The 288,358-nt window shown below is 40.5% G+C and overlaps 5 protein-coding genes across 11 annotated transcripts in view; 1 reads left to right on the top strand and 4 right to left on the bottom strand.

The window, feature by feature from the left end:
* Window positions 1–1,405, bottom strand: part of mier3b (mesoderm induction early response 1, family member 3 b) — an 8,614-nt gene extending 7,209 nt beyond the window's left edge. Inside the window, exons 1-3 of the mRNA XM_020648337.2 lie at window positions 1,382–1,405; window positions 529–553; window positions 101–246 (exon numbers count right to left, since the gene is read on the bottom strand). Coding sequence (XP_020503993.1) covers window positions 101–246; window positions 529–553; window positions 1,382–1,390 — 180 coding nt within the window. The 5' untranslated portion in view covers window positions 1,391–1,405. The remainder of the gene's footprint in view (window positions 1–100; window positions 247–528; window positions 554–1,381) is intronic.
* A 47,087-nt stretch (window positions 1,406–48,492) lies between these two features.
* On the bottom strand, window positions 48,493–54,303 carry plk2b (polo-like kinase 2b (Drosophila)). Its single transcript, XM_020648353.3, has 14 exons — window positions 54,082–54,303; window positions 53,876–53,983; window positions 53,630–53,746; window positions 53,219–53,348; window positions 52,835–53,018; window positions 52,493–52,691; window positions 52,185–52,332; window positions 51,840–51,934; window positions 51,405–51,537; window positions 51,176–51,256; window positions 50,651–50,810; window positions 50,142–50,271; window positions 49,911–50,021; window positions 48,493–49,520 (listed from the first exon to the last, which is right to left on the bottom strand). The coding sequence occupies exons 1-14, from the start codon at window positions 54,265–54,267 to the stop codon at window positions 49,329–49,331; spliced, it is 1,974 nt and encodes a 657-aa protein (XP_020504009.2). The 5' UTR covers window positions 54,268–54,303; the 3' UTR covers window positions 48,493–49,328.
* A 716-nt stretch (window positions 54,304–55,019) lies between these two features.
* Window positions 55,020–59,294, bottom strand: si:dkey-190g11.3 (uncharacterized protein LOC567059 homolog). The gene is made up of 6 exons (XM_020648350.3): window positions 59,148–59,294; window positions 57,790–57,970; window positions 56,773–56,877; window positions 56,483–56,623; window positions 56,344–56,394; window positions 55,020–55,795 (listed from the first exon to the last, which is right to left on the bottom strand). Exons 2-6 carry the CDS (start codon window positions 57,955–57,957, stop codon window positions 55,604–55,606), a joined length of 657 nt encoding a protein of 218 aa, XP_020504006.1. The 5' UTR covers window positions 57,958–57,970; window positions 59,148–59,294; the 3' UTR covers window positions 55,020–55,603.
* A 471-nt stretch (window positions 59,295–59,765) lies between these two features.
* Window positions 59,766–73,088, top strand: rab3c (RAB3C, member RAS oncogene family). Of its 2 annotated transcripts, none has more exons than XM_020648345.3 (5): window positions 59,766–59,892; window positions 61,734–61,958; window positions 65,789–65,907; window positions 70,083–70,207; window positions 70,623–73,088. In XM_020648345.3, exons 1-5 carry the CDS (start codon window positions 59,875–59,877, stop codon window positions 70,811–70,813), a joined length of 678 nt encoding a protein of 225 aa, XP_020504001.1. In that variant the 5' UTR covers window positions 59,766–59,874; the 3' UTR covers window positions 70,814–73,088. The 2 variants fall into 2 exon arrangements, with proteins under 2 accessions (XP_020504001.1, XP_020504002.1); XM_020648346.3 differs by lacking the exon at window positions 59,766–59,892 and adding an exon at window positions 60,264–60,483.
* A 2,253-nt stretch (window positions 73,089–75,341) lies between these two features.
* pde4d (phosphodiesterase 4D, cAMP-specific) lies at window positions 75,342–280,964 on the bottom strand. Of its 6 annotated transcripts, XM_065950136.1 has the most exons (17): window positions 280,834–280,964; window positions 257,407–257,465; window positions 242,896–243,134; window positions 102,438–102,629; window positions 99,974–100,010; window positions 99,791–99,867; window positions 99,387–99,436; window positions 93,667–93,779; window positions 85,464–85,557; window positions 83,891–84,069; window positions 83,656–83,754; window positions 83,390–83,554; window positions 83,021–83,120; window positions 80,610–80,764; window positions 80,361–80,483; window positions 79,435–79,617; window positions 75,342–79,344 (listed from the first exon to the last, which is right to left on the bottom strand). In XM_065950136.1, exons 2-17 carry the CDS (start codon window positions 257,449–257,451, stop codon window positions 78,823–78,825), a joined length of 2,373 nt encoding a protein of 790 aa, XP_065806208.1. In that variant the 5' UTR covers window positions 257,452–257,465; window positions 280,834–280,964; the 3' UTR covers window positions 75,342–78,822. The 6 variants fall into 6 exon arrangements, with proteins under 6 accessions (XP_065806208.1, XP_065806206.1, XP_020503990.2 ...); XM_065950134.1 differs by lacking the exons at window positions 242,896–243,134; window positions 257,407–257,465; window positions 280,834–280,964 and adding an exon at window positions 236,120–236,993; XM_020648334.3 differs by lacking the exons at window positions 242,896–243,134; window positions 257,407–257,465; window positions 280,834–280,964 and adding an exon at window positions 189,495–190,166.
* Window positions 280,965–288,358: the final 7,394 nt, after the last annotated feature.

Below are 288,358 nucleotides of genomic sequence, written 5' to 3'. Positions count from 1 at the left end.
AAACACTGCAAATTTCGCTTACAACATCAACGATGCATGTAAACTTTTCTTTGCATGAATGCAGATTTTTTTTTTTTTAAATCTCTGCATATTAGTTCACCTTTTCCAGATCTGCAATCTCAGAGCGGAAATTCCCCCCTCCCTCCAGAGACTCTTCCTCCTCCAGAGTCCTCTCGTCATCGTACTCATGAACTAACATTTCTGCCGTTGGGTCGAAGTCATGGTCCTCTGACGATAAAGAGCCAACTGAGTGAAGGAAAGAAACACAAACAGACGTTTATGAGCACAAGAATTGACTAGTGATGCTCTGAAAACTAATAATTCACAACCATCAAGAAACATTTTTTTAAATGACAACTTTTTCAAAATGAAATGTAAGATCTCTAAAATAAGACTATAATAAAACATTTATCATAATTGTGTTACTTGTTTTAAAAAATAAAAAACATGCATGTTCTTATTCGTTTCACATATTGTACAACTACATAATATCTTGTCATTATAATACTAAAGTTTACAGTTTCTTACCTGGACTTGAACTCCCTAGGGAAGCCTGCAAAAGACAAAAATCAGAACATAAACGACTGCAATGGTTGAAACTCGGGCTTAACAACATCAGCTATCGGCTTAACATTAAAGAGACAGTATAGCTCAGTGATGTAAAATGCATTTAATAATCTGAATTGTGACCAACTCTTGGGCTGTGGAGCTGCAGACACCGCTAACGTTACCTGGAATAGGTGGCTAAAACAATCTTTGCAGAGAATAAATGCTACACACTTGGATTTTTCGTAAAAAAAAAAATTAAAAAAAAATCCTGGTAGTAAGATGAATCCTTTCCTAAAAGACCATCATATAGACACGATTATATGTCAGGGGGATAGTGCGATTAACGCAGTGTCGGCTCTTGTAAGTGTTAGCTCGCCAGCAGGCTAACCTACAGTTCAGGCTCGGCAGCGACAAAATGTAAACACTTAATTTATTTTGCGCGGCACCGCAATCGACAGACTCTCACACAATCAACAGAATACGTGCCACTTATTTTAGACTCAACAGAGAAAAAAATGATTTTCATTCACATAACACACGGAATAAAGTGTTATTTCCTTTTTACCAGCGAGCTAACGTTAAATTTACGTTTCAATTTACACCGGAGCAGCTGAGAGAGTCGACGGCGCAGCGGCCTCGCAGTGAAGGATCAGTCCGGGCGTTCAAGCTTTTTTTTAGGCATTAAAACGCACAACCGTGACACAAAACACGCCGTACACAAGGCAAAAACTATTACGTCTCCAATCGATAACACAAAAATTAAAACTACAACACAAATTGTCTAAAAATGTCGACTTAAGATCGATTGCTTCTCCCCTGTTTTCCCTCTTACCTCCGCCATATTGGTACCTTTAGCTAATGGGCTCTTTCTCGCGCAGTACCCGGATCAGCTGGCTGAGCCAATCAGAGCTCCAGGTGACCGTCGTAGTCGTGACGCCGGTTTAAACCAACCACTGATCAGACTCACTGGAATCGTTTTTCACTCGGTTAATCTAGAGGATAAAAAAAAATAGGCTACTCGTTTTTTTAAAATTCGAGATTAAATGAAATCCCAAACATATAGACTACATGGTTTAACATGGGATTGAGTATGTTTAAATCTAAAGAGTGACATTTAACTGGAAGCTTCCCAGAACATCCCCAGCTGATTTCCTCTTTCTACCAGCAGCGGAGACTGTTCACTGCTGCGAAGGGAATTTAAAAGAAATGTTTGTTTAACAGTGTTGACAATCAATTTTCTTAACTAAATTATTATTATTATTATTGTGGATCCATACCTTCAATTAAAACGGGAGGTCCCATTCCATAGGATGTTCTTATAAAGCTATTACTCTCACATAATGACATAAGCTTCATTAGATTAATTTTAATTATACCAATGTACGAATTGGAGTCTGTCAACATAATTAACAATTGAGCATTTATTACCTAGATATATGGTAAACAATTTCACCAGGAAGTAGCCTCCAATCTCTCTTTAGCATGTTTTTGTTCACTTGTGTTTTTTTAATGAATTACAGCAGTTTTGTTAGCCTATTAAATCATTAAGACTGGCCTCAAAGCAAAATTCAGGACTGTTCCCAGTTTTCTTATTTTATTCAAAAGTCAACACATTTATTTGCCTGGTAGGCAGAGGTTCGTTTGAAGATATAGCCTAGTTAATTGTTTTTGTTATTTTTTTTGCATTCAGAAGAAAATTATTCCAGTTTTCTAAACGTTCAACTGACTGATGCTTATAATCTCTGTCTTTGGTTAATTAATTTCAGTAAATCCATCAGTATCATTAATAAGTACTCTAAACACTGTGAATAAAAATATGAATTATACCTTTAAGGCACAGTTGAATAATTCAGAAATCATCATCAGAAATGAACATTATTTGAAACAAGTTTTTGAGTGTGAGCTTACTGGCCAGCAGAGGGCAAAAGTACTCTTTAGAAGAATCCACTACAGAGCCTTTCCGTGTTACCCTCCTCCTCCTTTCTGAGAGGATCTGGAAATATTGATACTTTCAAACGGAAACTAAAGACTATTCAGTCTGGCTTTTATGTAGGTATTTAATCTTCTTCACTCTTTTATTATCTTAAATATTTAAATTGTTGTAAATCTTTAACAATTTGTTCAACTCTTTACCTTTAATTGTTTTAATTTCATTTTTATTGCTTTTTTATTGCTATTTGTGTGCATTAGTGTCTACGTCTAAATCCATTTTTGTTCGTATCATCTTTTGGTGCTGCTTTTGTTGAGAATGTCATACTGAATTATGTTGTAGACTACTACAATGACAAATAAACTTCCTCAATCCTTGTTTAATAACGTATATTTTACTGCTATTGGTGTGCATTAGTCTCTACTTCTAAATCCATTTGTATTGTTACCATGATTTGTCTTTTTTTTTGTCTATTTTATGGTTTTTCACCTGTTTTTCAGTCGCTGTAAAGCACTTTGAAATGCATTTCATTTGTATGAACAGTGGTATATAAATAAAGCTTAACTGATTGATTCTACTTGCTGTGGTGGATCACTGAAACCTCAGTATGTTTGATCATACAGAAACATGTAAAACAGGCTGTCTGTGCAAGCAGCTTGACTTTCCTTGTGTACGCTTCACTACCAACAGATGTCCATCTAAGTAGTTTGTTTTTGTTGTGTGTTTTAGTTGTTTTTTTTTAAGTCTTCAGTGTTATAGTTCCACAGAGTTTTATAGTGAACAGCAGTAGCTGGAGTACAGGTTCAAGGTGAGTCCTGTACACCAGCTGCTATGATTGGGGGATGTGCAGATGTTTGTGCACAGGGGCTTAGTGACAAACTGCTTCCTGTCTCATTATGATCTAGGACAGGAGGTGGGTGTCCACCCTGCAGCAAAACAGGAAGTTGTTCATGTGTTTTGAAATTGTTGAATTACTTTTTGTTTCCATTTTGTGCTCACAATTTTAAATAAACGAGTGAGTGTTGGGATCATCATGCTGCTTTCTTTTTCTAACAGAAGTGTACCTGCAGAGTCTAATTGCTTGATTGTGCTGTTGTGTTTTTTTTTATTTATAACTACAGTCCTTTATTTATAAATGTACAATAACCACACAGGTGCATTCATCAGATGGTGGGTGTTTGTGATGATTACATGTTTGTCACTGGAATCATACATGTGGTTTTTTTCACTTGTCACTGTAAGTATACACTACTATCCTTGGAAAACAGAATCCCCCATCAGGTGTAGGATGGCAGCGTGGGCTTTGTTTGGAGGACTCTGCAAACACATGAGTCACAGTGTTCAGACTGTTCAGAGGCACATCCCTCTACAGACCACCTCTGTTTAGGTCTTACTTCAGCTAATGTGGACAAACATTAAAGACCCTTAGTTGTATCAGATACAGTTAAACAGCAATTAATGCATGTAGTGTTTAGACTTTTAATAGCTAAGTTGAACAGCTGCCCAAGATTTCTTCCTCTCCTTTGAGTTGAAGCCGTTTACTGTTCGTGTGCAGACGTCCTTGTTTCTATATGGTGCAAAATAAGAGCAGCCACTACTTTCTGTCTCTCTCTAGCATTTGAAAGCTTATTTGAAGCCTACTTTACAGAACAATGTAGCCAGGAAGAAGTGGGCCCTCACCTAATGAGTGAATTTGTCAGGTCAACAAGTTATCCTGTGACGTACATGATGGCGAGATGGGTGACAGAGGGTCACACTCCATTGTTACAGCGTAAAACGGATGTGGCTGATTAACACCGGCCAACACCTACACTGCTTGTGTGATTTTCCAGCAACTGCCCACTCAGCTGATGTGCTGTGAGAGGGACTGAGCATCAGGAAACCCATTGTAAAACTAATAACCTCCTCATGATTATCAATTATGTTACGGTTGGAAATGGACATCAGCTGTTTTTATTAATTATTGTTTGTATGACAAATTACTGAAGGGTATTGCACTTAATGAACTGCATGTTTTAAAAACTCTTGGGGTATTTCATGTTGTAAATGGTGAAAACATAAAGTGTTATTTAACAATGAATCGCTACATATACGTAATAAGGAAGCAACCAAGTCACACTGTTAGAATACAATAGTTGAAAAACCTTTTCTCCTCTTCATGAGGTACTTAATTTAAGAGATGTACGACACTATATGAACTTGTTCTGATGAGCTCATGTCTCGATCAGCACACACAGTGCGGGGGTGAACTTTTTCATTACTCATCACTTTTGATTTTATGAAGGATGAGCATTATTCACAATAAGGCGTGTAGCTGACCTGACTGACAGGCGGGTTGGGTGTAACAGTATGTAAAGAGGCTTAAGACCTACCTCAGCTCCAGCTTTAAGCCTTTCGTTACGCTGACTGAAAGTAAGCTTGAGACAGCATTTCCAGCATGGTGACAGCTATCGATGGGACACCAAGGCCCCCTGCCGTAACAGATGGGTGACATCACTCAGGCTTCCTCCAGTAATATTTACGGTCTATAGATGGGTTAGACAATACTCTCTGTTCCAAAATAGTTTGTTCCTTCCTGATGTGATACAACAACTTTGAGTATTTGCCAATACCGACTAAACCGGCAATATCCTGTTTTTAAAAAGCATACATATAGTTATTGAACAAGTACTTATGGCTGACATTTTTTGGGATTGCATGGTGTCAGATCACTACACTCACCTATACCTGATACTGCATTATATTGCCCTCTCTTAAACTTCTTTATGCATGTGAAGACTGGATGTTTTAGCTAATACTTAAAGGTTTACATCCACTATGAACATTTATTGTCAATGTAAATATTTCAGTCATACTGATCATAGAAATCTATTTTCCTTTTTGGGAATTTACAGAAGAAGAGGTACTTCATTCATTACTTAACATAAGTAAAAAGATTTCTATAGGGGAGGATAAAGTAGACCCACGTCTCCTGCCGTGCCACTGATTTTCTAGGCCAGTCGCTCATATTTTTAATTTATCTCTTTTAAGTGGAACTATTCCCAAAGTCTGGAAAGCTGCAAATGTCTTGCCACTACATAAAGGGGAAGACCAAAGTGAGAACACCAGGGGTCTATCCTGGGACCACTTCTATTTTCATTGTATATTAATGACGGTACAGATAAAATAAAACACTGTAAAACTAATTTGCTGATTGTACCATTTTATATATTTCTGCGCCTTTATATAGTCAAGTTCTCTCGCAGTTGCAGACTGATCTTAACTCATTCCAACAAGCTCTGGGTTGGTCTAAAACCAATCTAAAACCCACAAACATCAAATACATTGTTTTCTCAATGAAGAACATTGAACCCATTGATGTTAACTTGTCCACTCTAAACAATGTAATCATTGAAAGTGTTTAACATCTCAAGGATTGTCTTTTAAGTCACACATTTTAAAAATAAGGCCTAAATTAAGGTTTATTTAAATTAATAAGTCTTGCATAACAGCAAGAAATACAAAAAAGCCATTGGATGAATCTTTGTTTTATCACAGGTCATTTTTCATGCTCACCATGGTGACCTAAAGTATATCAGTCTAGGCGTTGACCCTTGTTGGGTCAACGTAGTAGAAAAGCTGCACAGTATTCTGTTTGTTTATAGGGCACTCATTAGTTAAATCCATCCTTCTCTGACTTCTCTTCCGTCTACAAATTTCTCAATCCAAACAACCAGATCTGAAAATGGGGTCACTTTAAAAATACCAAGGATTAGGACTGAATGGAGAAAGACTGCGATTAGTGTTGCTGCACCTGTTATGGGGAACAGTTTTCAGATGATGGTTAAATTGCATCCTCTTGTATCATATACCATTTTTTAAAGAGCTAGAACTCTTTTATTGTATTGCTGCACTGCAACCCTCAAAAAGAGACCTCGGTCTCAATTGGTTCTCTCTGTTAAAATAAAGGATAATAAATAAATAAAAAGGCCAAGTAACAGGTGCATAAAAAACTAGTGGACTTGATGTCAGCACAAAATGTATTTCAATAGAAAGGATGTTTTATCACAGAACTTTATCAGATTTAAAGATAAAAACAACTGAGCAACAACAAGCACCACATATTTTTATTCTTTCCTTTGTTATTATCAAATAAAGGCAGCACAGCTAAACTAATTCACTCACCTGAAATCTTAGTAAGACTTTCTTCTTCTTTTTTTATAGAGCATGCCCGCCACCAGGTGGCAATGTGTGACAGCTTTGTCTTCTTCATGACTCAGCTTTAACATTTAAAGTTTCCTCTGAGCTCCAAACACCGCCCTCAGTCAGCTTGCAGCAATGACTGTCTTGACTTGTTATTGGGTGACTTTTATGAAAGTCCATCATGTGCAGCGTGTTTACTAGTGCAGTGTTTATCCCCTAAAGTGGATCTCTAAACAGTAGGCAGCTGTGGAGCTATTCCTGCAGAGTCAACAAACCTCTTCAATGTTTATATTGTTGATGAGTAACATACACAAGCTGCTGAATTCAGTATAATTTAATTTGAAAAAATCATGGGGAAAACGGGCTCATATGCACACAGTATATATATCTATATACATAGAGATATATATACTGTATATGTATATGTACGTTATGCTATGTCAATCCATGACTAGAGTTAGTAACACATTTGTAGGCAAAAAGAAAATTCAGCTTTCCTAACAATTTGTGTCTGTGAGAATAAATCTTGTTTTCAGTCTGCAGTGTTGATGAGCAACAAATACAAGCTGTTATGGTGAACGGGAATTTCCATAAGAGCTTGTGCAATGCAACTATAAATTGTAATTAAAGGTGGAATAAATAATTGGATTTCCCAGTGAAATAATCAATCATTTCATTAAATCATTAGTAGATGTTTGTTAATTCAAGCTACAACACACAACAACAACAACACATATGAAATTACAGTCAAAGTGTTTAAAAGGAAGGTCAAATTAAGGTCATAGTTTTACCTAACCCTAGGCTTACTCCTAACCATACTGTATTAAGATAGACAGACCAAGAGCTGCCTGGGAGTGAAGCCAAATATTTAGCACTCCAGTATATCCAGGCTGCAGCATATAGGCAATGACAGGCTCTATGTATATAAAATCCAAATGCACATCATAAAATATTTTCAAACCTGGTTTTCATGATAGTTATGTGTTCAATTAATCTTTTCTTCTGAGAAGTTCCTTTGTAACTAGTTGTTTTATGCTTTAAAATGATTTAAAATGTCATGATTGACAGCTCTGTTGACCAATGAACACCAACATAAGATACATTGAATTATCTGTAACCATGAGTGTATGCTTCAAACCCACAAAGGAATCTGTTCCGCTGTGGACATCCCCCACATGTCTACTGTTCACAATTTTTTTCCTTACGTTGTGATGTGTTACATGTGTTACTATTATTGGAAACAGTGTGACATCAACCCAGAGACTCTCCAACTGATGCTGCGCAGACTCTGGAATATTCTCAATATTTCAGCGCCCCTCAAAGGGATATTCTGGCTTCATTCTGTTCAACAGGAGAAGGCTGAGGCATGCTGTCCATGTGTATAGTCAGTCTATGCTCCTAACACATTAATTGGACATTAGAACATTACCTGATGGATACTTTTAGCAGAAATAGAACACAATAAACCTGTCTGGGTCAGACTGAAAACCTGTATCCTTTGGAAGATAAACTTTATAGCACATAAAAACTCATTCTGGCTGTTATGCAAAGCTGACTACATCACACAAAGCATCTATACGAGTGAAACAGTCTGAGAAACAGGTATTGACTGTAAAGCCCAGATGCAAAAACAATTTTTTGATGAAAAAAAAATGTCTTGCTCCTTTCTGCACTTAAAGGATTCATCTCCAGGCCTAACATTGACTAAATTCTGTTATACTATTGGTGTCTCTCACATGTGCTCCTACTAGTTTCCTCCTTCTCAACTTTTTGTCAAAGTGCAATTTAACATCAGATGACTGTGAATATAAACAACTTTAAAAGCATCCATTTAGTTCCTGAAGAGATTATTTTGCAGCATTAGGGCACATGAACCACAGCGTATATAGAGGCTATAATTCTGTGAAGTGTAATTCTACATGAAGAGAGTTATCTGTCAGAGAGGCTACAATTTTCCCCAGCACAGCTCCTTTTTATATGTGAGTGATGTAATCATAACTGCTGTTTTTATCACTGAGGGGAAATGCTGGATTGTAAAGTGAAACATTAAAGGTGCACTATGTAGTTTTATTAGTGACATTTGAAAGTTAGAGAAGTGAAACAATTATATGCAAAATGTTCTTGAACTGAAAACACAAAGTTTATTCAAAGAAAAAATTGGTCCCTGGAACACTGTTTGTGGGACACCATTCCGTATTATTAAATGATTATCATCAACTTGGATGCATTGCATTCTACCATTCAAACACATTTTAAAAATATTTATCAATTATTTGGAGACAAACAATGTTAATCAACCTCTTGAAAACAAAATGAAAGGCCTTATAAATCATAAAATGCAACCGTATTCTTTGAGTCAGTGGTATTTATAATATCTTCAAGACCCTCATTGTAATAGTGACTGTTCTGTCATTCAGAATACCATATTGTAACAAAAAGTCGGAATTACTTATAAAACTTGGGCAGAAATTGACTTCAGTGTTGCTTCAGTTGAATATGCACATAAACTAGTTGGTCCTGTAGCTGCACTGAAGTATCAGAGTTGTCAGAAAAGTACAGATTGGATTCACCTTTTAATAACATCCCTTAAATTAAAATACACTTCTATACTTTTTCTGAATAAGGGTAGATTTCATATATTGTTAGGCAGACTTACTCTGAATGAAGCATGATTGAGAGGTTCTTCATTCACTCAGCCCTTCATTCCCCATCTCTTTAACTTTAATGCATTCAATTTGAGCATTTATACGAATCCCTCGGTCTGTTGGGGATATGTGGTGTCTTTTCAGGTTATGCTGTTGCTGCTGAGCTTAAGCGCGTGCAATAACCAAGAGCCTTAGTGTTAGCAGTGCTCCATCTCTACTCGACCTCAAACTGAGTCAAACTACACTGTGATTAGATTTTATCACCCTTTTAGTTATACAGACAGACAGACACATGGATATATAGATAGATACATACTACAGTGTTTATCTGTACACAGCTTGTGTCGGAAATGTCATTTAAATCCTGTAGTACAAACTTGGCAATTCAGCAGGTGCTCCGCTCATTTTTCTCTAAATGTTTGGAACACCAAGCAGCGAGAGCTCACTTCAAGGCGGAGAAACAGTGAGTGGGCACATCAATTTCCTCTCTTTCTGTAGTCAGACGCAGCGTGGACTTGTGTAGGTGTTTGTATATATCCGTAACTTGCGTCATTCTTGTGAACTCACATGTTTTATGTGAGATCGGCCCTTTTTTGACTTGTTTTTTAAACAGCTGCTGTGGAAATGCCCATATCTGTGAGGATGACGCGAACTTCAAACTTGTTTCCCATCATTACTCTGTACATAAGAATACAAAGTCAGACTTAGAGTTTCAGTGGCTATAGTACTACATTTTCATTTATCAAAAGCAGATTTTAGATGGTTTTTTTTAAGGTGCATTTCTTTCAAAACTCACCAATACGTGATGCTATAATTAAAGCCTCTGAGGTGTAGTTGTACGAATAAAACATGACTGAACTTCATGAGATTCTCAGATCCACTTCAGTGAGGCGAGAGTGAACGTCTTGAACACTCTAGGCAGGAAGTTCTGCTCTTAAGCTTCCATTCAAGTATAGTGCACAGTGTGCAAAGTGATGAACAACACGCCAAATGTGAAGGATGGAGGAAACAGCTGTGTTGTCATGGATAAGAGGCTCCTCGTGACGAGACATGTGGGTGATTCTGTCTCCATGGTAACCGAAGATTCTACCATAGGAACAGTTTGTGAAAGAGGAGAGAGACAGAAGATGTAGAGGCTGAAAACTTGGGAAATTCTCCCGTCTTTTTTTTTACACATGAATTCAGATGTCACACATCTAACTCCCTTTCCTACAGACACATTCTTCCAGTTTTCAAATCACAAAGGAGTCCTCTCTGCCTCCTACACACCAGCTCCCAAAATGATTGAAGAAAAAGTGTGTGGGTTTTCTTAAACAAGTTCATTCAATAGTTAGGCCATCAAAAACAAGACAATCATGTCCTGTTTAATGGTTTAAGTTTTTTTTATTTTTTTTATTATTATTATCTGTCATAGCTCCATAGAGTATCCAATCAACAAGATGTGTACTGCTAGCCTGATTATCTTTACGTTTTTCCAATAATTTCACTCTTTTCAGAATCAAGTTCAAGATTCAAGCTTTTGATCGTCATTGTGCAAAACAACTACACAGGGAAACGTCTCCCCGAGCAGCATAGTGCACAAAGCGGTATTAGAAATAGTATGAATAAGACAAAAACTGACAATTAGAATAAAATAGGTATCATAAAACAAGTCTAAAGAGATATACAATAGTCACCACTTATTTATGTATAGTCTTAATTGGATAGATTTGTTAATAATCAAACTTCCTGACCAGTGACAGGGATCTGTAACTGATCCTGCTCTTTTTTTTTTGTGACGACATAAATAGAATACATTTTACAGCCAATGGCCTTGTCGAAGGAATGTTTCAGGTGGCTGAAGTGAAGTGTTTGGGATGATACTGAAGACTTCCCCCCGTGTCTATGTGGTGTGTCATCACACTTTGAGTTGTTTACACACACACACACGCACTCACACATGCACACACGTTATCGTAGTATCCAGAGCCATCAGATGATTTCATCATTTGCTGACTCTTCAGTTAATTTGTATCTTTGCACAGATTGTTCTCACTACAGATTGTGATCTTAATATCCATTTGTTACACACTCTGTCGTCGAATAAATAAACATATCACAACAATTCTCCAATCTCCATGACCAGGACAAACTTGATGAATAACTGTGAATGATATTAGATTCTTCCCACGTATATTTTTGTATGCTTAATTTTATAATCAAAGGCAGAAGATCCACACACAGAGGAATGAGATAAGGACATAAAACACTGCCATACTTCTGGCAAAAGCACCATAAAATGGATTTAGGATGGAGCCTGCACGTTGAAGAGCAGAGGAGAACATTAGGATCTAATTTTAGTCCAATAATTAGTGCTGCCTGACGGTAACTTTTGATGTTTGGCCATCTGGCTGCGGTTCTCTGTGTAAGTTAAGTAACGATTAAAGGATGAAAGCCAAGCTGTTGGAGGACCTTTACTTAAAAACACCCATCAATGATTGTCGTTATAGTTCACTAAAACTATAATGTCTCGTATTTATTGCAGTTGAACAGATACAACTTTATATTTTCTTGATGAAGTTTACTTTAAAGGAACAAGAAATAATTTCTCCTATCTTCACACTGACACACTCCATTACATTTTGAATTCAAATCACACTTATTTATAACGAGAGGGCTGCCTTTCATCATTATCTCCTCTGTGCTGAATAGGAGGATGCTTATGTAAAGAGAAAGTTCAGATGTATTCACAGGTGTGTGTGTGTGTGTGTGTGTGTGTGGAAGTAAAAGCCGTCTGTGGAGTGTGATAAGGGAGCCTAAAAAAATAATAATGAAAAAAACCTGTAACTATTTCCTACGCTGGAAAGTTTTATCCCCTCGCCTGAAACAGCAAAGCTCTGATTTGTGCTGTACTCTGACTTCGCCCACATCAGACGTCTGATGGGGGACGATGCTGCAGAGCTGATATCAGATTGTTCCCTGACAAAATATCTCTGCATCTCTGTCTATCTGTAGAGGAGTTTGAGAGAGTGTTCTGAATTTAATGAAATTGGAAAGAGGGTGAAAAAGGAAAGAAATGACAAGGGAAGGATTTTACAGCAAGGGTTCTCGAAAAAATGGCTCCAAATTTGTGGTGGTGGCAACCAAGAGAAACTATCACAAAATATATCCTGAATTTCTCTTCTATTTTTACATGTGTGACTCACTGATAACCCTAAACAATGCAGTGTTTAAAGTTCCACACTATAATGAAAATGTGGGACCTCCCCGCGTTTTTCTAATCTTGCTTTTATCACTTCTCTATTTTGGAGGGCATTATCAGGGGACCGTAGGTGGTTCACTTTCGGAAAAGAAATGAAGTGTGTGTGGAAATCTCTGGTGGAGTAGTGTTTAGTGTTACATTACGTAATGGCATTGGTTTTCTAAGCGGTGCTGCAACCTGGCATACATATTTTCATTGTCTTAAATCCCTCTCTGCCTCCATCTCCTCCTCTCCTCCCTTTTCTTATGCACCACTGAAAATAAAGAGGTTTAATAGTGCTTAGAATTCGGCACTCAAATGTTGTTTTCTTTTTCCCAGTTACTATTAAAGTCAATTATTTGAGGGACAGGCTCCAGTCACAGAAAAGAAGCAGATTGTAAAGACAGCTCCTTATCCACAGAGGACTCAAAACAAACACAAAGTAGATTAATATATCTCAGAGAAACTAAATATAGAGCCTGTGTAATACCCTGAAAACAAAGACGAGGCTGTAAACTTCCATCCGCCTCGCTATTCTGATCGGTTTGAGACGTGAGAATGCACACGACAAAGGTCTGCTTGGCAGAGAGCCTGAACTCTCTGTGACAGGAAAGTGCTAGCAAATGTTGTGTGATTGTTTGCTGCAATATTTTGTAGGCTGCTTTTTATGCAATGTTTTACTTTAATTTAATCCTGCAGTGATGCAAACTGTTCATTAGATATTATGCCAGAATGCATACACATATAACTACATGATTTTCACTGTTGCAGAGAGAGCAGCTGTTTCAGCATGAGCAATGGCAGATGGGGATCTCAGTTACATATAAATGATTCAATGATTTATTTCAAAATAAAATACCAGAATTTAAACTTCAATATGATAATAGCTCAAACAGTGTCCTTTTTATTCACCAGCATGCACTCAGTTCTGGTCCAGACAAAAATCTTTAAAGCCAAATCATTTGAAATACTTGTTAACATTCACAAGAAGCACACTGAGGAGGATTTTCACTAAATTGGGTATAGACCTATTTTAAAATATTCCCCCTCCATTATCCTTCATAACACACAGTTGAAGTGTGTGCTGGTGTCTGTATGTGCACTGACTCTGGCCTCTGGCTGCGTTGCTGTTGGGAGATTCCTGCGTGTCAGTCATTGAGCAGCACTGTAGAGCTCACAGCTAACACTCGGCAGGTCAGGACTGAATGAAAACATATTGATCAGACATCGCCCTCTCTCTACTGTGTCGGTCTGGAACAGACATTAACATAACTCGTGCATATCAACGAGACGTCAAAAGAGTTAAACAAACATCTGTATTTGCCAACCTGTGGTCTGTCTGTGTCCCGGCAGTGAGAGAGCAGCAGGACTAAGGGAGGGCGTTTGTATGCAGCACTAAGCACGAGGCGTGCTGCCACAGACTAAATCTGGAGAGCAAATACTGTAACACAATCATAAAATAACATCTTAGTTCTTTGTTTCAAACTTTACTTTCTCAACTGGTAGTTCTTCTCTTTCTTGTATCTCTGAGTCACTCGATCAACGCTGCTCTCCCTCTTGCTCGCGGCAGCTTTAGACCGAAGGAGGCAGCCTATTAGACGACTATTGACGTCTAAAGGTGCTGGGGACGTTACGATTAGAGGAATCAAACAATAATAACAGGATACATTTGAATCCTTTTAATGTGTCAATGTGAGGTGCAGGGAAATGAATCCAATCTAAACCAATTATCCGCATAGTTTGCTGTGTCAGTTCTTTTGCTGAGCCCTATAAGGTTATAAAGTGAACATGTAATTAGATGGGTTTTAATTAAATAATTAAATATCTTGAATAGTGAAGAAGAAGCTTTATGTCATGCCTAAACATGTTACAGGTTGTTTAACAGACACACCTGCCAAATGAGACTTCTTTGATTCCTACACAAAGGCCTTGGGAATGAAGGTGTTCCAACACGAGGTTCCCGCAGCTCTAACGGGACACCCTCTGCCCTCTGATTCACAAGCGAGGTGCTCCCTAACCTGGGTGGTGGCTGACTTTCACAGTATTGTTTCAGGCCTCCCATACTCCGCCATTTTGTTTCCTGTGGAAGAAAAGGAAGTCCTGCCTGCAGCTGTTCCCAGCCTTGTACACTAAAGAGCTTTTGCAGGCACTTGTGCACACACTAAAAGACACACACACACACACACACACACACACACACACACACACACACACACACACACAGCCTTATAAACACATCCCTTTCCTTCGTGTTTCCCCTCGACATAAACTCAGGATGCCTAGCTGTGATGTGAAGATGACCCCAAGGGATGATAGGATGAAGCCAAAAGCACGTCTGCTTTCCTTTTCAAGACAAAAAAAAAATCTTTCCTGTATGTGAGATTCACGTGTGCAAAAGTTTTCCTCAAAGGATGTCGCAGAACACAGATCGTTTCTTACAGGCTCAAACAAGAGGAACAGTTGTGGTTATTGTAATAACGCACAATTAAGTGTCGCACAATAACGTAGTTACGCTGAGTAATTCAATTAAATTCATGTCTGGATTTGAATGTTATATAATAAAGATTAGACGGTTATATAAAAGGCACCAACCTCAAATTATCCAGCGCCTTGTTCTAAAAATCCCCACGTATTGTGTTGTTTTTCAGCTGTTGATTATGTACATGCTCACCTTGTGGGCAAGTGAACCTGTTCGTCTCGCCCATATCAGCAGGTCCTCATAGAGTATGAAGGTGATTCAGAAGCCGTGGGAAAAAACACCCATGATGACCCGCACTTACTGATGAGACCGATGCCCTCTAGTCTGCTTTAGAAAAGGGCCTCCATAATGGATCTTTACAATTTCTGGGCATCAACAATTACATCAGAGATAATACAATCGGTGAGATATATCTTATCAGCTCCGGTTATTGTTTCTGTGCACTCAGCCTGATAATCCCGGGGCCTTTTAGCAGATTTGAAGTCTACTTTAAAGGCACTAACGGGAGATTGAGAAAACATATAACAGAAGCAGAGGGTGTGTATATTATGTGATGTAGATAAACTTATTAAACTATATCTAAAGGGATATTTTTGGTTTGCTTGCTTCATTATTTTTGTTGGGGCAGGTGGAATTGACACCTAAGCAGACTGTTTAACCCTGTTGCCTATCAGCTGCCTATTTCACCCTTGTAACAAATAATTTGCAATTACTCATAGTTTGCTGAAGTCTGCCGGAACTAATTTCAATGATGGAATGTCATATTAATAATTGCGATATAATTGGTTCTCACTTGGCCCCCCTATTTGCACACGGTCACTAAGTACAGGCGTGTAACCCTGAATGCACTAGGTTGGATGCAGGAATCCGTCCGGGACATTGTGTTAGTCCATCAGTCTGAACATAAATCTTCTCATTTACCCATGAGCAGTTTGGACTGTGTGTGGGAGGAAGCTGAGAGATTTGGAGGAAACCCATGAAAACACGAAAAGAAGCATGAGCCATCTTACTTTTGATTATTACATAATGTTAATAATCCACTTTGGAAATTTCCAGTAGGAGTTTTAATGCTAATTAACTCAGGCATTATTCATGCTTCGGAGACCATTACATTACTCATAGACTAAGAGAAAACTGTAGAAAATAAAATGTTCTGTGTTGGGAATAAATGATGGTGATGTTGGTCGTATTTTAAGAACATTACAGTGTTACTATATGTAGAAACATTAGTTTGTTGCTTTGATCACAAAATTTTACTCTCACTTCCTGTTCCCTCCTGCCTACCAGTTATAGAATGACTGATGCAATTTACTTAATCCAAGCGGCAACCTTGGCTGTTGAACGATTAAGCCGACACAAAAGTACAAAAACCTGCAGTTCCTAGAGTGTCCACCAGAGGCCGGCTCCACAAGCCAAGGATACCCTTTATGTCGCATAATAAAAGGCACATTTATACAGAAAAAAGTAGTTTTTTTTTATTGTGTACATAGTTCAATTCTCTCTTAATTAATTTGTAGAAGGTTGATTTTATTTTTTTACTTCACCATTTTGACCATATTAAGGATGAGGGCAATGCATTAATTTGCATAATCAGGGGCGTGGCTTAGTTGACTAACTGATGCTTACGTTGTAGCTGTTGTATCCAAAGTAAGGTGAAGATAACATTTCAAATATGGGGCTTTGTCACTAAATACGTTCACATGCACTGCTGAGTCGAGCCAGTGTCGTTTTATTGTACCACTGTCCTTATCCAAGTACAAGCACGGGAGGAGAATCAATTCACTGACGGGAGTATTTCTGACTACACTACAGGAGGTGGTGATTAGCTCCCTTTCAGGTAATTAATACTGGACCTTCTTCCTGTTGATCCATCACATCACGTACCAACTAAGTTAGCAAGTGGCAAAATAGTTGTATGTTGTGTGGTGAAAACATGGACAGCTCTGTACATTTCGGCTGACAGGACAAGAACTGTGTCTCCTCGTCGGTCCAAAAATATGTGATTCTCACCATGTAGATACCTTCATCTTGTTTTTGTATCGGCTTTCTTCTACGCATTTATGCCATTCGACTTCCAGGTCAAAACCTGGCGCAGGAACTGTGGAGCATGCGCAGAACTCGGCCAGTTTGGAGTCCATCGAGGTTCATACATACGAGTGTAAATCGACTCCGACTCCTTTAACGCATGTTAGTCCGACTTTGAGTGATTCGACTTGTGATTTCAGTTGAAGCTGTTTTAACATCATGTTAAAATACTGACTCAGTCTACATCCAAGTTGTGTAGCCCATGACTCAATCAACACTGCAGAAAAGCCCCTTCTCCAGTGAATACTCTTCAACAGCAATAATGACGCTTTGAGTGTAAAAGTACATTTCAGCCTTCTCTAACTGGCAGCAGTACATGATTAGCAATCCATGTGACTAGTGTAATCAAATGACTCCTCCAGTGTTCTTGACTTGTCTATCTAAGAGAGACAATTTTCCTCTAGGTACGGTACTTAATATTCTCAAAAAGAACACAGTACTAAAGTGTGCATAAAGCATAACTAAACCCCTCACATTCCTGTCATTAATTAAACTTCCTCTCCGTATCCTTTACTCTACCCTCTGGAGGAGCTGGCTTCCTCTGTTCCACCATATGCTTCCTTTAAGGAAGGATGCCTGACACCTCCTCCACTCTGAAGGGTCCACCCTTTCCTCACACTAAAGCCCCCTGCCCAGTTATGTCCAACAATGAAGCCTATTGGCTGTGCAGTATAAAAGCACTTTTCCATCACGTCTCAGTGTGGAGTACAATAAGGCATTTATGTTGCATTGTAGGTGTGCACATTTACATTCTTTGTGTGCTTGTGTCACGTATTCGTTGTGTATGTGTGTTTGGGGGGGGGGGGGGGGGGGGGGGGGGGGGGGGGGCTGTGACTGAAGAGTCCTCAGAATTATTAAAAGAAAATTACTCTGAGGCAATGTGGTGTTTCAATATAGCCACCAGCGATGTCAAAGTCTCATGTAATCTTATGTTATGCAACATAGCCAGAATTTTACACCATGTCACTAGGACGTCATACTCCATGGACCGGAGCATGATGTTCGAGAGATTAAATCTGTGCAATGGTGCGGCGCTTGCATCTGTGAAACAATATCTTATTATTGCCAAATGGAATTCATAGTTGAGTTAAAATGAGGACAACGTGAAGAAATCTGTCTTCTTCATTATCCCTAAGGAAGCTGGATGAACCGCATAGTTGTAATAACAGCAGTTGAGCATTGGGGGCACCATCCACCCACACAGAGCAGCTATATCTGTGGATTCGTTTGTGACTCACGAAGAATAAAGCAGTTGCTCTCTGACTAAAGGGGGGGGGGGAGGGGGGTGGTAGAGGAGGAGGAATGTAAAATGTTGGTCGGCGGCACAAGCACAGAGAGGAGAGAGGATTAACTTGCCAGAGAGCGAGCAAGTTGGGTGAGTCACTGCTGGGATCCCGTGAACACACAAGGTACTGGAGCCTCATTCTTAACACGTCCAGAGGAAGCCTCTCCCACAAGGGTGAAGAGGTGAGAGGCAGGGAACTTCCTCCTGCAGGGGAAGACAACCAGGGCAGCTGGATTAGAAAAAGGTGTGGAGGTAGTTGGGGTTAGTCATGTCATGCCAGCATCACTAATTATTGTTAATTAACTGAAGGCTGTGGACATTACATGTTTAGTTATTAAAAATGAATTAAGTGCCAATGACTCACTCACAAAAAAATGATTTAACATGCTCTTAGAAACACAGCCGGTCTGGTCCTACCTTCGAGCTCTTGTAACTCTTAGCAATGAAACCCACTGCATAGACACATTTCCTCCATTTTTTAAATAGCTACAGTTATTACATTTCTGGCATATTTTAAACATTGGCTTATTTCCTCTGCAAGGCTTGCACTGGTTTTTCACACCTGTGTGGGAATGTCCCTGTGAATGTGCCTTGGCTTGCACAGCCACCATCTGAATGAATGCGTAGTTTTCACACACACCTGTGACAATCTGATTTAAATAGGGAGCCAGAAATTGTAAAGGCCTTATATGTCACTTCCAGATTTAGCTATACGGCAGAGCATACGAGTGGGAGAGTGATGACATCTTACATTTGAAGGTCTTTCTTGAGAATAGATTGTTGAACAGGGAAACAAAAAAAAATACTTTTATGTGCTAAGAAAATACAGAAAAGTCAGTTTAAATGCAAGTAGGCCAGTGCAAACTATACAAACCTTTAACTAAATAAATGCCATTAGTTTTTTAGAGAAACTTATTAACCAGACTAGATTCCACGATTGTACTATGATTATGTCACCCTATAGGCATGTATAACAGCAATGGTGTCATATTCATAAGGCTGCAGAATGAAATAGGAAGCATGCAACCTCCTCTGATTCATAGGCTTTGTACAAAAGGACTCCTTGCTCCCACACATGAGTACACAAGCAGCCTTACAGTTTATACCAGAGCTTACAAATGGATTTTAAGAAGACAAGTTGAAAAACAAAATGTTCTCATATTCATGTCATGGACCAGTCCTCAAAGTCTGGTTTCTCACTGCTTTTGCCAAACAACAGAGACTGTTTTACTAAAGGTCAGGATTTGCAGGAGGGGTAAGAAGATATCAACCAGTTAAAGCTCATATGATCTAACCTTTATAAGATCTGATTAGGGAAGTTAAAAATACTGAGTACTTTGTATGTTTTTCGGAAATGCACTATTTAGACACAGTAAGTAAACACACGATCGAGATAAGATATCAGATTCATCTCGCAGCACAGGGATTGGTCCAGGCTATCTCAAAGCAACAATTATCCTCCTTCAAAACTAAATAAATATTATTTTAACAACTCCAAAGCTGTTTACATCATGTTGAGAAAGTAAAACTTTTCCAGTTCTACTGTAGCCTAAGAGACATTTTGTGCTTTGCATACAATTTGATTACATGACTACACATGTGATCTTAAAGTTCCGTTTCTAATTGTAGACAAAAAATTGTGTGAAACTGAATAAGGGAATGTCTAAAGTGTGTTGGTATATATTCTTATCCCAGATAACGTCATCTGTCTTTACACTGCACGTTTTTTTGACATGCTAAAAATTCCTGAAAATGTCCCAGGAGCTGCATGCGTGAATGCAAATGGCCAAATATTTCACTCTTACCTGTCTGCCCGCTAAAATGTCCATGTAAAGTCAGAGAGATCTTACGTATGAACATAAGAGGTAGTATTCAGGAAAACCCACCATAAGCGAGCAGGAAGGGGTGATTCTGTTACTGGTGCATGATTGATTGATTGATTAATTTATTTTCGTGTCATGCACACCAAGTGCCCAACCCTCATGGGCTTATAAGACGCCAAAGAATTCAGTTGCAGAGGTTCACATTTAAAAATCATAACATTACAAAGTTGCCAGCTCCTGTCAAAGTTCAGTCTTAAACAATGTGTTCTGTCTTTTTCCCCAGGCTTTACAAACAAAATCTGCTATAACAAAGGTTCCTTTTTTAAAACACAACTCAAACACAAAGTTTTTCATAATCGTCTAACCAAAAGAAATCAACATAATTTGAAGACATTCTTTTAAAAAGAACATCCCTGATGTCATCATACATCGGGCAGTAAAACAAAAAGTGAATCTCGTTTTCAATTTCTCCTAGCTTGATCTTCCTCTGGAATGGAATTAAACCTGCCGGTCTCTACAGCTAAAGACAATGTTCCTGAACGTAGTTGAGCGCAGAGGGATCTCTGTCTTTTAGTTAAATTCAACTTAGCATAGGCTTCTACGCTGTAGCGATCCTTTATGAGACAGTATGTTCTTAGTTTTGGTTTGCACCATATATCTACAGACCTTTTCTCTTTATATTCTAATTATTTTTTAGTGCATGACTGATGTGAGCTCCGCAAGTTTTTTCTTGTTTGCTGATACTATGAGCCCAATTCCAATTGTTGCTTTGATATAAAGGCAAAACAGCTGTCTTCATAGTGTCGGATTCCCTTTTTATGCGATTTAGAATTTTTTTCAGCAACCTTTTCACAGCATGTCTTGTCCGAGACCCCGGCCCCACTCCCCCATTAGAAAGGGAAAACTTCCAGCCATGAGGCACATACATGAAGCAACTCAGGAAGATTTCTTGGGCAGGTTGTCTCCCCCCCCCTCCCCCAGGGTCTCTTCAAAGTTTGCAACATGAGAGCAAATTCTGCACAAGGACCAGTCTGCAAACCCAGTAGTGACAACATCGGGACAATGTGATGCATTACATCACAAACCTTTTGTGACACTCACCTCCCTCAGGTCCTGCAGGGTCATATTTACAAATCTGTGCAACAGCTGAGGTCAAAAACTCCTGAAGCAAAACAGGAAAAGGCTTTGTTGAATAGGCTTTCTGTTGGGAAGTAGTTATTCTCATGAAAGCTATTCTGGAAAATAAAACTGCACACAGATGCTGACCTATTTACACTTTCTGTAAATGGACTCAAGCACCAAAGGTTATCAGTGTTACTGATTTCATGTTCACCTGCACGTGTGAAACGTTGCTGGATGTATTGTTTGACCTTTTTAATGTTTTTTGGGTGTGCATAATTGTTTTTTTTTAAATTGTAAGTTGTGTTCTGTAGATATACATTGTACTCTGTGTACTTGTCGTTCTATAGCACCTCAGTTAAAGTGGAAGTAATTCACAAGTGGAGGGTATACTGTGATTCCCTGTGGTGTTTTCTATCGACAAACACTGTGACTGTTTACAAGCCACACTCTAAAGTAGACGTCATCCAGTGTGTCAGTGTTTAACGGTGTTTCTGCTCTAACCCTGTGAAACAATGAATGAGGTAACTCCAAGAGGCTAAAATGGCCTTTCTTCTAGGGATGTTTTGAAAACACAGAGGAAGGGGGCTGGGGGGTGATGAAGAGAGGAGAGGAAGGGGAGGAGCTTACAGGCCTTGGTTCCCACTGACTGTGTGCAGCTGCAAGAGCAAAACAATGATGTGAAACAAGCAGAGAAAGGAATAAACACGGCCACTCCCTTCTGGCAGGCCCCTGTGTTATCTTCATGACATTATGACAGCTGGTGTTTGGGCAGAACCATCACCTGAACCTGTCGTGACATCAGAAATCATGAACTTTAAAGTCCTCATTTCTCCTCTAGCATGGGTTACTAGACCCCTGAAGGGTTTGTTTACGAGCAGATGACAGCCATAGAATTTCATAGACATGTTAACGATGTTCACATGTGCAATACTTCATTCTTCTTTCAGTCTAGACCTGTGAAGGCTGTTTCGTCATGAGCCGGGGATCCGGCCGAAGATTTCTGCCTTTTAATAAGGCAGTTTTCTTCTTACCACTGTAACTTTTTCTGCTTTGCTAAAGTGCTCATGATGGATAGGCCGGGTCTTTGTAACATAACAATGAGTAAGGTCTTTTTACCTGCTTTTTGTAACATAACAATGAGTAAGGTCTTTTTACCTGCTCTTTTGTAAAGTGTCTCGAGATAACACTTGTTATGAGTTGACGCTATACAAATAAATTGAATTGAATTGAATTCTCCTCCTTTCTTGGGTCTATGACTTTGAATGTCTGTATTTCATCATGGTTTGGTGGATTTGAGCTTTGTTCAACTTTCCATAAACTTCTTTGAACAACTCTTTGTGTCTAGCGTTTCAAACCATTGAGATGTTAATAAATCATGAGTCTCTGGAGAACAAAAATGGTGTCTGCTGCAGACCAGCTTTGCTTTTCTCCAACCAAGTTTCCCTCAATTTCCGGCTACTGCAAAATGAGTAACTCATCACATCAAGTGGGACGGACATGCATCAACCAGGAAGAAACAATCAGAACAAGTGTTTATAAGACCGAAATAACCAATAACAAGGGGCATACACTGACCCTCGTGACAGGCATGAAATCCTGTTCTAGTCTTGAGGACTTTTGTTCTGATTGAGGACAAAATTTTCCTTTGCTCGAGCTGCAATTGCCTGTGTCCTGCATTGTTCTGTTAGAAGGCCAGTGTTAGCACACTTTGGTTAACTCATAGCTTCATAATGCACATAAACTGACAAGGAATGACCGTGATCTAGATCTAAATCCAAATATAGAGTGAGAAGGCTGTGTTATTCTTCTTTTCTCTAGTCCTTGACACAAACAGCTTCATATGCAAGTCCGTCCCGAACATTTAAACATGATGTAAACACGGCGCTGGCCGTGGGGACGGCCTGCTACTTTTATTAGTTAGTTATGTGAATTCATATTCTAACCACAAGGTGTTCACAGAGATCTTCTTATTTGATGTACTTTAACTAATATCACCAACAGAGGTAGAGAATATTAACAGTCATTGTTCTTGTTAATATCCCTCAGTGTCCAGTTGAGCTTCCTGTGTGCTCTGAGTCATCAAAGAGAAAGAGAGAGAGAGGGAGGGAGAGCGAGAGAGAGAGCAGAGTACCATGTCCTCACTCAGCCTAAAACACCAAAGTGTGATTATTTTCACTTTGTCACAACCTGTTATTGTTTCAGTCTTTACAGTCTATCCACCAAGCTTACTCATGTGCTTTAACTGGATCAAGCTGTCTTCTTCTGTCTTTTGAAAGGCTTCTTTGACGCTGCAGGTTGTATAATTTACATCAGTCAAACTAAAATTGAATCACATTTGTGATTAACAAACCAGTGTGAGAGGATACAAGTAGAGTTTGGGTATGCAGAGGAGATATATAGACCTTGCTATATCAAGATACTGATTGCAAAAACCCAACATATGTTGCATCATCTATTCAGATGTCTCTGATTTGCATGTTGAACACAACACTTAGAGATAGCCGTATGCCAGCGTCTGAACATCTGTCGATGTAATGCATCATAGTCCAAACACAGTAGTTCTTTAGATATTCTCTTAATTAATTGCACATAGCAATAACTAATTTCACTCTTACATTGCAAGTTAATATATTTGAAAAATTAGCCAGTTTAGGTTTCGTCAATATTTGTCTTCTTTTACGTCGGATGTAGCCAGTGTTCTCCCCATAGTGTTTACCCACGCACTACGGAGAAAGAGTCGCCTCTGTACCCACAACCCATCATCTGGCTCCCACCTCTGTTTACCCAGCTACATGTGTCCTCATTAAAATGTGGAGTGCAGCTGGTGAGACAACACGTCGGAGATTGCTGTCCTGAAGCTTGTGGTTTCTGGAGGAAAGTTCACCACATCAAAAGGCTAACAGTTAAGCTGAGGACTGCTCATTGTACTGCACAACATGTTGTAAAAAATGAAGGAAGTTGTCTTTTCTCAGGAGGAATCAAGAGGCTGCAGCAAGCCCACCTGGAAGTATTTAGCAAAACATTATTCTGTAGTATATTGTAAAAAAGGTAAGTGTCCATAAAGTGTATTGTCTTACGTTGCACAGAGAATTCTGCAGAATGGATTCCAGACAGAAGAAAAAAAGGAAAATATGGAGGATAGGAAGAGGGGAAAAAAAAAAGGGTGGGTGACCTTTAGAGGACAGACTGTAGATTGGAAAGAGCAGCACCATCCTTTCAAGCTCTCTGCCGAGTCAGAGAGGATTCTGGGCGGCTTAACTGGTAGTAATTAGATGTTACCCGATCTGGATAAGAGGACAGAGCAGTCAGCAAGGGCAGAGTGTGAGAGCAACTGGCCCTGTATTTGTCTGTCTGCTCAGTGTAGCTGAAAAAAATCAAGGCTGCGGTCACACGTTTCAGACAAAATACATACTTACAGTCAGTAGTAAAAAAAATGTCACCACATTTCAGAGAATGTTTTGGCTGTTTTCACCTTCAGCATCTTTTGTAGTTCTCAATAATTCATTCCGTTGATCTACTAAACTGGACATATTATGAAAAATCCACTTTGACAGTGTTTTTGAACATATATTTGGGTAGCCTGAGTGTCCACCGACCCACAAAATCTGAAATAAACCCACCCAGTCCTTTGTTTGTGGTCTGCATAAGTCTGCTAGAAAAAGGAGTGATGTCTACCGGGGGGGGGGGGGGGGCTTACTGCATTTAAAGAGACACACACGTTGTCACACGCTTGTTTATACAGGGTCACAGACCTCCTCTGGTGCTTGATTCATGTTATATTTTGACCAAAGCACAGCACAGATGTTTTAAAAGGTGGAAAAGGGGTATAATATGTCCTCTTAAATTTTATTTATTTGCCATGAATCAGATTCCCTCCACGATGAGATTAAAGATGAAACATCATTTGGCAGGATTCATGAATCAATGTTCAGAGGCTGCTATGTAAAGTTTCTATTAGTTTGAACTGATCCCTTTCATTCACATTGACTCAGCAGCGGGAGGAATTTGAGGTTCAGTTTCTTGTCCAAGGACACTTTGACACGTGACTACAGGAGCTGGGGACTGAATCCCCAAACCTTTTGGTTGAGACAAAAGACTCTACCGCAGAGCCACAGGCGCTAATGCACATTTATGCTGCTGCAATTTGCCCCTTGAAATGTATATAGTTTTTTGAATTGAATACATTTTCTTACTACCTCTGTGAATAAGCATCTGTGTGCGTAGACGAGAAATAAAGGGGGAGGAAGACAGAAATGCTGTGAATGTGAGTGCGGCACGCATCTGTGAATTCGCAGTCTCTCCATGCATGTGTATGTGTCAATGTCGCACTGTATCTGTGTGCGTGTGTGTTCGGTGTGATAACTGAAAGTGAAAATAAATGTCCACATGGGGAAAGGGTGGCTGGTGTTGCTTGATGGTACAACATTATGGCTGTTACGTCTTTGTGTATGTGTATGTGTGTATGTGTCTATGTGTGTGAGGCTATGACAGAGCCGACTTCTTTGACTGAACTTTACCCTCGTGTGCAGCACTATGATTTTACCGAACTTTGATCAGTTAGAGCTTAACCTGAGGCGGGCCTTAAGACAAGTGATTAACAGCTACAACTCGCACACCTGTGCGTCAACTCAGCCAGGCCTGTAGTTGTGCAAATGTATGTGTAACTCTTAAGCCTTAATGAAATCAGAAATGATCACACACATACAGAAGAAAAAAAAAACATACAGTTTTTACAAAGAAAGAAATTAGCTATATAGACCAAAGCTGTAATTTGTACCAGACTGTTAACATGTTTATATGTGGTGTAAAAGTAGCCAGTTTAATATTGGATCTAATGGGGATTCTGTGGTTTAAGCAGCGGCCTCAAGCAGACACTCAAGTAACGTCAGTTTTGCTTTGTTTCATTTTTCAACCTTGAAGGATGACACCAGATATGATTCTCAATCTTCATACTGAAATAAGATCACGTAAGGACACCAGCAGCACAACCCATATCAACATTCTTGTCTGCATAGCTTGCAGCGATATCTTACAGTGACAGCTACATATCACTATTTTTTCATTATTCAGGAAACGGTTTATTTGGTTTTATATCTTGTATTTCAGGGTTGAAATGATGCAGAGCCAGCACTCGCAGGCATTCAGCCATAGAAGCTTACAGCATTGACAGAGATGACCTTAAGAAAGGTGCTATGATACATCATCCGTGTGTCTGTGTGTCACCATGGTTACAGTGACAGAGACCACGCAAACCTGAGTTTTAAAGACACACACAGAGATGTGACTTGCAAAGGTTGAGTTTGTCATGAAAACAAGTTTCAAAAAAATATGTTGCATGTCATTTTTTAATACATTCTTTCATTTTATACATTTATTTTATGAACTATTTTATTCATAAGGGCCTGTGTCCACAGAAAGCATTTATTGGGCTTGCAGCACCAGACACAGGCCCTGACACGGCAAAGATTTCACCCAAACGTTCATTTGTGTGTGTGAAAACACTAACTGTCATAAGTGACCATATTTAACTCTTGTTGTTTACTTTCTTTCACTTTTGATCCTGAAATAAAGATTAGCTGAAGCATTTGCATTTTGCAAAAATGTGCATAACCACCAATTTTTTTTTCTTGTTCAAACACGTTGGGTTTAATTCTCCTGTAAATTTTGTCGATATCATTTGTGGACAAAGTGGGATGAATAAGCTTGTGGAGCCCTCCTTAAGTGGCCCCTCCAGGAACTGCAGTTTTGGGTACTTTGGTGTTCCCTTTGTCTTTGAGCTACAGAGATTTCAACATAGTTTAGAAAGTGTCTTAAAAAATGTTTTCATACCTTTCCTCAATAAATTCAACTGCACAGCACACACTTGGCTTGGAATAACAGTACAATTCAATGGGCACATTCAAATGTGTGTGACAGCAGAATAGCTCTGGGGGTTGTTGTATGTGCCTGGTCCATGGTACCATTGTCTTGGAAGGCATGCTTTTCCACATTTCTTGATGTATATGTTTCAGCTGTGTTGAAAAAACATACACTGGAAACACCTGACAACTTTTTTTTTTACCCAACATCAACATTCCCCTTGATTCATTCTCTCATTGTGTATTCTTTATATGACAAGAGCAGATGCACTGCAGTGATGTAAGCCTCCAACAGTGATGAATAGCTGAAGATGAAACCATTGTAGTTCAAGGGAGGTGTTGGTTTATATGGATTTGAATTTCAAAGCGTTATCTGAACCTTGGGAAAGACCTCCACACACGGATCAAGAGGAAGAGGGGATCATTTCATTTATAATGTTACTTTAGGGTTGCATAATGTGTGCTACAGCAATCTAGCCTGTGGGGCACAGATTTGTCGCAGGAGTTTGCTATGCGACTCGGAGAAAGGCCATAAAGCAGAGATGAAAGGGGCATAGCAGCTGCAATACAATCGCAGAGACATTTATATAAAAAAACGACGGACCACATTTGGTCATAAAGGACAAAACAGTCAGTGCAGCCAAAGAATGAATATGTAACATGCCTATCCCTGTTGTGAAACTGTTGCACCGTGTGAACTCTCTGCGCAAGAATGGTTGCAATGTTTGGAATCAATGAACAGTAGAGATCACCTGCTTTGGTATTCAAAGAATGAAGCTCAACAGTTTCACACGGTAGTGATCAGTGACAAGCCAAAGATAAACAGCATGCTAATGCTTCTTCATCATGTGGTGTGAGCATGATGTCATAATCTCTCCTGCCTGACATTTCCATTTTGAATTATGATTCTTAAAGCTGCATGGGTTGTGCAAAAGTCATGGCGTTCTTATATGTTTTATAATCTTCATCTCTTATTTTGAGTGTTTATAATGCAGTGTTTTGTCACTTTGGATAAAAGTGTCTGTTAAAAGAATGGTAGAATTGTAGATCTTGGGCAAAATGGTTACTGTTTGTGGTTTGGATTGATGTGCTTCTCTGTTTACAATGTGGATTTGTTTGTTTCTATTGTTTGTATCAATGTTAGAGACAGTTGTGTGATGTCATCAGGATTTGTATTCCGCACAAGATTTACCCAAGGCTGCATTTCCTCGCCTTCACTTCTAAGAATATCTCATAGTCACGTTTCCGTAAGATCTATGGATACAAGAGCCACAGAAATCACACAATCTCTCACTCTTAGCCTCAATCATGTCTGATTCTACTTTTAGTTACTTCCTGTCTCAAATGGTTGCATTAGCCGACTCCAATTCCGCAAATGTCACTGATGTTGTTGGAAAGATGTACCCTTTGCGCACACAGCTCACAGAAATACATCACATCACTGCATGATGCACTGAAAATACTTCCACTCACTCATGTCTGGCATTTGATCTCTTCTATGATTCATGATTCACCTCCACGACCCCAACACACCATTTCCTTTCTTCAATCCTCTGGTAGGCTTTTTAGCTTTTAGGGATTTCTTTTTTTATGCCAGTCTTTAATGCCCTTCCCTATATTCTCTCCTCTCTGCCTAGCTTCCTCTTCCACTCTCCACCCTCTTCACATTATCTCTTGTATTTCTATCTACTCCTCTCTCTTCCTCTCTATCGCTGCCTCCTGTGCACATTAGTATTCTGTTCAGTCCCAGTCGGTGTAAGCAGGGAGGCAGTGGCTGTCAGCTCCTCTGGTTTGAACCCACTGGAGTGAGGCATCCCAGCATGGCAGAGCGCTTCGTTCATCAGTGTGCAATTACTCAAGCAAACACACAAACTCACATAGAAACCATCAGCTTAATCTCTACCTATCTGTGTCTCCCATATTCCCGTTCACCCTTCTATCTTGCTCCCTCTTCTGTGAGCTGGTAAGTAGTGCTTTTGCACTGCAAGGTGCCCTGAGTGCAGTTGGCGCTGACAGATTTCATTAGAGCTGTAATGCAGCCTGTCTCAGCGTCTGCCTTGATAAGTCCTGCAGGACAACACAGATCTCAGACATCACGACACAGCAAGCAACAAACAACACAGCTCTCAACAGCACACTGCACAGCATGTTACACACACACAGCATGATGCAGCAAAAAAAAAGGAGAAAGAGGCACAGCGTGACACATCATCTTGACAATCACCTTGAAATTACAAACAGAACAGCTTTATTTACCAAAATGGAATTTCAATGGAAATTCTGTGCAAGTACTCCAGTCAAACAACTGCCATGCATGTGAAATCCAAATGCAACATGATCTCAGCATCCTGCAGGATTGGGATGCACTGCAACATTGTTTTTCACTCTGAAAAATCTGCTGTATCTAAGAAACCCAGATGGCATTTGTAAAGACATTCAAATGTTCAGTGGAGCAGAATATGCTAATTCCCACATCAATGCCAACTCAAGCAAAGCAGGACACTATACAGCTCTTTCTGGGGAAACAAGATTTCAAACAAATCCTCAATGACAGAATAGGTAAACGCCAAAGACTTTCAATACTACATACAGTATATGGTTGCTGCTGGAGCATACCAATTACAGTCATGCCAGTCAAAACATGAAACACATAGTTGACTTTGTGAAATGGTCAAAATTGGTTAAGCAATATAACTACTTTGTAAGCACGGAGGATCATAAACAGATTGGTTTGTATCACAGTTGGATCAGATACACTTTTGGACCAGAAAATAAACATCCTAAGTGATTCTCCATGCATTAATGCCTTGTGATGTAGCACATCTTCTTTTTTTTTTTGCAAAATCACCTTTATCAAATAGTGTCTTTGGTCAGCTTTGACAAGTGACATACGATGACTGCTCACAGTACATGTGTGTACCTGCAAAGCACCTGCTGCAACTCCATGGCAAACAACCGACAGTGAATTTTAAAAGAATGGTGAACATTTTATGGCCAAATTCCAAAACCCCTCTCACATCACTTGTCCATTGCCCGAACATCCATTTGGTCTTCTGAGGCTAATCAGTGTGATACAGTAAACCCAGTAAAATTTGCTGATGGCTACTCAGTCTGTGGTTCAACTTCCTGCATTAAGTAATTGAAATTGAGTTCAGGCTTTTATGCTGTTTCTATATATATTTTTCTCTTGTGTGTTATTATGTCTGGCTGAAAAGGTTGATTTGTGTTACACAAAGCTTAGAGCACATGGTAGGAATACGCATCACACCAGCGATCACACTGCTTTCTGTGTGACCTGTTTGTCCCCATCATCTCCTGTGTTAAAATGATCTGGAAAGGCCTGTAAATCTATTTATTTGGTAAATCAAATTCCCTCTTCAAATGGAGACCTTTCTTTTTCTTTTATTTGTCACTTTTTAACAGCCTGGAATTAATTTCTGTCCCACAAAGCCTTTTCAAGCACTGTGACAGTCTTTTTTAACTGTGGTCCTGTGAGCCTGCAGTGAGGTTCAGATACCCAAATACTCCTACATAAAGCCTTGGGTGTATGAATAATTTCCCGGTAGTCATATTATCTTATTTGAAGGAAGAATGCAGAATTTACAGGAGGTTGTTGTAGGTCACTAATTTTTATAGTTTGTTAGCTGTGAAGAATATATATATATATTTTATAGAGAGCTGCACATGTTTGGTGCAGCCTCTTCTTAATTCTCATATCTCTGCCTGCAATGATTAAGTGAGTCAGACCTGATATTGCTGGTATGCCATTGAGCAACTGATAACTGGTATGGACAGGCTGATGGCATTCAGAGCGATTACTTCACAACAGGAAACATAATAAAAATAGCGTGCATGATGTGTGTGGATGTCAACTCTATTCTTTATTGCTGTACAAATCATCAGCTTATCTCCAATCTGTTGTTTTAATAAAAAATGAAAATAACTTCAACATGTTTCTTATTAGTCATTTATCAGTTAGTCATTTTTTAATAAACTGCATTTTGAACAGTGCTCATTTCATTACTTTCAAAATTTCTGACTAACAGTATAATTAGTACGTTGTAAGACAGTAAAATTTTATCCCGAAAATCATTAAAGAAATTCATTAGATCCATTTGCAATTTAAGATTAGGGGTGTTCCTCGAGACTTATTTAAGTCTGTTAAACGTAAATTTTGATTCCATTCGTCGTCTACTCTAAATTAACTAGGCATCACATGGGATGACAGTGTGTGCAGGTAAACAATGACAAAATGGTATGCCAAGTGTGGCTAATGTTAGCAGTGCTAGCACCACCAGCCTTTGGTTCTTCTTGCAGGTAAACATCTTCGTGCCTATTCTGGTTATTGCTCAAAATAATGTCTAATATCCTGAAACAAAACTGAAAAGCCACTGCAGTGTCGTTGTTATGCCTCTAAAGAATCAAGTGCACCTGTCGAGGAAAGCTGAGACAATGGGGTAAAATGAGCACATCTATCATCTCCTCTGAGCCCTTCCCATCTCTTTACCCCTGATCTGTTTCCTGTTGTGCAGGAAGTACAGCTAAATCCGCTCCACCCACTGGTCAGAGGGTAAACAGTACATTAGAAAGAGAAACAAAGAAAAGTGGGGGGAGGAGTGAGCTTGTGGGTGATCTGTTACCAGGACTAAAAAACCAAGTTACTGAAGAGATAAACTGAATCAAAGTTGGTTTATTAAAAGAAGGTGAAATTAAAAAAAATCAATACATCAAATCAACCAAACAGTTTTGCCAGACTTTACACAGAAATTGAGGTCTCTGCAGCTGCACATTTCTATGAGGCTAGCAACGGCTCATTAACTCAGGAAACAGTCTGGCAGGAAAAAAAAAACTATTGGGTTAATTTGAGCTGCAGGAAGTCTTGTGCTTAGACAGCTAACTCTTTCCTGCTGGAAGGAAAGGTGTGATCACTTACGCACTCACTGATCTGCAGCTGCAGACCCTTTTATGTCCCACCAACAATCCATTGTTGCAGATGTTAGCACAACTGGAGGAAGGGTTTTTCCTTTAACCAACACTGTCTAAAAGGGTTGTCACTGTAAAAATTCTTCCATCCATTATCAATAAGCGATATCACTTGACCCTAGACTATAGGGTCACAGTGGGCACAAGCTATATGCAGCTGACATTAGTATAGATCCTTTAAAGGTTCTGTGTGTAACTTTTTAGATGTATAAATCGTTTTTTTTATCGCCCATTAATAAGCGTACCGGTAACTGATGTGGAAAAGTAGATGTTCACTGTCTATCTGTGTTGCCTGTATAAAAAGTTTCCCCTGGTAGTATTTTCCACGAAACCTCCAGGAAGTGACATTTTATTCTCAACGTCCTCCTCACTCCGCTTACAGAGATCAACTGTACAAACTCATCACACACTCCCGGTCTTCACCTCCACAGCCAGAGGCCGTCTTCCACTCACTTCTATCTGCTCTAGGAGTTCTCAAAGGCGGACAAACTCATCACACACTCCCGCTCTCAGCCAGTGCCTGCCGAGCCTGTCGTTTGTAGGATGGAGAATGAATCTAATCTGATAAACGACCGGCCTCAAGCACAACACAGACTCCTTCACAGACTTTCACATGTGCATGATCACTTACCTCCTCTGTAAACATTATGCCGGTAAATATCCAGTGTTTCGCGGTTGATGGTGCAGTTCGCCTAACGGCCTGCGGCATCGCTACAAACGCAGTATTTTTGAAAGTTATAGCCCCTTTAAAGATCAGAAGCCAATTTTCTTTTATTTAAAATTTTCAGGATTCCAAGCGACAGAAAGGCTGAGATAAAAAATCAGCAGATGATGATTCTTAGGCTCATGCCTCTATTGTCAGTTGGTGTACTGCTGCAATTCTACCTTTGTAGTTGACTAATTAACATCATGCTACCCATGGGTTGGGATTAAAGTGGGTCCCTGGGAAATTAAATGGGCCCACAATTACAAAAAAAAAAATCTTGAGTGCTCGTGTTTGATGTTGGTATGGTTTTATAATCCAGTGAATAGCTTGTAACAGACTAGTGCTGCTTTGTCCTGCTGACTGTCCAACTTCACCCTTTTGACAATATATAGTTTGGTATAGAAAAGATATGGTGATGGATAGTGCGTTTACCTTTTCTAATGCGTTGATTAAAGCAATTGGCATGTCTGCACAGCTCACCATCACAGAACTGAAATGGCCCTGGCTTTCATCTGCAGCAGCTGTGTTTTATGGGAAACCTGCCAGTAAAAAGTGGTTTCAGTCAGTGAATCAAAAGTGGTAGGCCAGCTGCTTAAAAGTGGCACTTCACAGCAATAAACCAAAACCCAGCAGTGGCATCTGCAAGTAAGAATTGGTATCTGTAACACCAGAGACAGACCATAATAAATGGCATATGCTGAAAGATCAGTGGCATATTTGTCATGTAAGGCGTGGCATACCGCTGGCAAATGCAGGTAGAGTTGCACCTCACTGGAACAACCCTGATATGCTGAAATGATGTAACTATGACAGGGCAATGACAGTGAGCAGTGGTGTGATCCTAAATGACTTCTTACCATCATTTTGAGCTTGATGATGGTCAGAATGACAGTTTGGCCATTCAAAGCAGAATGCACAAAAATGTCAAGCCTGTTAAAGGGACCACAATGTCACAGTTGCAAAAGAGCATAGGAGTAAAATAAAGTTGAATAGTGAATTCCTTTTAAAGTAACAATTTCTGGCTTGGATTCTGACAGAGATCATTCAATTTTAAAGCATTAATAAGCGATTTATCAACCACGATTACAAACAAGGTAATCACTGTATTAGGAATGGTACCTTATTGTAAATAGGTACTCTCTTTGGATAGTAACAGAGCAAATGTGCTTATTAGTCAACTTTTAATTCAGCTCTTCTCCCAGTATAAATGATTCAGCATGAACATGAGAAGTGAGGGAGTTTCACATTGGTCCCTTGGCTGAATAATGAGCTGTCATTTCTGCTCATGTCTTGTCAGAGCCTTGTAAAAGCTGCTCAGGGCTACACTTTTTCTGAACTTAAATCTCTGCAGTCTATTCAAAGAAACAAAAACAAGACGCTCTCAACACCCTTCGCCCTTCGTTAACATCAACGAAGTCCCCTCTGAAAAGTCTATTACGTAATGTGTCCTACTAGGGTTAAAATTGCTAAGCAAATGGCACCTTATCTGGTTATAATTTACCCATCAGCACAGGGCATGTCAAGCTGCCACTTTAAGGTCAAGTTCAATGTGTTTCAAAGGACAACTACTTCCTTTTCTCTGCAAATTTTTACCTCATGAGATCAAATGTAAAAATCCACTACTGACAGTTCTACCAAGAGCTTTTTTTGCTGCCACGAGAATTCTTTGTTCCTCTCTCACTGCCCTCAAGAGGGACATAATCATGAAAAAAGTGACGCAAGCATGCACACATAACCACCACTTACCGGTACATTATTTTCTCTAATTTACTTGCAATACAGCTTACACTTTTCCCCAGTGATCTGAGTCTTGATTGCTCATAGACTGAAACCACAAGTCCTGCTGTGAAAGTCCTTCGTCACCTCATCGTCACTCCAGTCCCCTACAGTTGCAACAATCACATCCCTCCACTAATCCTTTCATCTTGTAATTACACAACAGTCATACATTTTATTTTAGCAGCTCACAGAGAAAGAAAACACTTCTATTAGCTCAGCAGTCCCTAAAAGAGACATTTTATTTCTCTTTGATCGACACGTTTAAACATCTGAAGAAATACCATGTTGAGATGCTAATTTTAAACATTTTGGTGATAATCCTTTTAGGATAAAATGTTATACCTCTTCTATTAATAAAATATCAAGCAATGAGCTCTTAGTTAACTCTTCATTGATAGATAGGTCACACCAACAGCCCACTTTTCCAGACTACTGTGAATGATAAAGACTTTGGGATGGCTGTGGCTCAGTTGGTAGAGTCGTCTCCTCTCAACCGGTAGGTCGAGGGTTTGATCCCCAGCTGAGCAACACATCCGATGTGTCCTTGGGCAAGACACTTAACCCTGCATTGCTTCGGTGGTGTATGAATGGAGTAGTGTTGTACTTACTCTCTGATCTACGTCGCTTCGGAGAAAAGCGTCCGCTAAGTGAATTGTAACATCGTAACATTGGTAGTTTGCCAATAGTTTAAAAACCTTTTTTTTTACAAGTAAAACTACCATTATATATAGTCATATATAACCATTTCTAAGTTCATATTATCCTGACATGTTCAAGTTTGATGATTAAAAACTCATTTATCTTAATGCTCACTTTACTTATTGTCCAAATCTGCAACAGTCAAGACCACTGCGATTGACATGTAGCTAACATGATTTCAATTACAGTTTATAATGCATAACAAATAGTTTCACACTACTCGATCAACTGGTACTATGAAGCGAGTGTTCTTTTATTATAGAAAAATCTGAACACCTCATGCGTACTTCAATATGTATTTGTAGTGAAATATGAATTTTTAAAAATATTCTCATACGAAAAAAAAGAAAAAGAAAAATTTACATTTATTATTAGTATAGGGCCCAGTACTAAGCCTTGTGGGACTCAAGATTTGTATCCAGCAAAAGCATTTTTAATAGCTATAACAATGACTATCTTTCTAACATTTAGTTTGAAAAAATGTGTCAAAATCTATGTAAGTGGTCAGGTAAAATTTGAAGTATTGTTTTTAAAAGCGAGTGCTGAAACTCCATTCATGACTGGGACAATCAATCTTTGAAGACCAAAACAAGAAGTAACACAAGAGGAAGAACTTCTACTAATCTGTAAGTAAATATAACTGATTGTTTTAATAAACTTATGAAGATATGCACTCAATAATACACACCAACAAACGCACCAAGGTATTGTATCCTAATTTCCAGCCAGCCTTATGTCAAAGTAGTTTAAATGCAGGTGGGTAGTTTTACTGTTTGTGGTGTTTGGCAGTTCTGAAAAACACATTACTAAAGACAACATGTCTCAGATGTCTTACATAGCCTTTGAAAAGTAAATTTTTAAAGACATCAGTCCCCTAAGGCCCCAAGCAGTAAAATGTCTCTGGTTGTGACACAAACACCGATGATGAAGTCACTTCTTGTCGTATAACGTTGTCTAGTAAGTGCGTCAGAGCGTCTGATTTCATTTATTTTATATAAGAGGGAGAGAAGAAAGAGGCATGTGTTAGGGATAAAGTGTCATACGCCTACAGATGCAAGGTTTAGTTTTTACTGCCAGCTGGAAATAGTCTTGATCATATGAATGGAGGTGCAAACATATGATTTGATTTTGTGAGTCCTTTTATTGGTTACTAATTACAATAACTGTATGTAGAAATCCAGATGAGAGGCAGCTTGGCATTAACATGTTTGAGACAAACTTCTGCTGAGGACTGACTTTGGGAAGAGATAAAAATGCGTGACAGGATCTTTCACTGAGTTGAATGGAAATATGCAACGTGACAGCCTACATGCGCAGGTATTGAATCAGAGATAACATCACTGAGGATCTTCTAGTTGAATTAGCCTCTATTTTTGATCCCTGCTTGAATTGTGAGAGTGACGAAAACAAAGTAGTTACAGTGCTCATTCCTTTGCTTTCTGCAGAGTTTCCTGGCTGATGAAAATACTTCTACAGTCTTGACACGTGCGAGTATCTGTGTGCAAAATCTTTCTATTACTCTCTGTGTTCCCATCCCTGAATGCTGAGGCAAACACATTAAACTGGTAGATATTTAATCCCCCATGTCTTCAGAAAGAAAGCTGGCGCCCACCTAATGACTTCAGACGTACACGCATCTCCACATGGTATCAGGGTATTATTATCTTCCTTGGGTTTTGGACAATGGATACGCACATTAGAGACATAAGGAACAAAGGACAACAGCCTCTTCTGCCCAGAGATGGCAGAGCCAGATTGCAGAGGAAAAACACTTCAAGACATAAGGGTTACCCAACTACACAAAGTATCTTCCTCATTCTTGATATGGGAGGCTTGAAGGCATGTGTGGACTTGTTGGTACTGCTAGAAACCCTTGCTTGATTCCCTTAGCAGAGCATATTTGTGTTTGAAGGGTAGTCAAGGAGAACACCATCCTGTTAACAGCTGAGATAGCTAGAATTGTTCATGCAAGGTGTCGTGAGACGGAATCCAACAAAACTCAGGCTGATAATGAACTTATATCCATTCTTCTTTTATCTACAGTTTTTACTTTTGTGTGATTTAAGGCCAAAGGGGGGTAAAACGACGATGAGTGTGTAGTAAAAGGAGAATTAGTGATGAGTCGTCTCCCCCGAAACCATCTTTCAACACATTTAATTCTCTAGAAACGCCCACCTCTCCAAGAGGATCCACAGTACTTATTATATCCTTTCTTCAGGCATAATAACAGTGGAATAGGCAGCAGTCGACAAAAATGTACTGCCGTTAAATTCTAAGTTAGGCACACAAGTACACAACATAAACCAAGATATACTTTCATTTACAAGTTGGTGCAGAGGGGTCCTTAACCTTTTTTATTTCATTATATCTATTATTTTTTTATGTAGTGCCAAATCATAACAAAATGAGAGCTTAACAATTAAACGCAAAAATCCCCAAAGAATCGTTAAAGAAAGTATCAACAAATGTAAATGTGCATGTAGATATTTACAACTTCTAATAAAAAAAGGAATTATCCTTGAGTGAGAGCAGCAGCCTTACAGGATGTTTGTCCTCTCATCAGGTTAGGAGTCTTATGAGTGAACCAGCTGCCTGCATGTCTTTGATCCCAGAGAAGAAAACCTGGGAATACCCCGGAGCTGAAGGGAAAAACATCGAAACTACAGTGAAACAAGGCTGAAATGTCACTGTGCCCCAGGGAACCTGTTTGTGCAAATCCTAGCCGGTGCACGTGACATATCACATACACTTTAAAAGTGTTAGTCAGGCATAGATGTTGGTCTGCAGGTGGGCTTTTAGCTGACACACACACACTGATGCACGGACAAAACTCACAATTATGGGTATCACCTCACTCTGGACTGAGAGTGAGTAAAGCTGTTTGTCTGCACTTAGCTGGGGTAGTCACACAGGTGAACTAAGAAAAGCCTTGCAATGCGTAATGACACCTGCTCTTTGGTGAGGAGAGTAAAATCCTCTGTAAAGTAAACAGCATGTCCTTGTATGGACACACTGCACAACCCAAACAAACTCTATAGACAGGTTACATTTAAATAATGACAACATAATGAACAGTCCCCTTGGAAAGCTGTTTTCATGATCATTTTCAGCTGAAACCCCATAATATCTACACTCAGAAAACTGAGCATTATATTATAATTTAACACTTTTAAACAATTCAAAAGCTTTAAGTCTGTGTGTTCCTTTCCAGGTTCTAGTTTTAGTTTGGACATGAGATGTGTTTAAGAGTGACTATTGCTCAGATTGTGTTATAAGAATGGATTGTCAAGGCCACAGAGGATTAATACCTTTTAATTAATGAGAAAAGCTGTAAAAAAAGAAAAGAAAACGTACACAGCGTCTGATGCATAACATCATTGCCACCTTCATATTTCTGGATTTAATTATATATTTAAGTTTTTTTTAGCACATCTAACAAATATTGGCTCTCATGCAATCTGCTTCTTTTCTATTTTTTTCCCCTGTGGCCATATTTAAAATGAAGGCTTTGTGAGGCTGCTCACTACTTTGTCTTTTGTATTTTCAAACCCCTGTCACATCAAGTATTAGTTCAGGTTTTTTCTTTTCTAAAGATTTGAGCCTGCCTTGTTCATTTCCTTCCAGTCCTTAACTCATCTCTTATTGTCCCCGTCTCCTCTGCACTGAAAAACAGAGGATATCCAGTCGGATGTGTTGATGTTCACTTCCCCTGAGAGAATAACAAACTGAATGACAACAGCCATCAGCTGAGTGCATGTTAACAGTAAATGGCCTGACAGTTTGTCATCAGCTATTGTGTCACTTTTAGCAAGTTGAGGGTTTATTCACTTGTTCTCAAACATTATTTTAAGACATTGCTGCTGCTGCTGCACATTATTTCTACAACAGTAAAACTGTCTTTATGTGACACAAAGCTTTTACCTCTCACCCAGCCTTAAGTTTCCTTTATAACTTTAATGGATTCTGGTAGCTTATTAAAGGTGAAATTTTGAATTCTAGAAACGTATATTTTCAGTAATATTTTTTGATGATGGAATAAAAGAACATGGCTTTTACAACTATGTGTATGTATGTTAGAAGTGAGAAAAATATTGATACAGCAATATATTGAGTGATAAAATTCTTGTATTGCTGTTGCCAAATATCACACGTTTCCTCGCCAATTAGACACGTCATGCCCTACTTCATGACTCCTCAAAGTGGTGCATATGACATCATCAATGAGGGTAAGGTAAACAGAAGTTGACTGGCCGAAGTTGACAGCAGAATAAAAGAAGAAGTCGGTGAAAAGAAGTCAAAGGATAAAGCGTGTTAAGAGGGGAAATATGTCTTGAATACATTTATGCGACACTTAACCTTTTAAAGGCATTTAATATTCATCGGTTAATCAGATATCATGATGTCTCATTTAATTATTGTCTCATCAATAATTGGCAGAGTGGCTGTATTGAGATATTTTATTATCGTGGGTGTATCGTGAGATATGATTCCCATCTGTAACCAACACAGTTCTCAAAAGGTTTAATCTGGGTGGAATATGTCGAAACAAGGAGATTAGCACTAAGGGAAGGAAAGAGCTCGTACAAAATGGAAAGGGGTATGCATACTTAAAGTAGAAAAACATATATTTTAAAAAACAGTGTCACTCTGACAAGTTCAATAACAAAGTGGTTCATGATATGAAAGTAAAAGATAAGACCTGTTAATGAAAAATAGAACGACAATACAAAAAACTAATTTAGGAGCAGCCTTCATGTTAATCCTACAAACCCCCTCCACAAACATAAACCTAATTTAACAATCTGTTTTTCTGGCCTGCTAACAAACATTTTGCAGAGACGTGTTGAATGATTGAAATATTGATCACGTAAAGAGGAAGACCATTCAGGGTCGATAAAAAAAAAAAGTGACTTCTCTAACAAATGTGTAGTACACGCTGTTCAACTGTTTCATGAAATCACATCACCAAAACATGCACGAAATACCGACTGACTCACAAAGAGCAGCCACATGAACTTCAGCTGGATGTTTATGTGCAGGCGAGGATGAAGAAACCTGTTCCCATGGAAACAGTAGTGTGTCTACCACTTAGCTCAATGGGAGGGCAAGTGGAGACTACCAATCTATTACCAGCGATGATGCATTGATTTGCTCATTGATGGGGCCGTCAGACGGTTTTTTTTCCACATAAAGCTGGTAGAAATGAATGAATCAGAGCATGTAGACGCACAAAGAACGGAGGAATATGAACGGAGGAATATGACTGTGCAGATACGTGATTGCAAAGAAATCAAAGAGATGGAGCTATATTGTTGTTTTCAGTGACCACACTAACATGTTACCCCATGTAACATTTGAATATATAGCTCATGGTTCCTCTGTATTGTCAGATGGTTACATCACAGAATATATTGCAGCGTTTAAACTTTGATTTGAACATCCCCTCATAAGAGAAAGTCCTGTTGCAATGCTTTGAAACGTTTTTTTGGTGTATGTGTGTTGAAAAGCCAGCGTTCAGCACCAAGGCAAAAACAACTGACCCTTGGACACCCAGCTTCCCCCAATCACCACAATGAAAAGCCCTCCATCACTAATCAGCAGAGCAGTACCATTGTCTGCCACTACATAATCCCTGTGAATGCTGGGGAAAAAGGCAATTTTAACCTCTGGCATTTACCAGCAAAATGCTTGTTGCGGTGGACTCGGAGAGCACGAAGGGTGCATGGGCTGTGGCACCGACCTTTCAGTTACAATCTCTGAACAAACTTTCTTGCAGCCAGTAGTCAAAACTTCTCAAACTCTGTACAGAAAGTGCAGATTAAATAGCTGTAGTAAATAACTTTTCAGGGAAGGGGTTGATATCTAGTTTACAGTTTAAATGGCTCTAGATTTGGCTGGGGAAGTAATGACATTGTAGAAGCTGTCACACTGAATCGAGCTGTGACCGTGTATCAACTATGTTGCATCTGCTGGCCAGACTTTGACACATATAAATATGAAAATACATCATTTACATATTGTATTGTTGCTGCGTAAACACTTCCGTAGCCTGTCTTGCAGTGATAATAGGAGTGTAAAACTCCATTATGAATCCAGAGAGGAATATTAACATTCAGCTCTTAACTTGTTGAGCAACACAGTCCCACCTAAATCCGAGGGGAGAAGGGGTGTGTGTCTGTCTGTGCATGTGTGTGTGTGCAGGATTTGCTTTGTCCTTCTATCTCTTCTGTGAGTCACAGGATTGAAACGCTGCTTTGAAGCCTCTGGTGTTTCCTCCCTCCACAAGGCAGGGCCGTATTTAAACACTTGCCACACTTCACAGACCTTTGCTAAATGCCTCGCTTTCCACATGTCGCGATTCCAACACTGCTCAGATATTTAAACAGCCTTTAACCACATTCATTCAGGAGTCATTCAGATGGAATGATGGAGGAGGAGGAATGCACATCTTTCAATCAATCAATCAATCAATCAGTCTTGGTTTGTACAGAGTAAAATTCATAACTATGTTATCTCAAGACATGTTATGAAAGAGAATGTAAAAGGCCGTAGTCTTTGTTATATTATGTTACAAAGAGAAGGTAAAGACCTTACTCATTGTTATAAAATCTACAAAACCCCCCACATCAAACCATTATGAGCACTAAGCAACATTTAGCAAAGTTACAGTGGCAAGGAAAAAGCGTCCAAGAGGCAGAAACCTTGAGCAGAAACAAAATCATGATGAACAGCCATCTGCCGGACTGTGTTTGGCTTGGGAGAGAGGGAGATGCAGGACAAAGGGCAGACACAAACAGAGCAAGGAGAACAATGAATAAAATATATTTACAGCAACAGTGTCAGTAATAATTGTCAAAGTATGTGTAGTATTAGCAGAAACAACAACAACTGAATTACGGAGTTTGAAGTTGAGCAGCTCAAATATTTATAACAGCTATGGCTGATGTTAACAGTTGTCTTTATCTTTCTCTGCTGATGGCTCAAACATGAACTTTGTGCTTTAATTGGATTTATAGTTGATATACAATAGTCAGCGTTTCACTTCTTTAAACCTTTAACATCTATATAGTGCAGTTTTCTATATATGACACACACATATGCAGATTCAACGAAAAAGAAATAAAATGTGATTCTGTCCATCTTTGATGAGCAGCTCACTCTAAGACAAGTTTGAACTGTGCAAAGAGCAATCTGAGCATGGGAAATGAACAATATAGCACACCCTCTCATTTGCTGGTATGGATGGAATGTAATTTCCACTTTGTTGCATCCTTCCAAAGAAAAGCGTAGGCAATAATTATCTTCCAACCCAATCTCAATGATCTGCTAAACTACCAAGCTATAATGACAGGATGGGGAGGTTGACGCTGCAGGAATTTGTTGACAAGCTTTTGCAAACCACAGGAATGAAAAACTAAATGCCATATTTCTGGGGAAAGAGTTTTGCTGTTGCTTCTTCCTCAGTCTTCTACCTTTTAATTTAGTTGTTTTCTTATTGTTGTAGCCCTGAGATGCACATCTGGCCTAAATACTGGACTGACTAAAATACATTTATCAACATAGGTCAAAGGATTTTATGTTAATAATAAAGGAAGAAGGCTGTGAATTTAGTGCACAATCATTAAATATATTTAGTATAAAATAGTCCTCTCAACATCTGGAATTTTCTGTTCTATTATAGCCATTTTATTGTGTCTTGGATTTTCTTCTTCTTGGATTGCTGTGGGAGTTTTTCCTCCCCTTCAGTCTTATCTTCCTGTCTTTGTCAGAAGGCTGCCCACACACAGGCATGTGATGTTTTTATTAAAGAAGTCAGCAGGTCATTACCCTGTTTCAAATAAGTCACATTACCAACTGACATCATAGAGGAGGAGCTGACACAATCAGATAAGATAAGACTGTCTGTATTAATAGAGACTGAACCAAAATCTATGTTTTATTTATAATGATCGGCCTGTGACGCTCACACGTTACACATGACAGTGTTTACAACAAGCCCTCAGCAGCGTGACGTAGGCTGCATGCAACGGTTCATCTGAGTTCACTCCATCTGAAATAGTCTGAGACGTGTGACTAATTTCTTAATAAAGGAAAACTCAAGACGGTTATGTGGTAATTACATGATTTTATTAAAACATGAATTCCAAACATTCCAGTACTGAATGAGGCTGGTGTTATTAATTTAATTTCTGAAAGTCCATTAAGGTTTTAACCATTCCTTGAAGCAATGATACTGATTTCAATTTGGCTCATGAGATGAAATCAGGGGCGATTTTAGGGATCAGACTTTTAGGGGTGCTCAGCTCCTAAAGAAATCGTGTCATGTAGAGCTCCTGTTCAATCCCCCTGCTAAACCCCTCACTTCATGAACAATCGATATTTTCCTACTTGTGAGATTTCTTATTAACAATAAGAGTAAAAATACAATACTACAATAAACCAAAAACAATCAGAGACATCGTTGCACCTTTAAACAATAGAATACAATTTTCAAACAGTATAAAACGTTTCACATTTCACTTTAACTTCCTCTTTCTTGTGGCTGGAAACACTGAACTGCTATTTGGAGCAATGCTATTGTACTTTAGTGAGACTTCACTTATTAGTATTACCCCCCGAGGTAAGACGTTACATGAGTTTTACACCACAAAATAGTTTGTACATATACCTCTAGCATCAAGTACCTCTGTGTTTGTCTGCAATTTATTAAGGCATGACAAGATTTTCTTCTGCATCCTGACAGGGAATTATCATTTGGAATTGATTGTTTCACAACATTTAGCCTGTAGTGGTCTAAAAAATTGTGGACCCACTGACCGCCTAAGGTTCACGCAGCTCTAAGCTCCCTGCATTAATACTTAACACGATGGTACGTTATCACACGACATCTAATGTTAGCTAGCAAGCCAGAGCACCAAAACACCTGATTGAGGAAAGACTAATATCTTTGGCTGGTGCTTAAGAATGTATTTCAAATTGAATTGAATTGAATTGAATTCTAATGGGATTTTTAATGGGATGATGCTGTGAGGCAACCTCCGGTGTTGAAAGATGGAGCCAATGCGGAAGTGCAAAATCCTGCAGTTCACCTGTACCGCTTTAGGCTGGCTGCAGACACCCTAAAAGTCACATACACACACACCCATTCAAAAATATCAGTTTTTACAGCAGAAATTTATATTTGATAAAAAAATCAAAAGGGATTAATTTATGAAGGGTAATCGTTATTCACAATATGGCCAGTAGCTGACCTGATTGACGGGCGGGCGAGGTGTTTGTCACAAGGCTTATGCCCAGCTTCAGCTCTATCTCTCTTAGACTGTCGTTAGGTTGACTGAAAGAGAGAAAGCATTTCCACCATGGCTGTAACTGACAAGCTTTCAAATCCCCCTGCCCAGCAGTAAACACATGGGTGACGTCACTCAGGCTTTGTCTCTTAATAATTACAGTCTATGGTTGATGATCTATGGTTGGGGGGGGGGGGGGGGGTTAAGGTATGCTGTATGACAGTAGCAAAATATATTTTTTTTAACTTCAAAATGATTTCTAAAATATAAAATTAAGATATTTGCAAAATGTCTGTCAAATTTCCCAAATCTGGCCCCTGTTATTATTTTAGGGGTGCTGAGATGAAATTTACTGAAGCACAAGAACAAGAGTTTCCAAAGTGAAAATAAATAAATCTGGGTGTGCTTGGCACAGTCCCCTGTCACAAACCTAACTAATATAATCTGAAATATATAAAAAAAAAAATAATCTAATCTATATTGCATATCAAATGTTAAAGGAAATAACATGCAACATATTTATATACATTTACATACAGGTGAAAGTGAGTTAACCTGATTAGAGACACTAGATCTACATTAGAGACCATGCTGTATGCAGACAGAGAAATGTTTGTATGGAGGCCTGGTGTTAAATATTAAGGACGAATGTTACCATCACTTGAATCATATATGATACTTCGGTGCCTGTCTGAGAAACAGAGAGGCTCCTAAACAGTTTACTACCCTACACTGACAAAAAGAAAGAGCTAAAAAAAACAAAATGATACATCTCTTTTCAAAGACGCTAGAATTGGAGGGCTCTTTGTTACTTAATTAGACACAGATTTGCTAGAACACTTTGGTCCATGAATGAACCAGCAGATATTGTAACAACACTAAGGATCTATTTTGAGCTAGAAAGGAAAAACCTTTTTTTGAGAGCTGATTGTAGGAAACGACAGCAATCAGGCAAGAGAACATGAACAGTAAATTATAGAGTAAAATAATCACTGCATCCTACTGACTCCTCTACTTCAAACTGAGCGTATGCCAACTAATATAACTACAGCAAAACAAAATTCCCCTTTCCTGCTTAAAGAAATTAACCTACATTAGGCTACTAAAAATAACTCAAGCACATTTAATTCCTTACATTATTCATAAACATCATCAAAAAGTGCACAAACAACCAGCAACAATTGCAATCCCAACCATAGCCACTATAAAAGCTTCTGTACATATTTAGAATATTTCGACTGTGAAGATAAACATCAATAACACTGCTTGGAAAAAGTCACGGAAAAGCAGATTAATTTAAGGTTGCTATGACAACAGAAAGCCACAAGACCAGCTAGCTAACAGCTGTCTAGCATACAGACACACAGCACTTAAGTATCTTATTTTCAGTTTACAATGCTCGTTCCGGTTCCGACTGTTCTTCCCTTCCTCGTCCTCTTCTTTGTTCTCATTGTCCATATTGTTTGTAATCACAATCCTCAACATAAGCAATTAGCTTTATCATTGCTGGCTGCATTAGCAGTCTCTGATCCCCGCCGCCAATATAATCTATTCTCCCTCTTTTCATACCGCAAAAAACATTGGGTCCATTGTTGTTGTATTTTACCAAAACAATAGAACAACTATAGCCTAATTCTTTATCTAGAAGGTGTAAAAGTAACACTTTTTTACACACACTTGCATGGTTAGTTACCTTTAAGGTGTACCTACCTACCAATCAAATTGCTGAACGAGAAGTTAATGTTGACGTCATTAATAGCCAACTGGATAAAACAAGATAATAATTTAAATTTCATTGGCCTATATTTAAAAAAAAAATGCTTAAATGATTTTTTTCACACTTTCAAAATAAGCCAGATTTATATTTCTATGTAGGCCTATGAGGGCCTACTAGTTTTTCTTCCAAAAGTAATTTTCATCACATAATTACTTGGGTGGAAAGCAAACACGACAAAAACCTCTTTAATCCATAACAAATTCAAGAGATACTTTTTTAAGTGAAACCTTATCAGACCAAGTGTTGTTCTCGCAACTTTGACTTCTTTGCATTGCTCATGTCTCCTCAGCAAAGGATGAGCATCGCTACAGTCATCCCTGCTCTATCAGTACATCTGTTTTTGTCTACATAGTAGGAGGAGAGGAGTGTTGACATTTGATATGCAAAGGCCTTCTAATCCCTCAGGAGCTTCCCAGTGTATGCACATATCAAAGTAGGGTTTTTTTTTTCTTCCTGGCAGAATGTGCCTACTATCACTTTTAATGCCAAACTGACTCACTCTTCTGCCTGCGGAGAACTTTATGATAGAAGCTGAGGTATAAAGATCCCCACTGTCGCTCCGGCTTAGACTCATTGCAGTGCTAAGCCAGGCCGCACGCACAAGGCTTTTCCCACTCTCAACGGGGCATAACAGAGGAACAGCTTTGTGTGGGTGATACTGAAAACTTGCATTAGCTATTAGCAAAAAAACAGTAGTGGCACCAAGAACATCAAGTGAACTCACAGTCGTAGCTTTCTGAACTCCACTGGGTTTTCTAATTAGTTTATCTATGTTTTGTGCTTAAAGGCGTGGAGAAGGTTCCCATGAGACCGGTAAAACTAACATTTGCTGAGTCACAGAGGAGATTCAGACGTGACCTGAATTTCAGGAATGATTACAAGAGTTAAATGTACAATGGACTAAGAAACATTTTTATTCTAGAGAAACTGCTTTTTTTCCTCATGCCACCTTGCAGCATGTTATTAATTTCCATAAAACAATTTCATCCATGTGATGGAGTGGCTCTCCTTCTGTTTAGATGTTAGAGCCAGGGGGTAGAAATGCCCTGAAAGGCCAAAAAACTGCACATCAACAATGAAATCTATTCCTGTCTGACTAAGGCATCCATTCCATGGGCCATTACTGTCAAAACACAGGCACTCAGACCTAGAGGTGTCGTCATGAATAATTCCTGCTCTTTCTTCTTAGGCTACTTCCTGTTCTATCTCTGTCTGTTGGTATGTTTATGCATGCGGCATTCATTATTGAACTCTGACAAACACAGATATTCTGGCAGAATATCTAAAGGGATGACTCAAACATCCATGTTCAACTTCCATCATTACATAAGCGCCGATGGAAGAGTGGTGTTCAACAGATTACTCGGGCAGAGAACAGAGAGAGCGCTGCTGAAAGCCACTCGGATACAAACCAAATGAGCCATCGTTGTAGCACAAGTATGTCATGGGTGAGTTCTGACTTTCAGCAGGAGGAATCTGTGATGTTTTTATTACACAGCCTTAATTTATCTCTGACTTTCACCAAGTGGCCAGTGCCTGCTTGTTTCCATGGTTACGGTCAGTGAATGGGAAATGATAACTAAGAATTGTAGACACGTTGCCTGAAAAGCTCTGATGCAATTGCTGACATGGTGTAGTCCGCGTCACAGTGGCAGCATGTGACTGCTCCTTATTTATTTCCTACCTGCCTATTAGTCGTTCCGTGCCCTTGTTTGTATGCAAAGTAATGTGGGCCTGTCAGTGTGTGTCTAAATGTGCGACAAGGACGGCCACATTGCACAGGCTCTGCCATCTTTTTTGAATCACTGAAGAGGAAAGTTTTGGCCTTGGAAAGAAAAATAAACATCCCTCCTGTAAACAAGCCATCCATCTCTCTTTCTGTGCCCTTTTCCTGCTGCACGCTCAACTTTCAAGATTAAATACTTGCTTTGAATTGGACAGATAAGAGTGTAATTACTTCTAAACACACCGTACAGTGCATGAACACTGTGTTTATAACATACGAAACGAGGACATAGTTCATTTTCAGGTTGGTCTTTAGATATCAGAAGAACATAAACGAGGACGACACAACTCAGGACAATTTTTTTCTTTGCAAAATGTTTTTTTATTATTATTAAATAAATAAATACTACACAATAAGTTATGTAGGACATTTTCTACCAAGGTGGTAATTGCTCTGAAGTGACCCTCAGAGGATCCTTGGTACTGTTTTGTTAATGTAATTCTCTCTCCCACCAAACTCATCATCCCTGATCTCAGCTCAATCCATCTGTCAGTAAAGAGAATAAATCACAGTTTTTCAAAGTTAATGTGATGATACACCCATCCCACTCACACACACACACACAACACACACACACATAAAAACAGCCGGACTCCGTAGCTTCCGCACACATTAGCAATCATTCCTCTGCACTGCTGAGTGGGCTGTGACATTCACTGTACATCATTTACAGGCTTCCACAGTTTAGCTCTGGTTACACTCAGAGCATCAGTTTATTCTTTGTCTCTATAAAACAGTATCCACTGTACTGTACACATTTAAGCTGGTGCCAGCCCAGCGTTCTGTCTCTACTTTCCAAACATCGTACATTTTCCCTCCCCTAAAAATATGAGGTTCACATTCGTACCAACATGCCCAGTCTTTCTTCTCCTCTTACAATCAACATACAAATCAGCCCTTTAGCATCCGGTTTCATTGCGCTACATTTCATTTCCCCATCCACAGAGTCTGTCTGTATTATTTTCCCAACGGCACGAAGGTGCAACAGTGTTGGAATGTTAATTAACTTTCCACCGGTCCATCCTCTATTGTCCTTCCAGCGCAGATCCTGGTTCCACTGCAGCACTGCAGCAGCACAACGTGTGGATCAGTCTTATTTTTTTGTCATAGTCCAAACATATGATTGTATTGGTTTAGCTGGCTCTCTGCAGAAGCATGTTGAGAGAGTACACCATTCGTTCTCGAAGGTCGTGCGGGCAGCCGGACGTCAGCAGGGAACTCAGCTTGAAGGTTTTGGAGACACGGTCCTCGTTGATGTATGTCAGCATGTACTCGTCCCTCTGGCAGCACAGGATGATCTTGGTGTGGTCATGGTAAAAGTTGATCTGTGGAGATAGAAAAGGGTTGTTATTTTTCAGGGGTTTTTTCCATCCATAGCAATTTGATGTTTATCTTAATTGATAGTCAAACCCTCCCTTCTATTTTGTAAGTAGATGTAGTAGTCTGTATACTGTGTATTTTTTTGTTTTCTATGGATTTAAGCTGTTTTCTCTTTTTGCATTTTACTGTTCCAACAATCTTTTATGTGATTTTACGGTGTTCTTCTTCTTTTTAATCTTACTGTGCAGCACTTTAGTAAACTTGGTAAAAAAAAAAGTGCCAAGCCCACATGAACTCACAAGACACTGAATACTGTGTTATGCATTGCACCTAAACAGTGCTCTTCTGAGCATGCCCAGCAACGGTTGCACTCCTCTATTAGTGCTTTTGTTTACCTGGAAGGTGCCGTCGTTGAAGAGCATCATGAGGGCGCGGTCGGACTTGAGCCACTGCAGCAGGTAGAGTCTGGGCATGTGTGTGTCTGTCGTACTGCCCAGGTCCCCTCCCTGAGAAAGCAAAGGAGTCACACATCAGGATTAGACAGGTTGCAACATGAAAGCCATCATTTCTAACGCTCAAGGGAAAGAAAGACAAAAGACAGAGGTGTGGAGGACTAAGATACTTACGTCCATCAGGTTCTCCTCCATGTAGTGGGAAAAGTACTTGAGCACAGTCACCTGACCCACAAAGTGTTCAGGAACCTCGCAGGTGGGGAAGACGGAGCGCTGACCCAGTTCTGCATAGTAATGAATGGTCCTGGAAAGATACAAAGGAGACCAAGAGTTAAACAACCACTCAGATAAACAAATACCCAACAAAGAACAACAAAAACAACGCATCTCCTTAACATTTTATAAACTTTTTTTTTTAGACAACCATATTTCTGCACGTCCTTGAAAAAAGTTCAGTATGATTTCTCAGGTGAATATGAGCGCTTTGTTTTTCTGACTTTCTGGCTCAGAGAATAACATACTCAAACAGAACAAGTTACAGCGATCCCTTCCCTCTTTTCAAACCACTAACTGGTTTTTCAATGCACTCCAGCATGCTCGAACAAGCTACATCCATTATTTTGTGTGACTAAGATCTTTCAAACCGAAGGTGGAGTGCTGTGAAAGCTTGAAAAAGTGCCTACTTTCTGTCTGGCAGGAGGCTCATGTGAGTGCCGTTGTTGAAGAGGACTCCCACGGTGTGATCAGACAACTGGTAGCCAAAGCCGTACTTGTTGGAGTAGTCCACCCATTTAGTCACCCATTGAAGACTGCAGCTGTTAGAGCCCTGAGAAATGTCGTCCGCTGCAGGGTGAGAGCACAGAGGACGTGGAGGATTAGAATACAATTACAGGAAGGACTTAGGGGACAGCATCAACTGAGCAACCTTGTAGGACCCCTGACTTTGTTAAAGCACCAATGAGATTAGCTGAACTCCAAAATGTCCTACAGCTCCCTTAACTATAAACTGTGTACTTCAGGTTTTATGCAGCAACACGGTGCTGGGAGGGAAGTTGGGTAACAAAATCAGGGAGTGTATCTTCAGTCTAGTAAGCTCTTTGATAAACACGTCTATTTGTTACAAGGCTTGGTTGAGCTTTGGTAGAATTATCTTAAGAATAACAATAAGAGATCATAGCTTAGAAAAGTATTGCAACAATTGAACTCACCTTTTGGCATATTCTCCAGACATCCTCTCAAAACACTGGCAACAGTCTCAGCTACACTTCCTGTTGTGCTGTCTTCCAGGCCTTAAAGAAAGAAAAAAAACAATAGAAATGGGGTCACTTAACTTGTTGCCTGCATCACCAATGCATTTTTACACATTTTGGGTTTTCTATTTAAAAACCCATTCATGTAGACACAGGGCTGGAATTGTGTGGAACAAGGTGAACTTACATTCACTGCTGCTGCTGCAGCTCCCCAGACTCCCCCTGACGATGAGGCGGATGGTGTCTCGTGTCGTCGGAGACTGGCTCTCTGTTGCCGGGGCGACAGGGCTCTCAGCAGATGGCGGAAGTAGACTTCCATTCTGAGGTGAGAATCAATGACGACAGGACTGAGAAACTGCGAGTTTAGATCATCTCTTCCTACTATGACTCAGCGGTCACCCACAGATTCATAGTGATTGGCTTAGAGGTTGAAAATAAGTGCTTTTTAGTTTGTTCTCAAGCTGTGCTTGTTATAAAGTTTAGTGCTACATCAGAGTGAGTCACTGTATTCTCTTGCAACATGAAATTTAAAATCAACCTCTTCACTTAATAGCCCTGTGAAAAAATGTACCTACAATATATCCAACACTGTGGTAGATATTCAGTTTTCTGTAGCTCTTACCTCAGGGATCTTTTTGCTCTGTTGTTGGCTGATCACAGTTCTCTGTAGGTCGTGCTGCAGTTTGTAGATCTCCTCTTCCTCTTTGGTTAATTTGTCTATAAAAAGCAAATGACAGGACACAAAAAAATAATCAGAGCATGGCCTCTTTCAGCTGAAGCTACATAAACTGACATCCGAGAAAAACCTGATAAAATGATTAATGTGCTTGCAATAAGGTCAGAAAAAAATTGATTTCATGATTCCTGCCTCACCAAACATAAGTTTGGTAAAGTGAAAAACGATTGGCTGAGACAAGTGTCTTTACTTTTTGGTACATGATTGCTTAGTGGCTGATGTAAAACTCACTTAGAGTCTCGTAGTATTTGACCTTGTCTCTCTTCCCACCAAACAGTGCGGCGGCAGCTTTCTTGAAGAAGCTCTTGGCTGGACTAGAGACGTGGAAATCTGGTGCTGAATGGCAACAGCTCGCTGGCAGACGCTCTGGACTGAAGCCCTACGGAGAGAGAGGAAGTGGGTCAGTGTGCAACTGGTGGTTAGAGGGTCACTGTTATAGCCAACAATGTGACATCTAGAAAGATGGACAGACCATAGAGAGAGAGAGAGAGAGAGAGAGAGAGAGAGAGAGAGAGAGAGAACAGATGATGGTGTCATACCTGTGTGAAGAAGTCGTGTCTCAGAATGAGGTCCAGGTTGGGTCTGTCCTCGGGGATCTTGGCTAGCAAGCTGGCAATCAACTGCTTAGCTTGTGGTGAGAGGGAGGAGGGCAGGGAGTAACGAGCCTCTCTTATACACTTGTATGTCTCCTTCAGGTTGGTGGTTTCAAACGGCGGCCTGCCCAACAGCATGGTGTACCTGTAGAAGAACGAAGGGCAAATGTCAGCCAATGTCACTGAAATGCACTTAATCTGACAACAATAGCAATTCAACAATAACTCATATTTTTCATACTAACATGAATGATTTAATGGTTAATCATTTACAGTGTGCCTACTCACATTACACAGCCTAAGGCCCAGATGTCTGATTCACAGCCGTGGCCCTGTTTGTTGAGCACCTCAGGGGACAGGTAGTTGGGAGTTCCACAGATCGTCTTCCTCCTGTTTCCTGCTGGCTCCAACTTGGCAGCCAGACCAAAGTCCCCGACCTTGAGCTCCATCGACTCACTCACAAAGAAGTTACCTGCAGGGAAGAGAGGGAATGAAACGATGAGCACTCGATAGGAGATCAAAGGCTAAATAATGTAATGCACTCATCCTCTTCAGATCAAAGGGAAAGCATGAGAAAGAAGCGAGAGTCATTCTCTGTACAGAATGCATCTCTTATTATTGTGCACAAAATGTCTCAGCAATATTTTCGTCGCTGATGCATGGATTCCTTACCGAGTTTCAGGTCTCTGTGAAGGATCTCTTGTTCGTGCAGGTACCTCAGACCAGAGACAATCTGCCGGAGATAATAACGCACCTCTGGCTCTGTAAGCACTTTGCGAGCCTTCAGGATGTGAGCTAATGACTGTAAAGAGTCAGAAGAGAAATGAATGATTAAAGGGCTTTTTCCACAAGTGCTACTTTTCCCATTAAAAAAAAACACATTTTTCCTCTTTGGAAATAAAACTAATAATAATAATAATAATAATAATAATAATAATAATATCTATTTAAAAAAACGTTCTAGTAGAGGCAGAATGCATGGCACCTACATGCTGCCTCATTGACTTTAGGTGCAATGCAGGTGTTATCCAAAATTTCAATCACAACTGTAGCAGGGACTAAACTCCCCTGTTAGAGACTTACTTTTCTACTGCAGTATTCCAACAGGATGTAGATGTTCTCCTTGTCCTCGAAATGGTGATAAAAGTGCACAATGTGTTTATGGTGCAGAACTTTGTGCAGCTCAATTTCCCTGTCAATCTGATGGGATAAAGGGGAGAGACAAAAAATGGTCACGCTGCTTATTTGAGGTCATTCTGTGATATTTAGAAAAAGACAAATCTGTGCGCACAAGGCACACACACAGACGCAGCAGCCGCGCGCGCTTACCTTCTCCCGTTGGTGAGGTTTGGACACGCGCGAGTGCGGGATGATTTTGGCTGCGTAAACTTTGCTGGTGGAAAGGTCGGTCATCTCATAGCACTTCGCAAAACCTCCCTGAAAAATGAGGAAAACAACGTTATAATGCTGCGTCTTCGGGTTTAAGCGGTATATCCAAACGGAAAAGTTGCCAGATATGTCTGTGCGTGCGCTACCTTTCCCAAAACTTTCCCCCGGCAGTAGCACTTCCCCGTGGCGGGATCCGTGATAATCCTGGCCATCTCCGAGGGCGCACTGCGCTCGTCCGTCTTCTTTCGGCGAGGTTCGCCTGACCTCTGCGTGGCCTCACACATACTGCTGCTGATCGTCTGTGGGGGCCCGATAGTTCTCTGTACTTCCATGAGAGACGTCTTCTACAGCTCCAGACTCAGAATGAAGCCCGGAGTCCGTCCCTGACTGCTTTTATACCCTGGCACCCTCCCCTTCCCCTCCCGCTGTCTGCCGCCCTCTCTCTGACGTCACGGTGTGAAAGGAGAGCATGAGGTCTGAATAATATTGATTACCAATGCGTGTACAGAGGTGTTGATGATGGCATCGACATGATCAAAGGAAATAAAACAGAATAGGTTTCCTGATAACTCCTGAAGAATAATTGATTCGATCAGCAGTTGCCACCCACGACACTAATAATAATGTAGGACATGTTGGATAGGCTTGTTTGTTTACACATTAGGTTCATTGAATCTGAGCATGAAAACATTTTGGCGCTAAATATTATTAAAAGGTGTTCAAAGTCGGACGCATCTGGACAATAAAGCATCCACAATGCAGAGGTTTAGCACCATTTGTATTCCATTCAAGGCTCACCTTCTCCTGTGTGTCTGCACCAAAGTCAGTTTGGGCCACTAGCACCCTCTGCTGGACATTTAGGATGCAGAGCAGGTTTCGCCATTGAAACCTCGTCGACTATAGTTTATACTGTGTACATAGCGATTAGAGACTGACATGTTGGACTTGATGAAACTTTTAAGTGGTCTGCGAGTACATGAACCTGGTCTATGAACTATGGACGCATTAAAGTAATGTACATATAGCAATATAATCTTAATGTCACGTCATGTACTAGATAGAGTAAGACAGTTCCAGTCGTGTGCATGGAAAGTTATTTTATTTGTGATAAAACGAAGAAAACGGTCAAACACACACAATCTGGGTTACACACATCACCACAGCTCTTACAGTAAATAACCTTTTCTCTACACAGAAGTTTATTCCACGGCTCTCAGAGGCCAGGTGACAGTTTTAAACATGGGGGTATCTGAGGACATCTTTTAAAGGCAAAGAAATGCAACACTTCCCACACTATCCCTTCTGTGGCTAAAGTAAAGTAGGTTTATTAGAGCTGATGTGAAGTTAAAGTATTTGGAGAGGAAGAGCTGTTTGATCGACATTTTAAATCCAAGCCATATTCCAGACAGCAGAGCATGTTGGTATTCACATGAACGCTGTGAGCAACATGAAACAGGCTGAGTGTGTTCTGGCAGTGCAAAGATTGAACATACAGTATAGTGCAGGGCCTGAGTGATGTCAGAATCATCCTGACATCTTGTCTGGCTTAGTCAGAGTCCTCTCATCCCTTCAGTGTTCAGAGACATCTTTCAAAAAGGACAACCCCTGATCAGTGCTTCTAACTGAAGAAAAAATAAAATACACAAACTCTATAAGCAACACCACGACTTACTCCACACACGCCGTGTTGGACAACTTCCTCAGGTGGGAGCGCACGTTTCTTATATCATAGGCAAACGTCTGGTCGAGACCTGAGCCGGCAGAGGACTGTCGCGGCCAGTCAGGGAAAGGAAAACGACAAGCGATGACCCGGGCATCATCAGGAAGCTCTTTCAACAGCTTCTCACCGAGAACCCCCATCTAAAAAAAAAAAAACACTCATAAAAGGCTATTTTAGTTGCTTAGCAATCAGATGCTATGTATTTGTGTTTTCACACACCAGAGTTTCACCAGAGTTTTTCCGACCAGCCCCCTAGGAAAATGAGTTTGTGATGTTGGGGTGAGCAAATGTGAAAACGAAGCAGGTAATATTCAGAAAAGTTCCCCGCAAACAAGAGGGCAGAGTTCATGTTTTTTAATAACACAGGACCCTGGAGCGACCAGCGTGCTCGTCATCGTGACCATAATGAAGCTGCTTCTTATATTCAGCAAGCAGAAAGCATTGATATAAAAGGCAAAAAACTGCCAACATAGCGTCAGACTCTGTTGATTCATCTGCCACTTCTGTGCTGTCCTTTTCACGTCGTGTCCTACTGACACGCCCCCCCCCCCCCCCTCCTCAAGTCTGACAGGGAAAGTCTCCAACTGTGAGTGCATATATGAACAAGTGACTCAACTAGACATTTCAGATGTGTTTTAAATGACTTACCCAGCTAAAATAAAGTCAACAAGAATGCTAACACACTCACCACTTCTGGAGAAAGAAAAGCTGTCACATTGTTGTATGGCGATAAATCAATCTATGAAAACAAAAACCACACAAAGATTTCATTAGAAACACTTAATCATCAGGCTTAAGAAGAGATAGAAATCGTGTCAAACTCTTACCTTCCAGAAGTCTTTTTTCACAAAGGTTGCCTGACTTGAGGGGAGTCCTCTCCACCGCGCCTTGTTCCTGGAATACGACACTAAAATGGAGTTAATCTCAAACCCTGTGCACCGGAAACCAGCCGAAGAGGCTGCAAACACCTGCAAATTCAACATGAAGCATGTAAAATACAACTACAGCACGCCACTAGAGTCAAAACAGAGCACACTAGCATTGACTTCCCACACTGAATTTAAACTAATATGTCAGATTGACTCTCATCACTTCCTAACAGCTTCCACTCACTAACCAGTCTTCCGTCTCCTGATCCCAGATCTGCCAATCGGCCGGTTCGTCCTTCAAGCAGCTTCATAGTGTTCAGTGTCTGATCTTTACTGGAGGGCAAATAAGGAACCTGGACCACAGTGCAAACATGCTGTAAGTGTGTGATCACATTACAACAGAAACATGAAAAGGTGAAAACTTATTTCTGCAGCTTTTTTTCCACAGTCTGTTTGTTGTAGATTAGTCTGTTATTCAACTTCAACTTCAGCACAAAGTCAAATTAGTAAGTTAGTAAAAACATTGGTCTAGTTTTTATGACACTCCAACCAAACATTACATCAGCAACATTTTCAGATTTTTCTTCTTTTAAAGAACAGGCTCTCTTCTGTTCATAACAGTCAGGTTTTCTGAGTGCTATGACTGTATCCTTGAGTCTGATCTCCCACTCACTGTCAGAGGAACTGGTTCACCATATCTGGCTAAATGACACGCTAAGCAGATCTCTCTCTCTCTACCTCTACATATACATCTGTGGTAAACGGGCTTTAATCTGTGATCTTCCCAATGCCACTGTTCATCCAGCAAGACATGTTTGAAGTGATATATACGGGATACAGAAAGAGCGTCTAGACAATTTTATATATTTTTTTTTTTTTAAGAGAAAAATGAAATTTGAAGTTACCCAATTTCTGATGATCTGCTCCTGACCATCATGTTTTCTTTTTAATCTTGTACTGACAGTGAAATAAAAATTGTCCTATTATGTTACAAAAATGGAATCCTGCACAGCACAGTTTGTCCTTCACTGTAGAAGATTGTGCAGTTCTCCTTAAAGTATCAGAGACTTACCATTTTCTTCATCATCCACATTTGTTTCACGGAGCACTATGCTCCCAAATAAGCACTTATTATGGTTAATCCGCAAGTTCCATGTCATTCCATCTCATTTTATTTTAAACTAGCATGCAGTTTTTATTTTTGAAAAAGGTAGAAACGCGGCAAAGCAGGCAGGCGAGAACAGAAAAAAGGATATCTCAAGAACCTTGAGGTTCCACGGGATTCTGCGAAAGCCAGGCAGAGCAAACAGGCTCCAGACGCCGTACAGTCCCGTGAGCACAACGCCTGTGCAGGCCGACACCAGAGGATGAGACCTGGTGGTAGGAAGGACCTTGCTGTCGTCTTGCAGAATCACCTCAATGGCGTCCTCCATTGCAAACGGTCACCTGCAGTATATGATACAAAATAGATCTGTATTACTCGTTGATTTTACAGCGTCTGCATCACATGTCACATGCCAAAGATCATCAAACTGAAACACTCTGAACACTTCGCACTCAAATGATGACAAACAAATGAAAGAAAAAATCTTAAGGTTTATTTTTGGGTATTATATTCCATTATTAAGAGATAGGACAGTGGTTGGGCAAAAATGGGGAAAAGAGAGAAAGTTGGGGATGACATGTGGGAAAGGAGCCACAGGATCCAGATCCAAACCCAGGCTGCCCGCTTGGGGGTCCAGGCCCTCTGTAGATGGGGCGCAGGCACTAACCACTAGGCTACCAGCGCCCCAACAAATCAAACATTTGAACTCTGTCCTGTTAATGATCTAGACATTTTACAGAAAACATAAAATAGTTACTGCTTGCTCTCTGGTTGACAAACTATGTATTAAAGACACGTTTTTCTTGTTACTTATTGGAAACTATATACGCTGAAGCTCGAGTCACAATTGGCAGATCCAAAATATCTCTTCAAATAAACAAGTTTGACTCAAATGTTTTTAGTCAAACACTTGAAACCACATGTTGTTTGATGAGTAGGCCTGCCTTTATTGTATACTAAAAATAGTTTGCTGTTTGTCATCTGTTTCTTTTGCCCAGGATAAAAATAACCAAAGACTGACCCTTTGTAAACAGATATAGCTCACTTCAGTAGCAGCTAATGTAGCAACACTTATTTGATGTCTGCCACTTTTGCTGTTAATCATGAACCACAAAGAACAAATATCACCAGAGCACCTTTTTCCAACAGCAGGGGGAGCCATTGTGACCTTTTCTCATTCAGAAACCTCTAGAAAAGTTTTGTTTACCACTCCGAGGTCATAAACTGAAACGACAGCATGGTTTGTGAAAGGAATGCATGTACAGGATCTCTGTAACCAAAGACGAACCACCAACACTGGACTATTCCAGAGAAGCATGGGAAGAACAAAAAAATCTCAGGATTCCTGAATTTGGACAAATTCTCTGCACAGCATTAAAAGTAAATACCCTCGTTTCCCTGATAGTGCACCTGCTCATAAGCAAGGTTTACGAATACTGTGACACCGCTTTCCTACATTTGTAGAGTTACAACTGGAAAATGTAGATTTGTAGAGACAGACGTGTTTGCTCAGCCTACCTGACACGCTCCCTGGTCTGCGGCTGCGCACTGAGTCTGCACATCCTCCAGTCAAAAGGGCGATCTGTCACACCACAGCCCGCCCTGTAACTTCACACACAGCCTATCAGATGCATGCAGCTTACTGGCTGATACGAGTCATGGCTAGAAATGAATCAAAACTGTAGTCCACGCTTATATAAGGCCTGGTGTGTCCAATACTGTGCTGTTTCTGCATGGTGGACTACCATAAATGATGTCGGCCTCTAGTATGAGGAGAAGATGGTTATTAAGATAATACACTGGAAGACGCTCAGAGTAACTGATGCTGTGAAAATACGGGTCCTATCATGAAAAATGCTACACTATACTTAGGAATATTTTTTAAATTAACCAAGCAGCCATTATGATCCACCTAAAAGAGGACTGTCGTGATTACCATTGCAAATTAAAGATGCCCATTTTTTGTTGCACTTCCACCGCTCCCTCCTCTTGCACTTGCTTCTATTGAAAGGCCCACAGCAACAATCAGCACTCAGGCCTCTCTTATTTGCACAGGCGTTTGTTCTGTGAAGCAGGGTTTGCTGCATGGGCGGGGGGGGGGGGGCGAACGCGTCCAAGAGTGACGCAAAAGAAGAGGCCATTATATTTGCTTCCAGTAAAAAAAAAAAAAAAAAGCGTCCAGCTGGGAGTTTATTGTAGCGATAAGGGCGGGTTTGAATACAGGCACATTTATTTGAGACCTGACATGGACCTGTATGGGAAGGTAAGATGCATGATTTTACAAAATGAAAAACAAACAAACAAGGGAGCAGGTACAGACTTCACAGGCCTAAAGTTGTATTGCAATGTTTGTCTTTCTTTTTGCATGAATCGGAACATAGGCTGTAGACAACATCTCTTTTTTTTCTTTTTAAAGACCCACAGATGTTATTCCTGCCTTTCCACAGCTGTTGAAGTGCTGCATGCTGAGTAATGTAGTCGAATAGCCACTATTTCAACCAACATCCGCATCCGCGCTGATACGCTGCAAAAAACTACACTCCCCATGTTTTTTTTTTTTTTTTGGCCCCGACGAACCTCGCCGCTGACGTCAGAGCGAGCGAACCAAAACGCTCTTTCCCTTTACGCTCGTGCTCGTGTCTCACGCGAGCACAAGCCTCGTCAGCGCAGGGGCGCGTGCCACATGTGAAGCGGAGGGGACAGCTCCCAGGTGCTGAAAGTGCTCGGCGCTCCAAAGAGAAAGAGAGACGCGGAGGGGGGAAGAGAATCAACGCCTCAATTAGACATTTAGAGAAAACGCGTTTTCTGCAAAACACGGGCACATACAGATAGAGCGCCAGGCCTTCAAAAACAGGTTTGTTCACGCAATGTCCTCAACGCGTTGTGCTAGTTTCATTTCTTAACAGTAGGGTAATATTCAGCGGGTGAAAAGATGACCTCCTGCCCAGAGTAGCTAGGTTGATATTAGCTGGCATGCAGCTCCCTCTTTAATGATATCGAGTCATTCCCTGTTCCATCCAATGCTTTTATCTCCGTGTGTTTGAATGCCAGCATTGCAATGATAGTTCAAAGCGATGTCCTTGCAAATACAGCCTCGGTTGTGTGTTTTTTTTTTTAATTTTTTATGTCATACACGGAAGCGAAACCCGGTGCAGGATGTGCAGGAGGTGCAGGATGGAGGTCCGGCATCTTTTATAAAAGCAGAGGCTGTGCGGAGAGACTGTGTCCGTGTTCGGCTTCTAGGCGCAGTGGCTTTGTGAAAACATTCACCTTGGAGCAAAGATGACTCTGCTCTTGTCATTTCTGCTCCCAGTCCTCTTGTCCTCTTGGGTTGCTGACTGCTGACAGCTTGCACGGAGATCCTCAGTGCCTATGGATGCGTTACTTGGGTGAAAATGTAGCATTATACAATTTCTTTACACAATACGGAAGCCGAGCAGCTTTAAAATGGAAGATTTAAGGGCTGCTAAGATTTATAATCAGAAAAAGGATGCATGAAAGCTGCAAAAAAAAGAAAATAAAAATGAAGTGTGAAATTGTTGTTGTAAGACTAATATAAAAATACATTTGCATTTTTTTGTTCGAGCATAGCATGAATTCACATTGAGAAAATAAACTGAATAATAGACAGTGTGTAAAATGACAGAATCACTGTTGTGTTTTGGTTTCATTAGTTTTTATAATTTTGCATTAAAAAAAAAACACTTTTTAAGAGAAGGCCAGCTCAGCGTTTTAAAACCCTGCTTATCTGATCAATACAGCAGCTTGCTGTGTTGGGTCATGCTGGTTTGCCTGACACAGCCGTCTGTCACCTCTGATCTGTGCGGCCTCTGTAGTACAACCAGCAATTACTGTATGTGCAACATCAGGCTCTTTTGCTCCTTGACTCGCTGGTCCCAGTGAGTAAACTACGTTAGAAGTTGCATTTTAAAAAAACTAGAGAGACAGAAAACTAAAAAAAAATGTGTCTCTCATTGGTCCACATCATCTGTGCGTCACAATCCTGAGAAGCTTCACACTAACTCAAGGTGAAGCGCTTTCTGCAATCTGTTCAGCGTCTCTTTGTGGTTTTTTTTTTATTTTAATTTTTTTTTTTTTTTACAGATGGCTGCCACCCAGGATGCAAAAGGGAAGGGAGAGGGAGGGGACCAAAACTTTGACTACATGTTCAAGCTGCTGATCATCGGCAACAGCAGCGTGGGCAAGACGTCTTTCCTGTTCCGCTACGCAGATGACGCCTTCACCTCGGCCTTCGTCAGCACGGTGGGCATCGACTTCAAAGTGAAGACCGTGTACAAGAACGACAAGAGGATCAAGCTGCAGATCTGGGTATGAAATATTCAAATGCGAGCATTAAACATTTAGGAGGGGAGCCACAAAATGTTTGATTCCTGACCAAACCAGATGAAAATAGAAGGAGCTAATGCAGATTCTATTTCTGCTCACCTTGCTCTGAATGCATCTTACTCTTGTGTTTTTCCTCATTATTCCTTCCGTTTTGAAAGCCAAACTCGAAATATGATTTATTTATAACCTAAAGGTGGAAAGTTTAAGGGGAAAGACGACAAATTTCCAGATTATAAAGTAGCATGGGCCATAGTTGTGTTTTTCTTTCATCACGGTTTATTTCTGTGTGCACACCTCGCTCAAAATTCTTTTTAACCCATTCAAATGGAGATCATTTGCATGTTGAAACGCACCGATTGTCTAGAAGAAACGTGTTTCATGTTGTCCTCTAAGGTCTCCTGGAGGACTATCAAAGCTCCAAGGGGGAAGGGGCTCTTCAGAGATGTCCCCCCCCCCCCCCTCCTGCTCTTATAGTCTTTGTGTTCCTGCTGAGGGACTCCTGTTTCCATAAGGCTGTCAATCTTTGCCCAGAGCCCACCTTCTCGTGACCTCTGTCCATATCTCTCTCTGCTGATCAATACATTTCAAGGACTCTGACAGGCTGTTAGACAAAAAAAAAAAAGTCCTGCATGAACGGGATCCCCCATGTGCATTAATTCAATTCAAGTCAGGGGCGAGGCTTTTAGGAGGGATCGTGCTTACTTTATATGCTTGGACATACTTTGCTTTCATTTCTTGTTTCAGGTTGGCTTTGCATTATGATACATAACCTTCACTCAAAGTATAGAATATACATCAGAGCTAATACCACTTCTTCCAACATTTTAGCTTTGTTCAATAAAGACTAACAATATTGAAGAAGTCTGATGTCATCTTGACAACATGCAGGTGGACAAAAATGACCATTTTGCCCTTTAAGTGACATGTCACACCATCCTACACTGCAAAAAAAACTCAAATCAGGAAATATATATGTCGAATTCATAGTTCAAAATATCTCATTACGCTTATTAAAAGCCACACTCACCTAACAAGTCTAGACAAGCATCTTATTTCAATATATTGTAATTCGTAAAAACAGTTGACAATGCAGCTAGGACATTTTGCTTAAGTTTCTTAAAATCATATTTTTATCCAATTTCAAGAAACTTAAAAAGTACATTCAGCTATTTGTACTCATAACAATCAGCTCAGGATGTATTTCTTTGCTTGTAATATCTTGAAATGAGATGTTAATCTTAGCTTCACAGGTGAATGTGGCTTATAAGAAGCCTGATGAGACACTTTTATTTCTAGAAATTAGACTGATACACCGGCTAAGATTTGGGTTGTTGTAGTGTAGCGAAGTCCTTTTATAATTATACTCTTTAGATATCAACATTTCAATTCACAACAGAGAGTATGTTTGGTTCTTTTGTTCCTTATTCTGAAAAACATGTGGCACACATCAGCTGTGTGCGTTATTATTTGCATAAAGCTCGATGGGGGGGGGGGATACGTGTTGTCTTGCGTTAACACCAGGATGTAAGTATGGAGGCAGATGGAAGTCTCAACATTCCTGACAAGAGACTAGTAAGTGTTAGTTTGGCACACGGCTGGAAGGAACACAGAAGCAACACCTCTCATTGAATGTGTGGGAAACTGAAGACCGTCTCAGGCTGTTTAATTAGGAGTTCATTGGATCTGTTGAAGCATCCTCTAATACCTCTGAGACAGTGAGGGGATGATACGCAAGACCTCCTCTTGTTACTTTCTTTCCAATCCTCCTTGTTGTTCCTTAACTAAATGTCAGCTTTCCTTCAGAGGTTTTGCTCTCCCTTTTCATAATAGTTGTCTTTTGCAGCAATTAGCCGTCCTCCAGACATTTAATGTTTGCTTATCAAATAAGTAGACAAAGAAGAGGCGGCCCAGCAGGATGTGAAAGCTAGATTTAAACAGTCACGAGTGGCTAATTGGGCTAATGTGTTTTTATCATTAACAAAGCTGAGCATATTCAGAGGGACCACTATGGTGTCCACGTAATTGGCCTGTCCTTTTTTTAATTGGGCTCAAAGTGCTGAGACCTGCAGTACTGTAAGCGGCCTTTTAACAAGATGGCTGTCGGCTAATGTCACTGAGGTCGTCACAAAACAAACCTGTTGAGAGAGAAAAGCACAAAAATGAATTTTCAGAGTCGTCCCGTTGTTGTGTTAGGTTGAAGTGAACCTGGTGGAAAAAATGGAATCACTTTCCTGAATGAAGAGGAGTTCAGGCGAGTGTCAGCCGGCGCTCACTACAGCCCCACTCCAAGTAATCAACCGCTTCTTGGATTGATTTCTGTAGGGCTGCAGACTACGAGCAAAGCGTTTTCGAGGAGCTCAGATTCACGGGGCTCAGCATCTTTTTTTTTTTTTCCTGTCCTGCTCCGCCTTTTTTTAACAGGAAAATCGCCTGGAAATGCAGAGGTCATTGTCAGGCACTCGAGCCAAAATCAATAGGCTAATGACATGTCTAAGAATAACAATTCACAAACACACACAAAAAAGAAGAAAATAACCTGCAGAATCCTTTCACAATTTGTGTCATAAAAAAACCTTTTCATGTCCAGAATCTTGCCCTACAATGGACGCTCCCATCCTCTGACGTTACATTTAAAATGGAGGCTTTTATCTGCAATTCTAGAGTTACTGTAACGCGACAAAAGGTGCTATTTGTGGTGTGTGTGTGTGTGTGGATGCTCTGCAGAATGTGAGCTCTGTCTCTGTGGTGTGAAGGTCAGAGCTGTCCCCTGGCTATAACGCACAGCACACTGTTGCAGCCATGTGCACAATGACGGCAGACACAGCGACCGTGGCAAATACAAATCCTGTGCCGCCTGTCGGAGGGGGGGGGGGGGGGGGGGGGCTTCTGTTTAACAAGATCCAAGTGGAGCAGCCAGAAGTCGTCCATCATGGTCCACAGAACGCATGTGAACACACTTGTTGTGGGTGGGACATCAGCGCAGTAAACAGGCAGCACCAGACAGGAGGGACGTCGTCGGAGTTTATTGTTACATAACTGATCGTTGAACAAACAAATCTACGCTTCTGTTAACCACTGCAGAGGAAGACGGAAAAAAAAAAAACAACAACTCGCACATCCCCTCCTTCCTTTCATGGACAGACTCACTACAGCGAAGCTTCATCTGTCTGTTTCAGACCTTATTAGCATTTTCATTGACATCTCGTGGCAAAGAGCTGCAGCGTGCGCTTGTTTCCAGGGTAATCTGTGTACAATGAAGCACTCCTCGAATGCTGTGTAATCACTCCCTCGCTGTGCCTTTGAGCAATTCGTTCAACCTTATCATAAAACAGCGAGCAGTTCCTCCACGTTTGTAGCTTTTCTACCTCTATTTTTAGCCCTTTTTTTTCCCCACCTCATAAACGAATGCTCTGAATTCTGCTCCACTGGCTGTCCAACACAGCCGAGTGATTATTTTATTGAGGAGAGGAAACAATCAATCACTCCAGCCTTAACTGAATCGCTGTTTTTGGCATCTTATCAATGCAAAGCCAGTGAGGCAATTAGCATAATGATCGTTTCCACATCATGAACACGACAAACATTGCCTCAAGTGGATGTAGAAATGTAGATAACGGTCTAAACTATGCTCAGATATGAATCAAAGAATATCTTAGTGTGTATAAATAGCTGCAGATGAATAATGCACGCCGCTCATTTACCATTACTGACTTGCATATACGTGCTGTGCAGCTGCAGGGTCGTGTCCGTGTTTCGGAGCCTGACAGTGTAAATATCAATCAGCCGGCTAACATCATGTCGTCTGTTTGTAGGACACAGCAGGCCAGGAGCGCTACAGGACCATCACCACCGCTTACTACCGCGGGGCCATGGGCTTCATCCTAATGTACGACATCACCAACGAGGAGTCCTTCGGCGCTGTGCAGGACTGGTGAGTGTTTGCAGACACTCTAGCATTAGTTTCGGTCTGTTTTTGATTTCTCCTCTTATCCTGTTTCCTTCTGATTTTATTGTCATGAAGTCCAGATGAGTGTATTAAAAAGTCTTCCTGTGTGTCCTTGTAATTGAATCTCTAGCCATCCTGCTCGCTTGATATTGAACACACCCGTCCTCTGTCTCATATTTGACTTGTTGTTGTGTGATTGTTCGTCTTTGTCCGACTTGGAGGTCTTGCTCGTCAAGGTCACTCCTGAGTCACATAACCATCGGCAGGCTGGACAGTAACTCTGAGCCAAACCCAAATGTCACTGATTTATGATGAGGCATTGACGTCTAACCCAGGACTTGGAAGATGGCGTTCAGTTGGCGGCAGAAACCAGGTTTCTGGGTTAGGATGGTTGCTTAAGGAATAACTAAAACATTGTCCTGCTGGCATAAACATCACAGCTCTGTAGAGTTTCAGTCCTGCAGTTAGACATTAAATGTGTGTTTTTATTCCTCCTCACACCCGACTCTGTGCAGATGTTGTGGTGAGAAACTGTCATCTTACATTTTATTTACACCCCGCTGTCCTGCGGTTATCTCTCTCTGCCAGCCTGCAGAGATTACAGAGCGCAGAACGAGAGAAAGACTTCTGAATCATCAGGCTTTTCATTCCCTTGATGTTACTTTTGCGTCAGCTGCAAGGAAATGATGATAGGACTCACACTGACTTGCTATAGATGGTGGTATTTTTGCAGTTGACATATCACCTACATGCCCTCTTTAGCACTGTGACAATCTCTATTAAGGCCAGTGTCTGCTTGGCCCTTATCTTTTAGCTAGCAGCAGTTGACAGCTCCTTTAGCAGCAGCTGTCATGGTGAAAGCAGCTGCCTTTAGCCTGAGTGAAAACACATTTATAGTTATTAGCTGAGCTATTGTTAAAATGTAAAGCATGCCTTGTGTTAAAATGCTCCTCTATCAGCCTGACTTGTACTGAAATAAACGACCCACTAGAGAAACCAGGCTTTCTTGTAAAGAGAGGTCGGAGCCAGACACACCTATTATTCTTTTACAGCCTGTCTGACACTTTGATGGACGACTGCAGTCTGAGCACTGTCTGTGAGGGGTTTGGTAATGAATCGACCAAAGTGTGTCACTGGCAGAGACTATCCTGAGGACTTACCTGTGAGTTTACCTACCAGACAGAGCACGGATCAGAACAACAAGAGAAGAGAGTGCTTCTTTTTTTTTTTTTTAACTGGCACATAAACAGATATCTTCCTTTTCTGCCTTTGCCACAGGCTTAAATCCCACTTTCTCTTTCCCTTGTTCCTTGTGACAAGGTTGTAGAAAAAAAAAAAGAGGTGGTTGCCATGGCAATGGCTCCTTCCCCGACTGTGGCTGAATTAAGCCTGTGACGTGCTCATTTCCTGCCTGTGACAGAGACAGGATGGAGAAATATTGAAATGCTGACACAAAATGTGGGACTGTGAGTTTTGAAAATAAATCTTTGCAGAAAACATTTTACTGCAGCAACTCAAAGAGGACATTACATAATTATGCGTTTCATTTATTGCCATGAGGCCAAATTGTTTAGAAATCATGGAGACCCTGAAACACTACATTTGTTACGCTGGTGGACGAGATACAAACACGGTTGTCTTTTTGTCAGTGAACATTGGATTCAAACTGACCCACATATGAACCACTACAACAAGTCAGAACTGGACAGAGAGAGAGGAGGACGAGTGCCAGCATCATGCTGCGCTCGCTCTCTCCTCTTGAATCATTGTTTCTTCCTTTCTTTCTTACCAGCTCGCTCTCTCTCTCTACCGTGTTCAGCCTGTGGTATGTAAGCTGCCCTACTTTTAGTCAAACACCACAGGAGATATTTTTGTTCCCTAAAATCCCTCTCGATATATGTTTGGAGGTTGGAGCAGCGCAGGCACCATCCTCTCTGATGGGCAGTAACTTTCCTGTGCAGTAAATGTGAAGGTTAAAGCTGTTGTCATGCAGGAACATGTGACATGAAAATGATTGAGTAGAACAGTATTTATGTTTCAGGCAACATCTAAATCAACATATAATATCAGATTGTCCCATCTGAAACATAAATATGATAAACCCATTACAAATAGTCTTTCTCATTTGAAGTTTCCAATAACTAATCAATAAGTTTTATCCTCGTACAAAACAAACTTGTAACCCATAGAGCTGTGAATTTAAAGAAAGGACATGTTCCTGCTTCTGCTCACTCATGTATTAAGCCTACTCTCTGACTTTAATGGCTCCAGTGATCCAACACAGGCTAGCTTAAATGATGGCTGTAGGGATAAAGAGCTCAAACAATGATCCACGGGGGCACTTCTTCTGTGTATTGAGACGTTAATAACTGTAAACGTCTTGTGGGAGACCATGGCTAACACCCTGTGATACATTTTTAACTCGCTGGTTAGCAGCAGCTGAAGATACCTTCTAAAGGGAAAGGGCTAAAAATAGGCTGTGACAAATATCAATATGAAATATTAAAAAATAACCACAAGTAACATGTGATGACCAATCATAGACCATGGCGCACATTGGTTTGATTTTTTGGCATTTTTTTTTTGACTGCTACACATTCAATCTGCTTTACATCTTTTACTGCTCAATTTATTGTTGTCGTTTATTAGTATTTTAAAACACAGAACCAACTCAGGAAGGAAACGTATAATGTATCGTCATGCTGATTGCAGGAATGTTAAACATGTTTTAGAGAACATGTTTGTATTTTCCTGCATTTAAATGCGCTCTCCTTCAGAGTTTTTCTCATCCCTCTTTTCTCTGTTTTTTTCTCTGCTGTCCGGGTTTCTCCACTCCGTTTATCTCTGTGCATTAAGATTCTGAAAGTTAAAACAAGTCACTGCAGCTCCTTGACTTAAATGCACCTTTACCTGTTGGACATTTTAGAAATGTCATTTTAAACCTTTTAACTTCTGTTTGTAATTGTTTTGATTAATTTTTGAGAGTAAGGAATACTATTTCTGCAGCAGGGAACACCCAGTTCAAGAAACAATTCAAGCTCAATGGTTTGTCGGTAAGGACAAAGGAGAACAGGTAGAGAGTTTCCAGTCCAATCTTTTATCTTCTATAGTTTCAACTGGTTTTCTGACAACGCAAAAAGATTAACAAAGGTAATCCATCTCGACATCATAATCCAAGTCACAAATCAGATGTAACAAAAGTTAATTCTCATCATAAAAATAAATGCAAATGCAGGATTAAAGATGAAAGACATGACTTAATGAAAACAGAGTAAATCAGTAGAGCAAATGAAGCATGAACTAATTAAATTCTACTTACGTTTCTCAAACAAAGATAAGATGATAAAAACTATCAGGAGTGATGAGGCATGAAGTCAGCCTGCTCCATTGTTCCCAAAGAGTTTGCAGCAGGTGAGCTGGCTGCCCTTATTGGCTCTGAAGCTCCGCCCATCCAGGAAACACAGAGCCAGGTAGAGGAGGGAGGAGTCCACAGTTTTTACACAGCTGTACTTTTTTGATCATAACCATATTTTTTTATGTTACATTTTACTTCTTTTAACTTCTATGTCAGAGTATCTCCCATTTGGATTTTTAAAGACTTTAAATCACCGTCCTTGTGGTTTTAAAAATGTGCTTTGTTTGTGTCTTTTTTATTGCTTCTGTACTTGCCTCGATATCAATATATATATGAGGTTTGCTTCTTAGTGATCTCCAGAGTATAAATAGAGGTTTTAGTGATTAATGCGTCTCTTTATGTTTGATGACAGGTAAAAGTAACTCAGTCCTTAATGACTGAATTAAACTTAATTTTGCATTTTAAACACTTCAATAAAGCAGCAGACCAAGAGGAACTGTAGATATTAACCTACATCTTCAGTACAAAGCAGTTGACCCACTTTTTCTCTGCATCCATCACTGACTCAAACATGACATGATGCCAAACACAAGATGACGCAGTGACATGTTCATGACCGGTCCAAATGGGCGAACACACTTTACTGCATGGCCTTCTTCTCTGCCATCTTTTGTCTTCATTTCCCATCCAATCAAAGTTGCACAAAAAAACAAACATTCAAATGAATCTTTATTTCTTTAAGGCAGCAACCAGCACCCATTTGACGGTGAGTGTTCTTGTTTTTTTTGTTTGTGATCGTGTGCAGGTCAACCCAGATAAAGACCTACTCATGGGATAATGCACAAGTGGTGCTGGCTGGAAATAAGTGTGACATGGACGAAGAGAGAGTGGTGTCAGTGGATAGTGGCAGACTGCTGGCAGAACAGTTGGGTGAGTCTTACGAAGACATTCACCCCATGTATGTTATCTGTAATGGCTTGTGTCTTCATAACACTGATGTTATGAAGACACAGGAGAAATAGAGGACAAGCATTCACACTCTTACCACAAAATATTTAACCGTCTAACATTTAATAGTCAAAGTTTAAAAGTCAAACAAAGACTGTTTAGGCATTAAACTTTCATGGCATTAAGGGACAAACTATCATGGTTGAACTTTTTAGACTATTTCACTTTTTGTGCTTTTCAGTACGAGTGGGTGCTTGTCCTTCTTTTCTTGCTTTTATTCGATTATCCTTCCCCTTTATGATGGTCCATAATCTCCACCCTCCCTCTATGACATACAGTTAAACCATTCTTGCCTTTTTTTTCTTTCGTGTTTCTACTCGCTCTATCTCCTCCCAAGGTTTCGAATTCTTCGAGACCAGCGCCAAGGACAACGTCAACGTCAAGCAGACCTTTGAACGCCTCGTCGACCTCATTTGCGACAAGATGTCCGAGAGCTTGGACAGCGATCCGGCCGTCACTACGGGAGCCCCCACTGCCAAACTCACAGACAGCGCTCCGCCACTGCAGCAGCCCGGATGCAACTGTTAGTGAGCGACGTGGGGGGGGGGGGGGGGAGCCAAAGGGAGGGCAGTGCAGGTCCTGTAAGGTGTCAGAGCGTGCAGAGTTTTTTGTTTCTCCCTCAGCGTTATCACTCCTGCTAGTGCTGCTTCCTCTGGACTACAGTTCAAACCCAGTTTAGTAGTAGAATTACAAAATGCTGTCGTATTATCTCTCAATTTTATCACCTTATATCCAGAGCAAATAACCAGACAAACAGTGATAGCTGTGTCAGATGTGTAACACTACAGGATATCTACATTATAGAGACACCATATTCTCATTCTTCAACTAGTTAGTACAGTTATAATCTGAGTGTGACCAATAAGGCCATAATCAGGTGTACAGATAAACCTTTAGACCTTGAGAATCTTTAAGATCTAGAATACTAATAAAATGAGGGACAGAGTGAGTGCTTTAATAGTTATTATTTTTTGTACAGTATGTATTTTACTTTTATAGGATTACTTTATCTCCTAAAGCTGCCAAATCTATGATTTTGTGCACTAAAGGATGTAGCGGCTTTCTTTTGTGTCCTGAGTGTGTGGCTGTTGTGTGCGTCTGTGCAGTGTGTGAGTGCATGAGTTTGAAGTCTGAGTGTAACTTTTTTGTCATTATTATTAAAAAAAAAAAAATCTTCTACCTTGGATAAAAAAAGTGGCCTTTTAGCATCTCCAACACGGCCTCTGTAGGTTCCTCTGTCATGCTTTCTTTGGGAATGAATCCAGTATGTTATAATGTTGATGTGAGTAGTACTCCACAGTTTGCCGTCTGTAGAAGTGTGATTTCTCGATTAGTGTATCTGTGAATCTTCAAAGCAAATATTTCTATGTGCTTCGCCTCTAAGATGACCCTTTATAGTTTGATGCGATGAGCATGCTTAGGAAAACTCAATCATATGTACTGTTTTGTCTTCAGATAGAATCTAACTATGACAGTGACTATCCAACATTTCTTTAAATAAGAGTCTCACACTGGTAAGGCACAGAAGAGTGTATAATAATAAACTACTGATCAGCTCTGGCATGGAATAAACAGCCATATATTAATCACATTGCTTAACTTTTGAGTCCGCATGCTAAATGTCATGTTTATGTGATGAAAGTTTATCCCTACTTAAAGAAAAAACATTTCAGACGTTCAGTTGGAAATGGGAGCTTCTCCAAGCTGGCATAAACACAGTGGAGCTCATAATAATGAGTCAAAATAAAGTATAAAAGTTGTAGCTTCTTTTAAAATCCAGAATGCCTTTCAGTTGTGCAACTCATGTAGAAAAAAAAAACAACATTTGTGCCAAAACATCATAGTTCCTTTAGCATTGTTGGTTGTTTGTTGCATAGTCGAATAAACCCCCCCCCCCCCCCGAACATTGCATGAAGCCAGCCCTGACTTATCCATGTAGATTTCTATAATAAGATGTATATATCTATAAATATATATATCACTCTGTGTTACAGATTTAGAAGCGTTGTCACAGCACTTGCTGTGAGATGCAATGGGCCAATAAGTGCAATATTTTATGAATGAAACCCTGTACATAGTTTCTCCTGTCCTCTGCTGTTTGAGTGACAGTTTGGTCAGAATGGCTGATGTACAATCTGGAGAAAAAAAAAGAGTGTGTGTGTTGTTGTGTAACTGCAGCCACTGAATGTGAGACTGTGTGTGTGTGTGTGTGTGTGTGTGTGTGTGTGTGTGTGTGTGTGTGTGTGTGTGTGTGTGTGTGTGTGTGTGTGTACCTGCCATATTGACCAGACAAATGACGTGATATAGTGTATTGTTTGTGTATACCTTTTGTACAAATATATTCACGTACTATATGCTGTTCTGCTAAGTGTTGAGTGTTGGTTAAAGTTGTGTTTTCATGTCCAAATGCAGTGTTATTGTGAGCGATAGTCAGGGAGGTAAACTTAGTCCATGCCATATGCCATACTGTTGTAACACCAAGAAAAAGGATACACTTACAAGCCCCATGTGCATCTGTGTGTACAGTACACGTGCCCCGTGCGTGTGCATCTGTGTATGTGTGTGATATATCATTTAAATGCTAATAGCCATGAAATGAGTCATTGCACTGGTCTCCAGCCAAGATTCATTTAATAGAGGAATAATTATGTGGCAATTTGGTGCCCAAAAAAAAGTTACTCTGGGTCACTCTCATTCTAGATCAGTACGACTTTAAATATAACGGAATATATTTGTTTCTTGGAGTGCAAGCAAAGTAAGAAATATGTTTTTGAGATTATAGGAAATAAATCAAATTCTATCACTGGGTCTCTGTGTCTCTCTCTCTCTCTCTCTGCAGACGTGATTCTGCTGTATGTGTACTTTTTAGCGCTGTGCGGTTGACGCAGCAGACGCCTTGCTTCATTACTGGACTGTGTGCGCCACCCAGTGTTTGAGCACTGCTACTGCACCATTGTATCATGATCTGAACAAGCGGCTTTTTAGTATCGACTGACATTTTTTCATAAGCAGCTGATGCATTTGTTATTTTTAAACAGAATTTCAGGGGGGGACATACTGTATGTGTTTATTCGACAGGTTAATTAATCAAATAACTGCATGTTTGCAATGATACATGACACGTGACAACTTTACTACCTGTCTCCCTTCCACAGCTTTTTATACTTTAGTTTTCCAAATTTGAAACACCGATGTGATAAATAAGAAGGTAAATTGCTTGTAATAGAGTGTATGTAAAGCAGACTATCCAAACAATCAAAAAAACAATAATATCAAGATACCAATCAAAATTCATACACATGTCAACCCCCCTCCAAATTAAATAAATGAATAAACAAGATACAATCTCTGCTGCCCATTGTTCCTCCCTAGGTTGTGAGTAAAGTGCTATGATTTAAACTACCAAATAATAGCTGTAAAAACTGTCGACAGCCTCCCTTCACAGCTGCATTCAAGTACTAGTGTTTCAGTTGTTTGATACTTAATACCGATTTGGATTTTCTAACTCAGCCCCCTCTTATAAAAGCTAAGAGGCTAAGGGTTCGATCCTCAGCTCCTTCAGTCCACATGTGGTACTCTCCTTGAGGAAGACACTTAACACAAAGTTGTCCAAAGACTAGAAAATTGCTGTACAAGTAAAGCCCATTAACCAGCTAAGACTTGGAAATGCTGCTTAATCAGTTACGGATCCGTAAAACAAATCTGATATTTAATCATGCTGTATAACATTAAAAAGGAACATTATGATCAATCAATCAATCAAACTTTATTTATATAGCACCTTTCAGACAAATTAAATTGCAGTTCGAAGTGCTTAACAAGAGTGCAGAAAAGTTATTGACGAAAAGTAGTTTATAAAATCATTGATAAAATCATTGAGAGACTAATGCACACCAATAAGAATTAAAAAGAAAATATATGTATAAAAAGAAAATACAACAAAATACGACACATTAAAGCAACAAGACATTAAAATAAATACATAAGAGAAAATATAAAATTATAGTAGGATAAAAAAGACAATACAGAAATGTTAAGATTTGAATTGATATAAAACACTATATAAAAGCCAGACTGAATAAATGAGTTTTAAGACTGCGTTTAAAAATCTTGATGAGTGGACTTCACCTTTTGATGCTTGAAAGTTCAGCTGCTTACGTTTTCCCAGAGTTACATTGTAGGACCTTGATATATGGATATATTGTGTAAAAAGGTCGCACTAGTATAGGGGACAAGTCAATTCAGGTTGATGCATAGCTCCTCTGCCTCTATTTAAAAGGTAGTGGAGAAGTGAAACAATTCTATATTTTCTGAACTAAATACACAAACTTTACTCAAAGAAACAATGGGTCCCTGGAACACTGTTTTGAGCATAAAAGCTACCAGGAGAGTTACGCTTTCACTGTTGTGGGCCCCCCACCAGAACTCCTCGCATTGCATTTTATCTTCAGTGTTACAGGGACCAAATTTTCCTCTGAGGACAGTTTGTGTTTAGAGTTATGAACATATACCACAGAATCTGTACACTTCTACAACTTGCAAATGTCTCTACCAAAACTACATAGTGCACCTTTAAGTAAACTATTTCATACACACAACTGTACCAGATTTATATACAAACTTATTCTAATTTGTGAGAAATATTTTTACAAAAAAAATGATTTCAAGGATTGCTGTTCAGTGTTAAAGGACGACAGAGCTGGATTTACAGTTCATGCTTTAAAGCCATGATGGACAGAAGACGTCATCACCATGTGAAACTGCAGGTTGTAGATTATGTTAGCCGAGGTGTGTGACAAACTGAAGTAAAGAATGAAGCTGATCTTCTGATAGGTATATAAATTTAAATCTCTGAATGATGCTACAGACAAAAATAAACAGAGCAGACCATCTGGTGAAGGTGTGAGACACATCTCACAGCCAAATGAGCAGTGGGGCGTTTCTGTTAAGACAAATATAGAAAAAATATATATACTCACAGTCTCCTCCTTCATCAGTAAACCAGAAAAACAGTCACATACAAGAGTTGGAAAAATGACCACAAATCACCAACGGGTAGGCAGAATCAACCCATGCTTTTATTTAATCCATTGCATATAAAAACGTTTTTTTTCATCATTTTTTTTTTCATTTTTCTACACAAAGTTGTATGATCTACAGTGCTATCCAATAGACTGCAATTAACAAGGAATCCATTAAAATAACATTTTAATTGTCTTGTGAAACTTCCAGACAAGTTGGCATTCTAAAGACATAACCCCAAAAAATAATTGTCCTGAAGACCTTTTTTTAAAGTTACAGTTTGTGTTTTTCCTTTCATACCATAAAAATAGAACACAGAATGAGAAAAGAACCCACTGTTTCCATTGGTCCAGGGCTGTTTAGAATCTACAGTATGTGTGTCAAAACAAGAGTCCCTGTTTGGGGGACAATGATGCACTCACCCAAACCCCTAGCCAACCCACCCCCTCCCCCCGCCCGCCCCCCTTCACTAAAGGAATATACTAAACCCTCATCCTCTCCAGGCAGAAAAATGTCAGTGGTTTTGGATATTGCAAGTAATGAGAGTGGAAGTGTGGGCCGAGCATAGATAAGCAACACACTGTCAGTGTTTCAGCCATAATTAATGCAGCAGTGGCTGAACATGCAGATGTGTCTCAAAGCCTCTGTGCGTCGTAGACCGAGGCCGAGCAGCAACTACACACTCCTGTGGCATCCTGTTCAGTGTTTGGAGACGCGATCGGACCTCGTGGATGCAGAACACACCGCAGGAACTCTTGCACAGGCGGCAAAGTTTCTCCAGCATCTTTTAAATCCGACGGGCCGTGTCACATCTTTGAGTGTATATCCAGGGCGTAAGGAATGTGGACGTTGTGCACGCCAGGTCTACAGCAATTTGGACTCTTGGACATCCGGCTATAGGCCACACATCACTCAAGTAGTAAATCTCTGACTCGTGGCTGGCCTGAATCCCTGCGACGACATCAATTACAGTGCCATCAATAGAGCAATTTGTGTTTGGCTGTGATAGTAAAAAGGCAACATGTTCAAATTCACAACATGAGATCAGGCCGAGCCGAGCCACAGAAAGATTCACTAATGCAGCAAAAGAGAACTAGAAAATCAAAATAGAAAAAAAAAAAAAAAAAAAAAGGCTAAACGTAAATGACATGCGTTGAATTTAAGGCACAGCCCATGGGCCAAGGAACAGTTTCTTTTTAAAAAACAATTTGGCTTTCCCCCTCTCTCTTCACTGAGCTAGTTCTCAGGTAAGCAAACGTGTCGATGGATCATTTTTACACCGAAGCTCATGTGTAAGAAACATTCTCTCAACAAGAGGTACGTAATACAGCCACACCATCACCAAAAGGGATGATAAGAATCAACCATTTACAACAAACGGCATTATGATAGTAATAACATTAATAATTATATATTATATACAGCACAATAAATATATGTTTGTAAACAGCGATAAAACCAGAATCTTTTATTACAGGTAAGGGCATTGGGTGAGGATGAAAACGACAAGAGAGAAAAATAAAAATCTTGGCACAAAAATGAAAGATTAAATAAAAAGGTCTGAAATGACACGTTATTCAAACAAGCACTCGTAAAAAAAGCAGTGTGCAGTATTTCAAGTTTTTTTCTTGTTTTTTTTTTCTTACATGTTGTTTTTGTATGTGTTTGTTGTATGTACACAGAGAGGGAGGAAAAGGGATATTTGGGTATTGTGACTGGCAAGCCTGTTCTGAGGTTTATGCTACAGTGAAAATATTTACTGTACCACCTTTATATATTGCAAAAAAACCCCAAAAAAAACGAGTCAACGAATAGAAAAATATAGCAATAAATAATAGCATCAGGTGTCAAGTGAGTTGTGAGGAAACACTGAGAAAAAAGAAGACACTTCAGAAGCTCTTGAAGGAGTGTTTTTGGCGAGTTTAAACATAAAAACAAATATGAAAAGTGGTGATATAAGAATATATCAGTGCATTAGAGGAACTACTAACTAGAGGATAATGTTCTCTGATGACGACGTGACGGAGCTGATTGTCTTGTCAAAAAACAAAACAGCTGCTGAGTTCCATGTTGTGATGTAAAAATGTCACAAAGAACATGAAGTGGCTAAAAACAAGCATGAATGTAGCTGCTGCTTATGTGAGAGTCCAACACATGGCCACAAAGTATAAAAGAAAGGTCAATAAAAAGCTTTTTATAACATTGGTATCAATTCACCCCCTCCCCTCCCCCCCGTAGTTTTTCCTCACTGTTACTAATTCTGTTTACTCAGAGCAATGATCAAGCTTCTAAAAAAAAGGTGCTTTTTGTATCAACTACAAAGCTTTGCATTGTCTCAGGATGTGTTCAAAAGAACTACAGGCAACAATAATAATAATAATAATAATTATGATCAGAATAAAATTCAAAAGGCTTCATCCACATCACTATTTCTTTTAGAGTAAAGCACAAGACTTCAGGTTCCTGCTTCCTTATCAGTGAAAACTTTCACAAAAAATAATAGCTATCATGAATAAAGTCCAAATTTTAAACTCACAGGATGAACCAAATATGAGCGTAGTGGCATGGGTATTATGGTTTAAATGCTATAGGTGCAAGTGCAAACACCTCAGAACACTCCTAATGTCATCCAGCCGTGAAGATACTCCTTCACAACACTGAATATCGGAGACACGTTTCATTTTGCCCCCCTTGGTTCCCCCAAAAGTTCTCTCGTCTTCTTCGCTAACAAAACAAAGCCTAGGATTAGCAAAAGTAAAGTCTAGAAAATATCTGAATCTTACATACAGTACAATACAAAAATTAAAGAGGTCTAGGACAGCATCACAGCTGTGTAGATTTGAGCTTTGTATCAGTCAGGTTTTTCAAGGAAGACTTCCACACCAGAAATGTGTCTCGAAAAGCCCCCCCCCCCCCCCTCCCCCCCCGGGTGTGCTGCAGCTTTCATCTCTGCTCCGTCCCGTCAGGTTTTTTTTTTTTTCGGCAGAACGGCAGCTTTAAATGCCTCCGAATTCGCAGTGGTGAGGAGATGACCTAAGCAAGAGGGGGATTCTCCTTGAACACACCGATTAACCGTCTCTGGGGTAGAGTATGGGCACTTGATAAAAAGACAAGAAACACTGCTAAACTTTCAGGCAAGGCTGAGACGAAGCGGAGGGAGGGTAGAATTGATTTCATGTGTGATATGAACAGCACTGAGCAGGCTGGGAGCTGCTCGTCCATGTATAAACATAAGCTTATAACGGAGAGGTGTAAAAGTGAAATAAAGACACACCACTTCAGTACAAACGGGAATGGAAAGGAGGTTTCCTGAGTGCAAAAAAACTTGAAGAAAGTACCGCTGGGCGTGTCTGAAAGCTGACAGGAGGAGTGGTCACGGTGGAGAGCAGCGCACGCTTTGGAACCATAAACATAGATGTATAAAAAAACACAAACTCCACAAAACCCCAAAAATATTCTATAAATAATCTGTCATTACTAAGAAGAAAAGTTCATCAGGTGCTGTCCAGACACTGCTATGTGTGGGGGTTATTTTCTTTCTCTTCCTCCTCCTCCTCCTCCTCCTCCGGTACCTCCTCCTCCACCACACATGTTTGCGAGCAGGGGGTCTCCCCCTCCTCAGGTACCACCTCCTCCTCCTCCTCATCCTCGTCATCCTCCCCCACCTGTTCATCCAAAGGAATCTCAGTGGATTCAGAGTCCTGCGTACAGAGTGTTTTAGTGTCAGTACAGCTGTTTTCCTCCTCCTCCTCCTCCTCCTCATCATCCTCTTCCTCCTCAGGCTGGCTACCGCTGTCTTTCTCAGTGTCTGACTCCCCGTCCTCCTCCAGGGTGAGCTCAAACTGGAACTTGTCCCCTCCTGGGGGTCGAGTGCTGTCTTCAGGCTCGTCCAGGGTAGGAGAGGGGCTTTGGGGGATGGTGCTTTGGTACCACTCCCTGTTGTCCTCCAGCGTGTCCAGGATGTCCTGGGCGTCTGGGTGGACCAGGTCAGCCCACGTCTCCCACAGAGGGTGAACGATATAGTCTATGAAACCGACCTGCAGGATGCACAGGAGAAAACCAAGTTGTTCAGTTTGTGTCTAGAAGCACTATTACTCGTGTATAGTACGTGTGTGTGTGAGCACTACCTGGCTCTTCTCTACTGAGGCGTTGTGTTTGTCACACATCGGGCTGATCTCCATGCCTCGCTCCCTCTCTCGGTCGCCCTGGCTGAAGAACTCCTCCATGATGCGATCCGTCCACTGCCGGTACAGCTGGAGAGGCTTTGTGGGGTTGCTCAAGTCTGCACAATGCACCATGTTCTGGAGGACCTGGAATTAACAAATAACAGGGTTTGAAACACAGTGCCAGGTAGAGCCACGTGTTCCCTGATGCACTCCAGGTAGGAGCATAACATTGATGTATTACACCAGAAAGGTGAAGTCAGTTTGTGCTGTGGCTTCAGAGATGGAACAACTGCAAACCTAACTTTGATGGTGAAGAGAAAAGTAACCAAAGCTTAAGCATGACAGGCAGCTACAAGAACCATCATTTTAGAGTCTTTGGTTTGGTAATTCCTTGTTCTGACTTTGGAGGCAGGAGAGACAATACTTACCGGTACATCACCAAAAGCATTCTCAAGTCTCTATCTTGATGGACAGGCTGCTATGGTAACAGTTTTTAATCATAGTTAGCTAAGTCCTTCAGCATACCCTGTTTTATTGTTAAATGTACCCTGAATTGAACCATCATTTACAAAATGTAAATTATCATGCTGTATTGAAGAAGACTTGAAACTAGTAAATGAGAACCCAAAGTCTTTGGGAACATGTTTGCTGAGGTAATAAATACTTTGAAATAAATTATTTTTCTCATCTGTTTACATAGTCTACTTTTTAACAGTGAAGCTGCCCCCTGCTGGCCATCAGAAAGAAGGCCGGTTTAAGACACATTGGCATTCGTTTTCCTTTTGAGACCAAGAGGGTACATCCACTTTTCAAGACTGGTCACTAATTGAATAAGTATGACTGTGATCTGGAGGTTGTTGTTGGTGTTCAGAAGCTTGTTTTCTGACCTGTATTCTGTCGGAGTAGTTGTCCAACAGCAAGACCCCAGAGCTGGTCACCTTCTTGGTTTCCACCATCGTTTTCAGATCAGCCAGGAGATTCATGTGCTTGGACATGTCTGTTGCTAGTACCTGGAAATACAAACAACAAACTGTTCATCTCCAGACTGCAGTCATTTAAATATATAGTGTATTTCCCTGCTCGAGAGCTAACTCAGTTGTTGTAGAAAAAAGATGAATGTTCATCTTTCCACTTACGATGTCAATAACCATCTTTCGCAGTGATTGTCTTTGTTTTTTGGTCAGGTTTTGGAAGATGTCACAGTTCTCTTCTTGTAGGAGCTTGAATCCGACTGCTAGATGGTGGTTTTCCAGCACCGACGAGTCATTGTACATCAGCGCTAGCTCTGAATCTGCAACAAAGGACATCACTCATTATCAAAGTGTGTAGAAGTGTGTTTTGTTGGTGGTTTTAAAACAGTGCATGCGGTGAAAACGGGTCAGGAGTAATAAAGGTTACTTTGTAAGATATTTCATATGCATAAGGGTTCATCTCCTAAACAGAAGGTGCTAAATAAACAGCGAACAAGCGCTCCCAAATGTTAAAGTGCTGTATTCACATCTATCATCCATCTACTGCTTAGTGATTGGCAGAAGAAAGTACCCGCGTGTTTCCCTTCTCGAGGTCATCTGAAGGTCCTCTATCTGTATTTAGATTTTCCATTAGGATGCATTAGTCTTGGCCTCAGAGGAGGCGCGCAGCAGAGGGGAGAAAGGGGATCCTGCTCTGTCGCTCTGTGGCTGACAGAAGATCATTCTGCTGGCTCCTGACATGATGACTCACACTGCCTCCTCTGCAGGGATTCCCCATTTGGGCATATGGGAAGCACAACACTTTTGGTGCATTTCACGTCTAGACTGCACGGTGTCTTGTCGGTTCTGATAAAGGTTTAGTAATACCCTTACGTAACACTCCTGGTTGTAATGGTCTAAAGAATTGCCGTTTAAAGTGATGCCCAGCGGATATTAACTTTGTTTGTGTTCTCCTCGATATTGCAAAGTCAAGGCGATATTTGTGGAACCTCCAGCCATGAGCGAGTGAGTCAGTTACAGCAGAGAGACAGCAGAGGTTCAGTGGCTCGCCTGAGGACACTTCAGTAACAAACACATGATCCCAGTTAGTCCAGTTAAAGGCTCAGTCCACTCAATGTCTACAGTGTCCACAGTGGCATCCAGACTTTTCCCACAGTTGCTTCTAAAGCTGTTTTTTTTTCAGGACAACTTGCCTCTGAAGATGTCCCGAGTTGCTTATGTTCACATGTCCCTCACGGCGTGAAGTTTTAAAGCAAAAAGTAATTGTTGAAATCCAAGAAGATAGATCCTGGTAAAGTTGTTTGTGTTTCCACATGCAGCCCTGGCCCGCATATTGTCAGAAATCTAAGTGTGAAAACACCTCAGTTCTCCAAAACCTCAATGTATTTGTCTTGTGGTTTTTTTGCAGTCACACAACGATGTGAAATCAATACAATTATATTTCTTGTGTGCATAAAAATAACATTCCAGAAATATATACTGTTGCTCCTATAAGTCTCAGAAATACACTTGGAGAGATATTTTATTGTTGGCTTAAAAAAAGGTGCAGTGAAGACCACAGATAAACGTTACCAGCTTACATTGTACAGCAGCCTCTTTCTAGACCTTTTTATTCAAAGCACTATGTTAACTATGTGATGTTCACTAAGGCATTTCCTGTCAGAAAATGATCTGAGCCAATCAACGTTTCGTGAAAAGGGGGCTAAGGTTTGTGATGTCATCTTTATGAGCAAAGCAAGGCAGATGACATCACAGAGTTTGCCACACAATGACCAACCTGGTTATTATCAACTCTTCCTGCAACATATATTTAAGACTAACATCAGAACTCAAATTAAACAGGACATAGCTAAATGTTGATGATTTAAAAGCAACTCTCTGTCTGATTATCTGAAAAGCTTCTGTTGTGAGGGAGTAGAAATCGGCAGGAGGATGTCACTGAAGGTCAAACATCAAAATGATTTAACATCATTTAACATTTCTGTGATTTGTGTTTGATCTCTCATCTATTTGTTACCCTAAAACAGCCTTCGTTCCACGTGTTATTAAAAAACAGAAGTTTTCCTCGTACAGTTCGGCCTGTTGGATCAATATATTAACAAAGTAGTTGTTTATGTTTTTTTATTCTGAGAGCATGTTAGCTTGAAAATGTGTTTTTAAAGGAAAAGGGCATCATTCAGAAAAATATTGATCTCTTCTTTGAACTCCTCAGCCCTGGAATCACATGTCTAAGCCTACACACCCGACTAAACCGGCACATGCAGGTGATAACATGCACGTGTGCCTCCACTTTGTGTCTCTAAATGAGCACCAGTTCTGGTAAAGAAATCAAGGTGCTGAAATGATGCACCACAGTTTGGTTCATACAAGAACATGAATTTATGTGAGACGAATAAAGTCTTTGCATAATTATCTTGTTGCATGTTTGTGAAGTAGAGGTTCCAGTGTGTGTGTGTGTGTGTGTGTGTGTGTGTGTTCCCACCTGGTTATCAGGCTGTGAGTGTGTGTTCATGTTTGTGAATGACACTGCTGAGGCACTGACGTAGCCGCTAACACGGCGCTCTTTTTAGACTCACTGGTGTTGATGAGGAACTGGTTGGAGACTCCAGGATGGTCCACGTCGTGAATTGCACTGGCAAAGATGGCAGCTAGGATCTCGAGGTCTGTGAACACAGCCTGGAAGAAAAAAAAGAAGAGAAGGTAGAGAAGGTAGAGAGAGGGAGGGAAGGAGGGAGGTGATGAGCCAATCAAATCATTGGACGAAAATATCCCTGCAAGTCAGAGGCATTGATTGGAGTTTGAGCACGAGTTTGATTGAAGCTGATTGTAGAAGCGTGCGGTGCGTGTGTGCGAAAACGTCCTCCATGTCTGTGCATGTGTGTGTTCATGTGCCGTGTGTGTGTTCATGTGCTGTGTGTGTGTGTGTGTGTGTGTGGGCGCCTCACCTCCAGGGCGGGGGTGGATAGCAGCACGTGAGTTGACTGGGTGACGTCAGCAGCATGGATGTTGTTATGGTAGGCCACATCTCCGTGATAATGGTCTTCTAAGGTCATCAGGTATGTTATAAAGGTGTCGAGTGGAATCTTAAATGTTTTTAACAAGTCTCTCTCCTGCACACGAGGGACAAACACAAGAGAGGGAATCTAAGTTAAAGGAGGCAGCTTTTCTTTGCAGTGGAAGATTCAGATCAAGAAGAGAAGTGCTCGCCTACCTGGAATATCGTGTACATCATGACTGTTAGTGGCCGATTCCCAGAAAACTCTGAGATTTTAAAAACATTAAGGCCCCATTTATTCACATGCTCCAGCTCCTGAAAAAAAAGGAATTAAAGACACAGTAAGAAAAGGAACATTATTGTTCTACGTCCATACCATAAGGACTTGTCAGATAGTGTTCACAGCTGCTGCAGTCTCTGTGTAAAGATTCCCAGGGCACAACAAACACACCTTAGCGAGTTCATCCTCAGTCTCCGTCTTGACTCCGAAGCGAGGGATGTTGGAGTTTGTGAGGCTGGAGGAGTGTTGCAGCTTTTTCACCCCGCTGATCTGAGACATGGGCTTGTTCTTCTTCTCCCCCTTCTCCTTCTGCGTCTGTGGGGACGGCATCTCCACTTCATGCTGCTTGTCTGCACGGACGCAGGGGAAAAACCACAAAGGGGAGGTTAACATGGAGATGTTTGAGTCTGACATTATATCATTTATTTTGTGTCTATTTGATAAAGACAGAGCACCCAAGTCCCGCCCACATAAACAATTGAAGGTTATCCTTTGTCTTTATAATGTGAAACATTTCACATCACTTCTATCTGCAAGTAAATGGCAAAAAATGCCCAAAAGCTGCTGAGTGGTGGTTAGCACGACAAACTGTGGTACAGTTCCCAGAGTCTTAGTCTTTAAAAACAACCAAACAGAAAAACCTGAGGCCTTATAGAAGACAAGAGTGGAGACAACAAAACAAAACGCATCAACAGGAAGAATGGGAAAACTGTGCGAGCCAGACAATCATGGCCAAACGACCTGAGTGCAACGGTTAAAGTTAAGAAGTTAAGCTATTTAAAGCATTGTTATGTTGGGTTAAATGATGATTTTACCACTTAATTTAATTGAATATATGTACATAAAAATATAATATAATATATCAGGGGAATCATTTCTCTAAGAAAATCAAGCAAACAAGAAAGAAAACAGCGACAGTAGGATATAAATGGTTAAATGTAGGATCAATGTTTTTATTCACTGCAGTCTGGTGTCATGTCCGTCTCTTACTACACTTCATCTTCCTGTCACTACTGTCCGACATTTTTGGCCAATTACCTTCTGTTTACGTTACCCTCATTCATGTTATAAGAGGCCTAGTGGTTAGCGCCCCATGTACGGCGGCTGTAGTCCTCCGAGAAAGCGGCCTGGGTTCAAATCTAACCTGTGGCCCCTTGCCCGCATATTATTCCATACTCTCTCTCTCTCTCTCTCTCTCTCCCATATTCTGACTCTATCCACTATCCTATCTCTAAATAAAGGCATAAAAAGCCCCAAAATAAAACTTCAACAATTAAATCTAAATATCATAAGCACGACCATGAGGAGTCATAAAGAAGGGGACATGGTGAGTCAAAATGTCAGGAAAATCTGTGAAGGGCATCTCATTGTTTATAAATCAAATATCAACACTATGAGACAGGCGACAATATTAGGTATGTTAAAATACCTTTCCCTCTCTGATAGACAATTCAGGTGTTCTTAAATAACCTGTAGACTCACTGATATCCTGTGTTTAAAGCAGCATTTGGTTCATATTTCAGCTCACGGCTATACCACCACTCTATCACATGAAGGAAATTAAACTGTAAACCTGTAAACAGCTCTCGCAGTTCAAACACTGGTTCCTTTAAATGCCGTGTACTGCATGTGTGTTACCACAGACTCACTGTGATTTTTTTTTTTAGTGTGGTACTTTTCAGGCAGGTCAGAGATTTTGTATTTTTTCCAAACCAGTGAGTCTATCATCTCCTTCATCACTCACCTAGGAATGTGCTGGAGATGAACTCAGACACCTGGTTCCCCGAGCGGCTCATCTCTGATAGGTGAGTCAGCTCCCGGTTCAACATCCTCTTGAACTGAAAGGAGGACAAACACACAGAGATATGAGTGGTTTCAGAGTCGGATATGAAAACATCTGTTCTATTAACACATTTATTTCAGAGATATCAATTTTATTTTATTATTATTTACATAAAACAGCAGCTCAGTAATGCACAGAGAACTGCAAACACAATGTCGTGGCTGAAGGAACTATTCAGAGTTGCCCATTGGACTAGAAACGATCTCTCAATATTTATTAGTCCGCTGCAGGAAAAGAACCTAAACAAAAAAAACTTAAACATATATGCAATAAAAACACATTTTCATGACGAAATTCTAACATCATAGATCCTCCTCATGGCTGGAGTTTTTTCTACAATTTCCCGTCACATCAATGGAGCTGTACCCATGAATGTCCCTGTTTCTGGGTTAAAACACACATTTCACATTTCCACACAAACACACACACACACACAGAGTGGGTCAAAGGGTTAGTGCCAGAGAGACGTACGTAATCAGTAACCCATTTCCCTAGTTTAAAAAAAATAAAATAAAATTGTTTTCATTTTTTTATTCACTGCCTGCTCCTCTCTGCGTCTCCCCCACCCTGTTTTCTCTGCTCTCTCTCTTGTGCTTAATTGGAGTGGCGGCCCCCAAATTTAGCCCCGGCTTCTGATTTGAAATTGATTGATGAGAAGGAGGACCCTTGAAATCAGGTATTTTCCATAGTCGTCACAAAACAACAGAGTTATTAAACGGATTGCAAAACAACAAGGAAAACAAAAGCGGCTGTCCGGACTGAATGTTTCAGGCACTGGCCCAGTTGTATAATGTACGTTTATTGATTTATTATAGGACTCAATAGTGATCACTTAGAATATACCATTATAGCCCCGCTGAGTGCTTACTGCGCAATTGTGTGCTGACAGCCTATTCAATAACACCCACGGGTATTCACTGGGTGGCTTTTAAAATGAAGACAGAAGAGGCAAAGGACCATCTGCTGTTTGCTTTTAAGTACAGAACCTAAAGAGTAGAGAAGATACAGATACAAGTCCTTTATGAAGAGTTTTATGAACTTCACACGTTATTATTAAAAGAATAATTTTCTTCTGTATGATAATCCAGCAGAACGTGAGACACAGGTGAGGGCTCATTGTTCAAACAACTCTGTTTCATCTTTACTATGTACAAAAATGTAACCTCAATAAAATGTATAAAATCAACAACCAAAAAATAACACTGAAGATCATCGCAATCATTTTAAGGAATTAAAGGAATTGTTATGTCAGGGCTGTTTTTGTGGTTAACCATGTCCACTAAAAAAAAAAAAAAACATTGGTACATCAAGAAACATGGAACAACAGCGACTACAATTGCCGACCTGAAAAGACATCACAGAACTCTTTAAGAGTCCCTGTGGTTTAGGAAATCTGAAATGTCAATCAACTATTTAAGAATGTAAGAGTGGACTAAAAACATCTGTGTGTTCGCTTAAAAAAAAGTAACTGTGTTTCTTTTTCTTCAGTCCATCTTCTCCAGCCTTTGTCTTTATCTTTCTAAGTACAATGCAAGCAGCATCAATTCTCCCCATAAAAAGAAACCTCGAAATAGATGGATCCAGAAATGACACAGCTCAGAAGCTTTTTTTTTCATGGGCGACATGTTGGCGAGGAACTAAATGTGCCTTCTATCAAACCTTTCATCCGTCTCTGTGCCGATGACAAAACCCAGTTCCAAAATAAAAGCAAACAAAGAAACTCTAGAAATTAATCTAAATAGATAAAAAAAAACATCAAATAAGTAGTTAAAATTCACCGATCCAAGACCTTATCTTACCTTTATATATCCCCAAGACACAGACAGCAAATAATTTGCTTCAGGCATTTTGATGAAACAACAAATGAAATCCAGAAAGAGAAAAGGTGCAGGTCTGTAACACAAAACACTGTTCTGATGACGAAAGATCTACGCAGATTGTGAAAGAAAAACAATTCTCAGCTCTGGCCCGTAGAAGTCCTCAACCTGAAGGTAATTCAGCTCTTCACAGTCCATAAAGGAAGCATCATCACCCTGTCTTGTGAATATCCACGGAAACGGTCCCATGTCCCAGGAAGCAGAGAGGGAAAGCAGATTCTGAGAGATGAGCGGCGGTGGCATGTGGCACCCCAAAGATCCGATGAAAGCATATCGTGACCACACAAAGTGCCACACACACACTGACATGTGAGCACACGCTCACACAGACACACTCGGATAGAAGGACACACTGCTGAGGTTGTGAATAATTGATGATGGTGCGGATGCTTGGTAGATGCCAAAGCACCAGGACAGCAAAAATGTTTCTGTCAACGGCGTCCAAACAGAGCTGGCTGCCTGCTTCTGTGTGTGTGACACACGCTCCCATGTGAAGAGCACAGGCTGCTCCACTCGCTGTGTCACGGAACAGCAGCCAATCAGGGCCCAGACATCAAAGAAGTGTGAACTCATCACCACCTCTGATTGGTTTGGATTGGAGCAGCGTTGAGGTCACCTGCTGTGTGATTGGCCGGGACTGAAGTCAGTGGAAAATCTACCCTTTTCCTTTTCCTTCCATTCCTGCAGTGCAGCGGCATGTGATTTTGTGTGTGCGCGTGTGTGTACATTAAGTGCATGTGTGCATGTGTGTATGCAAGATATAGTAACATTACATGCAATAGTACGTGGGAGGGTAAGTGTGTGTGTGTTGACTGATCTAACCTTGTGTGCAGTATGATGCACAAGCACAGCTTACCTTATCTAACATGATCGAAAATGAAAACACTGAGGTAATGCTCTTTCTGGACAGTATTCACAGGAGGTGAGTCAGAGTATTCTCACTGTTCAGATGATGTAAACACATGAAAACTAATTAATGTTGCAGAAAAGAATGAGCGTCACAGCCATCTGAAGAGGGCTCAGTCAGAGAGAAACAGAAAGAACCGCCTTCACACAGGTGTCTCTGTTTGTGTCACTGAGCTCCAGAGGTCGTGGCTTCGGACTGAAACAAAGATCAAACCTTATTGATGAAAGGGTTTCATTGAACGTAGAAAAAAAAAAAAAAAAAAAGCACTTTTCATGTTCAGGCAACGATTTCTAATTTCATTGCAGCTTTTTAATGTCTTTTAGTGAATCATACAGTCTAATATAAATATAAATATGTAATACAAAAAGAATTATTTTTTAAAGAAAACAACAGATGATTTAAAGCCAGACCTCATATCTGGCAAGCATCCAAAACTATGGAAATTCTCATCAATTCTGTCGACATCGAGTAAGGAGCCAGGAGATAGAGAGAGAGAGTAGGAAACGACATGCGGGAAAGGAGCCACGGGTCGGATTTGAACCCGGGCCACCTGCTGGTGAGGACCTCACCTTAAGGGCGCACACTAACTGGCGTCTCCACATGTTAAATTCAACTACCATTTTTATGCAATGTTTTTTTTAACTGAATTTTTTTTTCTACTGGGAACACATGACATTATGATTTTATTTCCCAATCTCATACAGAAAAAAGGGTTGATCTTTTTTATTCATAAATCCCCATCACAAGCTATGAGGCTTTGATTCATGCAGGGTGTCTTCATTTGTCTCTTTGTGAATTCACATGTGCATAAGCATGTGTCGTGTGTCTGTGGCGGTACACTGGACACGTACATGAATTGAAAAGGGACCCACCCTGTCTCTGCTTACTTTACACCCCACCTGTGCAGGCGGCCTGGCACTGAGAGTAATTTACAGCTACACTGGAGCAGATGAGACAACAGGCTCACTGAGATCCAGCAGCTTTGATTGACTCTGAGCCAAGCAGGACGACACAGGCCCACCAAACACACACATGCACAGAAACACACAGACACACACACTTACATACACACAGTCAACTCCCTACAGAGGCAAACACACAAACATAACCCCCACAGAAACACAATCTCCCACTCTGTGTCAGACAAATATAGCACACACACACACACATACACACACGCACACACTGATGGCTCCACCAAGAGGCGTGAACACAAACTATTGGGCAAAAATTGACAAGTGTCACACCAAGCGAGGCTGTGACTTGAGTGTAATTTGTTCTTTGGCGAGGGCCATAAATATCCTCTCCCTGCTGTATATAGCCCAGGGCACCTCCAAATCTCTGATGCATTTCTTTCTTTTTCTCACAATCCATTTTTACTGTGGTGGCAGACACCTCCTCTCTGCCACAACAAAGAAATATCCGCTACTTTTTCAATTAAAGTACCACTGACTGTGAAAAATCTGCTGTCCATTCATGACCCAGGCAAAATCTGGAGAAGAAAATGTACACCGTGAAAGAAAAACAGTAAGTCAACAAGCCCTCTACAGGAGCTAGACAAAGAGTCTGCATTATAACACACAGCTTATTGAGAAACCTGCTCAGACACAACAAAACCAACTTAAAGCGAACTTACTGAAGAATCACTTTGACCTGCATGAGAAGAGCGATGAGTTTAGAACAGAATCAAGGTGTGATAGTTAGTGATATCAACCAGCTGAAGTGGGGGGGGGGGGACTAAAGGACTAAAGCCTCTGTACATGGGGCACGCAACATAACCGCTAGGCTATCTGGCATCCACTCTATAGAGAGTTTTGAAATGTTGATCTGCCAGCAGATAGGGAAGGCCTGCAGCAAGGCAAACTAATAGTAGTATTTATTCTGAAGTAAAGATGGAAGGACTAAAAGAGACTGGATTGTGTTTAAGAACAGTTAAGCAACTTGCTCCAATAAGCTGCTATGCTAATGTTTTGGTTTCCTCTCGCCTCATTAGAGCTGAAACTTAAAATGGTTTTACTGTTGTGTTTAAAATCAAGACACCACAAGAATCTCAAAATGAATCAGGCATCTGCGACAAAGGGACTGATCCTCGTCACTGTGTTTTATTTTAATAATGACACCTATGCGTTCTACATCACGTGTCAGTGGTACACATGGCTAGAGTTTTGGAAGAAAGAAGAAGAAGGTATTTCATGCATGCAACGCTTATGATTTATAGAGACATTGTCCATGTCATTGTCCCCCCCACTTGATTTAAGAAAGGTGTTATGTTTTGAAGTGGTGGAGGTAGCACTGCAAACTACAATAACAAACATTGATATGGTATTAGTACCCATGATCAGCCAATTCAAAGAGTCCAGGTATCACTTATTTGACAGTCCATACAAACTTGAATCCACACTTCAAATGCACTTGCAGAGAGAACAATGCAAACATTAATAGCATGTTAAAGTATATGAAAAGTGACATCAGTGACATCAAATTCAGTCCTTATGAAATGATGGTTTCAAGATGATAGGGCGTTAATTAAAGTTCGTACTGCCAGATGCCAGCGCCATAGTTAAGGCCACCAATAATCTGGAGCAGAACATCACTACAGCATGCAAGTTTTAATCCACAAGAGTTTATCTTTACTAGTAATAGTGACACTTTTGAAGTCCAAGTAATCATAAACAGTATCACTCTTGTCATATAATGTAGGGGAATGATCTGCCCGACCAGCTGCTGATTCCAGAAACACCAACAACCACACAAAGAGAGTAAATGTGAATCTCAAATCATTACTACACCAATATGAGAACTTCCAATTTTCACATCGCAAAAGCTCAAATTAATCGCACTAAATATGGAAATGATTTAATATAAACAAGCAATGCTTTATCACGCCGCATGTGGACATTTCTCCTGTTGGATGGAGGTCTGGTTATAATGTCCATGCTCTTACACAATTTTGATGCAGTCAGATGAAGCTCAATTTAACAAGCTATCTTCAGATTAATCAGTGCCAATGAAGTAGTGAAATAAACCCGCTTATATTCATTTTGGATTTTGGCGGGACATGTTAAAACTTGAGGTACAGCAGATAGAAACTATAAGCTCTAGCTTAAATGCACTCTTACATTGTTGTCTGTATATCACACCTCATATCATTATCATAATACTAAACAATGTTATCACACATTGTATATTTTTCTCATATTGTTCAGGGCAAGCCAACACAGGAGCATCCTAAACATAAACCACCCTAACCCTAACCCTAACCACTCGTTCATTCATTTGACTGTGATAAGGACACTGACTTGTTTATCACTAAGTTTAGTACACATGTGATCTTCCTCCTGTGAGGTCCTTTCAAGACAAAAAAGGAAAGCCACCCTGTTTGACCTGGAGTTAAAGAAAGCCCTGGCCTTAAACTTAGACTTTGGGAATGCTGATGTGTCAAAGTGAGGTGCATTTTTTTCCTAGGCTGGGTCAAAATCTGATTGAGGTCATTAAAGAGGGAAGAAGAAGGAACTGAACTGCTTGCACAAATTGAATCGCAAAACATCAGTGTCAACTTAATATAATTACTTAAGGACACAAAGGACTTGTAAACTCAATGTTTTAACAGCAATGTTAAAGAGTAAGGGAGGTGAAGACTGTAATTTGATGTATTTCTCTACGTGGATGAATGTAGAATTATGTTGAGTCCTGATGAATGAAAGTCTGCAGGATACAGACATAAAATTATGACTGTGTGGGAGATGTAGTGACTGTCTTACCTATAACGTCTATGTGTTTCAGGAGGGAGGCTGGTTGGGCCTGTGGCTGTTGCCATGACAACCAGTGATAGCTGTGCTGGTAAGCAATAGTGAGGCAGATCATGTAAGTGTTTTTTTTTTTTGGACTTAAGAATAAGCTGGACACCCAGGTCATGTATGGATGTGTTTGTGGTGAAATCAGAGGTGAGTGTGTGTGTGTGTGTGTGCGTTCGTCTTATTCCTTTGTCTGTTTGTCCTCCTCACCGCTCCCCGGTACATCCCCTCGTGTGTGACATCACAGAATGTGACATCACCAGAGCCCTGAGCTGATCAGCATTCAGAGCAGCACAGCAGCCTCCCTTCACTCTCACACACACACACACACACACACACACACACACACACACACACACACTCTCTGGCTGCATGACGATGCTATCACTAACACACATAGACAATACAACACGAACAGACCAATGTGCTCTGTGACCGCTGATTGCAGTAAAAGGCACAAAGCACATCAAATCAAGACTGAGCTAATCTGACAAGCACATGATGACTGCACAAGTCCTCAGACTCAAACAGCTACTACTATTGTTTTAATTCACACTTGACCGTTAAACAGAAAGGCTATGGAGCAGATCTCGCATACACAAGTCATTTTTGTTTTCTGAAGATGAATTTCAGAGCCTTTTTGCCTTTATTTCATAGGAATGCTGAGGAGAGTGAAAATGTTGGGACAGAGAGCAGGGAATCACATGTACCAAATAGTTACAGGCCGGGAGTCAAACCTGCGACCCCTTGCCTCCTTACATGTGGCACCAACTGAGCTGAACCAGGCCCAGAGAGGGATGACTGTTCAATACAATTTATAATACGAGCTGAAATCAGATGCATCAACAAGCCATCATAAACCAGGGACCAAACTTCTCCTTGCAATGCCATGAAATCATTGAAACCATGAATCACGTCTATTTCTCCGCTGAAGAATGTGAAAACAAAATATGGGATATCTTCAGAAAACAAATCCAAAAAAACAACACGTACTGATACAGTGCTGTTCACATCCACCTCCAGTGTCAGGTATATTCTATAAAATAGTCTGTAACCTTGACAAGAAACACTTAATATGGGGCGGGTGAGCACCATTTGTAATCATTATCATTATTATTTCAGTATCTAAAACAAGAGCCTGGGTTCATTTTCAATACAGACCCGTTGCTGTATTTTATCCTTTCTATCTTCAGCTGGCTCTATTCATGAAAGGTGAAACAAGCCCAAACAAATAAACGCTCAAATGACCAATCAATGAGAGTGTATAATATCCAGTATATCAAAGTGCATCCTTTAAGTAAATATGATTTGTTTTTGTGATACACTTTGCACTCATCTTTACACAAATGTACAAAACATTTCTATGTTCACTTCAGCCACAAAAACACAGAAAACCAAATCCATGGTAGCAGCTCCTGCACAGGCAGTAAGTTTGTATGACTTTGCACTTGAAGTCAAGAAATTAAAAAAACAATCAAAAGCTTTGTTTGATAGAAGAAAGATTCAAACTTTTTGGTTCTTCTTACCTTGTTGGAGGCCATCTCGCTGACCGAGTGTCTCGTCTGAAGGGTCTCCAGCTGGTCCAAACACCAGTCGAGCTCCTCCAGGGTCTCAGTGGCCAGTTTCTGGTATGCCTCCTCTGCAGGGGCAAGACAGGAGGGCAAGGGGTCAGTAAGAGCCCGCTTCAGAGGGCTAGTGGACGGCCCAGGCCCGGGGTCTCCCACCCCACAAACAGCTAAGCTGGGATACCCCGAGAAGACACATGGGTGACTCTTCATACTGGACAGGTGAGCCAGCTGCGGGGGCCTGGGAGGAGGGCCTTTGTTGTCCTGTATCCTTACCCACAGATGAGCAGTCACAGGTCAGATGTTGCAAAAGAAAAAAATGTATATATACAGCTCCAGTGCTGTCCTACAGCTCAAGTCCTGGATCCTTCATTTTAAGAGGGTGTATAATTAAATCCCACAGGTGCAGGTGATGGATGGCAAACAGCCACCCAAGTCAGTTGTGGGTGTCCGAAGGGATGTTAATAGTATGAAATTCACAGCAGAGGCTAAAAGGAGCAACAGCCAGAAAGACAGACTCACTCATACACAACACACATATCACAGTCAGCGATCTAGCTGTATAAGGTTCACGCTGTCATTTATAAGGGAGATGTAATTCCAGTCATGTAGCAGGATGAACAGCAGTCTGCTAAGCAGGCCCATGTCTGCCATGGGAAGGATGGAGCGGGGGGGGGGGGGGGGGGGGGGGGGGGGAGACAGGGATGGAGGGAAAGAGGATCCAGAGAGCAGCTCAGAAACAGTCAAGATGAATGTCAATACTGTCCAACACGGAACAAGAACCAGACTGTTCATGGCATCCTGACATGCTTAACAAATACAAAGACATCTCACACACACACAGATGGAAACAGACACACACATGCATACACACACACACACACACACACACACACACACACGCACACGCACACACTCACACCAGACGATATGCTAACCAAAACACATCCTGATTTTGTCTCCTTGGCCTCTCAGTCAATAAAAACATCCATGGTATCCGGGAAGCAAAGGGTGTAATCCTGTTCTGCGTGGGTATGTGTGTGAGATAGTGTTTCCTATAGATGCCGTGTGTATAGGGGGTGGGCTGCTGTTGCTTCGGCGTCCCTGGCAGCCAAACGTGCTGCTCTCCCCAAGCTGTACCTAAAGCCTGAGAGGACCGCACCGTGGACGGGGAAGAGAGAGCGACAAAACACGGAGCGGAGTGACAGAGGGGCCGAGCTGAAGCTGGGAGCTCCCTACGCCGTGTGTGCATGCACGCTAATATGTGCTCAGCATACTGATTCACCTCTACAGAGACGTAAACAAAAAGATGATGGAGACATGTGAAAGATGGAGGATTGTAGTGTGTAGCGTGACAAGGACTACATCAAGACATCCTTCTTATTTGGAAGTGGAGACATGCTCCTCTCAAAGTCAGCCTATGTTAACAGAAAATGTCTCCTTGCTGGAAGCCAATTAATATTGATGCCCTGACTAATTTGGGAAAGCTCAGGCTTTTAATGCTTTGTGATCTGAAAGGAGTGGGGGGGGGGGGGGGGCAGTTTAGCTGTAATTTAATTAAACAGACGGATGGCACATGATGCTGTTTGAGCTTAAAATGTGGTTAGGATCTTGAGGAAAACGCTGTATGATCTTTAACATGGTTTATAAGACAACACGCTCTTTTTACATGTCGGGGGACAAATTATTTTCAAATGAAATAATGCAACATGCTCGAGTAAAAAGTATCTGATGTTTACTGTGCTTAAGTGTCAAACGTAGCTTTTGGATATTAATTGTACTTAACTATTGAAATTACAAGTACAAGAAAATGAAGTTGATAAAAACTGAAGTGGTCAAATGATGCAACGTTTACAGCACTGGGTTGCATGTGTAGTTTTTATGTCACTGAAAAGGTACAGGGCAATCAAAATGTAGAGAGATGATTTAATTAATTGAACAGATCATTTGACTTTTAGTGTAACACATTCTAGTATATAAGCATCACCACAATCTCTTCACCTATTCTGTCACCTCCTTTACTCCACAGTACCCCCCCCCTCTCCCTATTGTCTTTAACATATCTCTCCTTCCATTACTCCCCTTCCTCTCCCACACTCCTCGTTTCCTCCACTCATCACTGAACATCCTTCCTCCGCCCCTCTTTTGTCTCCCCCCCCCCCCACCCCTCTCTCTTTCTCTCAGTCTCGCTTTCTCTTTCTCCCTCTGTCTCTATCCCTGGTGTGGTGTCAGTGGCTGGGGTGCTACTCTTTCTGACAGCGACTGCACTGACGTCAATGACATTCTTCTCATGCTTAGTGCGACATCAGACACCGGCGCTCGGAGAGGCCACTCTGCTGCACAGACGCAGGGCTGCAGTCAAACTATGTACCGGAACAGCTCGACAGTGAAGCCGGACTGAGAGGGAGAAGAAGAAAATGAGAGAGGAGGAGGAGGAGGAGGAGGAAAATCGACAGATACGAGGAGAGAGCAGAGGCTGAACTTTAAAATTATAAATGATATGTATGAGTTGCAGCAGCAGTAAAAGAAGTGGAAGTTATAGTTTAATAATAAAAATATATTTCTGTCTGTCTTAACAATTTCCCCCACTAGGATCCACTAAGAAGTTAGTCATAGATTACAAATGAAACTCACCATGGGGTTAGATGAAAAATAAAAACAACATCATTGAAGAGTGTAGACTGAAGCTAATTATACTTTTCTTTTACTTACAGGTAAGCATTTCACTTCAAGATCAAATCAAGACTGTTCCATTCATCATCCCAACTGTCTTATTATTACGCAGTTAAGGTTACATCTGAAGTTTTTATCATCCGCTTATAATGACAATATGCTCCTGCAGTGGAGGCATACCACTTTCAATGTGACTAAAAATAAATACTGAAGATACTTTCTAAGAATTCCAATATAATTCAGGGTTCTGTAAAATGACGTGATGATGTAATTCTGCTTGATGATGTTTAGTTTCTATCTTTTGCTTCCCTCCTGTTCACAATAGTTTATCCCCAAGTAATGCAGCTTTGGTACAAACTGTTTTTTTTGTGGGAATTGAAATGGTATTGATAAAAAAAAGTAGAATTTTGGTTAAACTTTTACCACCTACACACTGCCTTATAATGAGAGAGAGAGGACTGCCATACTTTTAGATTGAAGAGCTTTGAGGAGATCTGGGCAGATTATTTTAGGTGGCATATAAACAGGAGATACAACTGTACTTAAGTTTCCTAAAAAAAGTTCAGCATTTGTTGGAATAATATCTAAACTAATAGAAGAGAAAAGTAAAGGGATATAGAAGTTTGACTTTTCAGACACTGTTACTTTTTTAAAATTGTATTTTAATATCTAGTTCGAAAGAATGTCTTTCTTTCATTCATTCATTAAATCTTTTTATTGGGATCTGATATAGTGCCTTAGCACCTTAAGCAATGTTGTTTCCATTTAAACTTTAAGAAGTAACATGAATTTAGAGGTATAATGAACTTTATATGCAGGATTCAAATGAAAACAAGTCAACTTTCATAGTGTGTGTGTTTGTTAGTTCAAGGTTTAGGAATATTGTCTGCACACGTCAGACTGTACGGCCTCTCTCTTTAAGCAGAATCTATTTTTAAACACAATAGGTGGTAGGTTCACACAAAGTATCTAGAGTTATTGTTTTCTGTATCAGTGTCATATCTCACTATGACTCAGTGACTGAAAAATGCTCTGACATGTAGAAGACGACGATGTCAGGATGTTGAGGGTGAATAGGAAGGTAAAGAAAGAGCAAAGGATCCTCCTGACTGATACACTGAGTTACTGATCATCAGACCTCCATCACTGTCTTTATGAAGACGCAGGAGGAGTTAGTCTCTCCGCCTCAGCAGACCTTTACATAACAAGTCGTCAATACTCCCAAACAATACTGCTCATGACTCACAGCTGTCACCAGTTTATGGCAGGGCCCATAATGGTTGAGCACCAGTATGATCGTGTTTTAAATATAGCACAACGTCACCAGTCCCTCTTATATAGATTTTGACTAAAGTCAATTAAGACCGCTTCCCTTTTTTTCCCTGTCTTTAGCTCTTGTGCTAATAGTAGCATTGATGTGTTGTAACACCCCTTTTCAATGAGCATCAGTGATTGTCATTCTACTGGTGTCAGTGCTCATGGCTTAGGGATCATCTGAATGGACAAACATGTTAATTATGGGGGGTATATTTGTTCTTCTTAAACTTCAGCTTAGTCACATCCATCGATACTGCAACCAAAGTACAAGTGACTTATCTATCTATCTTTTTTCTGTCTGTGAAGACGGTCTGCACCGTGTTCACATCACTACAGGAAGAAGGCTGTCTGTTTAGTGGTTCCAACACATCAGACTGTTGATAGGATGTGCCGGTGATAACTGAAGTGTTGATATGTCTGTGGTTATGGGTGAGGAAGAAGATAGGCCCGTGCTCTGGTCGAAACTTTTTGTGGTATTTTGTGCGGGCCTTTATTTCTTCCTCAATCAGCAGATTTTGCACCCATGTGAATAACATACAACTACCTCCTTTTTCTATGGTTATGGATGGATGGCAGCTGTATTGCATCAAAACCAATCAACTTGATTCGACGCAAACAGACATGAGGAGGTTTCAGCGTAAAGCTTTAAAAAACTGGAAGACCAATTTAAGAAAAAAGCACTGCCAAAGAAAGTTGTTGACAGGGAAGGTCGCAGCGCTAAAGACAAGATAAACTACAGAACAGGGTTCACATCCTTTCACTTTGGACCTTACACATATGATGGATTTTCATCTAAAATCTTGTCAAGTCCAAAATGAAAGCAGAAACTGAACACGTGCTCATAAACCAGTTTACTTGCCTAATCATTAGAACTGTAGTTCTCTTTCTAGAAAGTGAAAGACTTAAATTCTGCAGCATCATGGCTGTTCACAAAAACGCTTCATCATCCTATCTTCCCCAAAAATAGTGAACCAACAGCTACTTACAAAGCTTTTTGCTCTTATCCATTTCTTTTTTATCTACTAAACATATCGTCCGTATTTGATTTCTGACCAGGTTGAATATTATGTTCCTGTTCTTTGGCTCCCTGCACAAAGTGTCAGCTTTTTTCTGGTCCCTCATCACCGACAGGCTGACAACTGACAACAGACAAAGAAAATCACAAAGCATCACCAGCCACGTCATACAGGTGTTAGTCTATTCTATCGGCCTCCAGTTTAATGTCCGAGAGTGCAAACTGCTGCGACTACGACTCATGTGGTATCACTTTACTTTAAATTGCCCTATTGAGCATTTACAAGTGATGGACACTGAGGGAATCATTTATAACATACTATAAAGCTTAAATAAGTAGACATAAGAGCATTATAATAACAAGTGTTATTAAACTACAGTTATATATCATTCAACCATTACAATTTATACAGCTCTTATAAGGGCTCACAGAATAAGTTATAGTCCTATAAAGTAATAATAACTACTTAAAACTACATTATTGTGTTTTATGAACCACTTATTAAACCTTCATACACTCTGCATGAACGCTTAGAGAGCGTCTTTAATGGCAAAATCTACTCCTGATTCACAGACCACACATCTTATTATACACACAAAAATACACATACACACACGCACACACACACACACACACACACACGCACGGCATCATGCTTCTCTGTTTGTCCACATACCTGTAAAGGTGGTCTTGGTGATGGGGGGTTGGTTACACATGGGTGATCTCCTGTAACGGGGAAGAAACAAAAGAAAATACTAAGATATATCTTTCCAAACACAATCAGTGGTTTCCCTCAACACATTTTCTGACCAGCAGTGATTCACTCATGTGTACATGTGGAGGCCTGACAGAAGTTAACAGTGGTCAGTGTTGTTGTAGTACTCAGTGTGAACACCAGAGGGGGCACCGAGCCTGACTAAAGTGGACACAGTACAGTATGTAGGAGCAGCATGTTGAACATCATCTGAGTCACAGCGACTGTTTGAATGTTGTTTTCATGTTGGCATGTTGAACATTGAGCCTCCTTTTTTTTTTTCACGACAGATTTAATGAGAAAATGAGTAAAGCTTGGTAACGTACTTGTTGGACGCTCGGTCTTGCTGTAAATTAGTTAATGCACCAAAGTTGTTTCGTACTGTTCTCAAGCTGGCGAGAACCTGGAGGGAGCAAGTTTGAAAAGGATTAATCACACAGATTTAATCACATCTGAAGCCGATGTTTAAATAAACAGACAAAACATGATACATTTTTACAAGCGCTCACCTGTGCAAATGGCGTTACAATCATATCGTCACCATGACTGAAAGACACAAAGAGAACAGCTTTAAGGTTACAATACAGATGTACAGTCTGTAATAACATTGGACAGCGAAAGGAGCACGGGTCATCACATTCGATGAGTGTCAGTGTGTGTGATGCACTCAGTCACAGTGACATTCACTCATCACATCACAGACCAGCTGAGGCCCTGACACAGTGTCTAATACTTTCAGAACAGCTCTCTTTGGAAACATATTAAGAGCTGGGACAAAATATCAATACTGCATTATGTTCTGTCCCCGAATGTCCCTGATAATTTCAATACTCATCACTGCTGCATGACTCCTCACAGTGGTGCTATGACATGAATGAGGTGAACATGAAGGAACGTTAATTGGCCAAAGAAGAAGTCTGAGAAGAGGTAACACTGATACCAAATAACAGTTAATAAACACACTAATCCTGCATTTAACTGCATTAACATTCTTCAGTTAATCAGATATAGCCCGGTGTATCACTATATGATTGTCCGACAATAAATCAATTACCACAGAATCGCTGCATCCTGATATTATTGTTATCGTGGGCCACCTATTTTAGATCATTTTGTGCATTAGAAACCCTGCGATTTCCACCCCTAATACACATAGTAGTTTAGTGAATGCCATTTCTAGCGTTTTGAAAGATAACATCACAGCATGGACACTGCGAAACCCAGAAACGTTTTACACTTGTCCAAATGAAGTGACCCTCAAACAGTCACCTTTTCTCAATGTCCTTTCTGTCTTTCCTCCTGTTATCTGACAGCTTTTGATGTATAAAAAATAGGTCATCGTTATCTTTTAAATCACGTCTTAAAGTTATTTTTAGGGCTGTTGGATAGCCTAGCCGTTATGTTGCGCGCCCAGTGTAAGGAGGTTTGTCATCCCTCTACTCTCTCCACCTGTCATTTTTTGTCTCTCTTCAGCTGACCTATCCAAAAAAGCCAAAAAGACCCCAAAAAATTACTTTAAAAAATAATTGGATTTAAAGTGCATACTGACTTTAATTTATTCAAGGAACAGTCGGTTAAGTGGTTTTGTGACTTTGTTGTTCTTATTGCTGTGATTTTTAAGCTCACAATTAACACACATGGCTCCTGGAGAGGGTTGTTCTTAAGAGCCTTGCTCAATGGCACCTCCTCGTAACAGGAGAGGACAGCGCTACGCAATTAATTCCAGATGAAGGAGATCTTTCCACTCTGAATCCCGCTGACCTCTGAGGTTCGCTATGACGGGTCACAGGTGTGTCGACAGTCAACATTTGTTCCCCTGACAGGAGGATGTAAGGATAGCAGCTCTCAGCCTACAGCTATGTTTTGCGCGACCCAGTCACAGGAAGTGAAATGCCTGAGGTGTAAGTCAAAGAGAGGTGAGAGGCTCGTCATATGCTCCTATAGAAAGACACATACATGTGATTTAAGGGTAAGATGAAAGGGCATATACGTAGGCTGGTTGACATTGGTGGAAAGAATATTTGCTCAGTGGTTAGATGAGGGAAAATTAGTAACTTAACCTTTAAAGCTTTAGGCCGGCAAGAAAGGGCTACCCAAGCTCTCTATTAAGAACTAGAGGTTTACTTCCTGGACTTTTTTAACCATTGGTACTCTGAGCATTTATCTTTGGTTCAAAACCTAAGCTTGATTGTTAAACTATATAAACGTAAAATATATATATTTTAAAAGGATTAAAGAATACTTGTGATACTGGTTTTCTAGCTTGGTAACTGGATAGTGGGTGTGCGTCAAAAAAGGATTACTTGTACAATACTCCAAAGCAAAAAGCAGCAGTGCGGAGGAAGTCTAAGGTTACAGCAGGACATCATTTTTCATCCTTAAGTCTATTTGTTATTCTTCAGGCTGGATCGAAAATGCTATTTTCAGTCAATACATTTAGATCTCGCAGCGCACATTGCATGTAACTGGATAGCCACCAACGTGTGGGAAATAAGCACAATAAACATTTTACACTCGACCGAGAAGATAGCAGCTGGTTTGTGTGTGCCTCTGAAAGCTCCAAGTTAATGGGGCTAAGTGTTGAAAATGTTGAATGATTACACAATTGTAGAATGTAAACAGATCAAATGCAGCTGCAAAATCCAACCAATTGTCTTTATAAGCTAAACAGACACAATGGCCTATCTGGAAAGAATATTTCAGCGCCAAAGAACTGTGCGTGAGGTTACTTTGTGGCTCACCACCATATGTATGCAACTGGTTAAGACTAATAATAGATGTGACACCACACAATCAGCTGTTGGTCAAGCACACTTCCCATCAGAGTGGCAGTTATAAGATCTGGTCTGAGAAACATCCAGCCTCGACACCAAATTCAAAGAGGCAGAAAAATCAATTATCCAACACAAGAGGGAGTGTTTTGGGTCTTTTTTTTTCATGAACAGGTAGAAGAAGAAGACGAGATGGACTCACATGTCACTGGCAATGGAGGAGTTTCTGGACATAGACTTCGGCGAGAGGTCGTAGTCACTGTCCGAGCGGTAGAGGAATGACTCTCGCCGTTGGCTGTGGACAAAGTTGGCCTGCAGGATGAGGCCTGAGCCCGGGCTGGCCATCGGGTCCAGGGGGCTGCGACCTGACGATGTGCCATTGTCCACATCGAAACTGCATAGAGAAAGAGAAATTGGAGGAAGAAACAACAAGAAAAAAAGTCAGAATCTGAGCATGTACACGTGCTCATTTGTACTGCAAAGAAACCCATTTTGAAGTAAAAATAGACAGCACATGTGCATGAATTAAAACTATATTCACATGTTGCCTTTCACAGATTCTTCTTAATGCCACATGATGTGACTCAACTCTCCACATTTCCATAAATCACAGGCTTTTTGCAAACTTAAATATATGTTAGAGGTCGTGATGACTTCAGAGACTACGCACATGTTGACACATAAATGTTTTTTTTTTTCTCTCCATATGTTCCCCGGTGATAAGTGGAAAATTCAAAGCATAACATGACGTGCCCACACTTTACATGACGTGCGCAGTGAATGAACATGTGGGCCCTGTAACGGGCTCTTAACAAATGCAGGCTGACGTGCATTTTCTTAAGAGCTTAACAATTCCAATAATCAGTAAGTGCTTCATTATCCGTCTGATTACGGGACGATGGGCATTATGTGTTACACATTGCAACACTCAGCAATATGAAAGTAACCTACATTTGACCACAGGGAATACCTCTGCACCAACCGAGCCACTGATTCACAGTCAAACATCTTTTCACAACCAGAGATACCGTCTCCCTCTGGGATGTCATGATGAGCTCCTTAGTCTCCTTGGTGATCAATCACCATGGTGATGACTAACCCCTGTCACCGGGGATATCTGCTTCATCACTGAGGCTATCAACCTATATCCCATAATCCCGTCTGGTGGGGATGCTAAGGTCAGGAGGGATTCCCCAAGGTGCAACAGACACCTTGGGGATGACGGGGGAATGACGTCTCCTTCGTGATCATCCTCACTATTTAAAGAGGTAACATCATTCAATCAAGCGCAGCCACCTGATTTCTGTCCTTGTTACAGTTCACGTTTAACTAGGGATTTGTATTATCTATTTTTTTAAATGAAGTGGCTGTTTTAAGCTGTTTATAGATTGCACTTTGTGCTACAAGCATGAAAATGAAATATCTAATAACTAACTATATTACTAAGGGGAATTGATTTGGGGCAGCTTGTACATAAAATAAAACAAAGAACTACATACAGAAAACTAATAGATTAAACATAATAGTCAAAATATGAAGGTACTACTAGTAAATAAATGACACTGATTTATAAACAACTGGACACAAATCTGCCCTGATAAAAGAATAAAATGATTAAAAATTAAATGGAGCAATTTGTCAGTAAATATAAAACATTTCGATGGTCTTTAGTAATATCATCCATGACCATGGCTTCTTGCTCCTTGTAGCTTTTGTAACATTATGTTTGTATCTGATGTGGAAGGGAGGAGGATGACTAAAAAAAAAGTATTAACAGCAAAAGGATGCTAGGATGTTTTGACTTTTCTTACTCATTATTTTTTCTCGCCCTTTTGGGTCTCACCCCTGGGAAGTATTCCAGATTGCTATTTTCTTTTTAAACAAACACTAAAACTAATAACAACTAAATACGACTAAGCAAAAGCTAAACAAAAGTAACGCATTGTCTTTCAAGACAATTTTAAATAATTTAAAAATAAACATTAATGAAGAATTCAAAAGTATAATCCTGCCTTCAACTAACCATTAACTTATTCTTTGTCTTTACACAATGAAGAACAGTTAAGATTTATTTTATTTGGTTGCAAACAGTTTCCAAGGAACAACCTTGGAGGAAGTCATTTTTCTTCTCAAATCAGAAAAAAAAAAGTGTTTGTGTGTTTGTGAACATGGTTGGCACGCCAAAGAGACCCACTGGACATGCCAGGCATATTTCCCACTACAACTAAATGGCTCAAAGCTGTGCTATCTCTCTGTGATCTCTGTGAGGGGCAGCCGCTGAGTGAGTGTGAGGTTGGGTTGTGGAAAAGGATAGCCTTGATGTCTTCCTGGTGACTGAGGAAAGGGCAAACTTGTTGTCCTCATCCCCGTCTCCAGCTTGCCCTCTGGCAAACGCACAAGTATACTAAAGGGTATTCTGTCAGAAACTTCCTCTCTATAAACTTTTCGTCTTTGTTGTGTTTTCCTCGTCTCGGACATGACGCCCCCAACCCTTCCTCTTATACACTATGCTCACATCGCATCACTTTACAGTTAAAGCTGTAGTAGATAACATTATTTATTTAGAATTTTGGTTCAAATACCACATTTTGATCAGTACATGCTGCTAACAATATCCAATTTAAGTTCTCCTTTGAATAAATGTGTGTCTGATAAACATCTGTGAGCATCCACCCCTTTGTATTTATTTATTTATTTAAACTCATCATGTCTGAATCAAACAACCAATCAGGATGACTCATCGGGCTCGTAATGAGACTTTTGTCAACAGCTCTCTTTCTTGCTCTCTGTCCTCGGCTTGGTGGAGTTGAGAGAACAACAGCAGCGGAGCGACACGCATCTGTTTCTACTTTTAACATGTTTGGGATGTATACTAATGTTAGCGTTTCTGTCCTCTATGTCCGACATAACTAGCTGACAGGATCAAGTAGTATGCAGTGACAACGGTCTTTTTTTCCTTTCTCTGTTCCCTTCATTTAGTGATCCAGTAAGTGTTAACATTTTAAAGATTCTGATAAGTTTATAGAATGTGTAACCCGGAACAAGACAGTACGACATTAAATCAGCGACAGGCTTCCCTGCCTGAAAATGATGCCTTGTGAGAACGGACAATTCATCTTCAGTTTGTCTCCCTGTTTTAGAAGATGAATCATAAGCATTTATATAAACAAGTATAACCTACACATACACACACGTCAAGTGATTCATCTGTTGTCTCTACTGCAGGTGTGAAACCACAGTCACATATCAATGATGTAATCATTCAACAGTAGAATAGAATGGAATAGAATAAAAAATAATAGAATAGAATATAATGGAAAATAATATAATAGAACAAAGAATAAGTATCTATTGTATATTTTCCTTAGGCTCTCCAGATACACATAGCAACATAAACAACATTCAGGCAGTTGAGACACAGACAAAAAGAGCAGCTAAATTTACACATTAAAAAAAAAGGAAAAAACAGTTCAAGTCATGGTTTGGATCTCACCAGTCGTTTTGTAAAGTTCAGAGTTTTTCTCGTACTTGGGATAGATGACAGATCAACTCATTGTCCAGCTGTTCTGGGTGTTTAAGAGAAGTGTGTATGAGTGTGTGTATCATGTTTGAGTACAAGACAGAGTCAAAGATAACAGATAGAGTGAAAGTGCTGAAACATAACACCCAACATATGTTTTACCAACTGTTTCAATATCACACCTAATCTGACGTCACAGCTGACACAGATCTCAGTACACTCACTGTGTGTGTGCGTCTGAGTGTGTGTGTAAATAGTTTGACTCCCCAGACACGCCCTCTTGGATATTACGGAAAGGGTTTTTTTTTTTTTTTTTACAACTAGTCCACTCAGGTATTGCACCAGATTTTACATCACAGTGGGAAATCTGGCTTTTTTTCCCTTTGCTCTGACACAAGCCGTTTACGCAGAAAGAAACAGAACGCCCCTATGACTGTGTTGTGAGAAACAACAAAACATATGAGTATAACACACACAAGTGTTTTGTAGAGATGTGAGGTAATACCTGCAATACTTAAAAGGCAAATAGTATATACATTTATAGTTAATAAAACATTATGGAGCTAAAATGTTTGATTCTCAGCTTTAAACCTCAGCAAAACACTATAAGGTTATGCTATTTCATTATATTATTACATCTCAACCCTGGTGTACTAAAAAATGAAGTGGTGTCTGAGCCCTTTAATACCACAAGATATTGTCTTCAAGGTTCACCGCTTTTAGCCTTTTTTGTATTTTAGCTGCAGAGCTCACATTCCCACAGCCAACCGTGCCCTTATTTGAGTGTAAGCCAGATGGAGATAGTCGCCTCAGCTATGTAATAGTGTGACATCATAGCAGCCCAACACAGTGTAGCCAGCTATTAATTAAGTTAAACGTTCAAGAAGAACAGGGACACAGTAAACAAGGGACCCTTTAGTGGACTGGTACCATTGGCACCCCAACAGAAGAGTACCAAAAAAGTAGGACTGTACGGATCCCTTATTTTAGTACCATTCCCAACTTTTGACGGTGGAAACGCCAATTAATGGGCACTGTACCAAACTGAACCAGACGGCTTGGTGGAAATGGAGCTTAGATCTTATTGCCATGTTCGGTCAAATTTCTGCATATAATCTTGTAACATTAAGAGTCCAAAACACATCCGCTTTTAAGATCTCGGATCCTGACTTATTTTGGCATAAAAACATTACCTCAGTAAACTGAGGTTATATAATGAACTCAGCATTTCATTATATGGTAAGATGGATGTCTCCGCCTATTTTCCCTCATTGGGTGATTGAAAAAGTCTGACCTGCCTACGGCTCTTTCAGACATGAAGTCTATAAAAGGAAAAAAAATATCTCAAATATTCTGTGGAACAAATTATTCAATCTTTTATGGATTTAGCAAACATAATCTCTTTATGGTTGTTAGCTTATCTTTATTATAATTAAAGTCAAATATTTGTCTGATATCTAGCAACAGTTTACTGGAAAATGTAAATGAGCCAGATCAAACAAGAGTATTACAGTACCTTGAATGACAGTAAAAGTTATGAAACTTCAATAGCTTGAGAACATAAAAAGACAGCCTGTAGGGACAGAGTTTCTCACCAGAGTAAAGTTTCATGCTTGAGTTCAGAAAAAAACAAGGGACTGTTTGTTGATAGAGAATCTTTCAGCTGCACTGTAACAAAGCATCAGTAGAATATAAGAACTATAAAGTGGCTTAAGTTCACTGAGAAGGATGAGTGCTGCGGCTTTCTGCTGATAATGATGTGTAAATTAGATGGGAACACTCTACCGCTCTTTTAACCTCTAATGAGTCCTTGACTACCATCACTTCTGTCTTTCTTTCTCTTCCTTTCAGACTCTCTCACGCGAACACGGAACAGACACACACACAATTTTTTTTTTTTGCATAGAACCCACTCTCACACACACAAAATTGCATAGATCAATGACTCATTCATTTTTTTAGCCTTGTGACACTTAGGCAATTATAAACACCACAGGAGATGGCACGACAGTGCTGTGAGGAGATGCACTAGTGACAGAGATCAGGACAAAAGTGTCTTTCATAAAAAAACAGCTGAGGTGAGGATTGTGAGAGCTTAACAACCATTATTTCCAATCTGTAATTTCCATTAAAGGATTATTAAAGGATCTATCAAATATTATTTCAACTGGAGGGAAGGGAAACACCAACAATACAGGAAGTGATTTTTACAAGACCCTGGTGTTTTTCCTCTCTTTTAAAAGTTTGAACGAGTGCAAGCAGTAACAAAATATTTTAGAGTTTATCTCAAAAGTGCTTAAACTTGTGGTAAAAATAGATCACAAATGTAGACACAGATGTGTTTGGAAGGTTGAGGTGTCTTAATAACAGCAGAGCTGAGTGTTGAAGCAGAAAGAGGAAAGATGACACTCGATTTATTTTAGAAGGCAGTGAGGGCAGAAAGGGGTGCAGGTAGAGAAGGAAGGACAAGGAGACATGCCAGAGCTGAGTGTGTGTTTGTGTGTGTGTGTGTGTGGAGGTTGTGTGCATCTAAGTGTCTCTATTTATGAGGATTAAGAGGAGTGTGTTCTCCTGCTTGCTGCGGGAGTGTCAGCATGTGATCCTCAACTTGCGTGAGGTAACCTTGAACATGTTCTGAGTGCAAAACAGCAACCCATGAGGAAATAATATAGACAAAAGGTGACACAGAATAGGTTAGACAAACTGCACATGATTGCAATACTGTTTTGGTTTGCTATCCTTGCAGAGCCACAACACCTCTGCTTTAAATGTGTTCCTGGTCACTTTTAACTTGTTTTTTTAGGTAACCTGACTGGGGATGTTACAAGTGAGTTTATTTCCCTGTCAAAAATAATCTTTATTCAGTCAAGTCGACTAGTCTAAATGTATGAAAACACTCTAAAAACAGTAAAAAAAACCCCATAGATTTAACACGGATCAACATTATCCAAAACAATATCACATAAAGTCTATATAAGGCTGTTTGAAAGAGATCAACACATTCTTCCAAAATAAAATTGAGGGCTATTTTAAATGACAGCGAAATGTGTAATACCTCGTGATATGCATTACTCTGCAAGTAAACAATGTTAAGTTGGTTTGCTGGGTGTGGCTAACGTTAGCAGTGTTAGCACCATCTAATGATGTTGCAAGATAATGTGCACATGCCTGAGCTGATGGTGATTTGTGCATTGCTCCAGTTAAGTGGTTATGATTCCATGAGATGCCATCCCTCCACTATGCTTATTTACATACAGACAATAGCAGGTGCATTAACCTGAGCTATAGTTATGGCTGGTGGCTGCGTTCGAGTTAACAGTTAACAGGCATTGTGGGCCTGCATTAATACAATTATTAGTTCACTAGAATAGTTCTTTGCTGACTAGTGAGGTTGCAACATGTTATCATTGAGTCGACTATTTTTGCACATCACATTTTGTGTTCTCTTTTTGTTCATTCACTTCACTTCAGGAACAGTTATTATGTATTATTAGCAGAGCAATAGAAAACGGTGTCATCTGCATGACGATGTGTATTTAAGTTTGTTTATGACTATGTAATCTTGTTAAAGTGTGAACATGAAAGGACCCAGTACAGAGCCTTGGGGAACCCACTCTGACACACAGAACAACCCTTTCCTCTCTCATTACTGTCTATGAAAAATAAGAGTGGTTTATCTGATATGTTGTCTGATCAGATTTGAATGAAAACAGTTGAAGCTTATTATGCTTAGATTTCAATCCCTGATGCATTAACAAGAATAAAACAATTCACTGAATAAAGGTGTTTTGTTTATTTTGTACTCATTCTAAGACACTAGAAAGAACCGCTTGGGAGTAGTACTTAAATTTAAGGTACTACATCTATCAAAATATGTCTCATTTTCTCTGGAACTAGAGATACGCTCCAAAAATACATTGCTTTTCTGTTATCCAGTGTTAAAGCGGTAATGTACTATTTAAGCTCAAACAATATCACAAAAAACGAATAAAAACACATTTGCTTTTAAAGAAAACTGTATACACTATACAACTACAATGGGGTCAGTATATCAAGCTTATCAATATCCCTGCCAAAAATTGGCTTCATGAGGCTACACGTTAGCACAGTTCTAGTCATCTTTATGGAAATTCAGAGGAGGCCTTCAAAAGCTCACCATCAGAGTACAAGAGAATGTGATAACAGTTCTGTGAAGAGGCCAGCACCCACAGGGCGGTCAGGTCGAGCAGATAACAACCGTATTAATCACAGATAACCAAGACACATTTTTTCTATCTGGCAACAAACTCAGAACCACGTCTTCGTAACACAGTCACCCATGAGAGGAAAGCAATCATACAAACAGGTCCAAAATAAAATGAACACTCATTATTCATATCATGAATATAAAAATTCAATAAAAATGTATATTCAAAGTTAAAGAGCTGCCTCTGATTAATAAACAGGATTCTGCTCTTTATAAACAGCAGAATTAAGAAAGGGTAGGCTCTTGTTTGCATAAAAGTTCAAATCTCTCACAATGTTTGCACTGTCTCCTGCTCTCATCCTTTCTGGTTTTTCTTTCCATGTCAAAATAAGCAAAGAGAATCTTCCCTTAAGTCGTGACAGTGCTTTAGTGTCTGCCGTCACTGCGCCTTTTCAGAAAACTCGGTCATGTAAGACATAGAAAGAGGTCTCCATGGCAATGTAGCGTCATTTCAGGTCAGACAGCTCAAAGAAGAACAGCGTCTATATACATAGGGGTCCACTTAACTATGAACCTATTTTCAGTACTATTCATCATCTAAGGTCTGGATTATTAAAGGTCAAATGTTAGATAACTCGCACGTAGTTAGACCGTACGAGAGGCCAGATAACCTTCAACATTTACAGCCTGTCAGAGATGTCCAATGGTGCACTGACTAAGGCCAGATATAAACACTTGTGTTTGAAATCACATGTCACTCATTCCTACTATATATACACGTCAGAACATCAAAACAGTGCTGTTTTTTTAAGAGGGAAAGAAGTGCTACTAAACAAACAGACTAAACAAGACTTAAAACACTCATTTTCTTTTACAAATCCTCATTCTACAGTACACCTCTCCCAAACTCAACCTAACATGCTGATGGATACTCAAAAGTAGATGCACACATGCATGCGTTTACAAGTCTGGGTGGGGTGGAGTCTGTTTGAGTTTGGTCATGCAAGCGGACACCCGGACCACGTCAATGTCTTAAATACGCACGCTCATAAATCTATAAGCACACGAGCACTCATGTAGGCACGTAAAGACTAAACAATGTCAGAAACTACAAGCAAAGAAACACAAACAGAGAAACTTAACCTGTGTTTAACTTGCAAATTAAAAGACTTAAGGAGATAACACTCACCTGTGTCTGAATGCATACATTGCACAGACCCTAACACAAACAGCTGACTAGCCTCCAATCATGTTTTAAGGTGACCGTAACTCATGATACAATACAATACGATATCATACAATACGTGGCTAACATTAACAAATGTATCACCATACAGCCATTCTGTAACAATTGAAGAATTGCATGACAACCATATAATGATACATCAAGAGTTATCAGGTTAGAAGAATCAAAAAGGCAAAGTGCAGGGTTCATGTATTTACTCTCTGCAGTCAGATTCACCTCTTATCCCGATTCACCTCTTAACTGCTTTTCATGATTGTGCGACCTAATCCCGCCTTTTTCTTCCTCTTCTTTTTGTTCTGCTGTCAACCTCTTTGGCCAGTTAGTTTCCATTCACTCTCCCCTCATTCATGTCATAAGCACCACTGCGAGGAGTCATGAAGTGGTATTGCAGTGAGTCAGATTGGCAGGGAAATCTGTTTGAAGTGCTGTATTTAAAAAAATTAAATGTCTCTATTTGGCACCGACAATTTGATAATTGTGTCACACAAGTCAGGACAACAATGTATTGTTGCATCAATGTTTCGTCCCAGCCCTAGTGTTGAGATATCAGGATTGTTCATCAAACCTGACACAATTCAGCTGCCTAGTTTAGCCACACATGAGTCAGGAGGATGATATATACTGCCTTATTCATGTAGGGGGATATAGTTGAGAATGTACTGAAAATCTTGGTTTTATGATAATAAAAGACAAGCGAGTGCTTAGAGAAAGTGAAGGAAGCCTTGGTAAAACAGTGAATAACAGAAGATATGCAGGCAGGACAGATGGAGGAGGCGGTATGCTTTGTCCAGCTGAGCACTGCTTTTGGTAGCCATTCAAAGAGATGCCTCATACAAACCAAACATGGACAGATTCTGCGCTTTTAACATGAGAAGAAGCTTCATTTTGCAGTCAGATCTAACACTGGTATCAGATTGATGCAAGTACCTAACTGTACGACCACATCTGTGATCTGCTCCGACCCTCAAAGACATAATTAATACGTCTTTATTTCACACAAGCGTCACGTCCTGCTGGGGAGCAGATTAATAAACTGACAATGTGAGAACATTGCGAACCCTGCAGGGAGGTCCGACAGGGATCAGACACACGCTGCTGGGCAACAATCACCAACCACACCGTATTCTCCCAGAGTTGCTGTGATCCATTTACAGCTCTGCCTCACTACCACAGTGGAAAAAAACTGTGAATATTAACTTCCAATGTGAAAGCTACAGGGCAGCTCTTTAGTTGGGAATGGGTGCTGACAAGCAAGGGCAAGTAGAGACAGGAGAGGGAAGGAGACAAGAGGGGGGGAGGGCAGGACTGCTTGTGCCCCTGGCATTGCATTGTGCGTCCTGCATTTAGCTGGAGCCATGTGCAGACAGGAAAATGTATGGAGTGACACCACACATTCCTCCATGAATTATGTTTTTGCTGTTACACAAACTTTTGCTTTAGTCGATTTTTCCAGGCTAAATACAAAGTGAGTTCCTTTTAAAGCAAGTTGAGGGTCATGACAACTACTGCAAGTGTCATGTCGTTATTGAGTTACCTTTGATAAAGAACAAAATGAACTGGCGTTAAGGAGAGAACTAATCTAATCCGACCACAGAACATGGCGTGCCTTGCTCATAAAAAAAAATAACAAACTGACATATCTACAGGATACAGAAGGTTTTTTTTTTGGTGGCAAAGCCAGGAAGAGAAGGAGGGGCTGTACATGAGAAGAAGAGCACTGACATTTAAGAAATCCACTGAGCAAACCAACAGGGATGACAACGAAAAGGGAAGTATTTCACACTAAGCCGGTGAGGCAGAGGAAAGGTATTTCAAACAGCAGATGGAAAACAACAGCGAACAGAAGGAACAGCATTAACATATAAATGTTTCCACTAGAACAGAGTTCCTCGTTCTTATTTACCAGATTCCCTCTGTGTTCTTCAGCGAGCTGGTTGAGCGCGACCGTGGCTTCAGGATGATACTCATGGTCTGACTTTTCCTTCCACATGCACACACATTACATCTATAAACACACACACACACACACACTCCTTCGGCAACACCTGGAGCCCTCTGACCAGCCCTTCTTCTTCTGCAGTGCTCAGACCAAGATCCAGCAGTGGATCCTGGTGCTCGGATCCAACCTGAGCTCAGTCAGATCAAACCCTCCATCCAAGATTATTCCACACTGCTGCTACTCCTCCTCGAGCTCCAAGCATTTGACAGTCGGTGGTTCTTTTTTCCGCGCTCTCTCTTCGACTCTCTCTCTCTTTCTTTTTCTCGCTCACTTGCACTTCATCTTACTTGCCAGATCAGCCTGTGATCTTCCTCTTTCCTAATCCAGCCATGTGCTCAGTCTGTTACTCCTTCTCACCCTGCTTCTCTCTTACAAGTCCCCCCTTCTCTCCTTTTTAATCCCTGACTGGTGGAAATGAGATCTCCCCTACCTCCTCAATGTCCCTTACATGACTCTCCTGTTCCCTCTCTCTCTCTCTCTCTCTCTCTCTCTCTCTCTCTCTCTCTCTCTCTCTCTCTGTTTCCCTGAGCTGCAGCTCGTGTATGTCTGAAGTGGGAGGGGTTGTTTTGGTAGTAGTAATTCATTGAAGGGCGGGACTTGTATCTGCGTCAATCACTTGGCTGCCACAGTAACCTTAAACCAACAGTTCATGCATGCCAGTGAACAGGAGACTGAGACATTTAGGCAGAAAGAAGCAGAATTCTCTAAACTGAAGTCAACATAAACATGTTATGAACATCACAGTACAGTAGCTTATCAAAAAACTACAATCTTCACACATATTTTTAACTAAAAGTCCCCACGGGCAACACAGAGAGCACTATATGAATTGCAAAATTACAAAAACACTAGAAACTTATTTGTGCAATTAAAGAGAGCAAAAGTTTGCTTGCAATTAAATAGAAAAAAATAAAAGAGTCAATATTGGGGGCTTGGGCTTCTACTTTTGTTGCAGAGGCGTTAAAGCAGGTATAAAATTAGTTTAATTGTACAAGTATTGTTTTCAATTATCATAATTATATAATCATAATTATTATCTAAGTTTAAATTCTGGTATCGTGACCCCAATCTTACTGAACAAACAAACAGCAGAAGGTTTTTCGAAATTTGCTACTGACTTATGACATTTCATTTTGTCAGAGATGAGTCAATGATTTGAATGATAATTGTTGATAAATGAATGTGTAAATACTCAGGTTTTTTAATGAACACACACAAACAGAAAAACTTGGAAAAGAAATCAAATGACCTGTCGTGTTAAACCTTTAAAAAGCCACTGAAGCTAAAATGTGACTAAGAATCCGACATCCTTTTTATTACAATTTATTCAAATGTTTTTTTTTTCTCTACTCAGAAGAAAAGCTTTAAAAACCAATAAGAGATCCCAGTATCACAAATTGCATTCAGTTGCAGCAATTATTTCCCAAGTGACAAACATGCAGTTATGAGTTTTGTGAATCCACAGAATTTATCTTAGCACTCTTTTCAGAGACCTTAATATTAAATTACATTCCACCTTAACAGAATACTTTACCTCTAATAATACTTGTTTTAATGTTCATGTCTTTTTTTTTTAAATAAAATACATTAGCAATGCCTCTGTGTCTAAAGAATGAAATACTGGCTGTGCTCTCGTCTATGTAACAGGTCTGAAGAATGAGTGTGGAGCTCAGTTGACATTTTCTGATGTGAGGACTCAAAGGAGCTGACATTAGCATTCCACCTGGAAGACAGGTTTGTCAGCTGTGTCTGGCATGTAAATCACTCAAGTATGAGTAAAGTCAAGAGAGAGACTCCACCTCTGTATGCACTCCATATGGGCCATGTTTGTAGCTTGTAGCATGTTTGAATGATGGGGGTAGGGGGGCATGGGGGCGGCAGTAGCTCAGCCTGTCTGACTTGGGTTGTCAGAGTCCCGGTGCGGACCAAGTCTGGAAATTGGTCTGGTAGCTGGAGAGATGCAAGATCACTGCCTGAGCACTGCCGAGGTGCCCTTGAGCAAGGCACCGAACCCCCCCCTACCCCACCAGCTCAGGAGGGGGCAGCCCCCTCACCCTGACATCTCTCCATTGGTGCATGTCTATAGAATCCTGTTTATGTCTGTATTTCAGTCCATGTGTGTGTAACATGATCAATAACAGTGTAAAATTGGATTTCCACTCACAAGATCATTAAAAATTGAGGACTCCAATGGAGATGACAAATCAATCAAGTAAGCAAATTATTGAGTAAAAAACACAGAAAGACAAATATGGTGGGATGCAAAAGCAAACATTGTTTGCATGCACTATTTTAGTCTGGTAAATGTTCAAACATTTACATAGGCCTACATGAACAGACAAATCTATGATTCTGTGTGAATGCCAGATTAAGTAGTGCCATTATTGCTAATTTTTAAGTATTATCCTGCAGTCATTTTATATGACTGCCGCTCACATTGCAGACAACAGTTTGATGTATTTCTCTCTGTTGCAGCAACAAAGCAGTAAAAAAGTAAGAAGTAGGACAGAACACAGCTGCGTCCACTCCCAACTGTGTCTCCAAGAAGTACAAACTTCAAACCAAGAGCAACAAAGACAGAAAACAGTCAAATACACACCACACATGTGACAGCAAATCAGAGACATCGGTGTACAGATTATCCCCAGACCTCTCATCTGGAAAGCAGTGGGAATATTTCCATGTCATCAATGGTGCAGCTGGCTGTAGACGTAAGTAACGACAATGTGACATCAGTCAGGGGATGCTTCCCCATTTGTTCAACAAGAATGAATTGCTTATTGTAATGGAGTGATTATACTACAGCCACTTCATTGATGCAGATGCTCCAGAGTAAATTACGTGGATGAGCTTTAATGTCGCAGAAGACGAGAGGCAGACCTGAGGAAAGAGCAAGACGGATGTCATATGCTAATGTCTTGTGTACGCACATGCAAATGCACTCACATGTAGCCAAACATACACAAATGACATAAGAGCAGATGCATGCTCTCTAGCAAAACATGCTGCAGCTCCTAGAAAACAATAACAAGCCTTTTTAATGTAAGAGATGCTTTTATATAGACATCAGTACTGCTAGTGTAGGTTACATCAGCTGTGTAACCATGTATTGATTTAAAAGATGGCTTCCTTCCACATGTGTCCATCAGTGTCAAATATCATGTCAGACAATACGTTAACATAAATCAACAACAGACTCTACTGAGGCTTTCACTCCTAACCGACGTCTCTTAGATAATGCAGTAATTCTTCCTTTTATGTCGTTCAGCTTTAAAGCTTCAAATATGACAATATGCGGTCCATTTGAAGGCAGTTGCTCTGAGATGAATAGGCACCACCAATGCTTTCACTGTAGCAAAGCAGAATAATGCAGTTCATAGCTTGGTGCTGAAACTAATCCTGTTTCCACAGTCTGCACTTTTCCATGTGGCTAGGGAAAGAACAACAAAAGAGAGGAGTTCATGAAGAAAACTGGGGAATCCTGCAGACTTTCCTCTTCCTCGAAGCCACATGATACTCAAATGAAAACAGCAGAGACGACTTGAAGACAAGAGCTATGAAAACATTATTAATGCCATGACTGTACTGAATTCAATATCTCAATATAAAAACCTCATTACTACTCTAAAGACTCAGCTGTGAAACAGAGAAGCAGCCTCTCATCATTTCTGAGAGACAGAGTTCAGAGTTCAGTGTTCAGTCACACTGCCATGACTTCTCTCTCTACTTGAAAATGCATTTATCCAAGAAACACACCGGCACATATGAGTATTTACTTTGAGGGTACAATGCTGCCCTCTTCAGGGAGTAAGGGTGTAGTGACACACAAACAAAAAAGATGAACTTCACAAGGGTAAACAACAAGTAAGATACTTTGCCACAAAATGACAAAATGTAAAATTGTAGATTAATGAAACTTACTAATGAATCACCACTAAATAAAGAGTGTATTCCTCCCCGTATGCCATTAAGGAGTAGAAGAAGAAACTATATACATATGATAAATATGTCTTAACATCATTTTTTCTTAACAAAAAGATGACTAATACAAATGTACAGAGTCCCTGAAGTACCAAAAATTGAAAAAAAAAATATTAATAATAATAATAATAATAATAATATATGTTGTGCACACAAAAGATAATTTCTGTATATTATGTGCACAAGATATCTTTTTCTTTTCTTTTTCTTTTTGGGACTTCAGGGACTCCGTACAAATGTAAGCTCCAAACTACATTCTCAATATTTTTTTGTTTCAGTTCTGTCTGTTCTGTTTTACGTTATTTTTGGATAATTTCTTATTACGAGCACATAAGATCCCAATAATTGCCTCAGCAGCAATCAAATGGTTGATATTTTCTTTGTGTGTTTTTTTTTTGTTTCAAACTAGAAGGAAACTTCTATCACTATCAATGCGAGCTAAATGTATTCTGTCATTATGACCTGGTATAGCACTGGTGTTGCTATCTCTGACACAGCACTACATGAGAGGGATAAAGGGCAGTAGTGCACTCTGGGACTTTGCTTTGGAACCAGAGGGTTCAAGTCCTGGTATGAAGCATGACTGATGGCTATGAAAATAGGAAATAGTTCCTGGGGAGGTGTCAGTTCACTCCCCAGGCACTCCTAATGTCCACTTGAGCAAGGCACTGAATCCTCATCTGCTTGGGGATCACCTCTTTATGCAGCCATCTCTCCTTCCGTGCATGTCCTACGATTTGTGCATGTGTGTGTATTCCTCAACTGTGTGTGTGTGTGTGTGTGTGTGTGTGTGTGTGTAGCATTTTCTGTGATGGAGTGGAAAATTGACTTTCCCCTTGAGGACTGATAAAGAATTTGTTCCTCTTCTTCTACTTTACTGCAATGACATGTAACTTAGAGACACCACTGCCACCTAGTGGTGAAAATGAAACAATAGTTGTTATTAAAATGTGGCGTATAGATTTAGTGACCACAGTAATTGACAAAATGATTGATTTTGTTTAAAAAAAAGGGCTCTTCCTTGAGCCATGTTCAGTACATGGTGCAGATAAACAGGCTCAGTAAATGCTGATATAAATAGCACTTAACCAGTGAGCACAGATGGCTGGTCCACAGTATTGACAGGGCTCCATCCATATCTCTGTCCACAAACGCCGCCAGCCATTACTGTTGCTTCATATCCAAATACTATAGAAGCACCAGCACACATACACATTTTAACTTTATGCACACACACACACACACACACACTGACACACAAACATCAAGAGGTCACAGATGTACATCACATGGAAGCTCATTTTAGTTTTGTCTGAGATCACTGAGTGCATATTAGTCAGAGAAACAGAGAAATGCAGAATGAAAATGGGCCAAACAGGGCTCTGTGTGAGCGTTAATGGACAGAGAGTGCTCTGATGATTAGCTTACACGCCGCTCTGGTTAATGAACGCACCTGTCCTCCTGAACAACTTGATGCTGTAGACGATGACTGCTTATTCATCAATTACCTTTCTCTTTGTAAAAAAAAAACATCAAGCAGCTTCTCTTGGAAAACGTACACAGCCGGACAAACACTTCAGACTCACGCTGGAGGTTTATCAGAGTGGACAAGCGGACTGCAGCTTTAACGGGGCTGAAACAACAAAAAGCAACCACAGAGCAACAGACATTTACACGACACTCAGGTTGCGAATGCAGCTTAAATGTTGTGTTGTCCAGATGAAGCTGTTAATCAGACAATGTTCTGATAAGAAAGAACCAACACTCTCTGTGTATATTTATGCTAGGCAAACAATCTCATGAATCTACACACAAACATGTACATTTCTGCAGCCTTACTGTTCACATGCAAGCCAGAATTGACCATGACTTTATAAAAGGAGCAACACAACAGGTGGCTGACATCAAGTAAGTGAGTGTGTACTTCCCCGAGTATGCATACGTGTAATATAGAATAGTTACACACAAAAAAAAGTCCTAACAATCCTTGTTTTAACACAGAAAACTCATAAAACATCATCAACAAACGACAAACAGTTTCAGCCCGAGTGGGCATCCATACCCTCTTCTGCCCCGAGGTTTGATGTCGATGGGTTTGTTGGTGGCGTACGGCGAGCCGTTGGAGCAAGCATGGCGGTAGCGAGCTATCCTCTCCAAAGATAGATAATCTGAGTTCACAGGCAAACTCATTTTTGGTGGGTAAACCGCCCGACTGCGAAACACTCGTGTCAAGACAGATAAAGAGGGAGAGCAGACAAGAGTGACGAGCCTGATAAAGCTGTCAGAGTGACGGGTGGGGGGGGGGAGGAGGGGTGAGTGAGTGAGCGAGAGGAGGTGGGTGGGAGAGGATGGAGGAGTGGGAGGAGTGGGGTCAGCATGGGTGTGACTTGGGCAGGGAAAAGATGCAGAGAGAGGGAGAGAGAGAGAGAGAGAGAGAGAGAGAGAGAGAGGAAGGAGCAAAGTGCAGAGGTAGAGCAAACTAATTTGTTTTCTCTCAGATTACCATCAAAGCTCAGTACTGACAGCCACCAGAATCATAGACCAGCTGCAGAGTTTGTGATGGATGACACCAGACTGACGCTAAGTAAAGTTCAAAATGTAAGATGTAAATGACACTGTGCGCCGTCTGAAGTGCCCCTTTTAACTGAAACACATCAATTTGGATCTTACAGTTTCTTCCGGGCCAGATGAACCAGAGGATTCTGCAGGACATTTCCCCCTCCATGCGTTCTTCATTTTTTGCAGTAGGTTCAAGTTGGGCAGTACAGTATCCCGCAGTGTAATAGTTATCAAAGACTCACCAAAAATGCATCACAGCGATTAGGGATTTTATCTTGAATGTAATCAAGCAATGCTACCTTACTGAGCATGTGTACCTTTAGCCATTGGACAGACAACAACTATGCTTTCACTTCATTTGGAAGCAAACAAGTGAAGCTCAAAGTAACTGTCTGCTATACCTTCAGTGATAACAAGCGCAGGTCAAAGAGCAAAAAAGTCACGAGTCAAAGCATTTAACATGATGCATCTTCATCCAATGCCTTCAGCCTACTTGAAAAAAGATTAAAAGAGACCAGCTCCCCCACACAGATCATCATGCAGAAGACCCCAGGCTGCAGTGTACTTTGAAACTCATTTTCCCAATTTCAAGACACACTTTGGGGACAGATAGCAAAACTAGGGGTTTGACTGGATCTCAGATTGAAGACTGTAGCTTCCAGCGCTTTCAACATGAGTCAAATTATACAAGAGAGGAATAAACAAGGACATGCTAATGATTTTTTCTACAAATAGTCTAATTACATAATGTTTAGCTTAAAAATGACTGTTGGACAAAGAAACTCAAGCTGTCATGTTCCATGATTGTCTTGTTTTTTGAGGTGATTTTCCCTCTCCTCTCCTGTGCTCACTCCAGATGCTGCTTTATCTCACTTACAGCAGGTGATTAAGTTCACCTGACAATCAGTGGCAGGGTATAAAGAGCAGGAGAGAGGAGACAGCCAGTTGGTAATCAGGAGTGTGTCTTGATGTCGAGCTTTGGAAAAGGGGTATTTATATTGAGTTAACTTTTAGTTAATAGTGTACTGCTTCTGCTGTCAGTATTTGGTCTTAAATTTTGATTTGTCGGTATATACATTCCTGTAAGTTCCTTTTGATTTTTTGCTTGATTATTATTGTGACTCCCCTCTTGCTCTAAACATCTTCAGGGAACATAACAAAACATAACTACTACAATAACTGCACACACTTTTGTTTTTTAAATAATCACACACATAAAAAGAAGACTAAATCATCTCATATCGATTAATGAGAGAGAAAAAGGTGGAAGTGCTTAAAGCAGATCTCACAACCCAACCTTGGTTGTAGCAAGTTTTCACCACTAGGGGGGAGCAGAGAACCAGTAATCTACAACCGTCAGTGCAAAACCGACATGAGGCTGACATGACAAGTCAAAAGCAGTTAGTGCAAAGAGAATCAACACATTTGCAACAATGAAATGAATGAATCTTTGTACATAAAGATATAGATGTGTAGGTAAACTGTTGAATGTTTAAAGCTGTGAGGGGAACAGTATAAGCTCAGCGTGAAGCTTGATGCTCTTTCAGGTAAGATTATTATCATTCTGTTCTTTGTAGCATCGTTATCAGACACTCCACTGTCAAGATAACAATCTAAATCACTTTCACTGACAAATATCAACTGTCCTCTGTGGCCAGCAGGGGGCAGTCTGTTCTGCAGGTACAAGCATCAGCAGCAACAACACACAGAGGCGTGAATCTCTGCGGAGTCACAGGCTTGTGCTCAGCACTGACAGAAGCAGCCAGCATGTGACAACAGCTCCTGTGTGGACGACAGGCTGTCAGAGTCACAGACGCAGCGACTGACACAATTTCTGCACTCGTGTACTGAACATCTGAACATCATCACATGAGCACACCCACACGTACAACCAAGAGGCGGTTGAGTGCAATTATAGTCACAGACAACGACGACACCAACAGATTGATCGAATGCACATGGATCAATATGACAACGCAACACAAATCTGTGCACAGCATGCAACAACAAAAATATGTCTGTGTGGCTGCAAACTTCTCCACACACCATCAGTGCAGGCGAGCAGGCGTAACAGAACACTACAGCAACACTATCGTCACCCGGGCTCCCTGTGGCTCAACGCCATGAAACTATTGTACCTGAATGCACAAACATGTACACACAAGCTGCATCCACTTTTAATACTTTGTGTCGGTAATACAGCTCACATGTGTTCTTAATTGTAATGATATGTATACATCATATTAAAGGCAATATTAATGATGCATGAATAGTGTATTTTAAGATGATTTTTCAAGCTTTCTATGTCTTTATGGGAGAGCTAGGACAGTGGAGAAAGCTGGAAATCAGGGAGAGAGAGATTAGGGAATGACCCAAGCTGCCCGCTTGTAACATCTCTACGAGTATGACATTATTCATTCCTCACACCTTCCTTTACTACTTTTGCGACACATGATTCCGATCCGCCATGCTGACAAAAGCTTATTTTAATTTAAATAGAAACAAAGCTGCATGGTGTAATTAGTGGTTGAAATGAAGACGTAAAGGTGCAGACTACAGGTTAAGTACAGAAGTTCATAAACAGCTAATTGACTGGCCGTGCACCAGGAAAGCCAGGGAGCACCTTTGTGGAGCTCCTCTCATGACTGGTCGGGTCAGTGACCTCGTTAGGAGCTTAGGGACAATAGCCTGAAAGCCTGGGACCGGGCCAGATGAACGAGGGGATAAAAAAAGAAGTGTTAGGTCATTTGCAGTGACAGCGAGAGAGAAAACCAGCTGAAATGAAATCTCTCATATACGATAAAGGGAGAGTTATTAGGTAGTGGATTTACAAATCTTAATGCAAATAAAAGTTTGACGTTGTCCTCAATACGTTGATACTTTTTGATACAGTGTTTAAACGAGAATCTAAATTTAAAAACAGATCTACAGTCAAATTCTTCTCTTGTCTAAATTTTACTTTTGCAACACTTTTGTACCGATACACTGCCAGTGCATTTGTGCAATTTAGACAGTGCCAAGGAGTTTGCTTGCACATTTTGTTCATTAAAAAAATATATTTCCAAATATTGGGTGCCGATAGGACTTCTGATTTTGTTGCCGTGGAATCGTATCAGGTATCGAAATCGTCGTATGGAAGTTTACAATTCTAGCATTGTGACAAAGCTTTTGGGGTTTTACTCAACTTGGGGATGGTGGCTTTTCAATATTCAGCCTCCTTCATTATGTTCATTTCTCAGTCACACCTAACCTGTCCTAGCTTATAGGAGTCTGATGTTTAATTAACAACTAAATTTACAAAATTCAATCAACTTCTTTCTTGGTGTGTAAAGTAGTTTTACGGTCTTTTTTTATCCACCGGAAGAATTTTAAGGAGCAAGTGAACTTTAGCAATTAGCAACAGCGTTAGCGAGTTGTGCTCGTGTCATAGCATGGGGAGCGTGTCTGTGCTTCCTCAATACCGTGTTCCCTCAGTATTTCTGCAGCAATGAATACAAGGTCACATATCCAAAACATAATATAAGACGTGTGCATTATAAAAGTCCCAGCCCTGATGCTGGGGGAATGTAGGGCCTAATTATGATGGGGGTAAAAAGTAAAAGAAATGAGGGAACATAGTGCTGAGGGAACATAGTGCTGAGGGAGCATAGTGCTGAGGGAACATAGTGCTGAGGGATCATAGTGCTGAGGGAACATAGTGCTGAGGGATCATAGTGCTGAGGGAACATAGTGCTGAGGGAACATAGTGATGAGGGAACATAGTGCTGAGGGAACATAGTGCTGAGGGAACATAGTGATGAGGGAACATAGTGCTGAGGGAACATAGTGATGAGGGATCATAGTGATGAGGGAACATAGTGATGAGAATTCATAGTGATGAGGGAACATAGTGATGAGAATTCATAGTGATGAGGGAACATAGTGATGAGAATTCATAGTGATGAGGGAACATAGTGATGAGGGATCATAGTGCTGAGGGAACATAGTGCTGAGGGAACATAGTGCTGAGGGAGCATAGTGATGAGGGAACATAGTGATGAGAATTCATAGTGATGAGGGAACATAGTGATGAGGGATCATAGTGCTGAGGGAACATAGTGCTGAGGGAACATAGTGCTGAGGGAACATAGTGCTGAGGGAACATAGTGATGAGGGAACATAGTGCTGAGGGAACATAGTGCTGAGGGAACATAGTGCTGAGGGCTCATAGTGCTGAGGGAACATAGTGCTGAGGGCCCATAGTGCTGAGGGCTCATAGTGCTGAGGGAACATAGTGCTGAGGGAACATAGTGATGAGGGAACATAGTGCTGAGGGAACATAGTGCTGAGGGAACATAGTGATGACTGGTTTAAATGGTTTTTATTTACCTGTTCTGTTAGTTTGGTGAGGTGGGGATCCTTGAGGTTTTAGTTAAAAAAAAAACCTTCAGATCAATGAACTGTGAAGGAATGCTAACCTCAAAAGAAGCTAAGCACCTGAAAACAAGCTAGCAGCTGGCTAGCTAGGCCTGCACACCACCAGAAGTCCTTCACCCTAAAAAAGACTCTCTAAGAGACGCTGATTGATTTTTATTATAAAACTGATTCATTCTCATTTTTTAACCAGCTTAAATCACTGTGTCTGATCATTTGAAAGAGGAAGAGTACTCTTAGGAAACATGTGGCTCTAACAATTATCTATTTCTTGTAATGACAGATACCACATTAAGATAACAATATCAATGTAAATGATAAGCAAGCCGCAGCAACAGCACTGTCTCCCCCTACTGAAAACATTAAGAACGGCTGTGAGGAGTTCATAAATTAAAGAAGACACTGGGAGCCTATTTGGCTGACGCCCTGCTGTACAGCTTTGCACAGAAGAGACAAACACAGAAAATGACAGAGAGGGGAAGAACTGTCTCTCTCTGCTGTGTTCAACAGAAGATTTGTCAACGAAGAAAGCCGACCCATGAGATGATTAAATAGCATATTATCATGAAAACAGAAGGGCAACATAAAGAATAAAACAAATCAGGTATTCCTGTAGCTTAAATCTTGCATTGCAGTGTCATGGAAACAGCACCAAGACAGCCACTGCAAGAAAACGGGAACATGATTGGATCCCCCAAGCATGTAAATTAGCTTAGGTTACGTGATGAGGAGGAAACAATAGAGTTATAGATGTATATATGCGTAAATAGAAAGGCTCTCAGACAGTCATGCGGCCTGAAAAAGAGTTGTTATTATGTGTGTCAAGGAGCAATTCCTTCGCCTCAGCTACACTCGCACTCTTCCCGCCTGCCTTCACAGTCCCTTGCTACATTCATGTTTATAATGGGGTTGCCACGGTGACCCGGCAGAATTCAAAAGGGACAGGTAGGTGCTGACAACCAATCAGCCTTCAGTTGCTACGGGGACAACGGCAGATTGTGTAATGAGGAAACGACAGTGACAGAGGGCTACTCAGGGGGTCAGGGATAAGGAGTGACACAATCAGCGATGATGGTTTGAACGAGGTTCAAAGACTAAAATGTCAACATACCCTCAAAATGATCAACCCAAACACTTCATTGTAGGGTATAATTCATGTCAAGAAATTATCTTTTAAGAGCAGCCACTAAATTTTTCGGAGCAGCCGTGCATGACTTAGCTTAGCTTTATTTATATACCGCTAACTCACAGACAGGAGAGAGGATTTAAGCTAGCTGAGCTATTGTTTGTCTCGCATGCAGACTCATCAGAGCATAATGGAGGAGAAGCAAGCGGACCCAATACAGCAACAACAAAAAAGTCTAGAGAAGCGTGACAGCTGTAGATAAGACCAACAAAAGCTCCTTTCTTGTGTGTGTACTGTAAGTGTGTGTGTGTGTGTGTGTGTGTTCATCTTGCTGCGTACACTGACAACATGAATGTGTCGTGATGTGTTAAGGCTGGAGCGATGCTGGACAGAATGAATGTGAGAACCATGTACTGAGAGCAGCATGAAGAAATGTGGCTCAGAGGCGAAGAAACACTTGTCAGCACAGCTCTCCGAGTCACAGTCACATCAGAAACCTGGCAAACCAGCCAGACGGGATTCCAAAAGCCTTAAACTGACAATTATTGCCAATTACTGATTCACTTTGGAGTTATTTTACTTTATTAAAATGTTAATTATTTAGCAAAATATCAATCATCCCAAACAATATATATTTTGGTTATTTTATTTGAAAGAATGACCAAAGCTAAAACAGATCTTTAAAGCTCCAGTAAGCGGTTTTGAGCTGGTTGTGAAACAGACTGAAAGAAATATGATGCCACTTTATGACATATAAGAAAACAAGACCATAATTGACATCATGTATTATTTCTATAGAGTAATCTTCAATACCTGAAACTGCTGCCAAAGTCGAAGAGATTGACAGAACACTTCAAAAACAGCCCGTTTTTTAAAAGAAATTTCACTGGCAAAGATCCACCTTCACTGATATGTTTGGCTGCTAACAGACATCGGGATGAAATATTAAAAAAAAAACTTCTACTTTCACATGTACAGGAAAGATCAGCGAAGGGTTAAGAGATATTGCTTTGTCCACAGGAGGCGCCAGAATCAACCCAAACCAAGAGTTCCTCATTAGTATGAGCTAATTACAAGACAGAATGTCAGTACATTCAACATTAATGAGCCATCTTCATGTGAATGAAGCTGAGTCCTATATGCATACTTTGGTTTGTTTCTTAAACATAGGTCAGGCATAAGTCATGTGGTCAAAGTCATGTCTTGTGTTTTCACCTCTCTGAGTGGCTGTTCAACAGACCTCCAAATCATTTCTTTTGAAAGAGCAAAAATAAAAGAGCAAAGTTAATCTTCATAAAGTAAACTCAAACAACCGTGAAGGAAAGCAATTTTGTTTAAATTTTTCCTTTAGGCATTTTGCTTTTTAGTGTGTAAGCGGGGGGTTTGGATATCCCACGTTTTCTCAAACTGCTGCACACATACAAAGTCACCAGACTTTTGGCTCCGACACGAACAAAAGCAATTGTGATCTCAGCGTCAGCCATTAATCTCAAAAGCAATTTTGCAAATGAGATTTGTTGTGCCAAGTCGGGCACAAAAAACCTTCAGATGAAAAGCCTTTCTGGGCGTCTCTTCATGTGCCTGTTAGTTATTGTGTGTCTCTGAAGTGTACACACCTTTGTGTGTTTGCAGTAACAGATGAGTATTATCATCATTATACTGGAGTGCCACCAGTCCCGCTGAGCTCACTGAAGATCTGTAAACTTCACCACACGCTGTGCTACAAATGGAGTTATGGACATCACTGCTACTTTGGCAGGCAAACTGAGTCCTGTTTTGATGAAACAATGGACGGATGAATGGAAGAACGATAACTGGACTCAGACACCTATGTTCTGCACAATTCTCTGAATCAGCTCTCCTAGGCACACACCCGGCTCAGGCTGTGTAGCATCGAAAGCACATGGTGAAGCTAATAGGTTTAACTTGGCAGCAGTCCCGGTGATGTCAGAGTAATCCTCATTAAAACCCTGATGACATCATTGCACTGGTGAGTGTGTATGAGAGCTGAGGCCACATGCCCACGGAGAAGCTGGGAGAGTGTGTGTCCATGTCTGTACAATATATGTGTGTGTTGGTGTGTGCGTGGGAGAGCGAGAGAGAGAGAGAGAGAGAGAGAGAGAGAGAGGGATACCCTGCCGGTCCCTTCAGGCCAGGTAATCCAGGGTAAGCTGTTGCTTAAAAACACGCAGGGAACACTGAAACACCGTCACAGAGTTGCCTTAATCATACGTAATGCAGTTTATCAAGTTAGCACACATCCCCATTCACACAAACAAGTGTCACATCTAGGAGTTAGAGGAAGAACAATGCTGATCCGGCTGTTAGTAAACTGTTAGGTCTAAACTAGACAGCTGCAGGCTGGAACAAAAGGCAGCCTACACAAAAACTATTTCCTGGAACTCAGCTTGTCTTTAAAAGCTGCTTTAAGTTGTGTTTACGATTTTGAGTTTGGAACAGAGGTGAGAAATTTACACTAAAGTAAAATGCAGAGGATTATCTGATTCAACAGCTGGTGTTCAAAATGTAGTGAATCTCTGACAAACCTGAGATGTATTAAGTAGGGCCGCGCTATTCAAACAATTTCATCGTTATCACGATATGAGCTTAAAGGAAGAATGTGCGACATTATAAATACAGAAATCAAGTCTATCCCGTGTAAATGAGTGAGTATAGTTATCTGATTTCTGTGGATTTTTCAATCATTTCTTTTCTTTTTGCTTTGGAAATGAGTGACATATTCATAAAAAATAAAATTAAACAAACAACTGTGTTGCTACGATCTCTGAGGAGCAATGGGATATGACGTTCAACTGATAGCTGTGCAACAAGTAGGCAAAATAAAGTATGCAAATAAAAGAGGGGAAGAGTGATGTGCAGAAGAGCAGCAGGGATGAAAAAGATACATGATGATGATTAACATCAGAATTAAAATGAAACAGCTCGAAAGTGAATCTGACTTGTGTTACAACATGGATGTGAGTGTCTTGGTTAGGATACAGTGGCAGAAGCATGCATCTTTCCTGTCAGGTGACAGAGTTACTGAGCCCGTTGTGATCACTTTGTTTATACTGCCAGGATGATATATGGGAAATAGGTAAACTAAACCTTGCTTCAGCAGCCTGCAGATATAACATGCCCCCTCAAAAGTACCATAATACAGGATGAATGTGCTACTGGCAGAACAAATTCCATGTGGAATGGGCGGCTGCTGTAAAAGTGTGTAAGTACTCATTATGTGCCCCAAATGAAGCAAGTTTCTAAGTGTAGATATTCAGTGTTGTCTAAACTGTTCTGTTCATTCCTGTCCTGCTGACAGAGTGTTATTCTCCACCCTGCAATCTGAGAGTCTGTCTGACCGGATGGATGAGAGGTCTTACATTTCTGGCTGTGCAAAGGGGGGTGTTTCCTCTAAGGAAGCACTGTACAATTGAATCAATAATATGCTAGTGCATGCACACTCAAAAAGTACAAAGAAAGGAGGCAATATGTAGACTAAACATTGGGTATAAAAGGAGATTGGATACGCAGAGGAAGCCTGACACTGTGTCCAGAAAAAATAGGCAAACATCAAATAATCATCAAATAAAACTCTGAACTGTTTAGGTGTTGTTCGATGTTTTGTGTGGATTCGATCCCTTCAGCTCAACTCTTTAAAACGCAATAATTTCCTAGAACAAATAAACATGACATAACACTTTGTTGGCCTTACTCTACCCTCGCAGGTTTCCCTGCAAGTGTTAGCTGTAACAACAATACTGTATAAGTCTGTAATATCTCTAAATCCAGCCAGGTATGTGTGCACACACACACAAACACACATGTGGGTGTGTGTTTGAGGGGACTCCCTCTCCTAGCCTAAGCTTCCTAATCTGTTTGTACACCTCCTTATAAACGCTTCCGTCATCATGACAATCCTAATCACCACCATCGTCACAAGCCATTCTCTCTTGAGATGAACATTGTCATCACCATGGGTCTCAGCTAATAAGAGGTAATTCACACAACCTTTGTACAGTAAAGCAGACCTTCAGGGTGGAGGCTGAACTAAAAACAGCTGACGGCCTGAGTTCCACTGAGAATAAGAGTAATTTTCCTGGAGAAGTCAACACACGTTGAGAAATCAAATCTAAAAGGGGTTACCCATTACGATGCGGCCTCTCTCAGAAGCAGCAGCAAACAAATCAAAACCAGATGACCCCCTGCCTACACACACACACAGACACACACACATACTCAAGATGGAGATTGAGCAGTGACGCATGAACCTTTCAGTCTGAGTGTATCCTGAAGAAAACCCCAGGGCTCGGCCCCCTCACTGTTTTCCTTGAAAGACCTCTCCACATCTTTTTGTTTCATTACCTCTGTTTGTTTTTAGCTGTGGTGATGATGGTGGGAGTTTATAACAAGCCGTTCTCAGAGAGCTGCTTTGTTCCTGCAGGAAAGGGCCTGGCCATGATAACATCTGTTGGCCAACCGCAGGTTTTGTTTGGGTCGAATAGTGACGTACACAGCTGCACAGCGGCACCCCGACTCGCCATAGACTGAGTAATGATATTTCCTAATTTGTCCCTGAAACAGCGGTGACATTTAGATGTCAAGGAAATTAGTTTGAAAAATTGATCCCAGTTTGGATAAAGAAATATATCCAGTGTTGTTCAACGAGATCTGCTCAAAGTTTTGTCGAGGTGTTCAGGGGAGCATCGACATCGATTTGCTTCATGGTATAAATGGACGCCATGCAACATTTAAACCTTAGATAATGATTTCAGATTTCATGTAAAACTGATTTGTCGTACAGGGAAAGGTGTCTCTGTCATTCATCATGTCTGCACTTACAGAATGTTATCTGATGTCTGAATTCAGATTTGTAAAACTTGACTTTTAAGCCAAAAGCTCAGTTTGAAACGGCTACTGTTAACAACGTGAGCTCGATGAATCTTGAATTTCCCTCGGGATCAATAAAGTGGATGTTGCCTCTTCAAAAATGAACCTGCTGCAGATCACGCTGAGTCTGCATTATTTCCGGCCATCTCTATCTTCCTGTGACGTCCTGTCTTTGTGAAGCTGTTTAAAAAGTGCTTTGTAAATAAAGTTCAGTTGCGTTAAACAGACTACAACAAAAAAAACAACTTTAAAAAAACCTTTTCTTTTGAATGTTAATCTCACAAAGAGCTGCCTGCCACATCTCTCACACTCACACATCCCATAGCCTCAGCTTTGACTTGTAACATTTCTACTTTTTGATTTACACCGAGCCCGTACAAGCGGCTGCAGAAATCCCCCGCCTCTCAACGTGTCTGGCTGTCGCGCTTTATTCTTATTGATCTGTCCATCTTTCTGCCTCTGTCCCGGAGATGAACACGAGATTGAACGCCCCATGCAGCAGCTGGCGTGTGGACAGCTGAGAGAGATAGCACGGGCCGGGATGAACAAAATGGAAATGAAATGGATATTTTAAATGAATGTGATGTCAAGGCAGCCTGCAGGCTTTTTTTTTTTTTTTTTTTTCCCAGCACTGTGGCTGTTGTTTTGAATGCTTTTCATATATACTCCAGCGGGCAAGTTATGCAACTATAGTGTCACACAGCGGCACCTGTTGAAGCCAGTGGCACGGCGGTAAAGAGTGTGTTGTTCCCTGCTGTCATATTGCTCTGTATTAATTAATCATCATAATTAACAAAGGACAAACGCCGCTCGTTCAAGATTTATCCAAGTTGACAGTTAAAGGTACCAAACTAACCCCCCTGAAAACAAACAGACAAACATGCAGTGAGGTTGACTCACCGTTTGTCTGTGGTAAATCTGACACGCTTAATTCTTTTAATGATGCTAACAGTTCAAAACAGTGTTAGCCCATTGTTGTCTGCCGAAGTGAGAGTGCGTTTTTGGCTCGGAGATGCTGTAATGACTAAGGACAAATACTGTGTCTGGGCAAGGCTCGTTCTACACTGCATCTCAAATGACCTGAGGGGTATGTTTGCCAGTCTGGAAGGTATTTGTGTGTGTGTGGGTGTGCTCGAAAAATACGTGAAGTATTTCTGTTTAACACATGGAAGAAAATGAGGAAAGTGGGGGGGGGGAGAGATCAAGTGTAAGTAAGTGGCAGAATAACACAATAAGGAATCCAAGAGCGGTAATGTGTGAAAGAGAAATTGGATGATGAAGCAAGTGGAGGGTTTGGAAAGAGAGAACAGCCGAGCTCAGACACGGACGGATTGAAGACAGCCAGTGCTGACTGACTCACAGTGTGTGCGTGTGTGTTTGGTGTGTGTGTGTGTGTGTGTGTGTGTGTGTGTGTGTGTGTGTGTGTGTGTGTGTGTGTGTGTACGTGTGTTCAGGCAGGCACACACTAACTATAAGATATCCTTCAAAATAAGCATCAAATCAAGAAGTGATCGTCAAAGTAATCCAAAGAAGGGCTGATGGAAAATTCTCAAACACCAAGAAGTGAAAAAGTGGAGTCTTTAAGAGTGTTGTGTGCTGATTAAACAGAGCGGCAAACACATCAGGAAGAACTTATCAATTCAAATCAATGAAACACGCCACTGTCTGACCGGAAGAGTGTGTCACAGGATTGCAGGAAGAGATTCACCACTGATAAAATGTGTTCAGAGCGGACTGACACACCACACGCAGATGTTGTGTGTGTTTTCCATCGATTTCATTCAATCAGATTGCAGGATAGAACTACACCTGGCAACACCTAGGTATCCTAAAACTCACCTTCAAATGAACACTACAGTAGCTACCAGGGTTGTCACAATATCAGAATTTGAAACTTAAGATGATACCTCTCTTTCAATATATCGGTAACCAACATTGTAAGCAAACTCTAAACTGCACAAATACGTTGGTGTATTTGTGTATTTCAGAAAAATATGTATTTTGACATTGCTTCCTCTCTCTCTCTCTCGTTTGCTCCTTGGCAGCTTTTGGTTGAAAATTTGACTGAAGATCTGTAGTTGTTTAAACATTTTTTTTTATTAAAGTATGAAATATTTTGACAATCTTACTTCCTACATGTCTGCTAGTGCTGGACGTGTAAAACGTATTACCAACCTATTTAATGGAGACATCTCAATCCTATGGTTATACCTACTGCTCCTTATAAAGTAAAAGAATCACTACAAACACTTCTTACATGTTATAAGAAAGCACAGTGATGCTTATCAAGAAATATAGTTTTTCTTTCCTTTATAAATATTCATCTATCATGTATCTTTTATGTTAACGACCCTGAAACTGAGATGTTGAAGTTGCACATGGAGAAGAAGGAGACACATAGATCACTGTGACCTCAAAAGGCTTCCCATCCCCACTCGTATGTCCTCTTTCTCAGACTAAACTGTCTGCTTTCTAAGGGAGAATGAAGAAGAAACAGGTTAAAAAAAAAGAGAGGGAGAAATTGTTAGACTGTGTGGTCCTATCAGGCACCTTGAAGAAAGCTGAGTTTATCAGTGTAACCCTGCACAGCAGGCGGCAGAGATTGATGCTGCAGGTGAGCAGTGGCCCTGTTTTCCACACAGGCACATACTGGCGGTCCGTTGAGACGAGAGTGAGTGATGACTTTGTTTCCTCCAAAGTGACAGCAGGTCTCTGCTGTCTCCAAAAAGCCATTTTAAAAGCTTCTCCTCGGTCCCGAAAACAAGGAGTAATAAAAAGTAATCTAAAGTTTTGCTGAGATTGACCCTGCAGCGCTGGAATCAATGACAGTGTGAGGAGGGAAAAAGAGCCTCAAGAAAAAAGATAACAATGCCTTGTGTCTTGTTATCTTACCGACAAAATGTGGTACTTTGGAGGTAGCCACACTTGAGGCCATAGACAGAGGCACAGAAGTGGGGTTGAACGACACCGTACCTAAAAGAAGCTGAAAAATAAAATGACACCTCCAAACATTTTGTTGTCCGACGGCTGTACAAATCCTCCAATATTTAGGAGAGAGAGGGAGAGAGAAGTGATGCAGCGGTGCATTTCCCATCACTGTTTTCTAAATATAGCCTCGTCTATCCTCTCTCTCCCCCTGGTCTCTACGCGCTGGATTCACTTAATTGGATTACTACACACACTTTTCATTTCCTTTCTGGTTAGTGTTTAATAAAGTTTCGACAATCACACATCTCGGCTCATTCACTGCGTGGCTGCGGGCGACACGCTGAACATTTAGGATGTAAACAGGGTGGCAATCATTACATCACTCCGGAGACTTTCTCTGCATTTATAGTTTAGTATGCAGACTAGAGGGTGTAGTGATCGATAAAGATGCTGACTGTAACAATAAGCCTCTAATGGAGCGAGGCCTGCAGAGAAAGAGAGAGAGAGAGAGAGATAGCATTTGTCAATAATGTGCACCATTGCTTTAATTCACAGGAGCTAAATGCATGTGAAATTTGCAAGCATGAATAAAGAAATGTGTGTGTTCATGCCTGCTGGATGCATATTTTAGACGTATGTATATTCATTATTTTTCACTCCATATCTTTGTCTAATCTTGATAAGCTCTAATCCCTGTGTGCTTGTTGCTGGTACCCTGCTGGTCTGACACAATACAAGAAACTGCTCCATTATCAAGGTATAATGAATAATACAGATCTTCTGAAAGCTCCCCATGACTTGTGCACACCCTCCATGCACTACACTGGTGCATGTAGAGAAATAAAAAAATATTCTTGCAAGAGTTTTGAAAGGAGTCTGACAGGCTCATCTCCCATTTCGAGAAGCTAATGTTCAACCCTGACAAGCATGACAGCCCTGAATTATTGTCGCAACACAAGTCACTCGTTTTGCTGCATCCATTCAGTTTAGCAACACGTCCCAGCAGCACCCATAAAGCTGCAAACGATGTTTCACAGCTAATGCATGTTGAAGTAATATCTAAGCTAATATATCTAATGATTTTCGGTCTGATGAATTTATTGACTTTAGGTTACGCACAAACACATGAACTCAAAATATTACTTTGTGCGACTTCGGGGTGTCAAGAATAACATTTGTTGATTGAAACTATTTTTTACGGATCACAAGGTCACTCACCTTAAACTTGCCACCACCATCGCCCTGCCTGCCTCGAAGTTTATGTTTATACAGTCTGACTGTGAGTGTACGATAATCCTACCAGTGTGTTTCAAGCGGAAAGAAAGGAACAAGGATGTTTGGCTTTGTTTCTGTTCTGAAATAAGTTGATGGACTTTCAAGAAATATTTGACATCTCTTCCTGATTCAAAGAACAGACCGCTTTTGTGTATTTTCATGTGCGTGTTAGTTTAAGCAGCCAGCTGGTTTTATTGTTTTCTCTGTCCATATACCTCTATGTTTCATTTACTTCTATAAAGCTTTCTTTCACTCTTTGCTCCCTCGGTTCATTCTAGTAATTTTATGATTCATTTTATGATTGGACATTGATCTTTACACTCAAACCTATTAAAAGAGCTCATCAGGAACATGTTTTTCTATGCAGCATAAGCATTTGTAGCAGTCAAATCAATGACTGCTATTGATAAGTACAAGTTGTCCCAGATACTATAGACTGCATTGACCTTGGATATAGAGCTCATCTTTCCACATAGTCCTGCTTCTAAATGCACCATCATCCACCAAAGAACATGTAAAAAGCAGTATCCATGTTTGTGTAAAACGTGAACTAAGTCAAGGGAATAAAGAGAGGCCAAGGACTTTTAGTGACTAAAAAGAATACAACAAGTGAGGTTATAGACTAAGTTGAAGAGATATAGTATGTATTTGCATGTGTACTAAAACACCACACGGAGGAACAATACTTAAAGAAACGAGTCTGATAGAAGGAGACACGAGTATCCCTTCTGGGATTCATAACTTCCCCTGATTAGCATGAAAAAGTCAAACCAGAGGAAAAACTTTGCTGGAAATCAGGGCATTGTTCATATCCCGAGAGCCCACTGTGATGACATCACTGACTCCTCTGTGTCCCTCCCAGTTTATAACGTAGTGAGACAACCATTCCCAAAAGATACCCAGCCTTAGTATGACTAATCGAAAGAAGCAGAGAAACCCAACAACACAGCACTTTTGTCAAGATGTTTTTTTTCTCCACAGATACTTTTGCTCCATCTCAGTGACACAATAACTTTGTGTTTGTGTGTTTGTGTGTGTGTGTGTGTGTGTGTGTGTGTGTGTGTGTGTGTGTGTGTGTTGTCTATTTCGGACTATCCCTCCCATTTATGGATCAACTTCAGTGTTTAGTGTGGGAGAAAATGACAGGAAGTGTCTGGCCCATTTAACAATAAATTTCCCTGAATGCATCTGAGCGAAGCTGGGGAAAAACTGGGCTTGGCTAACCTTAAGGGAGCTCTAACCTCACCACAAAAACAACAACACTCACACTGATCTATCTGCAAAAACAACTTGTGTTTCCCGTATTTGTATTAATCCAGAGCGTAAACTCCCTCATGTTCACTGTGAAGACACAGCGCTCAACCGAATTAAAGACTAAAAGGTAAACAAATGAACAAGTCCTGTTTTCTAGCCACTACATTTACTCACCATATCCAGGAGTGTCTTCTAAAAGGAAAATGGCTTATTTGCATCATGGCTCTGTCACTGGGAACAACCGGACATCTTCCAGGTTTCATACCGAAGCCTCGCAGGACTGATGCCCCTTCCTGTTAACCTTCCACCCCTTCCACCCCACTATCTAAATAGTTATCTACGTAGAGACTCTGCCCCGCAGTTTCTGCCGGCCCCAGCACAATATATTGTGTCCCATTCTGTAGTCCTCTGCTGTGATGCTCCCATTCAGACCAGTCTTCTGAATTCCAACCTTCCACTGGTTTGGTCTCAGTGAATCACTGCAAAAAGCCCTGGCTTACATCCAACAAAGCATTCTGAAAAATCAAACTATACAGCACCATAAAATCCACTGAGTTCCTGGAGAGAAGGAACAAATTCCAATAAACTTGACAATAAAACAACATGAACTGGAAGCAGATTTAATCCCAGTGTGAACTCTTGTCTGTCAGAAGAAAAAAAGTCTCAGCAGTGCAGGCTAACGGGTGGCCACCCGGCAGGACCAGCTAAGTTCTCTGGCCGCTGCTCTTTTTTCCGTGGGATTCTTCCTGCAAAGGTTTGGAAATTACTGTCCCACAACCACATGGTGAACCGGTTCAGGGACTCATTCCTCCGGAAAACATTCCTTTTTGCTGACAGAAGACGACGCCGGTTGGAGAGGCAGCGGTAGTCACAGCAGCATGACAGAGCATGTTACACACAGAGTCAGTCACACACTCACGTTGGCTTTCATCCACTCAGCTCTGCCCCCTTTTGTCTCTCCTACTCTGCGTCTCCCTCTCTCTGTTCTGCCCTTTCACAACCTCCCAGTGAGGGAAGTGAGGAAACGGGGAGAGAGGGAGAAAAAATAAAAAACAGTGTAGCCCTCGTCGGTGTCTTCCCTCCTCTCTGTCTCGCTTTCGTATGTCTCCTTCCCTCGTCCCTCCCCTCTCACCCCCTCCCTCCTTGCTCCAGTCAGTGGGATGTCCTGACCCTGTGTAAGAGGTGTGCCTGCTCCTGCAGTATCCAGTCAGCTAAAACCTATTGATCCTCTTACAACACGCTGCTGCTCCTCATTCAGAAAGGAACACGTCTGCACATGTACAATCTGCATACACACAGGAGTGCACAAAATCACACAGAAAGCCTCTCCTGCATGAAAGAATACACGCAAAATGTTGACAGAAGTAATTCCTCTCATTTCTTCAACTCAAATCCGTCTTCCTCTCCACTTTTCTTTAACATGCTTGTCTTTATAGCTCTAATTTGTCATAACAACACTGCCGTTGCCTTGCCAGTTTGTGTTTTTGTTTTTCGCTCACTGAGCGCACCCTCCGTCTGTCTCTAGTGTCTGCATGCACGCCAGGGAACCATGTAAATTCAAACCGCACAGTAAAAGAAAAATGCCGTCTTATTTTTCTCTGCATGGTTGGTGTAAATGTGGCATAAAGACCATGAGTGTGTGTTGCTATGAACGCATGCAGGGGGCCTCTCCAGACATGTTTGATTCAACAAACTTGTTATACAGGATGTCATTGGCTTTACTGCAATGTAATGCATTCCTCTTTTGTCTATTCAGCAGCATATGGAGACAATAAACCTTTGTATGGGTCAAACAGAAATCAAAAATAGTAAATATACTGTACAATATTATTGCAGTGATTTTATCTTTGTTTACCTTTAAGAGAGTTGAAATCATTTCAACATCTATAAAGAAAACAAGATTAACCAAAGTCATTCTGCATGTGTGTCTGTATGTTTAAGTGTGCGTACCAAATGGGGGGGGTGTATGTATTCAAGTCATGTCACACGGAAGTTATGAGTCGAGGTTGAGGTTAGCACACTAAAAATGTGTGCGTGTGTGTGTGTGTGTGTGTGTGTGTGTGTGTGTGTTTTGCATTAAAAGCCATAGCTGTGGCTAGGCTCCAGTTGCTGTGGTCTGAAAAACAGGATCCAGCACTGCTTCTTACACACATCCTGCCCGACACACACGTCAGCAGCCTCTCAACTGCTGCCAAAAGTCAAACCACCTCACAGCCTCTGTAAGCCTGCACCTTCAGCCACAACAGCCACCCTCAACAGGGCGGAGGAGAGCGCTGAACGCTAAGGAATCTGCTTGTGGGGGGAAAAAAAAAAGGGAAGACAGTAATTCAGTTCTCTCAGAGGGAGATGTGGATAGATTTTGTTCAAGGAGTGGCAGGGTTGACAGTTGAGAGACCGAAAGAGAGAAACATTGAAATGTTTGGGCTTAAAAGGCTTAACAGCACTAAAGCACCTGTTATTTATAATTTAAAAAACAATTCTCCATCTGCCTCTAAGATTTATTTTTAAGAACAATGCAGACATCTCGCATTAAAATGGAAACTTGGGCCAGCGCTCTAAAAATAGAACATACACTGTATGGCTCTGTGTGTGTGTGTGTGTGTGTGTGTGTGTGTGTGTGTGTGTGTGTGTGTGTGTGTGTGTGTGTGTGTGTGTGGTATTGCATAATCTCAGTGCCTGCTTTGGGGGGTGTTAGCCCCTGCTCTACTCAACGATGGTGAGCAGTCACGACTTCTACTGCAACCTAAGAGAGTGTGAGAGAGTGAGAGAGTGAGAGAGAGAGAGAGAGAGAGAGAGTAAGAGAGTGAGAGAGAGAGAGAGAGAGAGAGAGAGAGAGAGAGAGAGAGAGAGAGAGAGGCAGGAGGAGAGGGGAGAGTGTAACAGATAGATATAAGAGGATATAAGGAATATAAGCAGTGAGGGAGACGAAGGGGATACAGAAAGGGAAGGAGGGTCATGATTTGAATATTTATGCACCAACAGCTGTGCCAGTTTAAACAGGAACATGGAAACTATTTTATCAGTATGAGTCTGAAAATGAAACGTTCTGACTATGATCCAAGGTCTTTGTAAAAATGACAAGAATAGCCACATATGGCTGATTTTATATGCTGATTTTATATGGCAAAATTAACCATACACTAACACATGAATGTTTGATGGGGCTGTATAGAGCAGTGATTACTGCTGTGTTGACAAAACTTAACGTAAATATAAGTGAAGTGAACTATAGGATTACAGGTACAAGATCATTTGACAAGAAAAGTATTTTTCTTAATGAATACAAATGTATCTCATCAAATTAATCAACCTAACGTTTTAAGGCAGCCCATCACACGCTTTGTTGTCAGTTTAAATAACTAGCTTACGATGTAAGTCTTCATCCATACTACTGTTGGCAAGTTGTTAGCCTAACGATCAGAACATAAAAATCCAAATCATGTTATTTTCTTAAAGGTCCCATATTATGCTTTTTCTGGTTTTATATGCTCTTTAGTGTGTTTTCCAAGTGTCCTGTGCATGTTTAGGCACATCTATGTGCAAAAATTCAAAGTCTGCGGAAACGCGGCTTCTCCTACGTCCTCCTGTTAGCTGTAGCATTAGCCGCATGTAACGCTCGGTTCTAGCCCCCCTCGATAAAGATTTGTCAGTCCGACGTCATTGTCAGTGTGAGATCACTGATCTAAGCCCATTGGCTCGTTGTGGTAAGCCCAGCAGCTCATGTTGCACGCCCGTTAACTTCTGTAGCACGCCCACGATATGCCGTAGCCTGTGGTAGCACAGTAGTGCTAAGGTGCTAATGTTTATGCTCCCCTCGGACGGAGCCAGTGGCTGCATTCCCAATATGGTAAAAGAGGCGGGACATTTCCGAGAAGCGTGCTGAGCAACTGACCAATAACGACAGAACGGATCGGCAGACCAATCGGAGCAGACTTGGCCCACGTGGGGTCTAACAGTGTGGGCTCAACAGAGTGTAGCTGACGGACTCAGAGCGTAGAGGGAGCAAGGAGGAGCAGTACATGAAAACAGACACTTTTTTCAGACTTTAGCTATTGTGAACGTACAAAAGTAGGAACATAGATTAAATATACGAACCCCAAAAAGGGCAGAATATGGGCTCTTTAAGAAGACGGACGGGGTCTGTTAGAAGATTTGAAATAAATAAATAGCTTCAGAAACATTGGTCTGAGGGTCTCAATGGATGTTTCTGTGGCAGCGTGCTACACAAGGATTCATACCTATTTACAATCGGCTCTGTTTACTGTAAACAAACCAAGAAGCCAAGAGTTGGCAGGACGTGATCAATGGAGAAATTCTTGGCTCAATGTAAACAGGATAATGTTGGATTACTTATGATTTATTAGTTGTGTAAACAGCTTTTTAGGAATATTGCATTTTAGGAATATGGCCCAACATTGGAGCATCTTGTGTGCTAAAACCTAATAACAGCATGTTAGACTTAGGATCTCATAGGAAACTCAAAACGTTGCCACACCGGTGACTTCAGGGAGGCTGGAAGATTTTACAGGTCTGTCAAACTTGTTTTTGTTGTTTTCTGTCATCTCCCACTGAAAGGTAACAATGTTGCCTCCAAGCATGCACTTTAAAACTACCAGTGAGCTTTGCTGTGTCAACACTGAGCAGATTTGTCTTTTCCTTTTCAGAGAAATAGTCGAGGTTTAGACACATTTCAATTTAGAAATAAAAATGACGACGTCACCTCTCTAGCACAGAGCAAAGTGAGATCGATGCTGATTAAACTTCCTATCAAAAGCACCATTGCTGGAGGTAGACTGAAACCTGGACTAAACGGTACGTGCCCAACAGATATCCAATAAAACCACAAGGTGAGAGCACAGTATTAACTCACCATTATGTGTGACCCCTTCTTTTACACAGAACTATGTATTTTCCATCTTGAAAATACAACACCATATTTGAACCAGGAGACCTTTTCCATTACATTAGTGGTCTGACATGGCTTTTTGTAACAGGGCATCTGGGAAAGAGAGGTCGGATTACACAGCGGAACAAGTACATATCGATTTCACGTGTGCTGACATTTAGCAAAGTACTTTTCTTCATTTCTCTGCAGATCGATGCTCGGAGACTCAAACAAACCTCCAGAGTCTGATCACAGAGCTGTTCCAACAGGACGGCCGGCCAGCTGCATCACTGCTTCAGCTCCAGGTGCTTTGCAAAACAAAACAGACGTGATGTAATGCCAAGAATGTAAGCTTTGTAACGAACAATCAATAAATGAGCTGTGCTGGATATTAATCACTTAACAATGTACTGCAGCCCAATCACATTTTCACTTTGCAGTAAATGAAAACCACACAAGCTTAAGCTGCTCAATCTTTGTATTAATGTGATTATTCAGACTTCACATTCAAAGTGGAAAGCAAATCTCTCTGGGGACTAAGAGAAGACCCTCGTGCATGTTTGGTTCCTTTGAGGTAGGCCAGGCTGTCCATCACTGCGTGTGTCGCTGTGGAAATGCCTTGGGCCCGCTCCTCTGCCGTGCCATTCACAGATGGTTATGCAGTGGCATTTGAGCAAAGGTTAACTCATTCCCCGTTCGAAATCAGATATTAGTAATTAGATTCCAACATCTAATGGGGATGTGGAAGCTTCAAGGGCCATTTGTAGATAGAGAAGAATGTTAAAGTGACCAAAAAATTGCTCACTAGAGGAGCGGAGAGGGTTTTTCGCCTCTGATTTTTAGACATACTAAAAAAACAAAAGGGAGTGACTTGGTTTACTTGAAAAAGATGGAAGACAACAACAAGCTGGAGCTGAAGTCAGTGGTAAAAGAAGCCAAATACTGAAGATTTGATGAGCATCTTATACAGACGAACCTTGCTGGTACCCTTTAGGAATTTGACTTCCAGCTCTGTGTGTCTGTTAACAACAAGGGCACTGACAAAGCCCCAGTATTTCAGCACTATTTGGATATTAGATTAGGCTTAACATGCTTAACACGCATGAGCAGAACAGAACAAACACCGCCACGTTCACATCTATTGAGACAAAAGGGTCTTTGTTGATAACATAACAAAGGTCTTTTACCTGCTCTGTTGTCAAGTGTCTTGAGATAACATTTGCTAAGGAATGGTGCTATCTAAATAAAGATTTTATTGATTGATTGGTTGATTGATTGGTTGGCTGTTTGTGTATGAAATGGTCCGTATAGATCACAATTGTAATTACTCTAAAAAAGTCATAACCAAAATGTCCTCACAGTAAAGACGATCCTAAAATGTGTTTGATTGTAGCCCTTGCATATGCTTTCAGAGCATAACCAACTCGGGTCATCATGATACCAGATTTTTTAACTTCAAAACGTAAAAGTCGATATCGGTTTTGACATTTCAGACCCCGGCAACAAAAGTAGAAATCATGAGCACTGAAATATGGCTATTATATCGCTCAAAACTTCATTGGCAACGTTTAGGAAAAGAAAACTTGCCAATTTATCTTTGCATTTGGACAGTGTCATCTCCTTTGCTCTCTGTTGTCTGTAAAAGACTTAAACATAACTTTTGTGTCTTTGTGAGCTCAATAAGAGACTTTACAAACATCAATATTGGCTGACCTGTGAATATGAATGGAGCACTCTCGCTGGCAGCAGCTTTGGGTTCACAGATGACTGAAGGTCTGTGGTTACTTTAAAGCTTTGGTACTTTTCAAAACCATCAATCATTTTGAAAAAAAAGATGGTGTTGTGTCAAACATTTTGACAACCTTATAATAAACATTTATCTACTGCCTAGAAAACCTGGCTTTACGAAGTGTATAACTCAGCATTTATATGTCTTGTTTGACTTGAATCCTAAGCCTAGCTGACAAAAATTTGCTTTGCACTTTGAGTGATGATGAAATAGTTCAACGTAAGTGTGGCATGTGTAGGGTAGGTGATTATTTTAGAGGTTTTTTTTTATTGGAAATTCATTGAAACATTCTTGACACCCAAGAAGCCCTTAGTAACTCAAAAGTTCTGAGCAAAACAATGAAACATTTCCGACACATGCGGCGGTCTCTGACCCTTAACCTTTTCAATCAAAGCAAACTAAATGATTGGAGGGCTTAGCTGCCTGTATAGGGAAAGCAGGTAGTTGTGCACACATCACGCATGTGCAGCTGTGCAAAATCAGCAGACTGAGGAAGAAGATAGGCCTGCACACTTGCTCAAATGCCACAAGAAGTTTTAATTCAAGAAGACCTTTGCGAAAGTGTGTGGGCCTACCTTCTCCCTCTTACCTGCCTGTATAACCATCTGCATGCATTTTGCTGTTTTACTTAGCAACAGGTAAGACAATAAATCTGACCTCATTTATAAATCTGTTCAAACAGATGGTGGGCTAGGTTACCATGGCTGAAATCATCATCAATATCTGGTTAAAAACTACCATTGAAAATGCTGATATAAATTTTAGCCGCTTCAAAAGCAGGTAGAGAGTGAAGCGTGCTGAAATTTCATCGGCCTGTAACCGGAGGCAACCTCCACCAGAACGCCATCTGTTGAGGACGGTCTCACTAACAGTTGGTGCATTTGGCTCCTCTTTCCTCCGATACCTTTATTATCCCATTTCATTGACAGATAAAACAGCAACTTTACTGGTTTATAGAGCCAATACTGAAATCAAGAGAACACGATACTAACACTGCCTTGTGTTCACTGTGATGAACATATAATTAGTGGAAACCTGCCAGTAAAGAATGTGTTAACAAGGTTGTTAAGAACCAGGTGTACACTTCACAGTTTGCTATTGTTCAAAACTGCACTGACTGAGCAAATAAAGCTGAAAAAAAAACTAAGTTCAAGCTATCTTAAGTTTGTAAAATGCCCTTATTCTATCAGCATTTTAAAGCCGTGTCAGTTCAGAGTGAAAGGCTGAGTGCTGACGAAGACAAACAACAACCAGATAGCTGTAAACATGAGTAGGATGTGTAGGAATTTAATGCCGCCTTCGGTATTTTCCCCCCATTGACGTCACAAATTGCAGAGGCATGTCCACACAAGTGATAAACAGAGAGTGGAGAGAAGCCACAGGCGCTGGCTGTCAAAAGTGAGAAAAAGCATCTTAATTATAAGTCAGATTCATACTCAGACATTTTTTGTATGTATTTATCTGTGAGGCTTTTCATTCGTTGGGTACCTGTAGCACAACACATACTGTTAGTTTTAAATGCAAACTTTCCCTTCGTTATCCTTTTTATTTGTGTTGCTGGTTCTGCTTTCAATGAAACACTAATCCAGAGCTGCAGCGCTGCGGGATTTATTGCAGGTTTTTGGTATTTGCCACTTGACGTCACAAACTGCATAGGCGTGTCTGCACAAGTAATAAACATCGGGAAACCACATGTTAAAGATTCTTTCCCTGAATTTTAAATGTCAGCCTTCTGCATGTCTAACAATATAAGAGAGCTCGAGCTTCTGCAACAACATTTCATTATTTCTTCTCTTTTCTGAAAAGATAAGCTGCTGAAAACGGCCCTGACTGAAGTGTTACATAAATTAGTTGATTGAAACTGGAAAGGTGTATTTAAAAAACTTTTTGGACGCGAGATATTGTTTTTAACGAGCTCTGATCCCTACAAGTTTTGAGGCATATGTCAGTGATGTTTAATGAAGTGAAGAAGTTGAAATTTAACATTATAACGTCACAAGTGAGCATGATGATAAAGGTGCACTTACAGGAGTTATATAGCTTTATGCCTCATTTTTGCTCACACCGTCTCAGACACTTAAAAGCAGATTTCAGTTTCAGTTACCATCATTTGGCTTTTCGACCTTCCTACAGCGACATAAATGTGGCTTTGCACTGATTCATACATTTTCTCTTTCTTTGTGTAACTTTGAAGCTCTGGAAGCACACTGATGTAAAAAAAAAAAAACAGAAATGTGTTCTGAACAGTTGTTTGGATGTGATGTATCCATTTTAACATCCAAAGACTCTTTAGTATCTCCACAAATCCCAATGTAGCCCTGTTACCATAGCAACAAAGCTCAAAGGTGGCGACTTCTTAGCTCATTGACAGATGTAGCTAATTCACTGTGAATCTAAGCTTTGTTTGTCTTAAATAGAAAACGGTGTTAAGTGTTAACAGCCAAGCTAGAATCACACTAAGAATACAGAAATGATTTGAAGATAGATTTTTAGAAAAACCTTTGAAAATATGATGTAGGCTACATATGTCTGAAAAATAATAGTAGCACTTTTTTTATCTGGTTAATTGGTTGGCGCTTACAACTGTCATAAAAGAACTATGAGTCAGGCTCCCAGAGGTTAGCGACTATGTGGCTAACATTTAAAAATTTCATAGCATGAAAAACAACAGGTATAAATGACCCAATCCATTTAGCTTTACCTTTTTCAACAGGGCAGTAGCTACTTTGCCTGGAGGATGACTTGCATGGCTCACTTTCTTTAATAAGAAAACGTCATTGTTTGAGGGTCACTAAAATGCATGTGCTTAAATCAATACGGCAGAAAAAATGATTTTTAAAAGACTCTGAATACAGTTTTGCACTTTAGTTAAATAGAAAATATTCAAAGTTTGAACGACGTTTATTTACTCTGAAAAAAACAACAACATGAATGACGGAGGAAAAAACTTGAACAACAATCAAAAGCGGTCCCAGTTGCTGAAGCGTCCCTTTAACCAATAAAATGCTCTTGAAGTCACAGTCAGTGGGTTTAAACTCACACAGTTCACAGCTTTAAGAAAGGGTTACATGAGGAGGAAATGGAGGTAAATGGGAGTGTGACATGCCTTACTCAAATTACAAGTTCCTTAACAATGCCATTATTGTTCTATTAACTGCACTGGTTAACACTAGATAAATGTTTGTTTGTGCAGCAGAACTCAGGCGTAATTAAAGTCACGTTGTGAACTGTCTGTCGCTAATTGTCTTATGTGACTTTGACCTGCAAGCTGTTTGAACATTCCTCCAGCTTAGAATGTAAACAATAAAGAATAATGACATAGTCTTACGTACGTGTTGCTTTATTATGTTTAGAAAAAAGTGACATGCTTGCTGCTAATGATTACTGCATACAGAGCCTCACTTCTGCAGAAACCGGTTTCTAAATCTCTGTAAACCTGTTGTGTGTATTTACACTTTCCTCCCAAACTAAGCCCCTAAATATTTGTATTCATCCCACCCAGTGCTCTCCACACCTCCACTCGCAGCCACGATGTCGGCTCTGTAGCTCAACCCTCCAAAAATAGACTTTTCCTGCATTGCACCAACGTTGTGTCACTGGTGCAGCCGAGGCACTCGACTGGCTCCCCCTGCACCGGCTAACTCGTCTGAGCCTTAATCACAGCACTGGTTAGACCGAGTGTCTTTCTGGGGGTAATTAGTAATTCCTCTGATGGATGACATGACCCGGAGATGACCTCCAGTGGTACGCTAATTACTGAGAACTCAGGGGGAAACGCACATCTGTTGTTTTACTGAATGGAGAAGAATGTATTATATTGAAATCCTGTTCAGTGGAGTCTGTTTTTAGGCTCTTTTTTTTTTTATCTCAATTATTATCATGTATGATCACTGCACACGGTCCCCTGATCTTTAAAATAAATAATTATCGTCTGTTGAGAACTAAATGGATCTTATGTTTGAAATGCTGTCACAGGTTGGTCCAGCTCTGGCTTTAAGCATATTCGTCGTCTGTTCATGGTAGTCCTTATCAAACTTTCTACCGTGTAAAAAACAGTTTTGTTCTACTCAACTGCTTTCAGTGAAAAAGATTTGAAGAGTTTTGAAAAGACGGCGGTCACAAGAGGAGGAGATTATTGTCAGTTTGATGATTTACAAAGTCTATGTAGAAATCAAAACTGTCAGATATTTGTTTGGGTAATTTTTTATGCAAAAAAAAAAAAAAAAAAAGATAAAAGAAAATGTCAGACTCACTCTGGAAACAAAATAATTCTTCTATCAAAAAGAGACTGCTGAAAGTGAATCATTGCTTTTGGGAAAAAAAGATAATCTATAACCAGTCAGTGGAAGGGCCAGAAGTTTATTAAAGTTAATAAAATATAAGAGTATAATAAAAGATCATATCGATGGATGAAATCAAGAAGAAATAGACAAAACTTACAAGTCTATCAAATAAACAAAACTGGAACTCCGTCTGTTAGAGATTTGAGTTGAGACGTTTGACTAAGAGAAACACGTCATCCTGTTGTCATGAGGCTTCATCTTTAGGAACTTTAAATGTCTGCGCAACAAGTCAACAAGAGTTGTTTCTACTGGTAGCAGTGCCAGCCTCCTAAAATACATTCTTCTGTCTTTTTTTTTTATCCAAAATGGTATTAAAAGGTGTTGGACACCCCTTAAGTATGGGTATAAGTGTTAGTATGGATGTCATCAGTCTATGGAGTAAATGTATAGATGTGTCACTCAAACAGAGTGAACTACATGTTCATTTCAGAATCCAGGCTACTTTAACTATAGCTGGGCTGTAACTCATCACAGAGGGATGACAACAAAGACAAAGACTAAAGGGATATTTCACTCAAGTTGTTCAGATTATTCAGAAACGTCTCTAAATGTACATGAGACGTGAATGAGGTGCTGAGATATGAACAGCTATTTGTAAGGACATTTATGTAACTGAAATTCAATGCAAGGCTTCTCTCTCGTGTTTTTCTCTAACCTCCCCAAATACCATTAAAGGGCATGAATTATAAAGAAGAAGCAGCATGGAGGGAAGAGCATTGTAGGGGACTTGTGTGACATTAAACTGTTAAGAGTAATTGCTGGTCAGGAGGAGGAGGCTAGTAGGCTGTAAAATGATCATACCCTGAAATGGCTTAGCCTGTGACTTTCTGTCAGCAAACCACCCGACCCGACCCTTTCACACAAACAACACACTCACTTTCCAAATACTCTTATTTGAGTTCACATGCAGAGTAAACAATAAAACATGAGCTAATTTTCAACCAGTGAGAGTAAGTACAGCAAGAGTGATTACAAAACTTACAACACTAGTGACAGCCAAAGCACACAATGAAGAAAGTAGGCTTATAAGGCGCCATCTGCTGGGACACAACACCTGATGGAGTAGATGTTTCAATTAGCTGATTCAATTTTCAAATTCAGTCACAACAGGAGCAATTTATGGGCCAGTACATCACGAAGTGTTCACGCTACTTTGGTGAGCTATCAATCAGAAAATAGTCTGTAACCAGGATAAGTAAATACAAGATAAAATGAGGCCAAAGAGAGTTCTGAATCTCTGGTACATTAAATCCTTTTTTTATTTAACATATAAACAAATGCATCCATGGAGTTGTTTTCCCTATATATCTCCTCTGTGTACAAGGCTAAATATAAATATTGATTTATAAACAGAATGCTGCATGTGGGTGGCACACCTAAACAGATTTATCCTCAGCCAAATGGATTTTTGTTCTATTTCTGTCCTCCCTTTCAAAGCCTGTGCAGTTTTAGTGTTTTAGACCATTATAAGCGGAGTTGATATAAAAAATAGGGATGTGCTTGATTAGCCGGTGAAACGATTACATTCTGCACCCTCACCAGTCCCCACCAGAAGTATTAGTAAGTTAAAGTAACTTTTAATATTTATATGGATTCAGGCCTGCTATGTTGATCAAATGTTGTCTGAACTCTAACACAGCAGCCCACCATAAGCCGGGGCTGTAGCTCCAATGAATGGCTCCTGCTTTACTGCCATAATGCTGCACCACCTGGATGTAAACAAGCACAGTGAACAGATAGCACTTTATAGTAGCAGCACAGTAGCAGTATTTTAATAGAGAAAAAGGAGATCAATTTGTAGTTAGACTGTGTCAAGATGAACATACAATCACTCGACTGAAACAATGAATAATCACGTTTAACCTGCAAGGCGGACTGAAGGCTGGTGGTGCAAGAAGAATTGCTAACGTTAGCAATACTTTAAATCTGACATTGTTTACCCGCTGAGGCAGTGATCCTGTGTTTAACAGTGATAAATAAATTGTGCGCAGTTTTGTGAGTATTTTCCTGACTGTAGACTAGTTGACTTGAGTGAAAATAATTTAGTGTCCGACTAAATTAGAAATTAGCTGCAGGGAAAAAAATTGCTGCTCAACTAAGCAGGTAGAAAAAGACTTAATGACGAAGAAGTTAGCCTGTGATTGTGACACTTGTTCAAACATCTGATGTTTAAGTGTGACTTTTTAAAATATTGGAATGAATTTATTCTTAACCAGTGGGACAGAAAATACTTTTCAAAGATTTCAAAAAGATGTTTATACATGGTTGGGTACGATATGATGAAAAAAGAAAATTAGCTTTTACATTTCTTTATTTTAGAGAAACTTGAACAGAAATATGCAAAAGATCCATTCTTGCACCCGCAAGATGAATGAAAGTAAGACAAGGATAGTTAACTTTCTTCTCCTATAAATATTGAATTTATGTAAATAGACTGTTTACCTGAATCCACTTTTTAGAGTTGTATATTGTTGTTGCAATTCATGATGGTACTGATCGGCACTTTAAAAGATAAAAAAAAATCTAAATAAAAAAGAAGGTGATGGTGGTACTAATAAAATATTTAGAACAATGAAACGCTTGAAAAATTCTGGGTGGTTAGCTAACATCAGTTTGAGGCCACAAAGCCATGTAAGAAAATGCTGACTACAAAATGCCAAATTGAGAAATGAGTTCAGTTTAAGTGTGGCTTTATGATCAAAATTCTATTAAAGGAACTATACCTGTGTGACTCCAAATAGAAAAGGACACAAGAGTGTTGTTAAAATAGCATTCTGAGTTTGCTTGATGTCTCAGACAAAGCTGAGGAGCTGACAAAGGTGGCCTTAACACCCTTTCGTCTTTCATGGCACCCATGACATTTAAAAAGTTCCCCCCCCCCACACACACACACACACACACACACACACACACACACACACACACCTTTCCTCCTCATCACACCATCAAAAAATAGAACATGTCAAGCTGCAAGACACCACTGACAGGAGAGCTCTTCAAGTTACAGACAGCTGAGAAGAGAGAGGACAAAGAGAAGCAGATAAACTATAAAAAAAAGAGAAAGAAATATCACAGCAGAATACAGAAGGTCCTTATCACTCAGAGAGAGGTACTGTAAGTGATCGATCTGAGATGAGTGATCTGATAGACACCTAAAAGCCTGACAGAGGAGAGAAAAATAGTGGGACATAAAGTGGAGACTGTTGCAGTAAATGTTTTATAAGACGCAGTGTTGAGCATCTGCAGATGTGATGGGAGGAGAAGGGAGTTTTATTGCGATGTATAAAGATTCTGTGAAAGTCGGTGTGGGGGATTCAGGAGACAAACTGTCCCTGTAAGGCTTCTTGTATCTGTGTGAAGTCTGCTTAAAACCTGGAGCAGGTAATGGTAAGAAGCCAGAAGGACAACTGCCAGTGTTACTCAACGATACTAAATTAAAATGCTATCTGACTGGTGAATAAATCTAGTAATATTGGCGCATATCTGCAATAAAATAAGCCGATACTGATAGTCACTTGATAAGCTATTATCGGCCGGCCGATTAATCAGACGGACTCTAGTAAGAAGGATTAACAATTATAACTGAGAGCAAATCATTCAGTCTCAGACGCTCTGCCGTCCATCGATGAAGAAGATATATTTTGATTATTATTACAGCTCTCCTCTCTTATCTTCAAACAGCTTGCTCCTGTTTTTAGTTCTGGTGATGCTGATATGTGGATTGATAAGCTCTTACTCAAATGTATGTAAAATGTTTATGTATTTATATGAATGTGGGCCTGTGTATCTCTATTCATATTAATTATAATTGCATGTATATTTGAATCTCTAGGTGGGGGGGGGGTTGGTGTGGTAGAGCTCTGTGTATGTGTGGATGTTAATGTTGTGTAATGTTTTCTATGTAATGTTCCTTTTGGTCTTTTCATTTGTGTAAGGGACCCCCTTGAAAATGAAATGTTGCCTCTCAAGGGGCTATCCTTCCAATAAAAATTTCAAATTCAATTATTTTCAAAACAGTGGGCTTGTTAAAAGGAGTATTACTCACAGGAAAGTGAACTCTGTTTAATGGTTTGCACTTAACACAAACAAATGTTCAGTCCAGCAGAGAAAGTCGCTGTAACCATTTCAGTTTTGCACGTGAACATGTGGTTGAAAACATGCAAAGGTAAACGACTGTGTGCTTGTGTGTGTGCAGAAGCAAATGGCTGCCTTACTGTACATCTGTGTGTGTGTGTTTGATGTAGTCGCAGGTTCAGACAAGCCAGCGAAACATTAACCTCAACTCCAAATTCTTATAACGTGAGATCAAAGGAAGAACCTGCTGCTTTACTGGAAACCATAAACCATCTGGTGGATCAAAATTAGTGAGATTTTTTCACTCCTGGGTAAACTGACTCAGCAGGGAAGAACACTGAGCAAAAAATATCCTCGATTTATCTTCAGGACCCCCCTCGCTGACAGGTACTCATCCAACTGAAGAGACTGCTGGGGAGAAAACCACCCTCGCATATGTTACATCAAAACCCTGATGTTCTGTGAATTCGAGGACACATTTTGTCATTTAGTGATTTACTCACCAACAACCCGTGAACGAAGGGGTTTAAGTGCACATGAACAGAAAATACGAAATTGTTATGGTTCATTTTTGATGCAAGGATTTCATCTTTACCTTTATATATGTGCAGGGTGGGGATCATTGGAAAATTGAATATATTAGGTTTGAATTTTGGTATTTCTGAATCTAAATGTTATTACAGTGTGGTTGTTTTCTTCAGTTACCCCTGTGTTTGCTGCCAAATCTGGTTGAACAAAGTTTCTCAGCTCTAAATTTGAAAATTAAATGTTTATATTAAAATATTTAATGTTACAGAGAAATACAGATGTTTAAAAGCCAAACTGACCATGTGAATCACATGTTTTATTTGATTCAAATTGAATAAATCCCCTGTTAGGACCAAGGTTAATATTGTTTACAAAAATATTTGTGTTAACTGAAAATAGTAGGGAGGCTTTACAAAACGACAACAATAAGTAACTGAAACTGTTTGTACGTAAGCGATTACGATCACCAAAGAATTATGATATCGGGATCTCGTAATTACAAGATCTTTTCATGTAAGTATGACATGGTATTTCGTAATAGCATGATTAGGTTCTGAAAACGACAACATAAAAAACACAAAGTAATGAGAGCCCTACCTGGTAATCATGAGATCCTTGACCTGTATGGATGCATTTGAAATGAACAAAGTAGAGGTGGGTTGTATATCAGTATCAATACCGGCACCAGTATTGTGTTCTGCCATGACATGGGTTTTTGGCATACTGTCATCACTGGTTTAAATGGTGAGGCCTGAAATCAGGCCCAATTCAGAATGGACCTGCTGGACTGTTTTAGTTTAGACTTTACAGGTAACACATGGTCAGCTGCAGGTGTGCTGTTCTGCATACCTTACACAATGACTTTTATGGTGAGGACTTTAAACCTATAGTGAGCTTAACCACAAGGATCAACAAAGGATCGTGTTACTGCTATCATTAAATCGTTCATAAAGGTAATGGGTATATCATGCTGACAAACACCTGCTCCCACTGACTGTAAAACAGCTGCTTCTACTATCTAGAGTGGGCTCTTTTTGTGAAAGCCCAGCCTGGTGCATAAGCAAACTTATCTTAGTAGTACCCCATCAGATATACTGTTCTATTGATTTGACTGTATGATATGAGCCTAAAACCAATATACATTTAATTAATTTAATTAAACTATTACAAATGGAAAAATAATGCATTCAACAATGGCTTGGATAATTTAGAAATGTGTCATCTTGTTATTCGTCCTGCAAACCACACTCCGGTTCTTTTGTATGTATTACTTTCAGTACTGTTTGCAGCAAACAAAACAAAGCAGTTAAAGCTGAGCAATCTATGTCCCATGTCCATCAATTGGTTGACAAAGAAGTAATGTTGAAAAAGATTTCATGTGTTTATTCTGTATTAAGACTTTGAAGTAGCTCTGAAAAGTAATATTGGTGGACAGTTGTTACACAATCCACATATCTGCATATTGGCCACACTATCTATTCAAGCATCAACATGGTTTTGAAGCATGGCTATCATACCTTGGACTGATCTTCCTGATGAAGGTCATGGCACATTGACATGACAGAGCAATCAAGGCCATGTTAACCTTAAATGTTAGCTCATTATCAATCATGACACCTAGATGAGGGCAGACTTTGTGGGCAATGAGTGTGGTTGTTCCAAGCTAGTTATTGATCTGTGGTTGCATAGAGGGACTGGCTGAGATAACAAAGAGCTCAGTCTTTGGTAGGCTGAGTTGAAAGTGACATTCATTCATATAATTAGAGATATCAGCCAGGCATTGCTGAGACTGTAGTGTCATCTGGCAGGAATGACAGAAAGAGCTGGGTATCGTCAGTGGTATTACAAACCATAGGAGCGGATGATTGCACCAAGTGAGGAGGTGTACATTGAGAAGAGAAGGGGACCGAGCACTGGCCCTTGAGGCACCACTGTGGATATATTTTAAAATTCAGACACTTCTCCCTTCCAAGACGCGCTAAAAAAACAAAGGTCTCCCTGAGAGGTAGGACATGAACCAGCAGAGGGCAGATCCTGAGATGCCAAGATCAGAGAATGTGGATAGGAGGATTTGATGGTTAACTGAGTCAAAGGCAGCTGACAGATCTGAAAGCAATAGAACTTACTTTAGCTCTTTTATCTAGCCAAACACAGCAATTCTGTTACTGACAGCATAACACTCTCAATGGAGTGGCTTTGCTTAAAGCATGACTGATTTGGGTCAAACAGATTGTATCTGCAACTCAGAGACTTGATTAAAGACTGTTCTCTCAAGTATTTTTGACAGAAAGGGAAGAAGTGAAACTGATCCATAGTTTTTAACCTGGGCTGGGTTGAGTGTAGGGTTTTTGAACAGTGGGGTGACCCAAGCTTGCTTGAATGCAGTGGGAAATAAACATGTTGTCAAAGAGGAGTTGATTATGTACAGTACATAATTGCAGCATTAAGTGTAGAGGAAATGGTCTGCAAGAGGCTTGATGGTATTTGGTCTAGAGGACAGGTGGAGGCCCAAGAGTCTAGCATTAGCTTAGAGACTTTGTCCTTGGTCAAAGAGGAGCATTAGGTGAGTGAATATTAGTTGATGCCTTTGGGCTGGACAAGCTCAGAGATCTGGTTACTGATGCATGAAACCTTTTGACTTAAATATTTGGCAGGTCTGGTGTGAGCCGATTGGAGGGTGGGGGAGGAGGTGGGTATGTATGCATAGGTCCAGTCAACATCCCAGTTTAACCTGGCACAGCCTGCAGCCACTTTAATCTCAATTTTCTAGATCAAAATACTGCTAAACCACGCTCCTGCTATGAGATGCTATCCATTCACTGTGCTTGTTTTCATCGGGGTAGTAGAGCTGTAAGGAGCAGGTCCATTAATTGGAGCTATAGCTGGTCTATGGCTACAGCCCTGGAAAGTGGCAGGAGACTGAGTTGCAGTCTGAGCAAAGCATTTGACCAGCATCGAGGGCCAACATATAAAAATGTTAATAATTTGCTTAAGTAACAAGTAATTCTGGTGCTGACTCGCATGGAGGATGATGTTGAACTGTTAAGTGGGCTTAACGGCTCATCCCTAATTTCTTCTTGTCTTATAAAATATTACAGACTAAATTGAATTTCTGTTGTTCCCATTCCTAAACCATCTATCTGTCTTATTTCATTACAAAAGAGTTAATAATTCCCTGATGTATAAGTGAATTATCTTCAAAGAGACTGGTATAAAAAGAGAGCTTGGCAATTTTCCTTTTCTCTAACCATGACCCCAGCTGTATCACAGGCAGGTATGCTGCGGAGAATGAGTGGGTGGGGAGAGTGCATTGATACACAGTCCAGAAGGAAACCGTTTAACTAAAAGCAAAACACAGGCGGAAAGAGACAAAGAGAGCAAAGCTCAGATAAAAAGGAAAATGAGAGATCAAGCAGAATACTGATTGGACACCTCTACGAGTTGTTGTCTGCTGCATCGTGGCACATACTTCAGAGCCAGGCATCAGCACAAAAGACTCCCTGAATCTCACCCGACCCAAAAAATGTCTACACTCTGCACACACGTACCCAAAAAACAATAAAGTATAAAGGGATGAGGAGAGAAAGAGAGGGAGAGAGAGAGAGAGAGAGAGAGAGAGAGAGAGAGAGAGAGAGAGAGAGAGAGAGAGAGAGAGAAAAGGCAACAGTGTGAGAGCAGCAGAGTTACATAACAGGCTGAAGCAGCATGGGAGCTACCAAAGGGGAGCTCCTGGGCTTCTGCAAGTCGCAGAATGACGCATTGCCCTGACACACACACACATACACACGCATACAGACAGACACACACATGCACACACACACAGACACGTATACACACACACACACACACACACACACACACACACACACATACAGACACATAGACACACACACACACATACAGACACATATACAAACACACACACACACACACCGCCCTCAATGCAGTAAATGGCACACATTCATGCTGATGTTGTCAACACAGGAGCCACTCCCACACATCCATCATCATCTGGAGAACAGCAGCGTTGTGAAGTGACGTTGTACTCATTGCAAAACTCAGAGCAGAAATGCAGTGTGCAATTTTAATTTAATCCTAAAACTTTAAAGGCAAGGATCCACAGAAGCTGAAGAACCACTGGTGTCATGCAAATAAATGAAAACATTCTGAAGAAAAGAAAAAAGAGTCAGGTAAAAATTGTTGCTTTGGCTCATTTCTACTGACACCGAAAGAGAAAATTCATGAAACTTTGAATTTGCATGCAGTTTGACTGATACTGAGCATTCAGATTAGACAAGTATATCTAAAGTGCCGGATGTCTGACACTCTCGAGATAGAGCTCAATACTCACTAAGAACATTTTCAATGGGCTATTTATATGGTTGCCCATTCAGGACAGAAATACAGTGTATGCAATCAGACATTATCAAGAATGATTTCCAATTACTTGTAAAAAAAAATGTAAAGATGGCATATAGTTCAACATCAGCTAGGTTCCCATCAAAGTGTTTCAGATCTTAACCCAATTCCCTAAGAACAGGTAAAAGAAGAGGCTGTTTGTGGAGATAAAACACTGTCGGCACTACTTTTTCTGTGCTTTGTGGTTAAAGGTTTGCTGATGAAGGTGGCAACAGGAGAATAAGTTATATGATGACAATCAGACAAATCTTAGATTGACAGAAATAAGGCATGTGTTTGTTTCATGTATTAATTTAAAGAAGATGACATTCTAGTAGTGCAAGGTATAACACACTATGTCTTAATCAGTCAGAAATCCATGAGCCTATGGCTGATAGGTTGATTTTACTGCTTATTCAGAGATGGAGTGCTTAAATTATTTTAATAGCTAATCCTTTTTTCAAACACCATCCATCTCTTTGTTTTTCTCTTGAGCTATTTAAGAACACAAAACATGTCTCTCTAGCAATCATTCCGCTTTGGTAGCTATTTTTACAACAAGGCATGATTGCAGACACACAAAAGAACACACGCACGCACGCACGCACGCACGCACACACACACACACAGGCACAGCAACCCTAAACTGAGGCTGGATCGAAGGATGAGTTACGAGGAAAGCAACCTGCATTCCTCCCAACTGGGAGTGTAAAAGTGGGCTGCTGCAGAGTGCATTGCTATAACACAGAAAATCAATATCCTGCAAGTTAATGAGATAGACCCCCTAACCTCAGCATCTGATTAGATAAACAGATTAGCAGCAAAACACAACACCGCCATTAGGTGAAAGCACTACATGAACATATTGCTCATGCCAGGCCCATTAAGCAGACTGGCAACCTTACAGTAGGTGCTCAAAAGACGATGATATTTTATTGTGTAGCTGCTGCTATGTCCTGAAAGATAATGAACTGTGTTTCATCATATTTCATGGCATTATGATGTTTAAACTAGTGCTGCATGTTTGATCTAATTGCGGCATGAGAATGTGAAATTACATAACCAGAGAAAAGGCTGCGATTTGCTATTGAATGTTTGCTATGAAACGTTACAAATTTATAACCTCTGCACTGCATTGTATGGTCATATGACACTGACAAGCAGGAGCATGGCGAGCAATACGACATTGAACTGGTGTGGGGTGGGGGGGGAATATTTGGAATTCAGATACTGCAATGTTGAGCAATAAGAAGCAAAACTTGCACAGGCAGAAAAACCGATTTGTATCAACCCTTAATACTGCACGTTCCTTGATAACCAAGCAAGAAGACTCATTATTATTGCACTGTAATCGCAATTGCACAATTTCACCAAATGGTGCAGCACTATACATAAAAACCACTACAGAGAGTTTTAGAGATGCACCCCCGGAAAAAGTTGCATCCATCCAATGAGGCAGAGGAGGATTGCGTTATATAACTTAGTTTGAGTTTTCATGTTAGTGGTTGAGGAAGATGGCTCTCCACCTACACCTTAATTAAGCATCTTAGTCGTAATCATCTCACAAAATGCTTCACTGTGATGGGATTTGTTGAGTCCTGTTGTCTGAGTCAGAAATTAATCAGTATTATAGGCCAAGCGTGAGTGCACAAACTAGAGATATTTACATTACTCTCACTGTACACTTGAATATCCCCACTGGGTATCAATACAGGATTATCTCTTATTAAAGGCTTTATATGCGATTTTTTTTGATCCAGTAGATGTCGCCCTTGATCACCAGCATGAAACCAAAACAACTTGCGCTGCATTGTTGTGTTAGCATGCTAATGCTAGTGGTCTTTATTATGCTCGTATCTTCAAACTGCATGTAAATTTTCCCGAAATGACCGTGTTCTAGAAACGCTTACGTGACATTCAATTAAGCAGTACAGTATGTTATTCTTCTTTTCTCTAGTCCCTCAGTTAAACAACTTTTATACGCGAGGGGAGGAGTCAGCCGGCCGTACCGGCGACGTAAACAAACTGAAGATAGGACTCGGAAAACATCCCAGACAGTGGGACTCAGGTGTTACACTCATTGTAGACAGTCATGACTCACAGAGGTATTTTCAGAGGATATACTTGATTTCTATTATCTTTAAGTGTGATCGCATATAAAGCCTTTAATGTACAAAGAGACTAATTGATAAACTTCACTTTAATAAAAGTTTGACAAAATGGCACAAACAACTATATACAGGCCTTATATACCTCTTTAAATTGTACATCTGCTACCATTCTTTATCACTATAAACATATATAAAACTGCTTTGACTTGTTAAAAAACATAAATTCACCGTACAGTATTTACATCATCTGAAGTCATGCTGAGGGTGGGACGCTTGGATGCTGTTTTATGTCGCACTGCTGAGTTCCAGTTGGTTCTTCATACAAATGTAGGGAATCTCCTTTTTGTTTTGAATTTGCTATTCCACAATTGACTAAACAAAGGCCATATTCCAAAGTAAAACAGCCCATGTTTGCTAACCTGGCTGGCTACCTTAACCTTAGTTTCAGCCAATTTAACGGTAATAATAACTAGAATGGTAATGTTAGCTGCTTCTATTTCAGAGCCAATGCTGATATTAGCTAGCTAGTAGCTGAATATGAAATGTGTACCTATGAAGAAATTAGCTTTTGATCGCAAATTTGTTATAACCAGGTTGTAAACATGTTGATTTCTGCTGTAACAATGAGCACGTTAACACGGGACCTAATGGGGCTTATTCTGCTTTCTTTTGGAGCAAGCCTCAAGTGGACATTGAGTAACAGCAGATTTTCTTAATTAGCATAATTTTTCAACATCAGCAATTGCCACTTGGTTTGATGTAGCTCACGTTTTGTAAAAATAATTGTTTTAACTTGAAATACGGACAGCGTTTGTTTTACGTTGATCAATCCAGATGCTGTGAAAAGACAATCATCTGTCAGATATCGCTGAGTTTATTTGATTCCCAACCAAGAAGCCAGCAGTATGACATTCATTAGCCTTGAAGCTTCTCTTCTTGAGTATGACATCAGAAGAAAATGGGCGCGTCTTTAATTCGGTGAACTTATTAGAACAAAATAGAAAAAAGCTACAGTTATGACATTACCTTTACAGGCATCCCATGTTCAGATACAAGCTCAGCTGTTTGGTTACTTACCTAGAAGAGAAAAGAGACGGAGGAGATAGAGGGAGGTAGAGAGGGAGAGAAGGGGAGAGAAAGAGAGACAAGGGAGTTATCAGGACAATCTATTGACTGCAGTGAGATGTAATTTGTGCTTAAACAAGCATCAGGGCAAAATGTGTATGACTCCTGAAACCTCTTCTGCTCTCGCTGCTTAGTGGACACAGTGCCTTACACACACACACACACACACACACACACACACACACACACACACACACACACACACACACACACACACACACACACACACACACACACACACACACACACACACACACACACACACACACACACACACACACACACACACACACACACACACACTAAAAAACACACACACACTCACTCGAGTAATGAGAAAGGCTGGGAGTGTATATCAATATACTGCAGAGGTGAGAAAACTGCTCTCTCTTTATCTCCCTCTCTCTCTGCACCCCGATGCAAGACTTTATTGATCGGAGTGAAGCCTCCCATACTAACTCCCCCCCTCTCATCCCCCCCCCCCCCCCCACCTTTCACCCCTTTGTTATCTACATACAGAGTCCTCCTCTGGGAGAAAAATGACTGCAAAATTACAACGATTTCACGGATGATGTCACAAGCACAGAACGGGAGTAATATGTCAAAGAGCCTGCTAACAATAGCAGAAATGACAAATATGACTACAATGACACTCAGATTACATCAGATATATTTTCCTCCATTTACTAAAGCATCTTTCTATTTATAGCTAAGTGACAGTGGAAGCATGTTAAGTGAGTTTAATATAGATATATTAAATATATATTAATATTTCAATATCTGTGGTAGCATTAGACAACTGTGGCTAACTCTGCAGATCAAGCAACAGAGCTGCTTTTTATATTGGAAATGAAAAATGATTTTTGGCTTGTGGCCATGTAAACCATATTTAAGTGGTGGGAGCGCCAATTTTCTAAACAAAGCCAATGCAAATCAGCATTAAAGCGCTCGGCGTCCTGGCCGCTAAAACGCCCCAGCATCAGCTGTTTGTTGTTGCTGTGCTCACAGCGCTCTCAGTATAAAACAGTTCCACTTTGTAACAGTGCAGTGCTCGCCAATGTCACTTCTCCCCCACCGACCAATCAAAATCAAGAAGGGGCGGGTCTTCTGATACCATATTAGCCAACAACAATGGAGGAGAAACTAATCTGGACTGTCTTTTCCAGGTAACAATTTCCAGGTCTAAAGCTGTTGCTAATGCCAGGACACGATTCTTTAACATTGTGTTCTTGGTGATAGATTTCTAGAATAAAGAAAAAACATTAAAAATACTGAGCTTCCAACACTGTCCTGTGAACACAAAGCAGAGCAGAAGTGAAATTTTGTAACCTAGCAACAATGAGCGTCGATGAGAAGCGCTCTGAATCTGATGTGGGCGCTGCCGCTCACAAATGGACACAGTCTCTTAAGAATCAATATAATGAGCTACTTTGTTTTCACTGTACTTTACGGTACCATAAAATAAGATCAAATTGATATGGTAAGATATTATAACAAATAAAAAATCAACAGAAAATCTATTTTTTTCTATAACAATTATCCAAATTATTTCTTGATCATTATTAATAATAATAATAACAACAATAATAATAATGAATAGTTCATCTCCATTCATCAACTTTACTTCTTTATTTTCTTCCTTTCTCTCTCTTATCAGAAATGTTGATGTAGTAACTGAGACTAAATGTCAAGTAGGTAGACGAATTAGAGTGAATGAAGGCGAGAGAATAAAAGAAGGCAGACTAAAGGACGTGCAGCTACAGTACGTCTTGCACAGTTCATTCTTTATGAACCCAACATCAGTAATACATGCAGACATACATTTACACATATTAGATATACATGAAAAGAAGCGACTGAATGAACAAGGCAGACACTCGGATAGACACGGGTATATAAAATGAATTCTTACTCAATCGGCTCAGAGCCAGAAGAGACCTGATTGGACATTTAATAAACACTCAAAATGACTTCTTAATGGCACTACTGGAGCTATAAGGTAGAGCCTCCTACACTTAAACAGTGTTTATACACCCTAATGGGATATATGATCAGGCGCTACACTATTGAAAACATATTATGTTGGCTGTTGATGTGATTAACACAGGATCAATGACTTTAACTCAACCGTTGGGGCATAACCACATACTGAATTGCATTGTGTTGGTAGTATTTCATCACAGAGGCTTTAGTGTCTTGCATGATTGATTGTGTTGACAAATGGCTGAAAAACAAAGACCAAAGAGGACCATCGATGACTCTTTCACAACCAGCTCAGTCCACTCTGTCAGCCATTATTCACAAATGCTGCTGAGCTGTCTTCATCCGGGGGCAGAAAGCCTTTTAATGGAAGACGCTGGTAAAGATGTCACATCATCCATCCGCAGATTGTCAGCGGTGACGTTTATAGAGGTGTAGTGGGTTTATGAGCAGCAGAGACGTAGGCTTAAAAGACATAAGGGATACGCAGGCTCTTAGATCTATTTCTCAATGTGGCAAAAGAGACCTGGATACGAAATAAAGTGTGAAATAAAATGAAAATTGCACCTACACTGAATCAATTTCAAAAGGTTGTATTGCAACTGTGCTCTTTGCATGATTTCTTAAGGACTGTGCTGCAGTGCACTGAAACAATACAGAGAATGTAATGTTCTCCCATGTCATCCCATGCTAACGCCAATACATGACCTCTTTATGATGCATGACGACATACACTGTGAGCTCATGCATTCAGAGCCAAAGGCTAGGCCGAAAACTGCAGTGACTAAGAACCATTCTGCTCCAGGACTCTGCGGTTAGCTGATTCTAATGAGGCCCGTTTCTGTAGAGACTAGATCCTCAGCTGGTGATTTATGGCATCTCACAGTCATCACCTTCAGAGCGTCTGGTCTTAAGAGTGAAGGCCGACAGCTTGTGGTTTGAAACAGCTGTAGAAAACAGGTGTGTGCTACTCATTACGGGCAAAGCAAGATAACGATGGTTTTTTAACTCACTAGCTACAGATAGGAGAGCATGTGTGTGAGTGTGAAGGTACTTGGTTCTGTGTGCGATTTTCGCTCTTTAGAAGATAGATTTGCATGCAGGAGATTTGCATGTTTGCATGTGTGTGTGTTGTGTTGGAGTGGTTGCATAATAAGAGAGGGAAATCAACAGGGAAATAAGGTGCGAGTACAAGTGCTCCTCCCCTGTAAACACACTGAATGCATCAAACGAGAAAGCTATGACGCAAAGACCTCTGGTGCTGTAACCCGGTTTTTGAAAAAAAAATATCATGGTTTTCTTGCATAGATTAGAGACCTTTTATCTTGTCCTTTCACTCTCTTTTCTGTTAGGCATGAGAGGAGGCTGAAAGGAAAATGGGATGGAGGGGGAGAAACGGGCGAAGAAAAGAAAGAGGAAAAATGCGCGTCTGATGCTTCACCTCTAAGCAGTACTCGCTTAAGAACTTAAGCTCCACAACAAACAGATACCAGACCAGAGCTCTACCTAATCGTAGCAGCTTATTCTCCATGCCTCTGTTTACAATTGGGAACCCACCAATAGCTGCTTTCCCACCACTGGCAGAAAACACAGACGCCTTCACTCTGTCCAAATATACCGAGCATCTGTGCAGCTTCATATTCAGATACACTGAAAAGGATGCACACTGCATGCTTACAAAAAGATGCAGGTACAGGCAGGCAGACATGTGAATTCATACATACAGTACATGCATACAACAACATTAATGCACAAACTCATTTACAGACACAATTATACCTTTTGTCAATTTGTTGGCGACCACAAGTCGGAAAATGAGTAGGGTGTCAGTGTTTTTCAAACTAATGTGTGAGATTTGTGTGATTTAGTGATCAACACACAGGCTTTAAGTAGAAGCTCCAGACTAAAAGTATGAACTAATAACCTAAATTAATAGTTAATCACTGCAGTTCTCTTGACGTATAATCACCAAGCTCTGTCCTTTTTTCTCCAGGTGAAACTCATGCAGCAATTATATAGGTGCCCACGTGGTGAGAGGGCGCTTATAGAATGCATTAATGTGACTTTTCTTTCATGATACTACCCGCCTTTAACATCCAGCATCAACGAGTGGCCGAACAAAACCTGTAGGCGGCAACTATTAATGGAAAGAGCCAGAATGCTGAAAAGGAAACAATAGATGATCTCTTGAAAAAAGTAAAGGCCGGCAGAGTGGATGACGATCTGAGTGGGTCTGTCTGTGGGAGATGGTATGTGAAATGGTCACTGACACAAACGTCAGCATACATATGTAAGGGTAAAGAACAGGAAAACACATTTTTAAAGCAGTATGCGTCAGGTTAATCAAAACCATGAGCACTAATATGGTTCAGTGGTGAAAGAGGAAATTGTGTTTTTAGTGATTTTTTTTTTTTTTTCAGATTTAATATGGAAATAATGCTATGACAATCTTCATGAATCTTAAGGGTGGTGCGTAGCATGTTCCTAGGACAAATGTATTTAAATTTTAACCTGGTCTAAATCAGAATATTACGTTCAAGAAACAGTGATTGTCTTGACCAAAATGTATGTTTTTATGCGATCGTGTTGACAATGATGTCTAAATACTAGCATATCTGACTCACAAATGAGGAACAAAGTCTTCCAGGTTTACATAAAGTAGAAAAGTTCCCTTGTAGTTTATTTTCATCTCAAAGGTTTAAAATGCCTATTTCTACAGCTCCATTATATCATGTGAAAAAAATTGTTAATATTGTATTTCTTTAAAATTCATATTATTAATATATATATACACAAGATAATATGTGTGTAGAAAAAATTGTTTTTACATGTCATGAATGTTTGTGGCTAATGCTACAGCTAACAAATTCTTACATTATTGATGAATTTGTCCTTCTATCATGAATAAAATGTCCAAAATTAGTTAAAAAGCAAGTTTCCAGAGCTCACAGTGAAATCCTTAAATGTCTTGCTTCTGACATTGAAAGGCAATTTGTTCAGTTAACTGTCGGTGACAAACTGATGAAGAACAGCAGTAATAATACAATGCGCTTGAAATATTTGCAGGGTTAAATGTAAACGCAAACGTGTTGTTTTTTCGGTGTTTTTGTTTTCTAATGTCAACCGACAACCTGTCACACACACTTAATTTATCCCAGGGGATAATAAAGCTTTCATCATCATCATAATGGCATTACTCTCACAGCATGTTCCATCTCCCTGAATAATAGAGGCTTCCTCTCTAATGTGGCGTCACTCTGTGAATTCTAACATTATGAATTTGGTCCCTAGAAAATGCTAATGTAAGTTATCTGTCATAATATTCAAGAGAAAAATTCTAAAAGTTCGGTTTTCTTCTATATTTTACATTTCATAATTCACAACAACAAACCACTGATTCACATGAATGTTTATCTTTGAGAATATAAACTATAGGACTGTAGGGTGAAAACATTATGGGGATCTCACAGGACTTCTACACCCTGTGCATCTCCCAACAAGGCTCCAAGTAAAATGCTTTTTGCTGCATCACACCTAAACACAGTGGTCAGCAACTTAAGAAAATGGTCTATGCGGTCCAACTTGCTGATACATGCAAAAATCAGGTGTCTGATTTATGGTGAATCCCCCACCACTTGCTGCCTCAGCCCTTATCAAAGATAAAAGGCTGTGCTTATCTTGTTTATGTCTCTGCTTAGGATGGACTACGTTTATGACTCCTTGCATAATATCAGCATTTCTGAAGTCGTGTTTGCTGTGAGGTGACTCAGGGAAAAGCCCAGTTCATTGGCCCAGTTTTCTTCCCCTCTAACGGCCGTTTAATCAACCTTTTATTAACAGTTGCATCATACTGCAGAAGATGAAAAGAGGTCTTCTAAGAAAGATAAGAGAGAGTGTACAGTGTGGTCTGTCTCAATCACAGAGCAGCCTGGGAAACAGAGATGTGAGGGAAAATTAAATGCTGCTGGGCTCTATTCTGTGATAAAGGAAAACACAGAAAGAGAGAGAAAATTTGATTTTAGCTCTAGAAAAATGTCAACAGTTTTTTTGTTTTTTTTTCAAAGGAACATGAGTGCAGATATTTTAGGCTTAAACTGTCTGCCGCACAAGTTTATCCACTGATGTTTGCTTCCTTATCAGTCTTGATCCCCCTTCAGAATCTCCTTGAACAGGGAAATAAGAAATAAGAACTAAAGATGTATAAACCCAATGATTAGGACAATTTTAGAATCACATGACATGCTTTTGATTTAAAGCAGTCGATGAGTTTGTGTTTTGATCATTTTATGTCTCTAAAAACATTAGATTGAAAATTTCCCTTACATAGATGTACATCTGATATGTGCCCCCTTAGCATATTTAAATAAAACCAAATCTGGGTAAGCTTGCACATAACTAGTGACAACAGTGACTCTGTACAAACTAGCATCATCAGGCCTCAGTGACTTGTGCCAGCAGCTCTCTCTCTCTCTCTCCTTCTCTCACTCGCTCTCTCCCATCGCCTGGGTGCGGCTGAGAGACAACCAGTTGCTACTTTTTAATTTTTTCAGCTGTATAGATCTGATGACAATCTTGTGAGCTCTGCCATCTTGCTGTGGCCGCCATAACTGCGGTGGCATCTCAGCGTCTGCTACTGCCTGCTGCTAAGACAGCAACATGGATAGTTGGATTAAAACGTTAGCTGCTGATGAAGATCCGTTAATCAGGCGATCTTAACTTTATTTGAATTTTAAATTATAGTTATTGGTAACTTGACCTTCTGCCACGTGTTTCTGAAGCGATGTGTGATACAATGCTAATTTAACCGCTAGTTAGCTTAATAATTTAACAGCTGCATTAAATGCCTTCTGACAGAAACGCATCAACAGCCCCAAAACAAAACCTAACAAAACAACAACCCGCTGAGTGTTTGCAGTGACAATGGTTGCTGTGCATTGGTACTTTATTTGGTGGGAGGGGCTTAGCAGAGTCTGATGGGGTTTTTTTTCCATTTAAAGGTTTGTGTTGCATACAGACACTTTAAGCTTTTAGATTAAGATTTATTTTCATCTTTAATGCCAAGATCAGACTGAGCGATGTCTCTGTAGCTGTATAGTTCTATATGACTGAGCTACCAAACCATTCCCACTTGGGTTATAAAGAGCCACCCCTGCTTACTTTGCTACAGCAGATCAGTCTTACTGAAGTGATTGTGCTTCAGTATACAGCGCACCCTTCTCCAACAGTGGAACATCAGCTCTCTTACAGTGTTGAAAATGGTTTCCTCGTTGGCTGGCCTCCAACACCACAGATTACCATTCCCTGGATGCAGCTCTCCTTCTTCATCCAGCGGAAACGAGTAAAGTCTAAACAAAGAAAGTCGATGCACAATTGGGCCAATGACGCAAAAGACACAGATCCCACTTTCATTTCTTTCCTCCTTCTCTTTTTTTTTTCCCTCCCTCCTCCAACCTCCTCCTCTTCCTCTCTGGCTTTGGAGATAAGCTTTCTGTCGAATACCAATTTTAAAAGAAGATTAAGCAGTTCTGGCTCTCAAATCAATTTTACCCCCCACTGCAACATAAAGACAAGAAGTGTATACACACACACACACACACACACACACACACACACACACACACACACGCACAGACTCCAATACACACTTCATACCACAGGAGAAGCGTAGCATTAGAGCGCCATAATCAAACACGCACCAGAAGTAATTAAGAGAATCTGTTATTTCCTTAGTCAAATATCAAGATAGATTAGATTCTAAAATTAACTCCTTCATTCCAGCTTGTTATCAATATTCCTACAAAGACAGTTAGTGGCTTTCTGTTCCTCTGTGCTGACCTAAGTTGAGCAACATGGGATATTTGAGCACATCTGGAACAAATTACCGAGGATTCCTAGGAGCGGTTTAGAAAACGAACGACTCCGGGACTAAAATAAGTAACACCTGTAGAACAGATGCACTTTAAAGTCCAGAAAGAGGCAGCAGAGTGAGCACTGCAATTGGGTTGAAAACACCCGGGATTAGGGGCTGTTGACAAGACATGCAATCAAACGTCAAGCAGAGAAGAGCTAGCGCACACAGCGCTACAGAAAGGTCAGGCTCTCCACAAGTGATATAAAAAATAATAGAAGCAGAGGGGGTTTGAACACAAAGCCTCCGAACATGCTTGGACACACAGCGCTCCATAATGCTCTTTGGCGAGAAGAGTTCATATACAGGTTATCTGGCTGTTGTCATGCTAACCAATGAGTTTGTCGGTGGACTGGAACACCTTTTCTTGGAAATCAATGAGCCATCGAGATGTCAAAGATCCTCTGATGGGTTCTTCAAATGAAGAGCTGTGTTCACCGAGAGGCTCGCCGTGTCCTGGGATGTCTGTGAGGCCATGAACCTCAAGGAAACACTATAGCGACCACAAGTTTAGCGACACATGATGTAAAGTGTCATCGATGCTTTTAATGCTGGCTGCCAGAAGAGCAGACGGGTCATTCAGAGTTCATGATGTGAGAGTCTCTCTTCTCACCTCTCTCTCAACCTGTGGCAACATCAGAAGACTAGACGGTTTATATTCGGGGGAAAGGGATGTGCAATGCTCTTTACTCAACAGTCTTTTCACATTAATTGAACATGTAGAATTCTATTAGAATTTGAAACTAAAACATCTAAATTAATAAAATATTGACCCAAGTTTCTGTTGAGTACTTTCATTACTTCAAATATTTCCAACAGTAATCAAAGCAGAAAAATCTTTAATTTTAGAGTTGAAACATGATGTGTCTTGACCTGGCAACCGCCACGACAGAGACGCCATGTTAATTGTTGCCGTGGAAACTCTGGATGTTACGTCAAAGACCGCTGCACATGGAAGCGGGAACTTGATACTGAAAGCTGCCGTATTGTTGCTGTATGTGCTGCTGCAATGTTTCCATATGAAATAGTTTCTTGTTTTGTTGTGTTTCCAAAAGCATAAACCTTTCAGTGGTCTAAAACATGGGGCTTCCCATCCTTAGATTAATGTCAGGCAAGAGATATCAAGGTATTGATTGCAGACAGGATGTAAAACGTTTAACCAAAAGACTGTCAACAGGACAACTAGTAGAAACAGATACTAGTTTCAGAAGTATGTCGGTGGATCAATAATAAAAAAAAAAAAATTGGGATGAGCCAAAATGACAAGCAAATGATCATCAAAATAACCACGTATCATCCAATAAATATTTTTTTTAATCAAAGAATTGCATTTGCTTTGATTCTCTTTAGAGAAAACCACCTTGATTTATCCCATGAGCTGACTTAGTTTATGACTTAGACTTAGTTTTTTTAAAGGTTGTAGCTTTAGAGAATTTTGCAGCCGAGTCCAAGAGTCTTGTGGAGTAATCGTTTTGTGCACGGAGTAAGATGACAACAATGATTACCCTCTTATATCAAACTACTGTTAGCAGTCGGTAAGCTAACATTAGCCGCATTAAAACCGCATGGAAACCAAGGGAGCCGTTTAAGCTCTCTAAAACAGGTAAGAAAAAAAGTCCACATAATTTCCCCAGATGCCCGCTACTTTGATTGTTTGAAATTAGGAGTGCTCCCTGAAAGCAACGGATGACAGAGATGATGGCAATAACTCAACACCACGTGGTGCTGACAGACAATTTGCAGCGTAATTTGTCATCAATCACTGTTAGCTGAAGTTAGTTTCTCAGTGATGGAGATGACAGCTGGAACACACATTGTGAACAAATTGGATTATGTTACACCAAACAAACTGTGTTGTGAAGGTTTAACTCTGCCAGCAGCTGCAGGTTTAAAACCATTGTTTGCTTGGAACAGCAAACATTGCTGTGAACATGTATTTAAAGATTAAATAAGAGCAGCAGGCTCAATCGGATGATCAGGTTCTAACCTTTTGTGTGCAGGGTTTTGCGAAGGAAATAAACCCCTAAAAAAAGAATTGTTTGTGCACATTTATACTTTCCAACTAAATCTCCCCTACAGATATTGAGCTCTGCCAAGGTGAGCATCTGGAGGGTGTTTTTTTTTTTTTATGCCTCCACCACGACTCTCATGGGTGTCTGCAAACTGAGCTGCAGCACAAAGCTAAGGTAAAAAACAAAAGTCTGGGAATGAAACACACAATGCTCTCCCAGTACACAGGGGATAAATGCATGTAGCAAAAAGGGAATAATACAAAAATCAGCTCATATAATTGATTTTGATTATTCTACAGCTGTATAGCAATCAGCACTATTTGTTCAAACATTGTTTTGCGCTTTCCTGACGGAGAGGATTGGGAAATGAAGACTGTGCTGACTACATCATGCTGATATTTAGTGCTTCAACGTCAGAAATATTTACTTTAGCCACCGAAAGGGACAAAAGCAACTCAGCGACTTGCCATATGGATATATAATTCTCTTGTCAGTCATGTTTCTAAAGTGGTTGTTGCCCCATCATTATACACCTACAATCCCAGAGTTATAAAACCCTCCCAACGTTGCACAAGACAAACTGACATTGAGCTAGAAACCAATCTGCATGTCCTTTCAGCCAGAAAAAACCTCACAATTACATCCTTCTCTTCAGAGCCATTTGTCCTTAATTTCACTAGTAAACATGTAATTATGGAACTTGTGTCTAACACGAGTAGCAGAAAGTATTCTTGGCTACATACCTGCACTTTTTTGGAGTGTGTGCGTTTGTGTGTGTTTGTACGTGTTGTGGGGGAAGTGTGATGTAACTGTTTGCCTGTGTTTCCTGTTTCCCTGTTTACTCTCTGTGTGTGGGCATTGCTGCAGTGCATGTTGCCAAGCTACTGAGTCTCTGCAGAAAGTGTTTGCTGCAAAAACTCGCCAGGTAATAAGAGATGTGAAAAAGCAACAACAAAGGTCAGTTTTATTAGAAGAAGAAAGGGCAGCACTATGTGAACTGTCTCGTGTCTCCACTGTGTTTAAAAATAGTAATGACTTCCTGTAGGGACAACGAGGAGTATATAAGGTGAAATAAGGTGAAGTAGGACGTATGTGTTTGGAAAATAGAGACTGACCTTGTCAAGACAAAATATAGATACAGCAATATCTCCGTCCTAATCACTAGCTTGCCTTTCATTATCATAAAACTGTTATTTCAAGATTGTACATGTTCAACTAAGGTACAAAATATCAATGCAGCAATATGCTGCTGTCTTGATACAATGATTGAAGCACTGCTGAAAAGTCCAATGTATGAATATTTCAAAATACAAGAATGCAGCACTCCAAAGAGAATTCCCTGCCCATTTGATACTTCATGACTCCTCACAGTGGCCCTTCTGACGTGAACGGGGGTTATGTAACCCTCAGTTTATTGGCCATAGAAGAAGCTGACAGCCGGATTAAAGACGAAGAACAAGACTGCAGGGTAATGACGGACGGCCCTAAAGAGACCATGAAATTGAATTGAAGAAATTAACAACAAATTGCAATTATTTTCTTGCCTTTAGAGATATGACAGTGGATAGTAGATTCTAATCTTCTCAAGATTCAAGATTATTATTTGTCACATGCTCATACAGATGTGCAGTGAAATGTAAGGACTGTTCCGCAAGGCCATGCAATAAACACTCAAATTACTAATACACATATATACAGTAAAATAGAATATAATGTAAAAAAATATATATATATATTTGAATGTACAAAATATAAAACATAGAATAATGTAAACAGTGTAAAGTGTCAGTGTGTAAAGTGTCCAGGGTGTCAAAGTGCAATGTGCAGATTGGAATGTGTGGTGTGTGCATCATGTAGTCACAGTTCTGTTTTGTTTTTTAACTGAGGAGAGTGGAGTTAACAGTCCGGACAGCCTGAGGAAAGAAGCTCTTCCTGAGTCTTTCTGTGTTCGCCTTGATGTGTCGAAGGCGCCTGCCAAAGGGTAGCCATGTAAACAGTCCGTTACCTGGGTGGTGGGGATCACTCATGATCCTGTTTGCCCTGGCTGTGCTCCTCCTTGAAGATGGCCTGGATGGTGGGGAGTGTTGTACCCATGGTACGCTCTGCTGACTTCAGCACCCTCTGCAGGGCTCTTCAGTCACGTACAGTGCTGTTCCCGTACCACTGGGTGATGTTTCCATTCAGCACACTCTCCACCGGTCCGGAATAAAAAGTCTTCAGGACCTTCACAGAGACTTTGAATTAACTCAGCTGTCTGAGGTGATAGAGGCGCTGCCTCGCCCTCTTCACCTGACTGTTTATGTGGGTTGTCCATGTTAAATCCTCAGAGATGTGCACCCCCAGGTACTTGAAGCTGCACACCCTGTCCACCAGCGTCCCATCAATTCTCAGTGGGGTATAATCCCTCTGCTGTCCTCTCCTGAAGTCCACAATCAGCTCCTTGGTTTTGCTGACGTTCAGGAGCAGGTTGTTGCCCTGGCACCACTGTGTCAGGTTTCCAACCTCCCCTGTATACGCCTGCTCATCATTGTTGCTGATGCGACCAACAACCACGTGTCATCTGCAAATTTCACGATGATGTTGGAGCTGCTTGTGGCCACACAGTCATGTGTGTACAGGGTGAAGAGCAGGGGGCGGAGGACACAGCCCTGTGGTGCTCCGGTGTTGAAGGTGCAGGGGCCGGAGGTGTGTCTGTCCACTCTGACCACCTGGGATCTGTTCGTCAGGAAGTCCAGGATCCAAACACACAGGGAGGTGTTAAGTCCGAGGTTGATCAGCTTGGAATGGAGGTGGGCGGGGACTATGGTGTTGAAAGCTGAACTAAAATCAATAAACAGCAGTCTCACATAGTCCCCCTTCCTTCTGTCCAGGTGGGTGAGGGTGGTGTGCAGTACCTGGGAGACAGCATCATCTGTGGATCTGTTCAGTCTGTATGCAAACTGAAGTCGATCCAGAGACTCAGGGAGCAAGGAGCAGATTTGCATCTTGATGAGTCTCTCAAAGCACTTCATCACTTCTGAGGTGAGTGCTACTGGACGATAGTCATTAAGGCAAGCTGGAGAGGCATTCTTCGGGACAATAATGGTTTTTTCAGGCATGTGAGGACCACAGACTGACTCAGGGAGAGGTTGAAGCTGGTGGTAAACACTGGAGCTAACAGGTCGGCACAGCACAGCACTCTGCCAGAAATACCATCTGGCCCGGCAGCCTTCCTGGTGTTTACCTTTCTCAGTGTCCTCCTCACGTCGTGCTCTGACACAGTGAGCGGGTGCAAGTATGCCGCTCCGGCCTCTGAGATCCCGCTGGCTGCATCAATTGGCATGCTAACGTTAGCAGTGCTAGCGCTAGCCTCGAATCGCGCATGAAAGTCATAAAGTTCGTCAGCCAGAGCAGCGTCTGCACTCACCGAGACCGAGGGCTATTTTCCTGTTGTCAGTAATTGTCTGCAGTCCTTGCCACGAGCTCCTTGAATCACGCTGCTGGAACTGTGATTCCACTTTGTCCCTGTACCTCCGCTTAGCGTCTTTCACTGCTCGTCTCAGTCTGTAAGACGCCGCTTTGTATTCCTCCGTCCTGCTGGTGAGAAGTGACGAGTTGTATGAAGCGGTCCGTTCGTTCACAGCGGTGCAGATAGATTTATCCACCCATGGCTTCTGGTTTGGGAAAATCCGGACAGAAACCATGGGAACGGCGTCGTCTACCAGCGTTGCTATGAAGTCCGTCACAACTTCTGTAAACTCGTCTACGTCACTCGAGCTGGATTGGACCAGTCGACGTCATCCAGAGCCTAACCTTCCTCGTCACCACCTTTTCACGTACAATGGTCTGATTTACCCAGTGGGGGCAGGGAAATCGCCTTGTAGCGCTCTTTGAATGGCGTGTAGCAGTGATCCAGTGTATTGTTGCCCCTGGTGGAGCAAGTGACGTGTTGGAAAAGGTTCGGCATAACTTTCTTCAGGTTCGCCTTGTTAAAATCCCCAGCCACGATGAGGGCAGCGTTCGAATGTTTGTTTTGGTGCCGGCACAGCACGTCATGCAGGTCCGATAAAGCTGTCTCCGTGTCCGCTTGTGGTGGAATGTAAACAGATGTAGCGATGACCAAAGTGAATTCCTGGGGGAGGTGAAATGGACGGCACAGAATGGTTATGTGCTCCAGATGTGGCGAGCAGGAGTTGGAGAGAGTTTTAACGTTTTGTGGGTTACACCAGCTGTTGTTGGTCATAAAACAAACCCCTCCACCCTGTCCTTGCAAAACACAGAGAACGAGTCCGATGGCATGATGGCTTGATCCGGCACCACAGGAGTGGACGTTGGCAAGAAGGATGCTTGGCAGGGGTGGGCGGTGGGCCTGAGTTCTTAGCCTGTTTCGGACACCACCTCGTCTTCCGCGGTGCTTTTTCCTCCTCCGGCCATTGTTCCTGTCCTGTGTTGTGTTACGCAGGAGTTCGGCCGGCAACCACTGATCATCGTTGGAAACTGTGTTTGTGACCAGTCTCTTTTTGTCCAAAAGCGTATTTCGGTCATAAGTTATCTTTGCTGAAAGAGCTGATGTAAAAAAGTTCACAAAAACAACATAAATAAAGAAAAAAACACACAGCCTCAGCGGAGCAACCCGGACGGCATCTGGACACGGCTGCGCCATCAAGCTAAACTGAGATTTTAAATAAATTCATAGCTACTTTATTTTTTTGGGGCTAATCAGTCACTCCATGATAAGTGGGGCTAATCAGTCACTCCATGATAAGTGGGGCTAATCAGTCACTCCATGATAAGTGCTAAGGCTAGCTCTTTAACTCAGAATGCCAAACGGAACAGCAAGAAATTCAGCCAGTCCCACAGATGACTGGAGTAGATCCTGAACAATGTACTAATTTAAAAATAGACTTTGAATTCATGGATCCAGAATCGTTTTGAAACGAATCGTGACCCCAAGAATCGAAATATCAAGAGAGATAGAGAGAGAGAGAGTAGGGAATGACATGCAGGAAAGGAGACACAGGTCATATTGGAACCTGGACTGCCCGCCTAGAAGACGATAGCCTCGGCACATGAGGCATGCACATTAACCACTACACTACCGACGCCCATCAGATATTTGAATGTTTTATAACATGTTTGCCTTTCAAATGATCAATTATCACAGCTATAGCTATAATAGCTATGTGGTAACTTTATTGTTATTGTAGACCACGTATCGCATCGTATCCTGAGTTACTGTGTGATTCCCATCCCTAGTCAACTCTGTCTTTATCTGGGCTTACATGTACTGATCTCCTCTCCTTTCCCTCCTTGACAGTTGATCGGACAGAGAGTCTCCGTTTGAAGCCTGAGGTGGTCCAAGGCTGGGATCTGTTTTAAGTACCTGAGCAGATCTTTCCACTGCAGGTCAATATCCAGACACTTCCTGAGAGCTGGGGAGTGGACTGATTTTATACATAGAGCCAGACACAGAACACAACGCTGGAACTGCAACACACTCACAAATCCATTTCTATGAATAGAAATGTTGAGAGGTGTTGAGGGAGACATAGAAAAGTATCAGTACAGACGAGAACATGCCCTGTGTTATGAAGAGAAGCTTAGGACATTTCAATGTTTCTCCTGTGAGTATTGAATTTAACAAAGATGATTACATTTTAAGTCCAGAAAACACAAACAAACAAGAAACATTGTTTGATTTAATTAAACAGTGTGTGGCATGATGTGAGAAGAAGTTTTTATAGGAGACACTTTGGTTAAACATATCTTCTATTCCATTCAAATGTGAAATAAGATGTATACCAGATGATGCCAAAACAACCGCTATCGAACTGGAGAAGCCCCAATTTGTCTCATTTTCACCCCTTGCTTTAGTTTGAATTTCCGAAACTGTTCCATAGATATTAAATAAATTGTTTTAAGAAAATGGTTAAGACTCTAACTGAATACCATCCTTAGCCTGGAGGTAATCTTTCATTCTGTCTCTGAAGTTTCTAAAATGTTAGGAGGTTCAGCTTTCCTCCACTTTATCTCACTGTAAATGAATCACTTTGGGTTTAGAATAAATGTTCAGACCACAAAAGTAATAATAGGTTGTCGCCAGGAGCTTGGTCACTTATAAATAAATTGGTTGCAGCCCTACTTTCAAGCATGTGTAGACTCAGTTCTGATTTTGAACAGGAAAAGAACTAAGGAGGGATCACTGCAGACTGAAGAGCTCTCTCTTTACGTGGCCCGTCAGTTGAGTTGTTTGGGATTTTCTCTGACAACAAAAACACTCTGATTTTGTAATTGTCTTGCTGGGCAGCCTGACAGAAAATTACACCATCCATCCCCATTCCCCTTATCCAGTCAACTTCTCCTTCTCCATGACATCTTCTGTTTTAACTTAATGTGTATTACTTCAAACCATCTGCTGGCTCAGATAAACCTGCCACTTCAGCATCTGTTCTAAACAGCAATGTAGCTCTGAAGAAATCAGTGCTCCCCACACATGGACGATACCTCGGGCGGGGCTCCCAGGTATATTTACGGCTGCCCAAGTATACGGGCAGATTTTTAATACATAATTGCCAGTGTGTGTGTACATGTGAGAGAGAGAGAGAGAGAGAGAGAGAGAGAGAGAGAGAGAGAGAGAGAGAGAATAAAGTCAGCTGAAACATCACTCCATCATTTAGCGGTCCTTCGTTTTAAAAATACCAAACAATAAAAGTACATACCTACACTGACAGAACACTGCATGCTCAATAGCAGTTTCTTCGACCCCCGAGATACGGACAAGTTGCCTCATTCTCAGGGTGCGCTGCTCAATTCTCCTCTTTTATTACTGCATGCAGGACCTTTGAGTCAGTGTAATCAGAGGAGACAGCTCGGGTGGTCAGACAAACAGACATCAGAAGACTGGTAATCAGAATAGGTACTGACACAAACAAGAACACACCCGCCTGTAAAGAGGCTCACACATAAACACGAACGCATGAATGTTCAGAGGTTATTTGCACAGTCTATATTTGCACGCACATAAATGTGAGCACATAAAAGATGAAAACACAGCCCTCATAAAGAACAGGATATTGGAGGCAGCTGTGAAAAATGATCAAGGGATGACATCAATAAGAGGACGCAGCACAGGAGGCAGCTGCATCTTAATTGGACATGCAACTCATTAGATCTACTGGAGATGGACACAGTCTGGACTGAGGCTGGACTCAGACACAGACATGCAGGGTGGGTTTTTTACTTCCTGTCCTTCATCATCTCTGCAATTGCTGTAAGGATGACACGATGCAGCTTCCCATGTCATTACATATCAGCCTTTCAATGAATAAAAAGTAGAGTGAAGTGATTTGAATTCAAAAGGGATGAAACAGGGCCAAGGATCCTTGATGACCCAGCCCCAGAGAAGGCACACACAGTAAAATGCCCTTGTATACGGCTCTTCAGTATCAGTGCTAGCCTTGAAAAGCTGATATAAAATGTGGACAGAATACTGTGCGAGAAGAAGTAGCCGGAAACCAGAGAGAGAGGAAAAAAAAGCGGTGTGGAGAGAGATGTAAAGAAAACGCAAAACATTCTCACGACTTTGTGACCAAGGGCAGACTTCTTGTCTTTCTTTTTTTGTGCACAACTGGTGTCTTCACGTTTCTGAGGGCATCATTTTTATGCAGAGTTTTACTGTACTGTACTTTGCCACGAGCATAAAAAATGTAATCCTTATATACCATGTGTTTTCTTCGTCTGTTTATTGGCTTTAGCAACGGCAGAAATTTTCCATTAAAAACATTTTTTTTGTTTTTGTTTTCAGATTTATTTTTTGGGCTTCATGTGCCTTTATAGGGACTCGATTTTTGGATGTTAAGAATCTATTTAAAATCTCAGAAGATAAGAATCTCGATTTTCACATAAATTGTTTTTTTTTCTACTCCTAATTATAACTACAATCCGATACTGATACATCGGTATCAGATCCCCCTCCCAAATATCAATAGCGGCCCAAAAGTTCCATATCAGTCGGGCCTTGGTTATAAGAACTATAGGCTTTTGCAATTTGAACCAGAAAAATGTGATCACTCTGAGCAGTTTCAACTGTGTTGTAATTATTCTGTCCAAACACTGTTTTTGAGTAACTCTTCCAGCACCCCATGTGTTTACTTCTTTGAGTTACCAGATGGGTTGTAAAGTTTTCCATCTGTCTGCTTTTTCTGTGGAGAAGAATCCAGCTACACAGCAGTGCAAGTCTCATCTGTTCCCGTATGCTTCAACAGACTTGAATAAGTCTTAAATAATGGTGTTCCAGTTGAGAAAAATGAACATTATGTCTGTACTTTTGATTATTCTGTAATAAGATAATCCTGCTAAATATAACCACATATGACCAATGGATTTACCACAGCCCTGCATTATTTATGGATCCTACCTGAGGCTATTAAGGCTCTTACAGAAAATATATAATGAAAGCTTGACGCCACCTTCAACCTCCATTTCAAGTGATAAAAATTTTATATTTTCTCTTTGATGCTTCAGAACAGCGAGAACTGGGCTGTGAAAAGGGATGAAAATATAGCCAGTACCTCTCAACCTCCACAGTGCCACTGTATAACATATACAAAAGAGCGCGCAGGGCCATCTGCAGTCCATTACAAAAGATACTCGCAGCTATAAAAAAAACTTCCCCTAACATCGGGAGTCATCTTCTCCGCTCTCTCCATCCTCAGGCTATTCTGCCGATTCCTCTGCTGCAGCTGCATTTATCAGAGCAGCCTCTCTAATCAGTGACTGAATGCTCCCCTGGCAATCAAGTCAAAAGTCTGGTGGTGAAATCAGCAGAAACAAAAACACAGCTGGGGATAATGGAGGTGTGAGGGAGAGAATTAAAGAGCAGAGTGAGACATGGCAGGAACAGTCCACTAATTAGACAGACCCCAGAAACCTTTTAAGCTTTAACGTGCAACAGCCACACTGTCTTTCAAATCACTCAAACCACAATAATGGTAAACAACTAATAAATCCAAAAATTAAAATGAGATTAGAAGAGAAGTAAAAAGTCTAATAATGTGTCTGTTTTACATCCTTAGTAGAAGAGGTGGGACAAACTATCGCTAAGGAAATATATCGTCATCCTGACTCATGATATAAATCAAAGCACTGGCTCCAGATATTGATATTTTTACAAAAAAAAAAGAAAAAAATTGATTTCCATGGCACTTTGATTCACCCTCAAACTGCTTTATCACCTCTCAAGATGACGCTTACAACGTGAACAGAAGTTAATTCCCCAAAAGAGAAGTTGGGATACAGTGGGAAAGAAGATGAAGACGGCGGCGTGGTAATGTCGGACGTTGGTGAATAGAAGTTAAGAGATGACGCGGGATGAATGGTGATACTAACACCAAATTGTAAATGAATAAATACACGTGTGATGTTTACATGATAGTCTTGGAAATCACAAATTATCGCAGAATCTGTACATGGTGATATTATTGTTATGATCGGCCATGCATCGTGTATTGTATCATGTATCGTTAGTTAACCTGCGATCTCCACGTCTACTTCTTAGTCAGTATCCATCTTCTGTAAAATCAGTTAAACAAAAGTTTACATTAAGACTTAAATGCATTCCAGTAATCTTATATATTAAATTATGGAAGAAGGAAAGCACTCTTTGAACATAAAATATACATACATGTATGAAAACTCAATCAAATAAAAACAACCCTGCGTCAATGGGCGACATGTTTCAGAAGGCTTTGACAGAGTCTTGCAGTCATTTTGTGAATCAAAAGATATGAACGTATCAAAAGGGCTTTGATGAAGCCCTGCAGCTGTGGCCTCTTCAGCTTACATTCATGCTGCTCATCATTTAATTAAATCTGGTCGCACGGTAACCGCTGCATACACACCTCCGTGTGTCTGGACCTGTTGGATGCAAATGATTATCAATATGCACAAAGCCATTATTTCACTTCAGCGAGGATGTGCTGAACTGAAATGAGCCGAATGTCACATGGATTCAGGAAAATGACAAATCCGTTTAGACTTTGTGATGTAACTTCTTCAAAAGGTCATAAAAAATAAGATCTGCCAGTAGAACTGGGGCGGTGTTAGTGTCCCCACTGGTTTTTTCAACAGGTTTATAGAATCTGACATGTTATGGATGTGAGCTTGACTATTTCTGGCATCGCACTGGGTTTGATGATCACGATGTGGAGAAAAAATGAAAAGCAGAGGAGGGAGATGGAGCTGATATGCCGCAGAGATTCACAGAAATTTGGACCGACTCTGATGCACAAAATAGAAAACATCCTCTTAAAACACTTTTCCAAGTCAAAGTGCACGAAGGGCTGGTTTTGACTTTTTCTTCTTCTGTCTGACTGAACATTGAGATTCCACAGTGCATAAAAGGATCTGGTAATGTGAAGTGGATATGTGTCAGCACATATGAACCTTTACCCCAATATGTTCCTTTAATAATCCAGCTAATGCAGTTTAGTCCTCTTTTCGTCCACTGTTAGTATGGATTACATCTGAGTATTGATTGACATTCATGATTAAATATAAATCAAATGATATCAAGTTTTAATGTCTGAATTAGTGTATTTGACATCCTCTCAGTCCTGCACATGTAATTACGGTAAAACTAGCAGAACAAATGTATTATTTTTAGCACTCGTCTAATGCTGCCTCTGCCCTTACAGGTGAAACTAGTGAAGCAGGATGGAAGTCACAAAGAAAGCTAATCGTATCATATCTTACTGAATGGCTCTGGGATTCAAATATTCTCCATAAACCTTTAAAGTCAAGGCTTGACTCTGGTTGGCTGAACACAAGTCACTGTCATTAAGTGTGAGTGGAAGAACTCGAATACTTTTTTCAAAATGAAAGTCGATGTGGGGGTCCAGGTAACGATTGAAAAGCTGGAAAATGATTAAAGTATGTATTTCTTTGTCAACTCTGAGCTTGTTTTCTAATGCTTTTAAAACATGGCTCTATGATTAAAACGTCACATGAAAACAATTATTCGCAAATACAGTGTGTGGGAGTTTATTCCATTCAGAGTTTAAAAAGAGTCTTTCTTTCCAGATCTCGTTCTTTATGGATTTATAGAAGCTGTTCAGCAGCAAAAGATTCCTTCATAGTGCACTTTTCGAGTGGAGGTATAAACCCTGTCCTTTAATGGAAAAGTCTGTCTGTAATATCGAACACCCCCTGTTTTAATAATTGATGAACGTCTCATTTGAGGTCAGACAATGACCAACACACTCAACACTAATGGGCAACACAGAGAACAGCATGAGGAGTTTATACGATGTATTCAGAGGAATGACTGGCGAACATTAGGAAATTCAGTCTCTCTATCTTTTACGTTATATTATCACATTTTCTAAAGGATTTTTTGCATTTGGTGGGATATGAAGTGCACTTTCATTATATAATAAACTGTTTTAGTATCAGTCTCTATTGTTGTTATCCTCTTCTCTCTTTTTCACAGTTTCTTCCTGTCACACAGTTATATAATCTTAGTTTTTGTATTCATCTCAGCCAATACTGACTGGGCCACAAGCTCAGAATACAAAGTCAAAGCTGAGTCATGTAACCATGAGTCCTGTCTAATTCTCTAATAGAGAGGGAATCAAACAGGCAGAGTGTTTGTTTCTCTCCAAGTATACGTTTCTGTGCAGGTATACAGATTATTTGTGTGTGTGCATCCTACCCGTCTTTGCAAATGAAAAGCCTGCACTGTGCTGATGTGTCATGCAGCCCGCACTGTTAACACAGGAGCAGCAGCACTTCTCAAATGCTCATATGTATGCAAATCACAGGTGATTCATTCTCCCAGGTGGAGAGCAGTGTTTTGGATGATAAAACCCGGAGAAGACTGCTTGCTGCACAGCAGGATGACAGCTGCAATTCAAAGCCACCTCAAAGGAATGAAGGTAATTACTGCAGCATAGCAGCACCCTGGAAACAAGAAATGTGAGGAAGGTATGGGCCACAGACGGGCAGGTTGGGAATATAAAGGAAACACAGGCAAAAGGTGCTTACTATAAATAGAAATGTCATCTATTCTAAAGCCACAAGCAGAGGTAGAATTATAGTCCTATTCCCACATCAAAGGACAAATCCCCTGAACATCAGGGGGCTGAGAAACAGAAACATTGTGGCAGACAGTGCTGAAATTAACCATCTGTGTCTATCCATTATTAATTTTTACTGATCAGGGAGGTTGAGAGACACGTTTGTCTTTTATTTGGGCCACTGGGGCAGTTTGAATTTCAGGGTCTTGCTTAAAGGCAATTGTTACTTCTTTACCCTAAACTGATGTGCACAGCTGAGGAAATGAAACCATCCCCTGGGAATTATCTTTCTGCATGCACACCATTGTGTAGTACTGGAGTCCAGGACTCAAAGTCAAGCCTGACTTGAGTCCTGATTTACAGGCTCAAGCTCAGTTTAGGAGCATTAAACATAATTAAATAAGTAAATAATGTGCTAAGTTTAAAACTGAAGATCATCTTGGAACGGCTCGGACTCAGACTTAAAGACTTGGACTCAGCTAATGGTGACTCAGCTCAACTCGGACTCACCCCCAATTCACACATACTCTGTGCGTGCCGCGGTCCGTCAGCTCCACGGTTTTGCTTCGTCGGACGGCTCGCTCCCATTCACACTGGATTCGTTTCTGGGACGTCAGCGCAGCGCACCCATGACACATCACAGGAGAACTACAAGATCCCGCGGGAATAAAGAGAAAAACATGCAAACAACACGTTGCTTTGTCTTCCTGAGGATGCATTGTTGTTCATTCAGTTCCTGTTTTGACGTAATGTTGATAAAAGTGATGAAAAATACGATCACGAGTCCGTATATTTTGCTTTATTTTGAAATTGACCGGATGCTCTGTGCGTTTGACTTCCTGTCCGGGCTGTCATATTCTGTCCAGCTTGACGCGTGCCTGCAGCGCACTCCGGCGAAAATAGACTCGCTGCGTATTTGAAACGGAGCAGAGCGTAGTGCCGTCGGTGGCACACGGTGGAGACGGACCGCAGCGTGCGCAATGACTGACTAGAGTGGCAGCTAAGTACAACGTAGTGCGCGGCGCTTACGGACCGCGGCGCGCATGGAGTATGTGTGAATTGGGGGTTAGGGGAAAGGGACTGGACCCATACTCAACTCGGATTCTTCTTTGGTGACTCGGGCTAGACTCAGACTTCAGCCCTGTGGACTCAAGACTTGAATCAGTCTCCAGCCATAATGACTTCTACTACGACATTGATGCACACAAATGTATCTGTAACTATTTCCAATCTTCATTATAAATCTATTTGTGATTTTTAAATATTTGGGTAAAAAAAGTGTTGAAAAACCACAAACGAGAGTTACAAAGTCTGAGAAGTGACATATTGGACTTGCGTGTGTTAACTGATCCAACAATCCAAGGACATTATGATGTGTGCCAAAAAAAGAAAAATAAAGAGACAGAGAGAGAATTCAGAGAACGCTTGAAAGTCAAGACATCTATGAGCCACTTTCTCACAGATCACTTTCTCCGCTGAGTATTCTCCCCTAGCAGGAAGGGTCGAAGACATTATCCTTAAAACGTCTTCAAACATTAGTCATCTCTAATGAGCATCACCCCCCCCCCGTCTCACATTTACACGTTCCGACACAGACGGGTTAATGGAGTCCTTCACCCAAATGGAAATCTGGAATCATGACACGTTGATGCATTACTTGGGTTTTCTGTGTGTTCATGTGTGTTGTTGTTTGAGCTGCAGAGTTGGAGATGCTCTGACCCCGTCGTCTAGCCATCAAATTTTGGCCCTTGTCAAAGTCATTCAAATTCTTATCCTTTCCCAATTTTTCCTGCTTCCAACACATCAACTACAAGGACAAAATGCTCATTTGCTGCCTAAAAGGTCCCCAGACCGACAGGTGCTATTATAATGAGATGATCACTGTGATTCATTTCACCTGTCAGTGGTCATAATGTTATGATTGATCGGTGAATATTCTACAATTTCGACACCATCTGATGATAGCGTCCATCAGCAAATGTGACATCATCAAGCCTTGGTCTGTCTAGAGGGTACAAAGTCTGCAGACTTTCACCTCTAAAGCTCACAGTGAAACACGTTACATCATTTGAACAAAACACAACAGCAAAAAAAAAAAAAGAGAGAGGTGTGGTTTCTAAAGAAAAATTATATCATGGACTATTTCATGGCGTGGAGCAGTGACCTCCTCTGCCAGACATAAATGGAAGTCTATAAAATGCATGTTTTGTCAGGCTCCATCTGTCACCTACTATGAGTCATATGATACATAATTGTGAGACCTTGACCAGCAATTATAGGAACTGAATCAGCTTCCTCAAAGAAAGAAAAAAAAAAGGAAATTAGAGGAGGAAAAAAAAAACATAAAAAAAGAGATGATATAACTAAGTGAGAAGTAAAGAGAGTCTTACTCTGCTTATTAGCACCACTGCGTTTAGCTTAAGGTCATGTACTTCCACACTCTCCCTCTCTCTTCATCCCTTCAAACCCATCTTTACTAGATCCATCCATCGATCACTCATCCACCAATCCATCAGTCATTTGTGTACATCTGTCCAACCCTTCAGCCAAAGTAAAACCCTCAGTTGGACCACTTAGCTGAAGAAGCAGCAACATCAGCATCAGCAGTGGGAGCCACCTGTTCTCCCCTCCCTGAAAAAAACCCCACTCCCCTGTTACATAAAGAGACACTAGCACTGTAGCAATGCAGCATCAGACCCTGTTGTGCAACAGCATTAAAAATACCTCAGGGTCAGCAGTGAGGGAAAGTTGAAAACAGGATACAAACAGAGGTTTTCTGACTGAGAGGATACAAACACTGAGTCGTGAGTGTCGGTCTGTCTGTCGCTTAACAGGTGAGTGTTGTTGCTTTAAACGCGCTGTGAATGTTCTCTGCGAGGCTGAGGGAAATCAATAATCAACTTTGCGAGACGACAGTTCTGAAGCCAGTTTTCCCACATGTGCAGGAGCACTTAATCAGTAATAGCATTCTTGGGGTCTGTAATGACATGCTGTCATTATAAAGCGGACATGGCTCTTGAAAGTAATTAACCTCCTGTCTCACTGTATCTAAAGACTAAACATGTTAGCATGCTACAGACAGCGCTGTGTGCTGATAATGAGTGTGTCAGAATATGTTACTTTCACTGCATTTAAAATTGAAGTATGCATTTAGTTTGAGGGGATTTCTTTTTTGTGCAACTGGTTTAAATCTAATTTGCACTTATCACCGTCATTAACCTATCCATCGCAGACTAATGGCAACATATTTGGGTGTTTATGTTCCTAAGCTATCGTTAAAAAACGACTCAAATCCTTTCATATCCAAGCACAAAGTAATACTGAGTCTTACATCTGTTGTCAACACACCCAGTTTTGCAGATACTCCCTTTAAATCCATGCAGAAAGCCACAGTAATGCTTGGAGGTAGTGCTGCAGCTTAGGTTGTAATATTCTGGCAACAATGAAAATGATCTACCTTAAATCCTCTCAGGCAAAAAAAAATAAGCTCAGCTCAAATATTTACTGCTCTCACGATTCCATTTCACTGCTTTATCACGTTTGTCAACATTTGGGTCTCGTTTGGAGTTGAAATTCTGCAGCAAAAAGAGTCCAAACCCTGTTTCATTCCATTAAATCCTGTTAAAGTACCCTTTTTATGTCTTTGCAAATAATTACCACCAATCAAATTCTTTCAGAGATGAGATAGCAGCCAACATTTGGAGTGTATTCTCTGAAGTATTCACAAAGTGATTGTAAAACAATTTGAGCATGGTATTTTTTTTTACCGTCTTCTGTGCCCACAAGAAGAGAATGAAGCGGCACATCAGGATAATGGGTCGATGGAGAAGGATTGTCTTGTTAATGAAGTGTGGAGTGGAGCAACTGAGGGCTGTGTGTGTCACCAGATTTACAGCGCCGCAGCCCTGTGGTTCCCTGCAGCTGTAAAACAATGAGGAGGTGATTGGAGTAGATTACACTGCAGTTGTCAACCTCCCGACTCCTTACAGCCATTTGATGGTGTGTCTCTCTCCTGCAAAGAAATCGTCTGCCTCCTGTGCCCTCGCTCACACGTTTGCACACTAACACAGACATTTCTTTCTCTAACCTCCCACACTCTCTTCATCTCCGTCTGATATTCTGTCTGACTCCTGTCTGCTCAAATGTCAAGACAATAACCACACATGAACGTGACCACCAAGCGATTAAGTGGATGTGTTGGTCCATTATCATTGTCTTTGCATGTTTGTACATCCCCACAGTCAAGTTGAAAGTAAGGTTGTCCAATTTTTTTGTATACTTTTATACATTTCACATTTTCAAAACGACACAATGTCCATAATTTAACTGATTGACAGAATCGGAAAAAAATAGGCGGGGCTGCGGTGGCTCAGTTGGTAAAGCCGGTCGTCTCTCAACCGAGGGTTCGATCCCCAGCTACTGCAGCAACATGTCCATTTCTTTACCCACAAGCTCCCACAGGAAGAAGAGGGCACTGTTCATCAATGTATTTGTGCAATTTAGACAAGAGTGAACGAGTTTGCTTACAGTTGCTGGTAATCAGAAACAAGAATGTTATCGAAACGGGTATCGGTATTTTAGATTTTACTGGTATCACTTGAAAGTTTTTCAAATCTGGTATCGCGTCGACCCTACTTGCAGGGATACGTGTCAAACAAAACTGCACATTTTGCATTCAGATTTACGTGTGATACGTGGGAGCAAACACATTCCTTCTCACTATCTCATAAAAGAGATGTTTTCTGCTGCAGGCTCAGGTGAAGGCCAAACAGCATCAAACACCGACTGTGAAGAATGTGAGAGCGGAAACCAGAAAGTGTTTTATTCAAATTCTGAAGCCAAGGATAAACACCAGGATGAGTGTTAGCTGTGAGATTTGAAATACCCAAGACTGACATTTAAAACAGACATTCGAAGCCTGATGATTCATTTTTACTGCCTAGAATTTTATCAAGAATTCCCTAGAAAAAAAAAAACCTAACCCAATCATGGAAATGTCTTACTTAACATGCTGGAGACTAACAGCTAATGTACTTAGGTAACGTGCTGTGTTTAAGTCTAATTTTGGCATATAATTACTTAATCCAGTTACTTTACAGGTTCAAATAAAACGTATACATTTTGATTTAATGTCATACTTTAATAAGCCCAGCAGCTTTTAATAAAGTGCAATTATCCCCACTGATTCCAGCTGCAACAAGTACGTAATAATTATACATTAATGCAATCATTACAACATCAGTATCTAATTTAATGTACTTTTTTATTCAAAGGGCATTCTTGTAATTTTAATGTTTTATTCATGATGTTTTATTTGTATTATTTATTGTCTCCTTTTTCTCTCTCTATTCTCCATAGTTTAGCTTCTGACTGTCCCAAGGTCTAAATTGAAGTTCAGGACAGACCGTGCGTTTTCAATAGCAGCATCAAGGCTCTGGAACGCTCTTCCTCCACATGTTTGTCTGCCACACTGCCTGTTTTTCAATCTAACCTTAAAACGCACTTTTATGCTTTGGGTTTTGGCTCAACTTGAGAGTTGGCTTTAATTCTTTTTATATTTGTCTAAACCATAGACTGTAAATATTAATGTGACATCATCAGCCATCTATTAAGCCCAATTCACACATACTCCGTGTGCGCCGCGGTCCATCAGCGCCGCGCACTACGTTGTACTTAGCTGCCACTCAATCATTGTGTTCACACAGCGCACGCTGCGGTCCGTCTCCGGCGCGTGTCACCAACGGTGCGTGTCACCAACGGTGCGTGTCACCAACGGCGCGTGTCACCAACGGCGCGTGTCACCAACGGCGCTCCGCTCCGTTTCAAATACGCAGCGAGTCTATTTTCGCCGGAGTGCGCTGCAGGCACGCGTCAAGCTGGACAGAATATGACAGCCCGCACAGGAAGTCAGACAAGGAAACGCACAGAGCATCCGGTCAATTTCAAAATAAAACACAATATACGGACTCACGATCGTATTTTTCATCACTTTGTCAACATTGACAACGTCAAAACAGGAACCGAATTAACAACAATGCATCCTCAGAAAGACAAAGCAACATGTTGTTTGCATGTTTTTCTCTTTATTCCCGCAGGATCTTGTAGTTCTTCTGTGATGTGTCATGGGTGCGCTCCGCTGACGTCCCAGAAACGGATCCAGTGTGAATGGGCGCACTGTGGCGCCGATGGACCGCGGCGCGCACGGAGTATGTGTGAATTGCGGGTTAGTGCAGGCGACTCCGGAGGCTCTTCAGCAGCAGCCACCATGCTTGAAATGCTGTCTCAGTCTAACTTTCAGTCAACCTAACGACAGGCTGAGAGCTGGAGCTGAGGCGGGTTTTAAGCCTATTGACGAACCGTTACATCATGCCCACCTGTCAATCATGTCAGCTAAGCGCCTAACTATGGATAACATACACCGTTTTCAAAATCAAAACGGAGCCGTTTAAAAACAAAATCACCCCCCGTTCAGTGTGTGCCTATGATGACAGTAACTATTCAGACCTATTTCGTTTTCTGTACCAGCCTGTAAACATGTTTATTTATGCTGATTTTTGCCAGTCATCTGTATGTGACTTCCTGTGTTCCTGGAGCCAGCCTCAAGTGGACACTCGAGGAACTGCAGGATTTTACACTTGCGCATTAGCTTCATGTTGTTGTCAAATGTGCTTCATAAATAAATTTGGATTCGGCTGAATACCTTTTTTTCTTTTACGATTGCGATTCCAGCAATTATTGGGCTTCTTCTTGTCAGTCAAATCAGGCAACATTTCAAACCGGTAAAGATCTGCATGAATGTACAAATGGATGGGTAAATCTACTCAGACATACTTGGAAGGTGCTAAGAGACCCTTCAGACAACACTAGAAAACATTTGAAAATGGATTCCCTGTAATTCAACGGATAACCACGAGACACCCCTCCATGTGCATACTGAGTAACCTAACTGAACATGGCAGCATATCGTTAAGTTATGGAAGCAAGCAGTTGGCTGTTTTTTTAAATCATGGCTCCTCTTCTTAGCTTTAATGACTGCATCAACATGCCACCAGCGCGTCTCGTTTTGCCCCTGCTGTTTTCATCATCCTCACGTATTTAACAAGTGTGACTTTATTTGAAAATGAGGCTCACTGGCCACTCTGATGACAAGGATGAGTGTCAAAGCAGTAACAAGGAAAATCCATTTCCAGACTGAGAGTCTTTTCTGCTGCTTAATATGAAACTCTGAGAAGTAGCTTTCTGCTTAATGCGGCACCAGGGAGAGCGATGGTGGTGGTGTGTAAAATTACATAATCTGAATTAACAAACCACGCACAGCCCGCACACTTGCACGTACACACACACACACACATACACAGTGCAATTTTCCACAGAGATAATTAATTCATAAAATCTAAATTATACAGACACACATAAAACAGTGTGCAATAAAAATAGAACAAAGCTAGGGAAGCAATGAGGTTTATCTCCTTGAGCTATTAGTGGCACCATTGATAAGAGGTAAAGAGACAGCAAAGGAAGCAGGGAGGATAGATGCAAGAGTGAATGAAAGATGGAGGAGAAAAGGAAAACAAGAGAAGGGAAAATATGGCAAGGGAGTAAACTTGAAGAGACTAATGAAAAATTGAGATACAACACAGATGGAAATCAGAGAAAGAAGAGTGAAGAAGAAATCATGAGTGGATTTAAGTGTGTGAATATGAGATTTTTTTTTTTAAATACGTCAGAAGTACAATCCAGATAGAAGAGAAGGGAGGTGTCCAATGGGAAAGGTTGGGAGGAGACAAACTGGACACAAGATATGGGGTGAAATCAAAGTAAAAGAGAGAGAAGGGGAGAAATAAGGAGAGGTGTGAGAAGATGGAGAAGACTGGCTAATGGAGGGGGTGGTTTGAGGATGGAGATAAATTGGTTGAAGGGGAGAGAAAGAAAACGAGAGTGGGTAGGGACGCAAGAGGTACGGGGGGGGGGGGGGTGTCGAAAGGGGAATAGATAGAAGAGGAAGGGAAGGGACGAGGCGTGGGCGAGTGCAGTCGAGGCTGATAGACAGCCAGGAATAGAAGCCTAATTAATAGTCAAAAACTGCAGGCAGGCAAGTGTGGAGAGAAATCCTCAGCAGGAGGGAAGAAAACGTAGTGATGGATGGCTCTACCTAGCTAACAAGACAGGCAGCTTTGGGGTATATCTCTTTGCATATTGCACTGGTGTGTATCACACAGAGGTAAAAGCAGAGGCAGCAAAGAAAGAGGTAAGATAGAGGGAGTGATAGGAGCAAGAATGGGTAACAGGCACACACAGTGGGGAGAGGTGGAGAGCGATAGAAATGGAGATTAAGCTGGCAGGAGAGGGAGAGAGAGAAACTCATTAATCGAAGGTGAGAAGAGGGTTTCCGTGGAGATTTGACGTACATCACCGACGAGAGACGTCTGCCCACTTACCCGCCTACCATTTCTCAACAAGACGAGTGCCTCTGAGTTAAAACCGCAAACAAAGTTTAATTACTCAGACGGCAAATCAAACACCACCACCCTTGCACACAATGTTAAACAAACACAGTCCCAGCCGTGAAAGTTTGCAGCAGGTGTGCTAACATGCTGTCTGACAAAAGACAAACGCACTTTATTAGCCCATGCAACAGCTATCAATCCTCCAGTCTCAACCTTTGCAGCCGAGTCTCACCATGTATGTGCGACGGTGAAGCGCCTCTGTTTGTGGGTGTTGTTATTGAGCAGCATGCGGCGGAGCAGTCGCGGTGAGTTGCGGGGGGAGAGGCGGGGGGAGATGGAGGAGGGTGAGCGCCGGTGTCCTCTTGGCCTCTCCGGCTGCAGCAGGTTCTCTCGCAGGATCTTCACCAAGTCTTCATTCAGGCCAGAGTGTTTGGGCATGGGGGGCACTGCCAGGGTGTCTTGGTGGGTCACCCCCATACTCGCCTGCTGGGCCATGCCGGCCCCCGGCTCCTGCACCACCAGCACTACCCGATTAAACAAACAGTAAAACTGCCAGGATGTATTGGGAAAAAAATGATGAACACAAGCTAAACATATGCGTCTTCTCTGTCAGAGTCCAATGCTTTCCTCAAAATTTAGGAATATGTTAAAAAAAAAAAAAAGAAGAAAAAAAAAAGTCACGCATCCACAAATCCCCCAGATGACACACTGAAAATATCTGCAGTTAATTCCTCACACATGCAGCTCCGGCTGTACAAAAAGAAGGGGAGAAAAAGAGAAGAAAAATCCCTGGTATCTTTCTCCTTTCTCGTCTTTTAAGGAGCCAGCAGATGAACAGAAGCATTGAGGGCTGCTGCCTTTGTCTGCTCTGCAACACTGGGTGTCTGCTGTGAAAGTGCAAGAGAGAAGATGAGGGGAGGATGGAAGGAGAGTGAGGGAGAGAGGGAGGGAGGGAGGGCGGGCGGGATGCAGAAGGAAAAAAAAAAGATGAGGGAATTCCGTCTCTTCCAGTCCTTTCTCTCCTTGGCCTGCAGACGAACCCTGCACTGTCCAGTTATATGAAGCCAAGAAAGAGTTTAACTAAACTAGTAGAGAACAGTCCAGCTCTCTCTCCCCTCTCTCTCTTGATGGATCACCAGTAAAAAGCTACCAATCCAGTAGGATTCAGTCCAGTGAGGCTTCGCTGATTTGAGTTCCATCCAGTCAAAGCAATTTATCCCTCCTTCCTCCCTCTCCCTGTGCAGAGAGACTGACTGCTGACTGCAGCTGATTTATAAGCTACTGATCCTTTGGAGCTGAGTGGAGCGTGAGCATGTGTGAGAGAGTGTTTGAGTGTGTGTGCCTGTGTGCGTGTGTGTGTACTGTGTACACAATAGAGAGGAGACAAAACCAGGGAGGCATGAAGGGAGAAATAGGGTAAGCTTAAGTAACAAATATAAAATTGTTGTTTGCATGCACCAAGAGAGTCAAGGCACATGCATCTGCAATGGTGCAGCTCTTGATGCAGCAGACTAGACTAAAAGCATTCTTTAGTTATTAAGAAACCCTCAGTCCACACTCAGCTTAAGAGGACATCTCTAAGAAAAAAGCAGATGACGCAATGTGTTTACCTGTTTGCATTATGCTTACATTTTTTTTTTTTTTTTTTTACGTATGCAAGAAAAACTAAAGACCTTTAAAGCAACCATCATCATTTTGGCTCAAGCTCCTGCCACTCCCTTTTACTGTATTAGTTTTTTAAAGAGGTATACATGCTGATGCTGCTGAGACTCGTATGCTATCATCGAGCATTTTCCCTCCTCATCCTAGCAAAGTGCAGCTTATCTTGAATGAGCAGTTTCCCTACCACTAACCTATTTTTATGTTGTCCGTGCCACCGAACATATTTGTTCTTACTCCCAAGTGTTAACTATTTGACCATTTCATTCATATAAATCAAGCTTTTGCAACCCGAAAGCCTAAAGCGTTTACTCACGATAATATTGATCAGTTGATAGTCCAAATGTTAAAACTGGCTGAATTCATATAAAAATAATGAATTACTATGTGTCTTTTGCTGGCAGTTATCAAACTTGTGTGCAGCGCTGATTAAGCTCCAGCATAATGTACAGTAAGCTGCTCCGAACGAAGGCTGCATTCCAAATATGCAGCAACAAAAAAACATGAAAATTCAGATCAAAACATAATCAGGGGATTTCTCTCTGGCTAAAGTTCAAATTCCTGAGAATTAGGGGACCAAGACTAACAGTCAGGCTAATATCATTGGCACAGTGGTGTAGTGACCTAAATGCTCACGTCAGCGTTGCATCATTCTTGCCATAACAATGAAAACATGTTGTTTAGTTGAATTCCACAACATAAATGGTGATTATATTGACAGACATTCCTTTTTAATGATTCACAATTTGAGGGACTTTCTAATATTACATTAAAGGTGCACTATGTAGTTTTGGTAGAGACATTTGAAGGTGTGGAAGTGTACAGATTATGTGGTATATGTCCATAACTCTATACACAAACTGTCCTCAGAGGAAAATTTGTTCCCTGGAACACTGTTTGAAGATAAAATGCTACGCAAGAAGTTATGGTGGGCGGTCCACAACAGTAAAAGCGTAACTCTCTTGGTAGCTTTTAAGCTCTAAACAGTGTTCCAGGGACCCATTGTTTCTCTGTGTAAAGTGTGTTTAGTTCAGAAAATATAGCATAGAATTGTTTCACTTCTACAAATTTCACTCCCAAATCTACATAGTGCACCTTTAACAAATATAATACATCAGACAAATACAACATTTGGATATTTATACCTGGCCAGCTTGCAATTTTCTATTCTTACTAATTATGCATTAGCACTATGGATTAAGTGTAAGGTGTTTATGGTCACTGTTTAGTGATAAAAATTCAGACAGTTGTTTTTGCAAAACACAAATTTGGGTTCAGGTGGGAATGTCATCAGTTTTGGAGGTGTTTATTGTAGATGTATTGTTTTCCTCTCTACCTCCGTTGACACTTCAAAAAATCCTTATATCAAGAGATTGAAGCCTGGAACCAAGACAACCAGCTACCCCTATACTCGTCACTATAGTACATTTGGTTCTGTGCCAAGACGGAAAAACTGAGAAAAATACCAAGGTGCAAGACTGTGTACTTAATTTTCTTCTGGAGTCAAGGAACTACCCATCCCACGATCCATTGTGAACGATGTCGCTTCTTCTCAAATTAAACATTTGTCGTTGTTACAGTTTAAGTGTTGTCTTGTAGTTTGTGTTGTAGAATATATAAATTACATTCACTGCGGAATAAGATGGTAATTATAAAATGAGCTTGATATAAGAACTACAGAAACTAGAACTTCTCCTACCTGAGCATATACCTTCGTTTCACACACAGGTAGCTCATAGTAAGTCTAAGCATGGTTATGACATAAGGTGTTTTAAGCAGCAGGAACTTTTTCAAGTTTTTAGGATTTGAACCCTCCCCCTTTTTTATTGATTCCACACCACAGGAATTATGAACTATTTTAGTTCCTAGAACCCTGTTTTAGAGGAACCTTTTTAGCTCCTGGTTCAGAGTAGGTACCATGGTGGTGTTAATGCAGACTGAAAAAAGTCCCCATGGTGTGTAGTTCTCAGAGAACCCCCTAGTGGATAGTTCCTCATCAAAAAGTTCCCAAAACTGTAATAAAAATATGTTGGAAAAAAAAAAGTTCCCAAAACGATTTGGTCGGAAAAAGAAAAACCTATTATGGCTAATAATCAAATCCACTACGGAGAAAATGAATGTGATGTTTTACTGTTACTGTTTACTGCTGTGTCTGTTCATAAACCTTGAATGGTTTAATGACAGCAGGGATGTAATAAGTTCAAGTCACTCTTCTGCAAGACAACATCTTCAAAAACAAAGTTTCATATAAACATTCATAATACAGAGGACTGTTTCTGCCAACATTTATACATTGTTTGCTGTGAGTTTGCATAAAAGTTAAATGAATAAAAAATGCAAAAAAGAGGTGAAAATAGCTTTATAGGACTCCAAGCCAATACACAGAAGTGTACCCCTGAGCATTGATGGCCCACTTGTTGGCAGGTAAAATAATTAACATGAGGCATTACAGAGGAAGCAAGTGTTTAGTCCCTGCTTCTCTCCTGTACTTGTTGTAATTCTGTATGCTTTGTTTCCATCAAAGGAGTGCATGCTAGTTTTTGACACTGGAAAATTCTATTGAACAATCATTCTAAAATCGTTTACACTGATTAAGAAAACTGTTAAAAAATGTTTTCTGTCATTAATGTTTGAGGCATTGTGCCTCGACATGCAACATTCAGTCAGAGACACTCTCAGCCTTGACAGCATTGGAGGACTGTTGGCCTTCATTTGACAGCCTGCTGTTTGTCATCACCTTACAGAAAATCAATGGATGCCTTGTTTTTTAAGCAAATGTTTTTCTTTTGCGTCAATCGCACACTCCATTGCTCTCATTCTTTACCCCCCTTGTCCTCTCTACTTCCTTCTTTCCTGTCGTCTGCTACCTGTATAATTTTTGCTTTTCATTGTAAAACATTTTTCTTAGCCCCTCCCCGTTGCCGCGCATGACGTCTATGTGCATTTCCCTTGGTAACCAGGGGCAACATGGATGGAGAGGGACAAGTGCATTTGTCAAGAACTAAAGGCTGGCAGAACAAAAGCAAGAAAAGAAGAGCCAATCTACAGGGCAAAACTGCAGACACTCAAACAGACCCCCATTACACAAACAGTACACCATACACACACACACACACACACACACACAGCAGCGCACAAAAAAGGCGTGCATTATGAATGCATATAAAAGAATGACGTGCACCTATAGACACACAGGCCTGAGTACAATCTTTTGAAATACTTTTTAAAGAAGAAAATATTCATGATGATCACTGAAACAGAAGGTTAAGTCATATTTGCAAATCTGACAAAAAAAAAAAAAGTGGGGAGGAGTCTTAAGCTTTCACCACTGTCTTACTCACAAAATCACCCGACATGTGCAGGTGTGATTGTGAAATGTGTCAGACATACACAAAGGCTTACAAAATTAACAAAGACATGAAAAACATCTCTAACAGTTTCAATACAAAGGGCAGAATGAAGGCTTCAAAAATTAAGCTTTGTGTGTAGGTGTTGTAAATATAGTCTCAAACATTGTGCGCTCTATGTTCCAGCCCAAAGGATAGATAACAGATGTATGATTCATACCTGATAGGTAGGCAATAAGGTAATAGAGAGGATACTGTAGCTCCAACATACACAAAGGGAAAATAGAGGATGAGAGCTTTTAGTTTTTGAGTTAGATTCATCTGTTTTTCTTGTTTATTTCCCATCTCTTTTCTTTGATGAACAAAACCCTGACGGCATGTATTACAGGGATGCACTTAAATATACCTCAAATGAGTGCAAAGTTTGTTGTTTAATCATAACAGACTGGTTGTGTTTCCGTTTACAGCGAACAGCGAACAGCATGCACTCACCTCACAGAGCTTAAGCTCCGGTCTGACTGTTACAGGTTCAAATCAGCACACTTAACTCTAAAATAATAAGGCTCTCAAAGTTTTCCAAACACTGATACTTTTTGTTAGCACGTGTGTTAAAACAATACCATCTCCATTATTGGAATGATGGACAGACTGGAAAAGTATTGAGGCCTTAAACGCGCAGTATGTAAAATCCACCACCAGGGGGCTCTCAATCAAAACAATAACAAAAGATGACGTCGAGGATGGCGGGGGGAATCATGGGAGTGATTCTCTCTGCTAAAACTTCAGATCTTCAGTATTAGCGTAAGAGAGAGAGAGCAGCAATGGCCCACTAAAATGTACAGGTGGATAGAAATATTTATGTTTCCTCGTCTCATAAGGACGTCAAAGTTACGTTTATGCCTATTTCACACAGAGAGAGCTTTTTTTTTCATACAACAGCAAAGTTTTAAAAGTGAAACATTACATATTTGAACAATTAAGACAAACTGCAGGACCTTGCTTTCAAATTTTGGTCCTTCAAAACGAGAAATTACCGAATATTGTGTATTGAAACATGTTTTGATATTTTTCAATTTAATTAGTTCCAAGTTTAAAATTCCTGTATTTTTACAACTCTAACCTCTTAGGACGCCTAAGATGACGAAGAAGTATTGCATTTACCTGTTGCTATAGTTACCACTTGCCATTCATATGTTATTAGTCGGCTGAATAATGCAAAGGAAAAGTCTTCATATATAATGAATATCTATTTTTTTGAGAGGAAGGGGCCAAAATGCTTACAAGAGCACCTAAAGTACTAAACTAAACTAAAATGATGTTTCCTCTACAGTTCAATGTAGACCCAAATATTTACAAGCAGTCACAGACAGAATGAATCCAAAACCTCAGTACAGCTCTGCCTCCCTCATGTGGACATCTTCCACCACTGAGAGATTTAGTGACGGGTCGAGCACAGAGAAATACTGCAGCTGGATTTGTTAAGTTTTTATCTACTTTTGTCTTTCTTATCTACCGTTTCCTTTGTACATATATTTACTTTTTTTTATTTCTTTAAATAATTTATGAAACTCTGACGTGGGAAATTCAGGTTTGCTCTCAGTTATTGAGAGACATCACTCTTATTGACCTGGAATACACACATGGACAAACAAGACCCTGTTAACATGCACTCATGTCAGAGTGAAGGGGCTGCGCACAGGGGGGCACCCTGAGCAGCTGGGGGTCTAGTGCCTTGCTCAAGGGCAACTCTGCAGAGCTCGGGTTATGAGTTGGCAACTCTCCAGCAACCAGACCAATTTCTATACTTTGTTCTGTAACAGGAAGTCAACCGGAGACCCTGTGATTCCTAACCCAGGCCCCTAGGGACTAAGCTACTGATGCCCCCATGAGGGGTGCTCCAGTTTTGGCAGCCAGCATATGCAAGCTTTCAAACAGTTACTAACACTGCTCCTCATTCAAAATGAATTCACCATGACATTAAATGAAGAGGAGAACAGAAACACAGTCAAATTACATCAATGATTAGCCGACCAAACATTCAAAATAGTTGCTGCAGAGGGATAAAAAAAAGTGCTGATCTAACAAAAGTTCCACTACAGCTGGTTTTCAAATTGCCATTTATACTATTTAAAGAGCTAAGTGTGCTTTCTATGGAGGTAAATGTTCTGCATTAAGAGGATTGCACATCCAAACCTCCTAAATAATAAACATGCAGATAAATTGTATTCATTTATATATTTGTTGTTTATTTTCCTGTTTCATTAAAAAGAACCCTATTAAAAACGTTATCAAACACTCATGAATCAAATAGAGATTCTCACGTAAATGTTTCTTCAGTTGCAAACAATTAAGAGCAAAAAATGTTCACACACATCACAGGATAGGATGAGGTGTATATGGCATATATTGTGAGTTTGAGCTCGTACTGTTTTGACACTCAAACTCCACCATGAAAAGTGCTCAGGGTTCAGCAACAAAAACACCATCATGTCAACCTGTACCTCTTTTTAAAACATGCATTTGCACACTGCAGTGGCTCTCAGTCGTTACAAACTACTAGTAAAACATGTATTTAGGTTAAAACTGAAAGTAGTGCATGATTGTGTAGAACACACATTGAACTGTAGCTATCACACACTCAACATGCTGACGCTGTGTTTATTTCCCTTACCCGTCTATGTCTTTATCCCTTTGTTATTCAGGGTTAGGGGTTCAGCCCTTTTGTAAAAAGCCAAGATCTGTATGAAAGTCTCAACCTACTATTTCATTGACCACAAACGAGATCTTGACTTAAACCTCATCAAAGCTGTTCTGCTGAAGAATGCCATACCAATGGAGTAACTGTTTGACCAACAGATGGCAGCATTTGCTAACAGATGTTTTCAAAAGCACAGTTCTCAGACTTGAAGTCAAACAGTGATGTGACTGTATGGAGTGACACCTCTGCTAGTTTATAATTTGATATCAAAGTCGTATCTCCTTAGGTCCTTGAGGGCTCACCACAGCTAAAATTTCACTTGAAAAGTTATATCAATTGCAGTTTTGACATGACCGCAATTAAGAAAAGGACTATTTCCCTCCATTGACATTTTTCTTGATGGTTTTAACATTTAAGCAGCTCTTTCCTCCGATGAATCACTGCCCGCTGTGAAAGCAGTCGGCCTTGGGAATGTGAAATGAAGACAGTTCATTCTTCTGGGGGGAAAAAAAAAGTGTCTGTGTAAAAAAACAAACTGAAGATTGAATATGAATTTAAGCATCTCTCACACATTTTTTTTTCTTCCCAGGAAAGACAGAGCAGTCCAATAAACTGACATTAAATGTGGTAGCAAGTCCTCGAGTGAACCACGGCTGTGCATCACTGCTCAGCTCCAGCGCTGCCTCATGGGAGTGAGATGAACACTGACAGGAGCAAAACAAACCTGTATGTAGGAATATCATCACAACAAGAAACACAATCCGACACCGACTGCAGGGATGCAATATGCCGTCCTAAAATGAACTTTTCTATTATTGTCTTTGTTTAAAAAAGGTGAGGGATCTGTTTTTCTTTTCTTTTATGTGTGAAACTAAACTATCTGTCCCCACTCGTCTCTTGGACTCTTCAGTCAAAAAAAACACATATCGCCAAGACTTTTTCCCAACCAGCCTCCAATTAAAGAGGAAGGTTTGAGCCGATGTGTGAAAGCAGCTTGTAAATCAAAAGAAATTCACTAAAAGAGTGAATGGGCACGGGTGATATGGTTTATATACTACAACTGTTGTTATCTTCCAACGTGTAATGAAGATGCTTCATAGTCAGTTCTCATCAGCAGCATGTTTCTTTCTTTCCGATCCTGCGTTGATGCTGTGAATAAATCCAATTACTGGTAGAATTGATAAAAAAAAAGCCCGACAAAATAAAGTCATCATAGCTCTGACTCTGTTGCTTCATCTGCCATCTTGGGTATGAGTATGTTGTAAATATTGCACTGACTTATGTAGCTTTCTTTTAATATTTCATATCCGGCCTCCTGAGAAACCCCCCCCTCCCCCCCTCTCCCCTCCCCCTTCTGACAGGGGAAAGCTGCCACTATGAGAGACATGTGAAAGAGCAAAGCAGTAAAGAATCAGGAGTGTGAAAAGGGCTGTGCAGTTTTTAACCTTTATTTCGTGCTCTTTCTAATCCTGTATTTCTTCCTGCTTTGCCCTCTCTCATTATCCAGGTACATCCTCCTTCAGGATGTCTCTCAGCTTATGTGAGCCAATCTCACGGACACTTAGTTTAGCACAGCTGTCACAGTGACCCTCCTGATGACTACGGTCCAATTCCTTTCCTCCCTCTGCAGCTCAAAGGTCACACCCTCTCCTCCTCTGTCCTTAAAGCAACTCACACACACACACACACACACACACACACACACACACATATGCTCAATTATTCTGCTACACACACAAACATGAATTACAACTGACAGTGTGACTGTGATGTGGTACAGCTGGCTTATTCAGTTAGAGATGAGAAATTCTAAATTGTACTTTAAAAACAAGTTGTGTTTTCAAATTCATCATAACTGAGTCATGAGCATTGTTCCTTTCTTAAGGCAGCAGGAACATTTAATCAACATCTTTATCCCACACCAACCTGGGTCGCCATTTTTCATGTTTGACCATGAAAACAAATTAGATTCTGTCCAACAGGGGACTTATTCTGATTCAGCAGTTATGTTTACCTGCTTGACAGAATTAAATTGATTCAACACAACAGATACACACTGGCGACTGACTTGGTGCATGCCACATCATTGGACAATGGACCTAGGGCGACTAGAGGCCGACACTAATGCCCAACCAATACATCAGTGCTTCTTGATCATTTCAAGAAAAAACTTTTCTGGAGAGAAAAATGGAGCATCTGTGATAACTAATTTTACACCATTCTGTACATCACTGCTGTCCCTGAATATTATATTGGGAGTTGCATGAACCAGTGGGCCAAAACTTATTGTTATTAGGTTCCCTGCCAAAAAAAAGATGTATTATGTGGTGGCCAGATCCATTAAAATACACTGCTGGGAAATTATATTAAATGTGTGCATAGCACTGAATGGCAGCGTTTATGTTTCAGTCTGCACTTATTTTCAGAGAATAGCAATAGTTTTTTTTTTTTTATTGAGCTGCACTCTGGCATGAAAACAGCCTGCCGTGATGAGAGGAAACAAGCGGGGGGGGGGAGGCAGAGCAGGGGGACAGATGAGGGCGAGGGAGGGGAACAAGGGGGGCATTGTGCCAAGAGAGAGAGAGAGAGAAAGAGAGAGAGAGAGAGAGAGAGAGGGGAGCTCCAAGCAGGCTGCAACTGATGCAGGGTAATGAAAGTGGGTGAATACAAATGACCATGGGGATAAGGAAGAAAGGTCGAGAGGGGACGAGGGGGGAGAGAAGGACAGGAGGACTAGGACAGCTCCAGAAATAGCCCATGGTTGGCCATCCCACGGAGGGTGAACCTGCTCCTGGGTGGGTCTCAATATAAGTATGTACAGTATGCATAAAAGTATCTATCAGATTTGAATCTAGTTGGAATACATCTTTACAGAGAGCGCGTGTGTTTAAGTATGCATGGCTGTGCAGGATGCATGTTTGAATGTGCGTAATAAGCTTCTTTGTACTGTACATTCTTATTTATGCGACGGATAGGAAAGCACAGGGATGTGTTTGTGTGTTTCTGCATGTGTGTATTTGTGTGGGGGAGAGATAAGAGGTGGTATGAAAAGGTCAAGGCACTCCAGAGGTTAAGATCATGTACAATAAATTCAGTTTATTGCTTTTACAATGGATGGAATACATAAAACGTTAGGGACTTTTCCCCTCCAACTCTGATTCTACCTTAAGGCACATTTAGCATCCCATGTGTGTATTTTGTCAACAGAGAATATACTGCTCATGCTACATTAGCTACACTGACTGCACACATCCAGTCAACAACATATCAGCAAGAGAAAGCACTCCAGGTCAACACAAACAAAGGAATTACCATCCTCATTACAAATCATCTGTCAAATGAAAGTGGAGTGTATTATGATACGGCTCATTTAGGACGGGAAGAACAGGGGAGACGATGCAGAGATTTTCAGACATGGGTGAAGAGTAGCCACTGATGCATGGTGAGAGGGAAATTACTCCTCAAAATTGACACTGAATTATTAATGATAGTATGAATGCTCATCTCTTTTCAAAATAACACCTGGGGAAATCCTGGAGTTGTCTGAGGAAGTTCTGGAGACTTTGAAATGACAACCATACGAGTGATATCTGCACAGCTACTCTGATACTTCTGAACATCAGAATCCACATCAGAAAGCTGATGAGAAAGGTGGAAAAACTGAGGCAATCACTTTTAAAAGATTGTTTTCTTTGCACAAGGACAAAGACAAGGATGAGTCAAAGAGTCGTGAATATAGCAACAGGCTTTGAGAGTTAAAGCACTATAAGCAGCACACTCGTACTACACTGTTGGACTAATGAAACATTTCAATGTTACAAAAATGGATTCTGTAGAACAACAGATTCTGTCTCTAATTCATACTTTCTTGACAAAATCAGGTGCCTATATTTGGCTAATTCCAACTCAGGTACTAACACTCCTATCAGAAATGTAGCTGTGTCATCCTAGCAGCTGCTAATGTAGCCTTGAGCCTCTACCCTCGGGCAAACATGAGGGCCGACATAAAAAGATCACGTAAACTAATGTATCTGAAGCTCCACATCCAAAAAGTTTTTGATTTGGTGTGGACTTTTATAAAATATGCACAGCACAGCAAGCACCTAATGTTGTTATAATTGGTCAACCAGGAAGAAAAATAAAAGTTGAGCATAAGTGCCATAAGTGCCCTTTCCGAGCGCCACTCAGTGTTGAGTTTGGTCTCATTATCCCATAAATTAAAATTAAGATTCCACAGACCTCTGCAGTTGAAGCTGCTGGAGGCGAACATTAAAATGACAGCCCTGAAACTCATCTGACATTTGCCAGCGCCACAGACACAGTGTGATAAAGCAGGGATTGATCACCAAATATATTCATTGATAACTACAATAATTTCATACTGAGTTCTAATGAAGAATAGGCAAAGAGAGAATTTTCATAAAATAGAGCTGATCTCTTCTAACAGTGATAGAACAGTCCGTTATTTTCTATCCAACATCTCTTATTCTTCTATTTGAAAAGTTTATTTACCATGAAAACAAAAACCCAACTCACAATAAAATACGTATGGAGCTGTTGTGATTTTGATTGAAGTCAATTTAGGATATAATCATTTTGAATATGATCCTTTTATTTTAATTCTGTGACAACAGAAATGTCAAATATCAATTTTAATGAATTTTTATTGTAAATATAAGTATTACTTTTAGATTTTTAGGTTGTATGGTCTTTTAGGCCCAAATCCTCTCTAGAGCTCTTGCATTTGTACAGGCAAGCAGGGTTAATGATGTTAATATATGTTATTTACTTGTGATATTATCACTTATATTTTCAGTTAAAAGGCGCAGTGGTTAGGCTGTAGCCTCAAGCAGGCGGCCTGGGTTCACATCCCACCTGTGGCCTCTTTCCCGCATGTCATTCCCCATTCTCTCTCCCTGATTTCCGACTCTATCCACTGTCCTATCTGTCCATTAAAGGCATAAAAAGCCCCCCCCCCCCCAAAAAAAAAAGGTTCAATATGTATGTATGTAACATATCTACTGAATGAAATCATAAAATGACCTTACTCTCATCAGACATAAAGGAAACATGCTTTGTTGAAGGGCTTCTCTGACAGCATGCAGCAGCCAGTAAGTCCTCCCCTTAAGTTTCATTCTGAATGGTTTGTATTTGTTTTGATCAGAGAAGGTAGGTGGTTTTGAGGGACCCCCACACACCAGGCTGCCTGGCAACCAGCAAACCAACAGGTGTTGTAGCGATGGAGGCCGGCAAGCAAAATGGTTCAGATGAAACTGAGGACAACCTCGGCAATTTCTAATAACCTCCACGAGCAAAAACATGGTAAAACTAAGGATCAATATCGGAGATGCTTTTGAAAAAAAATGGAGAGAGGTTAGAACGCAGAAAGGTTTCAGACCGATGCAGAGCTGGATAAACACTGAAGCTTCAGTGTCTGTGACTTGGCAACCTGCGTGCACATCGACTCTGAGGAGGAGGGGACGGGGACGGGGGGGAGACGGCTCTCTCCGATACTCCGATATCAGGACCCATTTTAAATGCTGTAGAGTTACGTATTGCTCCTTTAGAAATTACCCTGCGGCTGGGGTTGATTCCACAATTGTTTTAAAAAGCCTGTTGACCCATGTTACCCCAGGATTATCTGACATGCTTGAATATGATTCACCAGAGAGCATCTTGTGATTGTACATAAATCTTGGCCTCTTCATAAGCCCCCATTAACATTCAATGATGAAGAAGGGAAGGTGACTGCAGGTAAAAATCCTTGCGAACAGGAAACCATGGACTAATTGGTCCTCAAGCTGTTCTGGTGAAGATTTGAGTTGTTTGAGGGTCATAAATCCTTTTCCACATATGCGACCAGCGTGCTGAGGGAGTACAGAGAACTGAGCTTGATGTATTGATCTTCTGATGGTATAATCACTTTTGGTCTGGCTGATCGTGCTTTGAATGCTACTGATCTAGATTCAGCAAAGCATTTTAGAATGGCCGAATGCCTTAAATCTTAAGTCCAGACAAGATTTATGTCTCAAAATCGCTTTAAGAATTGCGACCTGGCTCCTGACACTTTGAGGTCTGACACCATTATTACTACTCACAATGCTTCTTATACAATGATCTGCAGGGAAACTTGAAGCGACGTAAACTCTGGCTCTGACGAGTCAAATCCAACTGAGCTTCATAAGAATGCATGAACTGAAGCTATTGTCCTATGTCTGCATGTTTTCTTCTTCTTTTTTTTTTTTTTTTACAGATGCTTGATGGACTATCATACTCTTTACCATTTTATCTAATCCCATTGCATTGACATTACTGATTACAATAAGGCTAATGTTATGACACCTTAGGACAGTTTGGTTCCAAGTCAAACCTCACACAGTTTAGCCACCAGCTTCTTAGTACATCTTATATTTCTGGTATACTGACATAGAAAGACAGCCAGAACAGCTTGAACTAAAGAAAACATATTCATCTTTCACAAGTCTCTGCAATGGTTTGACACATGTTTTGACACCAGCCAAAGCTAAGCACTCCAAGTCAACAATTTTGGAGCCACAGTGACATAGCAATAGAGACTGCCAAATGATTGGACTTTTTAAAAGTGAGGGAAGCTAAAGTCCTGAGCAATTTTCTTTTCTGCTGATCTCATTACAGCAGAGAAATGAAAGGCAGTCAAGAGACCAGAACAAATTCAAAATAAGCCCCAAGAAAGCTAAACTTTTATATATATATATATTCATGATTTGGATACAATTGTCTTTTTATGTTTCTTGTTATTGAAAAGAAACTAACTTATAATTGCACTTCCAGATAAGATCACAATAAAATTATATCCAAAAATATAGGGAGATGATACTAGAAATTACAATGACTCCTTTACTTTTATGATGTTCATATTTTCATTACATAACTCTATAATGAATGAACCCTAATAGTTAGTTATTGATGAAACTACTTTCGAGCAAAGGAGCTGGACTTCAATGATTAACACTTTTCTGTAGTGTGCATAATGTGTAAAGATGAACTTAAACTGTGGCTATATGTTGTTTTTTCTACGTCACATGTATGTGGTTGTGGATAGTGGATATCAAATATATTGTCGTCCCAGCCTCGACTGTGTCATCCCCACAACCACCGCCGTCCTCATTCATGCACGGCCTGCTCAGACCTCCACCTCAGCGGCGAGGAAGTGTGGACAACAGGAACGCCAGGAATACAAAAGAATCCTTTCTGCATATTATCCCATATGCTCTTAAGGCGTCTCGAGATAACACTTGTTATGAATGGGCGCTATACAAATAATGATTGATTAATTGATTGATATAACTCTACACCCCCCCCCCCCCCCCCACCTGTCAGGATTGTTTGCCTGTGTAAGTCATTTGGCACTGTAGTAATACGAAAAAAGAAATTCTTGGACCATGGAAGGAGTTTGACATCAGCTTTATTGTACTAGTGTGTCTGGTATAAGCCTTTCTTTCCGCTGCTATTTCTAATCTTTCAGTACTGAGTCATATCATCGCGTCACATTGGCAGCTAAACACATTCCCTGCCAAGTTGCACAAAAAAGGAACGATGTTGATTATTCTGGCTGTCAATTTAATCTTATTTACTCTTGCCAAATGAGTCAAACAGTAAAAATTCAATTTTCTACACCATTTGAACACTTTTGAAAGCCATCCAGCTCCTAATATATGAAAAGCAGCCATGCAGAGAGAAACAGGATGCACGAGGTGCATTGGTTAGCATACACGCCGCTGACAGTGTCTATGTTTGCTGCCTAAACAGTAATGAACTGGCAGTATGCTCTCGAGTAATACTGCAATATTGCAGTGGGAAAATAACAATATATTTACATTTCTTTCTTTCTTTTTGGTTTCAAATGTTTTAAACTAAAAGCCCACTGATCAATCTTTTCTACAAAACCTGCACAGATATCACACAAAGCCTCATGGGATTGTCTCACATCCACACAAATAATTAATCATCTGGAGGAGAGCTGTCTCTGTGCTGTGAGAAACACTAATATATTTCTGAAGCGGATCACTAAAGTTATTATTCCCAAGAGTACGATGTGTCATTGTGGCAACACTTGAAAGCACATACTGTACATTTCAAACAGTGTAAACCCAAGAGCAGCATTTGGCACTGTGCACATTATCAGTCCACTTTTCAGTTTAGAGGAAAAATACTCTGTCTCCTAAAGACCTTAAACGCAACACACAGATACATTTCTACAGAGACAACGCTAAGCGAAAGACAAAAAAAACTGTGAACTAAATCTTGAGATTTAGACTTAATTTATTCCATATCAACAGGTTTGCAAAAGCACCAAACCAACATGGAAATATTCTAAATGTAACTGATTGCTTGCTTGTGTTGTACCTACTCTCTGATGTACGTCGCTTTGGATAAATGCGTCTGCTAAATGAATTGTAGAATTGTAGAACTGATTATTTTGGGAAATGGCAGCGTGTCATTGTCTGGCCTATCACTGTAAACAGCCTATTGTTTGGTTTTCTAGATTGGCAGAAAGTAAAACCATTATCACCAAAAAAACAAGCGTTATTATCTCATTCTATGATCTAACTGAAGAACTGATAACTGAAGAAATGCTTGGTTGCCAAGTTTTATGTACAAAACATGCAACTGCAACTGAACCACAGCCAAATATGTCCTTTGGAGAAGAAGATCCCTAAAATTTACCACACTGACATGTTTCAATTAAGAATTCTTGTAATTGTTTATTTGTCTGACTGATAAATATCAAGCTTCTATGTAACTTCTGAGGGGTGTTAATGATAGAAAGCAATAGGAGATGCGTTTTTAAAGTTGGCAGCTGTCATTAAAGCTCTAATTTATTCAGGCAGTGACTTTTTGTCACCTACAACAAGCGTGTTTCTTTTTTAAGATACCGAGCATAAGTGTTGCCATTCCAGCGTCACTAAGCTACATACTCAGACGGGAACAAACTTGTATTTTCTGCATGCAAGAAAGACTAATGAGATCACAGCATGAAATGTGGAGGTCGCGTGACAGTTGATAGTTTGCATTTTTCACGCCTTCATTACATGATCTTTTTTTAAATGATCGGGAAAAACCGTGATGCCTGGGAGAAAAACGATCAACACCTTCTCCTGAGGCAGGAGTATGAGAAAGTATGCAATGTGTATGCACAGCAGGATCGAGCATCATTAAGTCTGCCGCCAGAATCTAATGGATTCCATATTTTACATGCCATCCATACATTTCAGGGTTTGAATAGGGGTTTCTATCCAGTCCTAACTACACACACACTTACTTTGTATCTCTTTTATGGAGCACAATCTGCAGTGGACCCTGAATCCACTGAGCTCAGAGTGCAGCATAATCCACTCTACCTCCTACTGCTCCACTCCCCTTTTTCTGCATCCCTGTTTCCCTCTTAGAATACCCTCTGTCGTTCCTGTGGCCCCAGAGGACACGACTGGTGTGACCCTGTCTCAGCTTGATGATGGTGGAGTGGGAAAAGGGGGGGGGTTGGAGGAAACACGTTCAGTGTCTCTCTGCCTTTGTTATCTCTTCTCTAGGATGCGCATGCTAGCACTGAATAATTACTGTACATACCTGCGGTGCTATGGTACTTTTGTGTTGGAGCTTGACTACTGTTTGCATTCCCAGGATTTTCTCACAACGCGCAAGCAACAATGATGAAAATAAAAATCATCCTTTTGCCGTTATTCCTTATGTTGAATCATTTTCAGATTGCTGCTGAAACAAGCAACTGAAACAGACTTCTCAATGTGTTTCATGTAGAGATGAAAAAATTATAAACCAGGCAGATTAATCCAAATAGTATTAATAATGTCACCACTGTGTAATATATTAACGTAGAAGTGGTAATAAGTACTACTAACCCTAACAAAAGTGAATATGACTGCACACATTAAATTGCAGTAGAGACATATCAATGTTCTCTGGTGAACATGAAGTGTTTCATAATAAGCTACAGCTGATATCCCTGTTTAATGTGTTTTCACAAAAACAACACACATGCATCTGTTACTAAAACCTTAGCCTTCAGCATCAAATCTACACCATAGCTACGTCATAGTGTCCTTCGTCGTCATTAGCACTACATAGCCTACTTGTGTGTCGTTTTGTCTTCATAACTCTGCACTACTCTGCCCACAGACGTTAGTTGGCAGTCAAGCCAAGTTTATTTATCTAGAACATTTCATGTGACAAGCATAGACTCAAAGGCAGTGCCATTCCTATGCTAATTATATCACCAGTTTCCAGTTCCGCCATGTTCTCTGCTGCTTTGTGTATATGAAACCATGGTGACTTAAACCTATAGTGAATTATGAATGTTGGAGCTGATACATTTTGAGCGGCAGTTTATAACAAATCACTCTTAGTGTTGTACCTTCAGCAGAATTTTGAAAAAGGCAACAACACCAGAAGAGTCGTGAATGCAGGTAAAACGATGCTAACCAGCTGTTTAATCACAGAGCTTGCAGTCTGCGTTGTTCGGCGCGTAGTTACATTTTTATGGGGATGCATGTCAGGCTACGTTTGCGGGCTTCTGCGTTGGTACAGGGCTAAGCAAACCTACAGTGTATTCTAGGCCGTAGATTTGACGCACAATTGTAAATCAGGCTTAAATTATGAGATTTAAATCTCCGTCAGATGTCTTTAATCGATAAGACATAAGTTAAAGTTCATTTTTCCAGTAATGTTTTACCCCAGGAAAATCCACAGTAACTATAATGTTATGAATGGTTTCATCTGGTCACTCTTTGCTATAACGTCAGGGGAATATTGTTGTCAAACTACATCATTTGTGATTATTTTGATTGAGAGACCACAAGGACAGGAGTTCATTTTAAACAGAATAACTAACAAGAAAATAATGAAGTCAAACTTTAACCATTCTGAACATTAGATCTTTAAAGTCTAAGGTCAATATAGAAGTTTGGTTATAATGAAAAGTCAGACTTAAGTGCATAAGGTCCACCTTGAGCGTGATCCTCCGATTGCACTGACACAAGCTGTGACATGCCGGGGTCTTTTTGTCTCCTGTTGCTCGGAGACTCTCCGTCACAACAAGAAACCTCTCGAGGGGTCCTGCTTAAACACACTAACAAGAGCTGTCTCACTCGACCTCTAACAGTCCATTTGTACCACTTTGTAAGAAAAGCTCTTTACTCCCTCGACAGAGAAGTTTGAGTGGACACCCAGTGATACAAAACTTCAAAAACAAATGTCAAATGCCATGTTCCTCTGACTCACCTAAAAGGCAATTAATGGCCAGGCAACATCATATCTTGAAAAAGCTCATAGTGCCGTATCAGGCCTCAACAACATTACACTCCGAGAGTGCAGGTCTGCTTGTGGGACCTCATGTCTCTAAAAGTACTATGGGAGGTCGAGCATTCAAGTCATCAGGCCCCACTTCTTTGGAATGATCCACCGGTCAGGGTCGAGGAGGAGGACACCCTCTCAACTTTTAAAGAGCCCATATTCTGCCCTTTTTGGGGTTCGTATATTTAATCTATGTTCCTACTTTTGTACGGTCACAATAGCTAAAGTCCGAAAAAAGTGTCTGTTTTCATGTACTGCTCCTCCTTGCTCCCTCTACGCTCTGAGTCCGTCAGCTACACTCTGTTGAGCCCACACTGTTAGACCCCACGTGGGCCAAGTCTGCTCTGATTGGTCCGCTGATCCGCTCTGTCGTTATTGGTCAGTTGCTCAGCATGCGTCTCGGAAATTTCAACATGAGCTGCAGGGCTTGCCACAACGAGCCAATGGGCTTAGATCAGTGATCTCACACGGACAATGACACATTTTTATCGAGGGGAGCTAGAACTGAGCGTTACATGTGGCTAATGCTACAGCTAACAGGAGGACGTAGGAGAAGCCGCGTTTCCGCGGACTTTGAATTTTTGCACATAGATGTGCCTAAACATGCACAGGACACTTGGAAAACACACTAAAGGGCAAATAAAACCAGAAAAAGCATAATATGGGACCTTTAAGAGTCGGCTTATAACTTGTCTTTTTGATAAAGCTTGTAGTCATAGACTGGCTCAGGCTTGGACCAGCTCCCAGTTATGTTGCTATAAGCTTAAACAGTCTCTGCCTCTGACTCTCTCTCAATCCGTCTGCATGTCTCCAACTTTAGTTCTTCATGTCCTATTAATGTTACCATTTACCTTCCAAGGAGATCTTGAGCTCCCTTACCTCATAGGTCCCTGTGGATCGTTGCTGCAGACGGCCCACTGTGGACCTGTCTGACTCCTACCGCTACAACTATTAATATCAGGCTTACTTTTATTATCTCTGTTCAAATGCTACTGTTAACCTTAGAAGTGCTCAACTCCAACTGCTCTAATTGATATTATGAGTCATACCCCTATTACTTCACCTGTTCTCATGATCGGCCTATTATGTATCATTACTTTGCTGATCTTGCTAATAATACACATACTTTTACCATTATTAATGACAGTGTACCCACATCTCTGTACTAGCTGTCGTTTCCCTTTTTTGTTCGTCTCTATCCATTTCTTTCTTTCTGCATCTCTCCCTATCCTACTTTCCAAGCCCAACACAGTCGCAGCAGATGGCGGTTCACCCTGAGTCTGGTTCTGCTCGAGGTTTCTGTCTGTGAAAAGTGCTTTGCTCATGCTGGATTAATATTGGTTCTTGTAAATAATACAACAAAGAGCACGGTCTACAACGGTTCTTCTTGTAAAAAGGGTCTTTAGAAAACAATAGTAATAATGAATTAGACTTTTATAAGTTTTGTAAGTACTAAGTATGCTTAACAATGAATAACAAAACAAAACATTTGAAGAGGTGAGTTTTTAGGGATTTCTTGAAGGTTGTGATTGAAGGGGATTCTCTGATTTTTTGCAGGGGGGGGGGGGGCAAGTTGTTTGCGTCAGCAGACCTTAGAGTGTGGGTGGGGTGTGTTCAGACAGGTAGGGGGGAGCCAGGTTATTTAGGGCTTTATAGGTGATAAGGAGTTGGACGCTGGGAGATGGGGAGCAACACATTTGTTGTTGGAGCTTTACAAATAAATAATGATTGATTGATATTCTAAAAATGGAATATGTCATTTAATATCTGAGTTCTTCTCCAACTCTTTCAAAAGTTATTAAAACAATCATGTTGAAAGAAATGCACTGCAGGCAGGTGTGAAAAGATGACATGAGAGAACAAAAGAGCGAGGGGGGAAAAAAAATCAGAGATTGTAACTTGACAGACAGGAGATGTGGAGTGGCTCATACTCCTGCTGCATAGAGAAACACTACAGCTCCTCTCTGTCTGCTTCTTACTGAAGAGTCACTTAAGGCTCTGAGCTCTACTCCACTTTTATCTCTACTGGTGTAAAGCAATCAGGCATTTAGCTGTCTCTCACTACTTCAAACAACAAACAAATCTCTCAAAGGGCTTCTCCCTGTCTCTCTCATGTAAAGCCTATTAGAACATCCATGTACAGTGCGGGGGTCTTGGTAGGGTCAAAACACATTCATTTTATTTGCTCTTGGCATTTTTAGTAGACGTAAAATGTTACATCGCCCACACATTGACTAATGTTGTTTGTGACTTTTTAATCATTCAATGCCTTTTTGCCTTTGGTGATTATATTAAATCAAATGTACATGGTTCAAGTGAAAGAACAAAATGCTGTTTGAGTTTCGGATCACAGAGAATACCCAGCCAGGCAATTTCCATTTTTCAACAAATGCATCTGTGATAATTATTTGTCTAATTTCCTTCACATTGGATAAATTCAAACAGCCTAAGCTCAATTCTTCAGACTGCTGAGTCGCTGTGTGGCTGCTAAAGTGCTTCGCTCAAAAGCATATCAGCAAAATCTAGAGTAAAGACAAGGCTGTTTCCCGTTCATTGTTCTGCATTCTGATTGAGCTGACGTGCCTGGAATAAAAAAAGAAACATCAGAAATGTATTAGCTCGATCCCTCTGCCTGACCCTGGGCAATGCCCCCGGTCATAAGCACACAACAAAAGCACTACAAACATGAACAGAGGTAGAAGCATAGGAGCTGCAGCACCTATGTGTGAGGTAGTAGGGGAATAGTAAAGAAGGTGTTCGCATGCGTGGACATGGCTGAGCTGCTGAGCTGAGCCACACAATAGTGGCTCCTCATTTGAGATGACTGAAAGAAATGTTTATTTCATTATCTTCTGACGGACTGAGGAGGAACAGGACTTGGCTGTGTGACTGACAGAATGCTGAGGTGCTTGGCAGATGGTGAATCACCTGACTGGCAGCTTGCTACTGAATGCATGTTCTGTTGGGTGGCTGTGTGTTGTTTCAGCTCTCTTTTTCTGGCTAGGGAATTGATTATGTTGCTGCCTGGCTGATTGGCTTGCCTGGTTGACTGGCCCACCTTCTGTTTCCAAGAGCCACAGAACACACACGCGGACACAGAGACACATCACGCACACATCTAACCTTCTTTCTCGTTTTCTAAGCTGTATCTAGTCTACATCGGATCCCAGGGGTGTTGTTAATAATGAGTGCCCTGGAGAGGTACATTCACTTCTGCACAATGCACACTTTCACACCAATGTCAGAGCTTTCTCTCCTAATGTTTACAGCAATGAAATACTTACAACACATAACTGCATCTATCTATAAAGTATTGTCACAATGCCAGAATTCTAAACTTAGATTTGATACTAGTCAGGGCTGTGCATCCTCACTTGTCTCACAATTCCATAGTGTTGCAGTCAAGACCACACTAACATACTGACATACCCGAGACCAGAGTGCTCCAAGACCAAGACAAGACCAAGACAGCTACATTAGGAATCAAGGCCGAGTCAAGACCCAAGGCAGGGCTAGACTGAGACAAAACCAAGACGATAAATATCACTGAAAAATCATCATCTTATGTGTAGTGGGCGTGTCATTCACTTAGACCGTAACACTGGGAAGGTTGCGGTCATAACCGGGGGATAAAAAATCTAATTATGAATGGATTTAAGTTATTTGATCTTTTAGAGAGGGGCGTTTTCCTTCTAATCACAGTGACAACGTGGTAAAAGAGCCTATCAGTGGTGGTCTTGACCAGTCTTGATTTAAGATCCAGAGTCCGCCCAGTCCGAGGCCGAGACAAGATTGTTTGAAAATGCTTTTGGTTCCGTGACCGAGACCTTTAAATAATGGTCTCGAGACCGGTCTTGAGACTAGAGATGTGACTTCTGAAGGTAATTCATGTGAAGTTAGCGGTGAAAGACAGCAGCTTTCAGGGATGAATTGTTTCAGGTTCAGGAGGAGCATGTTACAGACACAGCGTAAAACCTGCAGATAACAAGGAGAAAGACACAGAGACTATAGGTAACCACATATTGCAGGTATTTGTTCATATCATGCAGGCCTAATCTGTCACATTATGTCAATGTCTTTACATTAGGGTGTATAATACCATCTTCCTTGCTGAGCTGAGAAACGGGACTCAACACAGAGGTCTAAGTGCTCCAGCAGCCTTAACTAAATCACTGGTCACAATTAATTGGTGCTGGTTAGAAAACACTATTCCATCCCACACAGCTTTCATGCATGCCTTCTGTAAGCAACGAGCAGCATGACCCCTATGAAATGACCTCTGCTGACCTCAATACCACGTGCTCTATACAATATAGTCTTTGTATAGAGATGACATGGACCTTTCAGCAACCCTCAGAAGGAAAACGTCACAGGACAAAGCTCCCCACGTGTGTCCTTTCCTTCAATTCATCTCCTTAATATGAGAATGTCACCTTCTCCTGAGATACGACCTAACACAAAGTGAAGAGACGCTGGAATGACTGAATGCAGTGACTGAGTGTTACCTCCTCCCCCATCCCATCACCGTCAGTGAGTCAGACTGTAAGCAAAGAACTGAAAAACAACTTTAACATGAAATTAACTCTGACTTTAGGACAGGTGATGACAGTGGTAGAGTCACAGGCTGCTCATATGCAGTTGTGAATTTTAAGGACCAACTGAGAATTTTTTCAACTTTTTATGGAAAATAAGATGCAGTTTCATAGCTTCTATCACTAAAACGCATTTAGATATAAACCAATCAGCTGTAACACCATGACCTAATATCCAAGAAGGACAATTCAAATCGGTGAGACAAAAAATACAATGTGATACTTTTTTAACCAGCAGTGGGCGCTATCTGCTTTTGGCTCATCTGTTGGATGCCAGTGGCTGTAGAAGAGACGTGTACAGAAGTAGTGTGGAAGCAAGTCAGATTTATGTGATACAAAAGGACTGCCTTCAAAGATCAGAACCGCGTTGTCTTTCTCAAAAGTTTCTTCAAGTGAGTCGGGGGTAATGCCAATCACAGATCCAGCTTTTGGGCTGATATTAATTGATCATTATTAACATGTTAGAGCCGGCTGTAATGACCCGAATCTTTAAAACAGTCATTTAATAAGAAAAGTCTGTCTTTTTACTGGCAGCATAACAGGCTGCACCTCTGTGTATTTAAAGAGATTTTTTCTGGGGATTTATCTGAGATTTGGGAAGCGTTTATAAATTAAAGATTCATAAAGTTTTTTTTTTAATCAAACTGATATTTTTAGTCACTTTTTATGAGGAAAAATTGTGTATTGTTTTATTAATAACTTTATGAAAATTAAAAAGCCTTATTACATTTATAAAAGAAATAAGTAAAGGGATATTTTGCACTTTAAATTTAAAGTGTAAATAAATATTAATTCTTAAATTGACTCGAATCTCATTTCTTTGTAAAAAAAAAAAAAAAAAAGTAGAAAGTTGTGATAAAATCATATCGTGAATCCAGTATAGTGATACTTATTGTATAATGAGATGAGTGTTTGTTACCTGATCACCTCTCTTATATTGTGTAAGTCCCTCCTTGGTTGCCAAAACAGCCCGACCCCTCCAGGCAATGTTTTTGTGGCACTATTCTATCAGAACCAGCAGCAACTTTTCCAGCTGAGCTGAGCTGCAGTAGCTGATTCGGCCACCAATGGCAGCCTTTGCTCATCATATGCATCTCTGTGGTCCAGTGGCTGGTTGGTTCACTGGTCTTTATTCATTGGACCACTTATGTAAGTAACGGACCCCTGAATACCGGGAACACTCCATTAACGCTGCAGTTTTGTAGATTCTCTGACCAAGCCGTCTAGCCATATTTTCTCACCACAGTAATTTATAACTGAGCAATAATTGTAGGAAGGAATAGGAGTCTAACTAGACCAGTGATTTTCAACTGGTGGGTCGCAGAGCTGTTTTCAGTTCAGACAGCTAAATACAAAAAGTAGATATATTTGAAAATTAACTGAATGAATCGATGTAAGAATCAACTTTGTTTTTATTGTTACAGCCTTGAATTTATTCAGCAAGCACTCGGCTCCAAAGCTGCTGCTGATAGATAGCACATTTAACAACTCATTCCCAAAGGGGATTAAATCTGCATGTACAACTGCAGCCTCCAAGGTATCCTCATCACAAACAACATAACTAACAATGACAATCTGGAACAAAGCAGTGACAGACAGCAGGGGTCACCGGCAGAGGGAAAAGCATGGCACATGATTGTCTGCCTGTTTATGTGGGACTACAATGAAATCAGGGACTCTGTTTGATTCTCTGCTGCACTGGAAAAACATTTCAAAATGTGCTGTGTGATGAATGCTTCACTGTCAGCAACAAAGTCCACTGAAGGAAAACATGAATATCTTTTAAAAGTAATGTTCAATAATTGTGCTTCATTGAATCACCGAGCTCAGAGAGCCTGAACACCCATTGTCGTCCATGTCATCCAAAGTGATGAGGAACAAAGCACATGACAGAGATCCTTTGCAGTATCTCACATCAGCCTGTTCCATATGTTATATTGATAAAAAGACACTGAAGCTTTTATTATCCAGCGCTGAAAGGATCCAGAGAGGCTGCTTAATTGGGATTCCAGTTAGCCCAGTTAAAAGTGCAGAAGGAAATCAGGTAACAGACTTCTGCAGAAGACTGAACCATGAAACGCCTCGACTACTCAAAGCAGATGGCTCCCACAAAACCAACCCCCACAGGGACTACTGACAAACAGCCACACATGTCACGCAATTATCCACTGTCATGATCTGTCTGTCACGATCCACTCGGAGGTAAACTCTAAGAAGCAAGTGTAAAGTAGTGAAATCATCACGTTGTTATGACATTATTTTAAAAACTCCTGCCAGACAAATCATTAGCGGTGGAAGAAAGTATCGAGATTGAAATATTATTGTTGTTGTTTTGACTTTTGTGATAAAAATATTGAATCACTGGCAACACACTTTGAAATGTTAATTAAAAAACAAGGTGCTCTAAACAGATTTCTTTGCCAAATTGACTCACGTCCAATTTCCTGATTCCTCACGATGCGCTGAACAGAGTATAATAGGCCAAAGAAGAAGTTGACAGCGGGATAGAAGCAGAAGCAGAAGAAGACGAAGAAGAAAAAGGTGCAAAAATGTCAAAGCCATGAAAGAAATTAAGAAATTAAGTGTGACAGGAAGTGAAGCTGAGAGAGCACATTGCAGGGAATAAATGCATAAATCATGCACTTGGTTGTGTTGCAATATATCAATTACAGCTTAATTCTTGTGCTACTCCTGTTATTTATGGTCACGTGTCGAATTGTATCCTGAAATAGCCTGCGATCCCCAACCCAGCTAATTATATAGCCGAAAGTTTAACGGCATTATTCAACATCAAACCTTACCAAACTTTCCTCAATACAGGATTCAACTTTACACATTAGCATTTAATTAACAGTCCGAGCCACCTGCTCTCTGCCCTGCACTCTTACCAACAATCTCAAAGAGACACAAGGTCATTTCTGAATAATGTGCCAGGAGATTTTGGTGACATTCAAAATGTCACGAGGCAGTTTGTCCAGGCGTCGACCTTAAATGAGAGGTGTATATTCAAACATGAGAGGTGGAGAATGAATCCAAAAAGTTCCGTCAAAGGTGGGAAGAAACTTGAACAAGTGGGATAATTTTCTAAAGTGGGTTTCTGGCTGTCCTGATACACCTTGCTGTGTTTGTCCTCTGCAGGGGTTCAAACACAAGTCTGTGGAAGAGGCCACAATTTTCTGGTTTGGACGCACAACAGCCTCTGTTTGTCTTAATAATTGCCTATCATAAAAAAACAATCAGGTTGAAGTATTTCTAGGACTGTGTGTTCCCTGATCGGAGGAGTTGGCCTTTTCATAGCTCAATTTGGTCTTCAATGGGAGAGACAGTTTGAAGGGAGTTTTAGAGATGTACATGCAGAGGCTGATCTGTCTCTAAATTATTGTTTCATTACTTTATTATTCATACTTGGATAGAAATACTTAATATGTTGTTCCTCCTATTAAGAAAAGCTGTTTCAAAAGGATGAAAGTGATCTGCTTAGGCGGTGTTTAATTTAGGAAATACTGCATTGATCTTCTTGTAATCATCATTATTTTCCATTCTTACAGATACCTGACAGGTCATGACTCATATTGGAAATGTAAAGCTTTTAATTTATTTTATACCAATAACATAAGTCCATCTATTGTGTAGATAAGGTGCGGAGCGTGCTCACTGGTGTGGTGAAAATATTACAAAAACAATATTCAGGGAAACATTCAATGCCTCGCCCCTGACCAGACATGTATTCAATGTAAAGAACCAGGAAATGTAAAGGTCACAGAGAGACAGCGCCAGAGTGTTTCTTTCGGAGCTGTTATCAGTTGAATGTCATCGGCAGGGAGAGACAACAGCTTCTCGTGTGCGCTGAACAAAGCAACGGACTCAGCCATCGATGAAACACGGCCCACCGTACCTGAGAAACATCGATCAAAACAACAACTCTCAGGCTTTCAGTAAAACTAATCAAATAAGATGTCAAATGACAAATCAACACACACATCCAAAATGGATTGCAAGGCTTCAATCCGGTCAAATGTGTTTCAACCAACTTTGTAATTAAGTTGAAAATATCTTAAGGATTAGTTTTTGGAGTTTACTTTAAAAAAAAAAAAAAAAAAAACTGTCTGGTCAATTTTTTGCTCCTCGTGCGTACTTATGAAATGAAAAGGAAAAATGTAGTCCTGTTGATAAAAAAAAATGAAATTGAATATTTCTGTGTCTCACCAGGTAACCACAGAATAGTTAGGCCAAGATGTAATTATTTGATTAAGATTTGAAAAGACTTTAATAAGAAATCATATTCTAATGCGTCATCCCTTTTCTTTGGGTAATTGGTGAGTTTCTTTGCAATCTTTAATTACTGTCATATTATTATTCATTCATGTTTTTCCTTGGTTTTTTCCCCTGTGGCTTTTAAGATCACCCCCGTTTCTCATATTATACTTCTCATTATTTTCTCTGGAGAAGAACAGCTATGGAGCTTGTTAGTGACTTTGACAAGACGAAAAAATGATCGTACAGTTCAAGAGTAGCAATAAGACTTTAACCCAAAACATAAATAAACATATGCTAAATTTCAACAAGCTTAATGTTAAAGGAGACAGATCAACACATGTTACTCCAAAGAAAAAAAACACACATCATCTGTGGACTCTGTGTGGTGCTTGCCATACCCCACTCGAATCATTTCTGAAGTGCAGCCCGGAGCGAGTTTCACGAGATCAATAGAGAACAAAGAGAACAACATACAAGCAACAGGGTACTTTGCCTTTCCGATGCCGATTTGATCGGGTGGTGTTTTACTTTGAAATGCATCAGATTCTTTTTGCATTCCCGATGTGCTCTGTTCAGCTTGTTTGCTGTAAATAGACTTGGCGCGTATACGGGGTGCTTCTGGGACGGGCCAGAGACGGACTGTGGCTTGTGCAGTAGAAACAAAAGCTTTGACTGGAGAGGGCCCAGGGGTGCTGATGGGACATGAACTCTGTGGGGTTTAGCAGTCACACTTCAGAGTCTTCAAAAGCCCCGTTTCCACCAAGCAGTTCAGTTCGGTTTGTCACGGCACAGCACGCATTTTCTGGCGTTTCCACTATCAAAAGTCTGGAACGGTCCCCAAATTACCGTCCCGTACCGTCCTGCTCTTTGCTACCCTTCTGTTGGGGTGCCAAGTCTACAGATTCAAACCCTAAAAGCTGGAGCTAAACACTGCAGTCCGTTGATTAGTCGAAAGAATCGCCACTTCCTGTGCCACAGTGGTAATAAAGGACGGCTGTATTTTTCCTTGCGGCACACAGCCTCATCTGAAACAAAGCTTCATTGCGTTTTGTAACAAAGAACCACAAGCCAATGAGAAAGACCACAAACTGCTGGATGTCCTCCATTGTTGCTCTTTGTTTACTGTGTCAAGTCCTTCTTATTCGTCAAATTTATTAGCGGGGTTCACTGTGTCGTGCCGCTATGATGTCACGCCATTATGTAGCTGACGCGGCTATCGGCATCCGGCTTACACGCCGCCTACCAAAAAAGAGTACGGTAACTACGGTTGGCTGTGGAAACGCAAACAGGATCAGGCTTTACCGAACCAAACCGTACCAAACTGTACTGATCCATACTGGACCGCTCGGTGGAAACGGGGCTAAAGTAGACATGCCACTCGTTTGAAAATGTTTATAGAGTTCTAATCAAAGACGAGAATTAAAACTGGTTTAAACAGTCACATAAAAGATAATGAGGGAGTGTTCATCATTTTACAGCCTCTGGTGGTTACAAAGAGTGTCATGAACCATCCATGAGCTTTTATATTTCCGTACAATAAAAGACTATTTTACCCAGAGGCATTCAAAAAGTTCTTTGTTCACAAGAAGGCAACGGCTCACCAAGAGCAGCTTTATCCATTTTTAGTCTTCCTCTCGTTGGAACACCACAGACGAGTTTCCCATTATAGCAGTCAGACACTCATCAAGAGGACTGTTCCCTGAGCCCCCGGAGAAGCACCTTCACTTTTCAAGTATGCAGAAACACATTTACTGAAGTCAACTCTGATATCCAACCACGTCTTCTTAATTTATGGAATGGTTGATTTCTCCGAGCTCCAGAGAATTGGCTTCCGCTCCCACATGCTAAAGGTAAACTTTATTCTGACTGAACCAACAATCTGTGTATCGCCTGAAAACCTCTAAATAATTCACTTTGGATGGACTGACATGTGCACAGATGGTAATAGTCCCCAGGGGAGGAAACCTTCCTACTACCAAAATGTAAGCAATGCATTATTCAGCCATGAAGACAGTTCTTTCTCATTTTGACCTCCATGAACTGATTTTTTGACATTATCTCCTCAAAGAGAAATTGTGAGGTCGTAACTAAGGAGGTGCTATTAGCAATAGAAAAAATGATATGTTGTAACCCTCGCTAGACAGCACCAGAATTACTAGTCTGTTAAAAATATGTTTTTTTTTGTAAATTCAAGCAATCACTGCTGGTCAAATGTTGTGTGTATATCAGCTGAAATGTAGCCACCCCCCATTAGACCGGGCTGCAGTCTGGGTAATGGTCACTGTCATGATGCTCTACTACCCAGATGTGAACTAGCACAGTGAATGGATGGCATCTTATAGCGTGGAGTGGTTTTGTCTGGTTTTGATCTAGAAAATGGAGAAAAAGACATGTGTAACCACTCGACCTGAGCTAACATAACCTTAAACAGACAGGAATGTTTTTCTTTTGAGATTACTTCAGACAACAGGTTTAGATAAATATATGGTGTGCCACCAATTTACACCACTTCCCGGAGCAGGCACTTCGAGCACTTTAACTCTGAAGGTCATGTTGTCCTGGTCTGTGTTAAACCATCATGAGTCATGTTTTATGATGTATACAGTATATGTGTCTCTGTCAACTAATGTACAGTTTATGTTGTTGTTTGGTCAATAATTGTTTGGTTTTTGCTTTATCTTTGTGGTTATATGTAAATGTGTATTTATATGAACCACCACCCTGCCAAGAGACTTCAGATAGAACTTAGCCTATGGCTACAATCTGGCAGATTTGCATGTTTTTTTCATTAATGTGCACTGTCCCTGATTTAAATCAATTAATGAATGAATAAGTCCAATCAACAACATGTTTTTCAGTGTTATGTGTCCTGTTCCAAATAGTGCTATCTTCCTGTAATGCAATTTAGAACATACATGTACATGGCAACTGTCTGAGGAGGAAAAAACCAAATACATCTTTAAAAAATTGTAATCAGTTAGTCTGACCTTCATATGTCTATGTCTGCAAAGTAAATCCCCTCCTGCACAAATACAAAATCTGTGAAACAAACATTCTTTGATCTCTACATGATTGCATGAACTCACAGCTCACGATCATCATCATGTTTGAATGATAGAACGTTTATTTTGATTTTGATAACAGATGAACTGGTTCGCATATCTGTTGGATAAAAACAGAGTTCTTTGTACTGATGATACTGTCTCTACTGGAACTGAACTGTGGGAAGGCACAAAAGGCTGAATCTGACAAATACCAGCGCTGCTTCAGAGGATTTACTTACTTAAGATACCAACACTGTTGACCCATGGGTAATTACTGGCAGCACATTGCTCATATTGGAAGACTGCAGATGGAGTGTATGTATCGCTCTGAAGGCTATATGATAGGTTACGGGATTAAATAAATAGACAGACGTGAATAAAAGTATTATCAAAACATGTAAGAATTCTGTATTTTTAAAATGCTGCATTAAATCGATCAAGATTCATATTCATGCCACCCGCTTACCCAAGTTCACTAAACACTTGTAGTCAGACCACAATTCTCTCCAATAAAGCCACAGATATCTTAAACTTCACTTTGGCTCCAATAGATCCAGTTTATGTGGCAGTGTAGGGACTGGTTTATAGCCACTGTGTATTTGGTGCGGTTTAAATCCTGACTTCCAGAGCTCAATTCATCCCCGGAGAATACAAAGAGACATGAAGGAGCAAAGACACAAGGATATGGAGGGGAAGTTATACACATACAACCCCTCTCTGGGGAGGAGGTGAGACACTCACAGAGTGAGAGTGAGATGTGAAGTCGCTTATAGACAAAGCAAGAGCATTCGGCTGTCAGTAAGCACAAGTGACTGAAACAGTGAGTGTGATCTACCAGTGAAGAGGAGATGTGCATTCAAATTATCTGACAAGAGCCGGACCCATTAATCACCCAGCCAATAATATCAGCCGATATTAGCATATCCAGTGACAGTAACAGCTAATTTTATCACAGTAATCTGTAATATTACTAGATTTATTCACCAGTCAAAAAGCATTTAATTGGAGTTTCAATGTTTACCACGAGCAGTTCTCTTTCACCAGCAGTGTGTTCTTTATGGATTACAACAAGCAGTATCACCCTCCAGAGTGTAAGGCAGTGACGCAAGTACACATGCAGTTACTTTCCAGTTGAGTGGCCATCTCTACGTTATCCTGTAAATCTTTTCCACTTGTGTTTGATTACTGCATTTGAGCGATCATCGCAACAAATGTGTATATCTATAGCCATTTCTACAGATCGAACATAGATCTAAGAAAGATATCTGCCGCAAAATCAATATTGCATCGGCCCCAAAAAATCCATATCAGTCGGGCCTTATGACCACTGGAACACATGTTCAACATAAGCCTGTTGATAACTAACCATACTGGTTTGTGTTAACTTCTTTATGCAAGTTTTCATTACAAAATGTTGTAAATTAGTTTCAAAGTATTTCAAGTATTAACTCACCTGGAAAGAACGAGAGACATTGGTTTTAAATCTAACCTGTGATGAACAGTTTTAATGAGAACAACTAAATCTCTGGGCCTGATTCATAACAGGATTACGTTGCTTCTGCGCCTGCTTCACCTCTGCAAATGAGTCACAAAGATTTCAGAAATCAGTCATAAATATTTAGAGCATTTGTTTTTTTCTCCAACTTGAAGGTATTTGGATCACAAATTGTAAAAAAAAAAAAAAAAAGAATAATAATAACACAGCTATAAAATAATACTTCAGTAAATCATAGTGCTGTTCGGGCCTTTGCAACATGATATAAGAAAAGCAGTTTTATGTGTGCATTATATCTCAGTGCACAGCCTCCTCTCCTGACATCTCTACTCCTTCATGTCACCGCTGACTTTTATCTCGAGTGACACTGAAGGGCAGAGAATAAGAAACGCTCTCTTCGTGGTCATAGCTATTCACTGTGAAGGTAGTGAGAAGTTTAATTTTGATTTATAGGTGAATGAATCACTGTCTTGCTGCCTGCACACATCTATAATAATCTATGAAGACACAGCTAGAGTTTTTATTACAAAGCATTTAGAGAGTATAGTATCTAACCAATAAAGAATGGAGTCTGTCTCTATGGTGAGCTGAAAAGATTTACGCTGTGAACAACCTGAAAACAAAATAAAATCCTGTCTGTGATGTCGTCAGTCTCTTCTCTATGTGTCACATTCAGCCCAGATGACTCATATAAAAGTCAATGTGTGCTTCATTAAATGGCACCTAGATTCTCACACTTTTTTAAAGGTAAAACTACATGTTTTTTTCTGTGGTCTAAATAATAAGAAATTCTTCATTAAGTGTATCATGTCATGCCCTTGTGACAAGGACAACAAGGTTAAGCATGCAAAGACAAACCACAGGAGAAAAGTATATGTATATATATATATATATATATATATATTATATGTTCATACGCATTATTTAAACAAATGGCCACCATTAAAATTAATATTTCACAGCTACATTGAAAAGAGTTTAGGTAGAAAGAGTCTGAAGTCAAATGGGCCAGATGTCAGTGTATTTACACTACCATCAAAGATGGGCCTGGCTCAGGACCAAAAGATAAACAATGACTCAGTATGAGGACCAATCTACAGTCTCATTAAATAGTGGCTCAGGGGAAATATGCTGGAGGGCATACCTCTCTTATTATGACACACACGCTCTGTGTCATGTTTCTGGGCGTTGCAGATCACAACTTTCAGGCCACTATTTAAATGACAAAGCACGGCAGACGAGAGCAGGATTTTAGCATACCAATGTAGGACTTGTGTCATATTAGATATCATACACAGCCCGGTTCTACATTGAAACGATCATTTTTAATGAATTATGGAAGAAGAAAAAATGACATACTCAATTTCATGTCAGGGCTCTTTTGACGAGGTGGCGGATATAAATCTAATTTCCTCTCATCTCTCCCTCCCTCCACTGCCTTCCTTCTTTACTGGTCCATTTCTAGCTTGTGAAAGTCCTGAAAGTAGGTGTGTTTGATGAATGGAGCAAGACAAGAGAAGACAAATGGGATAAGATGCCGATGAGATTTCAGGCCCCTATGGAGCATCCACTGCATGGGGCTGGCATGCGTTAAGACTGTCAGGTAAAAGTGAAACCACAGCTGGACGTCAAGTTTGCCTGAGAGCAAAGACAATGAAGATTGACTTGGCTATAAACCTTCTTCTACAACCTCAAGCTAAAGCACAAGTCTTAGAGGACACTTTGTGTGATTGCACTTTCTCTGCACATTCACGACTCGAGGCATTGTTATTTGGTGCCTTCAGAATGAGCAAAAAAAAAAAAAAAAAAAAAAAGTCAGAAAGCTGCACGACTTAACTTCCTCCTACATCTTTCTTAAAATCCAACTGCACAAACACGTTAACGTTGCCAATTGCTTTGTTTTTTTTTCTTCTTCACATGACTGTTTGAATGCTGAAGATCCATGCAGAATTTTCAGCTTGGTTTTTTTGCATTCCCATGTGACGCAGCTTGTAAAATATGAATATCTGATACATTCCAGTTGAGTCTTGGGCTAAATGATGTAGATGAACACAGGCAGGTAGGGCATTCCAGAGGGAAAGGATGAAAGTAGGGCACAGTCCTTCTGTGCTCCAACATGCCCTGCAGACACATCACTTTTTCTTTTTTCTTCATCCCTGCTGCATCTTGAAAATAAAGTCAAGCAAAACAGACTTCAGCATACACTAGCCCACCTTACTTGGTGCATATACATATAAAAAAAAAAGTAAGGGTCTCTACAATGTCCTCATTAGCCTGGTTTCCGTTGCTCCGTTCATGCAAATTTATTGAGGTTACAAGCAAACTTCTCGTGATATTTGAAAGGTTCAAAATGCTCAAAAATGCTGTTAACATTATCCTAATATGGAGAAGGAAAAAAAACAGAAAATGTATCATAATTGTTGATTTGCAGCCGTGATGCATCCTTCTTTTCCAGCATGCCACCTTGTGAAGACTGCGTGACATTTTGAAGATTGAAGATTTTCTACTCTTTTTCTTTGATATGTTAACCTTAACTTATCAAATAAATACTCTCTCTGGAGGCAGACAAAGTTGTGTTTACTTCTAGTGTTTCTTTCCAACTCCATTATTTGTATCCTGTTAAACATAGGAACTCTACCTCGTGGATTATGATTAATATTTAAAAACAAAAACATTTGAGGGACGTTTTGAGCATTTCAGCGACTTGTTTGTCTTTTAAGCTTTGGACTGCCCATTTGTGTGGTCCCTATTGTCCGTAAACTTGGAGTGAATAATTTGTCTATCATGATTTGTCTGTTACAGACAAAAGCAAAGAATGACACAATATCAAAATGATAAATGATTTAGAAGTTGTCAAAAAATATATATATTTTTGATATTTTTGATACCACATTCTGCAAAAGATACAATCTCTGTTATTTTAATGATGGGCCTGTTAAATCTGTGCAAATAAATCAAGAAGACACCGTCTGATTCACAAAACTCACACTAAGGGTTTGACTGCATCGTTAATGTGCAGCAGAGCAAAGCGGTGCTGTTTGAGCATCATAATGTCTGCTCAGAATACATTGGACTGTCGGTTTCATGATGGATAGTAAGTACTTGACATATGACATATTTTTAACTCAAAGAGAATAACATATAATACAGACAGATTGCACAAATAGATTGGCAACATTTCGATCCTTCAGGTTGCACATGTATTTGTGTTATTTGACCTTGGAGTTTGCCTGCATTTTTTATAATTCACAATTAGAAATTACCCAAAATTTGGTACCTAGGAGTTCTATTTTTGTTGGCATGGAATCACAACAAAAATCGTTGAGTTTTATACAGATTAAAATTCTAGCATCGGGACAACCCTACATTGATCCACATCCAGCTAGGCCCATTTATTGGGTGCTATCAAAAAGTTAGCAACTACTTAACAGTTTGATGAAAACTACTTTGGACAAGAACTTGGCCATCTTCATCTCTCCACAAATATTCTCCCTCCACTTTGCTGCACTCCGCTCACTGTCCTCAAAGCATCCTCTCCTCATGAGATCTCATCACTAATGAAATCAGTGCACCCCTTTAACTAATGTAGCCATGGCGACTATTTCCCAAATGAGCAAGGTGACCTTCACTGAATGCTTTCGGGGGAAAATGCAAGCAGATTATGATTCACATCAAACAGGAAGGATCTATTTCATATTTAATAAATCTCATTTAATGTACACCCTACTGTCGAATGTTGCCATGCAAATTAACAGTACAGGTCAAGGTGTGGATCTAATTGTAAAAAGAAAGCCATGGTCGACATTATCTCTAATGGAGGCTCTCAAGTTGCACTCGATTGTACAGATATTCCATAAAGATTGGTATTACTGTCATCGGGTGTGATTGACAGATAGGTAGTGTCCTTTTTATGTCTGTGAAGAGCTGCTGAAGGTTTTTCTTCTGGTGGAAGTTTCAGTCCTGATTTTGTCCTGATATTTTTCAGCCACTTCTTTCTGCAGGAGTTACGCTGACATTGTTTGATGTTCATGGCAAAATACTTAACTGTGGAGTAAGACTTCAATAAGCACAGATCAAACTGATCTAATGGATGTCATCGCAACATTTCATGTCGATGCCAAGGAGGACAAGAGTATTTATACAGATGTCTAATGTTGGATTGAACAAAAAAATAGTAAAACGTAGCAGGGCGACATTGAAGCAGAGACAGAAATACGGGCAGCGAGTCAGCCAGCTTGTTATAATAAGTGGGCCAGGAGGAGCTCTTTGGTTTTTGAACCAGTTTCATGGCTCAACTTGAAAGTAAAGACAGGCAGATTGAACAGCAGCAAAACAGATGGACGAGAAAATAACAAGTTAGCCAGGCACATGATTTGACCAACGCAAATGAGCCAGAAGGTTTTCATTTAAACTGTCATTTAAATGAGTTTTAATAACTTGGTGTTTTAAAATAACTGAAGTTTTATTATGACTAATTACAATAAGGAACAAAATGGAGCTGACTGAATATAGTATGATCTTTCTGTAACACACCATATATATAGTTTTGTCAAATTCATATCAACACAATAGGTGATTCATGGAGCAAAAGCTGGATCATTTTTGTTGGTTACCAAGTGCTGTACGACAGAAGAGTCTGAAATGATGACATAACTACTGAACACAGATCACGACACAATCTGAAGGGTTCCACTCATGGCTCTGGAGTCATCCAGTCTGGCTTCTTCTCTCCTCCCCACGGGTCTGATACAAAATCCATCTCCTCTTATAAGCAAATGATCCACAACAGTTTTATTAGCCAGTCAAATCCCCGCAGTGAAATCATCTCTAACTGCGTCTCCACCTATGTTTTCTATATCAAATACACACACTCACACACACACACACACACACACACACAAACACACACAAACACACACAAACACACACACACACACACACAAAAACACACACACACACACACACACACACACCCTGTGGGCAAGTTAGTTAACCGAGCCCTCCAAAGGCATCACAAGTTCACGTCACCAGAAAGGAAAAAGGGAATCATGATGGTAATGAAAACTTTTCAAAACAACTCAGCACAGCACAGCCTACTTTTCTTCTGTCCCTGTCACTGGGTTTGTCCAAAATGTGCTCAAATCTGACCAAACACCCTGCTTAAAATATGCAGCCTGTTCTGTATTCAGTTGCTGTGTGTGTTTACTTTTCACAGCAGTCCCCATGCAATCTACAAATGGAAGCAATATATATATAACTCTCTTTAAACAAAACAATGACTGCTCTGACCATCCAGATAAACAGATTGTTACTGCAGGCACCAGTTCAAATCTATGAGGAATGTGAAAATGACAGCATCCATTTGGGGAGAAAATGCGTACACAGAACTCTTCTCACAACTGGGAAACTTACTGCGAGTCTGCACCTTTCTTTAAGGCTGACTTCAACAAAAATAGTGCTATTCTGATTATATATCTAGATCATGTGAAGCATGAATTATTCATGCTTGTCTTCAGACAGGCCGCTTTTCTTTGTTTTCGTCTCAAGAAAACAAACATGCAAATTACAGACGACCTTGTGTCTCTGGGAAGTTAACTTTACCCCCACGGGAGCTGTGGCATATCTTCTGCCGCTTAATTATTTTTTATTGCAGTGTAACCATTATCACCTTCAATTACTTTGTTTTCCTCAATTATAATTCAATATAATTTACTTTATGGCTTTCATAACATTGAAGCTGCATGTTTCTGCAGTGAAAGAAATACTCCCAACACAAACCAAAGCGTCTCAAAGAGGTTTACTTCCTGCAACCGAGTTGTCACAAGGCTCAGAGTGAGATAAACGCGGTCATCTGCCCAGGTCAGCAAGAGTCTCCATGCAGACTCAATCATATTATCTGGTCTGTTAGTCTGTTTGTTTTAAGTGGTCTGTTTGTTATTTGCAAACTGTAATGTCCCCGGTAAGTCATTCCCACTCACAACATTCCAGTCAAAATCCCATATAGGCCGTTACACCCGAAAGTACTTTGAGTACAACTTTAAAAAACTGAGAGATCCACTGACTTTACCGTTTTTTTCTCTGCCATTTACTGCAATAAAGGATACACTGTGTGTCTTTAGATTGTCTCAGCTTGTGGTCCAGCAGGCTGCATGTCAGGCTCGGACCCTTCTGTGCCAATTAGATTTTACCCCGGTTCTTGGGTGCTGATTCGACTTACATTGCAATTCTGAAGTATTGTAATTGACTACTATTGATTATTGCAATTTTCTTTTTACACAGAAACAAAAGTGGAATCATACTTTCCACAAAAGTGGAATCATACTTTCCACTACAACAGGAGAGAGAGTAGAACGAGAGTAACATTTCCAAAAACAAGTCAGTCTTTGCTTTTCCGTCATCTATTAGTTTTTTTCTTCAAAAACTTAGCTGCAACATCCAGGCCATCCAGTCCCACAAAGTCGTTTTTTTTCTGTGATAAAGCATCTGCTCTTTCTTTGTTACCTGTGCGATGAGTCCCGCCCCATCTCTGATTTGATTGGTTGCCTGATGTAGTCACATTTAGCACCTAGATGAACGGTCAACAAATACTCTGAACTCTCTGAAAAAGATGCCGGGTGAAGCGTTTGCCTTCCGAGTACCCACACCGTGCTGATTTTGCTCTCTCTTCATTTGGAACAGCTCTGTAAAAAGATAAATGGATTAGGAAGTGTGCAGGCTTACCGTGGATAACGTTAGCGGGCTAATGTTAATCAATGAGCACCTCTCTCCCACAACCAGATTCTTTTTTTTTTTTTTGTGGTTTTCAAAATCCTCCAATAAAAAATCTTGAAACTTTATTAAATCAAATCAATATGAGAAATCCTAGTTTTGATTTTATTGGACCAGTAATCAAAACAAGCAAGCTAAATGCAACTTCCAAGTTGAAGATAGCCTCATTTATTGTGATCAGTCTACAAGGAATTTAAGAATACTGCTAGGACTCATTCTAGTTTTATGTATAGAAAATGTATCTGGCTATTCAGTAACACAGGACTCATTTATGTAGGTTGTCTATTTACACTGATGAAGAGCTTGAGGAAGGTTGTTTGAGTGGTGGGGGTTGCAGCCCATTACAGGGTTACTTTCATGTTTCTTGACCAGATCATGCTGTCTCAGATGTGCGCGCTCTTCAGATGAGAACTGACAGATGCGGCAGGAGACATGTGGGCCTTAGAGGCAAATCATTCAGGGCCAAGATACTGAAAGGAAAAAGGAGAATCGATAGACGCAAACAGCATCTGTGCGAGCAAGAGAAAGAAAGAAAAAGACAATAGCAGGAATGAAAGAAAAAAACAATTTTTAAAACGGCAGCGAGTGAATCAGTGACTTTGTCAGTAAATCAGGAGATGGCGGAAAATATATATCTCAAGAGACAACACTGTTTGGTAGAGGGATAGAAAATTGGCGTAGAGAAAAAGGGAATAATCAAAGCTGAGGGGAGTAATCTGAGAAACCAAGCACCGTGCATAGGGTATTAAAGCTTTGCATGAGTGACAGTTCCCTTCATTACAGAGCAGTATATGTAGAACAGGCTGATCATGTTCAGGGAAGCCTTAAAGCTTTCTTTCATGTTGGTTCCTCTCAGTCCATTTCTTGAAGACAGTACTGTACCTGCCGACCCGCCATCTCTTTCAACCTAACTGCTCTATTACAACAAATGGGGGAGGTATGAGGTTAATAAATGTTGACCGCTTGATCAGCATGCCACTGAAAGACAGAAGTTCACATTAAAAGGTATGCACAAGCTCTTTATCTTTCTTAACTCCTGCCCTATACACCTGTTGATTACTAGCAGAAGAAATACGGTTGTATAGTGTTATACATCTATCTGCTCAGTCCTACAGAGAAAATGATCTTTTATACAATCAATTTTTTCCCCAATAATAACAGTGTAGTTCTGAATACAGGACAATCCTACTTTTTCCATGAAACACATCTGAAAATCGTGTTCTCATCTTATAATCTTAAATGCCATTGTACGTTCAGGCAGCGCCACTCTTCTGTAAAGCGAGTGTACCGCTGATGACAGAGGCCAGCCGTCACCCACGACTACGGTGCTAGAGGGAGACATGGTGATGGTAGGGAACAAAGCTGCTCAAAAGTAGGTCAAGTTTACCGACAACTGAGGCCTGAATTATGATGCCAATTTTAAGATAATGGTTGTAAATGCAGCAGAGTAATTACACGTCTGTCAAGCAATCAATAAATATGGTTACATATTGTAATGTCCAAATATTGCGTGCCCAAAAGGACAGTCTTTGAAACGCAAGCAGTCTGAGAAAATCTTTCCCTGGTCATAGAAGAAGGATGCTTTAAAGAGATTGAACACAGAGTGTGTGAAAATGAACTAAAATCATGATAATACACTTACTGAATAGAATACAAATGTCTTTTGGTAAGAAAGAAATCAGGATTTTACAAGAAATTGATGTGAAGGTTTTTGACAACCATGTATCGCTCTGTTTACTTGTGGGTCCCTGAGGGGGGGGGGGGGGGGCTCAGCTTTTCTTAGACACAAGTAAGGGGGGGCTCTGAGGATCAAAGGTTAGGAAACACTGGGGTAGGGAATCTCCTGGTGGCCTAAAGCTAACTTTTGTACTTATTGTAATACTTTTACTCCAAGACAATTAATGCAAGGTTCAGCAGGCGTCCTTTCATAATCATTTCCACAAAACTGAGTTCAGATTGTTTATTTACATTAAGCCTCACCTCGACATGCACACAATCAATACACCTGCCTATTTTAAAGACTGTGATTTACTTTGCAATTTCAAGAGGCAGGATTATCAAATATTTGGAGGCAAATAGGACAACACATCGATGCATCTCTGATGACTATTGAACATGATGCAAGTCGTGCAGTTCTGCCACATCAAAACCAAGCACCTCTTTAAAAAGTTTAATCAGGGCTGACAAGTAATTTCTGTTTTCGTACCTCTCTGCACAGCTTTAATACAAACAGTCTGACAGAAATAATCAATAATTCATTGCTCTGTATGGCCGCTCTCAAAGCTATCAGCAGGCCCTAGACCAAAGCAGCCATCAGCCCAGCTAGAGTCTTTATCACCCTGTTGGGTGTAATATGATCAGTACAGCACAGCCAGCCAACAGCTCAGGGAATCACCAAGCATCAAGCAGTCTACAGAGACTTTGGCTCGTAGCCTTTTACAAGACTGTCCTTCAGAAATTGCTTTCATGCATTTCATCAGCTCAGTGGACTACCAGTGAGGAAGACGAAGCCAAGGGAGGGATATGAAAAGCAAAAGCCTGTTCCTGCTGGTACAAATTAGATGACCAGTCAACAAATGAGAAACCAGCTCCAACAGCTTCACTGTTGGAGCTCTGTTTCTATCTTAGATGTTACCATCTCTGCACAGCTCCTCTCTTTTTCAAAGCATCAAAACTTTCCTGGAGCAGGTCACACTCACTGGCCTATGGCTCCTGCTGGACACTGTCAAAGTTTTCACATCAGAGAAAAAAATATTCCCAGAGCAGAATTACACTTTGCCCATCGAACAGCAGTGTTGTACAACAACAGGCGTGTGCATTAAATATTCATTTTCTCTGTTTGGAACTTCAATTAGTATTTACTTTGGACTTACTTTTCTACATTTTTGTTGTTATTAGGGATAAACAGAATTGCATGATCACAGAGAATTATCTGGCCTCAACATGAAGAAAGCAATCCTTGCAACCACTTCCTTTGTTCTGACACTTACATTACCGGCAATCAGAGAACAGATTTGCGTTGCCACTTCGCACTCCAGAAATGAGCATCAGAGGCTGCTTAACTGTCACATTTGTACTGCTTGTGTAATGTGCAGACTGTATCACATAGAGCATGCCATTTGGTTTATGGCATTTGTATGAGAATTTCAAGAATTTTATGGAGGTTAAAATAATTCTCTCTTTGTCGAATAGACTGCCCTTTTCTACTCGATGTCATTTGGATAAAGGATAACTTTCTAAAGATATTTCAGAAACCTTTCATTGCCTTAAACGCTTTTTCATTATGTGGATCAAATCTGGCCATTGCAAATTGAACATCAACTTCACCACTAAACAATGGAGACATGATCCCTGATATTTTAGAATGACTTTGGGGAATTTATTTTCACTGAATTACAGTTTAAGTGTGTCACTTCCTACTTACAGACGAGGCTGACGGGCAGACTAAAACAGTGACTGTATATAACATGGACTTGCTAATGGGTTCTAAGTAGCTGTCTCATTATGGTTTCCAATGAGGGTTTTTGGTTATGTTCCATCCACTTAGTTAAAGGCATAAAAAGAACTCTCCATCAATTTATCTGCATGCACATTTTGTACAACCAGTGGCACTTCACATGCATGTTTGTTCACCTTTTTCTGTACACAAAGTACTCTTCAATATTTGATATTGTATACGCTAGGGAAGGAAAGAATCTCATCTCTTGTAGAGCTACAGATACAGTGTTTAGCTCTCTGAAATAAAACACTAATTCTTATGAGCTTCATTTTGATATTTATTCCATCTGTAAGCATGATGCTTTCACAACACCTTGGGAAGTTGCAAACAAAGATCAAGGCTGCAGCACCATCACCTGCCAACATAACACACCATGTATGATGCCTAACCTCTTCTACTCCCCCCCCCCCCCCCCCCCCCCCCCCATGTAGCTTTGGCTTTACTACGTGTTTGATGGTCAGAAATTGACTTCCCACTTCAATGTGCCTGCTTCAGTACCTGATCGTCTCTCAAAGCATTGGTAATTCACAGGAGGACAAACTCAATACACCTTACTTTTTTGCCTGAAAGCACAGGTCAATAAGAAGCGGAGAAGAGGCTGGCTTTTGCATAATTATTGGCTCTGCCTGCCTTTCATACATACTGACACTAAACCCAACAGAAAAATGTATGATGACCCAGTTCATTAACTGGTGTACATTATGTTTTATACCTATCACCGCTAATGGAATGTTTCATACCATGTTGATTATGTGTTCATTAGTACGTTCTGGACGTCTTTCGCATGCCTGGGAGTGCAGACAAACGGTAGATCTGTATAGAGCCTGTTCTGTAGCAGTCTTTGCAGTATAACTATGATTATGGCTGGGGCTAAAGTTATATATAGCAATGTACCCAATAGCAGTTCCTGCTTTTCTCTCACTAACACCCTCGGGATCTGGCGACATAGCCAGGGGGTTATGCTTTTATACTGGCTAAAGCCCTCTCCCTGCGACGACAGCCACAGGAGGAGGGGCGGGTGGATGCTGGAGAAGAATTCAGTGCCTTTTCAATGCAGAGCGCTGAGCAGAGAAGGACGGGATACATTTTCCAATCCGCTTTTTCTCAACAGACAAACTGTCCTGATGGAGTCACTTCCATCCAATCTCCGTTCCCTCTTCCATTATACTTGGTCTTGATATTTCCGTTTCCACCCACTGAAATGGCCAAGCTTTGATTGGGATTTGACGGAGTGAAGTGAAATCATCATCCTCATCTCCACATATAAAGAACAGCCCCACCCCTCCCACCCCACCCCCTGCAGCGTCCCTATGGCAGGGACAGGCAAGCCGTGGGAGAAGGAATGGGAGAAATGCCATCTCCCCATCACAAGATGCTCCAGATTCTTGCTGAGGTCTCACAGAGGCCTTGAGCAGCATCCCGGCCCTGTCCACATTGTGACACATTCGGGTGATGTGTTTTACCTTGGGGCTGCTGGACCTTGCACTAAACCAGCCGCTCGGCCACACACACAGCAGCGTCGGCAATCCTCCAAGGGAGAGATTTGCTGTCTCTCTCTGTACGCAGGATTGATATCAAGGGAAAGTGTTGAGCAAGTAACTGGCTCTTCTTATTAGCTTTCCATGGGCACACCGCCTCAGAAGTTGTTTAGATCTGTCTCTTATAATCAGGAAATACGTCTTGTGTGTCTAACTCACAGCAACAGCTTGATTGCTAAGATTTTCACGTGACAGTATGTGACCTGCTTTAACTCAAAAAGTCAATTAAATGCATTGCTTAGACCCAAAAATCTAATTGTGCACCACTTTTGTTAAAAGGGCCTAGTATGCAACATTTGTTTCAAGCCAAAGAGGAAGAGTCGGCCTCCGTCCATTAGCTGCGTATCCACAAAGGCCATTGAAAGGCTTTCAAATCAATACAACTAATGCAATAAATGTCAGGGTGCAACTTCACTGGTGTTTGGACGACACAATCAATAAGGCAATATGCCAAGAAATGTTGATTAAACAATTGATTATGAATTCTAAATGTCTATGAATAATTTTCTATCTTTAGGTTCCAGTAAAACTTAATACACAACAAGAAAAGCTTCTGATGCAGACTAAACACGTTTTCAGTGCAGCTGTTCTGCTTTCAAGCAACAGCTGCCATTTGGATTGTCTATGAAGATGTTGTATACTGTATTGTTTTTCTGAACAATGGGCCCCAATAGGAAGAGTATATCACGATGCAGATTACAAGATGTGTTCATTTAGGTGACTGATAAAAGCCGCGTCGAGTCACAGGGTCAGAAAACCTGAAAATCAACAGGATTCATCTATTGATCACCTGCAAATAATGGAATGCGTGGCGGCACATTTAGCAGGGTGTTTATATTCATGTATATATGCAGGAGTGCAATGTGTGACATATTTTATAAGCCTAATGTGTTAAATTTGATTTGATTACATTTCTCCATGTGTAAGCCCCCTTCCTAAGGCTAATGAAAAGTGCATGTGCGTGATGCATTAACATTTCCTGTTAAATTTCACTTGGGTTTTTTTTTTTTTTTTTTTTACTAAAACATGCTTAATGCAGCACTTTCATCGGAAGGGTGTTTTTGTGCAGCACACCACTTTGCAAAGTCACTTCCATCTGTTCTCTTACACTCCCTCCCTCCCTCCCTGCCTCCTTGGCTTCTCCTCCATGTGACTGCTCTGACTCTGTGACAGTGACCGTTCTGTATGTCAGCTAGACTTCTCCAGTTCATTGGTGACTGGACCTGCAGGCAAGTATCACTCACACATTAACCACCTTTTTCTATAAAAGGAGAGCGGCAGGAAGACAGAGAGAAGCGGCGATCTGTTTGACAGAAATCCACATCCGCTACAGTCACTTAAACTAGGGGAGCTGAGGTGACCTTCTCAGATTTCATTTTAGTAGCCCTTTTTTTTTTTTTCTCTCTCTCCCTCCTTCCCAGAACAAGTGAGTAATTAGAGCAGAAACATTTCCCCAACCACCAGGGCTGTCTGAGTGCAGAGCTGCTTTTGTGACTATCTATATGCAGGCAGCCTTCACTGAAACATTTTTTTTACAGTAACTGCTCTGTTCAAAATGTGCAGGAAAATCTGAGGAAACCAGCACTTCTCGTACTGTATGTGCACTGGGATTATCCGTGTTACGTGCAGAGTGTCAGATTATTGGTGTCACTTCAGAGAATATGCTCACTCTATGTTAGTGGTGTAAAGTCCTTCTCCTCACAGAGAGCAGGTGGGTCATTTCACTGAACAAAAGGCACCAGGCTACCTAGTGATATCAAGGTAAGTGCTTTTAAACCCTGGAGATCACTAAACACTATGGTAGCTTGATAAACATACAAGGATGCTGCCTGTGTGTGTGTGTGTGTGTGTGTGTGTGTGTGTGTGTGTGTGTGTGTGTGTGTGTGTGTGTGTGCGTGCGTGCGTGCGTGCATATGTGCGTGTGTTGCGTTCAGGGCTCTCACCTGGTTAACGCCTACCTTTCATTCCAATCAGTCTCTTTTGTCATCCTACACCAAGTACACCCATCCCTGATAAATGTGCCAGATATAGGCTGAATAAGAAACGTTAGCATGAACATATCACTCTGCTTACTGTGTTCAACTCCCTCCCACTTGCTGTTTTCCTACTTTACTTTTTAACCTTCCTTTCTTGAGCTGACAGTCACAGTCACCTCTCTGATCTAAATAAGGATGTCTGTTCGTTAAAGAGCGACTATTGAAACAGAAGTTTCTGAATATTGTGATTGACAGTGTGGAGAAACAGAAAGCGAGGGGCTCTTTAAACGCCATATTCTATGTCTCATTCTTTTTTTTTCACCTTTATCACATCGGCCGATAAAGCATTAAGCCTACTTTATCCACCATCTCTTTAAACCGTACAGTAGCACACAGTGAATGCTCTCCACACACAAAAAAAAAAAAAAAAGTGCCGTAAAACAAAAAGGTGGACCGCAGACTGAACCAAAAAATTAAGTAAATGACCTTAAAGTTGGGACTAAATACAAGCCAAAACATTTATAAGCCCTCGCGCATCTCACACACACAACGCCCATCGCCGTCTTCACCTTCATCGAGGCAAATTAGAAAGAGACACAAGAAAAGGGAAAATCAGTTTTCTTCCTCGTTGCCCTTACCGTCGAAGACCTTGAAACGACGACGGCCAAGACATCCGAGATTTCTTCAGTCCGGGTCGGTGGCCCGTGTCCACTGCGTAAGTCCGGTCCATGTTTCTTGGGCTGAGGTATCTCTCGGTGTCCGAAAAGCCTCTTTGTCTCACGCGGTCGTTCTTGCGCACTACCAGCGCGTGGTGGAGCGGAGAGAGCGTCGGCTGGTTCTGCTGCCTCCACAGATGTTTGGGCGCCTTCGCACTCACGCCGGTTCCGCCGCCGGCGACCAAAGACGCTGTCCCCACACTCGCGCAAGCAGGGTCCATCCTCCTCGAAACTTTAGATTTATATTATAGCCTTAAAATAAATTAACACTTACAAAAAGGTGGCAGTAATGCAAATGGGGATTTTTTTTTTTTTTTTATCAATGCGCGTTTAGATGTGTTTGATTTACATTTAGAATATAGAGCTCCTTAATCGAAATTTTAAGCACAGGAGTTACTGAGAGAACTTTTCTTTCGTCACAGTGGGTGCCTCACGTCCAGTTTGATTTTTGATTTTTTTTTTGGAACTCACGTGATGATTTTAACTCCATCAACTTTATCTCCACTGCCCTGCGTGAAAACATTGAACAGGGGGAAAAAATGAATCCATTTACGCATCACGTTATCACCTTGCTACCTGCGGTTTGGGACAAGGAAGTGTCCCTGGACGAGAAGCTGTCAATCGTATTTGGTGTCCAAGTGCTCCTCGCTTCCCTCGTGCACGCCCATTTCAGCAAAGGTGCAGCGACAGACACAAGAGTGCAAAATGTTCAGTTCAGGACGGTCCACACCGGCGGATAATTTCTCTACAATTTCACACAGAAACTTCCTCAAACCCCAGAGGCTTATGCTCACTTAACGCAAACCCATCCAGACATGACAACAATGTTCTTCCCTGTGCATGTCCCCTGCAGGAAAAAAAGGGCGGCGGGATATAGGGAACAGGATAGTGCATTAAACATGAGGGACCCACCCAAAGCACCTCCCCTGGAAGCCTGAAAGAGGGGAGAGCAGGAGGTGGGAGTGGGCAGAAAGCCAGGTGGACAACACATAAGAAATACTAAAGCTTAAAATTGGTTTATCATAAAACAGTTTTGTTTTTTTGTGTGTTTCTCTATCACAAATATGTTTGTAACTGCAGACATTAAACGCACCACAGGTAAAAACGGTCCACCCTTCAATGACTTAATTAAATGTGGGTTATTACAGGATGGAGGTCTGTGCCTGTGATGTGCACGGGGTGCAGATGATTGCAAACATCCCGCATCCTTGTTTCATCTCTTCTCCTCTGTTCTGTTTGTCATCATTTCCAGGGGAGAGGGGACTTTCAGGGAAGACTGCTCTCATTCCTCCCTCTCCCTACTCTCCCCCTTTCTGCTGAAGCACATTGCTCTGCAAATTTACAGTGTGGGGGAATGCAATCTCGCCTGCTGTAACAGCAGAAATGTAATCTGGACTGAGAAAGGCGACTCAAAGCAGAAGAGGCAGGTAAGTGCGATGATGGTGGGACAGCACAGAGATCATTCAGGAGCACATATGTGGCATGCATGTGCAGCTCATTTGTGGACTTTTGTGTGTCCACCTTAACATTCCTCCTCTCAGGGACGCACTGATACAGCACTTACAGTTGACCGAATACTGTGCACAAACTCAGGACTGACCTGTATCTTCATCTGTATATCTGTATTGTGTACGAATTATGTTCCTGTTTCTTTTCTTCTTTTTGATAATGGGATAATGGCTGAAATAAATATTAGTGAGGTTGATAATTAGTCATTCCACCTGATTGGTATCTGTGTCAATATTGACCTTATTTAGTAGAGCTGGTAATAAGCCCACCCCGACCGTCATGGAGAGTGGGGTTTTTTAGTAACAGCACGATTTTATAGACCTGTGAGATTAATGTAATCAAAAATGTCTCTAGTTTAGAAGCTGTGTGTAGTTGCAGTTTCCTTTTACATAAACTTTTCACACAGGGAGCTGTGAACATTTGATTTAAAGAATACTGCTTTCCAACAGTAGAAACAAACATGCAGGATTTAGTAGTTTGAGAGAGATAGTGTGATTGGTATCTATACAAGTATATGACTCTCTTTGAGTATTTAGAAAAGCGCCATATAAATCGAATTTATTATTATTATTTTATTATTATTATTAGTTGATGTCTTAGCTGAAAGCTGGTTTTTAACCCAAACTGAGTCAATATCCAACACTTTTATGGATATTTGTGCAGTCATTTTTTAGTATAACTTCATATATTTAGTGTGAACGTAAACAGAACACAACTTCATCCACTTTATACCTGTTATGATAATTTCTAGTACCTGCCAATAAGGCCCTCCCAAGGGACTACAGACAGAATCAATGCTGACGTATTTCGAGGCAATTAAGGATATAAATGATTTCATCATCTTTAACCGTGGTATGGATTTTAAAAAGCTGTGATAATAACAAAATCACTTTTCCTATTTTAAGGACAAGTTGCTTTGTGAGCATCTAAAGAAACACTAAACTATGTGTTACTTCCAGGCGACGGCAGGAAGAGTGCACACAAACTTATTAAGCCACATTCAATGTTAATGTGATTGAAATACTTATTTGGAGCATTAAGTCTTGCACATGGTCCATCTTGCTTCAGGGCAGTTTAATTCTCCCTCACATCTCTGTTGAATTATAGATGAATTGATCTTAGTAACATTCAGCTTCATGGTCTTTATTGAAATGACCACATCACACATTTTCTCCTCCTGCCAATGCTTTATTTACCCATGTTGCTCATACCTTTTAGGCTCTTTTATCAAAGCAGTCAGATTAGCTTGATGTGGTGTTTACAGTGGGGAGGGACTAATGCCCTACATGCTTTTTGCAATACAAGGCAAGATCATTTTTGAAGCACCATTCTTGATATTTGAAACACTGGTACCAAATACTGATGTTCTCATTCTATAAATAATACAGTGCTCTAACCAGATTATCTTGCCAATTTGATTTACAGCGTCACAACGTCATGACTTCTCACAGTTGCACTTCTTCAGTTAATTAGATATCATCATGTGTCATGATATTTTTTGTCTTGTAAGATATAAATTATCACATAATCCCTGTATCATGATTATATAGTTATCCTGGACCACGTACTGTAAATGGTAGCTCATTTTGAGTTACCCCTGCAAAATTAAGAAAAACATTGTTACCAGTCATTTCCCCCTGGCATATAGTGTCTAAGTGTGATCTCCAGTGATTGTAGATTTTGTTCTTAGCTAAGAACAAAACTCAGATAAGAAAACTTTAGTGATTGACAGAATCTTCTTGAAAAGTGCACAAGTGGGCGTCAGGAACAAAGTTCTCCTGGTTGTTGAATGAGGCCCCATAAGGGCAAGAAAAGAAAATCTAAGACATTCAAAGTGCAAAATATATTAAATATATAATCGAAAAGCTCTGTATCCTTTTTGCAGTATGAAAGGGACTTGGGATAAAACCTAAAATGTTGTTGAGCTAATGCTGTATTACGCCGCAGATCACTTTGATTTCACGGCACTTTTAATTGGCTTCTGCACGCTAATGATGACAGAGAAGCTTCTTATTTGAGAGAACAAAACAAAAAAAGAAAAAACCTTTCTTAAAAAATGGTCAATTCCATCATCTAAAGTGGAAAAGACAGTTTCAGAACCTGTCCTCCTTCAAACATTTGCACAACATCAATTCAATTTAGCTAAACCTTGTCCAGCCAAGGTGACACGATCTTTAAAGAGGGGTCAGGTTTCACACACTTGGGAAGAGTTTGCCCTCTTTCTAAAGTTCACATCAAACTTTTTTCAGAGAGGAAGGTCAGCCGATACATCTACGGCCTTTCATTTTTTTGGCATTATCAGAATGACTGAAAGTAAATTATTCTGTTTGGATTATCTCCGTTATGGCCAGCGTTTTTTTGTTTTTTTTTGTCCATGAAAACTAAAAAATAATACTTTGACTGTGTGACACACCTAGTTTGAGATATCCATATCTGAGGCTTAGAAAAAGTATTCTGAACTCCTGGAAAGAACATGTTCTTGATATTTAAGCAGAAGTTAATAAGCAGATGAAACTATATCAGGTCTGTTTTGCATCAGTCTGCCTGTCTAAATTTGTAATCTAGCACTTAGTGACGCCGGCTTTTCTTGTTTTCCTAGAAGTCCCCAAGCCAATAACACTTCTTGTTTTTAAATTCTGTCCACCTTTAATATATTCTCCAATTAAAGCAGTTTTTAACTAGCTTGGTTCGTATTAATAAGCTGTACCTCACTGCTCTCTTTGTCTATTGTTTTGTTTTTTCTCTCACTGAGTCACTGCAGGTCCTGTCATCCTTGGTATAAAAAAAAAACCCGACAGAAACAAGTATTTCGGGAAAAGGAGTAAGCTGATGCATTTTCTCTCTCATCTGGCACATTATGAGCCAGTGTTATGCAGGTAGCACAACCTTGATGAGATCCAGGAGAGGTTGATGGAGATACAGGGGCTTTTGAAACATGCGATGACTATCAAAGACCAAGCAGAGAAGCACCACTTTCTCTTTGATGGACAGGGTACAATAGCAGTCCAGGACAATGGGGATTTTCCACTGACAGATAGGTGTGACCACTGAATTTGTTAGCTATTTTCCGACTGTCTGGATATATTTCTGGACCGCTCACTGTGTAAAATTATGACTGTCCCACTGGACCGCTTCCTTTGATAAAAAATGCTGTTTGGCATGTTTGTTTCTGTCCCTCCTCAGAGAATCAAGCTGGTTGGAGACTGTGTTTCTGTCTCTGCCAAACCTCATTTCATCGAAACCACTCTGACACATTCTCCAGCGGGCTGGGTGTGATTCTTCTCGCAGTCATTGTATGCTCATGTTTTCCCAGCATGAGAGACTGCAAGTGCAAACTGAAAGTACTGCTCAACATTTCCAGTGCACTTTCCTACTCTGTTTTATAACTAAGAAAACTCTATATCTCAGATTTTAAGGTCACACATACGTTTAAATAGTTTAATTTAAAAATGAAATAAAAGACACTGAATGTGAAATTAATTTTGGGGGGATTTTTATGCCTTTTTATTTAGAGATAGGAAAGTTCACATTGAAGTTGGGGAAAGAGAGAGAGAGAGAGAGAGAGAAAGAGAGAGAAAGTAGGGCAAAAAATGTGGGAAAGGAGCCACATGCCGGACCCAAACCTGCGCCACCCACTTGGAGGAGCACATCCTCTGCACATGGGGCACGCCCACCCACCACTAGGCCACCAGCACCCCACGTGAAATGCACTTTAGATTAATTGAAAACAATGTTCCAGCGTGAGAAAAATACTGTGCAGCACAGATCTTTGCTGTAATTTCCTGTGAGAGGTTGCGCCGTTCCTCTGTTCATCAGGTTTCAAATGGTGAATTGCATTCTGTGTTAAGATTAGTAAGTGACAGCGGTGACAGAAATAAATCCACAGGCCTTGTTATTTGGTGAGTCACACTCCTTACAGCATGTAATCAGTCAGGCATCATTTAGATACCAGTGGTTTGCATGTTGTTAGTCGACTACATATCTCAGATGCTTTGAATATCTGCCAACCAATTTCTAAATCAGACTATTATTAACGTCCCATATTTCAGGCAGCTACTGCTTTCTGTTCATTTCACTAACGAATGAAACTCGATATGAAGAGACCTGAAAGTTGTGTTGCTTGGTAAAGGTAATCCATCACAATAACAATCTGACGGGTTTCCCTCCACACAGAAACACATTTACACGCCTATACCAAGATTAATTTACAGTCCACTCCACAACCAAAGCTATAAGAACCCTGTCTTTATCAGGACCAGTGTGAACGAGTCTGGAGTGTCTAATGGAGGAAAAAATGAATATAACCTTCAAACGTATGTTTCCATTATTATACAATCACCTGTAAATATGAATCACTGTGTTTTAGGTACTTCAGAAAAATCTATTTTATCTACAGCGGGGGTAGGTCATGAAGTAGGCCATGTTTCTACAGATGTAGAATGTAATTAAAACATGGAGGTAGTCCAAGTGATGTCACTCATTGGTTTATGAAGCCCATCAATGGTGGTCACCATATTGGAAATGCTGTCAACCTACCTCGTGATCGATCTCTGGAACCAGGCGAAGTTGGAGCTGAGGCAAGCCTGAAGCCTCAAAGCAAACAGCTACAATGTGTTCGACTGTCAGTCAGCTCAGGCACACCCTGAGCTTTTTAGAACCAGGCTGTAAACATGTTTATTTCTGCTGTTAAAGGAAATTCTGCTGCTTCACCTGATGTGGAATTATTGATTCTTTTAATCTATTTATTTATTTAAATGACAGACTATTATATATCATATATTTAAATTGTTTTCACTTATTTGTATCATGTTTTTCAAAGTCTTCAGAATGTTTAAATGTTAAGAGTGTTTAAGTTTCAATAAATGCATGTGTGCAGATACGTTAATGAGTAAGTGTGTTTTATAATCGTGACCTCAATGTCAATCTAAATAATTGGGATTGTGTTTTTTTTTTTTTTTACCAAGCAGCAGTCACTGTTCAACCTGCAAGACGAGTGTCAGGTACTTAGCTGGATACAATGTAAGTCTTCAGTCACCGCTCACAGGTGCTGTATTGATCTATGAAAACACTTCACTCCTCTTCACCTCACCAGCTCTAATTACCTAATCCAGACAGGCATGTTGTTCACAAAAGACAGACACACACACACACACATACACACACACAGACACACAGACACTTCGTCCTACCTGCTTGTGTCAGCAGAGGTAATGGCGATGAGTGGAGGGGTGCGTAGTGGCAGTGTTGTCGGCCGCGGTGGGACTGTGACTGTGTCTGGCTCCGATTTGCGATCATAGTAGTACTGTTCTGCCTGTCTGAAGGCCAAAGGGGGCAACTGGACAGTCCGACAAGACAGCCTCCGCACCAGGAAAGACTCCATGCAGGTGACGGGCCCCGGTTCAGGGGAGTCAGCTGACTCATCGGACACCTGGATAAGGAGGAAGAAAGGGTGGTTGACTTCACTCGTCATTTAGTCTGAATGCCAATTTACATTTATCAGACTAGTCTGACAGTAAAAGAAGAACACTCAGGAAACATTCAAAGTTGTCTTCGGGTAACATTGTCATTCGGTTTGCCAAGTGTTGCTAACATAAGCAGAGCCAGCACCATCAGACTTTGGAACTCCCTGCAGCTGAAATGTGATCACGCATTGCTGCAGTCCATATGCCAGCATAACCTGACACATCCCACATGCATTAATATCTCAATTTACTACATCAAAATACTGCCAGACCACGCTGCTCCTACTAGATGTTATCTGTGCACTGTGCTTGTTTACATCTGGGTCATAGAGCGGGTACAGGATGCTAATAAACCAGAGCTACAGACAGTCTATGGCTACAGCCCCAGGAAGTGGCTGCTTTGCAGTTTGAGCAAAATATTTGACTGGCATCAAGGCCACCATATAAAATATTAATAATGTTCTAAACTGAATAGTTAGCTTAACTGTTAAGTTAATTAGTTTTGTGTCAAATTCCTGGAGACCTTAAAACTTTTTGCTTGACCTTATATTTAGTTCACAGAATCATTTTTTTTGGGTTGTTGCATTTTGGTTTTCCTTCATTTATATTTGTAAAAATTACACCATAACGTCTTGCATTGGAATCTATAAATGGCTGAATGAGAATGATAATCACAAATGGATCAGCAGGAAACTAAAATAAGTTATGCACAAAATGCGTTACTATATAAATAAAAGAGAACGAGGAATCAAAAAGTAAAAATGAAAGAGCAGAGAGGGAGGAAAAAACTACTGATAAGAGTTTGAGGTGCAGCATCTGAAAGCTGTGTACATGTGAGGTGAAACCAAAGTGAGAGGAGAAAAACTCATTCTACAGTCGCGAGTTAACCTGGAGGACACACTTCAGGTGGTCAATGTGTCATTAAGTGGTTATCGGAAAGGCTGATGCTTCTGCAGAGAGAGCAGGAGCAGAGCCTCTTCTTTCAAAACAAGACTGATTCCAAGCAATTCTCCTACCTTAAAGTCAAAGTGTAACTGTATTTATGCTCCTGGAAATCAGAGAGACAAAGAGACATCAATCGTATTTTGAGAAGGGCCAAACAAATTACTTGATGTAATTTGCATATTTTTCATATGCAAATTGATTTAATTTTTTTTGCTCTTTGTTGCCCTAAAGCACCTTTTTTTTCCTCCCTGCAGTCATTGAACACACAATACAACCTAGACTTTTCTGCAGAGAAGGGAGCCCAGGAGAATCTCCATTTTGTGTCGTTTCTTTGTAACTCTGTCCTTAGGGTAGGCAGAGAGGTAATCACTTGTTTGCGTATTGAGTGGTTCCTGGACTAGCTTTGATCCGGGACCTGAATACACAAGCACACATACAGTATATGGAGTGAGCCGGTGAGGCAGCATGATCAATTGAGGAAGAATTGAGCAATTAATCCAAAGGATATCCACTGGGAGGTCTGCATGAATAACAACGCTCCCCGAGTAAGTAAGGGTAAACTCACTGTTAACATTTACATCCACTAAGGTCACCTACTACTTTTTACACACATTTAATCACTGATACAGTTCAAAGCCAGGGTTTGTGCCAAGAAAAACCCTGAAAGAAAGAGAGTGAGAAAGAGAAAGAGAGTGACACAAATGCTGGTTCACTCTCTTTCTTTCCCTCTATCCTCCTTGCTGGAGCCGTTTTCACACATGAACAGCAGATGTTCAGGCTGAGCTGCATGTGTGAACGCAAACAGATGAATTCTTCACCACTACTTTTGCAAGACGTCAGGGTGAGTCAATGTATGAACACGCAGGTATATTCAGGAAAATTCAACACGCGGAGGTTGACGATAGTCACATCCTCAACTGGTGCATGACCGGAGAGATCTTTGTGTAACGTCATAAAGCTGCTTCATACTCTTCTGCGATGCCAGCTCGTTCTTTCCCACCTTTTCCTTGCCACTGTTGCCACGTTCTTGCTCACGGTGGATACACGTTTGGTCTCTGTAAATAACATGACAAGAGAGAACGGTCTAGACCTGCTCTTTATGTAAAGTGTGATTATGTAAAGTTGTGCTTTGATCATTTAATCATCGAACATGCAGCTGATCAAAAACTTTTTCAAGATGTTCACTTAGGTCACTGCTTTGCTAACTTTGCCAAAAGGCAATATATCCCTTCTTATAAAAATCTAGAAGCAACATCAAGCTGAATTAAATCAATCTTTTTCTTGGTTTGGCCGTTTAAATGAGTAGACAGTTTTCATCCAGTGGATTGATTTGCTGTGCCCAGTAGATTTGCTCAGTGGTGAATGCCTGGGGCGGCCTGCAGAGTGAAAACCCCTTTCTGCCCTCCAATTGCTAACAGATGAATTATCCTGGCAGTTAGCACTACGTTCTGCCCCTTACAGCTTTATACTTAATACATCTCTATTAGACCAGTAAGACTTCTCAGAGCACCGTATTGTGTGTGTGTGTGCGTATGTTGGTCTTGCCTTTTCCTCTTTGTCGTGACTGCTGTACCTCGCCCTAAATAGCACAGCAAAAACACTTCACCCTCACTCCCCCGCCCCCTCCACCCATCCACCCCTGCATCCATCAAGATGCCAATCTTCATCCAGGAAGCCATTGAGCCTTTCATTCCTACCCAATTACCTGTATTAGGCTCATTGCCATAGACTCCAGTTAACAGAGCGGCCGACATGATTAACCCTCTCTCTTCAACAGGCTGAAGCTAAAGCAGATGGATGATGGCTCTCAGGAGTCCATAAAGTGAAGACAATATTGAACATTAACTCCTTTGACACATTTCTAGAGGCTATTTAACAATTTATGTAATGGTCCTTTACTCCTTTTGTTATTCTGACAGTGGTTAGAGCACGGCTTTTATGCCATTTAGTTTCTGCACTACACATAATAAAAGCTTCTGAGGAACTTTTTTTTTTTTTTTTTTTTTTAAATATGAACATCCATTTAAATTGTTTTCATTTATAAAAACCCCAAAAGAAAAGGTCTACACACACGTATTCTTACCAAAACACCTTTGTATAAACTCTCCAGTAAGTGTGTTATCATGATTTTAGTTTATGTGCAAATGTCATTTTAACAACCTCAGAGCAGACAGAAACTTGCACCCTCCCTGAGATCTTTGGCGTCCCCTATGGGGGGCCCGAACCCCAGGTTGGGAAACATGCTTTACACGGAATAAGGTAAGTATGAATGCTGCAAAGTGCAGTCACTAAGTTGCGAGCTGTCACTTGACAACTGAGGGCATTAAAATGTCATGAAAGAATATGTTAATAACAACAGAGTCCCTGGATAAAGTAAATTCAAATGAATGGCAACAGTTTTGTTTTAGTCGCCTCAAAGAGCATGACACAGGAGAGTGCAGTGAGAAGAAATTTTAGGACATCCCACTGTGTGTGTGTGTGTGTGTGTGTGTGTGTGTATGGTTTTGTGTTTGTGTGTGTGTGTGTGTATGGTTTTGTGTTTGTGTGTGTGTGTGTGTGTGTTTTAGTGCAGTAGATTGTACAAACTGTCCTACATTATCACTCACTTGTGCCTGTGAAGCGGCTCTTTATAAGTGGGATCAGTGAAAGGTTAATTGGTCTGCTGTCACTTCTCTGAGCTCTCGTGTGTACTTCATGTGCCGTGGTCAGATCAAAATCTGTTCACGTTCTTACTACAAAACTGCACCTTATCAAGCTTTGTAACTTTAAGATAAAGCCATTTGATATGTAAGTAATCTGAGAGTCAGGCGTAGAAATCAGTTTTGAAATCAAATTCTGCCTTGACTTTTTAGATCAGACTTAAGACAGAACAATTTATATACAATCCGGTTTATAAACAGATTCTGGATTAGCCTTTAGTTCTGCACTGATCATATGATGTTTACATGAACAGTGGAGGCCATATTTTCCATTTAATTTTGTCTCTGCCACATTCAATATATCACAGAAAGATTTACACAATATGCATAGTACATAAACTCCTCAAAAAAAGTTTGGAAACGTTATTTCGGTCACTTATTTCGCCCCTTTAATAATACCAATTGATGTTGTATTTTATATCGTTAGAAAGCCTGATTAGTCACCTTTACAACGAGGTAGAACCTGTAAGGATCGTGCATTCGTGGAATGGGCAACACAGCTAAACGTGTGAGTAGAGCTCTACAAAAAATGTGACAAAATCCCCTGCAATGTTCTTCTGTTGGTATTCACTCGTTTTGAGTGCTGCCAGGTGTGTGCCAGTTACAGGTTTATGACTGGCACCTGATTGGCACCTAATTGACAGCACTTGTGGGATCATCTTGGGCATGCATTTCATGCCAGAGTGACCAACACACTGGTTGACCTTCAACTCCTGGTTGAGGAATGGGATGCCATCCTATTCCGAAATGTGTCCAAGCTGGTGACCAGCATGAGGAGGAGGGGCCAAGCTGTTGTGGCTGTGTATGGATCTTCCGCACGCTACTGAGGTCCCTGACAGTGTAAAATGAATAAGGTGTAAAAAAAAACGTATTAGTGTGGGAGAGTGCAATCATCCATTCCACCAAGCAACTCAAAACAGGAGTGAATACCAACAGAAGAACATTTTTTGGGGCGCTACACGTTTAGCTGTGTTGCACATTCCACGAATGCACGATCCTTACAGGTTATACCTCGTTATAAATCAAAATCATCCTGAGACCTAATGATATCCTCTTTATCCCCCATAAATTGTGCATCCAATGTGGTTCTGGTGGCCAGAGAGAGAATTTTAATCAAGCAAATTAGGTCCTGTTCTGATTTGAGCCCTGGCCCTCACTTATCAACGTACGGCAGAAAACTTGGTGTGTAAGGCAAGTCAAGTTTATTTCTCACAACATCAAAAGCATCATGACAGAGGGAAAAAAAAAAGAAATATTAAAATAGAACATTTAAAAATCCCTAAAACAAACAATTCAAAATCACAGAGAAGAGCCATTCGGACATTCCTTGGCTTTTTTTTTTTTTACTACCTCCTGATATTCCAGATTTTTGGGTATACATTCATTTCCACTCAAAGCTCGTCACTTAACAATCTGGACGTGAGCAAAGGGTTATACTCAAATCCTACACCAGGTCTCAGCTTGTGTACACATGTTTGAAAGTCAGTGTGGACTTGCGGTGCAGCATAAACCTGGATGTGTCAGGGAATAATAGTGCAGTGCTTGTTCAGAGGACCAGAAAGACGCTCAGATTTATAGTTTCTTAGATAAGATATGGCATCTTAAATGTGTTTTCCGTTACACTCCATCTCTACCAATCCCTATAAGCTATATTGTTTTGTCAGTAATGTTGAGCAGCGTGAGTCTTCAGGTGATTTCTTTTGTGTCAGTGAGTTCAATTTGATGAATGAGTGTTTTCTTTATCGATTTACTTTGTAGATTAGAGAGGCTGCTTTCAGCAATCATAAACCTCCCCATGCGCACAGGAATATCACGGCAGCAAATATTGAGAAAAATGTAAGCAGAAAAAGTAAAAACTGTAGTCACTTTAAAAAGGACAGAAACATCTCCAGAGGAAAACCGAAGTAAACTTTTAGCTTCTGAAAGCGTGATTGAGCTCAGGAACTATCACTGACAGCTGACCATTAAGAACGCAGAAAACGAACAATAGATCATAACTAACTCAACATGTTGAGATTTAAATAATCAATGTAAAACACGACTTTTCCACATGTGTAATGTGCACAGCAGATTCACTTAGGCCGGGCTACATGTGTTCTATTCTTATGTTTGGCAAGTAGGCTATTCAAATGACAAAAAGACATTACACAACGTTTGGTCAAATACTTTATTCATTTTAGGCTGGACGTTTCAGGTTTTCATTCATCACTTTTAAAGTCTCATTAATGTCCAGGAGAGAGCAGTTTGTCTCTGTCTCTCCAGGACCTGTACAGTAAGGACCCAGGGTCGTGGTGGTTGGCTAGCACAGGGAGACGGAAGTTGAGCAGCCACCGCTCTGTGGGGCCGGGTCCTGGCAAGTTTGTGCAGACGACGGCTGAAGTCCCCTGGTGCCTGGTGGAGAATCATCTGGAACATATCTAAAACGATATAGATAAACTCAGCAAATCTGTAATTATTTATTTGTTCTGTATGAAAAAGAGCTACAAAACTCTCCAAGCTATTAAATATTTACCATTATCCGTCTCGGACACGGGTGCAGGCTGCGCCACTAATGCCTGAAATTGAGACTGAACTGATCAGTGCAGCCGCTCGCTTTTCGGTCAGGCACAATTTCAAGCTGGTCTCCTCCAGCTCGGCCGATGCTTCTTTTAATAACTGAAACACGCTTTTGTTGCAATCTTAACCACTTTTTTTTTTTTTTTTTTTACATAAATGTGGAGAATCATGATGTAAATGAAATATCCAAGCTGTTGGCTGAAGCAGAGATTACCTTCCAAAAGTGTTTTTTTCTTACACCTTTCAATCAAGGGCACCATTTCATTCCCCTCTACTTCTCTACTTGTTATGGTATCACTCTCCAAGTCTTAAACTCTGGAGGGGGGAGTCCTGCTGAACCATGAAGGGGCGGGGCATTTAAATGAAGACTGGTTTCAGCCACCACACTTATCAACGCCCCGGTCATTGTTACGCTGTGATCGGCACGGATACGCACGTTTCATAGATGCCACGTTGACCCTGTGTTGAGATGAAAATTTGATTTGATTGTTTACCATCACCTCTTGTTTTAACACTGGGATGTGCCATATAGGTTTAAAAGTTACTCTCTTGAATGCATGATTTATAAATGCATTTCAATTGGTCAGTTTTTCAGAAAACAGGAGACACTTGTTTTATATGAATTGAGTTTTCATGAGAACATTTTCTGTTCACCTTTTTTAGAGATTGTATTCAGTGGGGTGTTTGCTGTTTTACCTTTTTTTACATGAGTTCAAAGTGGAAAAAGCGTACTGACAAGACCTCAGTCTGTCAGCTCTCTTTGTTTCATGATGGTCACGCTCATGTACAAATAATTGAATTATAAAATAATAGTGGAGTGGGGGCGCCGGTAGCTTAGTGGTTAGTGCTCAGGCCCCATATACGCAGGCTTTAGTCCGGCTCAGGTTCCAATCCAGCCTGTGGCTCCTTACCCGCATGTCATTCCCCACTCGCTCTCTCTCCCTCCCTGATTTCTGACTCTATGCACTGTCCTATCTCTAAATAAAAAGGCACAAAAAAGCCCCCAAATAGATAATAATGATGATAATAATGCAGTGAAATCCATCAGTATTCAGAGCATTTGTTGACATCTGCAAGAGCTCCGCTACCCGATGCGTCTTCATCTCTGCACAGCATATTTTACTGACACCATCTTCTAAGACGGTTTGAGTTTTACCTGAGGCGAGCCGAGAGGCATTGCCTCTTTTGCTCCCTTGGAAAAAGTTAGCATTAATTTAGTATTTGATGATATACATGTTTAATCATTTTACATCCTAATACTGTAGAGCAACTTTATCTGGTTCCATGTTGATGAGATGTGTAAAGATTGAGTGTTCTCGGATCAGTTTACAGAACTTGCACGCCAGGTTCAAGACCCTGCTGAGTGGTTTGGCTATTAGCTTCCTAACAAATCATAAAATGCTTCAAGGCGAAGATTAAAATACAGGAATTCTCTATCATCACTTCAAGCCAGGGGGGGCAACCTGCGCTGTACTCCGTATCATCAGTGCCATCATTCATCTGTGTGCTCTGAATTCAGCAATTGATTTTTATCAGAGAATGAATCTTAAATGGATTCGGGGTAAAGCCAGAGAGCGGCACAAGAAGAGGCTGGCAAAGAAGTTAATACTGACAAAGGTAGGAGGAGGTGGAGGAGGAGGAGGAGAAAAAGAAGGAAGGAGAAGAGATGAGAGAGGAAAGATTGCTATTGGAGGAGATGCACTAAATCACCTGGTTGATAAAAACAATTCAAGGCTTTCATTTATCTGCCGGTGCATAGATGGCTCTCAGCTTTCTGAAAGAAAACACTATCTAAAAAGGGGAAAGGAAAGAGGGATGGAGGTTATTCTTTATCAACAAGCTCATTTTATTTATGGCTTCTTTTCTGTCTCCTTACACTGGCTCTGAAGGCAATGCATACTGTATGCAGTCTGATTTATTCAGGCACATTTGATATCTATGGCTCGTGTTACTCTGCAGTCTGAATGTCTCCATCGGCCCCTGGTTTGTTTGGCACATGCTCTCTTAGTGAAAGCGTTGCCTCAACTACACAGGTTGTCTGCTCTACTGTAAAGAGTAATTGGTATTTACAACCATTTGTGTGTGTTTTTTTTCTGCTTGGTCTGGTGGCTCATGTAGCTATAAAACATGTTATGCAGCAGGGTAATAAAAATTAGCACAGTTCATCTCCTACACTACACACAGTGACCAGGGAATAGATTGGGTGAACATATTCCACTGTTTTCCTTGGGTTTTTTTTTTCACACTATGAATAATTCCCACATGCACAGGTTATTATTATGGTTCATGATGTCCAAAGATGGGAACAGTGTTTAGCATTGGAGACAGAACAATACTCTGTATAAATAAAACATAAGCTTACTCCTATTGGACTTGGAAATGACATGAAGATACACTGTTTTTATTTTCAATGCGTAACTCTGGGAATGACTCATGCTGATTAACACCATTTGTATAAAGGAGCAATACTAGTAAAAATATGAATGTGACTGCGGGTGGAATCAAAGGATATGATACAATACCCAATGCATGGCCCATGATAAGGATAATATCCCGACACAGCGATGGAGCAATCATTAATATATTGCAAGACAATCATGAAATGATACATCACATTATCTGATTAACTGGAGCATATTAAATGCCCCTATAGGAGGTAAAGATGTTGGATTAATTGATTTATTCACTCCATTTTGGTGTCAATTTAAATTCATGCTTCATACACTGTCGGACTTCATCCCTTGTATTCTTCCTCTTCTTCCTTTATCACACTGTCATCGTCTTCTTCGCTCAATTCACTTCTGCTCACGTTACCCTCATGCACCACTCAAGCGCCATTGTGAAAAGTCTCTAAGTGATGACGTGGTGAGTCGAATTGGCAGGGAAATCTCTTGAGAGTTGAATTTTGTTTCCACTAAAACATTTATGTTTGGTAGCAGCGATTCGATAATTTAATTACACAAGCCAGAATGACAATATAGTGCCGTATTGATATTTTGTACCAGCCCTAATTTAATACCTTTTTTCCTGAAAGCAGCAGCAAATCATTAAGCCCTGTAATGGTCTTGTTCTTGACTTCATTATCCATGAATCATCATTATACCTCAGTTTCATGGACAATTACAGTAAAATACTGAGTGTATGCAGTGCTACAACAATGTGGTTCATTTAAACCTTCCTCCAAATTATTTATCTACAGCTGGGAGGAAACCAAACACCTCCTTGCTTCTGCCAGGTATCTGCTGCTGCTGTCATATGCAAATTGCATTTCTATTCTTAGACAATCATACGGGCGTGAAGCCACAAATGTTTTTTTCCCCCCTTATTTGCGTATCCAAAGTCATTCTGTCTGGTATTTCTCTTCATATTTGCATCACCCCTTTGGCGGTACAATTTTAATAAACATGTTTATCTTCATTCTGATGTGACATAGCATGCTGTGAAAAAGAGCTATTCTTCTCTAGAGGTTGCAGATGGAGTCCAATTTCACAGCATTAAAGCAAAACTGCAGGTTTTTTAAAGAAAGAATACACACAAAGGATACAATATCTTCTTGTTTCCGTTTTATCTCAGCAGCTAAAGTGAGACGTGAGAAGAGATTAAGGGCAAGGAAAACCAGCGGGAAAGGTGATAAAAGAAGTTGCTGTGGTGTGTTGAAGTGTCATAGTGGAGGTGAGGGAGATGAATCAATTCGATTCAAAGAGCCCCCCTCGAGTACGCTGGCAGGCAGGAGAAGAAATGTCTGGAAGGAACAAGACCTACGGTATAGTCTTGCTCTGCTTCAGGCATGTCCCTGTGAAGTATTGCTCTACATGCAGATTGAAATAGGAGGAAATACTACGGAATGGCTGCAACCCTACGAGAAAGGAGAAATAATTTGCAGAAGTAGAAGCAAACTAGAGCCCGATAAAATCAGCCGATGTTAGCATATCGTGTGACTATTGGTATCCCACAAGTGTTTGAAAACTGCATTTGAGGGATCAATGCAATAAATGTGTGTGTGTATCTATATCTTATTTTCTCAAAAGATCAAAGACGGATCTAAGAAAGGGATCGGCTGCATTGGTATCTGAAGTAAACAATGCATATTGTCTTATATTTTGCTTATCATATCAGTAAATGTCAAGGTCACTGTGCTGTAAGATAGAGCGATAAAGCAGAGCCCACTTGTTATGTTGTGGATCTAAACACAATAAAGCAGCTGTGAAGAGAGTATTAGTGTCTGGATTGTGTGGTAATAGGAAAGTGAGAATGAAACACACTGCATGTGACGTCCACCAATCAAATCTTGGTAAACTGTGACACTGACTGGGCGGCAGATTCATCCCCCCCATGAATCCTCCACACCGACCTTCCCAAAGAGATTCCACACACTGCTCTTCGTGCATCAGCCCCACATCTGCACTGCAAAACACCTCATGCAAGATTAATCACACTCTCAAAGCAGTCAACAGGCTGTGAAATGAGAACGGTGAGCCGGTGGTAATGTTTCCTTACGCCAGGTGTGGAGAAATAAATATCAAGTTTGCCTTCCCATTCCGCCTGTGTGTGTGTGTGTGTGTGTGTGTGTGTGGTAGTGGACGTGCGGTTCCCAAACAGAACCTGGCAAACACATGGGGACTAGATTTATAACACAAATTTTCCCCGGTGTAGTTTCTGCATTAAAACGTTGTCATTGTGAGTGCCTGTCTGCTAATTTAATTACATGTTTCAAATATGCAGAAGATAGCGCCATTCTTTTTATAAATAAATAAGCAGGCAGATAAGCAGTGGCTAAAAAACAATTAACATTGTTTGCACTGGGCCTGTCAAATCTGTGATAAGAGGACTGTTATCATCAGCTTTATTGGAACAACGACTGCACTGTTTATAAAGCAGTAAAATGCTAATTTCAAAGAAAAATGATCTCGGTTTATTAAGAGGAATAATGAAGAGCTCTTGTTCCCCCTTACGCTGAGATATTAAAAAATGGAAATGGTCACAATTTTTTCAGACTTTGAAAAATGTAAAACTTAATTCATCTATAATTCTCTCATCTTAATAAATGTCCCCCCATTGCTTTTACCAGCGTCTGGTTGTAAAGGGGTACTACTGCCAGTCGGTGGCTGTGGCACATCTGAAAGCTGTTTGCTAACGCCAATTTAATAAAAGAAGAAGAAAGCATTACTGCAAGATGCCAGTAAAACGGGTGTGGTGCTTCCAGATTTAGAGCAAAGAGCAAAGAAAAAAGTATGGAGACTTCTGCAGTGGTCAAAAAATTATGCATGGAACTCCATTTAAAAAAATAATAATGATGAAACCCTAATATAATGGTAGGGGAAACACTGACAGTAAAGATGTTAGTTTTATTTTACCAGTACTTTTCAACACCAGTGACAATATAAATATATACACATTTATATGGAGAGAATTAACACATTTATACTGATTGCTGACATGTTGCTAGCTGACTTTACACTTGACGCTAGCAGAGGCACCACACTGTATTTGTTTGGTATTTTCACAATAATTTAAATGAAAAGGTTGATGGGGGGGGGGGGGGGGGGGCTTATGAGTTATGCAAAAGGATCATTGCAATATTTGGTGAGCTACTTAAGTCACATTTAGTTAGTATTTGAGGCTCAATCTGAGATTGTTAGCAGCCGCCAGTGGGGTCTGTTAAATTCTGTGAGGGATCCCAACAAGTGCTCAAGCAGTGGCTTTTCCCTGGGAAATGATATGTTACAAAATGCACTTCAAAAGAGTTGTGGACAAAGTGTTAATTTTCAAGAGATCAGGGAATTGTGCAAATCATTACATGTTGTCAGAGCTCTTTATTCCATTAGCCCTGTTCGTTTTGTTGATTTGATATCCTGCAGCTGTCTCACATCCTGCTCATCCTTCATTCACTTTTCCAGTCCCGTGATAATGCTGACCTCCCCTGATCCTGTTCAATCTAATTTGTCTGCTCTTTTCATTTAATATTTTGTCATCCCCTACCCTCCTCTACTCCTGCAAGACCTCACCTACGTGCGGGGTGTAAAGTGAGTCAGAGAATAACTCAAATGCTACTCGCATTAAATCCCTTAACATTATCTTCATCGTCCCCCCCATTTCTGTGCACTGCTCTGCCTCTGTGTCCTCTCCACTCTTCAGGTCTGAGCACATGGCCTGGACGCTCCCCTGCTGGGCTGTAATTGGTGATCAAGATGTGCGCGGGAAGGAGACGGAGTGGCGTTTGGCCCATTTCTATTCCCTCATAACATTCACAGGGCCACAGTCACATCTGCGTTACCATGGTGATGCTGATAAGGTGGCTCATGACTATTCATCGATGGCGCTGCCTGATTGGACAGCCCCCGAGAGCCCCTGTGAAACGTATTCATCAGCGCTGCCGCCTGTGTCCCTGCTCTACCTCAGTCCGCCCATTAGGATAAAAAGGGAGCATCTCTGCTGCTTCCAACTCAAGTCATTACCTCACCCTCAGCCTCTCCGCTCCTCACCTGTCCTCGCTTAACGTGCAACCTTTTTCTGTCCTCTTTGCCCCTCTGCTTTTCCCATATTGTTGAGTCTTATGACTTTTTTCCCTACACCAACAAAACAAAAGAAAATCTGTTTTTTAATTAATGTGCACTTATGTAATATAAGAGAAGCTGAGAAATTTAAATATTCAATCAGGTTTTATTCCATGTTTAAACATTGCTGACAGTTTTTTTTTTAATAACTTTATTCATGCAGCTCTTTTTTAATATCGTGCTTGTGGGAATACATTGTATTTGTTTTTAATGTTACGTTATGCATCGGTTGCAGCTGCTTATCCTGCAGGCAATCAAGTCTTTGAATTTTGTTTCCCAAAGGAAATGCAGACAGTTCATCAGACTTGGCATCGCTTTAGATTTTTATTGTGTTATAATTAGTTTACAGCGCAGCTAAGTACATTTGAACTTAAATACAGATAGTGATATGATTTCTATAAAAACACAGAGACAAAGCTGGTGTATCAGGGAAAATCAGCAGAGGATTGAAAGCTCACGATGACAGTTCTGTCTCAGCATTCACTATGAATCATAAGAAATGTGGACCACGCAGCAAACCTACAGCAGGACTGGAAAGTGATTTATTTTTTCTTTTAAATCTGTCGTTTATATTTTCCCAAAAGAGTCAGAGAAAATTCTCCTTCTGCATACTGAATGTATTTCGTCTTTGTTGTCAGCCAATTTAAAAGACCTACACAGTCACCCCAGGGTTGAACTATAACTCAAGGTCAACAGGCGTAGAGTATGATTGAATATCTTATTCATGCACGGAAGGATCAGCCTGACAGTGTCTGCTGCTGCTGCTCTATCTGAGCTCCATCTCTGGTTGAACACAGCAGCTCTGACCTCTCTTGTTGGTTGCGAGGATTTCCAGGAACCTGCCCATTAAATCTAGATGGATAGTGGTGGCTGACTGACAGCTTGCACACAACTCTGACATCATGTGAGAGCACAGATACCGCGAGTGAGGTGTTTATGGTAGAGTAGCTGTTGTGGGGGATGGGCATTGAGAGAAATATGCAACAAATTAAATAGAATAGAGTTTGTATAAAACAGCACAGGGACCCTATTGTTTCGTTTTATTTATCACCACAGAATGACCCTGTTGTAAAAAGAAAAAACAAGCTTTGTTACCTTGAGAAAAGGGATACATTTATCCTTTAAAACTCCAATATACTTTTACCTGATGAGCTGAAACTTTGCCCACATTTAATATGGCCATCCAGCATTGTATAGGCAGAATAGGTCAACTTCAATAACCCTCAGAGCAGTTGACATGCCTGGTTTATAAAATCTCTACAGTCTCCACCCAGATTACGGTAAATGACCCTTATAAGTGCTTTGAGCGTTGGAAAGACTAGAAAGGTACTACATAAGTGCTGATCATTAACATAATGACACACATAAGACAACTTGAGGATGGCTTAATCACAAGAAGGAGCATGAAGACTCTCAAGATGTAGCGTCATTTCAGAAAAAGTCAGATGAAAGGATGTTAATAAAAAAAATAATCTATCACTTACACTGTCTCGCTGACTGTCGTCCCCGGACCGGTCATTCTTTTGCATGGTGCGTGCCACCTCTGAAAATAAGCAGGCCTCAGAGTGAATCAGAAATACAAATGAAAAACAGTGAGCTATAAATCAAAAGTTGTTTTATGTTGGGATAACAGCTAAAGGTTGTTTCAGGTCATTTGTGGCTAAATTGGAAAAATAAAACGAAAACTAATTTCATGAATCTTTAAAGACTGTATGAGGTGTTTGGGAAATTTGTTAATGATTTTCAGGTAAGATTAAGGCAGATACGTTAGATATGTTTATACCACCTCCTTGAGCTTTTGGCGTTAGAGAATATGAAAGCATTGATCTCCTAGACAACCTTGAGTGTACATGTGTATGTGCGGTGAGGGGAGGACATAATGGATGCATGTGTTGGTAGGAAAGGAGAGGTACTGGGATTCACCAACCTATTAGGATGCATGAGAGTGAAAAAGGTAAAGGTCAGAGAATTACCAGCCAGAGTTACACAACCCTGTTCACTTTACCTGGCCAAATAACCCAGATAACACCTGTCTGTTTCTCTCCTATCCCTTTGTCTCTCTGTGACACACACACGCACGCACACACACGTACACAATACAATGCACATTTAGTCAAGACCAATTGTGCTGAACTGGGTGTCCGTTCACAGAGACTGAAGTGTTGTGACATGGGTGGAAAATCCCTTGGAAGATCAGAGGAGGCCAAAAATGTGATTGTTCTGTGGTTTCGATTGGAGAAATACAATCTATTTGTGTTTTTAGCATTCCTGTCACTGCAAAGTTCCTCTTGTCGTGATGACTAACCCACAAGAACCATCAAATAAGCAAACAGCATAGGAAAAGTCATTTTGCTTCACTTATTTTCCCTCCAGCTGTCTGTTTACATTCCTATCAAGTTTTGTCTGAACGCACCAATGCAGTCCCTGAATTGTATATTGTCCCTACAGCAGTGACTTCCTTTATGGTTGTCAGGTTTCACATTAACCATCATTTTCATCAGCTTATCTTTTAGGTAGCAATCCATATGTCTGCATGTCACTTGTAAGTATACTATAAACAACCCTACTTTATGTCTACCAGGACTCAGTAGCACTGTATGTGTTTTGAATGAGATCAGCCGATAGGGTCACACATTATCCCCCACTCTGGTTGTCTAGCTGCGGCCCATCTCCAGTAAATAGATGTGAAGTGGCAGAATGGCCTGGTAATTACCACAGACTGAAACAACAGACAGAGCTGGCTGGGCAGTCTCCATTGATTGGGCTCTGAGGGAGGAAGAAGGTAGAGGGGGATGGAAAAGATACAAGGGGGCAGGAGAGGACACAAAAGCAAAGGAAAGGACAAAAGAAGAGAGGAGAGGACAGGAGAGGAGAGAAATAGAGATGAGAGGGATAAGGGGTGAAATCACAGGGCCGCTTATCCATCAACTCATGGATCAAAATGTATTTAAGCTAATGTATTATAAATATGATTCAGTACTGGACTCTGCACAGTGGCATTTTTTTTATTTATTGAAGAAGCCTGCATCGGGGCGCCGGTAGCCTAGCGGTAAGTGCCCGCGCCCCATGGAAAAAAAGAGGCCTGCATCAAAAAGACTGACTCAAGAAACAGACTACATTACAGTACGATGCGATACGAAAGATAGGTGGATCACAATAATAACTGATTAATTGAAAGACAATTATATAATGATGCATTACCATATCTGATTCACTGAAAAATATAAAATGCCCCTAAAAAAAAGGTAAAGTGCATGGCTAATACATTTATTTACTGCAATTTTGTTTTGGTGGTATCTAAAGTCCTTATAATAAAGATAAAGTACTGTTAGGTGGGGGTTATTTCTGTATGAGATGGACAATTATGAAATCGAGAAACAGACTGTGGATCATCTTAGATTTATTCAGCCATGGTCAGACAACACAGAAACACAACACACATGGCTGACAAAGTGCAGACCATCGCTGACCCATGCTGACCAAGATCTCACAATCATTGACAAACATTGGCAAAGTGGCCATCATGGGCAAAATGGTCAAGTGGCAAAGTCTTCATCACACAGTGTTGCTTATATTCTGCTAGAAGGTACAGCCCACAAATTCCTTTCCATTTGGGTACATCACCATAAAACAATAAAGATGACATGACACTGATTTGTATACGTAACAGATGTAGACTCTCTGTCTAGCAAACAGTTGCTGACAACATATGGTTGGCTCCTATCCATTTATAGATCTGCTACTACTTAGGTGCTTCACCCATATAAGGTTAACGCTTCACAGACCCAAAAGTAGAATTACTGTGAGATGGTTGACACAATTTAAAGATATGTCCACAAAAATTATCAAGATGAATGAATCCCTGAAAATACGTACTAACAAATACCTATCTATCTATCTTTACTCTTATCATGCTTCATCTCGACTTCTTTTTTTTTTTTTACCCGCTAACTTCTTCTTTTATCCCGTTATATTAAATTCTGTGCACGCACACTTACACTTATTCATGCCATAAGTGCCACCGTGAGGAGTCTGGAAGTAGTGTTGTGGTGAGTCAAATTGGAAGGAAAATCTGGGCATAGTGATTTTTATTTCAATGAAAATGTCATTATTTGGCAGTATTCAAGAATTGCATCCCATCAGTGAGGACGAACGAATATTGCTGTAGACTGTCGTCGACAAGAGTGGAGGAGAGGAGAGGAAAGGAGATGACACAAGAGTGGAGGAGAGGGATTGGTCATAAGTCGTGTCATGGTGCACACGCTCTCAGGATGTTGCCTCTGGGATAAATAAACTGTCGTTTGTTCATGACAAATATTTTGTAATAAGGAGCACCATGTGCCTAACTCTGAACAGAGGACAGACCATTAGCCTGCATTCAGCGTGCACGTGTATTATTATGTACATGAACTGAAACAATCATAGGCCATCATAGGTATTTTTGGTTGCTCAGGTGTCTTAGCCACTTGAGCCATCTGCTCGATATCAGAGGAGCATCAAACTAAAAGAAAACATATTAACTTTATTTTTTAATTAATGTGTTGGATTTTGTTGTTCTGTTTTGTTGATAAGGGTCTGTAAGAACGTAGCTGTCCAAGGAAGGGCCAAGTGCAGATTTTTATGACATAGCAACAATTTTGATTTATTCCTGTCTAATGTAAGTCAACTACAGAAAGGTTTGATACAGGAGGGGCTAAAGTTGAGAAAAGCTACGAGAAAATAAATGTAAGAGGCTTTATGGCATGAGGAGCACAGAGCACTGAATAACCTCGGGGCAAACCACAGCTTTAACCTAATCTATTTCTGCAAGTGTTAACTGCTATAAACCATCACGCTTAACCACAGTCACAGACTCTGAAGTCAAAACTGCTTTGTCTCAACACAGACCTACCAGACACCTCTTCATGTAGCAATAGAACAACATACTGTAGATAGATTTTCAGTCTTAATTTCTCAGCATCTTATTATCTCCCTGTAGTCATTATGTAGTTTAATAATATAAGTCCTTGTATTTTTGCATGCTTTAAAACTTGGAAAGGCTGTACTAAGCACATCCATCTATTGCACTAGTACCTGTCTAGAAAACACAGTCCATTATTTGAAATTGGTCTTGAGTTGTGACGCCATGAACAGCTATTTCAGTCAATGCTGCCACTCCTCTAGTTGTGTATAACAGCTCTGCACATTCTGACAATGCTAAGAAAACTTGAATTAAAAGACAGAATGGTATAAACTTTCTGAAATGTGGCAGCACAGCTGACATTCTGCATCTGTCAAGACCTCACCGTCTTAGTGCACCCAGTTTTGTCATTAGCTGCCACTTATAAAAATTCACAGTGACATGATAAACTTTGCAAATTATTTCTGACATCTCGAAGCCTGCTAAAGGTCTAGAAGCAGGCGCGGATCCTGTGTCTGGAGCACAGGGACATTTTCATGTGGCCTAAAAGGTCTATTTGGCCTGCTGTGAGCAGTCAAAGTGATGAGCAAAAAGAGTTAATACACCTCTTTGAAATCATGCAACATTTTGTGCAAGTACAACTGTGCCAATTGGTTGATTCATTGTGCTCATTGAGTTGCCTTGGTGTTCCAGCTGCAGTCTGCAAAAACTAACGTCATTATTTCCCTCGCGACCGACACAGCAACCGTCTACCTGCTGCTTTTCAACCATAGACCGTAAATATTAATGGACGAAGCCTGTTACTGCAGGGGCCTCCAGAGGCTCATCGACGGCAGCCGCCATGCTGGAAATCCTGTCTCAGCCTAACTTTCAGACAACCTACAGGCGGAGAGCTGGAGCTGAGGCGGGTTTTAAGCCTCCTATCAAATCTCTACAACGAACCTGCCTGTCAATCAGGTTCGCCTGTCAATCAGGTTCGCCTTGCAACGGCTTCATTTTTCAACACTGCAGGTAAACTGACGTTTCACAACATTATCGCCAGGTGAACTGGATGGTCAAGAAAAAGGAAAGTTGGAGCATTAGAGACAGAGAATGAGAAAGAGAAAGGTCCTTTCCGCAGACACAGAGAAATGCTTCAAAAATAAGTGACATTTTCACCAGTAAGGGACCAGGTTATTCTACACATATCCATCATGGCTAGCTGAGTAGCCTGGCTGCTAACGGTGTGACAAAACAGCCCGTAGGCAACAAAGTGAGCACGTCTCTCTGTGTCAAGAATAGCATAAACTTGTGAAAGTGCATACATACTGTAGCCTATAGCTAATTGAGGAATCAGTACCTTTCTTACTGGGTTCTAGTGCCATCTGTTTGTTCATTAAAACAGGTGTACCAGTTATAATACTGAACTGGTAACTCCTTACTGGTTACTCTGAAATAGTTATTGAGTGACTCTAAACTGGCTGGAGTAAAACAATATTTGCTTTGAGTCTAAACTGTTGTTCAGTGGCATGTTTGTTCAATTTTGCTATAATACAGATTGGTATATGGAGACAGGTGAATAAACGTTATACTGTTGTAGTGACTGTTTTAACTGACTGTGATATGTAGAACTAGTGACAGAGTTAGTCTACACAGTTAGTGGTTCATGTCGAAAGAGTGGCTTGGGATGGAGTGAAACTCCCTGAATTATGATCCTAGTCCACCCCTGTCTGGACTCCTGCCCCTCACTCTCTCTCTCTCTCTCTCTCTCTCGCTCGCTCTACCTGGCGTAGGCCTTGAGCCTAAATATGATGAGCCTAATAGATTGCAGCCTTAAAAGCACAAGACTAATTTAGCAAAACTGAATCTGTAGGACACACGGAGATTATTCAAAACACACAGAGGGACATAAAAAAGGGATAAGACCATCATAATCGGGATCTCAGACAGACATTATTATTATTCACATGGTTATGTGTGCTCCTGAAAGGTATTTTCAAATGCAAATTCTCAGTTGAAAGTGACTACAGAAAATTACTCCTGTTCAAAGCTTTGTTATATTCCTGAACAGAACTGGATTGTAAAGATTTTCCACTGATGTCTGCTATCTCTGACACAAATGTACATTTTGAACCGAATGACAAGTCACTTGTTTTTAGAAAAAAAAAAGACACACTTCAGCAACAATTTACTTGTCAGCATGCACCAACAGTTTTGTAAAGTGAAGCTTACACATTTTTTGTTTGATTGTGTCTGTGTGTGTTGCACCTGTGTGTGTGTGTGTGTGTGTGTGTGTGTGTGTGTGTGTGTGTGTGTGTGTGTGTGTGTGTGTGCAATGGAACCACAGGGGGTTGATTTCGGTCTGGGCTCAAGCGTTTGTGACATGAGGTGTGATTAGACCTACAGATCCCCCTACTAGAGTTCTCCAGAAACAGTGAGTTTGCATAAAACACCTTCCCTCTGAAAATGTTATTTCTTCCCCTGTCGCTTTGATACATCCTATGCTGGCTTTTTCAATTAACTTCCTGCCATCTTTAGGAGAGCGATGACAGTTTATCCTATGAGATCACATTAAGCTAGGGAGCAAAAAAAAAAAAAAATGTAGCTCAGCTATGACTTTTCTACAACCAGCAGTAGAAGGTCATGGCAGATTAATATGCTCTAAATTTCAGCGTCCGTGTGAAACGGCTCCTTTCTCTCTTCTTGTTGAGCACACAGCTGCTTATTGAATAATCGCTCAAAAACTCTCTCAGGCTTTTATTGTAACCGTTCAATCAGTCGAGATGAGCAGGCGCTGTGGGTGCTCTGGAATAGCCAGCCACTTTTATTCTCTTTGTAGGCACTGCTGTATAGACGGTTTAATCGGGTACACTTTTGGTTCAATTTGTCAAGCTAATTTTTGCAGAAAAGCAACCGGAACATAATCACTGACATTAATGGGCAAGTTCAGATTGTAAATAGTAAATTAAATCAATAAATAAACAACCAACGCTGCTGCAAAGCTCCATCTTAGATCACTCAAGTTAAAATAAATTACTCTGCATTATATGTTCCATCACAGTGTTTTCACAGCAAATAGGAATTGACTCTTGATGCTCACTAAAAGCCCCCATGTACCAGCAAATCAGTCTCATTACGCAGCTATTGACTGAAGTGGATTTTTCCACTTCATAGAGTTCCTTCATCTATCAGAGAAGGGCAGAGCAAATTATTATCCTATTGATTTAGTAATTGTATTTGGGTTACTGATTGCAGCTTAAAGATCACTGCAGAACCACTTTTTAAGTAAGATGAGCTCTTGCAGGGAGGAATTAATGAATCAGGAAAGATGCAGCGGCAACCAACATAGCAGTGGCTCCTCCAAGTGGTGCTATACTTACTAGACAGACATGAGAGTTAAAATAAGAAGGATGAGTGTCGGCTGCGTTTGAAATTTTCCTCTTGAGCGGAGAGGTATTCCTGAGGACCGGATATTCATTTGTTCCTGCCTTTGTTTGGCTGATCTTGCCCTGTCCTTTACACAGAGGACTTCCAATAATACCTCAATCCAAACATCCCATAAATCAGCCACAATAAAGCCACTAGAGGGCTGTCGCCTACTGTAATACAACTAAAAGGCATGCTAACACATCTCAGTGCAAAACAAACTGAGGAGGATGATTGTGTGCTCTGCACTGACTCTATATCACAGGAGGGATAATGACACTCCTTATAGAAGAACTATATGAATTACAATGCCTCTACTAGCTTCAATTCAACCTCAGCAAGAAACTGAAAGGGACTTGTAACAGCTCAATTTCCTTTGTTGACAGTCGTGAGCCCTTTGTCGGCGCCAAACAACTTAACAGCAAGGGGACCAGGCATGACAAAACAATAACATTTACTTAAAATGCAAATTATCTCTCACACCTCACTTGGAAATAATTGTCTTACATTCCACATATTGTCCCACGGACGCGAGTATGAGTCACCCATTTGATTGCTTGCTTTTTGTGCTGTGAAATTGGGTTCATCATATGCAGTAGTATTTACAAAACAGTCTGATATCCGACAGTGCACCAGCAATGAAACAATACTTGATTGAATCACTTCTGCTTCAGGTTCTTCTGACAATTCATTGGATCACTTGCTATTTTTTAAGGTTGGATTTTCTTTGTATAACTTTCACTGAAAAGCTAAAATACTTCTACAAAATGCCTTGTTGTTTCCATAAGCACTTCATAAGACTTTTGATTTTTTTTTAGTAGAACCACTAACATATTTTTAGAATACAAAAAATGTGGGAAAGTGATTTTAGTCAAAGCCTATGCCATAAAAACAAAACAGGAATATTTAGCTGTAAAGGATGATGATCAGGTGAGTTTGATGGGCCTTTTGTGCATTCAGATTAACTGGAGCTCTCTGCTGAGCACGGCAGGAGATGAGGTGCGGCTGCACCTGGCAGGATTTTATATTATAATGCGACTGCATCATTAGCCTGATGGGAGCTACAACAGAGAAAAGCTTTCTGTCTCCACTTAGTGAGACATCATTTACCCAGTTAAACGTCTGGAGTGAACACATGAAATGTCCGTGGAGATTTTGAATAAGGACTAACATTTGCAACTGAGGAAAGAAATGTCATCTCTGAGACATGATTAACTTGCAATGCATGCTATACTTCAAATGTGTATTTTCAGCTACGTCCAAATTGTCGTGTTTCTATTACTATTATACTTTCAAAAAAAAAGTATAATCATTTCAATTTTAAACTCAAGTTTGTGGCATCATGAGGGTTATCATGCTCTGCAAGCTTTCACATTCTTACACTTGTTTGTAACTCACACTAATTTAACATAATAAGGGGATCTCTGTCCTAAATCACTCATCAGGGGCAGTCCACGTAAAGTATGTCCTAAAGAGACAACTTTTGAGCTTTGTATGCCTTATTGCAGGGATAGGACAGTGGACAGAGCTGGAAATCAGGGAGAGACAGAGTGTGGAATGACTTGGAGTCACAGACTGGATTGGAATTTAAACGCAGGTCACCGGTTTGGAGGACTAAACAGCCTCTGCACTTCGGGAGTGAGAGCTAGCCACTGAGCCACCGGCACCCCTCCTATAAAGAGTTAAAGTTCACTCATAATTTGGAATTCTGATCATCCTGTGATAGCTTCTGTAAAAAAAAAAAAAAATGTCCTGTGGCTCTAACAGGAGCTGTATGAAAGTCTGATTCTAACAGATGGGGACATTTGTATGCAGACAGGGCCAACATAACACCTATCAAGTTGATTTATGGGAACTGTGTGGTATAGCTTTTCTGCCAGAAACTAGGACTAGGACTTCTCACACTCTGCTGTCTTGATTTAAGACATCTTTTTTTAACAAGACATTTGCATCTGAGAACTAACTTAATGGAAGTGTTGTTCTTATTCACTGAAGCTTTTATAAAGTATCATGTTTATTACTTGATATATTTAAGAAAAATGTTCTGTTTTAGTGTTATCAGAGATCATTCTTAAGTTCTCAAGTATAACCATTTTACAGACTCCTATTCTTTGATATGATTATACCTTTATTATAAATGGTTTAACAGCCAAATAGATGCAGATGAAATGGAAAATTTATGTTCCAAATGAATCTTTGGGCCATATCTGAAAGGTGCCATATCTGCTTAATACATCACACCAACAACTTCACAAGGTGAAAGGGTCATATTCTTACAAACAGTGCGTTTTACTGCCCCCTAAAGGCCAGAAAAGAACCTCAATGGGTTACAGAAATACAAGATCAATATCAGCCTTTTGTGTTGACACTCCGATGTACTATGAGACAAAACAATCAGCCAATTAATTGCACTTACAATTAAGTTCTACTGTAATTTAATTACTGATGGCAATAAAATGTAGTCTATCAAGAGAATCTTTCTGTAGTGTGTTTAAAAGCCCATTTAAAGACTAACAGGAGAAAACAGACCTTTGCCTGTGGCCTTTATAACTCCAGTATTCTGTTATTTCTCTCTTCTTAATGCTGACTGATAATTCAGGAAGTCTCTCTGTCAGCACCATTTTGTAGCTCACTGTGGACCAATAGAAAAGGCCATGAAAAGTCTGCAGTGAATGACTAAACAGTGTCAGCAGCAGTCAGTAGAAGCTTAGCCCGACATTTGTATGTTTGCACAAACAGTGGAATTCTGTTTAATGCACTGTGCTAAAACTTTAGAAACATGCATCACACATTATATACTTACTTTTGTTTTAAAAAATACTGCAGATGTATGTGTGTTTCTGCCTTAAAATGCCACTAGGGGTCTCTAGAGAGCTGTAGTTGCCTCTATGTCTCACACCAAGTTTGCACTGAAGATAACCTTTCTGTCTTCCACAATGAGAAAAGAATAGCTAGAGTACTATGTAGACATCTTTAAATCTACAGCAACTACGTGTGTGAATCTAAACAACAAAAGACTCTTCATCCACAAGTTGTTTGGTAGTTCTCTGATTTTAAAAAAAGCATTGTTTGTGGTGCAATACCATGTCCTTCTTAAGCCTGAAATGAGAGCCTCTTTTTCCATCCTCTTATACACACAAGGCTTTGTCTACTTTCCAATGTCGAATACACGTGGCCCACTACAGCCTAATGACATCACTGACCGAAGGCAGAAGTAGGCCCTACAGAGCTACGAATGAGTCACATCTATTTGTACTGCACAGCAGAAAGCAGCAGGCACGCAGTGGTGATCTGAATCTCCGTCTGCATCCCTGCCATCAGATGGGATTCTGTATGGACACTGATGACTGACAAAACAGCAACACAGCTTAATGTCAAATTGCAAACAGTGTAATTAATGCTTCGTACCCCCACAGTACTTCTTATAGCCTATCTGTAACCTACATAGGCTTGGGAAATATTCAAGACTGAACACAGATGAAAAGGAGAGATACAAACATGATTAAGAGCAGGCCTAGGTCAAATACACTGTAGTAGAACAAACTTCAAAATAATAACTGCACTGCAGTGTCATCAGATTCTATTATAAACCTTTATTGTGAGGTTTATTGTGAAGCTCGAAGTAGACAGTCCTTATATCAGAGGTTTGCTACACAGAAAAACCCCTGACGCTGCATCCAAGCACATAGGAACATTTTAAACCCAGGAAAGACCAGACTTTTCCCCAGGCACAACAGCTCCAGCTGCTGTGAGAGTCTGACCTTTTCCCTTCCACAATATTTTAAACAGGCAGAATATCGTTCATGTGAATGGACACACAATATTGTAGAGCACTCAGACTTTTACACAGAAATACAAATTAATTCAAAAGTAATGCGTTGTGGCTTTTATAACTCCAGTATTCTGTTATTTCTCTCTTCTTAATGCTGACTGATAGTTTAGGAAGTCTTGAAATTAGCATTTACAGTATATCCAGCAATTATTATATCAAATACTGTGATACCACTAAATATTCTACTCCATTTGAAAAATAATACACTTTTAGGAGTATTTTATTTAGCTAAGCGACACTTTTCATTATATATTTTAGTTATTTTTAAAAGATATGCATATAGCCTAATGTAGCTATGAGGCAACTACTTCTGGGCTAGCAAATTTATAATGTTGTTAAATATTTTACTCCTGACTATGATGTTGGGAAGTCAATCAGTTTTTAGTCTCATGATACAACAAATTTATAATTCAAAACCTAATGCGAGCCGCTCTATTACTTCAGCATGGTAGGAGTTGTTTTGTTTGCAGCTTACCAGGATTTCAATGAATATCTCATGTCAACTTCGTCCTCTGGGCGATGAAAGCAGTGCAAAGTGGAGAAATAGGCTAAACAATGCCACACTCAGTCAGCCCATCTATTTTCCAGTTGGTTTATGGTGAATGAATCCTGTAACTTCGAGCTGGCTTCAATGAGAGCACGGCAACGTCATTAATGCTGAATGCAGTCACAGGTGTGGCTTAATTAAAATAGTAAAGGTAATACACTGAATGGTGGTAGGCTTATTTTGTGTCATATCTTACTTGGCTGAGGGACGTTTAGCATTTAAGAATGCAATTCATTTTTGCCTCTCGTCACTCTACCGCGTTTATGGTTGGCCTCTGATATCTTTCTGATCACCATCTATGAATTTGTCTTATCGTTGTGCTGTTTACATTTCACTAGGCCTTCTGCTCTCAGTGAATAGGCCTACTTAAAGACAAATTTGTTCCCATCATTACTGTAGAGGTGTCTATTGTAGGCCTAGTAAAGGTATAATAATCTTATTTAGTTAGTCCTTAAAAGACACTCACTTTATGACAAAGCTGCGTTAAAAGCATAGCCTCCCATTCAACCCTGCATTTGAACAACGAATACAGCTCAAGTTCTATTTGCATTTGACTGAAGATTATATTCAAATCCCATTCAAATGTCCCTCTATGTCAATGTAGCCTAGGCCAGTGGTTCTCAATTTCTCAGCCTGTCCTCCACTAAAAAACGACTCCATATGTAATTTATAGTCTAAGGACCCACGACCACCTCTTTTATGAAAATCCTGAACCAAGTTTCTGCCCTTTCTGTGCAGTTCGGACCTCAAATGGTACAAAACACATGACAGAACAAAGAGAAGGAACAACACCAACACGACCCACCAGTTGAGCATACTGCATAGGGCCGAATAAAACAAAATAGCGGAGCTTTCCTAAAATATTGTATCAGACAAAGGCATAATAGGTAGGCATTCAGGAGGAGTTCCACCCTGCATGTGAGCAGGTTTTGTATGGGTTCAGGTGAGCAAAGCATCATCTTAAGGTAGGCCTACTTCTAAAAGGAAATAGTCAGTCATTTCTGATTTCTAATTATGTTTTTATTGTGCTTCTGAATAAAGGCCACGCCTCTGAAGCATAGTTTGGCCTGGGATAATATGAAGAGCGATAGGAAGCTGATTAAATACTGATAACTGTAATTTTATTTTTAGAGAAAAAAAACCCAACATTTCCACTTCCAAAAATACATCTCCAGTGAGCTACTGCTATGACCAGATATGCCAACTGGACGCATCAAACCACAGAGAAATGCTGGCATTTGTCTACTAGCACACTGCCAAACACCAAACATGTTTACACAAATTGTTCATCCTGAGGAAACACAATTGTTACTAATTAGGGCTGAGATGTAAAAAAGCTATAGTGGAAGTGAAAAAAAAAGCAGAACAGATTGATCATAATTTAATGATTTCCTTCACTTCTTATATGGAATATTTGTATATATATTTTTTTTTAATCTAGAGACAACCCTTATTTCACCCTGACAAATGTCTGCAAATGGATGATGATATACCGCATAGCACTATATTTCACAAAAGTCCATTGAAGTCAAAACCACACTCCACATGACCTATGCAGCAAAGCAAGTTATTTATTTGCATTCAGTAAACAAGTATATCCATTACATCATATGCAGTACAATTATTTTCTAATATATAGAACTTGATTATTTTTCTGATTGATTTACGAGACAGAACCAAGTTGAAACCCATCTTTATGAACATGTTATCAGATATATTAATCTAGGTCTGCCTGAGGCCCCTGAGAAAACATCCATAGATGGTCAAATGGCATTAGACCCTTTGACTTTCCTGAAAGCTTTTCAACCCACTATGTGGTGAGAGGAACAGAGAGTAGGAGTGAGAAAGCAAAATAGAGAGTGACATTTTACAACAGGGAGCGTTTATCTAGTTTGAACCAGCAAACCAATGAGGCCAGGAAAAGGGCAAACAGCCAAAACAATGTACAACTTCACTCTTCACAAGGGTCTCATGCTGCATGTTTTTTCCACCAGAAAACTTCATGTATCTGTGCAGTGCAATCTCACATCCATGTATGAATAAGTAACATATTGGATTATTAGGAGGATGTAGTTGATATCTCAAATATATGTGAGCAATGGTGAACTATTGTTAGTGTTTTAGATTAGATGAAATTTGGCCTTAGGCTTACACATTCAAAACATATTTATGCCAGGTAAAATGTGCCTAGGTTCATCAATTACATTTACAAAGAAAACTTTATAGTATCTTAACATTTGGAAACAAATGTTCTCTTAAAGACTTTAATAGAACGGGATGTATGTGTAGTTAGTAACTGAGTCTGGTATGTCTCACCAGTTCAAGTCCCTGTACAAAACAAGAATGGAGTTGGGACTGGTTGCAGATGAGGTGCAGGTTACTTCAGAGTGCTGCCAAAGTGCCCTTTAGCAAATGACTGAACCCCCATCTGCTCGGGGAGCCAGTCCATGTGCAGACCCCTCACTCTGTTATCTCTCTACAAATGAATGTCTTTAGGATAGTATTAGTGTATGTGTATCTCAGGCCTGTGTGTGACATCACTATATAAAAAGGAGTGTTAACCTAAATTTTCCCTCGGATAAAATAAACAAAATTACAAACTAGTCACAAGAATCTCTTAATGTCTTAAGTTTTTTAAATAACATCGCTGTCAAGTGGAATAAGTACAATTGATCTAAATCAAGAAATCTACTTCATATGCAGGAGCTGACTAATACTACAGCAGTTATGTTATTCCCAAAGATTCAGGGTTCCTACACAGCAGCGCCAGCACAAAAAGAAAATTTGGCCCCGGCCTTTTTGGCTCAACCCTGTCCCTTACAACTGGTGGAACATGACATAACTTTACACCCTCCACGTTTCCCCTTTAACAAGTCTACCACATTTTTCCACAAAACCATTACCAAGCAAATAAATGCCTGAATGCCTTATGACTGACTCCTTTGTGGTCAGAGGAGACTATCACTATCAGGTGAATATCCTTACTCAAATAGAAGTAGGCTATGTAAAAAGTAAGCAATTAAAAAATTACATGTTTAGAATAAAAACATTTTTTAAAAATCACTGTTCAATGTAATTTAACCAGATTGGGCCAACCAACTGTCCCTGCTATGTGGGATGATGTCTGGTAATTTAAAACAAATAAAAAAATAGTATAATTTAATCCTGTTTTCCAGTAGTGTATTGTTTTTATTATTTTATTGGTGAATTGTTGCTTAATGTTTTTAAGAATTGGAGAAACGGAGATTCAATACATTTTTTTTTTAACCATGAGTCTGACCCTCTTTTTTATTTTGTGAATTGGATGCTCTTATGACTTCTTGAGACTAAATTCTCTGTCACTGCCAAGTGAATCTTACTCACAATCTCGTTGTCAATGGAAACCTCTTAACTTGCTTGTACACATCTGATCCATAGCTATTGCTTGTCCTTGGGTCGGATCCTCTATTATTGCTTGTTTGGAGACATATCATAGAAGTGCTTGCCAACTGTTTCTGTGTTATTGCTTGTTCTTGGAGCAGGCCTACAATTAGTGTTCATTCTTGAGTCACATATTTTATTGTTGGTTCATTAGTAAGAACCGCTTTATTGCTTTTACAGATCCAATATTATGGCTTATCGGTCAGTCTGATCAGCAATTATTGTTTTTTCTTTTTCGTCAAACAATCTATTATTTCTCATAAACAATGTACATGGTTCAAATCTGAAAAGTTGTTTCTTGGTCAACGCTCCACTTTCCCACAGGGTTTAAAAAAAAATCTAGTCTGTACTGCACTAAGACGTATGCAGATGCAAGTACTATAACTATATTCTATAAAAGCAGAAACGATCAGCCAATAGATCTAAATGCCAGCCTCTAAAGTTCAATAAAAAGACTCATCAAACTGGTTTTACTGACAACATAATTATTTACAGGCACATCAAAGACATTCACTCATTGCTAAGTTCAAATCAGTTTGACTATTAATCCGTGTTTTTCCAAGCCTAAGCCCTAAAGCGAGTGCACTTTAGAAGAACTTTCCAAAACAGACGACGTAGTGTTCTTGCAATGCAGTAATTGGTTAGGTGTGTGAGGATGAAGAAAGCAACTTTGGTTTGAACTTTGCTCTCAAGGTCTCCTCCTCAAAAGGAAGGCTTTTTGAATATTTACTCTGGTTTGTCTTCTGGCTTTATCTAAACTTTTCTTGGGTTAAGCTGAGCGCTCTCTGCTATCCTCCGATAGATGTGGAATACCTCCGACAACCGTGAAGTGCTATGAAAGCAGGCTGGTTCACGGCAAGAGTACACAGGGAGCAGGGAGGCATTTGATTGGTACTTTCCATCCGAACCTCCTTGCAATGATAGATCGGGGTCTCATTACAGCAGCGAGAAATGACAACTCTTTCTTGATCCTTTTTCAGAGCTCATGATTTTCTTGATTACGCATGTGAAGACCGTTTTAACAAATAGAAATAGTGTACAATATCTAAAGATACCAACCCTACCTTTAATTCTTGAAATAACTTTTTTGAGTCTCTTCCAGTGTAAACCATGTGCAACAGTATGAATGCCTCTATGGAAGCATTGCCTGAAAGTGTATCCCAATATTTAAATGATTCACATCATGTCCAATCAATAACAGCAGGCTTTTCACCCTAGCTGCCTTCAAGCGTGGTAGTTAGTCATGGTTATGTAAATGTGGCCAGCACATAAAAGTCTGTTCTTCTTGAGCATATACATACGGGTTAAAGGCACTTACAGGGGATTTTTTTGTTTTGTTTTGTTTTTTTTACATACTTTTTTCATCTGAGGGAAATTCAGGTTTTACACTCTGTTATTGAGAGGCCTGCTTCTCACACCCACAGACCTGAAATTGTCACAGATCGAGAAAACTAAGAGGAGGACCCAGATGCAGAATTAACAAAAAAATATTTAATTAAACAAAAACTCACTTCAGAAATCCAATCCAGAGAAAACAAGGAGCCACAAGTAAACTGACACAGATCGAAGAAAACCAGAGACTAAATAGATACAGGGCTAATCAAACACAGGTGAGACTAATGACACAGGTGAAGACGATGAGGGCAATCACAATGGAGAGAAACACACAGAGGAAGGAATGAACACAAGACAAGAAACACTGAGGACAACTACAAAATACATACATGAAACACTGAAGACACACAGAACTCAAGAATGAACAAAACACACTCAAACATGAAGAAACACTAAAAAACAAAACAAAAAAAACCAAATCATGACAGAAATACACACATGCACAAACAGGACCTGTGGACATGCATTAGTGAGAGATGTCAGAGTGGGGCTGCTGCAGCCTGCTATGCAGGGAGTGCGCCAGAGCTGTTTGGGGGTCCAGTGCCTTGCTCAAGTGCACCTCAGCAGTGCTCGTGAAGTGACCTGTCACTTCTCCAGATACCAGACCAACTTCCAAATACTGTGCTGCAACAGGACTTGAACCTAAGTCCCTACAGAATGAGCTAGCTGCCGCCCCATTAGAACAGGTACATATGATCTTCTTCCAAATATGGCTGTGAAGCTGGGTGTTATGGGAGTAAACCACACCCTCATCAGGTGTATATAACTTACTCAGAGGCAAACGTTCATGGACGACAGTCATCATTTATCAGCACTTGCACTTGAGTGCCACAAGGTTGCGTCCTTTCACCTTTAGCGTTCACATTGAACACCAATGTCTGTATTAGTCATCAGAATAATTGTGCATTCATTAAATTAGCAAATCATGTTGCTCTGATACAGCTTTAAAGTGGTAATGAGACCAGTTACAGAGCTGAGATAAATTCCTTTTACAACTGGTTCCTTGATCATTCATTGACTTTAACACAAAGAAAACAAAGGAAATTCATTCAAGACATTCATCTCTCTCCCTTGTAATTATGAATGACACAGCCATTGAAATAGTAGAGGAGTAATGAGTATCTGGGCACGATTATAAAGACGACAACCTGACATGGAATGCTACCACCAATGCACGATTTGCAAAGGCTCAACAGCGTCTTTGTTTCTTAAGGAAACTGAGATTTCTTTTTAACATTGTCCATACAAAATAAGAACAACTTCTTAAACTAGGTAGAAAAATAACTGGGAAACAAATGTAGAATTTCTAACCTGACAGATCTGTACACACTCAATATAGTAAAAGAGAAGATCATAGCAGACCCACAGTGCCCCCTTTGGTCTGAGTATGTACTCTTGACTTCAGGGGCGCAGGTACAGAAGGACATAAAGAGGCACCACATCCTTTGTACCACAGAGCATTCAGGAGCTTAATAATCTCTGATAAATGCAGTTTGAACTTGGCACTCTTGATCACACTTTATTGAGCTTTAGTGATGTATTTGATTGATTTTGTTTCATGTCATTATGTGCTGTCCTGTATGGTTGTTGATGTCTTTTGTCATTAATGTTATCATGCTCTCAGTGCAAGACAAGATCCCCTCGGAGCAATAAAAGGTTTAATTCTTTCAATCCAAACCTGCCCTGATGCAACAAGACTGAACTCCCTTCAGGCCAGATTTTCAGTGTTGTATGGTTAATTTAAAAACAATAGTAATTGTGTTGTATTTGTGTTTTAAAGAGAATATTGTTTAACATGACAGTATATCTTTGTAAGTAAAGGTAGCCTGGTTTTGGCTGGCTTGATCCCATAAACAGTTTCCTGTTGTTATGTTCCGTTCTTAACGGGGTTATGACCTTTTATAAATAAAATAGGACACTTGACTAAATGCCCTGGTTTCATAGCCAACATGGTGAACTGTCCTTACTGACAAGAAACGAGGAGGATCTCATTCAGTTTAAGGCTCAATGCAAATACCAAGACTAAGCTCAAGCAAATTCTTTCTGGCTCTGTTGCAGGAAAAAAAAAAAAAAATCACATCGTGTAATCCATATACCACCCCTTCTGTTTATTCATCCAGTCCTTGCACAAACACTAGCTGTCAAACCTACTCCACTCTGATTATTCTTTGGAGTGTGCTTGCTCCAAGCAATGCAATCGCTTCTCAGCAAAAGACAAGTTGATATGTTCCAGTGCTACTCAATCCAGCTGTTTGTCTCTGTCAGAGATGATGTGCTTGCTGCTGGAAGAGTCCTTAAATACGGAGTGCACTTATTTGATTGTCCTGATCAACTCTAAAAACTGTTCAAAGTGATGATTCTTCATGACGTTCTATTGTCTTGTTCTGATAGTGCTTGTGTTCAACAGCTTGTGTAAGCGTGTTTATTGGAGGGTGGCAGTGAGAGCGTCTATAAAAAATGAACAAGGTTTTGATTTAAGAGAAAACATTGCACTAGCCTGCAGAAGCACAAAGCTTTTCTGCTCTTTAATCTAATGACTCTAAGAGCAACATTACCCTGACCCAGTCCAAACATAGAAAATGTCAACTTTTGTTTACGGAAAGTTTCCCGCTGCACAGGCAAACAAAGTATTTCATATTTTGTTAAATGAAAAACCAGGATGTGCCGTGCGAGAGATGACCAAAAGATGACCACCGCATACCATCCCTCTCTGGAGACATTATAAAGGCCCCCCCACACCCTTCTCCTTCAAGATCCAGGCCAAGGCTGATCCCAATCATCAGCTGTGTGCCTGCGAATGTAGTCTATGCTGTTACTTTTCATTTAAAAAGAGCTAAGAAAGCACAATGACAGGACGTCCAGTGTAACAATGGCGAAAGGGAAGTACAAGTAAAGTTTGAGGCTGCAGCTGTTTTTCTCCTCTTCATCCTCATGTCCTCTTTCAGTTCCCTTGGAGGTCATTCTTCCTGCCTAACGTAACAAAGTTATCACACACAGATGCGGCAGCAGAGGCAGAGAGCCTCAAGTTGTCGTCATCTGTTTCGTTGCTCCCTGCTAACGTTAGTCTAAGTGACATCAATTAAAGGCTAAATTTGCATCACTGCTGAGCGTAACAGTGTGGCTTAATAGTAAAACCTTGTGTTATGGTTCCCTTGATACTATCCAGCTGTGCTCTACTGCAGAGAGAGAGAGAGAGAGAGAAATACAGACATAGAGGGGGAGGAAAGGGGGGATAAATGTATCTCCTCGTATCTTTCCTCTATAATGTTTTGGACATGTCTGCATAAGTCATTATGTGTCATTGGACAGGCCTGTGGTGCTGCCATTTAAGGGCGTGTAGACGGAAAATACTCCAGTAAAAGTTCAAAAGTCACACTTGTTTTCAGATTGAATATCTAACAGCACATTCATCAGCTTTTATGACGTTTTCTTTTTTGCAAACATCTGGAGGCAAGGAACATCTTTTACCTAACCATAAAGATACCTAAATCCTGTTACCTGTCACTTCAAAGTTAAAATCAGATTTAAACATTAGTGGTGTAAATACCTCTAAAGCTTCTATTTTAAAGGAGCGGACTTTTACAATCAATCCACCAGCAGCCAAGTGAATGTATTGGAGGTTAAATACAGGAACAAGTCCCACAAATGGGCCACTAAAAGCCCTGTGTAAACTCTCCAGCTTTGTGTTATGGGAACAGAGTTTCCAATAAAAAGATACTTGGATGCCTTTGGCGTCACTTGCTTATGTGTTTATGTTTGTATGTCTGTGTGTATGTATGCATATTGAAATCTGTCTACGAAAGAGCTCCAAAAGACTTTTTCAGAGTCTTGAATGCCAGGAAAAACAACAAAGAGAATAACAAACACTGGCTTTATAACAGTAATGAATATGCTTTGGGAAGCAAATGATACCATTTTCCATTAACTCCCACTCATAAAATGCCAATTATGGCTCAGGGAAACCTGTGACATTTGACTTTGTTGGCACCAAACACTGTGGTCATCGACTGTTGCCTAATGCTTGACCCCTTCATCTCTGGGTACTCATAATAGCTTCATCCCTCACTTCATCACTCATGGCTGCTCTGCTAACAGAGCCATCTGAATACATAAACAGCCCACAAAAACACTCGAGTGCTATTGTCACTTTTGGTTTGTGTCTTGCTGATCATCTGCAGTGAAGCAATAGGACGATTTGGACACACACAACACGAGGCGACACAAACAGTTTCAGAGATCCTCCTTCAGAAGACATGAGCAGTAGTGCAGACGCTTTCTGTCCCTGTACAGTACACAGGGTACATCGAGCCAAGCTCATTACTCTGTGCTCCCATTCACTCACTCCGGCAAACAGATACTCTCATTCAGAAAATAGACCTTTTTCTCTAGTTGTTGCAGTCTAAAGCGCCTGATTTCAAAGCAGTTTATTTTTTTTGTCAAATTTCAACACAAGTTTATATATATAATGAGTAAAAATTGCAAAAATTGCACTGTGCACAAAGGAGAATGCATTCAGTATGTCATTTAATACATTTACACTATTATATACATTATTTTATCTGCTGTACTAGTATTCAAGGACGGACTAGAGACTGGTGGGATTGTAATCTCACAGGAGAATGACCCTTGAGGACATTGCTGCTGGAAAGTTAGGGACGAAGCCTCCGATTGGCTGATAGCCTCAATGCAAGGCATCTGGTGGATGGCTTACTGTTTTCAACTGGGATGAATTGATAAAGAATTTTAAGTATTTGGTTGGTTGTTCAAATTGCAGAAAAGTTTTGGTGATTCAACAAAATTCGCACATGCAATTATTTGGTTGTCAGGACATAAGCACTAAGAATGTTCCTTGTGACTAATTTCTGTCCATTGAACAGTAAATGAATCTCTGCCTAGTCAACTAGCCTTAAGTTAAGAAAACACGATATCTCTTCTGCAGTCAGTCAGTCAGTGACATGATGAACTGTGTTATCTTATTAGACTGAGCACCTGTGGGTGCATGATGTCAAAGGGGTTTGCAGAGTGTGGCTAACGTTAGCAATACTAGCTCCAGTAGCTTTCAGTCCTCCTTGAAAGTTAACGTCCACATGACTGTTCTAAATGTGGGTACGCATAGCTCCAGTCAATGAGCTTGCATAACCTGACCCTGCCTACATATAACTTTATATCTATTTTTGTAGATTAAAATACTGCAAACTACGCTGCTCCTAAAAGATGCCATCGGTTTACTGTGCTTATTTACATCTGGGCAGTAGAGTGGGTGGGGCAAGCCTAACCGGGGCTTCAGTCCTTGATAGTGGCAGGTGGCAGCACTAGCTTAGACACAACATTTAAGCAGCGTCATTGGCCTTCATTAAAAAAGATATTAATATATAGTTTTAACAAATAGTAATTCCAACTAGACACCCACCTTGTCTCTATCTGACGGTAATGAAATATCTTTACATGCACCTCTCTAGCCAGCCTGAATTGACCAAATATTTTATTAATAACACACCAAAGCTTTAACTACTTTATTAACATAATGTTTTTTTTATTTGCTCACCATTTCAGGCAATTCAGTCTTCAGATATAATTTTGTGCAGCATCATTGGCCTACAAATCATTAATCATTAGTTTAACCATCTGGTGCCGACTAGCATCCTAATGGGACATCAACATTTAACAAGTTCTCTACATCTTTATTCTCCTTTATTTTGTGTTTTAATAGGCTTTTTTATATCGCTAGAACACAGGAGGAGAGTGCTTAGATCTCCATCGTACAGGTCAGAGTCTAACCCTGTGACTCTATCCCAGCGCTCAGGTGATGCACAGGTGAAACAATAGACTTACTGTGCTGCTTTTATCTCACTTATTCATCCATGAGGAGGTTGAGCGCATCGGCTGGCTGGCAGTCTGACAGAATACATTTGCATAGTAGAGGTCAGGTACAACACAAGGCTCCCTGTGTTCGACACTGCAATAAAGGAGCTCTGGCTGACGGGCAGGTAGATATTAAAACTAACTCCAATGCTTTGAAGCAACAAAGGACAGAAGGAGGCAACTTGTTTGGGGTTTTGTTGATGTCACATCGTTGCAAGCTGCTTTAAAAACAATCTTCATGACAAAGCCATGTGAGTCAAGGTCTCCACCACTGAAAAAGGCTGAAATGTAAACAAGTCCACAGGTTTGTTTGCTGGTCAGCTGGATCGACTCTAAATCCTCCTGGGTCTAATTTGTGTGTAATGATATGATGTCACTTTTTTTAATTGAGTCTTCCTCTGTTCATACAAGTGCATAAACGTCATTGCACGACCTGTTTTAGTCATTGTTTGGACTGCAACATCCGTAAAAGTCTTATCTTTTATGTGACTTTGTTTACATTATATCAAGCCGCTTTGACCAGTATTTTGATAAGCACGTCAAAGGAAATCAAGGGAGTTGTTCTTTGACTGAGCAGCAGAAGTGGCAACACCCTCACAGCAAATAGTCGCTGAGTATTGATCTGCCACATGTGTCAGTTTAACAAGGACAACTATGACACATGCGAACATCTCTCGCACCCTCACATCAACACGTTCAATACATCCAGACAGAAGAACACACAAACTGACAGACTCAGGCTCTCATCTTCTACCTACATCCATTGTCCGTCTCTGTTTGCTTCTCTCTCACTCTCTTTCTTCCCCTTGTTAAAGCTGTTTCTGGAATGATCCCAAAGGTAGAGCAAGGGGTTGGTATTAGGTTATACTCTAATTCATCTGTGTTTACCCTGCAGCTAAAATAATACTTCCTGCCAAAGAGACATTGTAACAGCCTAGAGGATCAAAGTGCCCCTGACTCATATACAATGACTATGTCATTTCTGGTTCCCTCTGACTTTATGTGTGACTGCAGTACAATTCGGAGCAGGCCTATTTATAGCCGACTATACCGCTACTTCCACCACCACCCTGCAGCCTGAAAGTCACACCCGGAGATTTTTTGGAAGGGGAGTCCTTGAGCTCCTCCGTCAACGCAGAGCATTGCAGTGACAAGTTTGCTGATGAGGTTGGTCACTGTGAAGTCGCAGTGCACCTTTCCTTCCCCTCACACACATGGCTGCATCCTTTAAAGACGCATGTAAGTGTCAACTCTCTTTCTTCTTGTGCATGTGCATACATAAACACACACACAGACACACTGCACATGAGCACTCACTCACTCATGCATGTGCTCAACTTCTCACATTACTTGTGGTGTAGAATATTTATGATGTTTGTGTTTGTGTTTTCCTCATCAGTGATTCTTATTCTCTGCTAATGTCATTATAATCATTAATACGTTGCTTTTGCTCATATAGTAAGTGCACAGCAAGAAGAGAAACTTTCCTACTGTTATCACTATGAAGAGTGACAGGAAGGAGAAAAAGGGTTAATAATTTAAAAACTTACTTTATGTCTTTTAATGAGAGTTCCTCCTGGCTACCGCACAGGGTCTTCTGAGAGTCCCAATCACAGAAACCAAAACAAACAAAAGTATCTGGTGTGCATCTCTAACCCAGCATGTCCCACTCGGCTGCTCACTGATGCTCTCTGGAATAAGGAGGGAACTCTGCGCGCAGCTCCGGGCCTCACAGCCAATCACGTCAGGGAGGCTCTTACCTCTTGGCCAATCATGTGGTTCTCCTGCTCCAGCCTCCCCCCCCCCCCCCCCCCCCCCCCCGCCTCCTCCTGCCGAAAGTTCCCATGGCTGTGTGGACAAACTCCAGAGGAGAGGAAAAGAATTGAAAGGGGTTTATTAAAGAGAATACAAAGGAGAGGACTATGACAGAGTGGGAGGACTGCAGCAGTATTTACAGTATGAGGAAATGAGAGCAGCTGTGGAAACATTTCCATTTGGAAAGAGTAATCACACAGACACGGAAACAAAAACTCTGGAAATTGTTGTGTCATCAAATAATGGACGGCAAAAATACATTAACCATCCTTCACAGTAAAGTCCCCTGACTCATTCTGTGTCATTCTGACCTTTTTTTCTATAAGCCAACAGTTAAATCGGCATTTTGCTTCTTTATTTGAGTCTTAATCAGTGCTGATGTGTCCTCTTTGATCCTGCTTTTATAAAGTGCACATCAGTGGTGTAACAGGAATTGTTCAACATTTAGGAAAATATGCTGTTACAGTTATTTAAATATGAAGTGTCAGCCAGGAGATGATTATCTTAGCTTAGCAGTGAAACTGGAAACACCAGCTTTTCCTTAATCTGATGATAATAAAATATCCCCACATGCATCTCTCCAGAGAGCCTGATTTGACTAAATGGTTAAGCCAATGCTTTAACTACTTTGTTACCATAATGCACTTTTAAAAATGTTCTTGCAATTTCAGACTCTGTTTACTCTCTGCAGATTCTGTGTTGTATTTTATTTTACATGTAAGTCTCATCGAGCATATAAGGTCCACATAGAGAAAAATATGAGCAAATAAATTCAGCATAAGGATGAATTAATGGGCGATTGAGGCGTCCAATAAACTCAGGACCTTCACCCATCAGACCATGTTTTGTAACCAGTGTGAAGCACAGACTGTATATTAAAATGAACGGATCAACAACCTCCGGGAGTGAAGCCAAAATATTTAGAGCTCTCCCTGCTGACTGGCTGCAGTTTAGGTCATAAACCCTGCATCCTCTGTGTTAACAGATAGGCCATGGGTCAAACTATAAAATCAAATTGCACATCAGGTAATTCTACTCAAACCCAGTTTCATCAAGATCTAGACCATCAAGTCATCATTTCTTATAGAGAAGTTTCTTTGTGATTAATTAATTGATGCTGTAAAATGGTATTTAATGCCATGATTGACGGCTCTTTTGATGAATGCCTCTCTGTGCGCAGCAGAAACAGTGAGAGAAAACGTAACACCAACCCGAGTCCATCACCACGAGTGTCTTCAACCAACACAACAATCTGTTCCACTTTGGACTGACACGTTTCTGCTGTTTTATTGGTGAATTGGAATTTTTATCTGATTTTTTCCTACAACCAAGTCATTTTGGCGCTTGAACCTAACCAAGCTCTGACTGTTTCACAATGTTTATTGTTGTTACTATAACAACAGCCGACTGACGATGACAATCCAGGTCTAGTGATTTTTCTCCTTTTCCTGCATGTTTAAAAAGTTCAGCAGTGAAACAACCTCAAATAACAAGGGAGCTGGTAAAAGTGTAGACACAAGTAAATAAAAGTGGCGTGCTCTAAACACATCATGCCATGAAACGACATGTCTCAATATAATCTAATACATGGAGTTGAAGAATTGGGACACTTTTGTTTGTCTTTGTTGGAGTAAAGCAGCGATGTCCCAAAGTCTCGTCTATGCCTGCAACGTTCAGCTGTGGCTCAGTGATCCCCCTGCATGAGTTAGCCTCCTGTGCCACATGTCAAAGTGTCCCTGGGCAAGACACTAAACCCCAAATTTCTCCTGAGTGGCATAACCAGTGTGTGCCATCAGTATGTGACAGTATGTGATATGTAGTGTAAAAGCAGTTTTGAGTAGTCTAAGACTAGAAAATAATTATACAAGTCCAAAGACTTTGACAATAAAGAAAACCATATATTGAATCAGCTTTGACATTTTTTACTATGAAGCACACTCACAGATGCACTTGCATTCCCCTGAGATGATGTGACTCTCTCTTGCCTAACCAACCACCAGGAATACAACGTACCCTCAGAGAAACATGAATTGCAAATGTTCTATATGTTGTTGTAATAACAAATTGACAAGACGGATATGGCTCGTGCTGAAGATCCAATGAAGGTCTGCTCCACTCGTATACTGCTGAGGCAGGCTCTGTCATTTATATTTAGACTCCAAAGCCATCAGTGACACACACTGACGCACATGATCACACACACCAAACGCACTTAGACACCTTCCTCTTGTGCCCTGAAGCGGTGGTGTTTGGTCAAGAGAGATTCTCCCTTCAGTCAAGAATTAAGTCCGGCTGGAGTTTAAGCTGCTGCTGCCTGCTTTTCTGGATCATTTGGAAAAGGATCTGAGATGAAAAAAAGGATTGTTTATGTTACACACGGGCTTCTGAGTTGTGCTGTGATATGAACAAAATGATGCGGTGACATCGGGATTCTCTTTGGTGTGTACCGCTGTTTATTTTGGCACTGAAACAGACAGGCTATGAACTGTAGTTCTAGTACATTGTTGAATTCTGAGGTCCTTCTAGTCACACAAACATAATAACCAGGCAGCTTTTGTGTAAGTATACCAAAAAAGATTTCAAGATAAAGGTGCATATTATGACCCTGTCACGTGTAAGAGATTAATTTGGACAAAAATGATGAATCAATAATGAAGTGTGTAAGTGCTGAATCTTCTTTTTGAAGACTTTGAATGACCAGAGCTCATTGAGATCGAATCATCAATCCATTGTTTCCATATCTACTAAACACGTCAAAATGTGAGACGTTGTTGAAAGGCAAGGAGAAGGCAATTAAGTGGGCTTTGATGAAGCTGTTTCTGAAACAGCTGTATAATAACCTTGGTAAGGTAGAAGGAAGAAGTCTTAAAAAAAGACCTTGGTGATGTCATCTTGATGTCATCCGGTTTATCTTAGGCTTGAAGAATTTAAATTAACAACAGAAATCCTACTTTGCGACAAACTGGGCGCAGAGATTCAAATTAATGAGCTTCAAGCGAACAGAAAGTGAAGACAAAAGTGCATTGTTGCATTATGGCGGCTGTGAGTCAGTTGGTAGAGTTGTCGCCTCTCTTCCGGTCAGGGGTTCGATACCCAGCTGAGCAACATGTCCGATGTGTCCTTGGGCAAGACACTTAACCCTGCATTGCTCCCGCTGCTTCGGTGGCGGTGTATGAATGGATTAGTGTTGTACTTACTCTCTGATGTACGTCGCTTTGGATAAAAGCGTCTGCTAAGTGAATTGTAGAATTATGGGAAATAAATGACGTAGCATTTCTGCAGCATGGTGCATACAAGAGACCTAAAGCTGGGACTGTTTCATATCCGCTGCTATTTTTGACAACTATTTTCTAAAATCTCTCTCTTACAGGCCTCCAAACTTAACATAAAAGCAGAAACTATTGGAGCACCCCTTTATATACGAGCACCCCTTGCAACAGGAGCACCCCTTTGAAAAGATTAGGACTGCAGGTGGGCTCCATAGACTGTATGAAACATGGATGTAGCCTCAGTGATGTCATCAATTAGTTTCTGAAGAGGTGCAATGAAGCTAAATGTCAGGAGTCACCATGTTGAATCTAGAAACAGCAAAACAGATGCAGTGGACCTCTAGCCTCCGGGCAAATAGCTAGAAGACATCCACCTGTCGGTCAACTCGGCCACGCCCATGGTTATACACATTTTGGAATAACAATTTTTTTTTTATTGACAGCGTAGAGTATAAACCAATAAAGAAATTAGCTCTTAATAAATCTGTTTTTAAACATGCTTATCTCTGTTGTAAAAAGCGGTATTTTAAAATGGTAATTTTTGGGCTTTTGGAGACAGCCTCAAGTGGACATTTGAGGAACTGCAGTTTATTTTATTTCCCCATTGGCTACATCTTTCAACATCGGAGGTGCAGCTTGGTAGGTTGATTTAACTAACTACACATTATGTATCTGCTTTTGTCATAGTGCTATAGCTATTAAAATCTATGACCCACCAAAAGACCTAAGAACAGCTTGAAGGGAAACAGTGTGTGCAAAGCAGCACCTTTGTAACAACTCGATGTATGGCAAACATCAGGAATAATCAAATCAAACCGTTGCGTGTACCATGTGAGAGAACCCTCTGGACAACTGTTGCCAAGTCTATCTCCCGTCCTTACATGTCAGGAACATGTTCAGCTTGAGGCGCTCATTCAGTCTCAGCGGCTGAAGACATTACTCACATACTATTGGTGTTCCTGAGTTCTTTAGCTGCACAACACTGACTCTGTTCTTTTAGACCAAAAAGAGACAAAAACAGCTTCAATAAAACCTCACAAAACCACTCAGAGAGAAGAGACAACAGGGAATAGCGTCCAATAAATATGACTACGCTGTGTTAATTTCACACTTTGAGGTAATGTTCCCTTTGATTCCTGGGTGGGAAGACTCATTACTACAAATACACACTGAAGGTAATGCTCCTCTTCCCTCACTCAAATATTAACTGGATAGCTGTAACAGTCAGTTGCAGTGCATAACATTGATGACAAATAAATCAGGCTACCTTTACAGACCCTCTTATCCATCTTAGGTAAGACAGAAGAGCTTTTTCTGTCTTTTCTCCATACTCTTGTGTTAAACGTACAACATGTAGAATTTTACAACAATGTTTACATTAAAAGAGTCGCAGTAGCAGAGAGAACTCCCATGATTCCCCGCTAGCCTCGACGTCATCTTTTGTTATTGTAGTATTGATTGAGAGCCCCCTGGTGGCGGCGGAAGTTACATACTGTATCTTTAAGTAAAATGTCATTATTTAGACAGAAATAAGACCCAAACACAGACGTCTCCTTGTTGAAAAAGAAAAAGCTTCATTGTGTACTGCTAACTCTCTGCAAGACCATGACCATTCAGGCTAAGTACTGAGATTTCAAGAAAATTAATTTCATACCTGAGTGCATCAAATTCCTTGAGTTTTGTCATCCCTCTGGGGTAGCAAGACAAAATAGTCCACATAACCGCATGTGAAATCAAAAGGTGCTATTTTAATATTGGGGTTATGTAGGGATCAAGCAAAGGAAAAGGTGTCCATCATACAATAATTTAGATAAATTTAGATAGACTTTCTATTTCTCCCACTTTCTTGTCTTTACACTTTAAGCTAAGGTAGCCACGTCAAAATCCAGACATTCATTATGATTCCCAAAATGTCCCACTATTCCTAATGAATATCTATATGAAAAATTCAGTTTTCTAACGGGATGTAAAGTAAGCCAGACAGGCAGCCAGGGATACATGCAGACATGATGAATAGACCCTTGGGAAGAGCCAGGCAAACAGGCGGGCAGACTGGGATTCACAAAGCATACAAGCAGAGTCCAACTGTACTGCAGCCCAGCCCCCGAGGCTTTTCAAACTCACAGGAGTGGAAAGGTTATGTTAATACTATGCAAAGGCTTTGCTCCTCGTCTGTACCGTTGCATCAAAACATCATACACTGGGTAAACAGCAGGAAAATAAATACAAAGTTACATCTGTAATTTGTCAGAGCAGAGGGAAATACTTTAGCCTTTAATCTGTAAACCCCAACGGATAGAAAGCTGGAAATGTTTTGTACACGTGAAATATCTGAGTAGAGTGGCAGATTACATAAATAGGCTTCTTTTGCTGTCTGTCCTTAAACAGGTATGACAGCGTACAGCCTCAGAGGCAGCAGCTTACACACACAGCAGGTCAGACTCACTCCACCCAGGCCTTATTGGTAGACAAGGAGGTGATCAATAAATTGGCTTAGGGATTAATAATATACTGCAGAGGGGTAGATAAGTACCTGGAAAACATCACCTGGTGTAAAACGTGGCACATTTGTTTCACTGCTGTGCACCTGCAGAAGCTGTTGACAGCCAGCCACACAGAGGGGGCAGAGAGAGGCTCTTAATGCTGCGAGGTGTGGGGACGCAGTGTGCTGAAAAGTTTCGCCTAAAGGCACAAAAACCCACATTTGAAATAGTGTAGGTGCAAAGAAAAGCCATCTTGTCCCTAAAATTGGATACAAACTTGATGCAATTTTTCTTTTTAATTTGTTTTAAATGAATAAATATAGGATTTCATTAGCCACATCTTTAAGGTTTGGAACCGTTAGAGGGCAGAACTACACATTTCTCGACATCGCATTTAAATAACAGCAGCACATCACTTCTCGAGCATAATGTCTGTGATTTAGTAATCCAAATCACACTTACTCTTCCTTTTTTATACAATATATAGATCTTAAAATAAAGAAAATGAGAGACAGAATCAGGGACAGAGGAAGATGAGGTTATTATTGTACCCACAATTATCTAAAATATCAATAATTATTCTCCGAGAGCCATCTGCTCTCAGCTGGCAGGCTCAGCGGAACACACACACTCACAGTATCCTCCTGTGCTTTGCTCTTGTATTTATCAAGGACTTAAAGGACCACCAGGGCGACTCTTAGCTCACAGAAAGCTGTGGCTGAATTAATTCTGCATAATCACAATGAAAGACCTTCAAGGGGTTTTTGTGACTGTGGAAATTGCCGTTTTCACATGTGAACCTGAATATTTCAAGAGAAGTTCAGGAGGACATGCCCGTGAAATCCTCCTGATTTGGTTGTTCACATATGCAACTCACAGTGGGGGACTATCCCTGTCAGACCGACGGGGGGGCAAGGGGTTTCCTGAGGCAAGGCATGAGGAAAATACAACAACATGGAAGTGGTGGACAAACCAACCCACATATACAACACTATCATGAGAATATTTGCCTTTTTATCAATGCTATGTGTAGTTGACAGAAACACAAAATCAACAAAAGAGCATTGAGGGAACACACTGGTGAACATGAAACATAATGCAGATGTTTAATTACATGCACAGATGTTGGAACCGTTGTGTGCATACAGTTTATGGTCGTGTACTGATCGCAGGAACTTTTGGTTTGTGGTGTTCTTGGCGCCCTCTGTGGACAGAGTTGTATATCTTATGTCTCTGCTGATTATGTCCTGTAAACTTGTATTTCGGATGCAGAACAGAAAACAGTCCAATATATCACTCATATCATTGTGAATCTTTTCAGAGGAAATAAACAAATGCTGTTTTTTCAGGGTGCTGTCAATCTCTTTGCCTCACACCTACCCTGCGTCAGCGTTTACAGGCATTAGAATGACTATTAAAAATAACCGTTCTTCATCCTGATGGTCTTGTTTTTTTTTTGAAGGTCATTTGAAGGCATCTGTATAAATGTCAGCCTGTTTCAAAACCAG

This window comes from Labrus bergylta, chromosome 2 (genome assembly GCF_963930695.1).
Source record: "Labrus bergylta chromosome 2, fLabBer1.1, whole genome shotgun sequence".
Taxonomy (NCBI): Eukaryota; Metazoa; Chordata; class Actinopteri; order Labriformes; family Labridae; genus Labrus; species Labrus bergylta.
Note: the sequence above shows the minus strand (reverse complement) of the source record. Positions and strands in the feature narration are given on the sequence as shown.

What these genes read in the sequence shown, in the direction of transcription:
- plk2b (XM_020648353.3), bottom strand. Translation starts at nt 54,267, where the DNA reads ATGGAAGTACAGAGAACTATCGGGCCCCCACAGACGATCAGCAGCAGT. An exon ending in CAAATACTACGAGACTCTAA is followed by an intron (nt 51,935 to 52,184) that starts GTGAGTTTTACA and finishes TGCTTTTTATAG; the next exon opens with ACAAATTAACCAAAGAGGAA. An exon ending in TCTGGAGAATATGCCAAAAG is followed by an intron (nt 50,811 to 51,175) that starts GTGAGTTCAATT and finishes CTCACCCTGCAG; the next exon opens with CGGACGACATTTCTCAGGGC.
- si:dkey-190g11.3 (XM_020648350.3), bottom strand. Translation starts at nt 57,957, where the DNA reads ATGGAGGACGCCATTGAGGTGATTCTGCAAGACGACAGCAAGGTCCTT. An exon ending in GATCAGGAGACGGAAGACTG is followed by an intron (nt 56,624 to 56,772) that starts GTTAGTGAGTGG and finishes TTGAATTTGCAG; the next exon opens with GTGTTTGCAGCCTCTTCGGC. An exon ending in CTTTTCTTTCTCCAGAAGTG is followed by an intron (nt 55,796 to 56,343) that starts GTGAGTGTGTTA and finishes TTTTTTTTTTAG; the next exon opens with ATGGGGGTTCTCGGTGAGAA.
- rab3c (XM_020648345.3), top strand. An exon ending in GGATCAAGCTGCAGATCTGG is followed by an intron (nt 61,959 to 65,788) that starts GTATGAAATATT and finishes GTCTGTTTGTAG; the next exon opens with GACACAGCAGGCCAGGAGCG. An exon ending in TTCGGCGCTGTGCAGGACTG is followed by an intron (nt 65,908 to 70,082) that starts GTGAGTGTTTGC and finishes GATCGTGTGCAG; the next exon opens with GTCAACCCAGATAAAGACCT.
- pde4d (XM_065950134.1), bottom strand. Translation starts at nt 236,418, where the DNA reads ATGGACCCTGCTTGCGCGAGTGTGGGGACAGCGTCTTTGGTCGCCGGC. An exon ending in CAAGACCGAGCGTCCAACAA is followed by an intron (nt 99,437 to 99,790) that starts GTACGTTACCAA and finishes TCCCCGTTACAG; the next exon opens with GAGATCACCCATGTGTAACC. An exon ending in TGATGTACACGATATTCCAG is followed by an intron (nt 83,555 to 83,655) that starts GTAGGCGAGCAC and finishes CCTCGTGTGCAG; the next exon opens with GAGAGAGACTTGTTAAAAAC.